A 239,607-nucleotide genomic window follows, 5' to 3' on the forward strand; every position below is an offset into this window, starting at 1 on the left:
TTTCAAAATAATACCACTAAACTTTCTCGCCCCCAATTTCATTTACTAGTACTAGTAAGTTAATTTGCTAACTTAGCTAATATATGAATTCTCGCCTCTTCTTTTGTAAAATATGGAAAAGCTAGATTTTAAAGAAAAAAGTTGGACATTTTTCTAAACTTTGACAAGGTTTTATAGGGAAAAAACTGCATTTTAATGTATTTTCAAGATGGACAGGACAAGAGAAATATGAAATCTCTCTAGTTTTTTTCCATTTTCAATTTCCCATTAATCGCCCGAAAGGTGAAAAGTAGAATTGCCGAAACTGTCACGGATTCCTAATGCCGTATTTCAAATCATGCGAAGATACAAATAAGTCATGTAGTTATTTAAAGAAAACTGAAGGCATTTTAGGTTGTTTTATTTAAAGAAAGCGAATCCAAATAGCAAAAAAGAAAAGAGACAAAAACGGTGCCCCGCTTCTGTGCAATTTATGTTTGTATAAAAAAATTGTGTAAAAAACTGTTTCAATGAATGGCGCACAATTCTCTCAACACTGTAAAAGTAGCTGAAGTGTTTTTTTTTTAGTAGCGACAAACAAGGCAAAAGCATGTTTCTCTTAGCAGCATAACTCAAGACGGACTTCCCTTTACTTCCTTTTTTTTTTCAATTTCTTACAATGCAAGATTTAGTAATCAGATTTTGTAAATGAGATTGGTTATGTTTTTATAATTGCTGGTTTTTAGTTTTCCAGTGAATTCTTAGCGTCTTAGTGCTTGAGAGAAGTAGTTCCAAAACAAACTGCAGGGATATTCTACTTCCCTTCGCTCGATTACCCCCTGACGTCATCAGTTATTTCAAAAATTCGCTAAATAGACTCATTGCCAGTGGATCCCGAATTTGTGCTTTAGGGGAATCAAAGAATCGTAAATGGCTTGATTATTATAGAATTCGGTAATTGTAGCGTTGTCCCTAAAACTGGGATAAATTGTAGTGGGATTTTTAAGCGTTAAAAATTTCAAATGAATGTTGTTTTTACCTATTTGATACCTTTTTGGTACGTCTTGATCATATTATTCTCCCTTATTACATGATTGACACCTTTTCCGTTTATCAGCATGATTGACACCTTTTCCGCTTATCAGCAGGGAAAAAGTGGGGTTTAAGATGAACTCATGAACTCATGAACTCAAGGAGAACGCTCTAAGCGCCACCCACGGGGCGAGGTACACCATCCCGCTAGACCATTCTCTGCTGACGGACCACGGCGTGCTATACCCAAGGGCGCTCTCCGAGGCGCTGCTCTTCGAGATCACGTTCGCATCGGCTGACAGGTAGTAGTCGGAACTGATGCCACCAAATTATCCTATGGCATCAAAAATCTAGAGCTGGAGCACGAAAGCCTGAGGGACGACAACCTCGCCCGGTCTGCAGCCGCCGCCTACCACAACGGCACAACGTTCTTCTACGAGCAAGTGAACCTTCACAAGACCTTCGTGATTAGCAAAGGGACGGACAGCATAATCAACGAGAGTGTCAACCTGCCGCGAAGGTCTATGAGTGGTCTGCTGCTCCTCTTCGTGGAGCCATACACGGCAGGGACTCGCGACTCTGAGAAGTTCGTGTACCCCGACATCAAGAGCGTTCGCGTTACAATCGACGGCACGCCAAACAAAGTCTTCAGCCAGGGCCTGCGCCCCACGGATTTCTGGAGGGAGGCGAAAAGGCGGTTCGTCCGCCCCTCCCCGGGGGGGCACAGCGGAGCGCCCGCCGCCCCGGCAATAGGCCCCGAGTCGTTCTATGGCGATAACAAATTTGCTCTGTGGATCGACCTTCGAACGACGGACGACAGCGCCATCCATGGGGGTGGTCTCCGATTGGTCAATACCCGCGACGGCGTGCACCTCGAGATAAAACGCACGGCAGGCGGCTCGGGTAGCGTAAACTGTCACGTGTTTGTAGTGGCCGACGCCCAGATGAACCTTATGAACGGACAACTAGAGTCCATACAATACTGAGCACATACGCCGGAGCGGTATGGACCTGAAAAACGTCCCATTTAACGCTCTCATCGTGGGCCCGACGTCATGCGGGAAGACCCAATTCGTAGTGGACCGACTGCGCGGCCCTTTCCGGGGCAAGTTTGACTACATCGTACTCGTGTGCCCCACCTTTGTCTACAACAAAACATACGGCGGCTTCGGCGAGGGCGACAATCGTCTGTTTGTCATCGTACCTGAGGCGGGTCAGATCGACATACTGCTGAGGTTTGTCTCCACTCTCTTCGAAGGCACTAATACGCTAATCATACTCGACGACTGTGCGGCCTCGAAAGACGTAAAGAGGCGCTCTGACCAGCTCGTCAACTTGGCGTTCAGCGCGCGCCACGTGGGTATTAGCGTGTGGGTGATCACGCAGCAGCTCACCAGCATCACGAAGCCGTTCCGCGAGAACATCGCGGCCCTGGTGGTCTTCTATACCCCGAGCAAGGCGGACATGAAAGCTATCCTGCATGACTACGGCGCGGAGCTTTCAGAGGAGAATATGAAAGAGTACATGAAGGCCCTCAAGACGAAAAAATTCTCGAAGTTAGAGTTTTGCTTGCGTCACCCTTATACCATCGCCCTAGTCGAACGATGATGAGCGACGAATGCTTTGAGAGTCTTCTCGAGGGGGGCGCCGCCGACCTCCCGGCCGTCGAGACGTTGGACTGCCCGACGCAAGCCGTCCCGGCCGCCGGTGTGCAAACCGAGATAGCAGACGCGAGGGAGAAACTCGCGATTCTCGTAGCCTCGGGGAAGTCGAGAGAGATGGTAGGCAAGGCCCTGACCCACGGCGACGTCAAACGCATGAGCGCCGAGGAGGTGAGGAAGTACGAGAGGCGATACGAGACCGCTCTAGCCAGCCGGACTACAGACGCCCTGGCAGACAGCTTTCTGAAGCTAACGACCAAGCTGGTAGGCATGGCGCTGCCGATAGACAGCGTGGCCGATCTCCACAACGACCTAGTGTCCGACTACATCATCAACAACGAGCTCCGCGCTTTGTGCGGAAGCCTAGCTCTACGCTGCGGCCGTTTGATGGCTTTAGCCGCCGGGGCGTTACACATAGCGCGTCATGTGGACTGTCGTGCCGACACCGGAACGGCAAGCGCTGACGCGCGGTGCCAACGCGAGGTAGCAGCCGCGGACAGTGTCGAGCCCACCATCCCAGAGTAGACGCTCATTTGAAAGCTCGCCACTTCTCCTACCACATGGAACCAAGTACTTGGTTCCAAGTAGTTGACACAGCGTGTTCGCACGACGACGCAGATGGGGGAACCTCAAGGAAGTACCAGTGCCCAGCCTGACGAACAACTTGCTCAAGAACTTGCCCAAGAACCTGGCAAACAGCATCAAGAACCTGCACGTACGCCTGTGGCTGCGCTCCCGGCAGCGGATCACGAGCCCCGAACCGCCCGCGACCCGACCTCACCCTGGACGAGTCGAAGCCGGAAGGCATTTGGCAAAGTGGAACCGAATCAACAGAGCGAAGAAAGAGGCGCTACGTGTCGCCGCTGCGCAGCAGCTGCCGGTGACCCCGGGGCCGAGCGAGCCGCAGCCGGGACGGCGCTTGCGCGCCGACGATGCGGCAAGCGCTGGCATGCCTTCGGCACACACACCTGCCCCGGAGAGCAGCTCTGCCTGGTCGGCCAGCTCGATCATCGGGCTCGCTGGTCTTCTAGTGTCATTGATCGGCATCTACACACGTAGGCGGGAGCTAGCTGCCGCGTTCACGCGCACACCAGCTGGTGGCCCCGGGGCCGAGCGAGCTACCGATCCGCACGCAGCGGCCGACGGCGGGGCTCCGCCCACAAGGCCACCGCTGGCGGCCGCACAGCAGACCAAGGAGCGCGCTCCGGCGACAGCGCTTCGCGCTCCCGGGTCTCGGCTGTTATCCATGGAGTAAGCAGACATTTAGACACGAGGGCCCCACCCATATCCGCACGATGTCGACGACGCAGCAGAGCAAGATTACAAAGACCATCACCGACGCCGTAGTCATAACCGGCCTCGTCGCCGGCATCGGCTGGGTTGGGCGCAAGGTCTTACGCGAGGACTTCACCAAAGATCCCTCCGCGAACGCCATGAACTACGCAAAAATGACTGCCGCCGTCGCAGGTGCTGTCGCTTTGAAGGGTTACCTTGAAGACCAGAAGATCCTGCCCATGTAGTGTACCGTGGTACATGTAGGCCGTGTATTAAACTCGTGCGCGCCTTGCGCATACGTATACGCATACACACAGCACGTGGAGTGCGCTTCGCATAAACATGGCCTCTGTCGCGATTTTGATTGGCGGCGCCGTCCTGAACGCGACTGCATTCGTTGGTGGCAACTACCTCGCAAAGTTCCTGTCGAACGATGAGAGCCCCGCCTTAGCCGAGAAGGAGAGGCACGACAAGGCCCTAGAGAAATACCAACAAGACTATGGACGCTACCAACAGCGGCGACAAAAAATCCTCGATTGGCAAGCTCAAAGTCGCGAGAGAGGGTCCCTCGCAAAGCAGAACTTCACCGACACCGACTACGCGCTCAAACTCTACAACCAGACCTCCCTGGAGTCGATGCGGGCCCCCGAGCTGTCCGACTACTACGTACCCAGCAAAACGCAGAAGAACGCCGAGTTGGCGTACATAGGCGCCGGCGCTCTCGCCATCGGCTACGCAGCTAGCCGCTTGCTGTGATGCAGCTGCCATCGAAACGCGTATACGTGCGTATGCGTCTAGGCGGCCTTTTTCCATGCTGCGCGTATACGTGTACGTATACGTACGCCGAAGGCTAAGCAGACGGCATCCGCCTGTTGGAGACTGATTCCCCCGTCGCGATACGCACGTAATGGCCCGCCGGAACGGCAAGCGCATGTCCGACGAAGAACTCGATGCGGTCCTTCACCCTGTATACTACGCCACAGGTGGGTTCCAGGGAGTGACCGCTCTGCATGCCAAACTTCCCAAGGGCTCAGCCTCCATAGATCGAGTGCGCAAGTGGGTAGGCTCGCAGCCCGTCGGGGGCTACACACAGACACGCCCCCTCCTCCGACTACCTACGCCCACTTCTCGGAGCAGATACCAAACCGTATCTACCAGTCGGACCTGCTATTCTTACCAACCGACCGCGGGTACAAGTATACCCTGACTGTCGTTGACGTTGCTTCACGGTATAAAGCCGCCCGCCCACTGAGGACTAAGAGCGCGGCCGTCGTCTCCCGCGAACTCGCTGGTATCTATGAAGAGGGACCTCTCACATGGCCTAAAGTCCTCATGGTTGATGACGGCACGGAGTTCAAGGGCGCTACCACGAAGCTCCTAACAGACCACGGGGTGGAGGTCCGACGGGCTGAGCCAGGGCACCACAGGAGCCAAGCTTTCGCCGAGTCTTTCCATCGCTGGCTGGCGCAGCGCCTATTTCGTGCGCAGTACTCGAAGGAGCTTGCGTCCGGCAAGACAAACCGCGAGTGGGTTACTACTCTGCCAATCGTCATCTCGGACATGAACGCAACGAAGACTCGCATGACTGGCCTTGCGCCTGAGGACGCCATTAAGCTGAGGCGCGTGCCTCTCAAAGCCGAAAAGCCTCCCCTAGAGGTCCCCTTGGAGGTCGGGACGGAGGTGTACATCGCCGTAAACGAGGAAGACCTTCAGGACAAGGGCCGACGGCGAGCGACGGACCCTTGGTGGACAAGCAAGGCGTACCCGATACTAAAGAGGGTCATGGAGCCCGGACAGCCTGTGTTGTATTACACGGCGTACTCTAAGCACGGCTTCACGCGATCGCAGTTGCGCGTTGCGTGATCAGCGCTTGTGCCTTCTGTTGCAGCTAAGGCACGCGAGTCTGACATTCCACTTGTAGTGACCCTGACTGTCGTCCAGCCGGTCGATACTGAAGCATTGGGGATGACTCTTGGTGTACCTCTGAAGCAGAAGCTGAGTGCCACAGACCGTGCACTTCTTTTCCGCGTCAGCAATCATGCCGAGTACGTGGTCTACCGTCAGAACGTGGTGCGGCCCCGTGTACTTCGTGCGACCCTTTTGCCTGTCGTCTATAGCGTATCGCTTGATTCGCGCTATAATGAGCTCTTCACTGGGCGTAGCCTGCAGTCCTGTGGGAACCAAGGCACCTGGGGTTCCATCGGGGGGGGGATCACGCGGACTATCTGGTCGGCGAGCCGCACGCGGGAGATGCCGGTGTACACAGCATTTGTGATCCAGCCCTCTAAGCTGTGGTCTATGATAAACAGACGTCTTGGGTTCTGGATGGTCTTGCCCTGCACCCGGTGGACTGTCCCCCAGCCCGCGTATTTCCACTCGAGGGGAAGCCCGTTAAGGACCACGCCGAGAGGGATCTCAACTACCGTGCCTTTGTACGCGTCGACCTTCTCGCCCCTTTTGCCTGGCACGGGCACCGGCCGTCCTTGCTTGCGATAACGATGCGCGACGCTAGGATCGGGGTCAAAGCGGATGGTTGCTGGCAGTCGGGGGTAGTTTTTCCTGTGGTGTTCTACCAATCGCTGCTGGACAAGGGCCCCCATCTTGTTGGTCGAGCACACCCACATATCGCTTGGGTGGGCCTGCTCGATCGCCGCGTCGAACGCCACCCCATCCCACTCCTCTCGAAACACCTCAAGCTGTTGGGAGTCTGGCTGACACCAAATCCGGCCCTTTATGTCGTGGAGCCTGGAGGAGGGGGCGGCAGAGCCGCAGTCGCATGTACTGTACGGCTTTCCGCAGTCTTCACACAGGCAGCGGTAGTCGGACTCGAACCAGCGGATGTTCCCTTGTGCCCACTCCTTGAGCATACCGTGAGGCCCCTCTTTATCTCCCCAGGGCGGGACCTGCCCATAGTCGCCACAACACACTACCTGACACGGCCGCGTGGCGAGATACCCTAGGATGGCGCGTAGCACTTTAGTCTGCACCTTACAACACTCGTCAATGATGATTACTTCTGCAAGACGGTCGAGTTTGTGCCCCAGCTCGGAAGGTCTCCACTCCTCTATCGGCTTCTCCGCTGGTATGCAGAGGTAGTGGTGGTAGGTTTGAGCCTTCACCGCGAGGCGCGGGTTGTTGCGATGGTCGTGGGCGAGGTCGTTCTCGGGGGTGAGCACCACAGCGTTACGGCCACGGAACATGCTCACCGCCCACTCGGTCTTCCCCGATCCTCCCTGGCCGGCTAGATACATCCTCGCAGAGGTCGCGGCCACCAGATCGCACGGCAGACTCGGCGCAGTGCTTGGCTCCCTAGCCAAGCACCCCGACCTCTTCGGACCCCAAGCCGCCTCGGGCCGCCACTCGTACCCAGGCCTCTTGTGGCGCCACTCTCCATACCTCGGATTTCGCTCCACGAGCCTCACACCACTGGGCACCGCCTTTGCGTATATGGCATCTGTGCATACACGGAGGACGTCTTCGCGAGGGAACCGCCTCAACATGCGTCGCAACGCTATGTTTGTGTACGCCAAGACGAAGGCCCTGATGTGGTACCATTGTGAGCGCCGGACTCCGTCTTTGTATTGGATCAGATGAGCCCCGTCGGCATGCTCGAAGTTAAGTAAGTGGTCGGTGCCCGCAAGGAGGTTCGTCAGATACGCGGCTTCTTCACGGTCGCGGACTACGATCGAGGACTCGTCGCCATGGCGAGCGCACTTGCCTACAAAACGCACAGCGAGATCTCGACCCTGCGAGTCTTCGCCGCCGGGGCCGGAGTGGGGGAACTTGATGGAGTCCTTTTTTCCGACGCTATACAACGCCTCCCTCGCCGCGGCCATGGCGAGGTCACCCGAGTCTAGCAGGTCCTTGAGCTCTGGCGTGGTGATCCAGCCCTCGTTTTGTTCCAAGTGCTGCCCTACCCTCCCGGAAGTGTAGGGGTGGCAGGCCTCGGAGAACCCCCACTCGGTCAACTGAATGGTCCTGGTCAGTTGAAGAACCTCGCTCAATGGCCGTCCCGCAACATCCGCGATACGATACACGTTCGTAGGGAAGCCTTATTTCCGTACCAGATCAATGGCGTCCGAGGCGCCGCCGAAGACACTGTCCTCGCATCCTAGGTACGCCGCACGCATGTCGATGTGCTCATGAGGCCGCGCCCCTAAGTTTTCCCTGCTATTCCACACCTTGGACTCAACCTGCGCCGCTCGCCAGACGTCCCTGTATTTAGGAGGCGTTGGCCTGATGTTTTCTCTTTGGGCCCACTTCTTGAAGCGATACCCTAATGCGCCGCCCATCGAGTGCGTAGCTTCGATGTACTCTTGGTAGGCTGGGTGATCATCAGGGAGCCATTGAGGATCATGTCCAGTCTCGTCTGTAAACGCCCTGTCGATAGCCCATCCGTCTTGTCCCGACCGGTACAGTTTGCCTTCGTGCGTGACTATAACACGCCCACACAGCCAGACCCTCGTGCTTCTGGAGATCGCCCTGCTTATGAAGCGGATGAGCACCTCTCGCACCTTCGCCTCATGAGTTTTTGCGGCGGCACTGGTAGCGCGAGGCGCTGCCTCTCCCTGACATAGCGAACGGAGCTCCCTCTCAGCCTCGAAGTCTAGGCCGTGGACGCTCGCGATCGCAGGTGGTTCAGTCGGAAGCTCCGCCCAGGCGTGGTTATTGTGGCAAGGGATGGTGATCCTCGTCTTAGTCCCATACTTCCCCGAGTCCCACAGGACGTTACCCCGGGCGTCCACGGCTACTAGCTTTACCTCGAGCTTCCTTTCCATCTCAAAGAGGTCCTCTTTGGTGCACCCCGTTGTGGCCAGCTTCTTGTCAAATCGCTCGAGGATCTTGCCTCGTGTCTTGGTTAGACCAAGGGAGCGCGAGGTGCCGCGATTCCTCAAGAAGTCGGCAACATAGCTCACAACACAGTTAACGAAGGCGTCACCCCCCTCTCGCACAAACATTGGCCCAGGCTCACCATTTTGCTCAGGTAAAGGGCGAAGCTTGTATCTCACGTAGACGATCGCCCCTTCTCCCAAATACCCGCATCGATACCTTCCAGGGCGCCGACTGCGATTTGGCCTCCCCTTTTGACTAACAACCCACCGATCTTGTGCTCCGAGCGCCCTTCCTCCTCTGTCATTGGCGCCAATGGCTCTGCGGGGGCCTTACCAACGACCGTGAAGAGTCTGTAACGCCGGTCGGGGTCTACCATCTCGAGCACCAGCGGAAGCACTGCGTTCGCCCGCAGAGATTCCCGCTCGTGCGAGACCCACCACACCGAGCCGTCGTCATTAATATCAGGCCCCCGCACAACCGGCTTTAGAGCAATCACACCTGTCCCACCAAGATCTCGCATCTCCTGGTAAACACTGGCGCTTATGTCTCGGCCCGGTAGAATGGCATCCACGCTTGGGAACCGAAGATGGGCGCCGCCGACGAAGAGAGAGTAGTACGTCTCGGGGTCCAAGCTCTCCGGGCCCTTCTGCTGCCGGGGCGGCAGCAGAGGGTCGAACTCGCGCCAGACTTCCTCCGTCCACACCTTCTCCGGTACGAGCGGCTTAAGCAGCCTGTGTTTGACATCGTCGGGGATGTCCTCGTCCAGGATGTTTTGTACCAGCCCTGCCAGTACGGCGGGCGCCTCTTTGTCGCGCATGCTATCGAGAATCTCCTCTATGTAGGCGTCCATGTTCGGGCACACCATGAGCCACCCAGTCTCTAACTGAGAGTTGGGGCATACCCTGCGCCACCCAATCTCTAATTGACCGCTGCGATGTCAGATAGGACGGGTGCGAACCACTCCCGAGCGCGCCTCTCGATGCCGCGCATCCTCTGCCCTTCACGATTCGCTCCGCAGGGGCGACACAGCCGCGTCTCCGACTGAGTCCCTATGCCGCAGCCCCTGCACGGCACGGGGAGGGGGCTGCCCTTACGGAGCCTTTGGAGGTGCACCTTGCAGTAGGTGTCCAAGCACCTCCGGCCGCACGTGTTTGCGCGGCCGATCCTTAGCCACCCGCAGTAATCTTTTCCCCGCCCCATCCTTCGAACGCTCGGTATACCACAGGACACACGAATGTCTAATTGAAAACCCAACGCCTAATTAATTATTCATGCACGCGAAGCACCGGCCCTAATTGGTTATTCATGCACGCGAAACACCTGCCCCTAATTGATTATTCGTGTTCGCGAAATCTATTTTGCCTACATTAACTTTTGCCGATTGTTTACGTACGTGAAATCGATTTGGCCTACATTAGCTTTTGCCGATTGTTTATGTACGCGAAACATTATCTGCCTGATATATAGAGACGGTGCTGGGAGGCCCGGAGGGGCGATCCACGCCTCCCACCAGTTCCTCTGAAACCCCCCAGTCCCCCCCTTTTTAGATCGATAAAAGTGCCCCAAGATAACATACTCATATCAGGATACAGGGGGAGGGTGGGAATGGTTGATATCTACCCCCCTGTTTGGGTGAAATAATTGAAAGTTACTTTGTTAAAGAAAATAAGTGTCTGAGGGACGGGAGGTAATGTCCATGTGCCTTCACCTGCTTGACTTTGCTGACGCTACATTCCAACTCAGCGTGAAGTATCGTTAGATCTATGTAGTTACCTACTAAGAACCACTGGATCATTTAAAAGCCGTCTATCCGGCCATCATCCACCCCAATTTTGAAAACCATACCCGCCCCCTGCCCAGTGTTGAATGCATGTTCAGTAGAGTGCGGTTGTCGTAGTTCGTATTGCGCTTTGTATAAGAGCTCTTTTTTTTTTCAATGAATGAAATCATTCGAACATACATTAATTTAAAAAAAAAATACCAATAAAATTGGTCTATAGTTTTTGCAACTTCTGCGTCTCCAAATTTGAACGATATGAGAAATCGTGGCTATTTTAAGTTTGTATGGGTATATAGTGTCCCTTGCGATATGCTAATGATTAGGGATTGTGCAATAATTATCAGGAGGGGGTTGTTATGGCAATCTGATCATCAGATGGGGGCTCATCAATTTATAAAATACACGAGCACCTTCTCCAAGGAGATTCGCAACAGAGCGGGAAGAGGAAGGATAAGGTAATGTATCCCTGTCGCCTTTCCACCGAATACAGCCCTTCGAAAAACTGTATTTGGACCAAATCGTTCCGCGATGATTTTTATACGTTTTCGCTAGGCCCAAAAAGCTTGTGTTGTTTGTACACCATGTTGTTGCTGTGTAGTAGTTCACTAGCAATTGTCTTTGTCTTGTGGTCAGTCGAGCGAGACGATACCAGCAATGCTGACCGATGTTGGCGCTGCCGTTTCCACGGGGTTAATAAGTAAATTACTGCTTTGCTTCATATAAAGGCGAGAGGAAAACGTTTTGGTAGAATTCACAACGTAAAGACCATTTCTTAAAACTCTTGTACAGTTAAGGCCAAAACAGGAGTAAATGGGTTATTCAGTTACAATTTTATCTCAGCAGACACACTAAAAAAACCCGGCAGAGACATGTTATTCTTTATTACTTTTTACCTATATTTTTTCTTTTCTACTAATTATGGTCTTACACAACTCCGCTGATGGCAAGGAGAACTTGTTTTATAGTCCTAAAAATCTTACTTATGAAACTTAGATGGACCCCTAAGTTGTAGAATGCAAAGATGATGGTTGGATGTTTTAAGGTTTTTTGAATGATTTTGCAGATTTTTTTTTAAAACCTTTTCGCACTAGCAATGATTAACATGCTATTTCAATTAAGTTTGACATTAAGAAAATGGCAAGTGGAACAATACCCTGGTTCCAGAGCCTCGGTAGTGGAACAAAGTTTGACTAACAATATTGTTTTCTTGTGTTAAAAAATGCGTTAAATATTCCTTTTGACGTTTATTATAATAATATGCTTACTACCGTAGTAAGCATATTAAATATTAATAAACGTCAAAAAGAGTTTTTAATGCATTTTTTAACACAAGAAAACAATATTGTTAGTCAAACTTTGTTCCACTTGCGACGACAATTTTCGATATTTCACTGACAACCCAAAACGACGAGAATATCACGGGATCTCGAGAACTTCCGAAATCCATTTAGTTCGTTATCATTATTCATTAGCCCAACTCATCTATTATTCATTATTTATTAACTCATTACAAGAGACCATGATGTAAGAGAACGAATCCCCCGTATTAGGGTATGTTCCAATGATGACGTCCGTGAAAGCTATTTTTAGAACAACCAGTTATTTTTAGATAGACCTCTGATTGGTCCGCGCTCACGTTTCCTAGTAGCAACATGAGTCTTACGCGCGATCACATCTTGAGCGATGCGAACCGGCAAAGGATGTTTTGGAAATCTTTTTGACCGAAAATACCTTCCTTTTTTGCGAACGCTGTGAAAATAATGTTCCATAGAGGACACTGGATCCAATCAACCGTTTCTGGGACATTGTAATGCATAGAGTGCGTAATTTTAGGATCTGGCATCAACTTCCGCAGGAAAAATTTTTACTGCTGATTCGCAAATTATAAAACAACAATCAATCATAAATCTGTGTTTACAAAACAATTCCCTTTTGATGAAAAAGATACATCCAGAACTTCATACCATTATATTCACACTGATATTGTGGTTATTAAGACATGTATTTCACAAATAAAAGATTTCAAGTCTTTATAATGAAGAATAAATTTTTATTCCAGTGGCAAGGGTTTCTTGAGTGACATGATTTTTTAACATTTGCGATGAGAATTGAAGTTCATTCATCTAAAAAAATTGAAGATCAAAGAGCCGTCTTGTATTAAAATACATAACATAGATTCTGATAATGCCTAGGATTCTATCTCACCGAATTGCAGAGATAAAGAACTTTTTAGGAGTCTGCACGATGCATCTTGAATGAACTCCAAACTCGCCGTCTCCCCGACGTATTCCCGTTCAATTATTTAAATAACATTTAGATAACTTAACATCAGATAACTTAACAGATACCAGTACACCACCCTACGAGTAGCATTGTGATCATGAGCTATGAGGAGCAGCTAAAAGGATAAAAACAGGTAGCGAACGAAGTAAAAGGTGCAGAGGGAAACATTTTTGTTGTGAAAATGTACTAGCTCACGAGGTGCCCATAACCAAATATGGCGCGAAGAACCATATATGGATGCTATGATTGAAAAGCTCGCGCAATCTAAAAGTAGCTTTCATGGACGACATGGGCCACGGGGATTCGTTCTCTTATATCATGGTCTCTTGCTCATTATTAACTCATTTCCATGCCATTTGTGGCGATAGAATCGAGGAAAAGCTAGAAAAAATTAATTTGCCTCTTCTTTTGTAAAATATTTCATTTTCATTAATCGCCCGAAAAGTGAAAAGTAGAATTGCGGAAACTAGTCACGGATTCCTAAAATGCCGATACAAATAAGTGTAAAGTAAACTAAGTAAAGCTTGTGACAACAATACAATGGCTTTTTATTCTATTAGTAATGATTTGGCAAATGTTGATTTTCCAGTGACTAGTATAAAAGCATTTCATAATTTCTAGTCGGCAGTGTTAATTTTCTAAGAATATTTGTTAATGACCTCTCGTGTTCTATGGAATTTAGGGCAATAATTTACAAAAATAATTATCTAAAACCATTCCTTAGGTGATCGTCAGTTGTAAATGTGAGCTGAGCCTCAATCTGGTGCCGCACGATTGTGAAGCAGAGGCCACATTTTTTTCTAGTCGACATTTTTGGATAAGTTTTTATAGAAGGATATTACCCGTCAGCTTGTGACGGTGAATTTGAGAAAAATCAAAAAAAAAATATTCAATAATAAAAACATTCAAGGAATATATATGCTGACAGCAGAGCTTATGACAAGACACGAATTAGCACTTATACAAATGAATTAATAATTCCCAAGACTCTACATCGTCTACACAATATTGCTTTCTCCAAACCCATGAACAAACAAATAAAAAGTGGTAATGTAGATAGACAATAATCGTTTGACACATCCGTGATCGATGTAAGTACAGAACTTTCTCCCCAACTGTTTTTATACTCAAAGAATTCTATCTAATAAATTCAACTTCAATACAAACCGTAAATTGTTTAATTTGGTTGCCAGTAGCCGACTTAGCATAACGATTTTAAACGTTAATTTGTTTTAAAAAACAAATTCATGCAAATCTCGGGAGCAAATTAATTTTTTTTCTACTTCTATAGATGACATAGTAACTACCGCACACTATAGCTTGAATTATTTTGAGTTTTTTATTTTTAGATTTGATTTTGTCGCTTCGATTGCTTAAGGGTGTACTGACATCTGTGCTAAGGAAAAGTGAATATAGCATAAAGGCCTTGTAGAAAGTCATGAGGGACTGACATTTGCCAAGTTGGCCAACAAAAGTGTGCTGACTCTTATGATGACGTTACCCCGTGACGTCATAATGTGACGTCATAGATACAGATAAAAGCAAATATTCAAAGTAATTTTGCTCGAAAACAAATATTGTATACGTTTTATGAATCTTGAGGGATGGGTGCATTTAGCCAAGCATGCGTTTTAGAAATGATTGAGTTATTGTTTTTTTTTATGATTTTTCAAAGGTCCAGAAATCCAGATTATTTGATATAGTCTTTTAGATTAACGCTAAATCCATGCTTGGCTATATGAAGGAAGTTTTAATAAAAAAGAATACAGAAAATATTTTGAGTTCTGAAATAATTTGGCGACAAAAAAGCTTTTTTTTTTTAGACAACGCAGAACCGGAAGTGAAACAAAGCCCGCGCGTGCACATTCGGCCTGCTCAGACACACTGATATCTCACATGATAAAATTGAAATGAAGTTTAAAAACAAATACCAATAGTGTTTCGTGCTATTTACACTTCAAACTTCAAACGATATCCGTCATGCAATGATGAAAATTGAAAAAGTATTTTAAAATTCTGATACAGCGCGCGCTACTTTGAAATAAGATTTTCAGTGCGTGCGCGAGCGTTTGGCAACCGGTGTTTGCAGCGCGCGCAGGTAGTGAATATGGAAAACTTTGGCTTCAAAAATGTTGTCTTAACTAAATCTCCGCTGAATCTTCGTTTTGAAAAAATATGGGAAATATCATCACCCGAAAAGGCTGATATCAACTTAAAGTCAATTTTTGGGAAATTTTACTTCAGGAAAGCTTGGAATGACGAATTCTGTGTTATGCATATGCGCGCGCTCAACGCCACCAGCGTAGCAATGTCGTTACTGAGCAACACTAATGTCAGTACACCCTTGAAGATTTTGCTTGTCCCTTTTTGTTTCTCGCAACCTTCTTGGCATTGGCTCCCCTGCTTGTGGGTAGGGCAGATAATTTAATCATGATTTTTGATTGACAGATGCTCACAGATATACTTTGCGTGGCCGCTCTCTGGCTGGTGCGTGTGACGTCATTACACGCCGAACAGGTGTTCGTTTCTAGAGGAGACAGCAGCTTTGAGTTTGCAAATTTCAATTTATTGGAAAACAAGATGCTACAAGCTCTTCAAATAATCGCCGCCGTTAACACGAAAGACATTGTCGATTGCGCGTTAGAGTGTCTCAAAAAAGAATCATGTCAGTCTGTCAATTATAAAGATAAGTCATGTGACCTACTGGACGCCACGAAGTATAACAACGAGTCTGCACTCCAACTCGGCAGCGGTGTCACTCATTTGTTTCTCAAGGTGAGAATAAGGGAATGCATGAGAAATACACTAATGAGCACATCGAAGGTAACTGCTAGCCCGGCTGGGTTCTGCTGTTTTTAAAATTTTATACTAGCCTTGACAGTCTATATGTACCAGCTAGCTGTCTCTTCTTTGAGGTTTGCGTTAGGAAGCACTTGATCGGCTTGCACTCTTGTTCAAAAACAATGCATTTATTCTGATTAGCCCCCGATTACAGCCAGTTATTAGCACCTAACCCCCCCCCCCCCCCCTCCCTCACAAAAACACACCCCTCCTGAAGGGGGGGATTAGATCTCTAAGGATTGCAGGCCCGTAGCCAGGCTTTTGAGCAGGGGGGCTCGTTTACCCATTTAGCGGACCATTTTCTCTTATGTAGCTCGTCCTACCTCTTAATTTTTCTTAATTAGAGCGGGCCTTACGGGCCTATATGGGAATCCTTGGTTATCTGTTTAGTCAGCCTCTGTGATTCATCTCACTGTAGTTCTTGGTTCTATCCTTAGTCAGCCTGTGATTCATCTCACAGTAGTTATTGGTTTTATCTTTAGTCAGCCTTTGATTCGTCTGACAGTAGTTCTTGGTTCTATCAGTCAGCCTGTGATTTGTCTCCTTGTCGTAACGGAGCAACCTGCCATCCACTACACAACAATGGCTCATACCGCTTTGCATGCAGACTCCATTACATCGGGCAAATGTGAGGTAGGTGGTACAATACGAACACGCCATGAATGCGCAACACACGATCACGCGACACACGGACAGAACACACGAACACACGGACGGAACACACGAACACGCAACACACGGACGGAACTCACGAAGACGCAACACACGAACACGCAGCACACGGACATGCAACACACCAAAACGCAACACACGGACATGCAACCGCAGAAACACAACACACAAAGCCAAAAACCAATTGCCGATTCCCAGAAAAATCTTTTTCAATCAATGTCCGTTTTTTTCGAAATGGTCTAATGAGAGCCTTGGGATAGCGCGCGGTAGATGTAGTGTAGGACTAATTCTACAAGATGGAGGAAAGCTCTTGACTTTTACTTTTCAAGTGGTTAAATACGCGGAGAAAGGATGGGAGACAACTCCCAAATATGGTGATATCAATCAATGGCTGTCGTTTGTCTAAATGGTCTTAAAGAGCCTGGGCCGAGCGCGCGGGAGACCTGTGGTATTCTAAAACGTTAGGGACTAGGCTCCATAATCAAGATGGCTGCCAGCAAAATCGTATTAATCCACCACCTCTAGATTTTAATCAAAATAACTAGTCCTTTTTAGACTTGTGCTGTGAGATACACCAGTGGAATGGATCACATATACGCCATTTCTAGCAAGTGAATATCTTTAACCTAGAAAATAATTTTTTTTACTTGTACATGACTGGACTCATTGATAGGGATGATATGCATAGCTTTTTTAGAAAAAAATGCCCAAGAAAACATCAGATTCAGGCAAGCTTTTGTGATAAGATTACTTTGACGGTGAATATATAGGAAAAATATCAAAAGTGGGTTGACACTGCTGCTTTAAATTTATAAAGGCAAATACTTTATAGAATTTGGGCTCCCTGTGGTTTCCCCAATGGTTTTAACATAAAAAATTATCTGTTAGAATATCAGCCATAACTAAATGGAGGCTTGTTTGTCAATCAAGCAGAATTTGCTTACACTGTTGTATGCACCTAAGCTTGCGAAAAAGGCATTGTTCTCAGGCAGTGAGGCAAGCATAATTTCTTAGGGTGTGTAGGTAAACACATTGACCCCTCAACCGGCCTGTACCGGCTTTAGGAAGTACACAACTCAAAAAATTCATAAATTCAAAATAAACACAACAAGATGAAGATACTCAGGCATCAGTCTAAGGGATAAATGGTCTTGAAGATATGCATCCAACCAAGGTGTTGGCAACTACTCTTAAGCCAAATTAGCACAGGTTCTTTTACAAATTTCAAACCGAACAAGAAAGGAAAGCAGAATCACCCCTCTCAATAAAACGCTCAAAATACAACACAAGGGAGAGAGATCAGCAAACACAGCTCAAGGCACAAATAGATACCTTTATTCTGATCCTCCAGGTTCATTTCCATTGCCTCAAAACACAATGTCCACTCCTTGAAGGATTGTACAACCACGAAGATGTCTTTACGTATTGCAAAGCATTCTAGGAGATCCAGGGAAAAATTCACGAGGGGAGGGCCAGTCAACACTCCTCTCCCCAAAGTCAGATGATTTTTTATAAGTCTTTTTACCCCGAAGCCAAACAAATCAATTCCAGGTCATACAGACCCAGAATAGCAGTGTAAACAATTTTGGAATCAATTTGGTTTCAGAAAAGACAGCATTTAGGAGAGCTGTGGTAATTCATTAGAAAATTTTTTATGAAAAATACAAGCAACCATCAACTTGTGCTGGCTTCAGCACAACGACGAGGGATTAAAAGTGGGGACCGCAAAGCACTGTTGGAAAGCTTGGATACCGCTGACTAGGTGCAGCTGTGTTTGACTTTGACGGGCTGTATAAAACTCAGAATAGGGGGGGAGGTATCTGTTTTCAGTCTGTTTTTTTGTAAATTCAGCTCAAAAATAGCCAGGAGTCAATGGGTTAAACACAAATTCCTGCAAGTGTACGTGGAAATTATCGACTTACAAAGCTCTAGAGCGATCAAAAAGCAAAAAAATGATTGAAGCGGACTCCCAAATATGGTATGTAATGCCTAATAAGGAAATGACCGAGCGAGCTAGAAAAACGACAGTTTTTTTTTAAATAATATTGACTGATATAGGCGACCCATAGGCTCCTGTCCCTATGCGCATGAACGCTTCTGGAGACCGGCAATGCATGCGCGTGCGCCTTTTTTGTACATTTGAGTGGAAAAAATACATAAATATAGGAAAAAATACATATTTTTCCTTTTACTTTATTCTGTAAAATCAGATAAGAAATGAAGTTTATTCTTCCCTATTTGCAGTGGATGGTTTCTCTTCCTCGTATCTCGTTTTTTAGTGGGTAGATTGGGCTTGTTTTGAGGTTAAAATGCGACTTCAAAGACATAAAATACACGGGAAGAATAAGCGTTCATGCACATAGGGTGCGAACGAACTAAAAAAACGACGCTTTGAAAATATAATTTTTAGTATGTGAAATGAAATTTTATGTGTTTCATAAAGTGAAGGTCAATATGCGGGATATTTGCATGCACTAAAACTAGCTCCATTTAACGCCAACAGAGGTGTGTAGTGGACCGGCGCTGGGGATCGAGGACGGTCGGATCAAAGCTGCTCAGATGTCCCAATCTTCCTATGTGAACAATGACCCAATCTACGGCCCAGACCGCGCGCGACTCAATCTTGCCAGCCATCCCTATGGCGCTCAGCTCAGAGTGGACGACAGTGATGGGGGCTGGTTCAAGATCGACCTCCTCAACACTCACGTGATCACAGCGTTTGCGATGCAGGGATATGGCGCATCTGGTTCTCAGGCGTACGTCACATCGTTCCTTATTTCCTCGTCCGATGATAATTCCAATTGGTCGTCGGTAGAGGATACCCCTGATCTCCTAAGGTAAAGATTCCAACAAATAAAGTAACACCAAACCTCAATTCAGAATCGCTTGCCCCTTCTAAACAATTGTAGGATACTTTGAATCCACCAGGCTTACAATTTGCTGGTTTATTTGAATAAATTGAAAACTGTCGGGCATTTAGTCTATTGAAGACCTTTCCCGACAGTTGTAACAGATAAAATTCAGTGTCACTTTGATAACGATTTTATAATTGTACACAAGCAAGGGAAAACGTTCAATTCCGACAAAAAAGCTCAATTCAGATTTTCTTGCCCTTTCTCAACAAATATAGAATACTTTGAACTCACAAGGTCGACAATTTACTGGGTTATTTTAAGAAACTGAAAACTATCGGGCATTTAGTCCATTGAGGACCACGTATATTTATTTTCTTGTTCATTTATCTATTGAAGAATCACGAGCGGGAATTCAGACACTGAGACATTTTCCAAAACAGATTGAAAAGCTTTTCAATCTTGTATGTAATCAATCCCAAACGTATTCCATGCATTCCCACTACCCACGGCTTTGTTGGTCTGCCTGTGATGTTTGAGCAAGAATCATGAATAATGGCTCAAAAATATTATTACAGATTTTCCCTGGCAACACCGATAACACTGGGATTTTGAAGACCACCTTTTCTCCGCCTGTGATTGGTCGGTACTTCAAGATCAACACCAAGACTTGCTCTGCATACTGCACCTTCCGATTGGAAATCTACGGCTGTGTCAATGTTTAAAGAGCCCTACTCAGCCAAACATTTGTTATCGTTAAGGCCTGGCTAAGCATTCAAACATGTTTGTCAAACATTTCGTTTGTCGCAAATGTTTGTATGTTTAGCCACCCACAAAACATGGCACTCAATTGGCTTCCACAACACGTACAGATGTTTGAACGAGATCAAAACATTTAGGTTGAACGCAAATGTTTTATCGTTTAGCCACTAACCACACAAAACATTGCGCGCGCTTCGTGATTTTATCGAATCGCCGCTCGAAATTCCCATGGCGCCACTTTGATCATTAGCCACTTCGCCAAACATGCTCCCGCGAGCGTTCGATTTCAATGTTTGACAAACATGATTGAATGTCTATAGAAACATGTTCTGTGTACATCTATTTCCGATGGGGAATCTACGGCTGTGAGGCTTCCAGCTTGCCCAAGAAAAAATCGTTAATCACCGAGTCATCAGCCCTGCATTTGTTATTGTTTTCGTTTCGTATCGTTGGAAGATACATTATACAATAAAATCTCAAAATACCCGTATAAAAACAAAAGTTTTACATTTACCAGATTTTGAAAATATTGAAATAGCTTCCATGCAGATGAAAAAGATGCCTTCTTACACTTGGCATTCTGCTAGAGTGAGAAAGTGTTGGTTAAAAGAGACATTTTTTTGTACAAACTAAAATCTGTCTTGTGTCCTAAGGGAAAGTTCATTTATTATCCCGAGAGGGGGGGGGGGGGGGGGGGGGGGGGGGGGGGGGGGGGGGGGGGGGGGGGGAGCGTGAGGATTTTGATGATAAAAGGAAGGGATAAAATATGTTGCCCCTCTAAGGAGGAACAAAATTGTCCATGCCCCCCTTATGCTTCCCCCCCAAACTGAGTTGTAGATATAATTACTTACGTTTTTTTTCACGTGCGAATGCGAACGGCCATAAAACCAAGACTGGGCGAACAACTTCACTAAAGTTAGTAAACTCGCAAAAATACCAGTTCACCTTCAAACAGCACCCCGGGGTGTAAAAAGTTGAAAGAACCACATGCAATTTTAATAATGTGATTCACTATTAAGCCCAAAGTACAAAAAATTGCCAAACGGGAAAAGCGAAATAGTTTGTTTTACAGCGTCGATTGACAACAGGATTTGATTCAGTCATTCAAGGAATAATATTTATCTACAAAACGAACAGTCGAATTGTCCTTACAATCGGGAGGGAGGAAAGGTAAACATAAAATTCGAATTTGTTCTAGAGCCAAGAAAAGCACGGTGAAGGGTGCAAGTTTACTTGTGAGTGTTTTCTTATCGCACCGTACGCTTCGTTTTGCTAGTAAATGTGCATTTGTGCGGTTGTTGTGCATTCCCTTTCACATATACCAAGTCTTGATGGCAGTTTTTCTTTAAAATAAATTAGAACTATTTAGGTGTCATAATGCTAATACCATCTACTGCATTTGTTTGTTTGTTTATTGAAAGAGAATTAAATACAATCGAGTTTTTTTTGCCGTTCACTCATTGATGAGTTTTAGTCCAAACTCAACCAACTTTTTAGATTCTAGATTTCCAGTAGTTTCTCTTTGAGTTTGATATCTTGACGTTTTTTTTTTTATCTCTTTGTGAAGATGATTTATAGCTTGCTTCCCTTGTAATCTATAGGTTTCATTATTTAGTGCATTGTTTAGTGCGTAAAATTTTTTTTCTAAGATCATGTTTTGTTTTTGTGACAAATCGCAATAAATTGGACATAAAAAAATATAAATATGTTTTTCTCTGTATTATTTAAAAGGATAGACGCTTTCAAAATATGCATTCTGCTTTGCAGAAATATAGATGCGTTACTTTTTGCCTTTTAATATCGTTTCGAAATTATTTACAGCGTATATCTTATTGCTTTGATCACAATTGTGATCGAGTGATTTTTGCCGAAACGTTGGGTGATTTGCGCGCAAATTGTGTTCAAAAGCTTATAAAAAATATTAATAAAAATCACTGCTCCAATTGCTGCAGGATTCCTTTAAGATACTTTGCTTTGGTTACATTTTCTGGGTAAGATTCGGGCTCCACGATCAATTATATGTGTTTTTTGGGTTAGAGCGTCCTATTTTGTATGGAAGTGTCTAATGTTTATCACCCACTTGTACAACTTTTGACGTCACAAGTAATATGTAAATTAGATATTCGGATGTCGCCGGTTTCATGCGAAAATTTGCCAAAATTGCTCTTTTTAAAGGGTTAAAAAATCAGGTTTCCGTTTAAATCAAGTATCGAAAATTGGAGGAATTATTGTTGGGATATAACGCTACTATACTAACTTGTCAATTTGTCAAAATAAGCAAAAGAAAATTTCGTGTCACGTTCTCTTTAATTGATTATGAAGGTACATGTGTGTTGCTTGAAGTAGAAACAATAAATGGTTTGAAGCAATACTTTCAAGTTCTTCATAAAAACAGCACTGATCTGAACTGTTCTGAGGTGTACATATTCACTACACTCTTTTTTTTATATATATAAGAACGTCTGCTTTTCAGTTGAGGCTGGGCCGTTCTTAAAATTAGGGTATATATATAAGAATATAATTCCCAATCAATTATTAGGAAGAGAATTAAACTAATGATCAATACCAATAATAAGGTTGTTACTATGAACACAATTTGATTCTGCATTTTAGAACGCATCATGACTAAAAAAGAGGAAAAAAATCTGCTATCTGAGCCTCGGCCTGTTCTTAGCATGTTCTTATAAAAAAAGAGTGCAGTAGGGGGAGATTAATTCAAATAATAACAATGATCAAGTATGTGCAATTAATACTAATGATCAAGTATGTAGAAACTGCTAATTATGAGAAATGTACTACAACTGAGAGCAATGCTCCCATGGATATTATCAATAAAAGATGGTGCTTAGTAATTGCAGTTTATTGCATTTCTTTTTTTACTTATAATGCAATGACATTATTGGATAGAGGCTTTCAAAACAGGAAGAAAGCCATATCAGGTTATAATATTATGTCTCCATTGTGTGTGCAAAATCGCTTCAAATAGGGAGAAAATACATGATTGTTCATGAAAATACATAATTGTTTCTTAACAGATGGCTCAAGGCAAATAAGCTTAGTCTAAATATAACTAAAACAGAATTCGAACATGATCATCGGCTCTAGGCTAAGATTGAAAGCCAGAGCCGATGGTCGGAACACTGGAACATCAAAATAAGTAAAGGTATCGGTAGGAGATTACGCGAAATCGTTGGGAGTGTTCATAGACAAGAATTTAAATTGGGAAAAACACATTAAAGAAAAGCGAAAAAAAATATTATCTGGCATTGGCGCACTTAAACGTGTACGACCTTTCATCTCAATAAACACTGCCATAGAAATTAATAAGGCGCTAATTAAGCCTCATTTTGACTATTGAAGTCCGGTTTGGAATGGTATCAGTAGCAAGCTTAATGACAAGCTAATCCAAAATCGCGCCGTCACAATAATAACAAGATCTGATTTTGAGACTAGATCAGCTACCCAGGGGCCTTAGTCAACTTCTAGAGTGGGATGACATTTTCACCAGTTAGGACTAAACACTTAGCGATAGCAGTTTTCAAAACTCTCAATGATCTTTTTCCCGCATACTTGAAGGACTTGTTTGTTCAGGGGCGGTAAGGGTTATTTTCGTGATCCGTGAACGGCCGTTTTTGTTTATCGTGAATCGTGAAAAGGACAAATTGAAAACCGTGATCCGTGATTGCTACCTTTTTGATTCGTGAGTGGCAAAATTGATCAGCGTGAATCATGATCTATGCTCTTTAGAAATCGCGAATCGTGATTTCCGAGTAAAGATTGATCCTTGTCGTCAGTTTATCAGTTTATCGTGAAACGTGGTTTCCGATTTTCTAAACTCGTGAAACGTGCAGGGACCCTCTTTACCCCCTGCCCCTGTTTGTAATCTGTGACTGAGAGTATAGTTTAAGGAAGCAAGAAAATAAGTAAGTGGTTCCAAAGCCCAGAAGTACTAAAAATGCAGTTTTACCTACAGTGGAGCCAAACTCTGGAACAGTTTTGCATGTGAGATACGAAACACTGTTTCACTAGGCGAATTTAAATGCAGGCCCGTACCCAGGATTTGGAAGGGGGTTCTCTGATAAAAATTTAACCACCAAGGCTGCCTTTGAAGTATGCCTTTGCAGTATCTCCACGGGATGTTTATTTTTGGATTTGGCTACATACAAGAGTGATCTTACTTATGATTCTAGTTTTGTCTACAAATAGCACGTCTATTGAGAACAAAAGTGGACTTTTGGCCCTTGTGTGGGGTGGTGCGTTCGCACCCCTGCACCCCCCCCCCCCCCCCTGGGTACGGGCCTGAAATGCTATATCAATGAGCGCGCTCTGACGAATTGTTGGAAAAAACGGCGTTGACGTCCGTGACCGCGCGCGTAGAACGTAAAAATAGGGAAAATGCCGTTGTAGATTTCCTGTCACGGACGTCAACGCCGTTTTTCAGCAATTCGTGAGCGCGCGCGCCGTTTTTGATGCCGTTCATGTTCACTTGCTTAAGCTCTCTAATAACCAGACTCACACACGGCAACCATGGAAACCAGTGAGCTGTAGACTTCATGTTTTTTTTGTAACTGATGGTTTTTACCGTGTTTAAATAAATGTATGTATAACACAACGTCAGGAGAAAATACCGTTTTGCCGTTTGGGGTATTTTATTTAAAATTGGCGAAAATGGAGTGACATTAGCTCTATTTTAGCCGAAATCAAGGGATTTTTCTGTTATACTATATGTAACGAATTTGAAATTTACAATATTAGACAATTTCTGCAATCACAGCCTTTGTGCAGACGTACAGATATTACACACTTTGAGCGTCGGATCCTTTTCAACATAATGAATTTCGTTACTTTTTCACATAAATTTTGAGGAGACTTTGGATTTTTTGGGCCTTTTTACATGTAAAATTGTCTATAAAAGAGTAAAAATACCCTTTAGTTCCAGGGAAGGTATAAATTTATACAATCCCAAACAGTCCCGGAGTTCAAATAGGAATGTATAAATTTATACAGTCCCGGAGTTCAAATAGGAATGTATAAATTTATACAGTCCCGGAGTTCAAAAAGGAATGTATAAATTTATACAGTCCCCGAGTTCAAAAAGAAATGTATAAATTTATACAGTCCCGGAGTTCAAAAAGGAATGTATAAATTTATACAGTCCCCGAGTTCAAAAAGGAATGTATAAATTTATACAGTTCCCGAGTTCAAAAAGGAATGTATAAATTTATACAGTGCCCGAGTTCAAAAAGGAATGTATAAATTTATACAGTCCCGGAGTTCAAAAAGGAATGTATAAATTTATACAGTCCCGGAATTCAAAAAGGAATGTATAAATTTATACAGTCCCGGAGTTCAAAAAGGAATGTATAAATTTATGCATTCCTATATTTGAACTCCGGGACGGTATAAATTTATACATTCAACAATTGTTGTTTCGCTCCTTTTTAAATGTAACAGATACTGACAAATAAAAGATTTTGACATATCTTCCGGTTATAATGGACATTATTATCGGTTATAGCTAAAACACTCATTGCTTTCTTTTATGAAACACGTCATTCGAGGTGATTTCTATTTCGCTTCTTTATAAATACAATAAATGATAAAAAAAATGGATGTTTTAGACATTCCATCCCGGAACACATAATCATTTGTGCCACGAATCGTAAAATTATCGATTGACTTCTTAACGTAAAAGGACAAGGGAATCATATTTAGTGAAATTAGCATATTTTTAAGGCGAGTCTTGAGAAAATCGTATATTCTTGCCATTTCTTGCTAAACGACAAAACGGCATTTTCTCCTGACGTGCTGTTTATGTATGTATGTACAAGTCGTAAAGCTGCTGAAAGTAGTTGAAGGGAATCAAATGCCTCAAAAAATTAATTTTTTCCCTGTTTGCAAGGCAGGATAGACATCTTCTATAGACTTTTCGAGACTTTCAGTAAAGTAAACCAGCAAAACTTGATTTTCCCAGTATAAAGCACAGAGAAGTAAATGATTATTGTTAAAAGGAAGTAAAAAAGAGAATTGTATGAACCACACTTTCCCTTTAGGTGATCTAGTGCTATAAATCACTCAGAAATAGAGAACATTGAATGAGTCATTTGGTAACATGCATCAAAAGAAAAGAATAATAATTTAAATCCCCCATCTTTTTAATTCCTTCTCTCCCTCGAGGAAAAAAGACAAAAAAAAGGATTTTTTTATTTTATTGTTCTAAAAGATACTTTTTAAACCCAGTGAAACTTAGCCGACTATGTACAAAAATAACGTACTGCAGTTTTTAAGTACAGTAAACACCCCTAAGTAAACACCTGTAATAGCCTAGAGGTTAAGAAGCTGCAAGCTGAAATTTTCATATCAATATTTGGGTGACCTTAAAACTCGCTCGGCCAATCTCTTGGAGGCCTGGGTCTAAGGGCTTTTCAAGGCTTGTGTGATAAAGATTTGACCAAGCGATAAAGTTTTTTTTGACAAATTTTTGCCTCGAGTCTCAAATTGACAGGAATCAGCATTTTTCACCATGTTTTCTGGAGATCAGGGAGCGGGAAAACTTTAGCTCTTCTAAATATGGGCATCAATGCCCATATAAGGCAATGCATACGAAGGACACTATCCGTGGGGAATATGTTTGATATGGCACTTTTTTCGAAATTCTGATTTATGGTTGATAACAAAAGAGATGCTTTGGAAGCACTAACTTATTTTCTTGGTTGAACATTGCTATCGCAAGTCTCGTCCTTCTCTGGTAGAAATGTCATCTCACTCTCTGGCGCGTGTTTCCAGGATTGGCCGAAGGGGGTTCGCGGTCATAGGTATATGGAAAAAGCATAGTATTTGAAGATCCCTTAATAAGAAATGACCCACTTTTTGGCCGCCAAGGGAGGGGGGTGCGCGCGCACCCCCCTGTCTACGCGTCTGACTCTAAAAGTTGCCTAAGGGTAGCTGATCTAGTCTCAAATCAGATCTTATTATTCTGGCAGCGCGATTTTGGAGTGTTTGCAGCTTGTCATTTAGCTTAATACTAATACCACTCCAAACCGGACTTCAATAGTCAAAATGAGGCTCAATTAGCGCCTTATAAATTTCTGTGGCAGTCTTTATTGAGATGAAAGGTCGTACACACGTTTAAAAAACAGTATTGATGGGAGAGGTATCGAGAGTAGGAGAGTAGATTACGCGAAATCGTTGGGTGTGTTCATAGTGTGTTTTCCAACTTAAATTCTTCTCTTTGAACACGATTTCGCGTAATCTACTTTCGATACCTCTTTCCCATCAATACTTATTTTGATGTTCCGACCAACGGCTCTGGCTTTCAATCTTTGCCTACTGGCCTAGAGACGATAATCATTAATTCTGTTTTGTTACATTTAGACTAATTATTTGCCTTGAGCCATCTCTGTTTATGAACAACCATGTATTTTCTTGAACAATCATGTATTTGTTTTCTATTTGAAGCGATTTCGCACATACAATGAGGACAAAGTAAAACCTTATATGGCTTTCTTCCTGTTTTGAAAGCCTACAAAAGAAACCTTAGAGCCTTATTCTTTACACCAGTTTTGATTCTGACTAAACCATCGACTTGGAGAAAGACAAGGCGAATCTATTAGAAACGAGAGCCAAAAGATGAAGTTCACGTTGATGGCAGTTGTTCTGGTCATGCTTCTTCCTTGGGAAGCTAGAGGAAGAAGTCTGGACGTGGAAGAGGTACTATCACACTCTTATTTACACATGATTTTATATCAAATATTCTACTCTATAAATGTATTTGTTTATGGATTTCCTCTGTTAGATCACAGTCTGGTTAGATCATAAAGAACGAGTTTCCTACTTTTAATTGACTCTTTAATCTAGATTGAATATAGATATATCAAGGTGGGAGTGGGGGTTGACACCCTAAATAAAATTAAATTAAATTAATTAAGTAATCGACTGATAAAAACTAAAAAAAAATATCTCTTTTTCGGTTGTCTACAGGAGGATACAGAAGGCGCACCAGAAGCAACAGGTATTGCAATTGTTATCTCTGTTTAGAAAATAACGCCACCAGGCATATTGCTATTATAAAAAAAATAAATAAATAAATAAAAATAAACGATCGCAGAACTGTTCTCAATTCGCTTTTTTTCTGAAGAGCTTCCAGTTATCAGGGTATGAAAGAATATACCGAAAAGGTAAGAAGAAACCACTTTCAGTAAGCGGTGAGTATCTTGATAACTGCCGCTTCATGTAATGGAATTTGCCACTTAATGTAATACTCACGTTTAAGGTAATAAAATTCGCAGCTTAATATGATAAAAAAGCAACTAAACTGAGTACAAGTGGTCTTAGGGTCAAATGCGGTGCAGCAAAGACGGGCTACGTGACGTCCAATCCAAGAGAAACTGCTTTTGTTGTCGTTTTAGCGGGAAATTCGAGTTAGCGCGAGATGAAGTTATTGGCGTCAGTTGTGTATGCTCGTCAATAGAGGACTTGGCTAAGAAATCACGTGACTGTTTGGGCGGCAAACTAGCGCGCGCTCAGCCTTTAAGCGGCAAAATAACAACAACCAAAAGCAACTAATTTAGCGCTGGAAAAAAGCCAGGATTCTTTTTTTGAGAAAGGGATTAGTTTCAATTAAAGATTTTATTTTGTCGTCGTTCTCTGTATGACGGGCGCAGTCATTTCCGATTTCTTTTGTTTGATAGTTTTGTTTTTAAATTTGCCACCCAGAAAGGTCACGTGATCTCTTAGCGCAAGTCCCCTATTCTAAATGCACCTGGTGTTAAAAAGGTTGTCTACATCTACCCTTCGCAATGTTTATACTCCATTCGACATTCTCGCCCCGGCAATGTTTTTAGAAATAGGTTTATATTACACCCCCCCCCCCCCTGAAATGCAAAACTTCGATATATCCGAACCTCCTGCTAACTGAAAGCGGATGAAAGCCCTATTCTTTATATTTTACCTTGATTATTGGAAGCTTTTCAGTAAGAGGTGAATGTAAAAGAGAACAGTTCTGCAATCGTTTTGCCTTTCCGTTGTTTGTTATTTTGCAATACATGGAAATGTATAAATTAGATTATTATACATTTCACTTCCGTACGCGTAGAAAACCAGGTTTGTTACAGGCTGTGGACTGTGGACTGATTGACGGTCTCGTAACACACCTATTTTACAAGCGAGGAAAATGAATATATAATTATATTATATATTAGTCATGTGACTATATGGATAACTTTTTTCAAGATCAGTTGTATAATACAAGTACAACAGATTACGCCTTATTATAATTTAAAATACTAAATAATCATACTTTATATGCTGTTATTTAAACGAAAGTCGAGATGTTAAAGTTGCTACTCTTACAGTTCAGAAAAGACAAATTTGGCAGTTTCGAAAAATGATAAAATGTGCAACTGGAAGAAGTGCTTGGGATTACAATCGCTACGGAAACTGGTGTGGACGTGGAGGAAGTGGAACCCCAGTGGATGGAGTTGACAGGTATTGCACGTTATTATGACCCCCCCCCCCCCCCTCTACCCCCCTTATTGAATCTTGTTCACGTGCCTGATTTAAAACAAGCCTGTTATTTTAATAAAGCAGGGGCCTTTGACAGCATGAGGCGTGCTGAGTCACTTGTCTCTCTATCGTGATTCATCACCAACCATAGTCAGTTGTTTCTAGAATCTATTTGATGACCTTGTTCCACCACTTAATGTAGCACTTATGCAGCCACAGCCATGAAAGTTTCTCAGTCATTCTAAAGATTGGGACCTTAACGGTGGAGAACCTATTTTCTTTTTACGACCCGCGCCCGCGAACACAGGGGGATGGGGCTGCGCAAGGTAAGCGCGAACCCCCACTTGGCGGCCACAAAATGGGTCATGTCTTATTAAAGAATCTTTAAATACTATGCTTTTTCTAGAAGAACTCAAGCTCGCGCAGATGGTCAAGTTTAATCACAATTTCATTATTTTAGATGTTGCAGGGCTCATGACCTTTGCTGGGGTGAGGTCAAACACTGCCACCCGTTCTCGAACCTTTACAGATACAGGATTTCTGGGAAATATCCCAGCTGCTCCATCACATGCAGTGAGTATAATCATACAATATAACCGAAAATCCCAAAATTTGATAAACACTCTTTAAGGCATAGGTAGAAAGTCGTAGACTAGTCGTTGACTAGTGCCATCCTGGGTTTCCAAAGATGCGAAGAACGAGGCGGCAATTTTATATGTAGGATTAAGCCAACGCACTTTGTCATAAGATATTTATTACAAAGTGCGTCAATTTTGTTACAAAGCGCGTTAGATTATTTAAACAAAGTTCATCAAAATTTATTACACAGTACGTCAAAATGTATTACACAGTGCATCAGGTATTACAAAGTGCGTCAATTATAACAAAGTCCATTGGTACAGTGACTCCCCATAAAAAAGTCACATTCCTCCTATCCTTTGGGGTATAAAATTCGTACCAAGTGCTATTCCTTTAGAAAATTTGCTTTCCCAAAGCGTATCTTCCAGCCCGACCCTTTAAAATAATCTTCCTGTTCATTTTCTCGACAAGCCCTCTTTTTAGGGGGAGTTCCACCGGGAATTTCAGCTGTCAACTGGTCGAACAAAGTGTGAATCCGTAAACACAGCATTCATCATACCCCAATTGATCTCCTATGGCACTCTACCAATATGCTTAAAGCATTTTTAACGTGTTTTTAACGCGTTGTGGTTTGAGAGCTGGATGTTCAGCTCATTCTGTTAGTAGCCCGCAATCGTGTGGGACCGATTAGGCTTATCAATGCTGGAAATGTAGCCTAGAGTACCAGTAGTTCGTATACATGTGAAAATCTATTTTATTCATATCCGTAAAATAATTTCAGTAATTTGCTGAGCATGAATTTTTTATGCTTATTTTTCAAAGATGCCGGAAAAAACGACAGTTGTGAGCAAAGCATTTGTAACTGCGACAAGGCGGCTGCTGAATGCTTTGCAAGGAACACGTACAACCCCAACAACAAGCACTAAATCGGGAGTTGTCTCGTCGATAACACTATTAAGTAAAAAAATATAAAATAAAATTTAATTCTGATCATTTGATCAATGTTGAAATAAATCTTGTAAACTAAAAGAAGCATTAAAGGAGCATTCAAAACAATATTTGTTGTTGCTTTTTATCCTGATTTTTTTCTATTTCTTTCTCTCTGTAAGTGTTATACATTATACGAGTTATACGAGGTGTGTTGGGTCACAATTACTGCCTAATCCTCACAGTTGAATATTTGACGCTTTTTCAGTTACAGTTCGGTTCCCGTGTCACGTACAGTAGCGAATCTAAGCAGAAGGGACGGTTTAGAGGGTTTCAACCCCCCGTTTTCGATTGCCAGGGGGAAGTCTTAGTCGAAATGAATGGCCATACAGAATTTCCCTCCCTACTGTTTCTAATTGGTGTTCATTTAAAGCCGCATTGTCACCAGTTTACTTCCGGAAGTCCGTCGGAAACCACAACCGTCAAAAGACAAAAGAATCTATTAGAATCCGCGCTATAAAACGGGCCATCCGCTCTAAATTATCAATCACATCCTCAAAGAAACTTCCAAAAGACACACTGCTTTTAAAATTTTGAAATATTTTCCGCAGTTTCCTTTAAAAATCATCGGAGATTGAAACGTACTCGACCGGAAGTAAACTGGTGACAATGCGGCTTTAATTGTGAGGGCATAGGATAATAAAAGCATTTCTTTCCTTTCCCATAATACCAGTCTTACACACCGACATTTCTCGCAAAATTAGATGCTGGCAAAGCGTAGTCTAAGGCGCTTTTACCGGGTTTTCTGTGTTCGGAGGTAAACCGTAATGTGGCCATACAACTCTTACCGACCACGTAAACCAACCAGAAACTCGGGTAAGAACGCCTGGGACTTGACTAGTGCTGGTGATCCCCCGAGTGTACACTGCATATATATATATATAATATATAGATTTAGGCACTGCCTAAAAGCGGAGCCAGCATTAAACACCTTTTGTGTTGACTGATCAAAGGTATTATTGGGGGATCTAGGATCCTGCTCTCTACTGAGATTTATTTATTGTACCAACCAAATGGATCCAGGCCTTATTCAATAATTTAAATTATGCAGTACATCAAAGTTAACAAACACAATTCCTGGTGTGAATATGGCTTTCAAAGTTGTCAAGAGTATAATGGTAAATTCTTATGTCCCATCATAGAAGTTCTATTATGATTTTTTTAATCAAAACAATTCTCCGACAAGCTTTGCCCTTGTACAGAATATGTTATGGATGTAACAGCATTCCTAAGATTCCAAATAATATATTTAGACTATTTAGATGCCATACTGTAATTTTTTATGTATCGATTTAGTGGCGATTCTCACCTTCATTGGACTGGATATTCAGAAAAAATGTCTGGAAATAAAAATCTACAAATATATCTCCTTTCATGCATTACATATTGGTGCACCCACCCTTTACCATATAGGCATATAGTGACCTTGTTATTGGTGGCCTACTTCAAAATGAATGTAATGGAGAGAAAAACAGATTGATTTTGGAAACAAATCCTAAAAAAATATATCAATGAAAGTGCTAAAATGCTAACTTCTAATTTCAAACCAAACCCTTTTATTGATCTATGTTTGGGTAGAGAGGAAACAGCAAAGAATATCAATTGACTGAATATAGTCGACGGGAGAGGATAAAGGAAATTGACTTAACTTGAAAGGTTTAGTGGAAAAAATATAACAGTAATGAAAATGATTTGATTGAGGATTTCTTCACGTTTTCCCTTTCCCATTATCTTAACCCTTTCACCACCATAGGCCTCTTAAGAGGCCAAGTCTTTAAAAAGAACAAGGTTGTCGCTAGTGTTATATAGTTTAAGTATCCTGCCCTAAAAAACCCTTCCCCTCATAAAAATTCCATTAATGTACATTTTTATAGCTACATTCTGACAAGCTTTGTCCTTGCAAAGAACAATGGATGAAACAGGATTTCAAAGATTGGGTATAGTGTCAGACACAGTTTTAGATAAGATGCAATGAAGTTTTAATGTACCATTTTAAGTGGTGATTTTCCATCCCCATGGGAATTAATATCTACAAATATACATCCAGTAATGCATTATATTTTGGTGTTTTTAGAAACCTTGGATCCAACCATTCCAATGAAATAAATCTAAACCTTTAAAATAAATGTAGTGGAAAAGGGAAAGGAAATCCTAAAAAGAAGGCAAGGCAAGGCAAGGCAAGGCAAGGCAATATAACTTTATTTATACCACACACAGAAATTACAGTAAGAAAATAAATAATAATTACAGATTTTGGGTATTGGCTGCCTAGAAGTAACTAAAAAGCTAATCTGGCTAGGCAGCACAAAATAGTTCAATTAAATGGAGCGTATAGCAAGGACGTACAAGGCACGAATACAAAATACATGAAAGCAGCAGCAAAATAAAATGCAATAAAACAAAAAAACTAGATAGAAGCTAATAATTTTCAAGGATTGAGGTCTTTATTGCAGCCTTGAAGCTAGGCAAACGCATGGTTTTGGTAGGTTCTTTGATGTTATTCCAAATTGAGGCACCTTTAAAACGAATATTAAACTTTCCATAATTAGTTCGAGGTAAAGGGAGGCAGTACGATGATTTAGAAGCCAGTCTTGTATTATATTTGTGCCTTGAAGCAACCGTAGTAAAAAAAGAATCAAAAGGAGTTGGAAGTAGATTCAAATTAAATTTGTACATAAATATTGTGTTTAAGTAATAGATTAGATCAGGAGATTTCAAGATATTTAGTTTTCTAAAGATAGGAGAAGTATGTTCAATGTAAGATGAGAAAGTTATGATTCTAACAGCTTTCTTCTGTAAAATAAAAAGAGGCTTGATTGTTGATTCATATGTGTTGCCCCAAATAATAGCACCATAAGTAAGAAATGGATAAATTAGAGAATAATATAGCTGAGTGAGAATTGTTGGTGATACATAGTAACGCAGCTTTGCTATTATTCCGACCCCTCTGGAGATTTTCTTACTTAACTGGTTAATGTGCTCCTTCCAGTTAAGAAAGGAGTCAATAACTACACCAAGATATTTGATATTATTTTTTTGTTTAATGGTATTATTATTGATTGATAAAGAAATAGAACTAGCCAGCCTCTTTTGTGCTGGTCGAAAAATGACAAAATTAGTTTTACTGATGTTCAAAGCCAATTTATTTGCACAAAGCCAACGATTTATATTATACAGATCTGTGTTTACTTTGGTCTCTAAGGATGTCAATGAAGAATCGGCACAAAATAAATTGGCATCATCAGCAAATAAATGAAAGTCAAATAAGTTGGAGCAGTTATTAAAATCATTAATGTACAGAAGAAAGAGAAGGGGACCAAGTACTGAACCTTGAGGCACTCCACATGTTATTGGTAGTGGTGCAGATGACACATTACCAATAGAAACAAACTGTTGCCTGTTTGATAAGTAGGAAACAAACCATTCATAAGCTATGCCACGGATGCCGTATGAATAAAGTTTTGCTAATAATATTTTATGATCAACAGTATCAAAAGCTTTGCTAAAATCAAGAAATATGCCACAAGAGTATTGACCACCCTCAATTGATCTTTGGATTTTATCGGTAATAAGCAGAAGAGCATGTTCTGTAGAATGATTGGCTCGAAAGCCAAATTGATTTTTGTACAAAATATCGTATTTGTCTAGAAATTTTATGACTCTGTTATACATTAACCTTTCAAGTAACTGATTAAAAATAGATAATAATGATATTGGTCTAAAATTAGAAGTGTCAAAATGAGAGCCTGATTTGTAAATAGGTATGACACGTGCAATTTTGAAGGCATCAGGTACAATGCCAGAAGAAAAGGACAGATTGTATAATATCTCCAGAGGCCTTGAAATAATAGAGCTTAGTATTTTAAGAACTGTAATTGGAAGGCTAGAAGAACCACAAGCTTTACCTGATTTAATTCCTAAGATTATACTTCTAATTTCCTCTGTAGATGTGGGAGCTAGAAGAAAGCTGTTAGAATTAGCTGTTGGAAGAAATTCTGAAAATAAAGTGTTTACTTTTGGAATATTGTTGCTGATATTTCTGCCAACATTAGCAAAGAAGTAATTGAACTCATTTGCTATCTCATTTACATTGGTAAAAACCTTATTAGAAGATACAATTTTTGAAGGTGTGAAATGAGCCTTAGGCTTTAGCACGACAATTTCTTTTATCCCTTTCCAGATATTTTTTATGTTAGATTTGTTAAAATTAAAGTACTTTTCATAGTATTTTCTCTTACTTATTGCAATTAAATGGTTCAATTTATTTCTATAGATTTTGTATTTTTCAAAATGATATTGATTTCTAGATTTAATAAACTTCCTATAGAGCCTGTTCTTATAATTAATCGAAGTTCTGATGCCCTTGGATATCCAAGGTTTTGCTTTGAATTTAATTTCTTTTCTAGAAAGTTTTTTCATTGGAGCATGGGAATTAATTATTTCATTAGACTTAGCAAGAAAACAGGAAAAAATATCGTTAACATTATCCATACCATAAAACTGTAAAGACCAATCAATTTGGCTAAAATCATTAATTAAAGCTTCCTGATCCAACCTAGAATAGTCCCTTTGGTAGAAGTCATTTTTTGAGACATTGATATTAATTGAATCTATTGTCAGAAAATTGGGAAGATGATCTGTTAAGGGATAAACAATATTGCCACTACAAGTTTTATGTTCGAGCGAGTTAAAAAATATATTGTCTATGAGCGTGGCCGAATGATCAGTTATTCTAGTAGGTTGCAAGATCTGTGGCTGAAAAGAATATGAAAATAAAGTATTAAGAAATTCCCCTGTTAGTTGGTGGGAGTCTGAATTTAATAAATTCAAATTTATGTCACCTGAAAAAAGGCAGAGCTTTCCCTCCTTACTGATTTTGTCCATGGTTTTATAGAAATGTTCTAAAAAGGGGTCAAGAGAACTATTTGGATGGCGGTAAATAACTCCACATAATATGTTTTTGCTACCCTTATTATTTTGTATTTCAACCCATAAAGATTCTTGTTGATCATTTGAAATGGATAAGTCCTCCCTCAAAATGAAATTAAAAGAAACAGCTATAAATAAACCTACTCCCCCAACTGAAAATTTAGTCGGTTTCGATATATAAGTAAAACCTGGGAGAGAACAATTAGCAATATGCTCTCTACAGTCAGAATGCCAGGTTTCAGATAGAGCAATTAACTTAAAAGGATGATTTAAAGTAGAAAGCATATCTTGTAATTTATCAAAGTTTTTTGAAATACTTCTTATATTACAATGAAGAAGTGAGAGCGATTTGTCTGATAAATTTGAAAGCTCATAAGACGAGTGAAATTCATGGGGGGAGTAGTATTTTGAATTAATCTGACTAGGAATATTAATATCTAAATCAAAGTCACTTAAATTCGGAAAATTCAAACTAGAAACTATGTCTAGATGAGGAAGATTTTCAAGGCGAACGCGATCAATGAATGGGGAGCAGTGGCACAATGTATTGGAATTAAAGACTAGATCCAATAGATCATTGTTGTTTAATCTGTGAAAGGGAAAGACTTCAGAATAGCAGGGATGACAGAGCCATAAATCGTTGGTGAGCGATAAATGATTAAACTGTTTAAGCAACAATTTTGAGCATTTAAAGTGACACCACTGTAAACATGAATCGCATTCGACAGCACGACAGTTCTTTCTTATAATTTTAGAACAAATGTGACAGATAACTCTAGTCATTGTAAGTCAACATAAGAACTTATATGTGATCTAGTTAATTGTAAACTTCGATGGAAAGAATACATGTTAGCTATGTGACTTATTCTTAACTTGCTGTATTTGTACTTGCCGCACTGTCGCTCTTGGAGGAGATGTTGGTATCTGTCATCGCCGTCGCCCCTTCGACTTCGTGAACAAAGCTGGAGCTTCTTAGATTTATTAATACCGATTCATCGGTAACATGAATCGATGGACTGCGTTCATTCTTGCGCAAATAGATGTTTCCATTTGCAGTCCAAATGAAGTCATACTTCATTTGTTTTCTATCCTCCAACGCACTTTTGAATAATGCCTTGTTTCTTTGAGTGAGAGACTCACTGAGATAGATCGAGTTACTTTTAAATCTATCCAGGCCAGGCACGTTGTGTGTGGAGAGCTCACGCAACCTCCCCCTGGCTTTGTATGTTTCGTCTCGCTTGTCACGGCTTGTAAATTTGACTATGATGGAGGGCGGGAACTTTGCCGTCGAGTTTTTAGGCTTGATGCGGTGGCTGGTCGAGATATCCTGTCTCGAGAGCTTGACCCCAATTAGGTTGGCGACTTGACACGCTATTTGAGAAGTGTCTTCTCCTTTAACCTCAGGGATCCCACGGATCTCGAGGCATTCCCGGCGGCCATATTGCTCTAGATCGTTTAGCCATTTCCCTTGGTTTGATAATGTAGATCTGAGTAGCCCCACTTCCGAATGAAGACGAGAATTCTCTTTCGAGAGTTCTTTTACTTTAACCTCTTGATCTGAGACTTTCTTTAAGATGATGTCGTACTTTTCATTTAGAAAGTCAAGAGACGCCTGTAATGGCGCCAGTTTCTTGTCGAGTAGTTCTTCCAAAACCTCTCTTGTTAAAGCCATGGCCACAAAAAATAAAGAACAAATAGACACATACGACAACACTAAATATTTGAATTACATATATGAACTTAATGCACATGAAAGTGCAAACAACGACTTCAAAACGCGGAGCTAAAGCTAGGCACGTCCAACCACGCCGCTGTCATTATGCATCAATGAAGAAGATATAAGTGAAAGTACTAAATGAAAATTTCTAATTTAAAAATCAAATCTGTTTATTAATTTATTTTTGGTGTGTAGGGGAAATAGCAAAGAGCATCAATTGCATAAAAATAGTCAACAGGGAGAAGGAAAGGAAGAAATATGACTCTTCTTTAAATGTTTGAAAAGAAAATATAATAATAATGTGATATCTTTATTCAGTACTTTCCTAAAATATCCCCTTTCCCATTATCTTTAGATTAATAGAAAACTGTTTTCGTTACAGATTTATTATTTAAAAAGCAAAATTATGTTTTTAGTTTTATATAATATAAGTATCTTGTTCTAAAAAAACCTATTGAGTGTGTACTGCTGAATCACATAGTAATGCCCTAGTCATTTGAGCCCCCTCCCTTATGGTCCTGAGGAAGTCAGGGGTTAATGTTTTAGGGGTTTTTGATTACTTTTTAACCAGAATATATCAAGAGGGGTGGTGGTATTGACTGTTTGTGACTCTTAACTTGGAAACAGGCTTTTATTAACGTCTAATCCCCCACCCTTTCCTGGGACCATGTGTGTGTGTGTGTGTGGGGGGGGGGGGGGGGGGGTATCAAATGACTAGTGAATAAGAACTCCCTACTGTCTTTCAGACATGTCTTTCAGACATGTCTTTCAAGACATGGTTTTCAATTCTTATGTCTTCCAGTCTTTAGCATTCATCTTGGCCCTCAGGTAGTCCCTGGTTCATAAAAGAGTAACGTTTCTTTCAAAACAATCTTTTCATCAAGACATTTATAATCTGACTAATTTCCACAAATATTTGAAAAAAAAATAATAAACACATGAGATGTAAGATGCAGACAATAACAATACATATTGGCAACAGGGGTTGAATTTTGTTTTGTTTTTATCCTCGGTAAGGAAAATTTCTGAATGTTAGTAGATCTCCTCTAGTTGACTTTATCCTTAAGTCACAAAATTTGAGGCAAAAAGAAATAATCAACGCATGACAAGAACTTTTCCCTTGCTCTGTGCTTGTATTTAGCCGCCATTACGGGGCCGAGTGAGGCCTGGGAGTTGCGCGGCTGACTGGCTGGCTGGCGAGTGACACCACAGGGTACCCGCGCAATGACCACAAAACCAAGTCGCATAGTTATACCATATTTCTATACCTATGGAGCTCCGCGCTGGCTCCGCTATAATCTGTCTTCGGCGTGCCACGCTTGCACTAATAAAAATGATGCACTATACAATCCTAACCCTTTATAGCCTTTTGAAGTGTTCTTCTAACGGGTGTTGACCCCAACACCTCAGCGAAGAAGTCCACAATCTTAGGTTTAGATTTGTAACCATCGGAAAAAATTGTTTCTGCAATAGAATATGTTAAGACTGTATTTCAGATTCACCGAATAACCTGCTATCTGCGTGCGACTAGTTTTATCTGACGTACGCGGCACAAAGCTAGACGTGAGCTATATCTGTACTCATATTACCACCCTTTTATTAGATAAATTAGAGGCGGTAGAGGTGAGTCCTGAATTCCAAACAAGACACCGAGAAGTCACGGAATGTGGCGGGTCTCCTAAAGCGGAAGTACATCTAGAGATATAAATAGTGCACTTGTAGGTGGACATTGCAATCAAGATTCTGTATCTTGGTAGTTTTCCGCCATTAGGCAAATACTAAAGTCTTTGTTCTTACCAAGTTTTTCTAATATTTTAGTATGCGTGATCTCCAAAAAAATCTGAAAAATGTAGTGCTATTCACAAGGGACTCAGTACTAGCTAATCCTGACGTCACTTCCTGTAGGAAGCAACCTTACGACCTGCGACAAGCTTCGAAATATTGAAATTCTTTTGCTATGATCGCTGCGATTTAGCTCGAGTTTCATTCCGCATTCACTTATCCCACTAGAGGGGGCAGCAGTTGTTCTTGCTTCTGTCAATATTTGCAGTCCATACTTATTGTAGCGTTTTGTTTGACTTTATGAGGGTCTGAAACACCGTGGTGTTGTGTTTTGGCGCGCGATTTGGAGATATTAAGTTCGTCGCAGAATCACGATCTTGCACGACTAGACTCAACATGCCATCAGAAAATATCCAGGTTGCCGTGTTTGTGAGACCGTTCACCGAGAGGGAACTAACAGAGGAAAGCGTCTGTATAGTAGAGGGTGAAGATGGTCAAGTAAAGGTCGACAACTCAGAAAATTCACGAGCAAAAGTTTTCAACTTCGATCACACGGTAGTGTTTTGATGTTTGACTTGAAATGAAATTTATTGACAATCTGTGGAAGTTATTGTGGTAGCGTACGACTGTATGTTTATGAAACTAAAATAGTAATCGTTCCTTTCAAACAGATGGAGAAATTGATAAAATCTAAGCATTTTTACTAATGCGTTTTGCGTTCTTTTCTAGTATTGGTCCGTCGACCAAGCAAGCGATTCTTATATCCCGCGAGCAAAGGTTAGATGAATGGAATCTAACTTAGTACCATCCCAGATCATGCCGAAAATGAACTAAGAATTAATCATTGAAAAACTCTGAATTAGAGTTTTTGGGGGTCAAATTTGAGGGATTGTATTACCTTTAGCTAAACATGCCAATTTATTGTAAGATTCGATATCTACTTTTAGCCGTTCTATTTAAAGGTGGTGATAGAATCGTATTTTTATTAAGTTAAATTATTTTAAAATGCGTAGATTACTAAAGGGCTTCAATCGCACTGCTGGGAATATTATTTTACACATTTGTAACTGTCTTGATATGCTATGATCGTATTTTGTCTTTTGGGTTTGATCGAGATAAGAGCTCTTAGGTAATTGTGGAGTTTTTGCAATCAATTTCCTGTCCACTTTTCAAGCACAAAATAAGAATACATATAATAGTCCATCACATTTTTTTAACCGATCCTTTCGAAACACCCCACTTGTACATGTTAACCCTTTAAAAGCTTAGTCTGACGTGGTTTTTCTCTCTATTACGTAAACATTAACTTATAACTTAAAGGTTTTGGACAAAAACGGGATAGCGGTTATAAAATTAAATTGGCATTTCCTAAACGAAGTTAACTTTGCATAAATTGCCATCACCAAGGAGTAAAACAACCTTCATTTATTTTTAAACGGGTGAGATTTTTTTATTCTCGGAAAGTTCTTTGTGATGTACATGTTTATTATGTCGGCCCACTTTAATTTTATGCGACTGTAGTTATATCTTGGAGAGATCTTTTGTATTTGTGTATACATGTTATGTACAAAGGCTACAATGGTTGCTCTGTTCTTAAGCCCTATTTAAACCTCAAAATCTGTGGTCTTTTGATACCTTCCAAATGGCTAAAGAATATTGTTAAGGTATTAATTAGAGAGAACAGTATTCAATAATTTGCAAGGACATGAATATGCAGTTATTTTCAAGGTTATTTTTAACCCACAATTAATGTCTATTTTCATAATAGTACAATGTTTATGCACTGTATATTTAACAAATTTCTAATGTTTGCACACAAGTTTATAAAGTGCATAACATTTTCTTACAGCTTCAATCCATAAAGGCACTTCTAAATAATTCATATCCTTTTTTTATTAAAATCAACTATTTATTTTGGGATTTTGAATAATATTAAATTTTTAAGAGGCCCCATGTCTTTTGTTTGAGTTTGAGTTTGGACCAACATAGCAACCCTTAAGTGCAGTGCACACTGGTGACATAACAGCATATGCATGCACAACATAACGACATAAACATAATGAAATATGAAAAGAAAATATATGTTTTTCCTTATGTCTATATATCAGTTTTCTAGAACCATTTTTGTCTTGAATTGAATGTTTTGCATATTTATTCCACAGGAGTTTCAGTGTCCTATGCTCTCTTTTTCCCGAAAATCTCAGAATTTCTCGCCAAAACCTGTTTTAACAAAGCGTAATTACTTTCCTTTTCCTCTTGGGAAAATATGGGTAGGACCCACCAAGTTGGATAAAATTTCTTCTTGTTATTGCCATTCAAAATGCGAAGGCAACATCATCTCTAGAAAATAATAAAAAAATGATGTATATCATAAAAAAACATCTTCATCACCCACCATTTTCTACGACAAGACAAATAATTGTTGATACTATTCAAGCGTTCACATTACATCTTTATGTTATGTCTATGTTATTGAACTCCCGCCCTTCACAGACCTGGACTCAGGTCCCTTGCTGAGTGCCGTGATTGCCTATGTTGCTCATTTGCGACCAAAGCTAGAACGACTCCTCCTCTGAGCTATGTTTTTTCTAGAGGCGATACAATAAGCCATGGCTACTCTCTTAGATCTGGTACACAGAGAACTAATACCTTTAAAGGAACTATTTTTAGGCTTTATGACTTTATATCTATATGTTATCAATGATCTTTACAGCAAAATAATTGTGTAATTCAGTATTGCCTGCTACCACTATGATAATTGAAATAAACTATTATTATTATTGTGATTATGTTGAGATGTTATAAAATAATCTATGGAAGGTCAGCTATGAGCTTTGAATAAGTCTAAATCTGTCTTACATTTTATTTTAGGGTATTGAAGAGCTTGGAGATTCTTTATTATCCTCAGCATTTGAGGGTTACAATGTGTGCGCCTTCTCCTACGGTGCTAGCAATAGTGGGAAGACATGTGTCATGTTCGGAACAAATGACAACCCAGGGCTTATCCCTTGGATATGTAACGAGCTGTTCACCTCTGCAGCGAGTTACTCAGATGACACATCATTCAGGATGGAAATCAGGTGAGTGTGACTGCAAATGGCTTTTGGCTCCTTTCTTTCTTGAGGAATTGCCAAATTTGTGGCATATGATATCTATGAATCTCCCCCCCCCCCCCTCCTCAACAAAATCTAGGTATGTCTAAGTTTCCATGAATTCCACCATGTCATTTTAGTTTTTTGTACAGTATTTTCTAGACCCCAATTACATGATGCCTGTTTACACGGGTCTGTCTTGTTTTTCATTCAGCTAGGAGACAGAACACGTAACTGTACCGACTGTTACCATGTAAGAAGCTGTTGTAGGGTTGCCTCATTGTCTTCCTAAATATATTGTGAGTAGGAGGCAATGAATAGAATTTTATTTTCTTTCTAGTTTTCTTGAAATTCACAAAGAATTTGTCAAAGATTTGCTCGGCAGAAGAAGAAACTGGCAAGATTCTTTACGAGGTAAGGTCGCTCAATTCTCCAAGTTTTCTTTTTTTTACTCTGAAACTCCATTAACAAATGGTTTTTGTTTGTTACACAGTCAGGGAACACCCTGAGTTTGGTACCAGAGTTGATAAACTTACAAAGCATATTGTCACTGAGGTCACAGAAGTACTCAACTTAATTGAGAAAGGCAAGAAAAACAGGTAAACGCTCCTTTTATTGTAACCACCATCATTACCATTTGTCATTATTGTTTAATGTGCACTAGGATGGGCACCTTGGTAGTTTTGTCATGTAAAATCTAATGTATACTTACCAGCGAGGCAAAGAAATGCTTGAGGGAGGATGTTTGGGGGGTTTAATTACGGAAATATCACATTTTGCACAGAAGGACGAGGTTTTGAAGAGCATGCAGGGCTTTCGTTAACTTTCAGAGTAGGCGGTGGAGATTGATAAGTAGGAGGTGGAAGTTATTTTATCTTTTAAGTTCAAATAAAACTTAAGTCGACTTTAAAAAAAAAGTAGCTGACACTTCCGCCGGCCACCGGGGCCTAATGAAACTTCTGGCATGCACGACACATGGGACTTTTTAACACTGCAACACCTCAATCATTTTATTTTTTACCATATACTGCCGTTTAAAAAGCAAAGTCTCGCATCTCGCAGGGTTTTGAAATACCGTATCACTGCATGTTTATGGCTCTTTTAACGCAATATCGTAAAGAAAGGGGCAATATCACAAAGCCCAATATCCTCCTCCTTGAGCGTACTTAAGTGTGTATAAGAAATGTATATTGGTGGCCATAATAGCATGGGATAAACTAGAAACGTCAATATATTTTGGGTAAATTTTGGCTGAAGTTCCCTGTCAGGTATTTTTAAACAATCAATTAACTATTTAAAATTGTGCATAGTAAGAATGCTAGAATACCTACTGTGTAATTTGCAGCGTACTTTTATGTCATGTTTTCAGATCTGTGTGTTCCCGTTCATCAGATAACTTCTTCAGCAGCTCACACACAATTTTCACGATAAAGTTTACACAGGTAAACACATGCAAAGGTGTAGTGCCAGGGGGGGCCACTTGAGTACCATCCTTTATTATTGAAAAGTCACCAGGAGTCGATCAAGAAGTTCCAAGGAGGGGGGGAGCAAAGCAAGAGTTTTTAAAAAAGGGAACTGGATTCATAAATCTTTTGTTGATTTCTTCATACTCATATTTTTATGCTAAAATCTGCAAACATAGCGGGGTGGGGTGGTGGGGGGAGCATGCTCGATCCGTCCATTGTGTGCTCCTGCCTTTAGCAAACCCTGGAGGGGGGTTTGTGTAAATGCAGCTTTATTGTAAAACTGGCATTGCCTTAAAGTGGGTGTCGGTACGCAGCTCTTACAAGCTGCAATTTGATTGGGCAAATGAACAATATCCGCACCTCGACACAAAGAACAAGAAGAATAGAGACAAAAGAACTCCTTTGTAGAACAAAGATAATAGGAGACAAAGCAGCTGCGCACTTACTCTTTAAGTGTGTTATAGCCCAAATGTTTCTTATATGGAAACTGCACTTTATAGAGTGATTCCCAAATTTCCCTGTATCGTAAAGTTGGGATACTCCTACAATATTCTTTATTTTTGTTGGGAGTTACCTTAACATTGGCGGTATAAGGCAGATAGGCAGATTGGGAATTTGTATTATTTCGCCATCTTGTGCCTAATTCCCAGAGATTCATTGCTTGGGCATATTGCCTGTTAATCGCTAAGTATCGTGGAAGGCTTTGGCGTTCTGCAGTGCTCTATAAAGAAGATTTACGAGTGGTTTAGCCCCTGGCCTTAAAAAAATAGACAAAATGTCTATATTTAATCTGTTTCATAAAATGACATCCTGTTTATTAAAAAACGAATGCTGCAAAAATGGTTGTTCTCATACTATTTTATTTGGATTGCGCCAAACAAAAAGACTGTTGTCGTACGTACGAATCTAAACTTTATAAGTGCGGAAGTCTAAAAGCGCGGAATAATAAAAAATAATGTTGTATATATCAAACGAAATAAAATGCACAAAAATAAAGCGTGCGAATTTAATGACGGGGCATAAAACTTCTTCTTTTAGAATTATTTTATTGTCTCAGCAATGATAGACATAAAGACAGATCCTGTCGCCATTTTAATGACTTTCTGGGATCCGCCAATGCGCATGTCAGGGCCTTCAGCCGCTCTTAGTGTCACGCACAGGGTCTTCAGCCGCTCTTAGTGTCACGCACAGTGCCTTCATCCGCTCTTAGTGTCACGCACAGTGCCTTCAGCCGCTCTTAGATTCACGCACAGGGCCTTCATTCGCCCTAGTGTCATGGACCTATATTAGCGGCTGCTAAACGGACTATTGTGACAGTCCGATGCTAAAATGACTTTTCTAGTGTGTTGATTTTTTTAAGACATGCCTGTCTTTCATGGACATTCAGGAATAATGAAAACCGGTTGTCGTTAGAGATAGAAAACAAGAAATAAATGCATTTATAAAAAAAAAATTAACAACCCTCTTGACCACAGTAAAGGCGGCTACAAAATTGTCAAGGTGACCACTGTGCTTTGTGCGTGTTGTTAGGCGCGACTGGAGGACGGGATGCCGTGCGAGAAGATCAGCACAATTCAGCTGGTGGATTTGGCGGGAAACAAGAGCATTCACGCGGAGGTAGGCGAACATGGCAAACGGGCAGACAATACCTTTTATTGACTGGCAAAACGTTTGACTGACGAGCAATACCTTTGATTGACGGACAAAATGTTTGATTGACAGACGAAACTTTTGATTTTACAAGCACGATTTTTGATTGACAGGCGGCGTTTATTTGACAGACAAAACGTTTTATTGACAGGTATAGTTCGATTGACAGGCAAAACTGTTGATTAATTATAAGAGACAAAACTATTAATTGACCTATAAGAACCTTAGCAGTGGTGCACACGTCCATTAACGAGTTTGTTAAAATTAGTTGAAAACAATTCTGTCGACAAGCTCTTGCCTATATTTTATACTATAGTTTTCATCTTTTTACCTAATTCTCTCTCTTCTAACTACTTTTTATCTATAATTTTGATTTGAGAAGATCCAACAAATATGATTGGGAAAATCAGTTTTGTGTTTTTATTAATAGATGATGTCATGATGCCTATTTTATTTTATGAAACGACTGTATTGTGTTTCGGATACTTTGCATGGTCCGTAGCTCGAAAGAGCTCTTTATCATTGTCAATCTTCCAAACAATAAGCTCTTATTAGCCCTTTTAACGAATGAGTGAAAATGGAATGCCAAAGCATGAGAGGCACGGTATCTTTTAGTTGCTTTTGTCTTCCGGCGACGTTTTAGAGCGAAATTCATCCATCTTTCTAACGTAATACCTGTCAAGTGTTTGCCTAGTACGCGCTCAGTGTTTGTGTAGTTCTCACATTAAAACATTAATTCAGGAAAGATAATATTTATCGTTTGGCAAAAGCTTTTAAGCAGGACAATTGCTAACGCTAGCTCAAGTGGCACATGTCACTCATACTGGCACCAACCAATGAAACGAAATAACTAGTTTTGCTTAGTTTGAATTGGCTTCATGATAGAAGTGTTCTGTCGTAGTTTTGTTGCGTTTTGGTGAAATTTTGTTTTAGGACCCAGTCAAAAATCAATAGAAAACTGAAATTTCGGACATTCAAAATCGTGGATTTAGCGATATCAGTGTAAGGTATGTATGTTAAAAAAGCAATTGAAGGGAAGGTTTCACTATTCAGCATATGATTAACTGCTTGTGAGAGAAAATGCCATTTTGGGTTAAATCCTCAAAACGTTTTACAATCTCTTTTTATTGCGTTTTTTTTTCTTGTTATGACAGCCATCCGTTTTAACTCGAACACAGCGTCGAAAACTAATCTTTTACACTTTTCGCTATTTTTAGAAGTAATTTCACGTTTTCTTTGGAGAATGCGCCGTGAATTTAATAGTTTTTTTTAGCTTTCTAAAGTTTTGCCTCCTTAAGGGGTATGTTAATAGATATCTGGCCACTTGTAAAAAGACCTTTCGAAATTATAAAATTTGTTTTAAAAACACTTCATGTCCGGGTTTCGTGGTTTTGATTTTTCTAAGCAATTTGAATGTTATATACTGAGAAAATAAAACCCATAGAACACGCAAGTCACCCCAAGTCACACAAGCTAGACAAGCGTCTGTCTAAAGCCTAGTTCACATGTGCTCGCCAACGTTTGTCCGATCATTCCGTGTGTTCCCATTAAATCAATTAACTGTCACTAAATATCAGTAATAGGTCTCTAAACCTGTGAGGAAATCATCTCTTGAGCTTAATTATTATTGATGGCTTCCTTTGCAGTGCTCAAGCAACGAAGCAGGAGAAGATTTGGAGGCCCCCTCGAGTTCCTCAGGCAAACCCGATCAGTCATTACTTACACTCGACCAGGTTATCTCAGCTCTCGCTAGCAAGAATACTTCACCAAGACTCAGCGTCCCTCCTCCTTATACAGACTCGGTTAGTATTATTAGAATGAGTGCTAGAATCCTCCCTCCCCTCCCTTATCACCCACACAATGCCCCAAAAGACGACTTGCAGAAGTCCTGTGACTGTTTGGGTTGTAAATTCGCGCGCGCTCTGGTTTTTGGCGGCAAAATTAACAACCACAAATAACTACTTATTCCGCGCTTACAAATCAGCCAGCAATTTTCTTTGTCGTAAAAGGCTTATTATCATTGAAATATTTCATTTTATCGTGGCTTTCTGGCCACAGGCATTTCTGTGTTTAATTTGGCATAGGTTTGCTATTGTAAAGGTCACGTGATTTTTTTGTGCGTTATCGAAAAGGGAGTTCGGGAGTTCAAGTCTAAGGTGATGATGGTGATGATGGTGATGATGGTTATTATGGTGATGATGGTGATGTGCGATCGAAACACGAGCGATTTCGTTTTCTTTAAAGGATCGTAGGGACCCATGATCCTTTGCGCGTACACGACAGAACACTCCAAATCCGCCATTTTCGTTGAGATCGACGATCCGTGTACTGAGTACAATCCAACTGAATATGAAGTAATCTTCGCTTTTATCAACCACTAGATCGTCTACTTTTAGACTTAAACCGTTTGTGAAGTATTTATTTCAATATTTTAAAATTTATTGGAGAAATAATTTTTCACCGCAAAGCCCCACGGGTAGGGTGAGGGCGATCCTTTAACGCAAGCGCACATAAGTGAAACTGCTCAAGTTTCTTGCGTTTTGTTCAACCAGTTCCCTCTCCTGCGCTTGTGTAATTACGAGTTTAAAAATGTCGATCAACCACTCTCTTTTGTTGTTGTTTTTTGTGATCTGATAATAAAATGGTTCAGCCTCAAGAAACTTCAAATTAATCATTCACGATTTAATATAATACTTTTTTGACGATACTTGATTGAAAATGTCTCAGTTATTTGCTTTGAATATAAGCCGATAAAAAATATTCTTTGTGCGCTTCTGTTTTGTGCGGGAGGGTAAAATTTTAAAGATCATTGCTGCTAAGAATGTTTGCTCCATTGGTTTATTCCCTAAAACGCAAGAATAAATAGTCGACCACTGTAAAGATTATGACATTTTCCTCTCGTTCTTGAACCACTTTTTTTTAACGCTGCCCTTCTATTATTTCAGGCGCTGACGTTAATCTTGAACCTTTTTTTTCAACAATGCTCTGTTATTTTTTCAGGCGCTGACGTTAATCTTGAAAGACTGTTTTGGCGGGAATTGCCGAACTATCATGGTGGCAGCGGTCTCCCCCTCGAGCACGAGCCTGCACGAAACATTGAGCACGTTGCGGTACGCAAATCAAGTCAAGAAGGTCGTCAATTATCCCAGTATTAACGAGGTGTGTAGACCTCCGGTGTAATCCATAGAGGGGGGGGGGGGGTTTCCTGTGTTCTTTGAGAACGAAAGCAAAGCTATGGTTAGCCGTATTTGTTTGCAGCCGTCTTTTCCAAATTTGTTAGTTATTTTTTTTTTATTTATTTTTTTTTTTGTACGAGAGCAATATGGTTAATATCCTGGACAGAAACGCGGCAATCTGAAATAAAAAAAAGGTGCAAACTGTAAACTGCTGTAAACTAGCTGTCTAGCTGCCAAAGCTTCGTTTTGGTGCACAAGTTCCTCAGAACTCCACATAGCTGGAAAACGGGCCATTACTGCAACTTCCTATTACGATCCCCTAAGGTTATTAGGAAAAAAATAGAAAGAAACAAAGTACAAGCACGCAAAAATCTAAAGGTAACGTTGCCTAAAAACCACAGTCGAGTCCTGGGAAAAATAACGAGCAAAAAGAAATATCAAGCAGAAGAAAACGAATACGTAAACTCTTGGTCAGATTCCAAATGATCAGATTAGACATCATCGATAATAAGAGGGGGGGGGAGGGTTCATATGAGTCCCTGAAGGGAGACAATCAGAGGTTCTTTATAATTGTTGGAACAGAATATTATATACACTATCTTGTCACTAACTATATTTGATCTACAAGTTCATTTGGGCTGATATACACTTGTTTTGTCTCATGGGTTAATTTGGTGATTGTTCCGCCATGTTTGATAGTTCCGGCTCTAGTTCGCGTTAAAATAGGTGCTTAGCAGCAGGCAGTCATTGTTGTCTGCAGAAGTCTAGAAGGACTAAGCGTTTAAAATAGAATGAGCAATTGAGAAACTTGCTCACAAAGTAATATGTCGAACAACTAACTGCACCTTTGAATTATCCTTATTATTCTAAAAAAAAAATAACACATTTCAAATAGCGTTTGTGTTTTTGATAGCATTGTTTGCTGTACTTTGTCTAGCGAATCGTGCAGTTACCAGCAAAAGCTATGACTTTATGAAAATACATAAGGGAAGCGAAATGTCTCCTGACGATTACAATGGTTTATTTACAAAAATTCTAGTACTTCGTGAAATGTTTTTCCCAAACCTAGCCAAAAAGAAGAGTTTAAAAGAAACCGATAACAATGAAAAAGTCTATGTCACATTTTGAGAAATTTTCCGTACTTGATTATGATAATTTTACTAATGTCTGGTTTTTTCTTCCTTAGATGAGCCGTGTCCCCGAGATAGTTCCCTGATGGTTATGATGTTTCTCACGTATCCCATTAATGACCTTGTTTTTGTGTTTTAGGATGGAAACGTGAAGTTAATAAAAGAACTAAAAGTGGAAATTCAGGGACTCAAGACCATGATGAAGGTACGTTTATTTTTATTAAGTTTTCGATTTTCCCCTTTTTTTACTTCCCCTGATGGGAGGGGGTTCTCGGATATTAGCATTTTATGCCTCTTAGGCAAAATGATGATGTATCGGGGATGCATTTCTATTCATTTCACTTTGATGTGCAGTTGATTAGTTGGGGAATTTTTACTTGGAAAAGTTGGTGAAATGCCAGGTGTGTGGACCCTAGATACACGCTTAAATACACGCGTTTCTCGCTTTTCTTTGTTTATATCTCGACCTCGTTTCGTCAGACCATGTATCATCGGTCGTCAGTTTTCAAGTTTGCGTGAGTTCGTTCACGACCGCTTACCGAGTCCAATTAGCGGTGTATGATTCATGCCGCGAAACGCATTTAGGAGAACACCCCACACTGCAAGATGATCACGTGATCCTTACACCTGGCACCTAACACTTTAGCTTCCTCAGGAGGATGTTCGGGGTTGGGGGGAGGGGGGGGGGTATTTGTTACCGTTTTGGTCGCCCTTTTCTCCGCCCGTAATCTTATTTAAAGTAAAACTTTTTACAGTAAGACGTTTTTGTTTGTGTGAGCGTTTATGTATTGCAATGCCATTTGTCCACTGAAAACTGGTACTCGACTCTGCTAATTTTCATCTTAAATGAGATTTCTTCAGGGTTGACAAAACACTTAAAGGCCTGGCTAAACTTGGCGACATGTCGAGCGCGACATATAGCGTGCGACTGTCTCCAAAATGTTTCCTAGTTTAGCCACCGCCAAAAACATGTAGTGCGCGACAAATTTTGTAGAGCGCGACACGAAAATGATTCTCAACTATCCGAGAAACATCTATGTCGTGGCTACAAGATTTGGCGAGCGCTACAATGTTTTTCGAGGTGGCTAAACTAGGCGACATCTCGCAAGCTACATGTCTCCTAGTTTAGCCAGGCCTTTAGGAGTGACCATTGCAAGTGGTGATCTCGACGAGATTCATGAATAGTAAACACATACACTGGTATTCGACTCCACAGATTTTCTTCTTTGTTTTTTGTCTTTGTTCTTCAGGGATATAAGTTTTTTGGCTGGTGTGTTTTGTTGGGTAAATTTATTGAAGCATATAAATACAATTTGCTCAGCGAAGTGGGTATTTTTAGGATTATCCTACGTCTTTACGGCACTATGTGGTTACCTCCAGCAGCGCGAGGCCCCCGTGTTTGTTTTCTGCTCTCGTTGATTCACTGCGATTGTTTGCTTTGTTTTTGTGCGATCTCGTTTGTACCTTTTTCATTCGTAAAAAACATCCGCCCTAGCATGTATTCAGCCACTCCTTGCGCAATGTGCTCATAACAAAACCCATAACAAAATAGAGACTAGAGAGAATGGTGAATGGGTTAAAAGCCAGGTTAAGATTGATGTTGGGATGAGATTTCGTTTGACGATATTTTGCGGCATCACTTAGCTCCTCTTAACGTGGAACAATTAAGTCTTGGATTGATAGGCATAGTGAATACGTGAAAAAACATCTGCTTAACTTTACCATAGCAGCTGAAAATAACTATTTTCGGTGAAAAGCTAGGACAAGAAGTCGGAGCCATGAACGTGATTAATAGAATTCGTCGACATAACTCGTTTCGACAAAACCATCACACTCAAGAAATGGTAGGAATCGTCGAACTTAGCGATTCAACCGGCGCTAGGCTTAGCAACTACTACAAGGTAGAGAAATTGAAGCTTTCGATTAACAGCACATATCCACTATACACCACTGAATTTCCACAAAACATTCTTAACTGTCTTAGGGATATTGTATTTTTTAGATTAGCGGCTTAAAACAAGTAAATTTTATAAGCCTATGTCTAGAAACGGATGTTTTGGTCAAAACTATGGTTCAGAAACTGCCCTCAGGGACGATGATGGTAATGTAATTTAGTTTTTTTTTATTGATTACCAAAATTTATGTATATAAATAAATAAAAGTTTTCCCATTCCTTTCGGCGATAAATAGGTTACGTATGGTCGGATTCCTGTTATATTATAACTGTCTAGCGGGATTTCCGTGTTAAATTTTGTTTGTTTTCTCGGAGAGCTTTCACGAGTGGCCGTAACGGTTCTGTTGTCAGCGACACACAAGGACTTTTTGAGCGCTTATTCCATATCTCTATTTCGCATCTAAAAACGACACTTATTTCAACTCGCACAGAGAATTACTGTAGATTTTGCGGAAAAAGTTGGTTATTATGAAGGTGATGAGAACATTTTTCGATCAGTATTCAACCTGGAAGTACAACGTATGTTTTTCTTTCTAAAAAATAATTGACTATTTTTATGAACACCGAGTGTTTTATTATTTCTTTGTGGATGTTTATATATTTCTTTAATCCTAGCTCCATTATTCTTCCAGGAGTTAAACGAAGGAATTAATAAAATGTGTTTTCTCTGTTTTTATCATCCCCTAGGAGGGCCAAACACAAGTAAATGGAGATACAGAAAAAACGGCGCGAAAACTGCAAGAGAACGAAGACCTTATGAAGCGTTTGACAGGCATTTGGGAAGACAAGTGGAGCAGAACGCAGAAAATCATTGAGGTATGTTTTTTTATTCACACTTTGATTTTCCATTTAGCTTTGTTTTCATTTGATATTTGAATGTTTAATAATGTCCAGTGAATATGTAGAATATTGTATTTACAGAAGTGCGTCTAATTGGCTAACAAAATACGATTTAAAAATTAGCACTAACCATAAATTACCGAAATGATCAATAAGGTTAGGGAACACCCCTGTGTCCAATTTATCGCCAATTATTTACTTTTATAGGCTTGGTCTGTATTCTTATTTTACAGTTTTTAAACAATCTGAATCCTGGTTATCATCTATATTTCCTTGATATCTTGCATGGTATTTTCATGTCTAAGGTCATGTATAATTTTAGTGAATCTATTAAGAAAAATACTTAAAATGATGTCCTAATCAATGCACATGTCTATGGTTATGAATCGATCTTGGATCGCTGAATTTATTTCAAAGATTTTTATTTCCATGAGTAAATAAGTAAGGGTTTCTGACCAAATAAAAGATTTATTGGGAAATTGCATATAAAAATTAATACCATTGAACGAATTCAGAATGACTAAATCCCAGATGTGTCCTCAAAACAATGTTTACAATTAAAATGTATTTTTATGAAGAAAGGCAATCAGATTTTCCAATTTCGGAAAGGCATTATGTTCTTTAAAAACTTTCCAATAAAACTGTACTAAACATTAAAAGATAAGGATACGTTTCCTAACCAAATCCGCCTATGTTCTTGTAAGTAAATCGTGGAGGGTATATGGTCAATAGTCGCTATCTACTCTAGCAAGCTCCGGTTTCTCATATTTTATTTACGGTAGCGCGCATTTAGTCCTTGCTTGTGAACCGCCGTTTTAGCAATTTTTAAGTCCGTCTTTGAAAGTGGCCATCTTTCTCGATGCACTATAATAATTATTTATAAGAGTAGCCGAACTTGAACATCGACTTTGATATTTGATCAAAGCTATCAATTCACGTATTGTCCCCATCACAAAAAAGTCGAGATTGATTGCTGATAGTTTTCATAGTTCATTTCCTCCCCAAACGTTCGGTAAACTCTAGTCTCGGAGGACTGTGTTATCTGACAAAAAAAAAAGAGAACTATGTTTTACAGTCAAAGAATAATATAATATTGAATTGAAGGGCGCCATTTCCCATAAGTCGTTTTTGCACTCGCTCGTCTCAGTAAAATTAGTTATTTTTCGATATACTGTCGACCTGACCTCATATTGTCATATTAATTTAACGGTTTTCTTTTTTGAGTACATTAGCGATGAATGGTGATTTGCATACCAACATTTTATGGCCGTTTGCCCCCGTGAAAAAATTGCTTACGCGCGGAGAATTTACGCGCCTGTCTTTATTGCGTTCTGATTCTAATATTGATCTTCAGTACGATTCGCAAAGCGATTGGCAGTTTTGGGAGGATTGTTCATAGATTAGTTTTATAGGAAAACAATAAAAGATCCTCTTTTTTCCACAATTTAAACTTATTTCCATTCCTCCATTCCGTTACCGGTGTTTGCCTGGTGGTGTTTGATAAATGGAAGAACTTTTATTGATTCTTTTCTCTTTTTATTTGGTGTTAGCCCTGTCCTTGCGACACCTTATGCTAAAGGTTCTTTTGGATATTAAAATTATGACTGTCGTTGTTAATTCCGGGCGTAATTTTTGTTGTTATTTTTGTTTTCAAGTATGTTGTTGATGCTATTCACTGTCTGAAAGTCTTGTTTTAATTTTCTTGACTACAGAAAAAGGTAGCAAACTCACATTACTTATATTGGACTTTTACAATCTCACTTAATGCTGATTCAGACAGCACGGCTTAGTTGTACGCCACACTTCTACAACTCGAGTCGTAGAGTGTAAATAAGCCACGAATTTCGACTACGAAAGTCGTAGTATGTAATTCGGGGCTAAGAGATGTCGTATGCAGGTCGCATACAACTTAATCGTGCTGTTTAAATAAGCGTGTATGCTTTTAAAATACGATGTCTCTATCCAAGTTCGCTACCTTTCGAGATCTCGCAGACATAGCAAAAATGGCATGAAATTTTCCAATTCTCAATTTTTAAGCTCAATATTTCGCATAAGGAGTTCCTCTGACAAAAAGCTTAATCCAAATTTTAAAGAAATTTAGAAGATTTGAAATTTAGATATAAGCGAGCAAAGTTGGCTTAATTTCTTATCAGAGTCCGACTTCTCCCTAAAAACGAGGAGAATTTATACTTTGAACATTTGAAATTTGCACTTCAAGCCTCACATCTTAAAGACGAATTTATTTGAAAAAATACTTTTTGATTTTTTGGTTTACATAACATAAGGAACCTCTATGCAAAAAAATTCAAGCTTGCCGAAGTTAACCAGACCTTATTTTGGGAAAACTTGCCATTTTTTGCTCTGTCGATCTCGCATGACGCCTGGTAAACAAGTTCTTAAGCCCACCATTACACGTGCCTGAGACATTATGTCTGGTCCGGTTGGGTGTCTGCTGCGGTTTCCCCTTCACATGTTTACGTCTTATCCTCTTTCATATTCACGTGCTCTTATGTCACGTGCTTTTAAGTTATGCATCCTAAGTCTCAAGCGCCTTTACCCACACATAATAAAAACACGCCGATTTCCTTTCCTTCATTAGGCTTGTGCCTAAAGGCCTGGCTAAACTAGGCGACATGTTGCGTGCGACACGTGCGACGTGTCTACTAAATGTTCCTAGTATAGCCACTGCCAAAATAAGTAGTGCGCGACAAATTTTGTAGAGCGCGACACGAAAACTATCCGAGAAACATTTCTTTGTCGCTGCTATGGGGGGTTATGGATATTATCTGGAACTACACAAGGAAAAAGAGTTTACCTCCTAGCAGTGGCCTCTTTTCCCTGTATTTCGCTGGAACAGGGTAAAGAGGTCTCTACGACAGGGAAAAAAATGGCAAGTTTTTCCAAAAAAAGCTCTGGTTAACTTCGGTAAGCTTGAATTTTATGCATAGAGGTTCCTTACGTTATGTAAACCAACATATCAAAAAGTGTTTTTTTCTAATGGATTCGTCTTCGAGATATGAGGCTTGAAGTGCTATTTTCAAATGTTCAAAGTATGAATTCTCCTCGTTTTTAGGGAGAAGTCGGGCTCTATTCAGAAATTAAGCCAACATTGCTCGCTAATATCTAAATTTCATATCTTCTAAATTTCTTTAAAATTTGGAATTAAGCTTTTGGTCGGAGAATCTCCTTGTAAGGGGAATCTTGAGCTTATATATTGAGAATTGGAAAATTTCATGCCATTTTTTTTCTCTGTCGGTCTCTACTAGCAAGGGAAAAAATGGTGTGACTAGATTTGAGACATTTGCTAGGTGGTTCCCGAAATGTGCGGATCCAATAAGCTCGATCAGTAAATAAAAGATAAATAAATAAATCATACATGGTCTACATCTCTAAAGATTAATTAAAGGATTTGATAGTAATAACCGAAGAAGGAAAGTATAAGTAAGTGTTACGGCTTTGCAAAAAAAATGTTGTTAAACGTAATCCAAGTAGCATTACGTTTGAGCGTAAATAGGGGCTGATGTAATAAACTATGCAACAGAGAAAAACTTTGGATTTAAATTTGTCTTTTGGACGTACGGTACTAGGATAGTATTTATTTTTTTCTCTAAGAATTTTGATATACGTAGTCATAATATCAATTGGCGTTACCTTCGTCATTAAACAACTAGGACCGGTTATCCAAAAACGTTAATTATGGGTGCTTCCTAAAAAAAACATGTTTTACATTTAAGGAATAGGGTAAACAGAAGCTGAAAAACCTTTTTTTTTTATCGGCAGTTACTGACGCCATCGAAGAATGATGATTAGACTTAGTCATAGAGTCACGTATAACGCCTTTGCGTCTTGCAACATAAGTCGCATCCACTGTGTGAGCTTTTGTTTTTGATTTAAAAAAGGGACGGTATTACTTTTCTGACATTTTTAATTTTTTCTTTTTCGCTATCCGAATGGCGTCTACACGGGATTGTGTAAAACTTTCTACATTCGCTTAATCTTATGCCGCCTCTGTAAGCTCGCCTGTGTGTCCGTTTACCGTCACGACCGCTTGTTACTCAGCTTGAGTTTCGTGATGGCGCCAGCTGTCACAGGATGAGTTGCATCACCCGCTACGCCCCCCACCTTCCCGCCAAAACCACAGGTATCCTTAGAGATACGATTGAGGGACACTGTATCGCGCCAAAACCACAGGTATCCTTATTTATTAGAGATACGATTGAGGGACACTGTATCGCGCCAAAACCACAGTAAACGCTTTTGAGACCAAGAAATGGACTCCGACGACTGACGACTGGATTGTTATTTCCCGCCAAAAACACCTGTGCGCGTTGACAATTTCATTTCCCGCCAAATTATCGACACTGCCGTTTCTGGCAAGTTCTTCAGAGCTGAATATTTTACGTTACGCTTCCAAAATAATAACAAGTTATTACGTTCAATTTAATCCATTTTTTGTTAAAGTTATTTATAACTAAAAATCGATGTAATCGCGACTACTTCCCGCCAATCATACAATTTTGCTGTCAACAAATGTCGATTGCTCGACGTGTACCTTAAAAATCAGCCAATCAGCTCTGCCCTAGTGGCCTACAACGCCTCTTTTCCTCATTATAAACTGTGTTTTTCCTGCGCTACCTTCAAACCTAAGTGATTGCGCCCAAACGCTGAGTTTTTGCTATTCATTGCGCTGCCTACCAGTGACACGGGATTTCTCTCGTTTTGCATAACATCTCGATAAGACCGGAGACAAAACTGATTGCCTAACGTCGCGTCGCTTTTGTTTAGTCGTTTTTGTATGGCAAAAATAGCAGATAACTGTATGGTCTTTGATCAGACTTACATCTCTACCGGATAAGAGCCCCGCGCTCTATAAGATGAGCTCACAGCGCGAGAGGAAGCCGCGAATTACCATAGGGCTTTTGCGTCCCTTTGTTATCACCGCGAAAAAAGGCTTCAAAACATCTCGATTGGGACTTCAACGATGTTAGCGTTGCTGTTAAAGTGATAACTGGAGAATTTGCACGATCAAGCACGTTATGGCCAGTGCCATTTCTCAGTTTTTTAAGCCGTTCTTTACTAGCAAAACTGAGAAATCATCCCCAAAACGAAAAACTCGCCTAAGCTTCAAGCTCGACGATTTTGAGGTAAAAAAAGAATTTATGTGTTCATTTATGTTTTTTTTTTCGACATTCTTGGTGCCAAGACTATGTGCGCAAGAGTAAAATTTATTTTCTATTTTTCTTATGCTTCAGGCAATAAATAGTCTTTTATAGTGATAAGTTTTGTGGTGTTAATTTGGCGCCTTTAGAATGGAAACAAATTTCTACCACTCAAACTCCATTTGATACACTTAGAAACGAATACTATAACGACAAGTTCTTAGTTCTGTTTTTTTTTTTTTTTTTTATATCGGTTAAATTCTACATCCGAAGAATTATTTTTAGTCGCTGTTGAAATGTTACAAAAAAATAACATTTTGTTGAAATAATGTTGTGTTTGTTTTGGCGCTAAAATAATAGTCTTTTTATGATGTAATGCATGTTTAACAAATTATTACAGCACCTCATTATTACTACCATTATTACTTTAAGTAAGATGTTTTCATGTACGGCTTTTTTTTTTTTGCGAAACCTACAATTTCCTCGTGTTTTCTTACAACACACACAATTTACTAGCAAAATTCCAAGTGAAGTAATTACGAAACTCGTTCTACTCTGAGTACATGTTTCAATAAATTAAGTTCATTTCCTCTAGTTTAAGAACATGCTTTTTGGGTAAATGGCCTTTTATTCGTTGCTAGGTACCGCAAAATGGATTAGGAGACCTATACGACAGTGGATTATTGTGTTTTTTTCCTCTTTTTCCTTCCATATCTGTATTCCAAATAAAACTTGGTTAAGTGCAGCTAAGTTCTTTGTCTATGTGCGACCACTTGAGGCCTTTTAGCCATCAACCCATGGCGCAATAATCGTCTACATTTATAGAGAACAAGCTTCTAAAATACGATAGGGAAAAATATTATATTAATCAGCCTGCTAATTCAGGTTACAGCTGGTTACTGTTGTCAAATGACAAATAGGAGTGGTTTAATTTTAACTTTTTTCTAGAAAATGTGGCCTTGATAGGAAGCTCGTTTGGAAGTTCAAAAGCAACGCCAAAGATAGCAATGATAAGAATAACTACAATAACTTGAAAACACAAGTTTTGGCAGATGAGAGCATCAAAACAACAAAAACAATCAATCAATATACACCTAATTAAGAAAAAAAAGTTATAATACCGAAATTTAATTTTAAAAAAGGGGCAGTGAAAAAGGCGAATGGCGGTTCAATGGCCGAAAGGTTCTTATAAATGAACTCCAGCGATGCAGAGGTATACATCGATAGCCTCTAGTTGATTATTGTATGGTTGATTCAAGTTCTCCTGCATTTGTTAAAATGTATTTAGACGCATGGTAACCTTCGGTTGTAGAACTGCCATTTGCTAGTCCCCATTTTCCGTTTGCGTTTCCACTAAGAACAACAACAGCAACAACGTTTATTACTATGTATGTATACTTTAATACAATACTTTGACGACAATAACAATTATCTACTAGACAATCACAAATAACCACGACGATGGCAACGACAATAACAACAAAAATGACACTAACAACTATTGATAGTACAACTTTAACAACATAACAATAACCATGACAACACTTACTTTTTCTACAGCACCTTCGCACAACAACTATTTTCCATTAAACGGCAATAAAGTTGTGGCATCTTACATTGCCAATTGAAAAGATAAACCACGGGACACAAAAGTTTCTAAAGGAATAAAGCAACTGTAGTTTATGAGTGGCTACTAAATTTATAAGCGATTACGTCTTATATAAGCGGATTACGAATTTAAAATTAAATATTTAAGTACTGGTTGCTACAAACTGTATTTGTTTGAATGCAGCTCGCTAAAATTGTACATTTATTGATGGTGAGAGGTATTGGAAAAGTCCGTATTTAAATTTCAGGGCGGCAATTAAATATAATTGGAAAATAAAGGCGTTGCTATGTCAGTTGTGTTAGGTTTTGCCATTGCGTGCAGTGCTGACACGGAAGGGTGGTAGAAGCTTTTAATAGTATTAAAGAAGTCTTTGTATCAATATAGAGTTTTATACAATACGCATTCTAAAAATTGCGTAGTAATAAGTAAATTGACACTTTTTTGTCATGCGCTTTTAATCGTACTACTCGAAATCTTAAAAGTATTAAAGTAGTCTTTTTTATAGTCTTTTTCAAACCCTATATTTGATACATAGAAATTTTTATCGCTGATATCCCGTGTTTACTGCGAGATTCACTGTTCCTTAGAAGTATTTTCTACATTAAGGAAAAGAATAGCTGAATAATCACAATTTGTAATAATTTGTTTAATGTCTGCATCGATTAAAAAAGTGATTACAAGTCTTTACCGGTTAACAAACTAAAAAAACTCAAATCCGTGCTTTAGCATCTATTGAGAATGCCTTACTTATTGAGAATGCCTCACTTATTGAGAATGCCTCACTTATTGAGAATGCCTCACTTATTGAGAATGCCTTACTTATTGAGAATGCCTCACTTATTGAGAATGCCTCACTTATTGAGAATGCCTTACTTATTGAGAATGCCTCACTTATTGAGAATGCCTCACTTATTGAGAATGCCTCACTTATTTAGAATGCCTCACTTATTGAGAATGCCTCACTTATTGAGAATGCCTCACTTATTGAGAATGCCTCACTTATTGAGAATGCCTCACTTATTGAGAATGCCTCACTTATTGAGAATGCCTCACTTATTGAGATTGCCTCACTTATTGAGAATGCCTCACTTATTGAGAATGCCTCACGTATTGAGAATGCCTTACTTATTGAGAATGCCTCACTTTCTTCACAGGAGCGTGCCCTGGAGGTTACCGAACTCGGATCAGCACTCAAGTTCGAGACTGAAGAGCCGCACTTTGTCAGCTTGGGAGGTGGACGGCTGAGTATCGGAGTGACGATATGCCCAATAAAACGAGGTGAGCCTCCCCCTCCTTTCATTGTAGACGTATAACCCCCATTCCTACCCCACCCCCCTACTTCTCCTCCACCCGAACTCCAAAGTGAACCTTTATAAAATACTTTTTTAGGCCACTGATGTCAACTAAATTTAACTAAATTTTATAGTGTTTTGGCTACGGTGAAAGATTTCGAGTTTTTTTATCGAGAGTATAACGAGATGTTGAGTGCATTATCAGGCAACAGCTGAAGTTGGCGACGGATTCAGTCGATAATTTAGAAAAAATCCCTTATCAAAGCGATCATACTCCTCGATATTAAATCCTTCGGACATTCGTGTGGTATTAGGCAAGGAGTTATTTTCGACAAAATTAGAAAAAAAAGATTCTTTCTAGTAAAACTCAGAAGAAATCAACAGAAGAAAGCAACATACGTGAAGCGAAAATGGCCGGGTAAATAGCTTTTGCATTTGTATTCAAGCCCTCCATTAGGACATTTGTTCACCAAATCTCTGTCGGCAGGTGCGTTTCGTGTTATTACTTCAGCCAGGCGACCCGTTGCTCTTTTGACTGGCATCACTCACCCGCTTAGGGATTTTAATTAAAAATATTAAGGCCCAAAAAATATAAAGAAACAAGATTCAGAGTTACGATAGAGGCGTACTTTCCCACGCATTCCCGTCTCACAGACAGCTAGACTGTCTAGATGGTATCGTTCATCTTCAAAAAGTCAACCCGTACAATTAAATGCTCCCATGTTTTCACTCCCGCACTTGGCAAACCACTTGGGATAATGGGCAAAAAAGCTACTCGTTGTTTGTTGGACTACAGACGCCGCCTCATAGTGACCCGTCTCGTTACCAGTCCTCTCTTGTTGTGTCTTTTATATACCTTATTACACTTTATTTTCGGATCACTTGATTTTGGGAATTTCAATAGAGTGACGCGAAAATTAAGTGTCGCGAAAATAAGGATGCGCGAAAATTGAGTGAGTACACAAGAAGGCTATATGGGGAATATTGGCCGTTTAATAAGCTTTATGGAAACACCTTGTCTATTTAGTCATCTAATCTACATATACTACGGTAAGGGGTTGAGTTGGACTTGTAATTATAGATTTTTATGAAAATAAATTTAGCCAACGCATCTTTTTGTAACAAATTGTGTCAGTTTTGATGATTACAGCACATTTTAATTCCACTTGTTTTGCTTGATTTTATTACCCCAAAATCTCGAAATCGCGAAATGAAGTGATCTGTTTCTTTACGACAATTAGAAAATCGCGAAAATAAAGTGTCCCGAAATATTGCCATCTCAAAATCGCGAAATTTTGACGTCGCGAAAATTAAGTGTAATAAGGTAAATGTTTTCCTAAAGTTACGAAATGGGATCGATTATACACCTATTTCAAACATGTTTGCACTCGAGAATGTGTCGTAACCAGCGATGGCTCATGGGAAGCGCATAAACTAAAGAACATGAACTAAAGTTCTGCAGTTTTTGAAACCTGGATTTGTATTTTATTTACGCTTATTAGCTTATTTACTTGGTACCCATGAAGCACTGCGGCTTACGATACGCAGATTCTGGGAGTGCAACCTTATTTGAAATAGGTGTATACATCAATTTAAAAACGCAAAAGGGGAATGTTGCAGTTCTAAGACCAACAAATGTGATGTTAATTTGCGCTACATAAGCTTTATTTATTATTATTGTACAGCCTTCCATGTAATCATTTTTCCCATAATCTAAATCCTTTACACGATAAGTTGAATTTCTAATATGTTATACTATTTATTTGCAGGCAAGACAGTCATAGGTGTATCGACTGATGCCGTTAAACCAGACATCGAGCTACGAGGACGAGGAATCGAGAGGTACCTCATATTGACGATCTTTTACCTAGGTCTTGGCGCATGCGCACGGGCCATTGAGGAAATAGTGTAACATGTTAGACGCGCTACCATCGTACCACCCTTTTTACAGACATCGGGTGTGTCCTTTTCCAGACCGCAAATGAGAACTTGCCAGCAGGTTGCAAACATCACATTTACCCAACAACTTCGCTAGACACCACTTTTATAATTCTTTGTAGTATGGTAACTCCGTACTTGTTTTTCAAGAGTCTGTCAGCCGCCATTTTGTCATCTAAGAGCGTGAGAGAGAATCCATTTTCATCGGTTGATTTAGAGAAGCCAATGCGATATTTTCGAATGAATTTGGTAAATAAAGCATAAGATTGTATTTTAGGTGGTTATTTCGTTATTTCTTCCAAAAATTTGTCTTCCCATATCTCTAAGTGAGGCGTTGCGTTGGATGATCTCGACTTGCTTTGACCTTCCTTGTTCTATTCCAGTGAGCATTGTACGGTGGAGTTCAATGGGGAGGCTGTGGTGCTTCACCCTAAGGCACCGCTCTGCTCAGTCGACGGGATCCCTATATCTGAGCCAACCAAACTACCACAGGGTAAGCAGCGGTTAACCAGCAGAATTTAAGCGCTGCGTGGGAAAGGTTACCAGGCCAATTTTGAAAAGGATGTTCAATTTTATAAAAACATTTCAGAGGTTCCAACATCGTCACTCATTAGATATTAACTTATCACTTAGCCGAGTGTGTATAATTGTCAGTGTAGAGTAATGTATTTTCTTTTATATCTGTCGTTAATTTGTTATGCCTCCTGTGGTTAGGTGGTTCTAGTTATCACCAAGACCGAATAAATCACTGCCATATACTCAATTCCCCATATTATCTTGAATCCGATAACGAGAATACTATATATATAAAGGATATGCCGTTTGTGGAAATCGAAAACACGATTAGAAAACACTCCTGAGATTAAAATTCTTAATATGATAAGATTCTACATAATGCGTTTTCAAACATTCTTTTTTAAAAGAACCATTTTAATAAAATAAATTTCACCAGATTTTAAGAAAATTCCGAGGCTGAGATAGCAGCAAAATATTGCTTTGTTATTCTCATACGTTCTAAGATGCAAAATGAAATTTTGTTCACAACAACCTTAAATATTGTTGCTATTGATCACTTGTGTAATTCTCGCCTAATAATTCATTGGGTATTATATCATAAGTTTTTATATACACTAAATTTAACATTTTCATCCTAAAAATGCTCCAAAAGTAAGAACGGCTCAACCTCAACTGAAAACTAGACGTTCTTATAAAAACAAGAGTCTATTGAAAGACGATAAATTATTTATGAGGTGTCTAAAAGCCTATATCAATCGCCCGGGGGTTGACCGCATTTGTTTTTCACCCTGCATGAAAGATTGCACCAAAACATTTCCGTATTTTCAATTACTGACCCCTCTACTCGGAATAGCTCAGCATTTGTTTTGCTTAATACTTCATCTGCAGTCAGCAAATCAGTCAGTCAGTCAGTCAGTCAGTCAGTCAGTCAGTCAGTCAGTCAGTCAGTCAGTCAGTCAGTCAGTCAGTCAGTCAGTCAGTCAGTCAGTGGATAATAGCACATCTCGACAAAGTCGAACTAAACGTTTGTTTCGTTTTTGTTTCTCAGGCTGCATGCTATGTCTGGGCAAATCCAATTATTTTCGCTTCAATCACCCAAAGGAGGCGAAGAGAATTCGAGAAGCTAATCCTGGGAACAGATTCTCCATAGTTCCCGATGGTTACTATCCAGGTTAGTGTGATGTTTGTATACACGAAACGCTATGCTCGCACCGCATTGACATGACTCATTTATAGTCTGATAGCTGTCAATATCTGCGACCAATTTACCAAAAAATTATCCTTTTCATCTTATATTTTATAATGCTCCTGGTGGAGGCATTCATAAGTTGTAAGAGAGTAAGTTGAATTCTGACTTAACTTTTTTCGAATTTATTGTTTGCTTTGTTTACATCGTCAGAACATAAAATTTCGCGCGCTTGCACAACCTTTGCGTCAGTGTTGTTTCTCAGAGGTGACGCTCAGTACCAATTGACAAAATAGTATTTATCTTTCAAATAATGAAAGCATCTTGGTGTTTCAGTCGATAGTTTGGGACGTAAGAATATAAGCTTAATGTGCTAACAAGATGATAATGCTGATGCGATAATGTAGCTCTCTGTTAACTAGTTCAACCATAACTCTTTTGCATGCGTGGGCCCCAAGCTCCATGCAAAAACTATTTAACCCTTTCGACTGATGTGGCCACTTCAAGTTGTGTTGTGATGAGGCATAATTTTGAACGGACCACGTGTTATAAGTGATGTTACACTTCGTGGAATACACCTGCTTAACTTAGTATTGAATGACTGTTGTCAGGTTTTCCATTATATTTACCTATATTTGGAAGGCTTTTCTTTTTACAAGCTAGATATTTAATTTAAATAAAATAAGAATTGTTACCACTTATAACAGATGTTTGAAAAACCAAGATTTTTGGATATTTGTTTTTACTAGAGGCCTGAAATACGCCAAATAAAATGAGATTTGATACCACTTATATTAAATGATTTAGAACCCAAAACTATTGGTATTTGTATTTTCACTAGTAGGCTCAAATACGCGTCAAATTACTCATCAATTTTTGCCAAGTGTAAATATTATGTTCCCACTCCGTGCTATAAGCCACGTAAATAGTAAAAGCAGTCATTATTGTGATAATAAAACACATGGTGTCAATGACTGATAAAAACAGACCACTCGGGTGACCTCTTCAAATTTCTCATCCAAAATATTGATCGTTCAAGCTCCAATGACAAGTGTGAGCTTTTTTAAAATAAGGTAGTATTTGCAAATGTAATCAAGGGTGATGGTATTAAGGCATTAAACACTTATGCACTCTGTTCTATGGGAAAGGGATATTATGCAGTGATTTTAATGGCATGCTTTTTTCCCCGATATTCGCTCAAGGGCTGCGATAAGGAATATCATGACAAGGGATTTGCAAGCATAAGCCTGCTACCAGTTGTTATGACTACTCTATCTGAGAGCTATTAGATGTCTTCCGAGTGTTATATGATCTATCCTAACTCACTGCCCTTTCCTTTAGATGTCGAGCTTGCCGTAGAGCAATACAAACGCGATAAAAAGGAACGAGAAAGGCTCAAAAAAGAAAACGACCGACTCCATGCTATAGAACACGAGTACAAAGACGCCGTGCAGAGAATAGAAAACGAGAAAGTCCAACTCGAGGACGAACGTAACCAGCTCCTTGAGCTTGAAAAGCTTCAGCGAGACGCTGCTATGCATTTCGAGGAAGAAATCGCCATTCAGATCAAAGAACTGGAGCGCCAAAAAGAGGAACTTCGGTTGTTTGAAGAAGAAAGAAAGAAACTGGAAGTGTACGAAGGCAAGTTTGAAGCTGATATCAGGAAAAAAGAGGAGGAAAGAGCTCTTCAACAAAAAAGAAGACAAGAAGCGTACGAGAGGCTAGAGAGAAGAAAAGCACAGCTGGAGAGTATTGAAGAGGAAGACATGGAACGAGTCGCCGCAGAACTAGAGATTGAGGAAGAGAGACAAAGACTGGCCTTACAAGAGATAGACTGCCTCGTGGAAGAGGTCAGCGGACACGAGAGAGTCCAAGAGGACAAAGTCTTACTCGAGGAAGAGAGAATGAAACTTGAAGAAATGAAGGAACGACAAAACGAGGTCGTCAGGCAACTTGAGGACGAGTTAAACGCACAGATAGCCATGCTGAAAGAAGAGCGAAGACGAGAGAATGAGAAAATCGAGAAAGAGAAGGAGAGAATTAAGATAATGGAAAGTGAACACTCGAAAGCTCTAGAGTTGATTGAGCTAGAGAGAATTCGGCTTGAGGAGGAAAGGCGAGAGGAGAAACGACGTATTGAAGAAGAGAGAGCGCGGATAGACGAGGCAGAGAAGGAACGATTTGAGGCTTTAGAGAAGGTTGCCAAGGAGCAAGAGCAGGAAAAACACATGATCGAGAAGGAGAAGGAGAGGTTACTGGAGCTCGAGAGAAAACATGCAAATGCGATGAAGGTACCTTAGACACGAGGGGATGAGAGATCGATGGTGTTTTAGAGGATTATAGCCACCCGCTCATGATGGATTGCTGTTTTCCCTATCGTTGTTGTTGCTGTTTTTGTTATCGTTGTTGTTGTTGCTGTTGACGATGATAATGATGGTGATAATGGTGGTGGCGATGGTAATGTCTTTGATTGGTGTTGATGAGGGTGGTGGTAATGGCGATTATATTGATGATGATAATGATCTTTGACGATTAATACTGTTTATCATCATGTTGTATCATGATGTTGATGATGATGATGATGATGATGATGATGATGATGATGATGATGATGATGATGAAGATGAAGATAATGATGAAGATAGTAAAATTGATAATTGTGATGATGATGATGCTGATGATGATGATGATAATGATGAAGATAATGGTGAAGATAGTAAAATTGATTATTGTGATGATGATGATGATCATGAGGGGGATAATGATGACTTTGTTATTGACCATTTATTAAAATCAAGAAATGTATTTGCAAAAAAATAATTTTTGATAATGACTTACTATTTGTAGGAGTTAGAAGACACTATGATATCCAAGCAAGAGAAGATCGAACGCGAGCGACAAATAGAATTTGAGTTTTTCGAGACAGAACAACTTCTACTGGAAGAGCTTGAGCAGAAACAAAGAGAGGCCGCGGAGCAGCTTGAACAAGAACGCAAAGCGATGCAAGAAATTATCGAGAAGGAGCGAGAAGAGGAGAGATTAAAACTCGATAAGGAACATCAGCGGATGGAAGAACAACAGCGACAGCAGCAGGAGGCGCTAAAACAAGCCGAGGAGGAAAGAGCAAGATTAAGAGAACAGTTGATAAGAGAACGTGAAGTCATGCAGAGAGAGAAGTCACGATTGATGAAGTTACAGCAGGACTATAAACAGATACGCAGTAAAAGCCCAGAAGGGCCTGATTTAGTGTTGACATTGACAAACTTGAATTTGGCGCAGGTTGCGAAGGACTTGTCACCTGCGGAACGTAGGAAACGTTTGGAGGAGGAGAAACGCCGGTTGTTGGAACTTAAAAAGGAGGCAGATAATTTACTGGTTAAGACCAAGAAACAGCAAAACGGTAATCGGTCGAGTACTGGATCAAGTAGTTCGTCTTCCTCGTCATCCTCAGAAGACTCGTCCAAAAATAAAGAAAGCTGGAAAGTGAACGAGACATCCGAAAACAAAGAACAGAGTGGAAAGGTTATGGAAGAGTTAGAGCACGAGAGGCAAAAGAGAAAAGAACTCGAAAAATTGCTGGAAAAAGAAAGAGAAAAGAAACAAAACGGTGACACCCCCGAGGATAAAGTCCAGGAACTTGAGAAAGCTTTGTGGTTGGAGCGAACGAGGCGACAAGAAATGGAACGAGCACTTCACGAGAAGCAGAAACAGGATGAACTGGACCGACTTGCTGCTGAGGAGAAAAGTCGGAAAAAGGCGATGACGGACCGAGCTATCCACGACAGATTACCGCAACAGGTGTGCAGGACATTGCTATTAACTGCCTTCAACATATTGTTGAAGAAACATTACGCACCCGCGCATGCTTCGGTTATTTTTTCCTGTGTAGCCACCCAATGAAACTTAGCAGAAAAATGCGCACTAATGTTTCCTCGCCTTAACTCAGCCGCGAGTGGTAGGACGGCTTTTGTGTACATCGCGTAGTTGTATTCTGAATTTTTGGGTGAAACAACTAACGATAACTTGGTGTATTACAACGCAACACGCGCTACCGTGGCCACCTTGACAGTTTTGGGAAGTAGCCAGTTAGGAGGCGAGAAACTTTACAAGCCAACCAATGTGGTGAAGAAATGGTTTAGTGCACATCTAAACTTGGCGAAACGACGGGATTTGTGATCCTCAAATGCTAGCTTGGCTAACTTTTTTAAAGCTTTGTCTTGGTGGCAACACTAGCGCGCATCGCACCTAAACTAAACAACCAGCTTTAAATTACTGGCCTGAATTAAGCATTCACCATGACGATAAAGTTTATTGAGCAAATATTTCATAAATCGATGATCTGTTTCTTCTATCATTGCCAGGTAAAGTCACCACCAAAAGACGACATGAATCTGGCACAGCACATTGTATCTGTTGGACATATCCTGGAAAACTGTCCCTCGGTCAAAGTAACCCCAACACTGTGCAAAGGTTACCTCACTAAAATGGGCGGCAAAATTAGGAAGACCTGGAAAAAGCGCTGGTTCGTGTTTGACAGACAGCGCAAGGCGTTACTATACTTTCACGATGAACATAAAAAGGACCCTAAAGGCATTATATATTTCCAAGCAATAGAAGATGTTTATGCTGCTAGCTGGTGCTCAAATAAAGGGCCATCTCCCAGGACAACTTTCTGTGTTAAGACTCCACAGAAGTCCTATTTCATAGCTGCACCGAGTGGCCTAGCCATGAGTATCTGGATTGATGTTATATTAACAGGAAGAGAAGGAGGGTTTTACAACTATTAGGTCTAAGTAGTCATATTATACTTACAGATACATAAGGATGAACCATACTTAGAATAACTGCTGGCCAGAAAGTATGTAGATTTTAATTATATAAAAAAGTTTTAAGGATATCTTCTTTTAGGGGTTACACTCTATATTTGCATGTCTGTACAGGGGATCTCAAATTATATCTTATGTTTCATAAATGAGGCTCAGTTTATGCAACATTTTTAATGGAAAATAGTTTTTCTGTACATATTTTGTCACACACTTCTTGCCTGATTATCAGATGATTCTATATTTCTGGATAGATGCGATCAAAAATTATTTATCATGAAGTCCCTAGAATACATTTTGTAGGTGAAAAATGATAACCTTTTATTGATTTGACACAAGAACCCATTCACGTGTACATCATGTGACAATCAGACTTACCAATGAAAGTCTACCTGTGAATTTGGATGGCAAAATAAATTAGAAATGTAAATTGGTTTTTCAACCAATTAGTGGAAAAAAATATAAAAAGATAGCCACACATTCATTCGACTACATACTTTATTTTATTTTTACTTTATTTGACTCAGGTAAAAAAATCATTTTTCAAGTAAATCATGTACATAGGGCTTTTCCCAAGGAAAGCCTTTTATGTGACAGTTGGTATAAAAACAACTCTTGCTATTTTATATAGATGATGCAACTTTATATAGTATTTATATAAATGGCAAATATATCTATGCATTTTGTAAGAAAATGTAGAAAAATTGTAAAGGGTTACATATATAAAGCATTTTATAAAATAAAATACCATGTTAAAGAAAAAATGTTTCAGTTTATAATGACAGGGTAACAACTTCGCCCTTTTTCAACCAAATATTGCATCAAGAGGTGATCAACCTCCACAGGCTTAAATTTCCAATAAAGTACAACCTAGGCCACCACACAGCACTGGAAGTGGTCTACAGTCCTATGCAAATAGTGCCAGTGGTCAGCATAAATAGCATAAATAAATAAATAAATACTACAGATTCAAGATTTTAGAAATATACTCATTTTTTGGGAAAATGGTTTCATAAATACAATTTTTACATCTTTTTTACAACAACGTTGTGGAAGCTCAAAAGCTGAAACTCTCATTCCCCACTGTTCATCAACCATATAGTCAGGCAGAAAGTTATTCCAAAATATAGCTGTATGATTCTCTAACATTAGTTTTATTATTTCTGGAGATTGTTCAAGATTTACCTTTTCTTATGGCAAGAGATTTTATAAATGACCTGTATGTTTCCTTAAATATCAGTCCTGACACTGATCTCAGATGACTAGCAAGTGTTCTGTAAGCCTATTCTACTCTTTACCTATATAGTTTTTTTTTACAAGGAACTGTTACCCTATATAACCTGGCAAGAAAAATGGGGGGTCTGAACACTCTGGTGGTCCAAAGTGCAGTACTGTGGATTGCATATGGAACCTTTAGCCTAGTCCCACCCATTTGCTGTAAGTTTTGTGCTTATAGAGGGATTCAGTTTAACTGCCACCAAGCCATGAGTTGAAAGAAAGGCTTTTAACACATTGACCCCTCAACCGGCCTGTACGGGCCTTGAGAAGTACCCGCGAAGATACTCAGGCATCCATCTAAGGGATAAGTGGTCTTGAAGATATGCATCCAACCAAGATGATAGCAACTTCGCTTTAGCCAAATAATAGCTCAGGTTCTTTATCAAACTTCAAATCAAACAAGGAAAAAAAAGCTAAAACACTCCTCTCAACAAAATGCTCAAAATACCACACAAGGGAGAGGGATCAGCAAACACAGCCCAAGACACAAATAGATACCTTCCTTTATTCTGATCCTCCAGGTTCATCTCCATGGCCTCAAAGCACAATGTCCACTCCTTTAAGGCTTGTGAAACCACTTTGCCATTATGGATTGCAAAGCATTCTGGGAGATCCAGGGAAAAATTCACGAGGGGAGGGCCAGTCAACACTCCTCTCCCCGAATTCAGATGGTTTTTTTTATAAGTCTTTTCACCCCAAAGCCAAACAAATCAATTCCAGGTCATACAGGCCCAGAATAGCAGAGTAAAATTTTGGAATCAATTTGGCTTTAGAAAAGAAAGCATTTAGGAGAGCTGTGGTGATTCATTAGAAAATCATTTTCTCATCCAGGCAATAAGCCAAAAAAGAAAAAATCACCATGAATCCACCTCTGCTTACAAATATCTATAAGCAGAGCACTCAATTATGCCCTAATAGACTTCATGATGTCCAAGGACACTCTCCCAATATGCTTATAGCTGTATTCTTGATGAAAAATACAAGCAACCATCAACTTGTGCTCGCATTAGCACAACAAAAAAGGGATTCAAAATAGGGGCCGCAAAGCACTGTGGAAAAGCTAGGATACCGCTGACTTGGTGCAGCAGTGTTTGACTTTGACGGGCTGTATAAAAATCAGAATAGGGGGAGGTATCTGTTTTTAGTCTGTTTTTTTTGTAAATTCAGCTCAAAAATAGCCAGGAGTCAATGGGTTAATAACAAAATTAACCATAAAATCCAAGAGTGGAGAAAGGCAAATGCACAGGACTAGGCATGCCAAGGACAAATATACCAAAGTGCAGTATATACCCCATCATGGATCATCTCTATACAATTTTAGGAGCAGTAAAATATCCTGCATGGTCGACTCTGAGTGTTTTGATGTTCTGTCTCTGCTGCAAGTTGACGAGCTGCGCCGCGGTAACTTGTAGTGTATCTGCTTGTTGACTCAAGGAATCTCTTTCTTGCAGCACATTGATAAGTTCGGATGACACCTCTAAAACACAACAAAATTGGGGGCAATGTATGAAAAAGATCAAGTTATAAACAGCTGATTTATGCTTGAGTATTTTTCGTTTGAGCTCTAACTTTATTTGATGTTTAGGCACTAAAGGCCATGCATTCACAAATACATTTTTTTTTGGGGGGGGGGTGGAGGGTGGAGTGTGCTAAGTTTGAGTTGAGTATATAAAATAAGCTAAAAACCTACTTACCTCGTATTTTATCTTTGAAGTTGCGAATAATTTCTTGAACTTTTTCCTTGTCAAGCTGATTTACTGAAAATTGATTATCAGAATATTTGAGAATGGATCCTATGATACGCGTGCCTTATATTCCGTTGATTGTCAAGTTCCCTAATAGAATTATGCTTCTTCGACGTTTAGAGATAGCGGTGCGCAATAATTGTTTTGTTTTGCCGCCATATTATATTGAAATCAGTTTTTTTAGAAACTTTGCGATTAAAAAACACTGACATGGAAGGGAAAATTTATGCTTACATTCGCCAACAGTGAAATGTTTCAGATTTCGTTCTTTTGTGGAATCCTTCAGTTCCTCGTCGTCTAAATCGACGGAGCGGACACGCATTTTCCTCGCTCTTTCTTCACAATCCTCTATTCCTTTAATCCTCTCGAGACGATATGCTTCTTTAACAAGAAACGAGTTCTTTCGGTTGGAGTTATAATTTGGGCTAAGTGCCACCTCGTGGTTTCTATGTTTTGTTGTTGTTGTCAAATTATTCTGGCCAGATCGATTAATATGCTCGCTTTTCTTTTCGTCGCCAACAGCAATCCATGCATCAAATAAATCCATTCCATCGTTGTGATTTATCAAGTCCCTGAACTTATCCTTCCAGGTTCGTTTTGGGGAAGGACAGCGTGGTTTAATAGAACTTTTTACCACACTCTCCCATTTTGCCAAGCAGTCTTTGTGAGCTCGCTTGTAAGCGTTCGAGTTTTCAAGATTAGCGTCTCTCAACCAACGATCGTTCACTACTACATCCACAACTTCTTCACCTGTTTCTTGACTACAAATATCGCAGATATTGCTGTCCAAGCTAATACTTACAAACCCTTCCATATTGCGCGGAACTTCCAAATCGAAAGTGTTTACTCAGCAGGTCTTGTCAAATTTTCTGAATGTAAAATTCAGTTTGCTTATTCTCCCATGGAAACCAGGAATGGCGATCAGTCTAAACCAAAGGACATGTATATGGATTATTTCAGCGTAGAAAAAGACACCAATTGCAATCAGAAATCAGATAAGTTTTCGCTGACAGAGTTTATCTTTTGACTGCGTGCTCTAAAATGCGTGTTGTGGTTGTGGTGTATGTTTTCCCGCACGCTTACGTAAGCATGACGTCACATGTGTCGATTGCTTGTTTGAGTGGGGGGGGGGGGGGGGGGGGGGGGGGAAAGGGTGCACCGGAAGTTAAATGTGACCTCACGTCTGCAGGAAGTTGCAGGATTGAAAAATAGTCAATGCAAATAAACAGGTACTCTGTAAAACATAGCTTTATTTTAATAATATTTTATTTTCTTAATCTATTTCTTCTAAGAGTCATCATATCCGACACCGACACTCGTCTCGCGTATTAAACGTCCCAAAAGTGCAGCATTACATTTCCGTGTTCTTCTAACGTCTGAAATGAAACATAGGTTAGTATTTTCTTATCGAAACGCAGGCGCTTTTAGTTTCGGGCTCTTACTAGGGTACCACAGGGAGCACGAAACTAAAACCTGCTTGTTGGAATTTTTTTTACTGTAGGATGGAGTTTCATCAGGGGCTCTGTCCCTGGATATTCCGATAGGTGTATTTCGTTACTCAGATCCAAAGTATTTTAAACAAGGACTTGCGGTATGAGTAGCGCGCGCCTGGTCCAAGCTGTCATTCCCACTAGACTTTGTCGAGAGCACAGCTCCATAAAAAAATAGCAAAAGAGATCTGATCACGTTCGAAATAATGTCTTAAACATCAATGGTGCAGAGACAACTTTATTTTCAATCTTCTCTGGTGACTGGACAGATAAGAAATAGAAAATGGAGCAATTTTGAGACAAATAAGTTTTTAGGTTTTGTTATTTTCACGCGCGCGCTAAAGAATAGCGTCATTTCAAACGAGCGCGCGCCGTTTTCAAATTAAATTCTTAATCACAATTTTTGTCGTTGTTACCGTAGAAAACTGCTTCCAAGAAGCTCGCCGTTATTGCCTTGTGTATACAGAATATTATTTTCAACTTCGATAATATCAAAGTTAAGCTACGGCTCTGCTTTTTCGATATTTTCGAGGCTCTGCACTTGACGTGTACTAGCGAGAATGCAACTTGGACCAGGTCCAAGTTGCATTCTATACCGCGGGTCCTCGTAGCAGTGTGCAGAGATAGGGTACTCCGCCCCCCTCGGGGGGATGGGCGCAGCTGGGTCCACTTACGGTATTTTTCCGCCGCCGCGGTTTATTTCCTGACCATATATCCTCATCACTGTCTGTGGGTAAGCCATTAGAAGGAACGATCTCGAGATAATCTAAACAAGAAAGAATTTGTTATTGTAGTGTCTCTAAAACGAAAAAAATCAGGGGCGCATACAGGAGCTCCAAAAGGGAGGGCCGAAGCAAGGGTTTTAAGAAAGGGGGGCGGATTCGATGTTCTTTCTTGTATTTTCTTATATTTTTGTTATTAGGCAAATATCTGAAAATAGGGGGGGGGGCGCTCGGGCCACCCCTAAATCCGGCCTACCCCTAGATCTAGAGGTGGGCCCAGCGCCCCGTTTTTTCAGACAATTGGCTTAAAAATAACAAGAAATACAAGGAAATCTACGGAAAAATAATAAATCCGGGCCCTTCTTTCTTGAAACCCTTGCTTCGGCCTCCCCTTTCTGGAACTTCAGCATCCGCCCCTGAATTCATTCAATTATACTTAAATCCTTTTTCCAGTTTCATTTATGCAAATGGTGAATCCAAAACAACTATGTTTATACATGGAGAGGATACCTAATGTATTAGATCCTTGGTAGGGCGAACGATCTCCAGCATCGATATAAACAACTGATTTGTAAGAGAAAAGTACTCGGTATCGGCGTCAAGGTATCACTAACCTTGACTCAGATCTTTGTCTCTTGCGTCTCCTTCACGGAAGAAACAATAGGACGGCCACTCGGGGGCACAAGGACCGTCTTCAGTCCCTCCCCCTTCGGTCAGAAGCCGGTCATTTACGTTTCTCTCAGACATGAATAATTCCGCTTGCATAAGACGGATTCTGGTAGGTAACAAAAAAGGCATGGTGGTTATGTAAGCGTCTTACATAAGTCCATACATCAGCAGTTTCTTATGTCAGATATTAAGAAGGGGTAGCATATAACTGCCTACCTCAGTTACCTATTGGCTACACAAGTGCGCAACGCGTAACGGTCTGCCCAGCTTGCTTTGCACGCATTGAGATTATCAGCTCAGAGGTGTTTTAACTCACGTATTTTCCAGTTCTGCGCACCGCTTGTTCGCTCTGTAGATCTCGTCTATAAGAGTGAGATTGTTGCTGTTCGACGTACTTTCAGTGCTTGGTGTTCTACTCGACGTGTCTGATAGCTCTGAGCTTGTACTACCGCTAACAGAAAACGACATACTAATGAAATGATGAAGATAAGGTCGAACCCTTATTGAAATACATTGCTAAAACTCGGAGACGCACACAATGTGATAGTCCCATACTAAAACCTGGAATTATGCAATGCATAGCTAAATGCATGACGTGCTCTTTTCAAAAACTATGGCTCTTACCTTGACTGCGAATCGCGTTTAGCTAAAGTATTCACGTATGGATGGTCTCTCTAGAAAGAAGGAGGATATATATATAAGGAAAAGCCTAAAAACACTTTTCACTGTTCTCGCATAGCCAAGAATTTCTTACCATGCCGTTTTGCCCATTTTCAGTATTCTTTGAAAGTTTTCCTGTAATGACAGATAACCAAAGACTGCGCTATCAGATTGGAACACACATCATAACCGCGTCAACACGACAGAAGCAAAAAAATGGCAAACTTAATATTGTAAGATTGTGTTAGCTTACATTTTGTTTATTTTTTGCCTAGAGGTTCCTTGCATAATATAAAACAAAATAAGCTTTATTAGTTTTTGGTAGATGATCCATTCTTGAGATATGATTGAGCAAAGTTGCCTTAGATTATGAAAAAAGTAGCAAATTTCGCCCAAATTGGGCAATTTCAGACGAGACAAGAGTCTTACAATTTGCAAGACTCTAAAGAAAGGATTATCTACGAAAAAATACTAAAGCTTATTTTGTTTTACATTACACAAATAAAATCTATGCAAAAAATCAAGCAGATATAAGCTAACACGACCTAACAATTTGAATGTATGGGCATTTATATGTTAAGAACGCCTCTGACACCAGAAACAACAACAGTTTAATCAAGAATAGCATCAACAATAACGACAATATCATACCAAAAAACTGCATTACTGTCATCAGCATCATCATCGTTATGATCCATCACCATAATTACCATCACCAACATCATAATAACCATCACCATCATCATCACCATCATCATAACCATCACCATCATAATAACCATCACCATCATCATCACCATCATCATAACCATCATCATAATCACCATAATCACCATAACTAACACTATTGTCATCATCACCACCACCATTATCACCATCACCAACACTGTTATCATCATCATCACCATCATCATCATCATCATCATCATCACCATCACTAACACTATTATCATCATCACCACCATAATCGTCGTCACCACCATAATCATCACCACCATCATCACCATCACCATCACCAACACTACTATCATTACCACACAAATCATCAACTATCATAATCGTCATCACTAACACCATAGTCATATCAGCGGCGTAGCCAGGATTTTAAATAGGAGGGGGGCCCAAAACTGTATTTTAGATAATGTCTCATACATTTACTGTATTTTTGGCTGCCTGGGCTACCCCCCTGGCTACGCCCCTGCATATCATCGTCTACCATTATCACCATCGTCATCGGTCCTGATATCTCAATTCACCTCGTAGCGTCTTGTTCTCCTTGCTGAGCTGTCTGATCTCTGCCTCCATCGCAGTCTTGATCTCTGCCTCTAGTTTTCCCCTCTCCCGGTACACATCTTGGATTTCGAGATTTGCTAGTCTCAGCTCCTCGTTCTCTGTGAATAATTTCGCTTTTTCTGTCTCTAAATCACTAATGCTGTCTTCAAGATGATCTACTCTGGATTTCAATTCGTCTTTCTCTTTGGTAAGTTGCCTTTTTGTTTCGTCTAGATATATAATTTTGTCTTCGAGACTTTTTGTCTTTGAATTCAGTTTCTCATAGTCGTCTTTAATCTAAGTAGGGAGAAGGAAGAGAATGTCAATCGCCTGGGTTCAGTGTAAAAACTAATAAGTAAAGAGAGGAAACCCCTTTTTTAAAAGCTTCACCTTGTTTGCCTGATCTAACTCGAGTTTTGCTTGTTTGAGTTGCTTTGTCAAATTATGAATTTCTTCGACTTGATTACCGAATTTCTCTGATTGGTCTAGCTGTTGTGTCGTGCTCTCTGATTGGCTGGGCTCTTTGTGGGTATTTTGTGATTGTTTTAACGCTTGTATTTGGTTCAGCTGTTGTGCCAACTCCCGCTTTGTATCGTCAAGTTGTTTTCTGAGTTTTGCGTTTTCTTCTGATAACATGGTCACCATTAGGGTCGCTCTGCTTGCTACTTCGTCTGCTCTCTCAGGCTCGCTCTCATCGCCATCTGCAACGGACAAATAAATAATTGATGCAATAGTGTAATAAGTAGACCATTGAATTTAGGACCGTAGCAGGGGGTCGGCACTGGGGGCACGTTCCCCCCCTCCCTCAATATATTTTTATGAAATTATAAGGAAATGACCAGTAGGGGCGTTGCCGTGCCCCACAAAATTTTCTTCATATTTGTGTATTGTGCCCCCCAATAGTGCCCCCAATAGTCTGCTAGATTCAGCAAGGTTCTCTTTGCTCGGTCTAAATGGGAGGTCTCAGGTAATGACTGCATTATTCCTGATCAAAAATTCATTTCCAACCTCAAGTCAAATGCCTCAAGTACTGCTTTTGCTTTATGTCACAAAAAATGTACACGGTGGGACATGCAAGAGAATGTGATTGGCTAGATAGTGCTTGAGTGACGTCTTCAATCTGATGTTTAAATAAAAAAATGGTAATTCAACAACCTTTTGAAGCTCGACATTTTCTATCAAGAAATCGCCAGAAATTACCTTGGGCGTCTTCGTAGTCATATTCGTCTGAATTATCGACTGGCAAAGACACGCTCTCGAAACACCGCTCTGTAAACATCCCATCAACCTCATCATTTGCGTCGTCTGCGAAGGTGACCTGAATCGTCGGGATGTCAGGATGTAAGGGAGTGACGTCATCACCTGCCGTTACTAGTGCCAGTTCCTTGCGACAAAGAAAGCTACACTCGGCCAAAAGAAGCACTCGGTCTTTGGCACTAGTTATTTTCAAGTCATCTGGAGGTAAAATATAACCAAAGAATTAGAAACAGCAGTCATCTCTCGCCTTAAGGGCCTCGTTATATCGGTCAAATATAACAGACACCTCGTTAAAACGGACATATAGTCATAAAAACTGATTATTTTGTGTGTAAAAAAGCTCTGTGGTCCTGTGATGGTATGAGCGAGGGCTGTATCTAAAGAAGGATGCCCGTAAGGCGTTCCCAATCTCCTCTCTTGAAAACGGCTTCAGGCGAGGAAGCCAGTGCGAGGAATGAATCTTGCAAGGAGAAGGGGGGGGGGGTGGATGGAGGACTTGGTTCACACTTCATAAACCCGATTAAAAAACAAAAACAAAGGTATGGCTGATTAGGACTCTTTAAGGGAGTAAACTTTCCATATTATATTCGTCTTACCTAGAAGCTGTTCATCCATCTCCAGCAAAACTGGTCCCGTCACATACAGATCTGAGAAGAGAACAGAAAACCCATTTAGTCCATGATGTAATACTTTGAATAATATATTTAACTTCTTTTTAGAGCAAAAATGCGTATTCCATACAGTTTAGAGAAAATTAAATAAATACCCGAATAAGAAGATAAATGCAGACATTGAAAAGGGCAAAGATTTTGTAAAAATAATTTCAAATTAAACCATGATTTCATTAAGTTCTTGCCACTTTGAATTTTAAAGCATTTCAAAATAGAAAAAAAAGTTTTCGGCATTGAATTTTCAAATGAATAAGAAGAGCTGGTTTGAACAAAGTGTGTTTGCGGTTAATGTAACGCAGTTTCAATATGAGACTTTAGATCTTTGTAGGATTATCTATATAAGCTTGATCATTTTATTTGCGCAAATACAGATACAAGAAGTACTCACTTTGAAACCTTTTACAGTATTTTTCGAGTCCCAGCTGACTCAACCAATCATTGACATCCTCACAGCACCACTCCATGACAGAGTCAGGTCGCCTTCGTACGAAGATCGTCGCCATCTTGTTTCTCGTGTCTCGATCTGTGTTGTGGGTTTTCAAAGATTTTAGCAGCTTATCCAAGCTGATTACACTATTGTATTTATGCAAATCGTTAACAGCCTAGTTGTTGACCTAATTCAAAGCTCGTTGCACCGTCTGCACTTACGCTTTGTGAGGTGACAATGAGAGTAATTAGGGAATACCACCCTCTTTCTCTAATGCTATTAGGAACGCGCTTTGTGTCGTAGTTGCATCGACAAAGAACGGAAACAAACATCACTGAGTGGTTCAATGTTTGTTAGGAGACGCCATCAGATATGAAAGTTATGTCGTTATGTGATAAATTCCGTGTGTGCGGAAGAAAGTGCCTTTTAAATACTCACACGAGAAAACTTCAATTCTGAAACAGGGCTATTCGTTTTTCTAAGTTCGAATTAATAGCACAAGGCCCAAGGCAAGATAACTCAAGTACGACACACGACAGTATTAAGACACGAAGACACGGCGACGACAAAGAGGAAGTGACCAAAATTGTTTATTTATTTTTCAATGTTTTCATACTTATGGCGCCCAATTCTAAACTGGTTACGATGAAATAAGAGTGTGTTATACTAAGAAATGCATAGGCCTTGGACCCTATATAGCTACAAAGAGAACAATTGATGATCTGGGTCGGGTATAGAAAGCAGGTTACACTAAACCAGGGTTAAATATGGTTCTCAGACAATCAAATGCACTGATTGTTATTTTATTCCTGGGTTAGCGCTTACCTATTTCCTAGGAACCATGCCCTGGTTTAAAGCGCGCACCCTCCCTTGCAAGATCGTGAAACTTTATTACCTGTCGCAGTTTAGAGACAACGACTGAAACGTATAAGACAGAATGCATTTCACATTTGGCATTTCCGATCTGCCTTTCGTTGCCTTCGTCACATCATCGTCGTAAAAGTTCAATTATATTTAGCTTGTGACAGGATGCACTTAGAAAAAGAACTTGCCATTTTTAGACCCACTAGTCCCCGTTAAAGCCAAAGACAACATATATTATTTCCAAAAGTCACTCGCTGAGGACAAGGTACTTATCTAAGTACACAGAGCATATGGGTGTTGTCACTGAATGCTACCATGCCGTACATTTTTGCGTCCACAAAAGCGCTCCTAAGTAATAGTCGTACCCCCTACCGACATATAGTGACAATCTTTAGAAATAGCCGTAGCCATAACCAATTCAGTTAAATTTGGTGTGAAAATAGCAAATAATGCTTTTCTATGTTATTATCTTGGCGCACCACTCCCAGCTTAAAAGCCTGGTTTCCATATTGTCGTAACAGTCGCAAGGGTCGTAACAGTCGTCTAGGGTTTGCCCCCCGAGGTGAACACGCGACTCGCGAAGGTTTTAGGTAATGATCTTTTGTTCACTAGCCGCAGAATTCTGAAGGCGTGGCCCCTGTAACTGCCGATGGTGATCAGTTAACGGATGTACAATACACGTTATCGATAATAATGATATATGTTATCAATAATAATGAACAGCAAGAGGTGTATTTACAGATATTTGATGTTTTCGGTTGTTCGCATTGACAGTTTCATATTCTAGCAGTTCTTTTAAAGAATGAGTTCTGATGAGTTATTCTAGCTGTGAGCCCCTTGCTATCAGCCCCAACATTGAAGCTGGCATGACGCCTTGAGCAGAAATGGTGGCGATGTTTGAACGCCGTGCTGGGAGATCAACCCTTTCTCATACAAATCAGTAGCGGATCTAGGGGGAGGGTTTAGGGGATTTAACCCCCCCCCCCACCACCACCACCACCACCACCACCACCACCTTCTCACCACCACCACCATTGAGCTTTCAGAAAGTCATATCCCCCTTTATCACTGAGCTAGACCCCCCCCCCCCCCTTTAGCGAAAAGCTAGATCCGCCCCTGAAAATTATTTTTGCTTATTTCGTTCACACACCAGAAATTTGGGTTCCCTGTGGATGGTTGGGATCAAGTTGTGTAGCGTATTGATTACATCAAAACAAAATCAGTTTAATTCTGTTCTTTCGTTATGGCAATCAGGTAACAGAACAACATTCTTGGTAAACCTCTATCTAAACTGTACTCTCGTGCTGCTTAAAGCGAGGTTAACTTCCTGTTTCTTAGGGCCTTCGGCCTCGGTCAGTATTTTCAAGACCTCGGTCACGGTATTTCACGATACGGACCTCCCAGCTGGTAAATAACATATAAAATAAGGAAAGGAATGTAACTACCATCTTATCCAATAAAAAAAGGAAAATAACTATCAAAGCCACAATAGGGCGGGGGTCAGAAAATAGTCATATAAGGAAATAAAGATACCCACCACCATAGCCATATAAGGTGCTATTATTCAACAAACACGACCACAAGTTGAGCCGACTCCAAGGGCGGTATTTCTGTGGTTTTGGAGAATAAATGACACAAATTCATTCTTCTCTTGTACAGTATGAAGGGCGTAAACTTCCGTGTAAATAAAGCTAGTATAAGCCACCATGCTTTGCCAACAGCACCAGCATTTTTGCTGGGTCAGAACGATGGTGGCTGTTTTCGCAGTTGTAAATTTAATCACGAAGGGAACAATCGATATTGGTGTTCTTGGACATGAACTTACAACCGATTTCGCCAGGAAAATTGTTGATGCTTGCATAGGAATTTAAATCCCTACTGGTTTTTATGGGAACTTTTCCGTGGCTTATGGGGCAATTATAGTGTATTTAAAATAAAAACAAGAAGTTACCTTAGGACAGTTGGGAAGAGTTTAGTTAATGATAGAAACAATCGATTTGATAATCGCATTTTCTAAAAAAATAGAAGAGAAAAAGATAAATAAATAGAGGGGAAACAAGAAAGAAAGAACAACAGGAAAATCAACAACAACAACTGGGCTGACGCTTCTTACCGTTTGGGATGACTAGTGTCAGTAGACTCGCCCCCCCTGCAGTCTCAAAATAAAATTGGCGATATGTCTTCCGATCCTGAGGACAAACCAAATCAAATTATTGGTGTCAACCTTATGATGATGGTGATGAGAATGAGAATGATGATGGTGATGAGAATGGCAGCGGAGGCTATGGTTATGATAAAGGATGTAGATAAAATTACTGATAGATATGAAATGTGGTGGCTACGATGATGATGACTATAATCATGACGGTGGCTATGATAATGACGACTATAATCATGACGGTGGCTATGATGATGATGACTATAATCATGACGGTGGCTATGATGATGATGACTATAATCATGACGGTGGCTATGATAATGACTATAATCATGACGGTGGCTATGATGATGATGACTAAAAATAATGACGGTGGCTATGATGGTGATGACTCTAATCATGACGGTGGCTATGATGATCATTACTATAATTATGACGGTGGCTATGATGATGATGACTATAATCATGACGGTGGCTATGATGATGATGACTAAAAATAATGACGGTGGCTATGATGGTGATGACTCTAATCATGACGGTGGCTATGATGATCATTACTATAATCATGACGGTGGCTATGATGATTATGACTATAATCATGAATGTGGCTGTGATGATGATGACTATAAGCATGACGTTGGCTATGATGGTGATGACTATAATCATGACTGTGGCTATGATGATCATGACTATAATCATGAATGTGGCTATGATGATCATGACTATAATCATGAATGTGGCTATGATGATGATGACTATAATCATGACGTTGGCTATAATAATGATGACTATAATTATGACGGTGGCTATGATGATGATGACTATAATCATGACGGTGGCTATGATGATGATGACTAAAAATAATGACGGTGGCTATGATGGTGATGACTCTAATCATGACGGTGGCTATGATGATCATTACTATAATTATGACGGTGGCTATGATGATGATGACTATAATCATGACGGTGGCTATGAGGTGATGACTATAATCATGACGGTGGCTATGATGATCATGACTATATTCATGACTGTGGCTATGATGATCATGACTATAATCATGAATGTGGCTATGATGATCATGACTATAATCATGACGTTGGCTATGATGATGATGACTATAATCATGACTGTTGCTATGATGATGATGACTCTAATCATGACGGTGGCTATGCCGGTGATGACTATAATCATGACGGTGACTATGATGATGATGATGACTATAATCATGACGGTGGCTATGATGATGATGACTATAAGCATGACGTTGGCTATGATGATGATGACTATAATCATGACGGTGGCTATGATGATGATGACTATAATCATGACTGTGGCTATGATGATGACTATAATCATGACGGTGGCTATGATGATTATGACTATATTCATGAATGTGGCTATGATGATCATGACTATAATCATGAATGTGGCTATGATGATCATGACTATAATCATGACGTTGGCTATGATGATGATGACTATAATCATGACTGTTGCTATGATGATGATGACTATAATCATGACGTTGGCTATGATGATGATGACTATAATCATGGTGGTGGCTATGATGATAATGACTATTATAATGACTGTGGCTATGATGATGATGACTATAATCATGACGTTGGCTATGATGATGATGACTATAATCATGGTGGTGGCTATGATGATAATGACTATTATAATGACTGTGGCTATGATGATGATGACTATAATCATGACGTTGGCTATAATGATGATGACTATAATCATGACGGTGGCTATGATGGTGATGACTATAATCATGACTTTGGCTATGATGATGATGACTATAATCATAACTGTGGCTATGATGATCATGACTATAATCATGACGGTGGCTATGATGATGATGACTAAAATAATGACGGTGGCTATGATGGTGATGACTCTAATCATGACGGTGGCTATGATGATTATTACTATAATTATGACGGTGGCTATGATGATGATGACTATAATCATGACGGTGGCTATGATGATGATGACTATAATCATGACAGTGGCTATGATGATTATGACTATAATCATGAATGTGGCTATGCTGATGATGACTATAATCATGACGGTGGCTATGATAGTGATGACTTTAATCATGACGGTGGCTATGATGGTGATGACTAAAATCATGACGGTGGCTATGCTGATCATGACTATAATCATGAATGTGACTATGATGATGATGACTATAAGCATGACGTTGGCTATGATGGTGATGACTCTAATCATGACGGTGGCTATGATGGTGATGACTATAATCATGACGGTGACTATGATGATGATGATGACTATAATCATGACGGTGGCTATGATGATGATTACTATAAGCATGACGTTGGCTATGATGATGATGACTATAATCATGACGGTGGCTATGATGATGATGACTATAATCATGACGGTGGCTATGATGATGATGACTATAATCATGACGGTGGCTATGATAGTGATGATTTTAATCATGACGGTGGCTATGATGGTGATGACTAAAATCATGACGGTGGCTATGATGGTGATGACTCTAATCATGAAGGTGGCTATGATGATCATGACTATAATCATGACGGTGGCTATGATGATGATGACTAAAAACAATGACGGTGGCTATGATGGTGATGACTCTAATCATGACGGTGGCTATGATGATTATTACTATAATTATGACGGTGGCTATGATGATGATGACTATAATAATGACGGTGGCTATGATGATGATGACTATAATCATAACAGTGGCTATGATGATTATGACTATAATCATGAATGTGGCTATGCTGATGATGACTATAATCATGACGGTGGCTATGATGATGATGACTATAAGCATGACGTTGGCTATGATGGTGATGACTATAATCATGACGGTGGCTATGATGGTGATGACTCTAATCATGTCGGTGGCTATGATGGTGATGACTATAATCATGACGGTGACTATGATGATGATGATTACTATAATCATGACGGTGGATATGATGATGATTACTATAAGCATGACGTTGGCTATGATGATGATGACTATAATCATGACGGTGGCTATGATGATGATGACTATAATCATGACTGTGGCTATGATGATGACTATAATCATGACGGTAGCTATGATGATTATGAATATAATCATGAATATGGCTGTGATGATGATGACTATGAGCATGACGTTGGCTATGATGGTGATGACTATATTCATGACTGTGGCTATGATGATCATGACTATAATCATGAATGTGGCTATGATGATCATGACTATAATCATGAATGTGACAATGATAATGATGACTATAAGCATGACGTTGGCTATGATGGTGATGACTCTAATCATGACGGTGGCTATGATGGTGATGACTATAATCATGACGGTGACTATGATGATGATGATGACTATAATCATGACGGTGGCTATAATAATGACTATAATCATGACTGTGGCTATGATGATGACTATAATCATGACGGTGGCTATGATGATTATGACTATAATCATGAATGTGGCTGTGATGATGATGACTATAAGCATGACGTTGGCTATGATGGTGATGACTATATTCATGACTGTGGCTATGATGATCATGACTATAATCATGAATGTGGCTATGATGATCATGACTATAATCATGACGTTGGCTATGATGATGATGACTATAATCATGACTGTTGCTATGATGATGATGACTCTAATCATGACGGTGGCTATGCCGGTGATGACTATAATCATGACGGTGACTATGATGATGATGATGATGACTATAATCATGACGGTGGCTATGATGATGATGACTATAAGCATGACGTTGGCTATGATGATGATGACTATAATCATGACGGTGGCTATGATGATGATGACTAGAATCATGACTGTGGCTATGATGATGACTATAATCATGACGGTGGCTATGATGATTATGACTATATTCATGAATGTGGCTATGATGATCATGACTATAATCATGAATGTGGCTATGATGATCATGACTATAATCATGACGTTGGCTATGATGATGATGACTATAATCATGACTGTTGCTATGATGATGATGACTATAATCATGACGTTGGCTATGATGATGATGACTATAATCATGGTGGTGGCTATGATGATAATGACTATTATAATGACTGTGGCTATGATGATGATGACTATAATCATGACGTTGGCTATGATGATGATGACTATAATCATGGTGGTGGCTATGATGATAATGACTATTATAATGACTGTGGCTATGATGATGATGACTATAATCATGACGTTGGCTATAATGATGATGACTATAATCATGACGGTGGCTATGATGGTGATGACTATAATCATGACTTTGGCTATGATGATGATGACTATAATCATAACTGTGGCTATGATGATGATGACTATAATCATAACTGTGGCTATTATGATGATGACAATAAAAATGACGGTGGCTTTACCGATGATGACAATTCTTTGAGATCTTTGACAGTAACCAATGAGAGATACCAAGTACGCTAAAATAACCGAAGGTATATGTACTTCACCGACAAAAATAAAATACCACCTTTCTACACAAACACAACAAACGTCCATTCTACACAAACACAACAAATGTCCATGAGCTTTGATTTCAGAGAAAAGCGTGTCAGAGATTTGCAACATTTTTTTATCGATATATATTAAAATTAATGATATCATGATTAATCAAGGTATTATGTTCAACAAGTGCCTCCAGAAATTTCGGGTCAGATGCTTATTTCGTTTTCACTCATGTGTTCATGGCGCAAGCGCTTTGCATCTCTAAAATTGACAATTATGTTGAGCCTCATGTCCAAGGTTGTGCACGTTTTATTTTCTTGTTTTGGGCTTGTACAAGTTGTTATTTGCCACATTGGCCTTGTAGGGTTTTTTTTTTTTTTTTTTGAATTTCCACCCCCTCCCCCAACTTCTAATTGGTCCGTTCTATAGATGACCGGATGAGAAATCAGTTTGAAGGTAGGGATGAGATAAAACACCAAATTAGGAAGCTGTTTTCCCAGGGCCGTTACAGGATGGGGCACTGGGACATGTGCCCCCCCCCCCCCCAATATTTTCCAAAATTATAAGGAAATGACCAGTAGGGGCGTGACTGTGCCCCAAAATATTTTCTTAATGTTTCTGTACTGTGCCCCCTCAATCTAACGTGGCCTGCTACGGCTCTGTTTCCTATCCTATAAATTCCACATCGAGGAGCACATTGATGACCACGATTGTCTAAAAATGGTTTATTGATTGTCATTGTATGTTAAAAACACTCAATTTGCTTTTTCTCCATTTTATACATCACCATATTCTATTGCCTGCACAACACCGTTTAAAACTGGCATCGTAACTTTTTCTACCACAGCACGCGGGGCGGAGATGAGCTTTGGAGACTACAGCCCCTCCACAGCACATATGGAAACTAGTATCGTAGCTTCGCCTCCCGCAGCACGCCGGGCGGAGATGAGCTTTGGAAACTACAGCCCCTCCAAAGCACATTTTGAAATGCGCATCGTAGCCTTGTCTTCCGCAGCAAAACGGGCGAATGTTTCCAGCTTTGGAACGATCACACCGGCGCAACACATTTGGGACCCTGAATTATATCGGCGCCAACCGCATAGTCGCCGACTGAAAAACCAAAAGCGCTTCCCGAGCTGGAAACCGTCTGGTAAAGCAGAAAAGTTGTAATGATCAACTTTCCCATCGAGCCACTGAAAGTGTTTTTTTTTTCTAAATTATTCTTTCATGCATTTAATAGCACGAGTATCTTTGTTTGCTTAAGCTTACTATGTACATACTACAAATAACAATTATAAATTTAGAAATTTGGTTTGCTAGGATTGGCGAAAGAGGCAATACAAATGACGCCATTGCATCATAGCACAGCGCAGGGGCTGAGAGAGAATGACTACTATGGAAAGAAAAGGTTTAATTTGCGTCTTGTTATGATCTAAAAACATTTCACTTGTATCAAAAGCCTCTATCTAAAAGGACTTGGTAACCTAAGAAGGACCAATTCAAGCAAGTAACCAAGATATTTATAATCAAATGTCGTCAATAACAAAGAGACTTTATCCGTAGATTGCTATTTTGAAGTTTCGGAATTTTCCGGAATACGTTGATGAAAGTTTCATAACTTAACCATGCAAGAGAGTTTTTTTCATACTTGAGTGACCGCTTTGTCATGTCTTTTTAAAAGCTACTCCCTTTTCTTAACGCTTTGGTTGTTATGGAAGGGTGTACGATATGACACAGCAGAAACTCATATATATCCCGACAACTGAAAGGTACAAAGTAATAAATACAAAAAGCCCAAATTGTCGTGTACGTGAACCAGAAGAATAAATACAATACACCAAAAACTGGAATTCGACTCTGCCAGAGAGTCGACAACTGTGAAGGCAGAAAATAATATAATACCCCGTTATAGACAAAGTATTAACTAACTCATATCCCGACAATGAGGGCATCAAACATGACACAGCAAAAACCCTTGCTCAATTTTGTTGATTCATCATCTACACGCACTGATATGGTGTCCGAGTGATTGCCCTTGGCTTGCAAGCTAAGTGCGCAACCCATTATCCATTATTAAAAACTATCATTCATATAAAAAATGATGAACACATTTTCTATGGGCCTGTATATTTAGAAGTAGACCATATTTTTAAGAAAATGCGAGAGCAAAACTACTCCGAATCGCTGGAAAAAAATTACTTATCTCAGTCGAAAAGATATCTAACACTGCACTTTTCGGCCCGGTTCATTGTTTTGAAGAAACAATATATTTTCGCAGCCAACCTCCTCCGCCTTGCAAGTTACAGGTTGACATTTTACCATTCATACAGTTTTGCCATTCACTGCCTAGAAAACTTTGTGTTTGAACTACTTCAAAATGTCTTGTTAATGAAATCTTGATTATCTCCATTTTTTCATGATATCGATATGGAGAAAAAAGTTTTTGTTTTTTTGTTATTTCATTCCGTGAAGCTTTTAATAAAATCGCAATCATGAAAGAGTAGGACAGTAATGGCTGGTTAAATGCGAATTTTAAAACTTTGTTCAAATTGTAGAAACACATGCAAAGAGAATTATTACGTTGAAAAGCAATAACACGAGAATATAATGGTTCATTGTTATTGTTTTTTTTTTAACTCACAATGTTTGCCAAGACCATAACCTCACCTCCCATTCGCATTTTTGTACTGGAACCTCGCTTTTAACTACAGGTCGCCCGGACTCACTCTTTGGTTGTCTACAGCGGCGTAGCCAGGATTTTGATAAGTCTCCCAAACCTCTTCTCCTCACATTAAATAATCTTTCAAAAAATTTAAATTGTGTTTGATTCTGTTTATTTTTTCAGAGTATACCTCAAACGGATTATTAAACGATATAAGTTACGATATTTACATCCTTTATCATAAAATCCCTACTACCTTACAGGCCATCCAATGGAAATTATTCTTTACAGGGACCCATACATTCTTCTACATGTATGGCTGCCCATCTTTAGCTTTCTGAAGCACTTTGTTCTCAAGAGGTTACCTTTGAAAACCTCGGAATGCTGAAATTTGAAAGCTTGAACTTCTTTGGATTTCTGAACAAATCTACCGTTGAGTTTCTCTTCTACCTTCCTTAAAAGGAGTTTGGTCACTCTTCCATCTTCCTCATAAGTAGTCGAGTATCTCTTCTATCGTCCTTATAAGGAGTTGTGTTTTTCTTTTGCCGTCCTTATAAGGAGTCGAGTTTCTCTTTTATTGTTCTTATAAGGAGTCGAGTTTCTCTTTTATCGTCCTTATAAGAAGCTTCTCTTTCAACAACCTTATAAGGAGTTGAGTTTCTCTTCTATTGTTTCGCTGTCATCTTCAATTGTCTCTGCTGATGACTCATCACCTTTGTCATCCTCATCTTCAGTCTTCGTTCCTAGCGGGTCAGCGGTTATCAAACCTGTTTTGCCGGTCTCTTGTCCCTTACTAGTAATGGATTGGGGGTCCTTGTCGAGTTGCTTTGATCCCTTTTGTACACCTAGAAAATTATTGAAAGTATTATATGAAATAGTCGCGAAATGTGCTTATTTATGCTGCAAAGCTTTTCTAATATAATGATAATGGATAAATAAATAGTGGAAAGTCTGATGTACAAAAACATTGTTTTAGCGATCTTTCAACAAACCTGTTTTCTTAGCCTCCGTCTGGTGTGACACGTCACCATCGTGACGTATGTCAATCACTTTCGTCTTCTTCTTAGGAGCCTCGAGCCCAGTCTCGTTGGACGCGCGACGCTTCTGTTCCGGGTCCTTGCTGTAATCCTCATTCTGAACAAAATAAGATGCATCAGATTCATCATTGATCGATAATCAACGATACGTGTAACACACTGTATCGAGGCCTCTCGCGGGTAATTGTTTTAACAATTCCGTTTAAATTAAAACAGTTTAGTAGCCCGTCAAAGCGTGCGGTCGATCTGATCTCTGGCAAATAAAATCACCAATGCTTCTAGTTTGTAAATTAGAAATAAATATGATATATTATTCATCGGCGATGCGCGATGCACGTGCAAATGAGAACGCAGTTTACTAGATTTGGAACAAAATCTAAAAAACTGTGGTTGGCAAACTCCATTTTGCGTATATGAGGTCAGTCCAACTTGATGTCTTACATGACAAGCGGACCACCTAATCGGTTTCTTGGAAATATCGAAAAGTAAGTAAGAAGTTGACACTTGATTTTTTTTCTACCCTGAATCAACAAAGCTAAGATAAAATTCTACCTTTATTTGAAGTATAGGTGACTCCCCTGTAATTCCAACCCTTTTTGGTACCAATTAGTAAAGTTGATAATGTACCTCGTTAGTCCAGAGCGGCTCCTCGGGGTCGTCGACCTCAGGTGCTACCGGTAGGTATGACAGCGTGTCGAGGTCCTGGTCGTTATCCTCGTCACTGTGGTCAAAAACACGCGATATAAGATTTTCATTTACAGTAAGCACTTAACATTAATCGAAGCTTGATGACCAAACGATGGCATTAAAAAAAAAAATGTTCGACTCAATGAGGACTTGGACTTCCATACCAAGTTCCATCAAGTGGTAGTTGGATAAGCGTGGAAACACAGTGACATGATTTAGATAAGGTGCTTCTAAGTGGAATTTCTGTGAATAGGTTTCAGTTGTCTTTATTCAAGCTCTGTGAACTAGAGTATCTTGCGTTCTATGCATTTCTCCCTCAACGTATATTTTCGTTAATCCCGTTAACTGTTTAACGTTTATTTTCGTTAACCGCTTTAATCCATGCTTCGCTCTCTATTTTATTGTTACTAATTATAACCCCTTCCTCTCCTAACAGCCACTCAGTCTCTTGTTCCTCGTCGTGCATCTATTTTTTCCTCCCTCCCTCACCACACCCGTAAAACACCCCTCCCTCCTTGAAGTAAATTACCTGCTACAGAGAGCATGTATTCTGTCAATTGATGTAACATCAACCTCCTCTTCCTCACCGACTTCACTCTCTGATGGGAGTTCGGGTTCTTTGTCTTCATCCTCCTAAAACACAAAAGAAAAGCAAGTCAAGGCAAGTCAGATATCGAAGTTCACACCGACCACCAGCCCCTCGAAACCATCATGAAGAAACCTCTCAACAAGGCTCCTGCACGCTTACAGAAGATAATCATGAAGTTGCAGCGCTATCAATTCAAGCTTACCTACAAAAGAGGCCCGGCCCTCTACCTGGCCGACACTCTCTCTAGAGCAGCCCTTCCTCAACCCATTGCCGCTAAAGTAACATCTTTCGAAGTATTCCGCACAGAGATGGCGGCCAGAGACACCGACAAGAACCCAAGGCTAACAGAGAACACTGAGAGCCAAATAAGGGAAGAGACAAGCAAAGATACTACATTGGCAGCCTTACAAGACGTCATCATACATGGATGGCCAGAAGACAAAACATGCCTGCAACATTCGCTCCGCCCCTACTGGTGCTACAGGGACGAGCTGTCAGTACAGAACGGCATAATCTACAAAGGCATACAAGTAATGATACCCCAATCAATGTACAAAACCATGCTCTCCAAGATACAAGCAAATCACTTTGGCGCAGAATCCAACATACGCATGGCACGTGAAGTCCTATTCTGGCCAGGGATGAGGAAAGCAATTCAGGACGCATGTGAATCCTGTGGCACTTGTGCCCAATATGGACAATCAGCCCCAAAGGAACCCATGCAGTCTCCACCCATACCCACTAGACCATTGGAGATAGTCAGCCAGGATATATGTGAAATAGATGTTGTGGTTTGAAATGCTTCTTGGTTTGAAATTGTTAAAACCAGTTTGAAAAAAATTCAAACCATGCCACATTTGTTGTGGTTTGAAATGCTTCTTGGTTTGAATTTTTTTCAAACTGGTTTTAACAATTTCAAACCAAGAAGCATTTCAAACCACAACATAGACAAGCAGAACTATTTGGTCACGGTCAGTCACTTCTCTGACTGGATTGAAGTGGACAAACTGGAAGACACCCTGGCTCCCACAGTCATCGAGAAACATTTTGCGAGATATGGCATTCCGGTGAACTGCCACACTGACAACGGTCCCCAGTTTATAAGCAAGGAATACAGACAGTTCTCAGCTGACTATGGCTTCAAGCACACAACGTCGGCGCCATACCACCCAAAAGGCAATGGAAGAGCTGAGGCTGCTGTCAAGGTCGCAAAATCAATGTTGAAAAAGGCAAACGACTTTCAAAACGCGATGCTGATGTACCGAAACATCCCGCCTCAAGGTCACACCTACTCGCCAGCGCAACGCATGTTGTTGAAACGTACAAGAACCACACTACCCACCACAGAACAACTCCTGGCTCCATCCATGGTCAACTTTGAAACCGTAAAACAGGAAATAGTCAAGAAAAGGAGTGAAACGAAAGCGTACTATGACAAGAGAGCAGGAACTCAGCAAAGATCTCTTGACATAGGCAACTTTGCCTTCGCCAAACCACGACCAAACCAACGCGGGCAACCATGGCGCTATGGTGAAGTCGTCGAGAAAGATGAAACAGCAAGGTCGTACACAATACGAACTCCGCGCGGAATCAACATCAGGAAGAACAGAGTCCAGCTAAGACCCGCAGCGCCACCACCAACTGACGACCGACTGCAGATGATGGTGATGAGATACCCAGCATCGGAGCCTTATATCGCCAATCCAGCCCAGTTCAGTTAGCCCACAGGGATCACCCACAATACACCGCAGATACACAAAAGCCAGGTTTCGTCACACCAGGCTGAAGAGATCAATAAATCAAACCCCATGGATGGGCTCGCGGTAGAAATACCTCTGCCTCAAGACACCCAAGGACAACCGGAAACGCTCAACCCGGCAAGACAGACAAGATCTGGGAGGGAAGTCAAAACTCCACAGAGACTTAAAGATTATCTTCTCAAGTAGCTGATGTTTAGAGCCACTCTTCAGGGACCATCATAGGAACACTGTAGAACGTTATGGTTAACCGTTGAGGCTTTGTTTGTTTTATTTTATTATAATTTAATTTTCGTTAAAAGGGGGAGATGTTGGTCAGCGGCAGACCGTACGATCGGAGTCCGCCATGTTGGATTGGGAATAAATGTACAGTCACTCATAGTTAGCTCATTGCTCGTCCTGTGTACTCGACTCTCACTCCGATGTACCTCCGATGTACAGAAAGACAACTATATCAATTACATATCTTAGAATTCAGTTTTAATGGAAACTACCTCACTTACAACATCAAATTCGCTTTCCCTTTCTTCATACTCAACATTTTCATCTAGTTCCTTGAAGTCTGGTGCAAAGGCGCTCCAGTTTTCCTGGAAACAAAGACATCAGCAATGGTCCTAAATTTATTCTTTTATTTAGTTCAATAAATCAACACAAGGTTAAAATGGTGTGTTTTACGCCTTTGTGAAAATAGAGCTGTTTCGCTGACGCTTTGAGCGTTAGCCTGTTTGTCAGAATTCCCTGATTCCTCATGCCTAAAAAGGGATGCTAAGCAGACCATCATGCCTACAGACCACCTAGTTATTCAACAGCTTGTCTGTAGTTTCTCTAGCCATACTTCTCTAGTCTCTCTAGTTTCTCTAGTCAATATCAACATCAATATCAATGTATCAATATCAAGTCATACTTCAGCATCAAACCTCTCACTCAAAATGTTAAATAAAGAATCAGACATAATCACAAACAACTCACCACATGATTTTGTGCCCAGATTGATACCACGCCACTCGATATGGAGCAGATGATAGGTCGAATAGGATGCCACTACATGGAAAGAAATACTTTGTGAAGATTTGCCTTCTTCATTACATTGTATGAAATGATAGCCTGCGAGTGTCTGGCATTTGCTGGTGTCAGATAAACTCATAAGAATGTCTGTGATAAAACACCATCAAATGCCTGAAAGCCCATTAAATGTAGGACATATTACTGTATACATGTGCACACATACCATCTACAGCATGCATGTCAACATCTGGATGTAAAAAAAACTGGAGAATGGGCTTTGCTTTGGATCAGCAATTTTCCCTTAACGTTTTGCCAAACAAACCAGTAAGTTTAGTAAGTACATACCACTACATCTAGAAGCAACTCCCCCTTGGTGCCATGTAGGATTTTAACAAGGTTGCCTACTCCTTTTTCCCAAATGTACAATGCATGTGTTCTGGCAGAGCCTATAATTAAAAAAATGGCAAGGGAAATAGCGGACAACTGTACATGTCAAGAAAAATTAGAAACACTTGCTTCAACATGAACCAACCTGCACAAATATATTCACCATCCCCTGAAAAGCAACACTTCTTCCATAATGTTCTGAAATGAAAAAAAAATTTAGCAGGGAATTTTAAGTGATCATGGCTTATTCATCATAGTCAGGCATTGTAATCTTTCTGTAATGCATGGTTCTGAGGCCAACATGATGATAATGATGATGATGATCATTATCGTGTTGATGATGATGGTGATCATGGATGTTGACAGTGATAACGGATGATGATGAGTGCCAGAGATAGTTGCAAATGTAATAGATTGCAAGGCAATATCCTTCTTCTGTGAGTATATACTCTTTTGCCTATAAATTACTGCACTACAGTACCCTACCTGTTGACCAGATCTTGAAGTTTCTGGATAGGTTCTGGCTCCGCCCCTTCCTGGTCCTTGCATGCCAGCACAATTTGGTTATCAAATACTCTAATAATTCTGTCCTGGCAGTTTATTAGGAAAGCACTGTCGGAAAAGATACAAAGAACAATTGAACTTTTGATATGCCAAATCAAATACTCTATACTTTTTATTTAATTTGTTCAACATCAAGTCAACTTTTACTACATACTTGCAACTTATAGTGTGTGGCTTATTTAAAACAACTCCTGAATCTCACTGGACCCAATGTATTTATGTCAATACAAATAGACGATTAGTTTCAGCTCTGCAGAAGCATGACATACAGTATATCAGGCCTAAATGTCACATGGAAATGTCTAACATTTGGTGATTTCTTGATTAAGATGGGGTGTGTGAGCCCCTAGATAGTACTGTACATACAAATCTGACCCATTTATCATTTAGTGATTGCTTCAAAAATCAAAACAATTTAACAAAATAAACAGTACACAGCACTGTGAATAAAAGTGAAATTGTCAATAGACTTTTGTCATCTTGGAAAATAAATAAATTATGCTGTAACGCCATTACGTAACTTTAGACGACGAAAATAAAAACTTGAACATAAAAATACTGTTTTCACGTTTATCTATGCCTCCTACGCGCTTGTTTATATTGACTTGCCACTGGTTTTGAATATCATTTTTCAACATATTTTTATACATAGGATTTTTCTCGAATAAAGTTAATTTTCTATTTTTTTCCAAAATGACCCCAAAAATACACGATTTTTGGGGTCATTTTACATATTATACATAAGTGTGTATTATACATGAGTACTGTAAATACAGTAACTAACCTTCCTCTACGGGCAAACTCAATGGCTTTGATGGCTGTGTTTGCGCTAGTTCCTGTTTGAATCCTGAAAAATGTAATGACCTGCAATAAATCAAAAGCATTCATACATTTAGTCGGAAAATAACCCTTCCTTGAATAAATTAAAAATCAAATCCTTCAACAATATAATCATTCGAAAAAAGTTTATAACTTACCTCCCTTGTCTTTGCGTCAATCACCAAAACCTTGAAAACAAAGGCAGATATTATAGAATGAGGTCATGACGGAAAAACCTGGAAAACGTGCAATTCCAGATAGAGAGAGAAGACACAATTTCTTACCATCGCTATAGGTTCCTTGTATTACGGATTGATTTTCAAAACACAAATAACGTGAGGCCAAAGTGCACATAACCAGATTTTGGCTTTTTAAGATAATTTTTCCTTGATCATCATTGCCCTGTGTATCAGTTCAGGGACGAAAAGCTCAAATTTCAATGACACTTTACAAAAAGTTGCATCAATTTAAAAAAAGTCGCACTTTATATTTTGTTTGCTATACGTTACTAAGTACTCAGAGAAATTCTCCGCCTTATTCGATGTGAAATGGGCTTATTTGAAGCGTCGCGTCATGTTTTTCCGTCATGTCTAGAATAAGTGATATTCAGCAGCAATGACAGCACATTAACTTTTACACATGACTTTGATCTAACCTTTCCCTTGGCGTTTCCAGTATAAATATAATCTCCTCTGCGATCAAAGGATGCAACAATGTTGTGTTCTGACTGTAATAACAAAGTGAACAAAAGGTGAAAAACATTCACAGTCACGTTGTGCACTAGAGTATGCCCTGCTTTTGAACTGCTGCGCCAGAGAGCAGCACGCAAAATGCCGAGTTCACTCCTGTAAAATCTCACTGTGTTTACCATTTCTTTTTTGGGTGAGAGGGATTTGAAAACTTTGCCTGGGATTCTTAGGTACAATAATAAAAAAATTCTACGTTTATTTTGGGGGCACAACATTAAGTGCTGCATTTGAGGGACTTTATCTGTAAAATAAACATCTATTCAACTCGCAATAATGTGGGTTTGCTCATGCTGTCATGAAAGTGCTGTCCTACTTGGGAAAGTGTTAAAAAGTCCTCAAATGCCAAAAAGAGTTGGTTGGAACACCAAAAAACCCTGTACCAAGGCAATAAAAAAAGGATAGGGGAAGTAAGAAATTCAGAACACTGTATTTATATATGCACTTATTTGATATGCATGCAACTCTCACCACTAATGGAGGGTTTCCTCTCAATGCACAGTTCCACAAAAACAAATAATTGTAGCGGGAAGATTTTATTGTTTACAGTCCTGTACCTCTCCTCCAGTAGGCAAAACGTAATGTTTGCCGTCCAAATCAACAACCACTGGACCCTGCTTTGTAGGGCACACCAAGATGACTTTACTAAAAATTAAATGAGATAATTACGTTAAGCTTATTATCCAAAATGAGTTTCTAAATGTCTCAATTTGCAAACTTACTTGTTCCTAGGGTGGAATTGAACTTTGGATATCGGTGATTGGAATCTGTATTTCTGATCACACTCCCCAGTAAGAATATCCCAAACGGAGACATTCCAGTCATTTGATCCACTCAGCAGCTTGCGGCCATTACGACTCCAACTAAAGATTAGGAAAATACACCTTACCACTTGAAACAAGTTGGTGTTTACATACTTCACAACTACATTTTTAATGTGAGGATAAAGAAATCTTGCTATTGGCAACTTTCAGATTATAAAATCGATTGAGGACATTTCAGTGATCTAGCAAATCATGTTGCAGTGTTTTCATATGAGCATTTGACTGACACTTTGAGAACTTGCTATGGAAGTTACACTTACATTATTACTTTTTTGCTGTACATTTTTTTTTCTCATTGGCTGTAATATTTTGTGCCGTTAACTGTCTCCAAGCCAACATGCAGACAATACCCCTGGGAAACCTTGTTTTTTATAATATTTTCTTGAAACTTTGAGCCTGGCTTCTGTATAGCGATTGTTATATCAATCTTTTTAGTTTTTGAAGGTATACTTGCCTGACAGAAGTCACAGGATGAACATGTGCACTTATGATTTTGGCAATTCCTCGCGTCAAGAAGTCCCATAGCACAACTCGCCCATCGTTGCACCCTACAGCTAACAAAGAGCCACGTCTATTGAACGCCGCAGTCAGCGCTACGCTTACCGAGTCCAGACTGCCATCGTACTCCTACAAACACAGATCAGTGACAATCAAAGTCGAATGAATATGGAAAAACATTTTGTCAACAAAAAGTTCTCACCTCGGGGTAGCTCTGCCCAAACGATTCTAGAGAGAAACCCAAAAATCATTAATTTTACAAACAAGGGGAAGTTCGATTGGAACTGAGAGTAAAAACTTACGTAGTAGCTCGAGATTCATAGCGATGTGAAAAAGACAGCCAAACAATCGGTCCGTCCACCATTAGACGCGGGCTCAAAAGGACCGTCAGCGGGTAAGACAAATAGAGCATGCGCTTTGTTTGCTTGTACACTCCGCTTAGTTGGAGTTGAGCTCCGGGCTCAACAAGATGGCTCTGTGAAGTTTTGACAGCTTAACTTTGACAACGTAGAAAAAGCGTTTTGCCTGAGCTGTTGATCGAAAATTTTGAAGAAATAACTGGTTAACGAAAATTTAGATTGCTGTGTTTTAGTGTCTGCTCATAAATTGCATAATATGGAAGAGAAAGGTACAGAGAATGTTCCAGAAAAAGATTCGAAAAGTAAGAAAACTATTCCAAATATCGAGGGAGGTGAACAGATACAGACGGGCAACGGAGGGGGTAACATTGAGTCGTCGGTGTCGAGACCAAAAGAGCTCAAAACCAAGCGTTGTCGTGCCTCCGTCAAATGGAACCGCGTTAAAAGAGTACAAGTGTCTGATGTATTCGATTCTTGTGAACCTCAAGCTAAACTTCCGAAAACAAATAAGCAAAATAGAGACATTGAAAAGACTCATGAATGTGTTGAGAAAGAAAAGTTTATCGATATTTCTAGTAAGTCTTGTGATGACACAGGTACGATAAGAAATAATGAATCTGGTGTGAATGATGAGAGTTTAGTAACTGACCAAAGCAAAGCCACTGCTAACAAAAGTACGCAAATGGTTAAGGGGCTTAACGTACCTACATCCATGGTGAATGAAGGAGAGGCTAAACAGGATCAAAGGAATGATAACTCAGATGCTGTACAAGGAAGTCAAGCTAGCAATAAGAAATTTGAAAATGTCAATGCTACACTAAGTCATTGGCAAGCTAGTTGCAAAACAAAGGAGAATTCTCAGACTGGAAACGGAGCTGATCATTTTGAAAAGCCTGCTGACAATACAAATACAGGTAGAATGTCATCAGATGTTAGTTGGGAGTCTGTGGTAGGAAGCTCAACCCATCAAGAAGGGGCAAACTCCAGCATAGAGAATACAGGCCTAATAGACAACAATACTGAGGCCTCATCCATAGATTCATCCTCAGTCTCTACAGTAAATGCTGTACAACAAGAGCAGGGAAGAGAGGAAGGAAGCCAGCAAATGAGTTGTAATACTGATGACTGTGTGAGTTCTTCTCAAGCAAACAGAAAGGGGAGAAAGCGTAAACAAAATTCTGAGACGAATAAGAGTTTGAGTACATCAGAGAAAACCAATTCTCTTGACTGGACTCAGAAGGAAAAACAGCTTCTCTTAAATGGCCTTAAAAGGTATTAAATCTGCATTACGTCATGTTCTATTACTGGAGGTAATTGAAGCCTTGCTGACGCAAGCGTTTGATTACAATTTTAATTTTCTTTAGTGAACCTGGTGAAATCAAATGGAAGAAACTGGCAAGAATGATCAAAACAAAGAATCTTGCACAGGTCAGTGTAGTGTCATGAATATTATTTCCATATTTTCTCATAGGTATAGTGCTATTCTTCGTCATTCTTCTCCTACCAAATGATGTGACAGATCATGTTTTATGGTTGTTTCTTCAAGTGTGCATGAACAGATCAAATTTTCTCTATCTTTCTTCTGTTGTGAGTGCAGTAACCATTTTCGCATTTTAAGGTGGATCTAATAGCAAGAAAATAAGATGTTGGTGTTGGTAACTGTTTTTTAGTGAAGCTTTAGACGATTCATTTTTTTATTATCTGCAGATTAAAAGTTACACTGAAAGCTTTTCAGCTAGAGGTAAATTGTTTCATTGTTTGGATTTTCCATTGTGGTCTTCCTTTTTGTTCCATTGATTAGTGACAGTTGCTTATTTAGTTCTATTTATTTCAGATTCCAGTGCAATGGTACCTTCTGATACACCTTTGGATGTAAGGATTATTTGAAATTGTATTACCCAAAATAGCTGATGTAAATATCACCAACATTGTCCTAATCTTCATCTATCATTAACATTACCATGGTCGTCATCATTATCATCATCACTATCATTATCATTTCCCCTCAACATCTTGGCAATCATAACTATTTATGACCATTATCATCATCATCATCTCGATTTTTTTAGCATTATCATACTGTACTGTGTAACTGTCGCAAACATACCATAATCAACAATACAACCATACATTGACTTTCTTTTTGCTTTTCAGACCTGGCTGAAGATATGTAATGATGCCAGTTCTGATCTTGACGATGTTGATGCCAAGTGTTTGCCACAGGTTAAGATATGTTTAATGTGATGATTCCGGTTTTATACTAATGATTTATGTGTGCTTATCTGTAGGGGTCTACATACACTTATGTACTTTGTATCCATACAATTAAAAAAATAAACATTCCCTCAGTTTAGTACTTTCCGTAAAAACACTCTGTTGTCCCTGTAAACTGGTTGGGAAAGAGGTGACTGAATTACGCAGAAAAAAACTCAAAATTACGCAGAATTCTTTGCTAAATTACGCGCTAAATTACGCAGAAAATCAATCATTACGCGCTAAATTACGCTGGATTTTGCAATACATGTTTCTTTAAAAGTCAAAATTTTGCAGGACTCTTTACTGAATTAAGTGTTAAATTACACGGAATATCAACTGTTACGCCCAAACTACATTTTGTACCGAAGTAAAGCACGAAATAACTTGAAATGATTAATTTTTTGTGCGAAAATATCTTAGGCGAGTTTTCATTGCCTTCCAGCCACCAGCCAATTAAAAAAGGTATTTTTATGTTAGTCCTAGGCCTTCGCGGTTTAGGAAAGAACGCCTAGTCATTTTATATGACCTCGAAATTCAGTTTGAAATATCCCACTCTTACGAAGAATATCTCTCTTTTTTTACGAGAAATAGAGGTGAGAACCCTAAAAGAACACATCAGCTGTGCACTTAAATGTTTTGTCTTTCAAAATTTAGCCAAATTACGTGAAAATTTGTGGTTTACGCAGAGAAAGCCAAATTACGCGCTTCCGCACAAGCGCGTAATTCCAGAAGCCCTGTTTATAGCTGGTAAAAAAAAAATAATCATGGTGAGCCTGTGTGGCGCAGATGGCAAACTGTGGCTCTGTAGTGCCTGTGCCTCTCTCATTGGATTCCAGGCTCAATTCCAAGTTCCAAAATAAACTGAGTTAGCTGGTTCTTGCCTTTGCCCTGAGGAACTCTGAGTGACTAGCTTCCTACATTTTTTAGTTCATTATTTAAAGTTCTCTTTTTACTCAACTCAATTTTCTAGCTAACTGGCGCTTGCATCCACCATGACTTTGAGGGTTTGGAATACGTTGTTGGTTAGGGTTACTAATGGAATATTTGTCTGAACCTTTTTTTTCCAGTTGCTGACGATCGCTGCATTTGAACCTGTTGCCCAAACTTCAGGTGAGAGTCATGGCATATATTTTTACTAATAGTAGGGTTATTAGTATTTCATGCAAGACCCAATGAACTGGCACCCTATAACCCAAGAAGTCATATTTTTCCCAGAGCATAGTATTTCTAGAAAAGGCTAAGCTTTGAGCGATTTTTCTGGCTGTTGCTGACAGTGTTAAATTTGTGCAAGTTGCATGCATTGTTCCCACGGGTCCTTAAAAGTCTAAAAAGTCTTACATTTTGAGAAAAGTTTGATAACGGTCTTAAAAAGTTTTATTTTCCTAGAGTTTAGTATTTCTTGCAAACATTATGCTCTAAGCGTTTTTGTTATGCTCTTGCTGACAAAGTGTTATACAGTATGTGCAAGTTCATATGCAGTTTTAAATGTTCAAATTTAAAAAGGTATGTATTAAATTTGTCTGCTGCTCAGCTGCAGGATCCATGGGACCAAGAAATGACCTTATATCCTATTTTCGTAATTTCTTTATGTGGCTTTGTTGTTTAGTTGTTCTAACATTTGTTACATTATAGTACCTGGACCCAACTACCCACAAATCTATAACTTCCTGAGTGCAGTACTAAGGGGCGACGTAAGCCAGCAACTTGCCCCTTTAGGTCAGTACATCTAAACTTCTTTTTATTTATGTGTAATTGATGGATTTTATCATCATTCAGGTTAGTGCAAGCTCTAAGGTGGGGCTATGGGGTCCCAAGTCATGACTTGTTGCAGGGGGATCTAGGGGTATTTCCCGCTCCAACACCAAGAGCACACACACAAATGTTTCTTTGGTCACTTTCACAAGTGTTTTTCTCACAAAAATATATTTGTTCTGTTTGATTTCAGATGCTAAAGTTGTTCTGGAATTACTAACTAACCTGGAATCACGACTTATGCATTCGGATTATGACAAACAGATAAAATTCTTACGAGATAAACATGACTCAGTTCTTGAGGAGAGGCTGCGAAACACTGCTATTCGACACCTGGAAGAAATAATCAGCACTGAAGAACAAGAGAGACTTATAAAGGAATGCAAAAAGACTGGATACCCCTCATACCCAGAAAGAAAAAGTAGCAGAGGTAGAAAGTTAAAGACAAAGATAGTTGGTTTAATTGAATCAGTTAGTGATGAGTCAGATACCGCACCAGAGACTCTAAATCCTAAAAAATCATCGTCACTAAATCCTGTAGGAGTTCCTGTGAATTTACTAAATATCACACCAAGACTGCCCAGAAATGTTACAACTACTTTATCCATGAGAAGTCCTCTTTATAATCAGACTCGATTAGTGGATGAGCTGAAATCTGAAAAAGAGAGGAAGAGAAGGGAGAAAAATCAAAAGAGGCAACAGCAGCGAAAAGAAAAGCAAAAACAACAAAAAGAACAACAGCAACTCCATAAACAACAGAATGACCAGCAACAAACCAAACAACAACAAGAACAGAAACAACAGTAAGAACAGCAACAACAGAAAGAACAGCAACAAGAGAAAGAACAGCAACAAAAGGAACAACAGAATGAACTAGAACATCAACAGAAAGAACAACAGCAACCGAATGACCAGTAACAAAACAAACATCAACAACAGAAAGGACAGCAACTGAAACAGCAAAAGAAAGATCAAGAACAGAAGGAATGACAACAACAGCAAAATACAGAGAGTAGAAGAGCATCAGAAGGGCCAGGAACAAGACAGGTCTCAGAAAGAGCAGCCAAAACAGAGCCAGTAAAATATGACAAGAACAAATAATGACTAGAACTGAAAGATTATTTCAACAGCAGGAAGGGGAAAAGACAGTATAAAGAGCACTTTCACATTTAAAAACAAAGACATTTGTCTGAATATACTGGAATAATAAAGACAATTTACTACAATATAACCATTTTTATTATACTGTTTTTTTTATATAATGTACAAACTTTTTAATTTGATAGGGTTATGGAATTATCAGGCTTCAATTTATAACATATACCCCCTTCCAAACTTTGTAATCTTTGTTTGTAATCTTTGTTTATCGAGGGTAGCATATTTAACCGAATATACAGTTTTCTAACATATGGCCCTCGGTTAGTAAGCACTGTCACTGGGGGTGGTCACTGCCAGAGGGTTTATTGCGTCCCCAGTGGTTCTTTTACGTCCCTTCGGTTCAGGTTAGTGTAGTGCAGCTTGAAGAGACGGGACCTCCGGTTTAGTGTCCTTATCCGAGAAGACTGGAAACACGGGAGAATAACTTCAACTCACTTGTGACAAATTCGATTCAAGGCAGGGACCCGGAAAAATCCCCAGTTTGAGCCAGGATTCGAACCTGGGCCACAGCGGTGAGAGGCAGACACGCTAACACACTAGGCCACCCCTGCTTCCACCAACATATAGTGCCAAAACATTTTGAAGAAAAAAAAACAATACTAAACTCTTCTAAATTTCTCATTTTTAGTTAATCTTGGCAAGCTAGCAAAAATGGTAAAATTGAGCTCTGGTTATATATTTTGTCCTGTATTTACATATTTTTACGATACTCCCAGATAATGGTAGGACCATACTACAATTAGCAATAATTGGGTTTCCCCTTTGATATGTGACAGTTAATATGTCTGCATTAAGTCTCTTTATTCAGCTCAATGAAGGATTACTTGAATATAACCCAGACTTCTCTGCCGCTTGATCTAGAGCTTTTTGTAAATTTAAATCAAATAATTCACACCTGAAAAAAAAGGAACATTTAATCATGTCGGACATCAATTTTCTCAAGTAAGACAGTCTGTTGACAAATCATTGTTGCCTCACATAAGACAAAATGTTCCTTCAACACATTCCCAATTTTACAACATCTTGCATTTGACTGGTACCTTGTCTAATCTTGTCTATTCACACATACCCATGCATCCAAAATTTATAGACAGGTGTCCTTTTTTATCACTATTTTACCAGGGTCGTAGTATCTTAAAGAAATGGCATACACCCACCACACCCTTACATGAGCACCCCTTAAGTAACTATCTTCATCTTTCACACCGGAAACTGTTAGTGCTGTAAGTACCCAGAAGCATACAGTTTGCAATAACTATCAGGGTAAGCCCAGCCCAATAAAATCTTCGGCTAAGAAGGACTCCAGGGGTGTGTCTAGAGAAAAAGGTAGTCAAGAGGAATTCACAGATCACCGTCTTCCTTAGCTCTAGTACACACATAAAATGAACTGCTTCTTGACTACCAGCGAAGCAGTCAAACTCATTGCATCGCAAGAGCATGTGGGGCCAAAACCCCTCGGATCCCCGTCTGGAAACGTGTGGACTCCCCACCCCTTGATATTAGATGGCAGTTATAAGAAGGCTTGGTTGGCATGGCACTGTTACTTACCTAATAGGCATGTCTAAGGAGTAAAATGGGTTTTTCAGGGCAAAATCTCCATACAGTTCATAGATTTTCTTCAAGAGGCCATCCATGCCCACTTGTCTTGGATCAGTAAGGACGATAAATTTAAGACCTGAAATTGAATATAAAAAAACTCTGATGATAAGTTTAGGACATGGGACATACTGTGTACTGTACATTACAAAGAGCTATTACTGTGTATTTTTGTTATTTCCCTCTCTCCTCACCTGTCATTGATTGAAAGCAGTGTAGTTTGAAAGAGTCTGCCTCGAGCACCTCAATACCAGATGACCTCTGCTCTGGGGAAAGCTTTGCTGCTATGGCAAATAACCTGATAAAAACAGGGCAATATTCTTCTTAAGAAATTAAGGATCATTTATCCGCACTGGACATTGTACTTTATATCACAACTAATGAGATCACTATTCGAGGGATTAACAGTTTAACAGATTAACAGTTTAACAGTCACCTATATTCAAACCTCAATTCAAGGGATTAGTCCATTGAAGTCTTTTGACCTTCTTAAAAATGGAGTCTCCAATTACACAGAAAACATTTGTTTAAGATATCAGGCAAGAAAACTGTTTGAGAGAAAAATATCTTCAGTTCTGTAGAACTAGGCAAATTTAAGTACAAAAGAGTGGTTCCAAAGGTTTGTGAAAGTTGGGATATTCTTGGAAGCATTTTTTGGTGTCAAAGGAATTAAATAAAAGTGATACAACTTTGTTTAGTACTGTCGGAGAGTCCACAACAAGTGCAGAACTTGATTATCTACCACCGTCCAAAAGGAGTCTTACTGTAATCCTTAGAGTTCTCATTCGGTGCGACAGGTTTGACAGCGTTTTGCATGCGACTTACGGATGGAACATGCTAGCAAGCATGATACGCTCATTAGTCTTCAGCTTGGCTCGTCCAAACTTGAGTGATATTGGATAGTTCTCCTTATTAGCGAGGAATTCCATGACATCCGTACCATCAGGAAGTTTTCGACCCACAACATTCTCGCCGTTTATTGCTAGTAGGGAGTGACCAACTAAAATAGACATTTAATTTAATCAGTGCTTCATAACATATAAGGCTTGTGAATAATGCAAAGACATCTGGTGATTTTAATAGTGGGGGGGGGGGGGGTAGACCAATGGTCAAATAAATAATCAGCCAAGGGCAGACATTGACTCTTTTTCACTAGGGGCCAATGGCAGCTAGAAAATTCCAGTCACCAATTGATGTCCACAAACTCATCTATGGCCTGCTAGCCAGCTCTCATGGTGGGTTATTCGGAAATGTTTTATTTTTGAATATTGGCAACCCTGTGCACGCGCGAAGGCTGAGGTGCGCTGGGCCGAGGGTGCAAAGAAATGAGAGCCGGCTAGCAGGCTAACTCATCTAATTTCTGGCTGTTTGTTATGGCACATGAAAATCTTGCCCATCAGAATACATTTTAGTATTTCAGGCATATTTAATATGATACATAAGAATTAAAACTCCTCGAACAAATATTTTCCATATACATATACTAATAACCAATGATAACAGGGTAATCAACTTAAATAAAACCATTAAGATTTGCATTGAATGCAATAGCTTTATAAAAAAATACCCTTGTAAGAAATAGAATAAAATAAAATAAAATAAAATGTAAGCTGGTGAAATTTTGAAATGTGGTCATCTTGCTATACCAAATTCTTAAATCAATTTCTTTCATTCACAACAGAGAGCTACTATATCATTTTCTAGATACTTAATTGAATCATGATTGTTATCCGTAAGGGAAAGTTCATTTATTATCCCCTGGACTCCTGGATTGTGCATGCCCAATAACTGCCCCCATACAAAAACAAGTTGAACCAAGAAGTCTGATTTGACACTTTGTCAAATTATATAGTAGAGACAACACCCAAAGGAATCAGTGCCCCCTCTTTTAAAATCCACGCACCCCTTTAGACCTTTGAAATTTCTTGAGCCCCTCCCCCCTAAGGATAATAAATGAACATTCCTTAATACTTAACGAAATCCTGATAATGACAGATCGTGGAGTTGAAAAATAAAATTCAAGACAAATACAGAACCTTTTACGTTGTCTCTCGCGCCAAATATCACCTCTAGTTTATCATCTCCGCGTAGTGTTATTTCTAGAGGGTAGCTGTATGTCTTTTCCACCTCGCTTTTCGGTGTGTAGTGGTCGAAATGGTAGATTAGTCCACCGGCTCTGTTCAATATGTACACACTGAAGATCGCCATCTTGGGATTGTCCCAGTATGCCTTGCGAGGCCACCTACCACAGGAGCCCCAACTAGACCTGGATTGGGGGGGGGGGGGGGCATGTAGAAGCTATCAAAAGATTTTACCACATTGGATTGAGAAACCACAGACCAAAAACCAGAATACAATAGAACAATGAGGTGATCTATCCAATCCTGTTAGGCCTTGAGCGGACTTCTACACGAAGAGGGAGGGGAGTGGGACTACTAGTTTTCGCCCGGAGTCTACGACTTCCCGGTTCGCATCGCTCTCCCAGGAAAACCCTAAAAAAGACGTCGGGCCAACCAAAAAGTAATCAAGCTTTTGAGTGCATTGCCTTGTTTCATCCCGCGACCTCCCTTTACGCGACCTACCCTCCTTGATTTGCTGGGTGAGCTAGAGGGGTGCGGTGAGTGACTAGAAAGATTTTGCATATTATTTTCGCTGCGCTTACCCCTAGCTATACGTTGAACCGCGGCAATTATCTTGTAAATACAGGAGTTGATCTGCGCGCACAGCAAGGTCTCCAGATAACCTAATAACACTGTCGATAAAAAGAATTAAACCTATTTGGTGGTCCCCTTTTTATTTTCATATGAACAAGAGTGAACAAATAAGAAAAAAGACGAATTTTTCTATATTATTCTCATTTAAAGTTAGACCCTTGAGATATCGAGTTCTTTGTGTTAACCTACCCGAAAGAACAAAATACAACAATTATTACTAATAGTCATGTTTTGTTGCCTTTTTGTACTATGTATTGCATTTTTATAATTTATCATTATTGTTTCGATTATTCAATTAATATAAAACCAAAGAAACAGTTGAAATGTGTGTATCTAAATGCATGTACCACAACAATCTGTGAGAGAAGTATTTTTTTTTTCTAAAAGAGAAATTTTAATCGGTGTTGAACCGGCCTCCTGTGTCACCAACTTCTGATGCATGCACACGTGACCGGGTCACGTGACTGATCCTTCAGGCAAGGTGTTTCGCATTCGCAGTAACAGAGCTTTGGATTCCACGTCTTTCCCGCCGAACACTTCCATTTCCTTTTGCAAACGCAGGCGCATGCGATTTCATCAAACCGCTGGAACTGATTGCAGTCGCTAGGTTTTTTGGTGCATGCGCAGTGGCACGCAGTGTGGTTATGCATAGTGACGTAATTGAAACTCCCCGTGTTAGCTTCGGTGACTTTTAGAAGGATTGTCTCTCTCCGTTTCAATGCACAAATGTGTGAGCCGCCGATGGAGCATTGAGGCGTGCCGGCGCAGCGGTGGAGTTGAACGTTCATTGGGAAGACGTACTGAGAAAAGTGCCGCTGGGGGACTGGTACCACCTTAGGGTAGGGTGCGCAATACATGTCGGGAAGATCTACCGCGTTGAGTCTCTTGCCTGTGGAAATGATGGAAGACAGCTCGTATTATTGTAGAATCTTATTTGTATACGAAAATATACAGTTTAATATATACAGATTTCCCACTTACTCGAGCTCGTACATCTCGAACTCCAACGAACAAGTTTTGAATTGAAAGACTACCGACCGCAAAGAGATCAGAATTTTTTTCAGTTTCCTATTTTCATTTTTTATAGTTTTACTGAAACCATTCAATGACCAATGATCTATAGTAGATACCCCAAATACATTTTTCGTGGAATCCTTGAAATCCCCTCTCCTTCGCAAGGTGCGCTAGCCCCCCACCCCCACCCCCCTAGGCGGCCAAAAAGTGGGTCAATTCTTATCAAAGTATCTCAAAATACTGTACTTTTTATATGATACCTATGACTGCACACCTCTAGATAATTAAGTACCCTACCATTTCTGCCTTGATAGGTAATGACCTAAGGTGTATAATCTCCCTATTTTTTAAACCCATTAAACAATTAATCCACTCCCATTTCTGCATTGATTGCGAATGATCTATGGTCTGTGACCTACCTATTTCGTGAACTCCTATCGCTCGTTTGTCATCAAGTAGCGTTCTACTACCGGTATCAGATCTGACCATCTGTTAAAACATGAATTAGCTGATGAATATAGTATACTACTACTTGACATGTAGGGAACTAAGAATTATGCTCTTTTAGCATCAAGCTTTCTATAAAATGTAAGTTGTTAAACAGAAGCCAGCGTTATTCTCTCTTTAACTTTTATGGTTATTACATTTCTAAAATTATGTATCAATTAAAATTAAGTCAGGCACGCTTTTAAAATAGCATATTACAGAAAAAGCATAAAACACTTTTTTATTTTGGTTTAGAATAATTATTTAGGAGTTACTCAAAAACTAGGATTCCCTGCTTCCTTTTCTTTGTATTTTTTGCTGGCGTAGGTCTCTGCAAGCAGGAAAGAAACTAAGAAAACTACTGCTTAGCCGTTATTTTTTTGCATTTGCTTATATCATCATATTAGAATAGCGTTTACAAAAGAGTAACTTATTATATTAAGAATTATGCGTTTAAATTACTTAATTATTTAAATCTATTAACGAAGTTCGTACGAAGGAATACGAAAGAGACAAAGTGTGAATTCAATATGGAGGTACATTTTGCAGTCCGTTGTTATTAAAGTCAACATGGCTCCAAATAAGATCTCATGAAATAGTAGGACAAAAATGAAATCTACTGAAGGACGCCTATCTCTCCACATAGTCTGTCTAAGTGTAGATACTACCATGCTATTCAATTCTTTTGAGAAGTTTCTGTTTTAGAAATTAATAGACTTTGCTTCACTTTTATTCGACAGCTTCATAACATAGTCCTCCTCTTGAATAGGAAAAATAAAATTCTTACCATTTTTGTCTCGGCTCCTTTAAACTCTTGTAAGTCTTCATTAAATATAGAAACTCCTCTCTGGGTTGCCGACGAGCTCGCTAGAACTAGAACTAACATATTAAAAACTAACCGAAATGATTCCATCACAAAGTGGGTACAGACAACATACACCAGGCGACGAAGAACGACGATTTGAGATGCTAAGCTTTATCAAACTAATTCTAAAGAAAGTGAGTATTTATCAAGCAGAGAACATTGTAAATTCAAATATAAATAGCATTGTGCAACAGGTGCAGTATATATCTAAGGCAGATTAAATCATAATGAGCCCGGATCATACTCAAGAATAGAAACGTTGACCACTTTTTGTCACACGGGAATTATGGCTTTACTTTGAAGTGTGAATTTCCTGATTATTTAATCATGTACTATAATTAAATGATAATTCTTGTGCTGTCTGTTTTGTTGTCTCTGTGTTGGATAAAAGTGGGGGAAAAACTAACTAAATGGATTGTGTGAAATTCTTGAACCTTAAAATGACTTTAAATATTTATTTGTTCAGACATCTTTCTGCTTCCTATTCACCTGTCCTGGTAGTTAAAAATGCCCAATAGACGAATTTAAACAAAACCATTTTGCTCTTCGACAGTACAGGCCAGAGTCAGCGAACCGTTAATCAGAGATGTGAGTTAATCAGAGATGTGAGTTCAAATTACGTGAGAGAAAGTCACTTTGTCTCTATAACAAACTTTAGAAACATGCAAAATGGAATGGATGGAAATGGATGCTCTCCACACTCGGTGCTTTGCTAGGAAGATAAAATGGCGGCCGACAGAAGACTCTTTAAATCGTGCTTAATTACGTACGAAGATTAAAAGGGTAGCTAGAATAAGAAGGGGATTCACGCACATCCATGCTTTGGGCTTCAGGTCAGAAATCTCGCGGAAACGAGTGGTAAACACGTGGAGCGTTCGCAGACAACTCTAAAAGGACTAGCACATGTTCATAATGGACTCATGTGGCTAAAGTATTAAAAGTGTAATGAAAAAATCGATATGTTCAGAAATTACTTCAAACCAAAAACGCTTCTAAACCACATAATTTCTTTTCGTTTTTTTTTTTTTTTTTGTAGTTTAATTAAATTATTTCATCGTATTGTAAGTGACGTGCACTTATAAACACTAATTCACAATTTTCTGCTTGGAATCTTCCATAATCTTTCAAATTAATTGAGAGCAGCCGGAAGTCGAAAGCCACCGCGTTTTATTTCTGCTTTCTTTAAAGATGTTTTCGGCTGGCCTTCTGGCTACGCACAAGTGATGTGGAGAATTTTTTCAGAGGCGAAGAGCCTAGGCGAAAAGCTAAAAGCTGCTCATTTTAAGACCGTAAAATATACAGAGTTAAGGGAAATTTATAGAGATTAAAAAGTATACTATTTTAATAGTACATATCTGTTTTAAAAATTATTTTGTTAGTGGAAATTGGATATTCTAACATGATAAACTTGTTTATTGGGTACGATAGTTAAGTTTTGTTTATATTTCCCATCTTTCCTTCCACAAATAAAAAGAAAAGCAAAGTGAGGTATTTTAGATGGCATAACATACTATATATTAAATTATTCTGTTTATTATTTTTTTATTTCAATAACTGACATTTTGAGTTTTCACCTAAAAAGTTCTCAATTGTATTATTTGATAATTTAAAGTGTTACTAGACTAAGAGTGTTCATATATCTTTAGTTTTATGATTTGTAGACTAACAAGGACGTTACCGAGGTTTGCCGAAGGCCGTAAGGGTCCCATTTGCACGTGCGTCACGCCTCGCCAATTATAAATATTCAATTTTTTTTTAGAATTAACAAACTAGAAGCATTGGTGATTATGTTCGCCAAAGATCAGATCGATCGCACGTTTTGAAGGGGATACTAAGCGGGTTTCAATTTGAACGATTTTTTTAAACAATTACCCGCGAGAGGCCTTTATTGTTTAACCTGTACAAGACTTCGAGGTCTGTAAAGTATAGGCGATAGAGGTGAAGGCTTAGAAAATAATAGTATAACACGCACCACACAAAATGGTCAAGTGAAAACGGACGGATACAGATAGAGTTCACGACTGTCGTATGTCGTACAATATAATCTAACATGAGAAAACAACCTCTTAAGGTTGTACTAAAACACTACAAAGACAGAATCACATGGCCGTGCAACAAGCTGGAAGTCTCATGTCTGAAGTCTCCTCTATCCTACCAAACAAGAGCAGGTTTTCGGGTCCCAGACCTCCAGCGGCCGGTCGCACGGTTTCGGATCCCGGCATTCACAGCGACAGTGCGCGCTGTTCCATTGCTTGTCCGTGCCACAGGTCAGCGGTTGAGGAATCTTGCATGAGCATGCGCATTTAGTGTGATTTGTCACGGAAACCATCGTTACTTGATTTGTTATGACGTCATCGACGGGAATGTAGAAACTGCTGGACTGTACGGGTTGGCAGTCGTAGTAGGTTTGGTCGCAGCTCCCGGCGCACCGATGAAGCATGACAAAAGTGGGATGGCGAGGAAGCGATGTGGAGGCTGTCGCGGGATAGACCCGCTCGACCCGCGGGTACGCACCGCACTTCACTTCCGGTAACATTCGGTAAACGTCTGTGTACAAATAAAAGTGTCTATCACATAACTTTGTGTGTGTGTGTGTGTGTGTTTTTGGGGAAGTGGGGGGGGGGGGGGTCTGTGCAAAAGATGATCAAGGTAATCGGAAGACCCTTAAAAGCCCTGGTACATACCTTCATCATTGAGTATGTCGTCATCAGTGACGTAATCAGAATAGGTGTTGACCGCTGTACCAGACTTTCGTCGACTCAGAAGTATTTCTAGGAGACCACGTGGGAATGCCTCTTTCTATCCAGAAATTGAGTCAAGCGTTAGGGCTAAAAGAGATACGTACACCTGTTATTCACTAGCAAAGTAAACTGATAAGAAAGCGGAAGACTTTAGAAAATCACATAAACTTGAAGCCGGGGAAGCGGAGAAGGAAAGGGAAAAGATTGTGTCGTTCCATTTTTTCCTTCTCTGCCATCTTCCCCTCTTGCGTCTCCTTCGCGCTAATTGTCCAACGCGCGATAAGCGACTCGCTCCTCCTCCGCCTTTTCCCCGAACTGGGCGGCGAAGGAAGAGGCGGAGGAAATGGAGGAATGGAATAAGCAGGTGGGGTTTGTAGGAAAGTCATAAGAGGAAGGGCTAAAGAAGGAAAGAAATGCCTAGATTATGGAGTAAGAATAAAGTTCTAAGTAGCCTGCGTAGCAAGCGTTCATGTGTGTTTTGAGCGCAAAGAAACCCAGAAACCGATGAGAAGTTCGATCAGCGAGATTTTGACTGCGCTCGCCCCATTTTTCACGCGGTCAAAATCTCGCTCATCGAACTTCTCGTCGGTTTCTGGGTTTCTTTGCGCTCAAAAACACGGGAAGGCTGGCTACGCAAGGTCTAAGTGACTTAACGCACAATCTGGTGTTCGCCATAGGGTACACATTCAACCCATGCGGGACGTCAAACGTATTCTGTAAGTTCTAAAGATAACATGCTACGAATGAACAAAAACACTAAAATACTCATAGAAAAGCAAATAAAACAGCAGTCACGCACTCCACGGCAAACTATTGAGTGTTACCTCCTATAGCGCAAGCTAACGCATGTTATCTTTTAAGAGAAAGTTTTTCTTTCATCTGACACCTGTGAGACAAAGGTGTGTCGATTTTTCGCCTTCAGAGTCCAGCTACGCAGACCTACAAGTATGGTAATATGAGAGCCGTTTATTCTCAACTTTTCGTCTTGGTATTTCAAACCGAAACTTTTCCATGCTTTTCTCTGGTGGGAGATTAGAGAAAAAATCTAGGAAACGAGTGTTTCACACAAAAAGATTGGCAGGGCGTTTTCAGCCTAAACGGAATGCACACCCTATAGCAGGCCAGTAAAAGAGGGGATAAAATTCAAATTTTGCGAGTTCAAGCTGTTAACAGGGCTTTTTAAAGCTATAGGCTAAACAAAACTGAAAATAAGAAATACGTTTTAATGTATGTTAATCGCTTTGACGGGCTTTTGAGGCTTTCGCATTCGATCGTTTCAAATAGGTAATTCCAAAGTTCAATCATTTAAATTAGTTTGTAATAAATAAAGGATGAAAGAGAAAGGCTTGTGCGGCCTTCATGCTTTCGCTGGGCTGTAACATCTACTTGAAAGTTAACTGGCAAATACATAAAAGGAGCTAAAAAGCAGCTATCGGTTTTGTAGACATATTTCATTCTACATAAATGACTTTTGGATTGTCTCGCGTTTGGTTAAAATTTGGTAAAGACTTATATCTACGTTATTAAGCGCGCGTCAAAAATATCAAGAAAATGAAATCATTAAAGTATTTGAGTTTTAACATGTGATATTAAAAATCCGTTTTAGCGTAAATGACTACTCATAAAAACTCAATCAAGAAGTGGCACTTTAAGCGACCTTGAACATACACTATGACTTTACAAATTTCATTATATTGCCTTATGATATTCAAAATATATAGAAAACGCATAATCGTAGACTAACGTTATCTTGAAATAGCTTAACTTTAGATAAACGCCTGTACCCGTCTGACTGTTGGTTGTCGGATGGTACAATAAAACATTTTTCTTACCTTGGAACTAAAAGTTGTTTCTTGTATCACATGACTTCTAGTTTGTGCTAAAAGCATAGTAAGGAAAACAAGAGAAATGAGAGTAAAACTAACAGAGGCGTTCATCTTGGCTAAGCGATCTCACGACTGTCTCACTCGACGCACGGAATGTTGTGCTAAATCCTGCTAAGAAAACCTTTAAACGGAGCACAATCACTTTCTGTCCTCTGCTAACGCGAGGCAAAGAACAATGCCTATAAATCATGCATAATTATATAGGAATACAGAAGAAACCTGATCCCCTGTTCACCTGTAACGAAGTCATTAGTCTTAGCAAAATGAAAGTCCTAACTGACATAAGAATTGCTATGTATAATGATCGTTTTGGTCAATGAAATGGTCATTATGCTTGGGTGGGAATAACAGGCATGGCGCGTGCCAGTTTCCGAGTGAAATGTGATATCAATTTGTGGCTTTATTGGTTGGTTATATTTCCAATTTTGCAATTATTGCACCTTAGGAACTCATAAGAAGTTATTAAGCTGGGTACACAAGGAATTAAATTCGCGATAAGAGAAAGCCCCCACGTGGTATGTTCGCTTTCTAAAGGTCGAGCTTCCTGTCACGTGGTTGTCACGTGACAGGAAGCTCAAACTGAACCTCAATTTCAGAGGGAAAGCAGAATGAACTATTTCTTTAATTATTTGTACAATGCGCGTTATACAAAGGGTCGCCCTAATACATGGATCTTCAAGGGCGACTAACAGCTAAGGTAGGGCATGCTATCGTTAGCCTGTGCTCTACTTGGCAATGAAAACTGAAAAGATACCCGCCTTACGACAGCTGAGCCCTCAGCCTGTTTTACACTTTTGATAAGAATATTTAGAATTCATATCAAGATGATTTGACAAAATGTCATATACGTTTAATTGTAGATATCAATGTCGTTTGTTATCATAAGTTATTAAAGTCATGGAGTGTAAATGCGCTGTTTTGGCTTCTATTTGTGTCCACCTTACTTTTCTATAATCTTCTTTCTCTACCTATCTTTCTCTACAAGCCCATCCCTTCCCCCATAGGATGATAGCTTCTATCTTCTACGCAATAATGTGATCAACATGTGGTCCTTTGCGGGCTTAAGTAGTTTAGACTAGCCCTTACGCACAAACAAAATTATGCTAAAATAGTTTAGACTATACCCTTACGCACAAAAAAAAATATTAAATAAGAAAGTATTTGGATTGAGAAAATGAGAAAGGCACATTTTTAAAAATTACATTAAAATTACTTAACGCATTTTTGTGAACGGTAGATCATGTTCGAATAGGGATTCCAAAATCCCGATGAAGTGCCAAGTCTCTGATAATTTAGATAGAAGTCGCAAAGAAACATGAATAAAGAAGGCCAATCACGCCGCCATTTTATGCTCCCGCTCGATGCCAAGTCACATATTAGAATCTAGTTCCATCGGCTTATTGAAGTGTGTAACTGAGAATCTTTCAATCAAATATAATTAATAAAGTATCCGTCTTTAATCGTGGATGGTAACTTTGAAATGTCCTTGCTAAAAAAATCCGTTGTATTTTCAATTATAAAAATAACAAAGGAGAAATTGATCGACATCTTCTTAAGTACCATCTCTGCCATCATCCAGTTAATGGAGTAGCCTAAAGGCTGATTTTAATATAAGCTCACTGGTCACACATGGTCGTGCCTATTTTGACTGTACGATCGCAACTAAAGGTTTCCATATGACCGCAAAGGATCGCACTCGATCGCACACGATCGTATGGTGAGTTTAATTCATATAAACGCACACAATTGCCTGCGATCATGTGAGATGGAGTGCGATCATATATGACCAGCCTTAAAGTCTTGATTTGGATGAGCTACCAGCTAGCAAATCACAGAGTTCGAGACTTAAATCAATAATCTTTCTAAAAGACATAAATATATTTCTAAGAAACATAGATTTATTTCTAAGAGACAACTATATTTCTAAAAGACATAACTATATTTCTAAGAGACATAACTATATTTCTAAGAGACATCACTATATTTCCAAGAGACATCGCTTATATTTCTCAAAGACGTAACTATATTTCTAAGAAATAACTATATATTTCTAAGAGACACAGCTACATTTTTAAATAGGCATATTAGAATACAAAAAGCGTCGTGTAATTTACTTTTTACGTCTAAGTCATCCTGTCCCCTTATCATCTTCCAGCTTTTCCTATCTATGTCAGTCTATTGTCGCTTTGCGCTCTTCGTCCGTCCGCAGATGATCATAGGTACGGGATAGGTACGGTACCCCTGTGTGTACAGGATTCAGAGCTCTAAGTCCTCAAGATGGCTGCGAGTTTTGCGAGACGTTTTTATGAGACGTTCGGTTTCGGGATATAAGAAAATTATTAAGAAAATTGGATTTCGGTAAAAACGAATACGGGATAAAATGATTTGCCTTGGCTATTGTGGATCCTAAGTAAAACGGATGAGCTGATAACCATCTATTAATTGCTGTGCCCGAAGGCCTTTCTTCCGTTAACATCTGAATGAATTTTATCGCCCGGTAGCCACATTTCCTCTAAACACGCCAGACAAGCATGGATTCCATTTTCCTTTTACAGCCTAATAAGTTCCTTCACATATCATTCTATAATTCGCTTTTTACTTTAATTTTTTCCCATATAAGTAAGAGAGAGCAATAACGTGCTACGTAAAAAAGTTTATGGAGTTTGAATGAATTCAATTCCGCCTTTAACCCCGCCCTATTTATTCTGCGGTCATTTTTCTTTGGAACGCTCTCTTGGCTCTCAGAGAAAGCAAAGTCATTATTAATCAAAGCTGTTGAATTATAGATAACTGACTTGGATACCATGTTGACGAAACTCACTAATGATAACGTTACCCTGCACTCCCACCTCTCACATTACACACGCACACAATATCCCACAAAATAACTAAACACGTAAACATTTCAAGAACATTTTTGTAATCATCAACGTGTTTGCGATATTAGGGAACATCTAAAAAAATCTAAAAAAATAAGGTAGTCAATTTTCACTTATGTAGTCACACTATTTTTTCAATATTTTTTTAGTTAATGCTTCAACACGTTTAACAGGTAATTATTTAAGTGGAGCTATCCACCGTTACTTACACTGAACTTATCCAGGGTGACTAAAAAGGCATAGCACTCTAATGTCATTGTTTCATCTCGAATTGAATAACAAATTTATCCATTCTAGATCTTGATTTTCCTACTGTCACCACATATCATTTGACAGAAAATCATTACGCATAGCCGACCATAATGTCCTCAATCCTTATCTGGTCTCGAATCTTGGCAGCATACGCAGCACCCCTCCTAGTAGAAAAGATAAGAACAATGTAAGAAACATCCTCACACACCTGGATCCACCCTTCTCATATCTCAAGGGCAATGAAGGGTGGGGGGGGGAGGGGGCAAGGCAGACATTCTCCCCATGCGAAAAGACCCACCCTTTCCCCACCCCTACAAGGAGGTGGGTGGGGGGGGGGGTGAGGGGGACAAGGCAGACATTCTCCCCGTGCGAAAAGACCCACCCTTTCCCCACCCCTACAAGGAGGTGGGTGGGGGGGGGGGGGGGGAGAGGGATGGATTGCAGTCTCGTACCCAAATGCCGCGCGGTGCATGACGGTCAGGATGCGGTTTCGGGGTCGGAATTCACTTGACGTCTGGCAGAACTCAGGAAAGTTTTTCAAATGTCTTGCAAGCAGCGTTTTTATTACCGTTTTTTTACTTTTTTGTGCACAAGTCCAAGTGCCTACCTACACACACACGTTGTAAACCATTTAGTTTTATTTTCGGCTGTTCCCAGTTCAATTAGACGATATTTTCGTTTCGTAAAACCCAAGACGGCGGACGACACTGGTGAGCTAGATACATCATTTCATGAAATGAATTTGATGGTCTGAATGTTCTGGCACTCATTTGAACTCATTTGAACTGGATTGTATTTATCAAAAATATACACTTTCAGAGATATAATTCGAACACATACTGTCTTGTACTGTCTTCATGTTCCCTAGAAGAAGCTCTAGAGCGAGGAAGTCAGTATTCGCGCATGATCTTACGCCGAATTTCAAACTCCAGGAAAGTATTTAGGCTATTTCTGTAGTTGTCATGTGCACATGGGATTTTACAGGCAAGAAATGCAGTATGGATAGGTCCTTCTTCGTCTGTAAAAATTCGTAACATTTTTGCTCGCCGATTTCGTACGCCACTTGGATCTGTAATCTGCCAGTCGTTATTTTTTTCCGTCTTCGCTTCAGGATTCCTGTGGATGTCCACGCAACATCAAATAACGACTGGGTACGAGTCTGAATGGATTGCAAAGCAGACATCATCCTCAAATTTAAAGGTCCACCCCTCTCATACCAAGGGGCAAGGAGGGGGCAAAGCAGACACCATCCCCATTCGCCTGGATCCACCCCTCTCCTACCGCACACCCCAGGGGCAGAAAGTTTTATGCTTTTCACATGACGTCTATATCTGCGCACATAACCCCTCCCCACCCCGGCAGATCATAGCTGCGAGCATGTAACGCCACTCTTTTCGAATGTTATCTTGTTATAAATAATAATACTCCGCCACGGAACAGCTAGAGACTTCGATAATTAGTATCTACTAATAATCCGTGCAGAGACCAAGAGACCAATTCCTTTTGCCCCAACCCACCCCGGGATAAACTCACATGACCGTTACGGAACAGATTACAAGGGGGCGAATAGAAAGGGTTTTTTGCGATCAGTGATGGGACCATTTTTGATCCGTGAAAATAGATAAATTGAGGTCACGATTCGTAAAATCGTATGCCTCCCTGAAATAAGGAATTAATCTTGCGTAAATCGTGATTTTAAATCTTAAAATTTGTCAAACGTCACTGACATCTACTCTAAATAATATTCAAGATTTCATAATGTTGTTTGGACTCGTAGTTGTCATGTTCGAGTCCCGCTTTGTTATTTGGACATTTACGTGGCCAGTCTCCGTGATTCGTGCTACTCCCCTTCACCTCCTGTGATTAGATATAATAACCTCCCCTCCTATGTTTACCAACCTTGTACAGCCAATCAAGCGATCTCTAGATCCACCTCAAAGCAGAACACAACTTGACTCGTGTCCGAATCTGTTACTGCCGCCTTCAAGGTCAAATTACCGACAGGAAACTCGGACTCGATAGCTTGATGAATCTTGAACATCGACTTGACTCCGCTGTCTACTGGACAAGACAGACCGTATCCCTGACAGGCGTCTGAGGGAATAGGGAGAGGTAGAGGGAGCTTATCGATTATTGCGTGAGCAGAAAGCTTCGCACGCTTCAAATCTTCGTGAGGAATAAATGCCAGACTGCCATCTACGCTTGTGCCGCGTTTTAGAACGCACGGCTCGCTGTCGCAAGGGCTGATATCCATGCCAACGATTTCGCCCTCTTGCGAGCCACAGTCTCGGTATTTGATAGTCTTGGTGGAAGAGGGGACTAGCATCGCAGCGAAGGCGAAAAGGACTGCGAACACGCGTGCCATAGTAGAGGTTTGGACTGGAAAGTGAGCTTGCCAGACCGACTTCTACTTGCACAGAGATGGAGGTGAATTGGAATAACATCACGTGAAAATCACACAAGCGTGCCCAGGACAAAAATGATTGATTATTAACGAGCTACACCGCGTTGGAAAATACAGGAGAACTCGAACTTCGATTACTCGAATTCTTCATAAAGGTGACGGGCTACAATTGTTTTGGCTAAACAACTCATCCTCAATTCCCTGTAGAGGACTTATTTTAAGAGCGATTTTCGCAGTTATTAATGAATCTTTGCTTTATCAGATGACAATAAATTAACTAATTGAATTTTTAAAAGTTTTATACATGTTTAGATTAGGCAAAATTTGTATTGTAGAAAAATCTCAAAATCTGGGTGATGGAATTTAAAAAAAAAAATTCACCTACCTTGAAAAATTCGCAGTTGATGCATTTCTTACGCTATAATTGTCATCACAATAGATCCATCGCCGAATTCACGTTTTCTGCTTTTGCTATAGCGATGAGGGGATCAGTAATGTACAAGAGTAAGCATTAGACAGTCAATTTCAGTTTATTTATAAGGATAATTTTTTTCCAATGCCAAAGGAATTTTTTTGTGAAAAAGATGCCATTAAAACATTTCTCTAAGGTGCATGGCAGCATGTGCCCCCGTACCCAACTCTTTTGCAAATTTTATCGATAAAACCTTCAGAAAAGGCCATATTAGAAGTTAGAATACTTTAAAAGGTTATAATGTTTACCCTAGATAAATAATATTGATTGACTGATTGAAAACTGCCTTTTAGGTATTTGTGTCTGTGTGCGTCAGAAAGCAAAATTAATACCCCCCTCTTTTTCACTGGGCCAGTCCCCCTCCTCCTACTGCGAAAGGTAAATATTTATCTATCTGTATCTAGAGACAAGGCATTGCAGTAGTACCTTTTAAGGATGTTATGTTAGAGCGTTGACCTTTCATGTGGTCGAAAAAAACTAACACGATATAATAATAACAACATTATATAATACGTTTCAGGTTCAAGTGGCTAATAACAGTGTCGTCCCGTTAGGATGTGATCGCATGCCACTTGTCTTACGCGAAGTTTATATTTTTCTGGTACGTTTTAGGGGTAAAATGCTTCGAACCACACCACCTTTTCATAATCAATGCCAATTCCTTACGAGCATCTCTGTCATCATTATATGATCGCGTCACCCTCCTTGACGGGAGGATAATCTTTATGCATTTGTAAAGTCGCGAAAATTAGAATACGAAGGAGAGCGAAACAAAGAAAGAAATTGCAATTACACTCTTTCAGATACATTTGCATTATTATTTTTTTTATTAATTAATTTCACGGTCTCGAAGACCAACTACTCTGTGATTCACTGTTCACTGTGCAAGTAATTGGCCCCTTCATAGAACATCATAAAACTCGGGCATGAAAGTGCTTGCCTCATGTATAAATATAGCAATGACTTAAGCGAGCGAGGGCGTCGTTCTATGCCCATTAGAACTTGTTATGGTACTCGGATTACTGGGAATGACAGAGTCGCCGCATAAAAGGCGCACGTCCTCATTCGTGATCTGTCCCAAAGATTGCAGAGCTTGTTCCATCTGCACGAAAGAAGATCGACGTCGATAGCTGAGCAAGGCAAAGCAAGAAGTCATAACTCATTGGAAATAACTTAGGTCTGAGTTTGGCAGAGAATCACAACAGGTAGGGAATCCTGAAATAGGATATGGAAGATAAGTTATCTTTGACTGTGCAGAGATTCGACCCTGAAATCGTTTGTTTTCTTGTGGGCCCTTTAGATAAAGCAAAACAATTCTCGTTCTGGAACTCGGTAAAAAGCAGAGAAATGGCGAGAAAAGCGTGGTTAAAGCTACAAACAGTTTTCAGACCCCCAAAACGTGGCCATCTTGTACTATAAATGTAAGCGATTTCGCTTTTAACCTCTGTCGGTCCGTAATCAAATTGTCAGAATTAAGCAAACCTTGCCAACAAAAAGTCCTGTCAAAAAATATGATAGGAAGTGCAAAACCAAGTGACCTAAAAAATAGTATGTAGCATCAATGTAAATTCAATACTCCTTTCTTGTGCTCGTCCCCTTAATATTTTCCTTTTCGCGCAATGTCAAATATGAGGTGGGGACAGCGTTCAAATCAGGCACTCGAGATTATATGTCTAGGCCTTTTTGAAAGGTAAGATTGTCGTCTGAACTGGAAGGTGTGTCAAGGGGTGTCGTGTTTATTACTTCATTATTGTCGTATCGTTTTCATTAATGGAAAATATTGATCTTTATCACAAGAAGGAACGTTTCTTATAGGAAAACGTAAAGAAGGTCGTCTAAAAAGTATTGCATTCTAAATTTCCGTTAGAATGCGAGAATAAGGGATGCATTAAGGAACTCCGTTCATCTTCCTCATTATTATTATTTACTTATATTTACTTATAAAAATACATCGGTTTATTTCATAACAGAATAGCCATCCACGATTGAAGTCTGATACTGGATAAAAAGTATCTCAGCTTCTTGTAAATTAGCCGATCGAAATGGATACTTTGTGTCGAAATTTATATTGTACGCGAACGTATTATGGCGGCGTGTTTCACTGTACTGTATCGGTCGCACCACCCCAGTCCCCTCCCCTCCCAGGTCAACGAGGGGGGTGTGGATGAGGGAGAAGATGTTCAAACTCTCTTAAATGCTTTTATCTTCGATAAGTTGGATAATAACTTCATAATATCACATAAGAACCTGATCTAACTCGAGTCTTTAATTACTTCCTCCAGGTTCAAACTCCTGATAACTTATTTGTCGAGCGCGAGACTATTTGTCGAGCGCGAGGCTATTTTCTACGAAGCTCTAAAAACTCACCTATTTACCCTAAACCTCGCACAAATCATATAAAAAGCGCTATTGGGTACCGCTATAGGGTAAAAATACAATTGTACAGTTCATTTGTTTTTCTTATTCAATGTTTTTATATTTTTTTAAATGCTGAAGTTTTTTTAACTTGTCTAAATAAAGCCATATGTCTGTCTGTCTGGCTTTTTACATGCTTACATCGGCCTTGATAAGTCGAACTCCTGATAACTCGAGTTTACCTTTAGACGCCCCTTTTAAGATGACCATACCCTCCATAAGTCCAACTCATGGTAACTCTCACCCCCATCTTTACCCTATTCCCTTAAGATATACTCGGGCAATCTTCAATAACAGCGTTCTTATACCTACCCATATTCTCTTAAATACAGACATGAAGCTTCTTATTACCATCGCGCTGCTATGTGTAACGTTACCCGCCCTGGATGCACTGTCCTGCTTGAGTTGCGACATGTTCGAGTGCCCGCCTCCGCCTAAGGACTGCAAGGGGGGGCTCGCCAAGGATATCTGTGGATGCTGCAAGGTGTGTGCTAAGGTGGTAGGAGAGAAGTGTGGAGGACCATGGAACTACGATGGAACGTGCGACAAAGGACTGTTCTGCGACAAAAAGGGCGGCAAGGGAAGAGTGTTCTGGTATGGGTACTGCGAGCCAGGTCAGTGAGAAGGACCGTAGCAGGCCTCGAAAGATTGGGGGGGGGGGGACACAATAATAAACATTAAGAAAATATTAGGGGGGCACAGCCACACCACTACTGGTCATTTCCTTATAATTTCTTAAAATCATTTTAAGAAAATTGAGCCCAAAATTGTCGTTTTTGCCAAACGCGGTCACTTCCATATAAGGAAACTAATATATTCCTTATTTGGAAAATCTGCATGATTCTTGTAATTGTTTAGGTGAGCGTACCCCAGGGGCTTCGTAAACTTTGTGACTTAGTTGTAACCAGAAGAAAAGCACAGTCACTGTGACCATCTTGACCATCTTAGTTGGTTGAGAAGGTCCCTGAAAAGAAACTAATTTCCCTCGGTACCAGACCCCCAAAACGACAGCGTTTTCTTCATATGATTGGGGGCGGGGACACGTGCTCAAGTGCCCCACCCTAAGCTACGGCAATGTGGGGGTACCAGAGAGGACGGTTTCTGGTCTTATGTTTAAGGTTTCTCCTGGTTCCGAGGTACCGCGCAAATACACATGAAGAAAACGTTGTCGTTTTAAGGGACTGGTACCGAGGACTCTTAGTTTCTTTTTAGATACTTTCTCCATTGACCAAAAATGGTCACAGTCACTGTTTTTCTCTTATGATTACAAGTCATAATGTTTACGAAGCACCTGCGGTACGGTAACCTGAAAAATAACAAGAATTTTGCAGGTTTTCCAAATAAGAAATATATTAGTTTCCTTATATGGAAGTTACCGGGTTTGGCGAAATCGACAATTTTTGTCTGCATTTTCTTGATATGTTTGACGTAAATAAACCATGAACACGAAGCCAGTGTTTCCCAATAAGTAGTCCTTGGGTTGTGGTAAGGGATGGTGAAAATCAAAGAGTTGTACATGAGGGGCGGTAAAAGGGTCAACAGGGAAGCTGTTGCAAAGTATTTTCGGGATAAGCATGTCAATCAATGGCTGTCGTTTTTCTAAATGGCCTACAAAAGACTGGGGCGAGCATGCGGGAGACCTGTGATATTCTAAAACGTTAGGGACTAGGCTCCATTTCTAAGATGGCTGCCAGCAAAATCGTAGTAAACACGAATTCCTGCAAGTTTAGGTGGAAATTCTCAACTAACAAAGCTCTAGAGTGATACAAAAGCGGAAGAATGTTTGAAGCGGACTCCCAAATATGGCACGTAATTCATAATAAGGAAATGGCCGAGCGAGCTAGAAAAACGACAGTTTTTAAAACAAGATTGACTGATATGCATATTATCGAGATTTCAAGTTTATGGATTTTTGTGTTTTTACGCATGCGCAGTTGTGGAACATGGACAAGACCCTTTCAAGCGGCTTCTGATGGACGTTATGAATGATTAACGGTTTCCCCGGTAACCAGTCCCCGTACCAGTCCGGACGAGCGCCCCTGTGCATGTCAAACTATCGAAAACTTATAACTCAAGAATAGAAAAGATTTATTATCGCGTGGAAAAGGGACAAAAAAAGACAGGAGGGTGGTAAAGGCTTGTTTCAGAGATTTCATTCCATTCCATGTTTTATTTTACATAACTTGATACTTTGAGCCGTTTTCATTTTGATTAAGGTTACGGGGTGGCTTGAAGTTAAAATTCTAACGAAAAAAATATTTTTGCATTTTTAAATTCCTTACTACATTAACTTTATTCTAGCAAATGAAAAATGTTTGGATTTTATTATCTTCTCGAGATAAAAAGAAAAAAATCAAAAAATCTAATTTTGCTTAAAAGATTCATTGTAATCAACAAGGTGTTTTAATCCTTTAATCCTCTTATCACTTACTGGTACCCAGTGTTCCCTACATCCTGGACCTGAGGATAAAGATAATTAGCATACTGTTTATAACGTTCCCAAATATTCAACAGATGGATAGAAGAAAAAAGTCTATGTATGACTTCTATATGAAAGATACTCTCCTTGATGGCTTCTCTTTTCTTAGTTTGTCCCTACAACTCGCTTTCAGGTTGAAACATTGAGACGAATGTTTATTTACACTTTTAGGTTATCTTGTACATGTCACAAATCGCGATAAAACTTGCCCTATTTGCTCTACCGGAATCAGCCGCGCTTTTCCAGGTTTCGCGTATGCGCGGCTTTTGTTTTTCTCATTGTGAAATTAAAAACTCCCGGTACCGTAAATTATCTAATAAACGCCCCTATATCTGAAGTTCGCCTTATAAAATATCTAAAGAACGCCTCCTATCTAAAGAACGCCTCCTATCTAAAGAACGCCCCCTATCTAATAAACGCCCCTATATCTGAAGTACGCCTCCTATCTAATAAACGCCCCTATATCTGAAGTACGCCTCCTATCTAATAAACGCCCCTATATCTGAAGTACGCCTCCTATCTAATAAACGCCCCTATATCTGAAGTACGCCTCCGATCTAATAAACGCCCCTATATCTGAAGTACGCCTCCTATCTAATAAACGCCCCTATATCTGAAGTACGCCTCCTATCTGATAAACGCCCCTATATCTGAAGTACGCCTCCTATCTGATAAACGCCCCTATATCTGAAGTACGCCTCCTATCTGATAAACGCCCCTATATCTGAAGTACGCCTCCTATCTAATAAACGCCCCTATATCTGAAGTACGCCTCCTATCTAATAAACGCCCCTATATCTGAAGTACGCCTCCTATCTGATAAACGCCCCTATATCTGAAGTACGCCTCCTATCTAATAAACGCCCCTATATCTGAAGTACGCCTCCTATCTAATAAACGCCCCTATATCTGAAGTACGCCTCCTATCTAATAAACGCCCCTATATCTGAAGTACGCCTCCTATCTAATAAACGCCCCTATATCTGAAGTACGCCTCCTACCTAATAAACGCCCATATATCTGAAGTACGCCTCCTATCTAATAAACGCCCCTATATCTGAAGTACGCCTCCTATCTAATGAACGCCGCCCCCCGTAAGCTTACAAGTTGAACGTCCCTCTCTAATAAACGCCCCTCACTATTTAACGCCCCCCCTCCTTACCCTTCCTCCCAGCTTAAAATTCTAATTTTATGTAATTAAAAATACATAGAAATTCCGGTAATATATATGAAATTCAACTGTCTTCTTGCTTAAAACAGAGCTTGGCTTATACTGGATGAGACTTGCTAAATGTCAAGAAACGCTTGACACGCACACACTTGGGTTTGTTATATTGTTCTATTGATTCTCCCCCCCCCTCGGAATTTAATAAACGCCCGGGCGTTTATTAGATCATTTACGGTAGGTGCTCGGTTTTCGCCTGTTATTTGTCGGTCTGTTTATCTAGAGCTGATAGTATGACAGATAACTGAAGTACGTGTCGCACTCTCCAAGAAGTTTCAACCGAGCTTTTCTCGGCTTCGAATTCACGCGTATTTCTGAACTTAAAAGCTGTAATGTGCGTAAAGTATAAGAGCTATAACCGCACAATTTGGCAAACTAGAAGGTTTCCAATGACATCATGAGCATACTCGATTAAATGTGAAACGCGTATCGACATTTTTCCACGACACTTTGGGTTTTTTGGCGCCCCCTCCCCCCCCCCCCCCGGATTTAGCTAGCTGCTAGATTTCTTACATTACAGGCCCGTAGCCAGTATTTTGAGCGGGGGGGGGGGGAGGGTGGGGGGTTCGTTTAACCATAAAGCGGACCATTTTCTCTTAGGTAGCTCGTCCTGCCTCGTAGTGGTTCTTAATTTTTCTTAATAAGACCTTCCAGTCGAGTGTGTGTGTGTGTGTGTGTGTGTGGGGGGGGGGGGGGGGGGGGGGGGGGGGGGGGGGGAGGGGTTCTTCCGAACCCCCAGAACGAAAGGATTAAAATGCGCTTAACAATAAAAGACGTGAGGCTGCAGTGAGTGACAAACTTGAGTGCAAATTTTATTTGTTTGGATTATCAAAAGATGCTAGCTCAGTAGTCACGTTATGTTATGCTGAATGTACTCAGATCTGGTGTCGGTTGAACGAGATCCACTTCTTGCCCGAGTGGGGTTCGTGGCACAAAATATCATCTTTGCCGTCGCCGTTGAAATCACCAGAGTAAACCTCCCCGGTCATCCCACACCACTTGAAGTTCGTCCAGTCAGTCCCCGTGAACAAGTTATGGACTGTTGGTAGGGAATAAACAAGAAATTAACTATAAGCAACCGAGCTTAGGACAAACACAAGGGACCTCTAAATACTGTATTTTAATGATAACACCACGCGTGTTCTGGTGTTTGGGGGTGGGGGATCTACATTGTTTATTAATCAACATTATAAGGTCTAGCACCCAATCTAAAATCCACAGTGGCCCACTGAAGATTGTAGAGAAGAAAGACCACACCCTTGGCCGTCTCAGGAGTGTTGCTAACCCCTCCCCCCCTCCCCCACCATTACCACAAAGCGGTATTTTCTCATTAAAAAATCCTTACTTCATATGAAGAAAACGTTGTCGTTTTTGGTACCTCTCAGATCCTGGCTATCCGTCCCCCCCCTTCTCCTCTTCACGATTGGACGAGAAAGACGGAAAGAACCCCTAAGACCCGGTAGCATTCTTACCGTCATGCCTTGCGAGGGCGATCCAGTTCATGCCTGAATGTGATTGGTGGCAGAACAGATCTGCGCGCGCATCATCATTGAATCGGCCCGTCATGAGAAAGGCGTTCTTGCCGACGCACCAATTCATTCCCTTCTGCCAAGAGGTGGCTGCAAATATTTACAGTTATCGATCACTGTTATATTGAGTCATTTAAATAAAACCAAACAAATATTTTGTAGTATTACCGTCACAGAATCTCGGAATTTTAAAAAATGCCTTTTTAAACTTTTTCCGCCAAAACAGGAAATACCCTCGATTCAATCTCGGCCAAGAAAATGAGCGTCATCTTTCAAAGTTCTGTTGAAAATCCAAATTTTAACCTTATTCAATTCCCTTTTCAGAATTTGAAAGTTTATCTATGCTTTTTGGGGCTAGATTGCTGCAAGATTTTAATAATTTTAAGACTTTCAACAGACACAATCAGCCAACAAAAGGAGTAAGCGATTTTATGAGGGGTAAACAAATCATAAATGGAAAAGGGCATCTGCAGTGACTATATTTAGTTCTGATAACTGAGTGTGAATGATCGGGGAAGTTGCGTACTTGTGAATTGTCCGTGACAGTTGGCCAAGGCCACCCACTTGTAGCCGTTGGCATCATGGCACAGAAGATCATCTCTGCCATCGCCATTAATGTCAGCGATCAAGAGCTGGGATCCCTGGTGGTAGCACCAACCCATCGCCTTGTGCCAGTCAATTTTATTATTGAATCCACCATTAGACTGGGCGTAGGAGATCCACTTGTTACCACTGTGGTCATGGCAGAGGATATCTGAGCGTCCATCGCCGTTGAAGTCTCCGATGTGAAGCTCACTTCCCTGGTGCCCACAGAACCACTTGGCGCGGTTCCATGAGCTTCCGGTGAAAGAACCACCCGAGGTAGCAAGACTGGTCCACACACTACCTGCGTAGACAGGGCAAAAAATGGCATGAGATTTTCCAATTCTCAATATATAAGCTCAAGATTCCGTATACAAGGAGTTCCTTTCACTAAATTCTTAATTCCACATTTTAAAGACGTTGAGAAGAAATGAAATTTAGATATTAGCGAGCAAAGTTGGCTTAATGTCTGATCAGAGCCCGACTTCTCCCTAAAACGAGAAGAATTCATACTTTGAACATTTGAAAATAGCACTTCAAGCCTCATATCTCGAAAACGAAGCCGTTAGAGAGAAACACTTTTTGATATGCTGGTTAACATGACATAAGGAACCTCTATGCAAAAATTCAAGCTTTTTTTGTTCTGTCCCCTGCGTATTATTAAAAATAAAAAATAAAAATACAAAGATGATAAGACGACGACAGCGCACAAGTTGATATGGCGGAAAACATGACATTACGCTAAAAATAAGATCATTTCACATCAAATAAGGCGGAAAATGTCTCTAAAGTACTCAGTGAGTAATAGCCCAATTGATGCGACTTCTTGTAAAGTGTCATTGGAATTAGAGCTTTTTACCCGGCTGAGCTGATACATAGCGCAAGGATAATCAAGGAAAAAAAAAATTTTAAAAAGCCAAAATCTAGGTATGTTCTGTCGGCCTCTGGTTATTTGTGTTTTGAAAAGCGAAAATCAGTCCGGGATACAAGGAGCTGATGGCCATTGTTAGAAATTGTGTCTTCTTTCTCTATCTCACATCAGAAATGCGAATGTTTTAGGTTTTTCCGTCATGTCGCACAAGTTAGCTTTATCCTGATTGTCCGCTAAATTGTCTCTTTTATGTGTAATCTATTCGAGATTTCCTAAGAAATTGCATATTCTGGTTGACATCCGGCCCCCTTTGGAACTTTCTTTTCGTGACGCACAAAAAATAAAAAACGTTCCTAACAAACGCGTTCCCAGTCGTTGGGAACGTTAGGAATGTAAGAAATAAAAACCTGTTTAAGGCACCCAGGATTAAAGTACTTCAGCTTCTCCTAATGTCGCACAGGTACACACACACAAAGACACAAAACTATATTCTGTTTCTTCTTACAAACGCGCGCATTCTCACCGACATGATCATGGCACAGAATGTCAGATCTCCCGTCGCCATTGAAGTCGCCGGTGTAGAGCTTCGATCCCGGATGTCCACACCATTTGAAGTTCTTGTTGTGCCACGAGGTCTTGGTAAAGTGTCCATTGCCGTCGGCGAGTGAGACCCAGATGCTTCCGCTATGATCATGACACATCATGTCTGATCTGCCATCGCCGTTGAAGTCCCCGATGTGTAGCCTACTGCCCCCATGCACGCACCAGCCCATTGCGCGGTAGTAATCGCTCTTCAGGAAAAACTTGCCTGTGGTATACAGAAAGAAGTCATCTTCAGTCTTGGCTAAAAGTGATCAACCCTTCAATCTTCAGTCTTAGGTCAAAGTGATCAACCCTTCCATCTTTAGTCTTAGCTGAAAGTGATCAACCCTTACATGTCTTAGCTCAAAGTGATCAACCCTTCCATCTTCACTCTTAGGTCAAAGTGATCAACCCTTCCATTTTCAGTCTTAGCTCAAAGTGATCAACCCTTCCATCTCCTCCAGCCTTAGCTCAAAGTGATCAATCAGTCAAAACTTTCTCTTGGTTAATGGATACACAAAAATGAGCTTGTATCGAATAAACACTAGTTATTTTCAGCTAAGACTGAAGATGGAAGGTTTGATCACTTTCAGCCAAGACTGAAGGGTTGATCACTTTGACCTAAGATTGAAGATGGAAGGGTTGATCACTTTGAGCTAAGACATGTAAGGGTTGATCACTTTCAGCTAAGACTGAAGATGGAAGGGTTGATCACTTTCAGCTAAGACTGAAGATGGAAGGGCTGGATCACTTTTTACCTAAGACAGGAGGTTTAATAATTGAGACTCACCTCCTCCGAGCACGGAGCCGATGCCAAATACCGCCAAAAGTATGAAGACCTTCATGCTGAAATTTACAAAATCAAAGAATTTTTCACTTAAAACTTTTCTAATGTAAATTAAGAGAAATACTGTTAAATATTTCGCCAATATTTCCTTCCCTGTTTCCCGAGCGAAACGGTGTGCGAAAGCCCTTTTAGAAGTAGATAAGTGACAGGCCAATGATGGAATTGTGCGTATAGGGGGAATAACCAAAAGTATGGACGCATTGCGAAGCCAGGTTTCTAGTTTTACCTTATTTGCCGGTGAGGATAGTTAGAAGTGACGAGTTTGCCTTTCTTACTCACATATATATATACAGTTATTAATCTGAAATGTTATTTGTTAACTTCTTATTAAATGTTTACCTAATTATGACCAATCAATAACATCTGTCTAGTTATTTGTTAACATCTAATAAAATTTTATTTAATTATGATCAATACAAAAGTCGAATGGTTATTTGTTAACATCTTATGAAATGTTTATCTAATTATGACTAATCAATGATTAACAATTATGTGCCAAATGGATAACGTTGAATAGTCCCTTTTGAAGTTCACGCCATGTATATACTGACAGCTGTCCAGTTATTTTTGTTAATCTTTTATAAAAAGTTTATCTACAATGTGCGAAAAGCCGAATATTCAAGAAATTTAAAGTATGGCATACTTTTAATTCTAAAGTATTCAAGGCGAATGCGACACTTGACGTCAACCTAAAGAATTCATTCTGAACTCGGTCGAATATGTGACGTATCACGCTACTCTAGAGTTTTCAATGCTGGTATCCTACACGTCTCAAATCATTTAAAGCCGCATTGTCACCAGTTTACTTTCGGAGGTCCGACAGAAACCTCAACCGTTAAAAGACAAAAGAATCTATTAAAATCCGAGATATTTAACAGGCCATCGATCACATCCTCAAAGAAACTTCTAATAAACACAATGCTTTCAATATTTTAAAATATTTTTCGCGTTTTCCGTTAAAAATCATAGGAGATTGTTACGTAATCGACAGGAAGTAAACTGGTGACAATGCGGCTTTAAGCAGGTGCAGTAAGGGGATCCAGGCACGTTTCACGAGTTTCATAACTTTGGAGATCACGTTTCACGATAAACTGATAAACTGACGACAAGGATCAATCTTTACTCGGAAATCAAGATTCACGATTTTTAAAGAGCATAGACCACGATTCACGCTGATCAAATTTCGCCATTAACCAATCACGGCGGAGGTAGCAATCACAAATCACGGTTAACAATTTGTCCTTCTCACGATTCATGATACACAAAAAAGGCCGTTCACGGATCACGAAAATAACCCTTACCGCCCCATGTTCAAGAGTATTCCATGACATACGATGTATGATGGTCGAATAGAATAAAAAATCTACACTTGAGTTTATTTTGAAAAAATGGAAACGTATAAATAGTAGGTATTACTATTTTGATACTTTGGAAACGTGAAATTCCATGTCCACTCTGGAGTTTTCAATGCTGGTATACTTCACGTCTTAATGCTTAAATTATTCAGCTTATATGTTGTATTTGTTAACCTTTTACCAAATGTTTATTAATAACGATCAAACGATACACCGATATGTTAACACCTAATAAAATGTTTATCTTATTGTGGCCAATCAATTTTTATTTAAACATGCATGCCCAATTTGGAAAATAAGTTTAACTTAGGGTCGGTAGTATTTTTATTATTAAAAATACTGTACATGCTACACGAGGCAAAATGTTCCTCAGATAAAACAGCGGCGTAGCCAGGATTTTTAACAGGATATATATATATATATGGATATATAATATATATGGGCAGAGGGAGTCTCATGTGAAATGATATAATTTTGTAACCATTTGAGAAATGCACGTGCATACACAAGCACCCCTTCACGAAAAATGGCATATTTCGTCGTTTGAATATGTTCTCATACCCAAAATATTCAGTTTAAAAGTTGCTGGGGGAAAATATTCGTTCTTTTTCCCAGGAGGGACGAATTTTCTGTTTTTTTTTTTTTTTTTACCAGTCAGCTTTAGCACATTAATAATTGCCCGTATAACCGATCGAAACGATTTTTTTCCCCAAGCGTCCGCTCCAGCTCCCCCTAAAAATATTCCCAGCACAACTAGTTCGACTCCACATATTTGAGAGCAGTACCATTCCGGACGATTTTTTTCCCAACAACCGAGGGGTCTGACATCTTCCCAGCCAGCAAAAAAAAAAAAAAAAGAAAACGGGCTGCGAGACAGATCCGTTTTGTGCCCTTGTAAATGGCTCCTGGAGCAAGCCAAAGTTCTGACAAATGCCGCGAAATTTTCAAAGAAGTGATGGACACAACCTGTCTTCTATAGAGCTAATTGGAAATAGTTTTTAAGGCCTCTCGCGGGTAATTGTTTAAAAAAATCCTTTAACTTGAAACTTGTTTAGTATCCCCTTCAAAGCGTGCGATCGATCTGAGCTCTGGCGAATAAAATCACCAATGCGATGCACGTGCATATGAAATCGCAGTTTAGGGGGTTTGGTATTAAATCTAAAAAAAACTGTAGTTGCAAACCACTCCATTTTGCGTATATGAGGTCAGTTCCACTTGATTTCTAAGCGGACTACCGAATCGATTCCTTGGAAATAATCGAAGAGTAAGTTGGCAATGAAAACTGGCACTCCATGTCCAAGGAATCGATTTGGTGGTCCTTTTGTTACTTTAGAAAATAATATTGTCATTTACAGTTATTTATACTTAGCATCCGAAGCTTAAAAATGATTTTTCAGAAAAGTGAACAGAATCAGAGCAAAGCTTTTTAGAAGGTGTTGTTGGTGTTTAGGGGGGAGGTGGGGGGTTGTAGATAAGACTTCCCCTTGAATGGGAGGTTCAATGGGCAGGGAAAGCTATCATACTTTCATTTGCTTGGAAAAATACGAAGTCAAGCTGTGAATTATCTATGTTTATTTGCATCTTATTCAACTTTTCACAAATTACATATATGAAAAAGCTTCTTTGATCAGATCTGGTGTCGGTTGAACGAGATCCACTTTTTGCCAGAGTGGGGTTCGTGGCATAAAAGATCATCTTTGCCGTCGCCGTTAAAATCACCGGGGTAAATCTCCCCGGTCATCCCACACCACTTGAAGTTCGTCCAGTCAGTCCCCGTGAACAGATGGCGTGCTGTAGGAAAAATATGAATATTGATAAATAACTACGTAATGTATTTAAGGGACTTGGATCCCAGATTGTTTCTGTAAGCCCGCAATATATCCTAATCACAGTAATATAACCAAAATGAGTATTGTATGTTTCGCGCCTATTTACCGTCATGCCTTGCGAGAGCGATCCAGTTCATGGCTGAATGTGATTGGTGGCAGAACAGATCTGCGCGCGCATCATCATTGAATCGGCCCGTCATGAGAAAGGCGTTCTTGCCAACGCACCAATTCATTCCCTTCTGCCAAGAGGTGGCTGCAAATATTTACAGTTAGAAATCTATATCGAAAACCCTGTCTTTGGATACTTTATATATATTCAATATTTCTTTAAAAAGTTTATGAGTTTATGAGGTCAGCACAGACGGGACCAGGTTCCATGCGACGTTCTGCCCCTAGAGATAAAATTATTATAAAAACCATAATGGAAGTAGATAATAATGTACAAACAATCCACAACAACGGACAATAGACAGGTGCATAGGAAATACTAGTTCCCTATTCCCTGGATAACAAAATCTTTTTATTTTGAATAAAGATTCATTTAAAAGAAATGGAATTCATTATTTTTTTTCGTCTTCGTGTTTCTAGAAAATTTCATTTTGAGAAATAAAAACTACATCCATACATACCCACTGAAAGCTTTGAGATGTTTGAGAGACAAAGAATGATACATTTTGCTATATCAGTTGTCTATCAAGTACCATTATACCTAAAAGCTCAACTCTCTTTTTCTCTATAGGTTATGATATCCTGGGTATTGTCCATAAAATACTAACATTTTTCCGGGGATTTTTTTAATGGGGACTGGGTGGGTACCACTTACTGTATTAATGGCAGTATTCATTTTGCACGTTATGGGGCATTTTTATATCTTAAAAGTGCATTATTTAAGTGGTGCCTAAGGAATGTGTAAGAGTTTTCTTGATTTAGATCTTTATATATATATATATATATATGTATTCATGTTTGTATACCCCGCTCTGAATATTTAGCTGTCTTACATGTGAATTCACCATCGCAGTCTGCAAACGCAACCCACTTGTATCCGCTCGCCGTATCGTGACACATCATATCATCTCGCCCGTCGCCGTTAAAGTCTGCGATGTGGAGCTGTGACGTGGCATGCGCACACCAATTCATGTCTTTTGACCAGGAAAGAGTGCCGACAAACCCGCCATCCTTCTGCGCAAAGGAAACCCACTTGAACCCGGTGAAGTCATGGCACAGGGTATCGGTCCGTCCGTCGCCGTTAAAGTCGCCCACGAAAAGTTGACTGCCCTTGTGGTCGCACTTGAAGTTGGGTCTGTGCCATGCGTTGCCTGTGAAGGACCCGGATCTGGTGGCGAGTGCTGTCCACATACTGCCTGTTACGTGAAAAATAGGGACTTTAAGCAACGACGACGGCAACGCAAAAGGCAACGGCAGAAAACAATTGAAAATTAAAAGTCAGACGTGAAATGCACTCTGAAATAGATTCTGTCTGATACATTTCACCCGTTGTCCTTCAAACGACAAGGTGAAAACTCAAACTCCAAATATATCACGGTCTAGCGAGGACGGGAACGTGTGCGCTGAAAACTAGACTACTGTTTGCTATGTTAAAATAAGGCTCTAAGGCTTATTCATACTTCTTTTGGATCGTATCTAGTAAAATTGAGCGCTTAGCATGAGGCATTTTTGGGGTCACTTTTTTTCCTGTTCCTGTTGTCGTCGTTCGCGCTGCAGTGTTGCTGAAGTCCCCTATATTGTTGATGTGTGGCCATAATCAAATAATTGGGCTATGCACACGACGAATAAAGCTTGCTGTGGGTATACGAGGATTGAAGAAAACTAATTTACATGGTTGTTAGCCTTAAGATGATGTAAACATCTCAATAAATATTGTTATGGACCAAAAAAATTTCTGGAATTGCTTTGGGGAGCTTATTGTATGAACTCGTGAGGGGGTGACATCTAAGCTATGGCAAGTGCTTATGTACTTTGATTGTTAGAGATGCTCATGGGTAATTGCTGGTATACCGTTGACTTTCGATCGCTCAAAACTTGATTTCTCGAACTCTCAAAAACTCAAAACCCTTTTAAGGGTTCGAACCCTCGATTACTCTTAACCCTTAATGACTCGAAGTTCCAATTACTTATAACCCTTGATAACTCAAAATCCCGATCACTCAGAACCCTTGATAACTCAAAATCCCGATCTGATCACTCAGAATCTCCCGTGTACCATCATGTATTATTGTAGTTTCTCGCGTACCAAGACACGGGCTGTTAGATTTTTTTCTCCCTTGTTTTTGTCAACGGGCGTCACCTTTCTTATCGTGGCACAGAATGTCAGATCTCCCGTCGCCGTTGAAGTCGCCGGTGTAAAGCTTCGATCCCGGATGTCCACACCACTTGAAGTTCTTGTTGTGCCACGAGGTCTTGGTAAAGTGTCCGTTGCCGTCGGCGAGTGAGACCCAGATGCTTCCGCTATGATCATGACACATCATGTCTGACCTGCCATCGCCGTTGAAGTCCCCGATGTGTATCTTACTGCCCCCATGCGTGCACCAGCCCATCGCTCTGTAATAATCGGTCTTTAGAAAAAACTTGCCTGGAAAAAAAGGGAAAAAATATGCATTTTTTTTAAGCTTGAGCAATATCATGGAGCCGTTCTTATTGTGAAGAATATGCTTTTTAAGAATCATTCGTCACTTTTTAGCACAATTTTAGATAGACCAGGGCCGTAGCATGGGGTGCAGCACTAGGGTCAAATGTCCCCCCAATATTTTCAAACATTTTGAGAAATGACCATTAGGGGCGTGGTGGCAATGCCCCCTCCCCAATATTATCTTAATGTTTCTGTATTGTGCCCCCCCCCAATCTTATGTGGCCTGCTACGGCTCTGTAGGTAGATATTAGATAGATAGTATTAGTTATTAGCTGTTTTTAAAAGATATAAGTTATTAATTATTATCATTCAATCCAAGGGGATCCCCATGGTCATGCTTACCACTTCCAAGAACAGAGCCGATGCCAAAAATCACCAAAAGTACAAAGCCCTTCATAATTCTGTAATAGGACAACAAATAAAAACTGCGTTAACTTATTTCGAGTCCCAATAAAATCGATTTTTTTAAATACACATCCAAAAACCAACAACAGGATACAGAAGCATTATCCTTCTATAGTAGAACCCCATTTTACTAGAACTCGGAACTCGAGTTCGTTTTTTTTGCCCCGAACTCAAAACCCGGGCATAACTCGAATCCCCCTTTTAATCGGGAATAACCTTTATCTTAACACGAACTCCTTCCCCTTAGTTCTCAAGATCGGAAATATTGATCGTTTTGATGCGTAACAATTTTTTTTTCAATAGACAACACAAACTCGAACCCTAAATAATTTGATTTTTGCCATCGTACTTACCAGGACACACAACTTCACGTTGATTGCAATAGCTAAACTAGTCTTCAGTAATTTAGCTCCCTATTTAATAAAAAAAAGCACAATCTTTAACTGTTTATCCAGATATTGTTTTTAATATTGTTACGCTAACATTTGCACTAGCAGAGTCCCGAAAATATTAATTTCTTTATGAAAATTGTTATTTGACAAATATCTTATTTTCTATCTCTTATGAATACACGTGTAAAGATACATATTGATTAAATACCGTGTTAGTTTAAAATAAAATCTAATCTCTGCCATGTTGATACAATAACCAAGGCTTAGTGCTATTAAAATACCATTGAAAATTTTAAATAATTAATGTCGCTTTACGCGTGAAAAGGAAATGCCCGCTTTGCAACGCAATGAATACACTAGGCACGACTATGGCAGAATATGGGGGGAAACAGACCGATCGAAAGCGAGTTAGCGTGACGTGACGACTAGCGCGTGACGTAGCAACTGTAGTGTAAGCATATGACCTTTAGGCCTCACTCATCTCCCCTACACTCCGCGTGAAGGATCGGACGAGAGTATTGGCTGGTCCACAGACGCACAAGCACACCTTATAGCAAACAAACCCCGCTTGGGGAAGTCGTCAGACAGAACTAACCGCAGACTCTCGGAGATACTCCCCGGTTTATTTCAATAATAAAGCAATGATTAAGTTAATACTTGTTTACAGTTGATCGCCAAGCTAACACTGCCTGTACACACAAAGAAACCTGTCAGTAAAAGGGAGGGAGGGTGGGCAAATGTTTCTTTACAGTACCCGTAGCTTATGAAGCGAAAGAGCGAATGACTTTACTTTAGGTGTGGCGCTTTATATAGGTAGATAGCGACCAATAAGAATTAAGAACGTGTATAGTAAGGTATCTCACGTGAAACATATTGAGTAATACCTGTGCTATCGTAGCATGATACGTGTACTCGTACGATATAATTTATGCTTGACCTTTGAGCCTGGCTCCGGCTCCATTAACTGAAATTACCGTCCCTAGTGGTGACGGTAATTTTGGATTATCCTTGAATAATGAGTTTATGGTTAGGTTTACGGGTTTACGGTGGAAGGGGAACATTTCAATTGACGCAGGGGCGTAGCCAGGGGGGGGGGGCGCCAGGGCCCCCCCTAGCAGCCCAAAATACAGTTGATGTATTAGAGACATTATCTAAAATACAGAAGGAAATGCCTTGAAAGGGCCTTTTGGCCCCCTCCTGTAAAAAATCCTGGCTACGCCGCTGTGACGATATTCTGTAATCTGCAGTTCTCCAGAGGTGAATTAACTCATTCCTTGATAAAATTTCGGAGAATATTCTAGAGTGGCAACGTTCTTGTTTTCGCCGCGTGCAAATGAGAAATGCAGTTTATTTACAAGCATTTGCACACTGGAACGAACACAAAGGACTAAAGTTTGCCCTAGGAAGAATTAATGTGTAGTTCCAGAAAATTTCCATGATCCCCCATCCCTCTGGAATTTCCATTTTGGGTGCCCAATTTGACCCATCCCCACTCACCCCGCCCCACCCCGGATTTTCCAGATAAAGTATCTCATCCTAAATAACAGACTGCGCAAGGCACAATCGTAAGTGTGTGTAAGTAATAAAAGTTTTGTCACTGAGGACTGGTCACTGCCAGGGTTTCTACTTGATTCCTCAGCGGTTCTTTTATGTCCCTCCGGTTCAGATTAGTGTAATGTTGGAGAGACGGGACCTACTGTTTAGAGTGGTTTTCAAAATCCCGTGAAACAAAATGTAATTGTTAAAGTGTAATAGTCAAACCAGGACAAAACAGAACAAAGACATTACAATGTATTAGTACTAAATAAAGTATTTCTCGGGTTTTTGAAAACCACTCTAACGTCCTTATCCGAGAAAGCATCGAATATCTAACCGTTTATTGTAGATTTTATTGTCAAATAGACTAACAACGGGTAAATCGGCCTTCATTATGTACAGACGGGGGGACTTTGAGTATTCGGTTCTGAAGACTCGCGTTTCTCACGAACAAGACCCTCCGGATTTATCGGAGTTGATTACCCCCCACCCCCCACCATTTGGAAATTCCTGAAGGTTAGACCCCCCCCCCGCCCTCACCGAAATTTCCAATTCCCTCAATGGGGGGGGGGGGGGGGGGTATGGATATTTTCTGGAACTACAAATAATACAAGTCGTAGCTGGTTAGAAAACTTGCAAAGGTTATAAAATGTTACCCATCTTAGCAACGCAGTGTCTATATAAGCCACCACGAGTCGGGACAGGTCTTGGATGGACTAAATGCCGGACAGTCGGGACAGGGCTTGGATAGACTAAATGCCGGACAGTCGGGACAGGTCTTGGATGGACTAAATGCCCGACAGTCGGGACAGGTCTTGGATGGACTAAATGCCCGACAGTCGGGACAGGTCTTGGATGGACTAAATGCCCGACAGTCGGGACAGGTCTTGGATGGACTAAATGCCCGACAGTTTTCAATTTATTATAAAAAAAAAGGTAAATTGTCTTTCTAGTGAGTTCAAAGTATTCTATATTTGTTAAGAAAAGGGCAAGCGAATCTGAATTGAGCTTTGTTGTCGGTATTGAATGTTTTCCGTTGTCTGTGAACACTATAAAATCGTAATTTAAGTGATACTTAATTTTTTTCTAAATATGGTGCTAAATGTCTACAGCTCTCAATTTACGAAAATATCACAGTAAAACAGTAAATTGTCGACCTTACGAGTTCAAATTATTCTATATTTGTGTAGAAAGGGCAAGCGAATCTAATTTGAGCGTTTTAGTCGGAATTGAACGTTTTTCGTTGCTTGTATATACTATAAAATCGTTATAAAAGTGACAATGAATTTTATCTCCTACAACTGTCGGGACAGGTCTTCAATGGACTAAATGCCCGACAGTTTCCAGTTTATTCAAATAAGTGTTGTCAGGGGTGAACTAGGTCAAAGTGCCTGCGGGAGGTCACAATACGAACGGCTGGTTGCTGGTTCACAGTAGCGTTTATTGTAAGGGAAAGCGCTTTAGCGAGCAGGGAGGTACTGAAGCTCGTTCTAGGAGGTAACGATCAGACGATTCTCAGAAGGTGAGGCTGATAGAAGGGAATCCTTACTAGGCCTCTCCCTTGACTAGGGATTGTCTTCACGAAGCCAACAGAGCTTACTCGATAGCCTAAGCAGCAAGCTGTCGTTATTACAAGTGCCTATGTTTTACAGTGAGCTCCTATTTATACTGACTAATTAATAATTCGGTACTAACTGGTTTGACTGCTCTTAAGAAGGTAATGCAAGAATTGCAAATAAATGTTGATCTAAGGGAACAGAACAATTTCACAATTGAGGATAACTATAGTAAGAATCCGTCGATGATAGAATAACAATCAATTGACTAGAAATAATGATTTTATAAAATATTACAGAATATTGAGGCTGAGGGATTCGTTTGGCTTGTTCGAAATGTCTGTAAAGTAAATGTTTATCTAAGGTAAACGCTAAACTGGTTTTGGCATAGGTCACACTGCGCATGACCTGTATGACTAGCAGGTGCATACTTAGTATTCAGAATGAAAGGTGAAAAGGTGATAAAAGGTCAATATTGAGATCCGGTGAGCAAACTAAGATTTCTAGAATATTTATTTATGAGAATGTTGTAGAATAGTCGCACAACATAAGACAATGATTTGTAAACCAAGTGAGTTCAAATTATACTATATTTGTTGAGAAAGGGCAAGCGATTCTGAATTGAGCTTTGTTGTCGGAAGCGAAAGTTTTTCCTTGCTCGCATACTCCATAAAAACGCTATTTCTCGACAAATATAGAATACTTCGAACTCATAAATAGGAAGACAATTTGCCGTAATATTTTCGTAAATTGAGAGCTGTAAAAACTTTGAAGAATCCTGTGTTACTAAATTTACGATTTTATAAGTGTACACAAACAATAGTAGCGTTTGTAACAGCGACCAAGTAAACCCGGTACCGTCCCCACATATCGTCTTTGTCGTTTGTTACAGAATACTTTGAACTCACTAGGAAGACAATTTACAGGGTTATTTGAATAAATTGAAAACTGTCGGGCATTTAGTCCATCCAAAACCTGTCCCGACTGTCGGGCATATAGCCACTGCGTCTTAGCAAACGACTATTGTTTCATGGGGACCATATTTTAAACAACAAAAAAATCCCCGTTGCTTCATTGTCCTCTTTGCGGTTTTTTTTTTTCAAGAAAATATACAATTTAATATATTTTTAGACACGCATAATATAAAACCATAGTTATTCACAAAAATGTATAACCAACACTCAAGCGGACCTGCGATCTATTCTTTTCATGAAAACATTTCCTTTTTTTGGTAAGGTGTTCTTATGACGGTATACATTTGTCATCGTATTTGGACGAGTTTTTAGATAATGATATTATCAAAAGCTCTCGTAAAGCTTGTCCGAACAAAACGAACAGAAGTTCAAGTACTGATACGAGGTTCCAGTTACTTCATGAACAAAACTTTTTTACTCCACCAAACGATTCGTAAAAAACACAATTAACACTTCGTCTCAGTCTCTCCCTGACTTGATGCCATCTCGCTTTGTTGGACCATTGTTATTGGCTGACAATGACTCACAGCCTCGCTTTCATGGCTGTTTGGGATTTGCTGACAGCGATTCGCCGAGAAGTTCTCTTCGTCCGCTACCGCTTGGCGTCGTTCCGTTGCCACACTCTCGCGGCTTGCTGCGATTGGCAGAGGGCGAGTAACGTGTACCCCCTCGTTCACAAGCACCTTGACCGGAACCTGCTTAGCCAGTTTCTGTATAGCCTGTTGTTCCCGGTTTCGTCTCTGGTACCTCTTGTTCTGGAACCAGTTTCTGACTTGTAGTTCCGTCATATCTAGTGCACCCGCTAGGACCGTACGCTCGTCTCGGCTCAGGTAGTGTTGGCGGGCGAAAATTGCATCCAGGTACTGCAGCTGCAGCTGGGAGAAATGGCTTCGGTGGCGCTTCTTCTTTTTATCAGGAGTGCTCTGCTCGTGTTTGGAGTCGCTTTGAGGCTTTGGGGTGGGTTTGTTTGGCGAAGAGCCTAAAACGAAGCATATCGTTCATTAAGAACTGGAAGCCTTACAGACAATTGCTGTTACTACAGCTCCTTGTTAGTGTTCACATTTACAAGTAAGTAAGATAGCACTGCCTAGAAGTGGAAATCCAAACAATAAAAATTTCAATAATTTCGACTGCTTGTTACGCTATTACGCTTGTTACGAATCGAAATTCCTTTATTCGTTTGGGAATAGCGCGTAGTCGATCAAACCAAACAGTCAAAACCAGACAAACCGCCCCAAAGCTTGTGTCTGATTACGCGCTATTACCAAACGAGACATATGGATTTTGGATTCGCCGAGGTCGCGCAACAACGAATTTGGCTGTAACACCCTCATCTTTTTGTTTGAGTTTGAGTTGTCAGACAATGTTTCTAGGTATTGATATTGTTTTTTAGACGTCATCGATGACGTCAGGCACTAAACCAGTTTCTTTTCTTTTTTATGGGAAATTGACAGGAGTGGAATACAACAAATTCGAAAATCACTTTCCACACCTAAAGTTAAAACAAATATTAGCATTATCTCCTATGCTGACTCGAAACGGAAAACACGTATTGCTGATAACGCAGATAAATATAGTGAAACAGGTATCTTTTTTTAACGACGTATTTAATTTGGACATTGTACTTAACTCCCCAATACCCAACCAAAAAGTTGAACAACGAATTTGGCTGTAACACCTTCCAAGCTACATGACATCCTCTAAGTTTGAGTTGCCAGACAATGTTTCTAGATATTGATATTTTTATGACGTCATCGATGACGTCAGTCATTACCCCGTCCCCCTTAGTACTCATATGACCTCTTCCAAGGTTTACCATTTAATCGGGAATTCCGGAATGAGATCCCAGTTTTACCGAAATGCCATAATGGTAAGAAAAAGTTTCCTATTATTCCAGAACTTTCGGGGTGACTTAAAGCCGCATTGTCACCAGTTTGCTTCCGGAGGTCCGACGGAAACCTCAACCGTTAAAAGACAAAAGAATCTATTAAAATCCGAGATATTAAACAGGCCATCCGCTCTAAATTATCAATCACATCCTCAAAGAAACTTCCAATAAACACACTGCTTTCAATATTTTGAAATATTTTTCGCGTTTTTCGTTAAAAATTATCGGAGATTGTTACGTTATCGACAGGAAGTAAACTGGTGACAATGCGGCTTTACTACCATTTGCATCTGTACCCAGAAATCTACTTTTGGGGTCCTGGGGAATAGTGGCCGATGGGGGCTGATGATGGTACATTGCAAATTTGGTACACGATTTTCCGGAATTTCTTGTATCTCCGGTGAAAGTGGACTACCTCTTAAGAATTCCACTTTTTGCCGAAAATTCCCAGTGGGAGGAATCTGTACCATTTACAAAATAACCAGAAGAACGGAATTTCCGATTAAATAGTAAACAACGCAAGTTTGGTTAACTTGCGGTTTTTCTTTCATGAGATGTGTGGATACTTTTGCTTTTAGAAACGCCATGGATAACATCGAACACATGTTATAGGACATTTTTCATGTTATAGGACATTTTACTGCGAAATGATGTCTTGCTAGTGTTGAAAAAAAAAAAGAATTCCTACAAAAACAAAAACTGTTTGTATTCCCTACGCGCCTGTTAAATGAGTTACTCGACCCCCAGCAAAATCGTGACTATGAGAGTGGAGTTACTCACCAGGCGGTGGCGGTTACAAAGCGCGTCGTTTGAAAGTGGTGCGAGGTAACGCGTGAGGTATACAACCAGTTTAGATATAGGAATGCGTGCTTTATTCAGCACTTATAAGACATCATTTCGGAGAATATTACCCTATAGACCGTGCACCATCTCGTTGTACCAACACGACACACCTACCAAATTTGGTTGTCATAGGTTTTTTTATGAGATGAATATCGTTTTGTTTTTGATGGGACGGACGGACATCACGTCACGAAAGCTCAAGTCGATGGTTTACAACATTGCTTGCTTCCATAATTTTTTTATATACAACTTTGGGCTCCGCTCACGCTGCGCGAAGCTCCGCTACTACGGTAGCGATTGCAGTCTGATACCTAAAGGTTGGTTCTCACTTGGACCTAAGCGCAAGCGGAACACCGCAGTTTTCCGATTCTCACTAGAACATAAGCCAGGTGAACGCAATTGCTTGATTTTTTTTTGCGCTTGCGCATGTGTTTGACCGATTCTCACTTCTGTTGCGCTTCGGTTTGCGCTTACGCTTGCGTCCTAGTGAGAACCACCGCCTAACAGTTAATTAAAATCAACTGTTTCTCAGCTGATTACTGGTGTGCTTGGCCGTTATTATTGTATTTCCACACAGATGACATTATGTCCCCAGTGACGAAGGTATGGGCCATCTTTTACACGGCCAAGTTATTAAAAATGGTATAACTTGTGAGAAAAGCTTTGGGGAAACTATGTGGTCTACTTGGGCGTGTACAAAGAAAAGAAAAAAAAATTACACAAGTTGAAATTTAATGGTGCGTTCGTCTCTCTAACAACAAAGTAACGAAGCTGACATGTGTCCTACTCCTTTTTCAGAGCAAAAAGTATTAGAACAAAAGAAGATATTCGACTGAATTAAACAAAATAGGTATTAGTGTGCGTATTTCACGAAAGTTTGGAAGACTGTACCCTGGGTTCAAGGGACTGCATTGTTTTCCAGCCCCAGCTGAGATATTTACTCGAATACATGGCGATTTTTCAATCCGCTAGCCCGGACTAAATATCCTAGCCCGGTTTACCAGCCCGGGCTGAAATTGATCCGGGCTGAAAACTTCTCCATGTAATCAAGAGCAATTTTACACGTATTTGCGGGGGATACTGGGCTGGACTTTTAGCCCCCTAAACGGGCTGAAAACTCAGCAAGGGCTGAAATTCGTCAGATAATCGGTCCATTACTCGTTCACTGATACCGGCAGCGAGATAGCGGATATTTCCTAAAATAGCACTTCCAATCGATCTTGTCCTGAACATAGGCGCATGAAAAATAAAGGAATACTAGGTAATAAAAATGATACATCTAAAATGCCACTGTATAGGGCTAGTATTATGACAGCGACGCTAATTTTGGCGAAGGAGGCTAATAAAAGTGAAAAACATTCACGAGGTAAGGTCGGAGGGCTGCAGGGGCAGGTATAGGGGGGGGGGGGGGGAGGGGGGGGATAGGGATTTTCAGACATTTGGCTTAAAAAAAAAGAAATATACGGAAGAACAATAAGTCCGGTCCCCCTTTCTTGAAACTTTTGCTTCGCCCCCCCCCCCCCCCCCCCCCCCCCTTTTAAACATCTGGATCCGCTCCTGGGCTGAATTACAAAGAGTGTAGGAAAACTTCCGTTGTTTTTCCCCTGGTTAATTTGAAATATTTTCTTCTAATAATAAAACAATAAAATCACCGCACTAAACAAGTTTCTTTTTTTCTGGGAAATCGACAGGAGTGGAGACTTTAATTGAAATACAACAAATTCCAAAATCACTTTCCACACCTAAAGTTAAAACAAATATTAGCATTATCTCCTATGCTGACTCGAAACGGAAAACACGTATTGCTGATAACGCGGATAAATATAGTGAAACAGGTATCTTTTTTTAACGACGTACTTAATTTGGACATTGTACTTAACTCCCCAATACCCAACCAAAAAGTTGATGTTGAATTTTAAACCTTATAACTCTTGATGTAACTCTTTAATGTTACAGTGATAATCCATCTTTATTGAAACATTTATATTCCCTTTTATGTACCCAATCAGAATGTCAAAAGCCTTGCTTCTCTGCTTCTAGCATTGTTTAAGCACAAAGCAAAAAAAAGCGTGCTCTAAAATTAACAAAATTAAAATCCCCTAGAAAAGCATGCATTAACAATTAACAAAATGTTCGACTTTTCATTATCAAATTCACCTAAAGGTTCCTCTAACAGATAAAATAGTCAAGCTTTGGCCTTACAAAATTATTTAGGATAATCAAAATTGAAGTACGGCTAAGTGAAGTGAATGCATTTTGATGCTTTTGTTTACGTACCCTTGGCCTCCTCTTTTACTGTTGTCGAAGGGTTTTGCCGTCGATTGGTTTTGGCACTGGTCGCTTGCCCTGGACTCCGGGGACTGCGTATCCCTTTAGTAACATTGTTTTCTCGGCTCCTTGGGGTAGTGCTTCCAAGATAGCAACTTAGAGAACCTGTTAACCCAAGCCGAGCAGTATAGTAATTGTCACTAGAAATTGCATTGTGGAACACCGGATATTGGAAAAAGCATGGTCTTTGGACGATTTTAGACGCCCTTGGGAAGTCATCTCTCAGAATATTTTCGATTGAGAATGCCAACCGCGGTTTGGGGTTCTGCTCTGACGCCATCTTTGCCTATTTGCTGCGAAATAAATGGGTGTAAAGCTCAAGTGAAAGTTCACTTCTAGTACGCTCTATGATTAGGCGTGTTTTGACCGAAACTCTGTACCGCTTTCACGTGGGAATGCACTCTCATTAGTTCTTATTGTCTGCATTTCAACTCGCACACTTTCATCTCGCATTCTATCTCCTGAACAATCAACCAAAGACTAAAACTAGAGAAAAGGTATTGCTACGTTATTTATTATTTAATCATCAGTTCACAATGTTGACAAATACTGAAGCATTTGTTTGTCAAAAATTGAACAGTCTGAAAGTCACATCCATTTAGTTCAACAAGATGTTGAGTGAAGCATGTCACGCTATACCCGGCTGATTGCAGCGTGCGAAACTGAAAAAGGTCAAGCGAAAAACAAACAAGAAACAAAACAAAAGGAATCTACACGCTGATCTATACATGTTATTACGTTCTAACATTCATATCTACAGTCACTTATCATCTTTTATTTGCAGTATAAGTAGTTAAACGCACCCAAGGAGACATACTTGATGGTGCATTTGAGGACGGGCTAGGAGAGAAGCAAGAGTGGTAGGAACGGCGATTGTTAAGCTAAATTCTGATAATAAACCACCAATTTCCCTCTAATTTGGCCTTGTTTGCGACGCGCTCCGTGCTTGATTAGAAAACCCGGACAAGTTACGTTGTGTAATTCGAGCTACTACCCCGTGGCGCCAGTTTGTTAAACAAATGTATTATGGTCTTTGGCAATGCAGTGGGTGGCAGCTAACGTGTATTGGTCAGGTAAGCAGGGGGTTGTAAACGTCCATAAATTTCTTTTAAATTTCATCCGAGGAGAGCCAAAATCGACTGTCCGGCCACATAATAATCAACTGTCTAACACAAAAGACTTTGCCGTTTAGGGATTTAGGCATGGAAAGCGAAATGTTCCAATTTCAGAGTTTATTATTCAACGACACATCCTCGGAAACCCATGGGTATTTTCCTGTCAACGACAGGGAATGGAGTTTAGGTATCTTAAGGGATTTTGCAGTCATACACCGTGGTTACCAGAGCCTCTATCTAACTTCTCTATTTGTGAATCTGACCATACAGGGAGCGAAGTGACTGAACAAATAAAGATAAAGGCTTTGGTAGGAGGCCCGGGGTAGGAGTCTTAGATACACTCTTTTTTATAAGATCGTCTAATTTTCAGTTGAGGCTGGGCCGTTCTTATTTTTGGGACATTTTAAGGCTGAATATGTTCTTTTAAAATATGTTCTTTTAAAAATTTTGAACACAATTTGATTCTGCATTTTAGAACGCATCAGGACTAAAAAACGAAAATCTTTTCTGCTATCTCAGCCTCGGCATGTTCTTAAAATTTGGTGAAATCTCAGGCTGGACGTTCTTATAAAGGAGGTTCTTATAAAAAAAGAGTGTATCATATGAACTGAAAAGGATACTTCAAGATCCTTAAAAAAGAAATGACTCAGTATCCCCCGCACTCCCCCCATCCAGCTACCAGTCTGTAGTTTTTTTTATCCAGCAATATAGGTATAGTTCCAGTTGTATTTCACGTTTTTAGATAAAATATAGACCTAAATTGAAATTAACAAAACTAATTATTTTCTACTTCTAATCTGACTCACAACTCCAATAAATCAAGTACATAAATCGAAACTATTTGCAATAATGAGTAAATCATCTTGCACACAGAGCTCAAAAGTGCTCAGTTGGCCACAAGACAAAGATAAGGCAGACTTCCAATATGGTTTACAAACTGCATAGCACTGCCTGGCCAAGAATGCCGAGTGTTTTTTCTTTTCGGAAGAAAAGATAAATATTACTGTCCAGAAAATCACTTGACTAGTATTTTAGTAGCTACTACTATAGTCTACCTTTCCTGTAGGCAACTAAATTAGAACTTCCCATTTCTGGTACTATATTCTTCACCATAGTTAAGTTAGGTTATCTTACTTAAAGGTCACACTCCCCACATAATACATTGCATTTCTCTTACATTAAAAGAAATTCTAATTGATTATAGAATTAAATTTGGTTGAGAAAAAGTATCACCTTTAAAGATTCTTTGTCAGCTGTCATTTTGTCATCAAAAAGCAAAATACTGAAATGTAGTGAGAAGTAAAAAGCATCCATTTCCATCAGCTGACTATGAAAGGCTGCAATAATTTTAGTATAAAAGTTTCATAGATTGTATTTTCAAGATTCCATAGCATAATCATTCTTTAAAATTTAAATGAAAACAAATTTTGGCTGGCTAGTGCTCTTTAAGTCTTGTTACAGCAGCCTTTAAGCACAGGTAGCCCAAGCTCACTAAGTCTTCGTTTAGTATTAATTGTATATACTAAATTAAGACATATAGTGAGCTTGGGCTACTTGTGACTTTAAGGACATGCTTTATAGATAAATGATATCATATGATATTACCATTATGGTTGTCCAGGCAAATAGCTGGTTTGATTTGTCCCAGCTTGTGTTACAAAAACAAGGTAATACTCCCCCCCCCCCCTCCCCCCAAAAAAAATAAAATGAGATGCACTCTTTAGTAGCGAACTAAATCTGCTTGAAGATCTATCATTGAGAAGAATAAAAATGGATATTGTTGTGCTATTTAACATCTATCCATGAAAATTCTGACTATACAAGGTCATATTTTCTATTAGTTTAAAATATCACACACACAAAAAAAAAACTAGGATAACATAACATCAGGCAAGTCATACCCAGGAACCATTTTGGAAATATAGTTATCTACAAGAGTCACTTTTACTGTCGGATAGATTAAATTACTAAGTAATTCAAGTGGGTTTACTGAAATTTGCATGAGAGATTTGGATAAGAATTTCCCCATGTGAGTCATAAGCTTTAACTTATGAACGGCAGGTCTATAGAAGGCATAGGGGTGACAATTCTATCCAAAGAACTGTTTCTGCCATAATGCAATAAAAGCCACATTGTCACCAGTTTACTTCCAGTCGATTACATAACAATCTCTGATGATTTTTATCAGAAAACATGAAAAATATTTTAAAATTGCAAAAGCAGTGTGTCTACTTATTTCTTTGAGGATGTGAATGATAATTTAGAGCGGATGGCCTGTTAAATAGCATAGATTCATTTATCTCTAGTTGGTTGAGATTTCCGTCGGCCCTTCAGAAGTAAACTGGTGACAATGCAGCTTTAAGTCTTCTAACTCAAGTTATCATGTCACAGGTTTTATAATCTAAGCTATTTTACAGTAAATAATAAAATATTATACACAAACTGGAATTTTGATAAAATACTGTATAAAACTTATGTATTCAAAACAAGCCCCCTCTAAATTAATCTCTTTTGATAAATGTGAAGTACAGTAAACAGATGAACTTACAAGGGGGGCTACTAATGTAAAGGAATTAATGTAAAATAAAACAAGTTCCTTCATAGGATTTTCTACTTACACGCGACTATTGTGCATGATTATGGTATTCATTTTGTTGTGATTCCATGTATCAGTGATCATAAGTCAACAGGTTTAATCAGATAGATTTTTTCTTCTTTTTCATTGGTGAATATTGGAGATTTCTTGTAGTGTTCGATTAGCAAGTCCATTGTGATAAAGGTGCGCTGTCCTATCTTGAAGCCACTTGTATCCTGAGATTGAACTCTGAAGTGTTTGATTCTGTCCGGGGCTTTCAGTGAAATGGAATAATCACCACTCTGTTAGAAATAATCATATTTTAGTCACCATACATACAACAACAGGGTGTAGCAAATTCTCCTTGGGGATGGAGGGATTTGAAAGTTGGCTGCACTCTACTATACTAAAAGGAACTAAAAATTGTACTTTCTCTATACTGTATGCCTTCCCTGGAGGCAAGTTCAAACTCAATGCTGCTGTCATGGTAAGGGGTTTCAGTTTATCAATTGCAGGACAATAGGATTAAAGGAGTCAGACCATTTTGCAAAAAAGAATTGGAGTTTAAAATAATCCATGTGATAGTTAGTTACCAAATACTGTAAGAAAAAAAGGGACAACACAGCAATGATAAATGTGCTTTTTACAAGCCTCCAAAACTCAAAATTCATAAAGAATTGAGCAAATTTTCATTTTTGAATTTGGAATTTGATAAAGTGTGTTTGTAACATTGGTAGGATACATATTCTTAGTGGGGCTTCCTCCCTCTATTCTCATTGTCTTTTCACAGCCGACAAAGCATCCTCGGGGAGCCAGGGCATCGCAGAGCAGAAAGAGCACTGAAAGACGCCCTGGGCAACTGCTCTGTAAAACCCATTTCTAAAAGGGTTTCTAATCCAATTAGTTGCCTGAATAGACTGTAAAAACAGTCTCGAAATTTACATATCAAGAGGAAAAAGACTAAACATAACAAAAATTCTATGGAAAGGCTTAAATTATTCTAGATAATTTAATGGTTGAGTCAAGTTTGGGGGATTTTACTTGAACTCTATTTAATTAACCTTCGATGTACAAAATAATTCTGATCGAGAAATCAAAGACATTTGAAATGAGTACAGTATGAGCCTCGTCACAGACTAAAAGTACTACAACGTTTCTGTGGTATATTTCGTATCGCAATGATGCACAAAATCGTTCATTTCTAGCAAGAACCTGAGTCCCGAAAAAAATTCTGAAGTCGGTGTTCCACTTTTCAATAATCCTTATCCATGTCAGGGCATTCTCCGATGTACCCAGAAGGTATATTACCTGCTATTTCATAATTGAGCTGAGCGGGCAAAGACCTGATCGAAAATTGTGTCCAAGTTTCTCTCTGCTCGTGCAACCCTTCGCAGACTCCAGACAAAACCTGATCTTGAGACTTTTACCAAACCGAGTAGGCTTTGCTATTTAGGTGTTTGTGAAGTGTTTCTGAGCGTGACGTCTGTCTGCTTTTCTAATTAACAAGGATAGCTCTGATTGGTCTCATTTTAATTTAATTATTATGAGAACAACCAGAAAGCGACTTTGATTTAATTTTTAGAAATGGGTTTTACAGAGCAGTTGCTCAGGGCGTCTTTCAGTTCTCTTTCTTTCTCACACGCTCCCTGTGTGCCCAATCTCGGCGATGCCCTGGGTCCCCAAAGATGCTGACAAAGCATAGCATAGTGAGCCAAACCCCGTGAACAATACAGTACCTAAACAAGAACTGAAGACTGGGAAAATAAATCAACACAAGGTTAAAATGGTATGTTTTCTGCCTCTGTGAAAAACAGAGTAGTTGATGTTTTAAGTGTTAATCCTTTGTCAGAGCAAAGAGATGCATAGCAAAGCTGGGTTTTATCTGAGTCTTCATGGCAACGCCATTGACTTGCTTTTAAAAGTCACAATTTCCTGCAAGCTTTTGCCCTGATGAACGGTTAAACCTCGAAACGTCAGTGAAAACTGACATATCATTTCAACCTTGTGTTAATTTATTTCCCTAGTTATTCTACAGCTTGTCTGTAGTTTTTCTATTCATAATAGCACTGAAGATTGTTTTCCACATACCGTTGTTTCACTTTCCCTGACCAAGAAATCTCCATCAGTTCCATGGTTCAAGAGAAGCTGTTCGCCCTGTCTTCTTGAAATTCTCCCCCAGAACCATTCCTGATTAACAAATGGTAGCCCCTGATGAGACGGCAGAATTTTCCGTTCAAATGAGAGTGAAGTCTCAGTCTGCGGCACTGGGATCTTGTCGGAAATTTCATTAGGGAACCTACGCTGTGTGGGTGTTGTTGGCTGTTCGTCTGAAACTGGTTTCACATAGTTTTTAGGCACCAGACCTTTAGACCCATCCTGCTTCTTTGCAAACCACCAATCAGGGTCTCCATCAGGTTGCTTAATAACGTCCAAAACTTCACCTTTTTCAAAATTCAACTCTTCAGAATTAGGAGACTGAAACTGATAGAGAGTTATAACCTTGAGTAGTGGTACACTTTCCAGTTCAGTTATTTGGTCCTCAGCGTAGTTTGATGGGAACCAGCCCTGCCGTGTTCCAATAAACCCCTTCCACCATCCATCGCCTTCTTTTTCTAACACATGAATAAGGTCTCCCTTAGTCAGCTGAAGCTCATCAACATGTATAGGCTGATAACTGAACTTGGCTTTGACAATACACAATGTCTTCTGTGGAGTCATGACTGACTCGGGCGTGCAGTACTGGTTAGAGTCGTTATCGTAGCCGTTAGTATCTGACGAACTCTTCTTCTTGTCCTTTTTAAAGAACTGCTTAATTTTCGTCTTTTTCATGGCGTCCTTACGACCCACGTAGTTAGAGGGCACATATCCCTCCACGTTTTGGTCATTCCTCACCTTCCACCATGTCTGGGAATCATCGACAATCACTAGCTTGTCATTTTTTTTTATCGACAGTTCCTCCTTTTCGTGTGCTTTGTAGTCATAGAGTGCTATTGCTATGGACTCTTCACTCATCTGAAAAAAAAAAGCGAAAATAATTAGCTTACAACTCAAAGATCAGAGCTTTATTTATATTTATTTATATCTGATGCATTGTAACAAAGGAAACTTACAACCCCCAGAAATATGAGCAATTGTGAAATTTAAATTGCATTAAAACAGCTGAATTATAAAGAAACAAACTGAGCAAATATTTTTTGTTCCACTGTAGGATACCAGAAAAGATCCATTTCCCAATAGTGTGATTTTTCTCAGTCCATCCATAGGAATTTCTACCTCTAAAAGTGGCAAAAACACAGACCTGTGTCAGGCAATTTTACATATAGCCCAGTCAACCATCTAAAAGAATGGGCAACAAAATGAAACTGAGAGTAATAAGGAGCCAAGTGTAGTCTCTTTATAGTATATAAGTCAAAAACACGAAATGTCCAAACATTTCTAACAGGTACATAACTTGACTGTAAAATGCTTCTCTTATATGAAAAGCCAGTGATTGTCGCAAAGATACTAAAGCTTGTAAACAACTTAATAATTCATGTCACACTTTGGGTTAGTTTGATGTAAGCAACTCACAAGATTATTCCTGTGCTAATTATATTCTAATTAATCTCAATTTTCTTTATAATTTTGTGTAATCAATGGAAATGAATCAAAAGCTAATTTAAAATTCACAGTAACACATTTTGGTCACAGTGGGTTGTCTGGCCACTGGAATGTTAAATAGTTCTATACATCCTGAATCTTTTTACACACAAACATGACATAATCTTAACTGTATAGATTAAAGCTTTTTTATAAAATAAATAAACAAACATATGCTAAAAAAAGACTACAACTGATACTTTAAAACTTTGTTTATGTCTTGTGGTTAAAATTAATATGCAATAAGCTTTGTTATTGTATCCACCAAATGGAAGTGTGAAGTGTCATGTACACAACGCTTTTAGGAAGACAGGAAACATGCTGATACTATATTAGAATAGTGGTGACAATGTATCATATAACTATTTCTTGTAAGCTACCAGGCCATGTTACAATCATTGGCAGATTTTGCCAACAAAGGGACACCACGAACTCCCATATAAGGGCTCATTCTAAAAGCTGATTATTTTATTGCTAGACTAATTTAATAAAAACACCCATGGTAAATGTAAAAAGGATATACTAATTGCTCGCTGGAATTTAAAGAATGGGAAGTATATAAGGGCGAATCGCCTGAATGGGCAAATTTTGGAACATTGTAAGTTGAGATTGTTAGATATTTAAGATGAAACTGTTGGTTTGGTAATAAATTCTACAACCAAACTCTTATTTTTTCTATGTATAAGAAATGATAAGTACTTAAAGATAGCCTATGACTACTAAGACTTATAAATTCTGATACCAATGACGAGTATAGATTAAAAAATTGCTAAGTCAACGACACAGCTTTTCGATGTTATTGCGCAAAACAGATGTAAATCCTTGTTATACATGCGAACGAATCCAATTATAGACGTTACCTCGATTGGCTTGCTTTCGCTTTCCAGAATCTTTTGTTAATACTTAAGGTTTGATCCACGAGGTAGTATCAATATGGGATTCATTTTCTAGGGCTTAAATGTTAGTTCAGTTGAATTAAGACCACCACTATCTTACAAAACAACACTCAGTCGTTAACATCGCAATGACGAAATAACAAATTGTCCAAAGAATCTAATTTCCCGTGCCCATTTTATTAAACATCTTCGATGATAATTTCCTTCACGTTTCAGGAGAGTTAACCAAATCACAAACCGAAAGCTATGAATACAAACCAAGCGAATAGACAGCGAACCAGCGAAGTGTGATGGAATAAAAACTTTCTTGTTCGTTACATGATAACGCGTGCATATAAAAGCTCTCACAAAGTTATCTCTATCATAATAATAACCTCAAATCTAGGTATGCACAATATCTGTTATCTAACCAAGGCAGATCTAAGGATCAAGTACATAAGAAACCTTACAGAGTAAAATAATTCAACCGAGAGCGTAGACTATCACTTATTTGAACAGAGCAGTGTGAACATAGCAAGATTTCTACCAACCTTTGCCGGTGCGAACACATTGATTCAACCCTCAAACCATATAGATGATGATAAATGACAGTTTCCTTATACAAATGAGAAGCCAAAGGATCTAGATTGCCTAAGTTGGGATACAGGAAGCACCAAACGTTAAATTTCGGAGAAATTTTCAAAAAATTCCACGTTCCTCCTAGCACAGCCGACGTAGCTTCCTGTCAAATATACACCCATGTCACGTGACAAAGAGAACTGGGGAAACGGGTGAATGAACACGGCCCAAATACCACAGGGCTCCCGTTCGTTCGCTGATGCCTCGTGAACACAGTGGAAAAATATATTTTTCGCAGCGCATTTTCCCCTTCCAATCTTTCAACTGTGATACAACCATAGGAAAAACATGAATTAGGGCCGGCCAAGGTGTTATATTATATTAGTATCACAGTGTTTGTAGGGACCAGGGAAATTGTTAAAAAAACACGAAGGCGCGGTAACGGACTAAGCCCCGCCCCCATTTTAAAAATGGAAGAAAGTCCGATATGGCGGCTATTATCACAGCCAAGTCAAGAAAGAATGCCCCAAATCCAATAGTGGAGCTTTTCCAATAGTGGAGCCTGTACAGAGACAATAACTGCAACAGGCGTTGTGTGATGGGGGACAACATTTTGAATATTTACATCAAGTATTCATACAACAATACTATACAACAGTTTATTTCTCCAACTGTCAAATTTTTCACCAGTTAAGTTATTATACATTACTTATATCATCTGTACAAAGATTAAAACCAGCACAACATTCAACACCATGACACGTATACTAAAATGCTGAGATTTTTTTTCTTTTTTTTCAGGCAGAGCCAGGCATGTGTGTAGGATCAATACCAGGAATACGTTTTGCTCATGAGGCATTGGCTAATAGCACATTAGTGGCAGTGTTTATGTCATTATTTGTCACTGTTAGAGCATGAAGGACATCTTGTCTGGAAAACCCCATCTCAACAAGAGTCTGTACCTGCAGGGCAAACAAAAATACTTTGTGAACATTACAAGGACAATCAAAACATAAATTGTGAACATTACAAGGACAATCAAAACATAAATTGTGAACATTACAAGGACAATCAAAACATAAATTGTGAACATTACAAGGACAATCAAAACATAAATTGTGAACATTACAAGGACAATCAAAACATAAATTGTGAACATTACAAGGACAATCAAAACATAAATTGTGAACATTACAAGGACAATCAAAACATAAATTGTGAACATTACAAGGACAATCAAAACATAAATTGTGAACATTACAAGGACAATCAAAACATAAATTGTGAACATTACAAGGACAATCAAAACATAAATTGTGAACATTACAAGGACAATCAAAACATAAATTGTGAACATTACAAGGACAATCAAAACATAAATTGTGAACATTACAAGGATTTTTATTCAGAGTGACAGGAGCGAAAAATGGAAAAGTTCAAATTATAAGGTTTGAAAAGTTCAAGGTATAGTAAGACTCTTGATTTGTATGAAATTTCCAAATCTGGGCAAAATTGCTACTTTTTTCATGATCTATATGGCATCTTTGCTCAATCACATCTTAAGAACAGATCATCTACCAAAAAATACTAAAACTTCTTTTGTTTTATATTATGCAAGGAACCTCTATGCAAAATATGAAACAAAATGTAAGCTACATAACACAACCATTTTAATTTTGACATTTTTTGCTCCTGTCATTCAGAGAAGACCTACCTGATCCTCTGAAACTTCAGCGGTTGGTTGCTGTTGGGGAATATCCCCATTCTCATGGCCGTTCATTAAGCCCTGGTGTCCTGCACCAGGCTGGTTACCCCATAGCCACTCCCCAAGCCCTCCTGCGGGAACCATCACCTCAGAATAGCCTTGGCCTGCTCTAGCACGGTTCTATCACGCAAGGGAAACACCATGATTAAGATATATCTTCATGAAAATAACACTTATCATTCTAGGAGAGTAAAATCATATTTTTCGCTAGCTCAATGCTATAAATGGAAATTGAATACACACTTAAAGTAAATCTTCTCAGCCCAAAGTGGATAAGACCAAGGGGAGGGAAGGCTATGAAAAGATATTAGGCATCACTTGCCTAAAGTATTATGAAAAAAATTCTAATATTACAAAAATATCCAGTAAGGAAAGAATGATTCATGCCACCAAAAGAAGTGAATAGAAGTGGGCGTCACTTGCCTAAAGTATGATGAAACAAATTCTAATATTGCAAAAATATCCAGTAAGGAAAGAATGATTCATGCCACCAAAAGAAGTGAATAGAAGTGGGCGTCACCTGCCTAAAGTATGATGAAACAAATTCTAATATTGCAAAAATATCCAGTAAGCAAAGAATGATTCATTCCACCAATAAAAGTGACATCCTGGCCCCTTTTTTTATAGGTTTTATAAAACAAACCAAAAATCTGTTGCTATCCCACCTGGGGATGTCCAATATTGGCTTGTGCTGCCATTCGTCTCATGATCTGCTGCTCATATAACTCCATCCGTTGCTGTTCCTGAATCTCCAGGGTGGCACCCATAGGGAAAGCCTGCCGCGGCTCCAAAGTTGACTCTTCAAAATACCTCCCAAGCATTCTTGAGCACAGCCCAGTAAATATATCAGGAATTTTGAGCCACTGCTGCACGTAAGCAAAGTTGTGTTTGTAAAGCAAGCCAGAGACCTGTTGAGAGTGTAAAGTTTTATCAAATCAGCCATTTTCATTACACTGTAAATAGAGGATTGGAGAAAGAAATTTCTGTTACTCTCTTCTTAAAGTAATGTCTGTCAACCTCAATCAATTTTATTGAATATATGCCATGTGTCAGCACAATATTTCAAGGTAAAATCGTAGTTCTAAGACCAATTTATGCTTTGTTGATTTCATAAGATGGGTAATATAATCACATGGTTTATGCATATTTTTGGAATTGAGTAGAAATGTGATGAGGCCTATTCTTTTTCTAATATCATTTATAATAACATGTATGAGGTATGATGTCTCAAAAGACAAAGGTGTGTTGTCACATGGGTGGTCAGGGCCCTCAAAATTTCATAATGTACAATTAAAGTTCTCTTGTCGGGTCAAAACTTACTATACCACATGTTCCAGCTAGAAGGGATTCCTTGGTAGTAAACAGCAACTAGGTAAAATGATTCAGAAAAGTTATGTAATTTTCATAGTGTTAACACAGCATGGTTATATGGTTATAAGGAGACTAAACAAGCACCAGCTTTCTCACCCTTCGGGAGAAGGATTTCTAATGCCCTATCCTACTGTCTGGCTATGCTCTTCAAGCCTTTTATATTATCTTTTTTGTATCACACTTTTGTCATCTATTGTATTGTGAATCCTACGCCCCACATGAAAATCAGCAGTTTTTATTTATTTAAAATCTGTTGTTGTGGTGAGGGTGTTTAAATAAAGATATACCTTAAGGCCTAAATTTTGACCACCAATACATGACTTGAATTAACAAATAAGAATACTGATCAGGTTTTAAATCTGCCAGATTTTGCCGGCTTTCTGGATTTTGGTGGCGAAAAAAAGCCTGCATACATATGAAAGGGGAATACAGAAAAAAAGAGCCGGCAAAGACCAGAAAACAGCCGGGACCCGGCTTCTATTTTGAACCCTGCTGATGCCTGGCCCCTCCGCCACATCCCATGTTACATGGCACTGTAGGGTGTGGGGTAACTAACAACAACAACATTTTATTATCTTTTTTCACATTTAAGCAGAACCTGTCATTGGGACAGTATGCACTGTATGGTGCCATATTGTCTCCGGACGAATCATAGAAAAATACACCAGAAGAAAGAAATGCAGGGAGTGGAGATATTGCTGCAAAACTGTACTGCTGCATAGATTATCTGATGCAGGCCTAAAGGCTTTACCTGCAGAGCAAGAAAGTAGCTTGGGATTTTGCTAGAAATGGGCAAGGCCAGTACAGTTATAGCAGCATCTACACTTGGGACATCCAGGTAGTAATAGACTAGAAATGCAAAGATCACGCCATATCTGCAGCACGGTTAAGAAATATATAACACAGCTGGGTGGGTGGGTGGGTGGGTGGGTGGGTGGGGGGTTAAGTGACAGTTCAGATTGTACAACTCTCTATGATAATCAATCACACATCTACAACTTTACAATGAAGAATAATAGACTAATAATAGACTAACAGAAAAATAATCTTCATTAATAAATAGGATATGGTCCTGATGGAAGGGCTCCCAGCTCATGCCCAAATGACCTCAATCCATACACTGTTACTAGCTGAAGTCCTGCCGCAATAACACTATTTGCAAAGACATGGCACTAAAAAAAAAAACTCACAATCAGTAAGTTCAACAGGAGTCAATTGGCATCGAATCTGGTTTTAAAGATTTTTTTTACCCCTTTTTCTTCTTATTTTAAGGGTACAAAATTGTCTGCTCTCTTGAACCTTTTGTGTTTAAATATCTTATCAGGGGAGTATCCCTCTCTCTGAAAAAGAAGCTAATGAGACATGATGAGAGCTTCTAGTAGTGCATTTTCAATTACTATGAAAAAAAAATTCATCAGTTGCAAATTGGTAATGTGGATGAATCAAATATAATAAATATCATACTTACACAAAACTTCTTGGAACCAAACCTCCTTTCCAAAACCCGAAACCAGTAGAGCAATAGTGAGCCGCAAATCAAGTCCCGAGTTGAGGAAAAAGAAATGGTTGAGCTGAAGAATTGCCAGACCTGAGATAAAGTATGAACAGTCAGGATACCTTTAATTATAAAAGGGACACCCTAAATTTGACAAAGACTGGCTGCTTGTTGGCTGGTTTTAAAAATCAGGGTTGCCTCTCATTTAGGGAAAAAAAGCCATTAAAATTCACATTATTCTGCCAAAATAACACTGAGTTTCCCTGCACATCTTTAACAAAGAAGGGTCAATACTGTTTTTTTTAATAATATTTTTTCCCAGTGTACTTTTATATCCATCACTCCTCAGAGATATATATCGCTGTGATTAAGGCTAAAACTCACAAATAGCTACTGTCATATGTTTTATACATCGGTTCCCCTTCCCCCTCCTTCGAGAGACCCTGGACCTGCCCCTGCTCCCTATCTTTGGTTTCCACCAGGCGGTCTCTCTCAGCAACTGAGCTAGTTCAGATATATTTTCTTCGCTAGTGAGGCTACTATACCTTGGCATGTTGCACTAGATGGAGCCAATGAGAAGTAGAAAGAAACTTGTTGGCAGTTGATGAGGCAAGGAATATGTTAAGCAAGGAGGCTGATCCAGTGAGTATTAAGAAACTTTTGCTAACAGGAGTGCGGTCTGAAGAGCAAGGGTAAGGATAAGCGTGGGTAAGTTATATAATAATGTAAACAGTCTTGCTTTATTGTTGTGATGTATGGATCAAAGCCATCTAGAAAATGAATGCAAAGGGATAATTATAAAGCAATGATCGCCTGGTCCAATTTTACGTTTTATATGGTTGACCATATCATATATTTCTTATACGCTATCGATTATCATTTAACTTATGTTGTAAACAGTCATAAACAAAAATGGCGGATGAAATGTCAAATGCTCTCTACTTACAAAATCCTTTATTTCTTGTCCCAGGAAACATCTAACACTTCCCAGTCGCAGGATACACCTACAGCCAACACTAGTCCGAATATGAAGTCTTTCAGATTTAAGATTTGGGAGCATTTATCGTCAAAATATTTTCTACAAGCTGAAAGTGAAACCACTTTTGTTTTTCTACAGCCTTCCCATCAAGCTATGCAGGCTTGCAGGCTATTCGGGCCCACTCTCAACACAGGGTGACCAAAATATCAAGCGTTTCCTTGAATTTTACAAGAGAGACGGTATAAAAGAATATATTGATTGAAATGTGGGTTGAAAGCCATATAAGTTTTATGCTTTATAGTATTGTCTACAAACAGCACCTCTATTGAGAACCGAAAGTGGACCTTCGGCCGTTGTGGGGGGGGGGGGGGGGGGGGGAGGTGCGTTCGCCAAGCTGGCATGTTTGCTTTTACTTGACAAGTTTTACTTTGCACAAAGTTGACCGTGTACACGCTCTACAAGTTTTACTTGACAATTTTTTCCAGTAAAAGTAGTTCGTAGGCCCCATTTTCTCATGCTTGTGGACTATTATAAAAAGCTGCTATTGTTTCCACGGTTGGGGCAAGCTTTGTTATTTTTTTGTATTGCCGCTGTCTTAAGGCATTACCGGCTCATCGTACGGACAACTTGTCAAGTTTGCTCGTGAGGACATCACGTCTAAAAGAACGACTATAATTGTCAAGTAAAACTTGTCAAGTAAAAAACTGTCTGTGTAGACGACCCTTTAGTGAAGAGCTTTTAACTTTTTTTATTATTGTCATGGAGATAGCCGTGGATGGAGAAGAGCGTCCAAGTTACGACAAGGTTCGTGGTTTTGATTTTAGCATGGCCCCTTCGATTCTAATTGTAGATTTCCACCCAGGCAGCCCAATCTGAGAACTGGGTTGCCTGAGATGAAAATTGACCCGGGCTAGAGCCAAGCTCATGTAAACGTTTCAACTTTTACAGGTTATGAAAAGAAGGGTTGACCCAGGTTAGGCCATTAGCCTAGCTTGTGTTGGCGCTCAACCATGTTAAGATACCGTAACAGTAACTCGTGTTTATTGCTTGATATTATGCGAGCTTTTCTCCTTTTTGGCTGCCTCGAAAAAGATACTGACCCGAATAACAGAGAGAAGGCTTTGAACTTAGTACACCTTAGTACTGCTGCTTCATTTTTAGCGGCTCTGCAGATATATATTCAATTTCACTGTCATGTAAAATTTGTGGCATACCATATCCCTGGGTTGGCCTGGCTTCCAACAGCTCAAAACACTTGTGAACAAAGACAATCAGGCCGATTATCATACCAACTGAGATTGATTCGTGTAAAGAAGACAGCACGATGGCATTTTGTGTGAAAAGCAATCGTATGCTGAGCAAGATGATAACACAAAAGATTGCAAAATAGGTTTTGTTAATTCTTGTCTGAAAGGGCTACATAATTTTGATCTTTTAGATACTATTGTTATAGTATTATTAAGCCATTGATGATGTCATTTTAAGTCAAATTTATCAAATTTGTTTTTACCATTCAGTGCTGTAGCATGGCTCAAAATATTCGGGGACACAGTACAGAAACATGAAGAAACTATTGGGGGGCATTTTCTTATATATTTTTTTCAAATATTGCCCAGTGCCCCATCCCCTGCCATTTCTTAGAAGTCCTGTGAAGCCTTTTAAGCATAGTTGGCCCTATGATCCAAAGCTGTCAACTCACCCACTTTAGGCGGGTGTCACAAGAATTTGGACCTCATAACAAGCCTAATTTTTGTGAGAATACTCATACATTCTCTGTATTCACCAGCATTGGCTCTCTTGGGTTACTGTATTTCACCAAATTTCACAAGATTTTTGTCCCAGTTTGGTTGAAAACTATGATGATCCTATATTCCATACCACATAAAATCCAGATACCAATTTTTTTTTAGTCCCCCAAACATTTCCAATGACCCCCAAAAAAGGGAAAGTTAATGTACCCTCCTCTTTTTACTACTTTCCTGGGGCAAATGGATTGGATGGTTATTGATTTGATGGTTTTGGCATAGCTGTCAACTCATTATTTTCATAGAGAAAGTTTTATGCATTTCCACAATATAGCCTGCACAAAGTCATCCATTTTATAAGACAGATTTTTACTTTAATATTACATTTGTATGATACTCATCTTTAATTCATAGATCAGACGCATGCACAAATATCCAATCAGAAAGCAGCAAATAGAAGCCAGCAAAGTGCAACCCAAATGTCCCACTAAAGTCCCACAAATTGTACAACATGTCAGATGAGGGATTTAAATACAGACGTTTATAGCGGTCTTTCTGCGACTTGGGAAATAAAACACAGAAACCTAACATGATGGAAACTTGTCTTGTTGTCCAAGCTTGGTGAAAATCTTGTAGAGAAGCATATAAAAAGATGATTACGAGCTATTTTTGTCAAACTGCAGTGATTTAAGTGCAGGGAAAATAGAAAGCCAAATTCGCTGTTTACGTCTGACTTTTAACTACAAGTTTTATCGGCAAATGTCGAGATTTACAGCAAAAATACAAACAACAGTCTCATTTTATATGTAATTTGAATTATCTAGGTAATATCAAACACAAGTTTAATGGTAGGACTACATTGCTCTTGTAAGTGGTTTGCTTGCTTTTTGTTTTTTCGTTTCTTCGTAGTAAATTTTACATGTTTTTCTACAATTTGAGTCCCAACTCTACACTAAAAGTGGCTGGTCAAAGAAAACAGGGCTAGCATTTCTACGCTGACCAGAGAATGCTTATTTGCTTGTCCAGATTCGCAGAAAAATATCTCAAACAAATCTTTTTAGCCGTTGATTGCCGACTTTTTTGGGGACATTTGTGGGACCACATGGCTGTTATTGCACCATCTCTTTCCTGATTGGCTATTCGTGCACGCGTGATTGACATGTTGGATCTATGAATTTGAAAAATCACCAACTCGCCAAAAGAAATTTACTTCTTTTTCGGATTCCTGTTGGTTGATTTTTTTTTCATTCTTTCATTTTTCATTTTTTTTTTTACAAAATTATTCAAAACTGAATTTCAGGCTTTGTATACCTATTTTTAGAGGACCTTTATTACTTAGTGTCCTTACTTGCATTAAATTATAGTTTTTATTTAGTTCTTCTGAACCCTCTGATCTGAAAAATTCTGGCGAAGGGCCCAAGTTCCTATATCTAATCTTCACACTTCAAAATCTTCGTGTTTCAGTTTCTTCCTCAAGTAGTAGTTAGTTACTAGCCTTTATCTGTTGGCCTAACTCAAGCCATAAAGTTAGGCTCTCGTTTAGCCAAAAGTCTTTTAATGCTATTGAAGTGTATAGCAGCATACTTTGGCTTTTCCAATAAACTCTTGTTCATAAGGCACACCTCTTCAGGGATCTCCATCAACTCCTGCCCAGTCTGCATGGCTAGGACCTGAAAACACACAAATGGGATCATGGGTTTAGACCAGGATTGCAGTACTAACCTGGTTCCATTACCTTTTAATGTCTTTTAAATTTTTTGACATTAAAGGGTAATTGTGTTTTAGTCAAATCGTACACCAAGTGGTCTATCAATGCTATGACTGCATGAACTACTAAGGCTAAAAGTTATAGCCTACAATGTCAGTAGTCAAAAGTGCCTGATTTGGTAAATTGCCTGACCATTTACCAGATCATTTTCTGGCAATAAAAAAAGTTTGACATAAAAATGTGATATAAATATACGTCGGGAATAAAAAATGGAAAAAAGAAAATTGTTATTCAATATTTCAGTTGAGGGCAGTACTCTTGTAATCTTGGTGAAATAATCTTAGGCCTAGTTTAAAGGCTGCATTAACGTCGTGTCGCATAAAATTAGAATTTTAATTGAGGTAAATAGGGTGGTGGTTGGTTTTAGATGCGATATTAATTAAGCCTCAGATATTGCTTTTGTTTGCTTCAGGGGCAGACACTATTTTTTCATGTCTTTTTTTTTAAATCCTAGTCTTCTAACTTCTCCCTTGGCTCCATGCTAGTACCGTCCTGCAGAGGTGGTATGACACAACCACCCTTTTAATGCAAAATGGGGCTTGTCATCAGGGGCTTTGAAATTTAGAGCTCAAAAGAAATAAGTATAGTGTTCATAAATTGAGCAACCCTTTAAAAAATCCTGGATCCGCGAATGATTTCACCTGTTTAATTAACATAATCAACCCTTACCTGGTTCATACAGGCTCTCTCCAAGTAATATGTATCATCAAACGTCTGCTGGGCGTCTGGTCCTACTACAAGTATCCCATGATTGCACATGAACAAGACAACTTTATCTCTGAGCATGCGCCCAGTGCGGCACCCTTCCTTCTCATCTGTGGCATATCCACTGTAATTATTATCATATGCTACATCATCATAGAACCGACATGCATTCTGATGGTACATTCCAAAGGATGGTTGCTTGAGGCAGCCTGATGGAGAAAATAGTGTGTAATAAAGGGTGCTTTTTATATCATCACCATCATCTTATTGTCATCATCATATTCTCCACAAACATCATCCATGTAATCACTCTCACCATAACCATATTAATCGACACCACCCATCATACTACTATTCTCACCTTATAGATCTCAGGACGGTGTTAGATAAATTGTGCTACAAAAAGGCATTATTGTTTTAAATATTTTAATAGAAAAAGGCAAAATGACGATTTTCTATAGAATAATTTTTCAGAAGCAATAAAAATCGCTAAAAAGCATTAAATTTGGTGCTTTAAAAGCAGGATAGCGGGAGAAGGCATCCCCACATCCTGAGACTCTTTCCTAATGCGGGAGAGTTGACAGGTATGTGTAGAATATGAAGGGGGAGAGTGCAAGTGGAAGATCCACCAGCTTGATGACCAACTTTTCTTTCTATACCTACCCAAAGCAGTTGAGTAAGGGGGGTGTAAGTGGAATGACATACTTGCTTTGTATACCTACCTATAGCAGTCGAGTAAGGGGGGTGCAAGTGGAATGCACATCCTTTGTATACCTACCTATAGCAGTTGAGTGAGGGGGGTGTAAGTGGAATGACATACTTGCTTTGTATACCTACCTATAGCAGTTGAGTAAGGGGGGTGCAAGTGGAATACACATGCTTTGTATACCTACCTATAGCAGTTGAGTAAGGGGGGTGCAAGTGGAATACACATGCTTTGTATACCTACCTATAGCAGTTGAGTAAGGGGGGTGCAAGTGGAATACACATGCTTTGTATACCTACCCAAAGCAGTTGAGTAAGGGGGGTGTAAGTGGAATGACATACTTGCTTTGTATACCTACCTATAGCAGTCGAGTAAGGGGGGTGCAAGTGGAATGCACATCCTTTGTATACCTACCTATAGCAGTTGAGTGAGGGGGGTGTAAGTGGAATGACATACTTGCTTTGTATACCTACCTATAGCAGTTGAGTAAGGGGGGTGCAAGTGGAATACACATGCTTTGTATACCTACCTATAGCAGTTGAGTAAGGGGGGGTGCAAGTGGAATACACATGCTTTGTATACCTACCTATAGCAGTTGAGTAAGGGGGGTGTAAGTGGAATGACATACTTGCTTTGTATACCTACCTATAGCAGTTGAGTAAGGGGGGTGCAAGTGGAATGCACATATAGCATCTGGTCTTGCTTTGTGGACACCCAAGTGTATCATGGCAGCTGAAGTCTCAATTTCACCCTCTCCTTCTATAATTTGTCCTGATTCGTTTACTCCAATAAGGCATGATGCTGTAACCTAAGCCATCACAATGGTACAATAATACAAATCAATTGCATATATATTTCTCCAGTCGATGTACCATTCTCTGAACCTATTCTGCATTCTCAAAATTAAACAAAACCTTGAGAAAATAACATAAAGGAAATTTGCTACAGAAACCCAATCAAGTTAAAAGGAACCCAAGAAATTTAGGTAATCTTGAAAATGTATATACCCGAAGGGGGGGGGGAGTATTCTAAGTAGAAATTGGGTTTTCTAAAAACAATCTTGTTAAGAGGCCAAAAATATAATGGCAAATGTCTGCGAGAGCTACAAAAGTCTTGAAAGAAAGTATCAATTATACAGATTATAAACAACAAGCTATTGCTAATCCAGTTCGAGACCCCCAAAGTAGTATCGCCGTTTAGAACGATGTTTAGAACCGAGTACCACTACCCTAAATCATTTGCTATTCAATACACCTACTGCACGGCTACGAGCCCAATATTACCTCGCTCCAGTGAAGTCCATAGGGAATCATGAGCATGACTCTTCCAGTGCCGTGCTTTCCCGGAGCCATCATGCTCAGATGGTTGCAAACTCCCTCGTGCATGTTCATCATCTCAAAACCACGGTACGCAGCGGCAAGGTCCACTCGGGCTTGCCAGTTGGCATCGCTTGAGTTTACTGAGCGTGATACGGATATATCCCTCACAAACACGGCTTGTTTAGGCCTGTACAAAGCTTTCAGTAAAAGACTGCAGCCACGGCGAGGAGCTAAAAGTCGGCCATACATGATTTGTTATTTATAGTGCTTACAAAAAGGTACAGTCGTTCTGCTTCGGTCTACCTATGGTCTCACAGAAAGAAGACCACAGGTAGACCGTGCCGTACTACCTACTATGGACTTTTCAGTATATTTTTTTTCGACGCTTGAAGTTCAGTTATATCCCTATATCATAGCAATTTTGTTCTTTGGTTTTGAAAAAAAATAGTGTTTTTTATGCGAACGGCTGCTATTTGAATTCAAGATAATGTTCCTTATACGCTTGTAAATAGTGTCGTAAACGCCGGCAAGCTAACACAAAACTTTCGCAAACGTTCTTGCGTTAAAATACTGGAAGATTTTGACCTGTATTCTGACATTTTAAAAACTTTGTTTAATGTCAGCTGCAAAATATAGCCAGGTTTTTCGGAGAGGGGGGAGGGGTAGTTATACCACGGGCTCTAGGATAGCTTTACTCAAAAGTAAAGTCTTATGTCTAATGCGATTTTTTCGAAAAAGACAGGACCCATGTTCCTACTGGTATTACCTGAATATCTAAACAAACAGGGGCGTATGCAGCCTATAGGCCTGCAGTCACTGGACTGCAAAAAAAATTTGGCGATCTTATTTGCATAACGAAGGGAAAAATCAAATGATTAATCAATCATTTTTATGTACGTAGTTTTATATATATATATATTATTAGGATAAAAGCTATAATTTTCTTAATCATGGTAGTCTACAGATGATTCCCAAATATATTGTTATGTCGTTCAGTGCCACGCGACGACTGAAGTCCTATTTCAGATCGAGGACAGAGCATTGTGTAATATTCTAAAAAGTCTGACGCATTGACGTCAATTTCAAACCCAAAAGCGCGGGCTATGAAATCTTCACGGGGATGAGGGATGAGGGGCCAAGCCCTCATTCAGCTGCTGAATGCTTTGACTGCAACTTGTTAAAATCCTGCGTACGCCCCTGACAAAGATCCCATGACTTACGTTTTGTCCACAGGACATCGAGTATGAATATGCCCCAAGCAACTACATAAAGTTGAGCGAAGGAGTGACTCCCGAAGAAGCACTGGATGCTTACATACAAGAATGGCATAAAAGTAAAGCACATTTTTGTACTAGCCACAAAAGCAGGCATCTCATCATGGATTCCAACATGTGGAAGTAGCCGTGAACTAATCCTTTTCCATGTTGGTTTTAATTTAGTTAGCAAAAGAGCGAGGGAGGAGTTGGATGTGGAGTTAAATGTACCTTATGCACCGACCAGTGATCGCACAAGAATCGACTTCTACCGGTCCAAGTCAGAACAACTGTCTGAAAATCGTGAGTATAATTTAACGGCTTCTGCTTCTGTGCAGTTTACATGAGGGTATTCATGTTTTATTTTTACAAACCTCAGCTCTGTGTTGCCTATTTCCTGTGGGAAGAGGGAGGGATTTTTCCTGGAATCAATATTTCAATTAAATATGACCAAGGTTAAGCGATGCAAAAAAAACCTTGAGCAAAGCGTTCTACAGTCTGGCCGAACTGACATGATTTGTTTTTACAGCTCCTGTTTACATGTATGTGCATGGTGGCTACTGGGAAATGTGTAGGTATGTTAACTAGATTTTAAGTGGGGACTGAAACTAGAGAATTGATTTTTATTTAGGATGATTGCTGCTTTGATTATCTTGCCGTTAATTATTGATCCATAAGGGTTTACGTCATGCATATCAGTTTTTTGTGGTATTTGCAGTAAAGAGGAGCATGGCCTTGTTTCTTATCCTGCAGTGTCTGCTGGTGCTGTTTCTGCAGTGATAGACTATGATCTGTTGCCTACAGGTAAAGCATTCCATACCCTTATCACGTGATTACTTGGTCACATGATGACTTGGTCACACGATGACTTGGTCACATGATGACTTGGTCACACGATGACTTGGTCACATGATGACTTGGTCACATGATGACTTGGTCACGTGATGCCTTGGTCACACGATTACTTGATCACATGATGACTTGGTGACAAAATGACTTGGTCAAATGATGCCTTGGTCACGTGGTGACTTGGTCACATGATGACTTGGTCACATGATCAATTGTTCTCTTGATGACTAGGCCACATGATGCCATGGTCACACGATGACTTGGTCACATGATGACTTGGTCACATTATGCCTTGGTCATACGATGACTTGGTCACACGATGACTTGGTCACATGATGACTTGGTCACACGATGACTTGATCACACGATGACTTGGTCACATGATGACTTGGTCACATGATCAATTGTTCTCTTGATGACTAGGCCACATGATGCCATGGTCACACGATGATTTGGTCACATGATGACTTGGTCACATTATGCCTTGGTCACACGATGACTTGGTCACACGATGACTTGGTCACATGATGACTTGGTCACACGATGACTTGATCACACGATGACTTGGTCACATGATGACTTGGTCACATGATCAATTGTTCTCTTGATGACTAGGCCACATGATGCCTTGGTCACATGATGCCTTGGTCACATGATGACTTGGTCACACGATGACTTGGTCAAATGAAATCTCCATCCTATCATCACTTGTTCGAACAATCTCTCCATCACATCAGCACTTAATCACATGATCTCTCCGTAACATTATCACTTGGTCACACAATCTCTCTGTCACATCATCACATGGTCACGGTGGCCACCATCATGGTGAATGCCTGGTAAATACTATTTCTCTTTTTATTTTCAGTGACACTTGATGAGATTGTGGCTCAGACCAAAGAAGCACTCCAGTTCATTGCAAAAAAGTTTCCTAACTCAAGGTAAACATGTCCAAAACCCCAAAGTTTCGATTGGTAATTCTTTATAGTCCTTTTCTGATATGTGAAGTCATTTTTTTCAAGTTGCTTTGCGTATTTTCATATTAACTATGATGCTTTGCAGGCTGTACTTGGGCGGTCACTCGGCAGGGGCACATCTTGTGGCCATGATGATGACAATACATGACTGGGCCAATCCTAAGTTTCTCGACCGCATTAAAGGTAAACAGCACTTTGTCTTCAGACAGGTGGAGCTTAAACGATATCATAATTCAAACATACATACACATATTTCAAATAAGGTCATTTATATGATGAGTAACATATAAATGACTAAATCCTGATATCTGAAAGCCAGGTTAATGTTTACAATCACATAAAAAAGGATTTATTAACATACCAACCCTGAATTAGCTTTTATTCACGCTTATGTTTGTTTATTTGCTGTTGTGGGTTAGGACAAATTGATTTTTTCGAGTACAACCTTATATGAGACAAGTGTAGATGGTTTCACTTGGCTAGAAGAAGGTGGCTTTAAGAAAATTAACAGCCACGTAGAGAGATATTGGGGGACAGATTTTTATAGCAAGTCAAGTGGTAGGAAAGCATACGAATTTGCTGGAGCTTCCCACATTCACTGGGTTGATACAAACCTTGTTAGACGCGTCCCCAGGGAGGGGGGGTGCACAGCCATAGGTATAATATGAAAAAAAGTGTTTGAATCATATGGAAATAGTATTTGAAGATCCCTTAATAAGAAATGACCCACTTTTTGGCCGCCAGAGGGGGGGGGGGGGGGGGATGCGCACCTCCCTGTGTACGCGCCTGGTTGTTTAACGAAGTGTTAATGGTTTTGTCTCCCTGCAGGGGTGTGCCTCATGGCCGGAATATATGACTTACAACCGCTCCTCCCTATCAGAGTCCTGCATGATCGCAACATTACAAGGTTCGCTCTTATCACTCTGGAAGGTGTCTTATCGTGATTACATGGTTCGATGATACGATTATGATGATACCAATCACCAGAACTCCCATTAGTGGTCTCTGCATTATCACGAGAAACAAAATTCTTGTTTTTATCACCACCACCAGCAATTCCATCATCATCATCACCACAACACCATTTCCATCGTCATTATCTTCTTTATCATGTTGCCATCATCATCATTACCGTCATCATTGTCATCATCACCAACAAAACCAATCGTCCTCATCTTCTTCTTCATAGTCTCGTCACCATCATTATTACCATTATTATAACTGCCACCAACATCAATTCAATCATTATCTTCTTTTTTATCATTGTCGTTATCATCATCATCATCATCAATATCATCATTACTGCCATCAATACCACCTCCATTATTACCACCTCATCCAACATCTCGTCATCATCATTGTCATCATCTTTCTAATCCTCCCTCTTCGTCATTATCCCTATATTTTTCATTGTTCCCATTGCATTCGATATTTTTCACCCTCCCTATTTAATAAACACTGATTTTTTCCATATTTGGCATTTGGTTGTCCTTTCAGAACTATCGCTATCAGGAACAGTCCAGATGTGATCCTCCGCACCCACCCTCCCTCATTCCGGTGCCCTGTTAAGCTGATTATCGGGGAACATGAGCCGCCTTCATTTCACAAACAAACCAGAGACTTTATGCAGGTAAGAGGGCACTAGTTGGCTTTCTTCCACAAACTGGAGTCTTTATACTTGTAAGGTGACACTAACCGGCCTTATTCCACAAACCAGAGACTTTATGCAGGTAAGGGCACATTTATACGCTATGTAACAGATTTTTGGACTCAAGACGAATTTTCTCTTCGCAAAACTTAGGGGGCGGAGGGAATTCGAGTACATCATCTGTAGATTGCTTTAACCTCAGAACTCATGTCCTGAATAATAAAGTCAGCGGTATGTTTGTTTGGTCGTACTCAGTCACGTGCTAATATCTGATTGGTCGCTCCAAGCCACGGGTACGTGTCGGTGTTATCCAAGTGATGTCTTCTCTTGCAGGTCCTGGACTCCCAGCACGTAAGCACGTGTTTCCATGAATTGTCTGGAATGGATCACTTCTCCGCCGTGTCTGCGTATGCGGACCAGACCTCACTTGTATTCAAGGTAAGGTTTCGCCTCTACTGTGAGCCGTCATTTTCTTGCCAAGTGCGGGAAAGCATCCATTTCTATCGGATAATGTGGGAGAGCTATTGCAATATTTGGCGATCGAAATTTTTTTCAAAATTAATTTCAATTATTTGTCTTCCAATTTTGAATGAAAATTATGCAAAGTCAATCATTTTTTTTAATGTTTCAGGAAATTCAACGGATGATACTCGAGAAATGAATTTCAACAGTGCGCGTGTTGATTTCGTTTATTGTAATTGAAAAATATTCTATTAGCTGTAGAAATGTTTTACATTACACTACATACATTTTGTACAAATGAACACAAACGTACGCTAGTGCAGGCCCAGTGATCTTACGCACCTAAAGCATCTGTTTTCACTCCCCACGGTCATCAATAAATCGTATCACTTCAATTCTTGTACGACGTCAGAGTCTAAATGATGTCACCACTCTACATGACGTCATAAAGCAAATTGATTCTAAAATTGATCTAATGACGTCAGTACGACGCGTTCTTGTTGATTGGCGGGAGGATCATGGGCACCTGGCCTGGCCGGGTGCCAAGTGCATGATGGGACTGTGGCTTGGTGGTTGCCATGGAGTGTCCCTGCACTTTCTTGGTGATGGCTCGTACCAGGTTCCGCGCGTGTTTCAGGCTGTATGCTGTAATAGAATCAAGTAAAGTAAATACTAAATGCAAGTCTTCATACGGGCTCTTTTTGTTTATTTTTCGGGAATTATGAGATACTGGTATTTAGGTTTGGACGACGCGAACTCACATCGACCGCTCGTGTGCAACCTAACTGAATGCAGTAAAATATAGACAATTCTTATAAGCACTCAAAACCCATAAGCACGCTAGATATCCCCATAACACGTACCACCTATTGATAAGTAGAGACCACTTACTAACAAGTCTACTGATAGTTACGCCTACCTAGTTACGCCCACCTGCGAGACTACTTACTAACAAGTCTACTTGATAGTTACGCCTACCTACTAACAAGGCTACTGATAGTTACGCCTTTCTAGTTACGCCTACCTACGAGACTACTTACTTACAAGTCTACTTGATAGTTACGCCTACCTACGAGACTACTTACTAACAAGGCTACTGATAGTTACGCCTACCTAGTTACGCCCACCTGCGAGACTACTTACTAACAAGTCTACTTGATAGTTACGCCGACCTAGTTACGCCCACCTGCGAGACTAATTACTAACAAGTCCACTTACCCTTGAGCCTCGCTTTGACCTCCTCGGTAAAGTATCCGCAGTCTACCCACTCCTCAAAGTCAGAGATGAAGTCGAACGCAGTTAGACCTAGCGAACACAGAACAAAGTTACATATAGGGGACAGTCAGACCTAGGGAACATAGAACAAAGTTAGACCTAGCGAACACAGAACGAAGTTAGACCTAGGGAACAAAGAACGCAGTTAGACCTAGGGGACAGTCAGACCTAGGGAACAAAGAACGCAGGAATGCACAGAACAGACCGGACAGCAGTCTGTAGAAAAACGAGGTAGTCTGCATGGGCGAGAAATCAACACAAGGTTAAAGTCTCTAAAAATAGTTGAGTTGTTTCTATAAAATTTCGAGCATTCCTGCGAAGGGTGTAAAGAGCTTGGCTTATACAAGAAATGAGCGACCAAGTTTAACTCACCCTGAAGGTTCCTCATTCGAACGTTTGCTCCTGTTAAGAAAATAATGCTAGAAATGACATACTTGGCATACTACGGCAGGGCCGTAGCAGGGGGTGGGGCACTGGGGGCATGTGCCCCCCAATATTTAAAAAAAATTACATGCATACATGTTGTTCGCTTGTGTCGAGTGTTGTTACCTTGCTTTATGAGCATGCTAGTCCCATACATGTTGTTCGCTTGTGTCGAGTGTCGTTTACCTTGCTCTATGAGCATGCTAGCCCCATACATGTTGTTCGCTTGTGTCGAATGTTGTTTACCTTGTTGTTCGCTTGTGTATGGTGTTCTTCACCTTGTTGTTCGCTTGTGTCGAGTGTTGTTACCTTGCTCTATGAGCATGCTAGCCGCATACATGTTGTTCGCTTGTGTATGGTGTTCTTTACCTTGTTGTTCGCTTGTGTCGAGTGTCGTTTACCTTGCTCTATCAGCATGCTGGCCGCATACATGTTGTTCGCTTGTGTCGAATGTTGTTTACCTTGTTGTTCGCTTGTGTCGAGTGTCGTTTACCTTGCTCTATGAGCATGCTAGCCGCATACATGTTGTTCGCTTGTGTCGAATGTTGTTTACCATGTTGTTCGCTTGTGTCGAATGTTGTTACCTTGCTCTATGAGCATGCTGGCCGCATACATGTTGTTCGCTTGTGTCGCGTAGAAGAGAGGGGTACAGAGGTCGTTATTTACGGCGTCAACGTCCGCTCCAAATGAGATGAACAGCTCAAGTACATCAGACGCGTTAGACAGACCCGCGGACAGGTGAAGGGCCCTGGCAGACAGTAACTCCCATGTCAATAACACGCCTGTCAATCATATCTACCTGTCAATCATCTACATTTTGTCAATCATATACCTTTTAGCGACGTCTTTAATAACTATTTCTCTTTTATCTGCCTGTATAAGATCTACCGGTCAGTCGACATCTGCACTCTAATTCGCAAGACATCTGACGCCATTTTACCACCCCAGCAAAATTCGAGGTGTGAAAGCATCCACTTCAATCGGGTGATTTAGAAAAGATATTGCTACGTTTTTTATTGAATTCCTTAAATTAATCCTAAAACAATGTTTTTAGATGGTTATTTCGTGATTTTCCTTACAAATTATTCTTCCAAATTGAGTAAAAAGTACAATAATAAAATCTTATATCACAATCTTCCCATGACGTTCCAGTCGCACAATGTCAGTTCCACCTCTAAAGCTACGTGCAAACAGAGCCAATATTGCTGCAAAAACAGTCAGTTTTGCAGTCTCGCAATTTTGGCGCTGTTTGTGTGCCAGTTTGAGAGGTTCTGCGTCAACATTTCCTTTATCTTGTTATCAGCCGAAAGGTGGTGACGGGAATGCTGGTCAATGCTGGTGCTGTTTGTACAGGGTCTAATTACTGCATATGCGATATTTATCATGCTATGAATGTCTGTCTGTTAATCAATAAACCATATAAACCAATTATTCGACCATTACTGTAAATATAAATGAGCTTATGGTTGATTGACAAGGTCACGTATGGTAACACTCACGTGTTTCCCGCGCTGTATGTGGGGTTTACTGACGCTCCTTGTCGAAGTAGAAAGCGAACTGTCTCCACGCGCTTGGAGCTAGGGGAAACACATCGATACTCAAACAAAATCGTACACTCAGAACTGTAAAAACACGCAACATAACTCCATGTTTCATCCCAGTAGCAAACAACAAATTCTGCCAGAAACATTTCTTCTCTGATCTCGTGAGCTTGAGGAGTGATTCGGATAATGCCTAGTGCACACTAGCAACATAACATAACGACATGGGCGCGCGCACTGTGTTTAGCCCGACATGGACATAATGACATAAAAGAAAAAACATGGTAATGGCTTAGAAAGGGTGTGTGTGGCACCATAGTAATGGCTTAGAAAGGGTGTGTGACGCACCATGGTAATGGTTTAGAAAGGGTGTGTAAACGCATCATGGTAATGGCTAAGAAAGGGTGTGTGAACGCATCATGGTAATGGCTAAGAAAGGGTGTGTGAACGCACCATGGTAATGGATAAGAACGGGTGTGTGAACGCATCATGGTAATGGCTAAGAAAGGGTGTGTGAACGCATCATGGTAATGGCTAAGAACGGGTGTGTAAACGCACCATGGTAATGGCTAAGAACGGGTGTGTAAACGCATCATGGTAATGTATAAGAAAGGGTGTGTGAACGCACCATGGTAATGGATCAGAACGGGTGTGTGAACGCATCATGGTAGTGGCTAAGAACGGGTGTGTGAACGCACCATGGTAATGGCTAAGAACGGGTGTGTGAACGCACCATGGAATCTGCTCCAGTAGTATCTTGTGGACCAAGATATCAGTCTCATTCTCCTTGAACTCAAATCCATTCGAAGACAACCTAGACAACACAAGATGTCCATGGTAAATAAAAAGAAATGTCCTACGTTTCATTCTCCGATACACAGGCCCCGGCCGAAAATAGGCTGGTCAAAGGAGTGAAAATAATATCTACAGAAACTGAAGAAGCATACTCACCATTCAGCACATTCCAGGTGGTCATTAGCTGCCGCGAGGTGGAGCAAGCTTGGGGGAGAGCACTAGAAAGAGATCAAACACACCGGTAAAACACGTGAACAGTATCAATGCACACGTGATGAAAAGCACGTGATACACATGTACACAAGTCTTCTAATGAATGACAGCTCGTGACAAGCACGGGTAAAACACGTGATAGTCTACCACATATCGCTGTTAAGCACGTGGACAGCTGGTGATGCATAATCACGAAGACACTACACGGGTAAAGCACGTGATACTCTACCACATATCTCTGGTGAGCACGTGGACAGCACGCGATACAAGTTGGCCAAGACACGTGATTCTCACCTCGTCTTCCATATCGAGGCTTCTCCTTATATGGCCGTCGCTATCAAAGAGAAGTAGCGCTTGTATGGAGTCAACACGACCTTGCATAGCACAACAATGGATGGGCATCAGACCCTGGCAAGACGAAAAAAGGCGAGAAAATTGCAATAAATTGACCAGGCATTCGTCCAAAATATTAAAGGGCTCTGTCTAGAAAAGATGGCATGACTTGGCAGCCACGAATCTGGCGCTCTTTTTAGGTTGTCTGTGGTGTTTGGGGTTGACTGAGGCTGATAAGTAACTCTTTCAAGCACCCTTTGTCAACCACATAAATATCTAACAGAGTGACATGGCCGACTAAGCTGATAAGTTGGCTTCCTCCCTAACATAATGATAATAATAATAATAATAATAATAATAATAATAATAATAATAATAATAATAATAATAATAACAATAACAATAACAATAGTAATAGTAATAGTAATAGTAATAGTAATAGTAATAGTAATAGTAATAGTAATAGTAATAGTAATAGTAATAGTAATAGTAATAGTAATAGTAATAGTAATAGTAATAGTAATAGTAATAATAATAATAATAATAATTTAATATAGCATTATAAAAATCTCAATGCTTTACAAACATCCTACTCTATTCTACTCAATAATTTCGCTAAAACTCTAACTAACACATATATAACTGATGTATATATATACACACACATATATATGTATATATATCTTAACACTAATGATAATATTTCTTATTCTCCTATTACCCTACCCTATCGTTCCTTATCGTCAATGGAGCTCCCTTCATCAGCTGTGAACAACAAAAATATACAAATTTGCTTTAACGCCAGCGATTGAAAGAGAATGGAACATTATCGCATTCTCTCTAGGAAATAAAGAAGGTGATAGGGTCACAATTCAGAGCTCGACCTTTTCTAAATATAATTCAGGTCATCTAGGATACTAGGATAGTCTCTCTGTTTTGAGAAAAAAAGTTTTTTTGTCTAGGGGGGAAAAAGTTTCTGTGTCTAGGGGGAAGGGGTAGGGGGGTATTGTTCAACGTTTTCTAAATACACAGGTATGATGCTCATAACAAAAGGCAGATATCTCTTTGTTTATAGTGTGGGGAAGGCAAGGGAAAAGGCAGTTTCTTACCATCTTCTCGATGCACTCGAGGTCGGTCGGCTCTCCCGTTTCTCCGTAGCATTTCACGTGTAGCGGGGTGTTCCCGTCATGGTCCACACAGTCGATATTCGCGCCAGCCTCCAGTAAAAGCTACAATCAGACAATACTCCAAATGATAGCATACCATTTATAAGCAAATTAGCCTGGAAGGGTATCAATAACGAGGCAAATACTCAGCCGGTAGCGAAAAATAATATCTTGGGGAAGGAGGGGAGGAGCGAGCCACTGGTTCCTCCACACCCCCTTGCTACGGTCCTGAATACTGACGGGTGTTATCTCACCTCGACAGTGTCCGAATCCTTTGCCCTGTGTAAGGGCGAGGCTCCCTTGTAGTCAACAAGATTCACATCCAGACCTTCGGCGAATAACGACTATAAAAAGTCGAGTGTGAGTGAAACGAACTCAAAAACGGAAGAAATAGTAAAGACAGGCGTGGTGAGAACCGGATTATGGCCAAATTCTTTGTTGTGTAACGTCGGCGAATTGAAAATCCTTGTCTGGTTTTGGAAAAGCGGGTCAATCAACCGTCTGGACCAATCGATGGCTTTCATGTTTTCACTGTCGCATCATAAACTATTTGACACACAGCAAGGGAATTGATTGGTTACGTTGGTATGATTGACTTCGCGCTATTATCAGTCGCGCAACAACAGATTCGGCTAAAAAAAAAACTATTAAAAACACCTTTGTCATTGCTCTCACCAAAATTATATGGAGATAAATTTTGAAAGAAAACTCGAAATAGCCATCTAAAAACAAAGTTGTTTACGTAATTTACCAAATTAATTGAAATTATCACGATAGCTTCTCTGCATCAGCCAACGCCGTGTTCACACACTTGTTATAAGATGGCAACATTTCGGCTGATCGTGACTCTTTAAAGCCTATAGAGATACGTGTCTGACCTTGATAATGTGAATGGCGCCAAAAAACGCAGCTGTGTGAAGAAGCGTACTACCGCTGACACATCTGAAAAATAAAAATCAATTACGTCAATTAAGGGCGATTCACGAAAAATATTTCAAAATTGTTGGAAGTTTCTTCGAGGAAATGACTGACAATTTAGAGGGGATGGACTGTTAAATATCGCAGATTCTAATAGATTCTTTTATCGGTTGAGGTTTCTGTCGGCCCACCAGAAATAAAATGGTGAGATTGCCGCTTTTATCGCGACCCTTCCCTACACCACCCCTGTAGGTGTGTACCTGCTCTTGAGGCTGGCCATGACGGTTTCACGCCTGTGATGAGCGGCTATGACGTCAGCAAGAGCATTCAAGTCCCCGGATATAAGTCTCGGCACCAGCTCCGCCCACTGCTGAGACTTGGCTTAAAAAACAAGTTCAAATATTTGATACACCCATTCTTTGAAGAAGGAGAAATAAATAATTAGCTGTTCAATTCAGCAAATTCAGGAGGCAGTCGTACCTTCCCAAAAGATTTTCAGCTCATAGTGCCTCATGAGGTCAAATGCAGTCTTGCTGTTACGGTTCCGCCTTTTGACATCGGTCCCCCATTCGATCAGCAGCTAAACACACAAATAAGCTTTAGTAAGGAACGTTGTTGTAGTCTTTACGTGACGTTTCGTGTTTTGGTTATTGTTGTGATTGTCTTTGTGTGACATCTTATGTTTTTGACGTTTTTTTTATAAGGTCTTTGTATGACGTATCGTTATTTCGTTATTGTTGTAATGGTCTGTTATTGTTGTAATTGTCTTTACGTGAAGTGTGTTTTGCTGTAGTTGTAAGGGTCTTAACGTGACGTATCATATTTTCGCTGTAGCTGTAAAGGTCTTTTCTTGACGTATCGTGTTTCCATCGTTGTTGTAATAGTCTTCACGTGACGTGGAGTTTTCGCTGAAGTTGTAATTGGTATTTACGTGACATATCGTGTTTTTGCCTTTGTAGTAACTACCTGCCCTATGTCTTTGTGTAAGCTCTCTGTGGCGAGAAAGAACGGAGTGTTGAGCTGATTGTTGAGCGAGTCCACTTCGGCTCCGTTTTCCAACAAGTGCTCGACGATATCCTGAAACCAGTAAAACCATTAAACCACCATTGGTTTCTGGTTTGGTTGCTTGTCTGGTTCGTATTGTTTGTGTGCTTTGCTTGCTATGTTTTGCTTGCTTGTTTGTTTGCATGGTTATTTGTTTTGCTCTGTTTTTTTTTTATTATTATTTTGGTTGATAGTTTGGTTGGTGTGTTTGGATCGCTGGTTGTTCTAGAGTACTTACAAAATGCCCGTGTCTGCATGCCATGTGTAGGGCAGTGTTACCAGAACTGTGCTCACGCGAGTTCACAAACGACTTATCAGAGTGGAAAAAAGCAACCTGAGAGGGAAGCATAAGGTAGATGTAACAATAAGATCTCACAGCAGAAAACGTTTCAAAACAGAATCACAACCAGAAGAGTACAATAGAGCAATAGAAGATTTGCATAGAACAGTGGAACCTCAATGCAAAAATACATTAAGGAGACAGAAAACTTTAATAGTTATGGTATAAGACAGTGCACCCCCTCCCCCCCCCCCCTCAGCAAATCCTCGCACTCACCAGTTTCTGTACAATGTCCAGTTCGCCAGTCTTGGCCGCCTTAAACAGCAGCCTCTGGCACTGAGTGGTGGTACCAGGGAATACCTGGTAAAGAAACCTACAAAACAATGCTGTCCAGTAAGTATGACAAAATTTGTAACACAAAACTTTTCAACTTCATGATTCTTACAGTGATCCGGCTTTCAAGGTCTTGTTTCGTGATGGACTTTCAAAGAATATCTGTTTAAAATAAAAAAAGGTTGATCAACCTATATTAAAACGCTTAAGCCAAAAGCACCTGATTGCTTCGATGGTGTTTAGTGGCGCTCTGATTGGTTCTGATTTGTGTTTTCCAGAGGTTCTGATTGGTTCCAATAGGAGTTTTGTCTCGTTCTGATTGGTTACGATTGGAGTTTAGGCGTTCTCATTGACTTCCATTGTTGTTTGTTTGCGTTCTGATTGGTTCCATTAGGTGTTTGGTTTCGTTCTGATTGGTTACGACTGGAGTTTAGTTGAGTTCTCATTGGCTTCCATTGTTGTTTATTTGCGTTCTGATTGGTTCCCTTTGGTGTTTACAGGCGTTCTGATTGGTTCCCATTGGAGTTTAGTTGCGAATGGAGTTTAGTTGCGAATACATATATATATGGTAGCAATGGCTTTTATATGGGGCCAAAACTACTACAGGAGCAATTCCCCTTTTTATGGGGTAATGCTACAATAGAGGAGGAATGTCTTTTATATAGGGCCATCTTATTAAAGGGGCCATGCTCTTTATATGAGGTAATACTACTAAACGAGCACTGCTCTTTACATGGAGTAATGCTACTGGAGCAATGGCTTTTTACCTCCAGATCCGGATAGGTCGTGGCATTAACTTCCTCCACATTTACTTCATCGATGCCCAGCATTTGACGCACTGACACTAGACGAATCAACAAAGAACATAAACTAAACCACAGCGAGTAGCTAGGATTGGCAATAGTGGTGATCAGGCCGTGTAGCACTCGCCCCAGAAGCTAACACTCTACCGCTGAGTCATCTGGTACAGTGATTGCTGCAAGTAGTTGTGATTTGCAAACAGTTGCAAGTGGTGTTAAGTGGCTGCAAGTTTTTGTGAGTGGTTGCGAGTAGTTGCGAGTGGTTGCGAGTAGTTGCGAGTAGTTGTGAATGGTTGCAAGTAGTTGCAAGTAGTTGCGAGTAGTAGCGAGTGGTTACGAGTGGTTGCGAGTGATTGCGAGTGGTTGCAAGTAGTTGCGAGTGGTTGCGAGTGTTGCAAGTGGTTGCGAGTGATTGCGAGTGGTTGCAAATAGTTGCGAGTGGTTGCAAGTAGTTGCGAGTGGCTGTGAGTGGTTGCAAGCAGCTTGTTACGAGTTCAACAGAATACCTCCTTCTTGCTGAAATAGTCACTTACTTTTACCGTCGGAGTTCCCCGAAAAGTCGTCGTAGAAAATCCCTAAAGAAAGTACACAAGCAAAGTTAGTTATAGAGAGAGGGTTTGTGAAGGCAGCAGCGAAAGGAGAGCTTATTATGAAGTGAGTTGTTAGAATAAACACAAATACTCTCGAAAATAACACCTCAGTAAATGTGCCATACCTTGGTCGTCTATCTCTTAAGAATGAATGTCAATTCACTAGACTGCTTGCCCCTCCTTCTTTGGCGAACTTCCGTGAAGGAGAAGTTGACTAGAGCGCGTGGTTTGCCCCCCCCCTCCCGCGCACGCGGCTAACTAATTCACCTGTCTTCTTGTCCTTAATAACCAGCTTGCGGCCTTTCCACACGGTCTCGTTCGCCTTACTGCTGTAGAACCCAGTCCCACACGTCAAACTCTGACAGTACAGACATGTCACGTGTTAGAGACGTCGAGAGATAAGAGGTCGCATTATTAGAGGGAGGGGAGGGGGTCATTCTGACAATATCAAGACATTTTACCATTACTGGAGGGGGTTGAGCTTGTTATCGCCAATAAAATGGGGATATTTAAATAATGTGTTTCTATTCTAGAAAGTGCACATTATCGTGAGATTGTAATGTTTGGCGTTTGCGGCACCTTTAGCAAAATTCCACCTTCTTCAGTTTGCCCAGAAAAAGTCTTAATAAAGACGTAAATTTTGGTCGACTGCGAAATTTTGTTACATGATATTCATTACTCTGGTTCAAGAACTACTTGGGTATTTTGCATGAAAGTATGTGTAATAAGAGTACACACCTACTCAAATAGTGCTGACAGTGCATACAGCGAATGGCGAATGGCAGTTCTTAGATCGAAATTTGCTGGTGGGTACTAATAATTCGCTCGAATAAAGGTAATAAATAACCTCCTGCGATGCCAGAACCATAGATTGATATATCGAACACAATATATTGAGATCCATGATTCCCTTCGGTCGTAGAACTGCCATCTCCAATTGCGTTTGCTAAACAAGAGGAAAAAAACAAATCACATCCCTCTAAATCAAACCTCTTAGACTTCCCCATAGCCCCTTTCATAAAGACCCCTAGAGGACAGAGCAAAAAAATGGCAAGTTTTCCCAAAATAAGGTCTGGTTAACTTCGGTAAGCTTGAATTTTTGCATAGAGGTTCCTTATGTCATGTTAACCAACATATCAAAAAGTGTTTTTCTCTAATGGATTCGTCTTCGAGATATGAGGCTTGAATTTCAATTTTCAAATGTTCAAAGTATAAATTCTCCTCGTTTGTAGGGCTCTGATCAGAAATTAAGCCAACTTTGCTCGCTAATATCTAAATTTCATATCTTCTAAATTTCTTTAAAATTTGGAATTAAGCTTTTGGCCAGAGGAACTCCTTGTATGCGGAATCTTGAGCTTATATATAAAGAATTGGAAAATTTCATGTCATTGTTTTCCTCTGTCCCTCTATTGAAGGCGGTGCAGCACATACCAGGTTGATGACCATGTTGACTGTTAGATCATTAATGGTAACATTCCTAAAAAAAATTGCATATCAATTTATTTTGCTCGTGACATCCTCGATTTTATCCTCGAGTTTATGCAACTCAATTAGACGCATTGTGTTTTAGCGCAATGCACATGATTTCCACATAATCTATTAAAGACGCGCGTTCGTTTAGCATTCGCGCGCATTACTCATTATTTTCTCACAGTTTGAATTGATGACGCGCGTTTGATTTTATTTTGCGCACATTGCCTCAGTCTTCTCACAATTCCAATTGATGACGCGCATTTGATGATAATTTGCGCGCATCACTCAATGTGTACTTATAATTCCAGTTGATGACGCGCATTTGTTTATTTGCGCGCATTGCTCATTGTTTTCTCACATATTCAATTGATGACGCGCGTTTGATTATCATTTGCGCGCATTGCTCATTGTTTTTTCACAATTCAAATTGATGACGCGAGTTTGATTATCATTTGCGCGCATTGCTCATTGTTTTTCACAATCCAAATTGATGACGCGCGTTTGATTATCATTTGCGCGCATTGCTTATTGTTTTTTCACAATTCAAATTGATGACGCGCGTTTGATTATCATTTGCGCGCATTTCTCATTGTTATCTCACAATTCAAATTGATGACGCGCGTTTGATTATCATTTGCGCGCATTGCTCACTGTTTTCTCACAATTCAAATTGATGGCGCGCGTTTGATTATCATTTGCGCGCATTGTTCATTGTTTTTCCACAATTACAATTGATGAAGCGCGTTTGATTATCATGCGGCCATCGCTTATTGCTTTCTCGCAAAGGACTGTCTTTAATTTGAGCCCGAATGCCAGACTTTGGTAGTCAGTAAGGAGACTTCTTGGATGTTTTCCCATATTTTGTTTGTATCACAAGCTTGAACGCGGTAAGTTAGTATGAAAGAAGGTTGTAAACAAACTCCACAGGATCATCTCTTTCTTATTAAAAATACCTTTTTAAAATGGAAACTTAAATATTCATTTTGCCCCGATCTATTCGAGCAACCCGGCATGCAACACGCAAACCCACCATCTTTGGTGCATGTTTCCGTCATCTTGGAATTTGACGTTCATTGAACTTGACTGCAAGGATGTAACAGAATGAACCACGCACATTTATGGTCTTATTCGCGTTATTATTAACAGATTTCCACACAAAAAAAATAACAATATACTCGACAGTGTTACAGTGTTTATATCAGGTCTTAACATACCTGGGCACCTTGACGATGTCAAATCGCTGCACAATTTTATTAGATACGGCGGCTCGACACTGAGGTAACAAAAATGCCATTTAAAAAATATGCAACGGAACAGTATTGATCATAGATGGTTATACATGAAGTACCATATAAGGTCATATGAAGTACCATATAAGGTCATACCTTATTTTGTATCTCGGCCACCTGTTTGACCCATGCTGCACATTTAGTGACGTCATAGTTCTGTTCAATGATCGTAATTTCTGGAAGTTAACATGCCGAAATTTAGTTCGATTGTTTGCGTAGAGATGCTACAAAGAGTCATTAAGTTATGCAAAGCGCAGACATACCGACGTACCTTGATCATACTCCACAATGATGTTTTCAAGCTCCTTCTGTCGTTTGAGGTCCTTCATGACCGTGACGAGTTCGGGGAACTGCTCGAGCTCATCCTTGACACCGATCTTTAACACGTTCAATTCATCCTGATACAACAACAAACAATGCCAAGTTGAATTAATCCTAAGACAATAACAAACAACACGTTTAATTCATACCGAAAAAGCAACAAACAAGAAATTCAAATCATCGTGAGATAGCACCAACACGTTTAATTCACGTATCTCTAGCTTCATCACCGTTGATTCAGTGAATTGTAACCGAATGTGAAGCAATGATTCTGTCCATTGTGCCAGCTTGAGCACGGTTTGCGACTGGGTGAACGATAACCGGATGTGACGCAATAATTCTGTTCCTTACCAGTCGTTTTAGCATCGCCCGTGATTGGATAAACTTGTAACCACTCATGAAAAAGAACGCGAAATACGCACATACCGACATCACATCTCCCTGTAAACACGAAAAGCAAGTTATTGTTTGTCAAAAGTAGGCTGAACTTGCGTTGCTTTCGTTGACGAAAATCTTTTCAAAGCTGTTGTAACTTACAATACACTACGAGTTTTATAAATCTCCCTAAACGACATTTATCTACCTTGCTTAAATACGCTTTTCTTACCCTCTTTTTGGAAGCGATCACAAATATTTTTTGCCGAGTATTTAGAAGTAGTATAATTTAGCTTACCTCGACAAGGTCCTGTGAATCGAATGGATTTGATGAGTGAAACATTTGGTTTGCTGTCTGTAGGGCAAGGTTGATTGTCCACCTGAAAATGTTGCAGAATTCCTTAGTTGCATTACCTAAATATGCAGCGCTGCTTGGCCAGCCATTTAAACCCGAGTCGTTCGTAGTATTAGCGTCCGCTTATGGTATTATCATTGTATAAAAAAGGGAACTGCAGGTAAATGAGAAGTAAAGTCTGACCACTTAGTAGCTATCACGACGACCCTCTAAAAAATACAGTACATTTGGCCAAAGGCCAGTTGCTGGCGAATGTCTAGTTTTCTAAGCGGATTTTGGGTATGAATAACATGCAGTACGTACGTACCTATCGTTTAGAAGGATTTCTGTTGTAAATGTTTCTGGGACAAAGGAATTCACCAACGCACAAAGTACTCTTTAAGAAAAGAAAAGGAAATTACAATAGTGAGTAAAGCGAACAAAATTTCAATAAATACGCTTATGACAAACCTGCTGTCCGTAAGATCATCGATGCTCTGCAGAAAAAAAGGGAAAAAAAATTGAGAAAATGAGTCTTCATGATTCCTTATGTGTCCTTATATTTCCTACCCTTGTCTTACGCGTTTTTTCACGCGCGTTGGCTTTCACGCTACATTTTTACGCGCGTTATGTTTCGCAATTCCCTATCACGTGTGTTGCCTTTCACGTTGTTTGTCGACGCATATTGTCACGTTCACGCATGTTAAATTTCGCTATTCTAAAAGACTGCGCGTATTCTTTGGCTAGAAATACGCATTGTTTTTTTTTCCTTGTCTTAAAGCGCAGTATCCTGAAGTGCATTGATTCGCGTTTGCTCTTCACACGCATTGTTTATCGCACTGTGGTTGCGCAAAGTGTTACCTACTGATAGTAGGTACACATTTACTATAATCACAAATACGAGAAGTTTGTACTCACCATTACTCCTCTAGTTAGCTTGCGCCCTTCCCTTGTCATCTAAAAAAATAACTAATTATTTCCAATTGTGACGCGATAGATCAGTGGTACGGGCTTCGCTTCTCAAGCAATAGGGCAGGGGTTCGAACCGTGGTCAGATCAACTTGGGATTTTTTCAGAGGTGTAATAGACCTGGCTCTCTACACTGGGGACTGTGAATCCCTCGTCTTCGCGGATAAGGACGTTAAGCCAGATGTCCCGTCTCTCATCGCACATCATTAACCTGTATTGGGGGATGTAAAAGAGCCACTGGGGACGCTTGCCCGTGGTACCATCTTCAGTGACAATGCTTACACACTAACTCACTCATGTTTGTAAACTGCGTGGAGTAGTCCGTATCTACACACTGACGGGTTAAGTCAGTCACATGTGAAGCGCATTTGATCATTTCGTATGTTAAAGTGCGCTAAACAAATGACAAACATTTCATTTCATTTTATGACGGCTTCTACTGGTGACTTTTAAGGGCCACCTGAGGCTCTCTCATTAACTTTACACCATTCAAAGACCTCAATTTCACTCACTCTCAGATGTGCATTGACCATGTCCAGAATGCAGTACTCCGGGGATGGGTAATTCCTGGTCCGTCGACGCTTACTGACCATCTCATCTGATGTAGTTCTGGAATGTTCCAGATGACAAAGAATAAACTCTATGCGTTGAATAGCCATAGCCACGGGGTACAACCACCTCCTTCCCCCTCCCTCACCAACACCACTCTTTTCTCAGACAGACTGATATTATAGAAGAAAAGTATTAGAGATGAAATCATTCATTCACCTATCATATATGTTTCATATATTAGGTTGTGTCATTCAAAAACAACAAACAAAGCCAGAAGTCCCAATCCATTTAAATCAATTTAGTTAGTTTTGGCCAGCGCTCAACACCATCAGCTACCCCTAATCTTTTCTACAGGTTTAGTCACATCACATGTATACCATTTTCTTTACTACCACAATGTAAACAAACTTGATGCTTGATTCAATGGTTATACTAGATAAGTAACTTATATAGTCTACTTACTCAGTGGTAGTAGGGCTGGGGGAAGACTAAAAATAAAACAGAAAGATAAAATAAGATTTTTGCTTCTCTGGACCAGTGTGTAACATGGTCAATCAGGACAATGTTGACAAGTATTTTGACAGGAAAGGGGTGCGACACCATAACTTTCTTACCTCTGGTGTAGAGATGGGTTTGCGGCGGAGGGAGCGTGTGTAACATGGTCAATCAGGACAATAATGTTGACAAGTTTTTGGACAGGAAAGTGGTGCGACACCATGACTTTCTTACCTCTGGTGTAGAGATGGGTTTGCGGCGGAGGGAGTGTATGTAACATGGTCAATCAGGACAATGTTGACAAGTTTTTTGACAGGAAAGGGGTACAATTCCATGACTTTCTTACCTCTGGTGTATAGATAGGAGTGCGGCAGAGGGAGCGTGTGTAACAAGGTCAACAGGGCAATAATGTTGACAAGTTTTTTGACAGGAAAGGGGTGCGACACAATGACTTTCTTACCTCTGGTGTAGGAATAGGTGTGTGGCGGAGGGAGCGTGTGTAACATGGTCAATCAGGACAATAATGTTGACAAGTTTTTTGACAGGAAAGGGGTGCGACACAATGACTTTCTTACCTCTGGTGTAGAGATGGGTGTGCGGCGGAGGGAGCGTGGGCCAAACCCTAGCATCAAGTCCTTCTCTACCTTGTGGGTAGGTGTCTTGGGGGGAGGGGGCGGGGGAGTCCACTATGGAAAACAGAAAAAGCAGGGATTACACAAGGGGATATGGGTGTGGTATGGTTGGGGGGGTGTTGGGGGTGGAGGAGTTGACTTTGAAAAACATGAATGTCAAGGATGACACAAGGGGGTATGAGTCATCAAGGTTGGGTTGGGATAGGTCCACTTGAAGTCATTACAATTCTATAGTTACACAGAGTGGTATATTCTCAGAAGGTAAGAAATGGGAAAGAAGGAAACAAAAAAAGACTTAAAAAAAACAACACAAGAGATGTCAGACTGCAAATTGTCATTTTCGCTAGGGTTGTTCAAATAGGGTTTGAAAACTTTGATAGCTTCTTTTACTGCTAATGCAATAAAATACTTACAGAAAAAGGCTTAGCAACCAGTTGAGCACCTGTCTCTCTCTGGAGGAATTCAGATCGCTCCCAGACATACCAGATGTCATGGCAAACAAGACACCACAGAAGGTCAAACACCTGACAAATAATACATGGGTGCTGTTTGAACAATAAAGAAGCACCTTGTGGATAATTTAAACAGCTTATAAAGGCTGTAGGTCTTCTCAAGGAGGGTGATATAAGTGCATACCCAGAATGTGAGAGTGGGGAGGGAAGCCAGCAAAGGCATCATGTGAAGAATGGATAGTATTTGACAATCTTTTAATATGAAACAACAACCCCTGTGCACTTCTCTAGGTAAGGGCCTGGAATACATAGGAGACAGTCGTTCCTTGAATTTTCAATCTAGTAAGATTATTCATATGGAAAGTGAAGAGAAAAGCATCTGCCTGAACCTTCTTCCACCCCCACCCCTACTTCCCTCCCCTTTCAAGCATTGTGTGCCGTAAATAAACCAAATGACTAAGGCCTACCTCCTACATAAAAAATATAGCTTTTGCCAGGGCAGGAAGTTGTTCTATGCCCCCATGGCCTGTAGACTCCCCCCCCCCCCTTACAACACCCTTGCAGGCTAGGGGTTTTGGTGCAATCATCAAAAGGTAAAATATGATAAAGGTGCACTTTACAATACCTGTTCTGCAGCTCTCATTGCAAACATTCTGGAATCTACATATGTATCTTTGGGAATAATTTTCCTGTGAAGTAAATTATTTCAATGGTAAGTATTATGACTATGGCTACTTATAGTGAATATAATAAATAGTACGTAAATAATGATCATAGATTGAAATTTTAAATTAGGTGAAGTAACTACTGTACATACACAGTCTTGAGCTCCTTCACGATCCACTCCACTCTGGTCGTCTTTTGTGTCTGTGTCAAACTACAGAAAAAAAGGATGTGTTAAGTTATGGGGAAAAAACTAAATAAATAAAAAATCAAGAGACAAACTTACCCTTCAAAACTTTGCAATTTGTCAAATGGCCGACCAGTCAAACCTATTCACATGAGAAAGACTGGAGTGTCACTCAGGCAGTGCAGGGGAGGGGAGGGGAAGGGGTAAGAAACAGAGTAGGACATAGGCAAGAGGGGTTAGAGGGGGGATTGAAAATCGTAAAGTGAAGTGGACCAAGTAAAGTGGGCTTAACCAAGATTATATTGTGTGAACACCTTGTCTCAGGCCCACACTGGGGTTGACCAGCTGACAGTCCACTCTACCCGACCCCTGTTAGTCTTAAATGCAAAAAAATTGTAGCCTCTGGTCTCCAGGGTACCAGATCCCCTTCCCTTAAAAAAACTTTTATATCTATATAACTTTTAGCTTTTATATCATATACCTCTATAGTTATCGTAACCACCTAAATTTTATAATTACCATGATTATTAACATCATCATCATCATTATCATCATAATTAACACTTACTCTCAAGTAACATCTTCATGTTGTACCCCTTCAACAAATCCGTTAAGATGTTGTGCATCAGGTAACCAGTGGGTGCCAGGCGCAGGTTCACCCAGGCCGTGAATCCATTAATACGTGTGTGCAGAGACATGATCTCTCTTCTTAACACTCTGCACAGCAATCTCTAGATGACATCTCAAGAACACCCCACAACAACTTCTCGTGTTTCCACAACTTTCGTTCTTGTCACTTATCACATTATCATCACTTAGTTAGCCCATTGCTTGACTAATTATAACTCATGAGCGTGCTGTTGCTCTTCGTAAATAAACTTGTGGGTGAGCCAGGCAGAGTTCTAGAGATAAAATGCCCAAATCTAGCAAAAAGGAATGTTTTTTCTCACACTTAGCGACAAGAAGCCACTTGTAAACAAATAGTTCTTACCTCCAATCAAAACTAATAAATACTAATTTGAACTACTTCTAAGTAAAAAGGCTGAGAAAAGCAAAGCAAGAAGCGTATATTTTAGTAGAAATCCTAGAAATATCCTTGATTTGATGCAACCAGGAGTGAATTTCGATGTTTCTTTTCCACGGATGTCTTGCTAAACATTCAATCGAATCCCGCCATCTATGAGCACGCGAATATCCAGCGGTCAATCATATGGTAATTTCGGGATTGATTTATTCACATGGTATAATACTTTATAGAAAACAAATAGTTATACTTATATACTCCTTACTGCTTTTTTTTCTTTATTTGGAGTATCCTCCTGTATTGACCCTTCTCCTCTCTAGTCCCGTGTGACCCCAGCCAAATGCGAATTTCTCTGCGTTTGATGATGGCTGCCGTAAAAGCCTACGACTATGTTGTGATCGGCGGAGGATCTGGAGGAATCGCCAGCGCTAGAAGAGCGGCAGAGTTCGGTGTGAAAGCTGTCGTTATCGAGCATGCTCGGCTCGGTGGTACTTGTGTAGGTTATTTCATCTTTTCTCCCAAATTTCGGTAGATTTGTTTGCCAAGTGCATTAGCCTCATTGAGCTCAGTTATTTCTGTATACCCCTGTTCTTTTCATTGGATTGTTTGTCTTTGTGCAAGTAAGAGTTTATCAATCAATGATAAACAGCCGATTTTGACAATTAAGAAGCTCAGAGGTGAACTCAAGTCTTGAGATCAGTAAATTATTATTGAACCATCTCGTTTAGATTTCAATAATTCCAAAGACAATTTGATTGTAGTGTTCTGCTTATTCTTATATTTGTAAATCCAGCCTTAGGGTGCTCATGAGATTAAATACAGTACTACGACAATTACAGTACTTGGTCTTGATTAATCTTGTTGTAACTTACCATTAGTTAATCTCTTCTTTTACACAACTGCAGGTCAATGTTGGCTGTGTTCCGAAAAAGGTAAGAAACAGAGTATTTTTATCAGGTCATACAGAGTCTGTCTTATGGGAGTGTAGTTGTGGGACATTGCGACATTGACAACACTAGCCCCACCCCCTTCTATTCTCTCTACATCCCTCCAACCCTTTTGCACATATGGACACTTCCAAAATGCCTGCTGAGCTTAAAGCCGCATTGTCACCAGTTTACTTCCGGTCGACCACGTAACAGTATCCGATGGTTTTTAACGGAAAACGCGAAAAATATTTCAAAATATTGAAAGCAGTGTGTTTATTGGAAGTTTCTTTGAAGATCTGAATGATAATTTAGAGCGGATGGCCTGTTTAATATATTGGATTTTTATAGATTCTTTTGTCTTTTAACGGTTGAGGTTTCCGTCGGACCTCCGGAAGTGAACTGGTGATAATGCGGCTTTAAAAACTTGAGATCTGGCTCCCCTCATTTTTTTTCTTTTTTTTTGTCCCAAAATTTTTCCCTATAAATGCATCAGTGGCTTTGCTCAAAAAGTCTTGTAAAGAGGCTATACTCTGTAATTGTGCTGATTGACAACTATTAGTATTATAGCAACAATAGGGGACTACCACATTTTTTTCTAAAATTATAAGGAAATAAACAGAAGGGGTCGGGCTGCCCCCCCCCCCCCCCTAGTTTTCTGTGTCATGCCCTCTCCCCCCAGGATTTCAAGGCCTGCTATGGTAGTGACTTCGCAGCATACATGTTTTGCATCATTTGTCCCTCTGCCATTGTTAGGTCCTATAACATTTTAGGTCCCTATTACTAGAGGCATATGTATATAAGTACAGCTACTGATTGCTTATTCGTTGACCATTATAACATTACCATCCATTTTAGATTATGTTCAATGCAGCTATGTGCGCTGAGACACTGCCATATTACAAGGACTACGGTTTTGATGTTACTTTAAACAAGTTCACATGGAAGTATGCCTTTCTCATTAAATTTGTAATGATTACTTGCTACAGTAGTGGCTTAATTGACCATACATTACTATTGCAGGAATATCAAGGAGAAGAGGGATGCACATGTTAGCAAACTTAATACAATCTATGAAAACAACCTAGGCAAGGTGATGTGTGAACTGTAATCTTTTTAACTCCTGATAAAAAAACAAATTCCAAGAGCCAGATAGTCTTCCAAGACTAGCTACACCTCCCTGTGATTTAATGTTTCTAGATATTTGATAAGTATCTTAGCCGCTCACTTAAAGAAGAGAGATTTATTTGAACGGAATAGTATCTGAAAAGTGTAGGCTGAAAATCTAAGCAACCTTGTAAAGTTACCACTTTCAGACAAATGAAACTGGATGCTGGGTGTGACTTGATCGTGTGGAAGTTTAATAGTGGTATGATCAACGTTTTTAAAGCAGATTAAAATTATTTTTTGTTTTTCACCTAGGCCCATGTAGATTTTGTTGCTGGTCATGCCCAGTTTACCCCTGATGGAAACGTAAAAGTAGGTGATCAGCTGTTCTCTGGGAAACACATTCTGATTGCTACAGGTGGAGTACCATCACTGCCTTCAATACCAGGTATGACCAGGAATGTGTCTTGGATATGGGTCACCAAGTGCTGGTGTCTCACAACTCATCTTTTTCTTCTAGGTTTTGAACATGGTATAACAAGTGATGGCTTCTTTGAGCTGGAGGATCTACCAAAGTAAGAACAAATGGCTGAAAATTCCCATTAGCTACCTAAAAGGAAGAAAGAGTTTGCTCAACAATCTTCAATCAGTGATCTAGCCTGAGAAATCCTTACTCATAAATATCATGGTTCTCTTGGTCACCTGCTTTTTATATATGTTTTGGCCCTGGGAATAGCCCACAGGGCACTCCAGGTTCAAATATAGATTTTTTTTAGAGCCCCCTCCCCCAGTAGCCAACTAACCCTGAGCCAATTAAAGGTGTTTCCCAGTTGTCATTCCCAGTAGAACTGTCAAAAGAGTGTATCTTGGAATGAACCGTGACTTAGGTAGAATTTTTGTCACTGAATATGTCTTTGGCAATCAGTGTTTTAGAATGGAATCTACTTTATTAGCAACCTTGGGGGTGAGCACGCCCCCTGCAGCCACACCTAGATACATCCATGATTGTGATTATACAATTTTTTTATTTGGATGTTTTTGTAGAAAAGTGGCAGTTGTTGGTGCTGGCTATATCGCTGTAGAGTTGGCTGGTATTCTCAATGCTCTTGGATCTAGAGTTTCTCTTCTCATCAGATATAACAATGTAAGGGATACACTAAGAAAAGAAGAAAATATGACTGTTTGACAAGAGGTACAATACATAAGGAAGAAATATGATTTTTTTACAGGGTCTTCTTTTCAAGAAAATACATTTAATTTTTAATCAAATGATTAGGATTATGATATACTATATATATCATTTGTGCTTCTTTTGTGCTAGGTGATAAGGAATTTTGATTCAATGTTAAGTGGAATGCTCACAGAAGAAATCAAAGATTCTGGAATTGATCTCTGTACTAATACAACTGTAAGTATACACCTCTTGTGTGTTGATTTTGACATTGTCGACCACTTATTTTTACACACATCTTGTCTGCAGACTGAACAAGTCTCAAAAGACAGCAATACTGGGCTTCTAACTCTTCACACCCTTAAAAACAAGACAGAGAAAGTTGATTTATCTGGGTATGATTGTCTACTTTGGGCCATGGGGCGTAACCCCAACACCAACAATCTAGGCCTCGAGCATATGGTGAGAATTTGTGTAACCATAACATTGTAATAGTTTTTCTTCTCTGGAAGATTTCTCAAATCCTAGCATATTTATATTACTGATGTTGCTTTGCATTGTCCTTTATTTCTCAGGGCATTGAGATGGACAAAGGAGGACATATTATTGTAGATGAGGTTTGCAATTGGTTTTACTTTTTAAATGGCAACAATTTTATGCAATTGGCCATTCCATCTATAAGCATGCATGTAAGCACTCAACATGGAAACCTACGGGCGCTTACCCACGATTGGCTGAGGGAAGGGAGGGTGCGCAGTCGTAGGTATCATATGGATAAAGCATAGTATTTGAAGGTTCCTTAATAAGAAATGTCCCAACTCTTTTGCCCGCCAGGGGGAGGGGATACATGCATCCTTTGCATCCCACTGTGTATGTGCCTGATCTACTTCAACTACCATCATGCAGCACATGGTTTGTTTGGTGCAAGCTTAAAAATGCACACGCTGCATTCTGGTAGTTGAGGTAGGTTTCTATTGTAATGCATGAGCAAGCTTATAGCTGCAATGGCTTATTAGTTCCAGATGTCATATTAATTACACATGTAAAGTCATCTTAATATTTAGACTTTATGCTTTTAAAGTTTGTGTTACTTACCTTACCATTGCATAGCTGCCAACCCAACTTCGACTGAAATCTTGTGAAATTGGATGAAATACAGTAAATTTGTGAAAAACCCAAGAGAGCTAATGCGGGTGAATACAGAGAATGTATGAACATTCTCACAAAAATTAGGCTTGTGATTAAGTCCAAAATCTTGTGACACCTGCCTAATGCGGGTGAGTTGACAGCTATGCCATTGTGATTTGTACCCTTATGCAAAAAGATTTAGTTTTACTTCATCATTGCTTCTGATCATGCACTTTGTTGTGATTCGTCTTGGTTTGATTTAATTGTTGTTTTTTTGTATCATGATTGTGAATAACAGTATTTTCTTTATAGTTTCAAAACACTACTAGGCCAAATGTATATGCTCTTGGTGATGTATGTGGCAAAGCCCTTCTCACTCCAGGTAACATTTTTTGGATTAATAAATCAGACCAAATACAAGTTAAATAGGGAGATGTATTTTTGTGGGTTGCTTTATTTTATTTTACCAAAACAAGGGGTGCAATAATTATTTTTGTGGTATGCATAAAATTGTAATGACACACCATCTTCAAGAATTCTATTCGTGTTATTATATCTTATCAAACATATGGATTTTGCTCCTGTCCCTTCACTTTTTGAGTAATCTGCCTAATTCTGATTACATGGATCAATAAAAAGAAATCTAAACCAATCTAACCCCAGGGGTTAAAAATTTCTTAGACCACACCCAATTTGCTATCTCTAAGGGGTAAGTATTCCTGTTGACCACACCCAAAGTGCTATCCCTCAGGGTTAGAGTCCCCCCAGGAATCTAACCTTGGAAATCTTGTTTCTCCCCAGTTGCCATATCAGCAGGCCGTAAGCTGGCTCATCGACTCTTTGATGGTCAGACCAACCTTAGGCTTGACTATGACAACATACCCACTGTGGTATTCAGTCATCCTACTATCGGCACTATTGGTCTTACTGAAGGTACTATATGCTGCCAGGGGGGGGGGGGGGGGGGGGGGAGGGGCCACTGTGGTATTTAGTCAACCTGCTATTGATTCATGGAGTAAACTCAGTCATGCTGTAAATATATCCATTTGAAATATTGTTTTCCTCCCTGTCTCTACTGATAAGGGTTGGAAGCTTGGTGTTAGTGACTTTTGTGTACTGTGTGTTTCTCTTTTCTTGTTTGTAGAACAAGCAGCTCAGCAGTATGGTAAAGACAAATTAAAGATCTACAAGTCTACCTTTGTGAACATGTACTACGCAGTGACTGACAAAAAACATAAGACTCACATGAAGCTGATCACACTTCTTCCCGAGGAAAAGGTACAGATCAGTGGAATTTTTTCCACTAGCTTTCCTACAGACAGCCCAAGGATGTTTTCTTTGGTGTTATAATGGAATTTATGGAGAAAGCCTTATACACTTATTTTAAAAAAAGGTCTCACTAAAAAGTCCCTGTAGGGTAACCTGCAGTGGGTAAGAAGGGCTATTTCCATATAAACAAAAATCTTATGACTTTCAAAACCTGGATTTTTTTAATACTTATTTATCTATTTTATAACCAATTAGCAATGCAGGCTGCAACACATGGGCTGTCCGAGTGCTGCCTTAATTGAAATAGGTGTATATATTGCAAAAAGTATAAATTTTTTTTATTCTTCAACAGGAAAAGGTCACTTAATGATTTTTAAGGGGGTTGGCACAACTACTGTAGAAACCCCTAGATACATGACTAAACAATGATAAAGTTACCAAAAAAATGGAATTCTAAATTATGTTTTATATATTTTTTTCATTTCAGGTTATTGGTCTGCACATTCTCGGCCTAGGAGCAGATGAAATGCTTCAGGGTTTTGCAGTGGCCATAAAGATGGGAGCAACCAAGGCTGACTTTGATAATGCTGTAGCCATCCATCCCACTTCTTCTGAAGAACTTGTGACCATGCGCTGATTTTAATCTATATGTTTCCTCATGCACATCAAAGCTCTTTTCAACTTCTCCAGCACTGATGTAGATTCTCTGCAAGCCTCTAATGATTTGTCTTTGAAAGAATCCTGAGCTGTGAATATCTCTATCACAAAAGGCTGTGCCCCTCCTAGCCATGCCCTGTGCCCCTCCTGGCCACGCCCTAGCTACCCTTCACACTCTGTGTATAAAGGTCCACACATTATGTAAATAGTATGCAACTCTGCAATTATAATAGCCATCCCTTTTCTGGTGAAAAAATATTATTCAATTGATTTAATGTAATTATAGATTTTTGTAATTTCAAATAAATTTGTATTAAAAAAACATATCTCTCTCAAAATTATTTACACTTAAAGTAACAATTCTTGAAAACCTTCTTTCATACAGTACATGTATGATTTAGGTGTTTTTTTGAAAACCTTACTCCAGCAAGGAAAAGTAATTGGAAGACCGTGCTTAGTAATGTTTGGCTTGGGTAAGCAGTCGTTTCTAAGCTTAAGCAAATTGCAAAAGAAAGGTCAAAATGCTTGTACAGGAGACAAGCCAGTGCTTTGATAACCCTGCATAGATGATTTATGGCCTCCTTGACTTTCTAGCAGGCAGAATCTTTGGAACAGATCCTAATTAAGCATCAACTTTCAGTGTACTGCTCACAACACAACATTGGAAGGAGATTTTATCAGTAAAAATAATTCATACTGATGACTGTAGGAATAAACTCTCCGTGCTCCACAAAATCAGTGATGATGATATTGAATTTATGATACTTGCTGTCGCACAATGCCTTAAGCCAGCCCGTCAGGTGAATATTGCATTTCACAGCAAGACAGTCCTTAAGGGTACCTGTCATGTTGCCAACAACTGTGGATGTCTGGGGTGTCAGAACACCTTGTGTGATATGGAACGCATTATTTGGACAGTCAGACTTAAGACACTTAGTACTTAAAAAGTCCATCAGTTGTTTTCGATCTGAAACATTAGGCCATGGGGAATAGAAATAATTAGGAGGCCAGAAACATGGATAGCATTCATACACGTCGTAATCATGGTAGACAATAATCACACTCTGCTCACACGCCCACAGATCTTGTAAAGTGACATTCAAGGGGTCTTCCCCAGGGGCACGCAAAGTCTCCCCAAACATGCCTAATAATGTATCGGCTAGCCTTTGGTGGGCCTCGCTGTCCATGTTATAAAAGTGGTTGAAGTCAAGGATGACCACCTCCTTGGGTCGCTCTGCATTGAAGCGTTTCACATCTCGAAGTATCTCATTGACAAGGCATCCATAAAGACCATGGACAATTCTTACATCGTTCTCTTCAGCTCTCAAAGCTACACGTAGATCGATGTAGCGGACTCCTGCATAGAGCTGCTCGTATATGTTCAAACTTTGTGTCACGGACCATCCGTGGACGACTGACTTAGCGAATTTCCCGAAGACTGTCACGAGATTATGGATCATTTGCGGTTCATCCGGACCGACCTCGAGATCTTGATTCAAGTAAAATGTCCCCGAGTCGTGCGAACCGGGGATAACCAAGTCATTCAAACGGCAAAGCTGTTTCTCGTTAGGCAGGTTTTCCATCCAGCGAGAGAAGTCATTGTCGGTTAGTGCGGATTTTTTTAGGATTTCAAAAGGTTCATCTTGCAGTGTCGTTTGGCCATCAGCCATTTTGTTTTCATTTGCGCGTTCTAAGCTCCATTCCCCCGCAACCACAGCCGACGCCTAGAAGTTTTTACTAGTCAGCGGCTCGTTCGCTCAGTTTATTTACACTCTTTTTTTTATAAAGTAGTCTGGTAGTCTTAGTATTTTTATGATAAACAGGGCAAAATTACTTACCTTTTTTACTTATGATAAGCATGCTATTCGGCGAGGCAGTTTTTGAAAACAATGTTATTAACTATGCCAATAACGGATGCATATTATTAGAGCATTTACCGCCAAATGGCGGGTTACTGTTGGTTACGCATCGCTGCTATGATGTTACCCTATGTGTTTTGCGCCATAGATGAACAGCCAGCAAGCCCGCGTAGCAAGCGCAAATGGGAATAGAAAAAAGATGGCGCGCGCCAAAGAAAACCAGGAAGTGTGCGGATAAACAATGTTGAACACGTTGCAAGCGGCAACTTGTTCTCGTTGCACGTTCGTTCAGTTTATAACACTCTTTTTTTTTATAAGAAACTTTTTTATAAGAACGTCCAGCCTGAGATTTCACCAAATTTTAATTAAAAACATGCTAAGGACATTCCGAGGCTCAGATAGAAGAATGCGTTCTAAAATGCAGCATCAAATTGTGCTCATAGTAAAATACTCATTATTGCTATTAGTGTTATTTTCTTCCTACTAATTTCAGGGGCGGATTTAGCTTTTCGCTAATGGGGGGGTTTGGCTCAGTAACGATTTTATCGATTGCTACCCTCTAGCCTACCTGTTGACTTTGATAGTTTTTCCGGCACGAAAACCCCCTTCCACCTCCCCCCTGCGGAGCGCATTATCCAAGATGGCGGCCGGGTTATGCGAACTCCGTGTTTACGGGGTTTTCGTGCCGGAAAAACTATCAAAGCCTACAGGTAGGCTAGCTACCCTCATGCGCAGAGCTTTCTATGTCGCTCTTTTATCACCTGACCACAGGATTACCATCTTCTCGCTGTTATCAACGGAATTATTTCCCGTAAATAATCACAAAATAAAGGTCGAATGAAAACCAATCCCAATAAAGTTGTCTTTGATGTCAATAAATCGTAAAAAAATTAGGAGGAGGATGGTTATATTCCCTAGAGACCTCTGTTAGCAGGGGATATATATTTCTGCAAGTCAGCAGATTTGTGGCTTGGCGTCAGGAGCTTTCCTCATTGTTAACATGAAATGGAATTTCCTTGTTTTGACACGATATATGGCATGCCTCTCTTCGCACGAGAGAGCATGAATACACGTTTTCCGATTAGGCGTGTTGCAGTGTTACACGCCTCGTGCCTCCGATCCGATTTCGTGGAACTACAGGAAATAATTTAGAGGTTCAAATCCCTCGATTTGGTTGGTCGCTGTGACCCACGCCTAGATGATCCTAGGAAATGACGCCACAACTGAAATATAGTACGCCATGACGTCAGATCTGACCAATCACAGACGATATGCTGGGGTAAAAGCCCCAAAAGAACCCCGTCTAGTCAAAACGAATCTAGTCCTGTTCGAGAGAAGAGTTTCGTTCTATCGATAGCGGAAAAAACAAGGAGTTGTACTTGTAGCTTCAAGATTACTGAGTACATGATGGCGCAAGTAAGTCGATTGATTATTTTTTTGATTTTCTAAACATGTTCAGTACTTATTATATTTTCTCTGTGTAGCGGTGTTCAATAATTCTGATTTCTCCCATTTTATTTAAGATCTCGTTTGCCACTATTACTGCTATGAATCAACAGCTGCTTATGGTAAGCGATGATTTCTCTTCGAAAAGTTGTTGCGTTTGAAATCAGTGAAATGAAGGTTTCGAACGGAATTTTTGAAGGCGGTTTGAGAAGTCAACCGCGTGTGAACAACATTTTGTCCTTACTCATCTAAAATCATCCCCAATACAGTAAAAAAAAAAAGAAAGAACTTGCTAAGAGGAAAGCTATTCTATGTTATATTTCATAGTCATAGTTAGGGCTAAATAATCGATTTCGCCGATGGTTGTGCTGACTTAGCCATGCAGAAAGTGCGCCTTTGCTCAACTTGACTAACGTTTTATGTTACATTTCGTTTCACAGCAGCTGAGCCAGTTTGCCAACCAGCCAAATGTACAAACTGCCACCCCCGCAATTCAGAATTTTATGCCGGCAACCGTGCCCGATCAAAACATGGCAATATCAACCTCGCCTCAGCCTGACTTTGGACTTGAGACTGGTAAGCGAGAGGCCGTTTGTTATGTTGTTTGGTGTACTAACTTATTAGGTTTCCCGAAAATTTAACAAATCGGTTCGTGTGTCTCTAGGTTTCTACACAGGCAGCTACCTAGAAGAACTAAACAGTTGCCAATCAACCTGTAATTCAGACGTTTCTGAGGTCTTCGAAGGCAAAGAAGCGAATAGTCAAAGCTGTGAACAAATTTTTCAAGGTGAGCTTCGAAAGCGGAAAATTCCCCAACGTCGAGTCGAAACCGAAACACGAATAATTGTTTGTTTTTAGCACAGAAAGTGCGATGTGATTGGATAAGCAAATTGTAATTGATAGCTGTCATTGTCACCTACGTAGTTGTTTTGACTCTAGTGGCTTTCGAAAGTAGTGAGATCACGCTCCGGAGACGTGAGCTGATGAGAAACCTTTCAAAAAAACTATTTTTAGACGCCCCTCCCATTGATTCAACCCAATCACTTGAAGCTGTCATGGAGTTTGACTGACAGTCAGTTCCCGTCTTGAGAATGCATTTTTTCCTGTCTGAGTTTTGATAAGTTGCGAATATTCATGATGTCTATTTTCAATTTTCTAGATCTTGAAGACATTGGAGTGCTTGGCATAGACTTTGACTCTGACATTTGTCCCAATTTCAGTGGTGAGTGCTAGTGAATTTAAACAATTTAATAAGTTTAATTGAAAAATTCAGAGGCTTTGTTGAGGATACCAAATTTGTAATTTGATTGCACTGCTATTAAAAACAGTCTTTCTAATCTAAATCATTTATTATCTTTTGTAAAAGACAAAATAACTAAAGTAACATAAGAAAAACAAAGATAACTTCAAATAGATTAAGTTCTCGGTTTTTTAGATTGCCAGGTAAGAAGATTTGTATATGTCTGTACTGATGTTGCTTTTGTGTTTGTAGATAACATCAACAGCAACCCTGACCTAGCTGCCTTTGATGAGGTTGAACCTTCTTATCAGTTGGCCCCTCAACCACAGCCTCCTCAAACCTACCACATAAAACCTGAAGTCCAAGACTTCTCCTGCATGGGTCTATCACACAGCCCTGCTCCATCTTCAGACAGTGGCATGGTCCTAAGCCCATGCCCTAGCTTCTCAGACAGCTTTAGTGACACAGATGCTTACAGCATCTCCAGTGTGGACTCTCCCATTCCTGACCCCATCCAAGATGACTCATGTGTGCCCATGACGGACCCATCCCCTCAGGTTGTACCTGATACATTACCTCCAAAAGTACCAGGTCGACGGCGCAGAGGCCCCAAGAAACCTGCCAAGTACAATGGCAATGGCCCTATTCAGCTGTGGCAGTTTCTGCTCGAGCTACTCCTCTGCCCACAAAGCCAGAGATTGATAGAGTGGACGTATGATGAGAAGTTTGAGTTCAAACTACTGAACCCACCAGTGATTGCAACCATGTGGGGAAAGCGCAAGAACAAGCCCAACATGAACTACGAGAAGCTGAGCCGTGGACTACGTTACTACTATGACAAAAACATAATTGACAAAGTCCATGGCAAGAGGTATGTGTACCAGTTTGTATGTGATATTGAGAAGATCCTTGGATATGACCCCACGGAGCAGAAGCTGGACGGTGTAAAGGTAGAAGATGCAGTCTGCGGTAAGCCAGAAATGGTTCCCGATTGTGAGAAATTCTGGGAAGCTGGTAGCCCTGATAGTGGCATTAGTGTACCAGATGGTGTAAAGGTAGAAGATGCAGTCTGCGGTAAGCCAGAAATGGTTCCCGATTGTGAGAAATTTTGGGAAGCTGGTAGCCCTGATAGTGGCATCAGTGTACCAGATTTCGATCTGCTCTTCAATCACTAGAGTTTTTTTTGTCGTTAAACCCCAAGTTGTAGCCTGGTTTCCAGAGGTTTTATGGTTGTTAGCCATATTGCCTCTGGAGGCTGGGCTATGTCACCTGATTTCAAATGGTTTCTGGTTTTATCAAATCAGCCATTTGACAATCAGGTGACCCAAGTTGTTGTTATTATCAGGGTATGGGAAAGGCCAATGTGTTTTTGAGTTTTAGTATATTTTATCACTGTGTGATTGTAGGTTGTTGTTGCTGTGTTTCACCATTAGCCTTTCCTCTACTCTGATTATGACTTATGTAGCTTGTATCAAGCGAAGTGGTCTTACGTGTCCACATTCTATACATTCTCAGGCAAAGTATAATTTTGAGGACCATACCATTATTGGTTTGGCTTTGAATCATGCTTTGCCTGAGAATAAGTTCCAATACCTGATGTACTATGTATGTCACTTATTTGAAGTTTTCTTCACTCAATTTGATTAACTTAAGCAATTAGGATAATTTTGTAGCCTGTGAGTCCACAGGGTTTATATTTGATTGTAACAATGTTCTTGTAGTCGGTGATTTTAGAAGTTTTTGTAGGATAGGCCATGGAAAGTTCCCATGATTTATTTGATCACATTGGTCAGTTACTATTTCACTCGGTATCCGAGTCTCTTGGCAAAGTTGTCGAGGGTTTACAAGTTATACAAATTTTTCGAGTTTATTATATTAGCTTGGTAGAAAAAGCTATAATAAAGTTGTTGCAGTATGCACAAATGTCTAGTATATATTGTAGAAACTAGTAATCCATTTTATCAGGTGATATATTGGATATTGTATTATTCTCTATGTATTAGTAAAAGCTATAATGAAGTTGCAGTATGCACAAATGTCTAGTATATATTGTAGAAACTAGTAATCCATTTTATCAGGTGATATATTGGATATTGTGTTATTCTCTATGTATTAGTAAAAGCTATAATGAAGTTGCAGTATGCACAACTACCTAGTACACAATGTACAAACTAGTAATCCATTGTATCAGGTGATATTTTGGATATTGTATTATTCTGTATTATTCCATTATTTCAATTGTAAAAGAGCTTTGTGCTCACTTATGCATTAATGAATATACATTGTAGTTTTCTAGTGTGCAATAAAAATTTGTAAAAACTCCAAGTTTGTGTGAACATAAACAGAGACATCCCCACTTATGCTTAAGTTCCTGTGAGAGATAAGTGATTCTTTTCACCCCTCTGCCCTCCCTTTTGATACATACACCACCCTTGGAATGTCACTTGAGAACAGCCAATGAACCAAGTCTAATCCCCTCTCGCACACCTAGAATGAGGATGATATAGGTCCTTTAAGCAGTGGTCTTGCACCCATATAATTCCCCTACCTTCAGAAAGCACCCGAAAAGACTGGGGGGTCTATATAAACCATCGCACAAATTTTTACATTGGCGGGCGCTTCCAAAAGTCTCTATTGTGGTAATTTTTTTTGCATTAGGATCTCAGGATAAACTACCATATTTTCAAATATAAAGGAGTTTTCGCAATTGCATTACAGATTGAATCCTACAAAGGATGATTTGGACGAAATCAGGCAAGAACCAATCAATGCATAACGTTATGCCATGATATGAGATGCTAGGGGAAATCGGTTGGTATCATGGCAGTTTTATATACAAAAAAAAAAAAGAAATACATGTTTCTATTAGACAATATTTCGAAGTTACTGCAAAGGAAATATTCTGCGTTTGACAACACTCGTATCACTCTTTATCCTAAAAAAAAAAGCGAGGTACGAGCCCATTTCTGTCATCGAGATCGAAATTCTTCCAAATGTTTTTGAGAGGGGCAGGAAGTAACCGTGACGTCACACGCTGCTTTACAACCAGGTGCTCGATATTTCCTGTCGATGGAAAGACGACTATCTCTGCCAAAAAAAAACGACCGTTTGTTGCTGCAAACGCGTTCTTTATCAATCGTATTAGACGCCAATAGACATAAAAGAGATTGCGAGGTATTTAGCTGTTGGAACGGGTCGATTTTAAGGAGTTTTTGTTTCATCTGAGGCCGTTTCCGCCGGAAGAATACAGCAACGAGCATCGAGGTAAAGCGCGCTGGTTTGAAATGTATTTCCACTTGATTAAATAGATCTCTCGATGATGTAGTCAATCGTAAGTCTTACTGTTTGCCTAAAGTTATTTTTGGTGTTTTTCAGTTCTGTTTAAATCGAATGAATTTCAAGTAATAATTCAATCACTCTAGCCTTGCCTCTGTTCAAAAGAGAGTTCCGTTTCGAGGTAAACACAGAAAGCGGAAAAGATCAGATTGCTCCATGATTTTACATGTAAGATACGAATGTATACCAGTATATTCTTGTTTTATGTAGAGAGATAGGGATTGTTTCTCTGCTGTTTCCAAGGAAGGTATCTGCTTGTCTTGATACTGCATAGTTTACAATTTGCCTATTTGCTCGAGAGGCAGATAGAAGCGAGTATGCTCTCCTATTCAAGTCTAAAGAAGGGTCAGATAAGTTAAGAAAAGACTAGTTAGAGAGTCTCCATTACTAATAGTAAAGTAAAGGTTTTAAGTGTTGCTCATTTTATTCATTAATGATATACAAATATTGTTCGTTTTGTATCGTGGTAGGTTTATTGCTGTCAAACATCTTCGGTTTGTAAGGTTAATAAAAGCAGTCCCTTATGTTGCTAGGATAGTCGTATCCTTGGTTTTTGAAGAAGGCTCTTCTAAGAGGCTCTCTTTTAATCAGAGAGGCATACTGAAGGCACCCTGTCAAGCCCAAATTTTTATTATCATAGAGGAAGTCTCAGTCATTCCTTGTATTTGCTAACTGGTCAGATGTTTTTTCTCCATACCACCACCTCTCATAAAATGTCTAACTCCACCCGCTATCTACAGCCCTGATTTTGATGTCTCATCAAACAAGAAAGCGCCTAAAACACAGTGCTTGTATGTGTTTGATATAACATCAAATCCTCATGAATAGACATTATATTTGTGGACACCTTATTAGCTATATCTACTTAGTAAAGATAGTTTGCAGTACTGTCTGTTCCTTGTTTTGTGTAGTGGCTGTTGTACTTTTGCTTTGTTTTCATGACCAAAGCAAGAGTGCTTGAAAAACTTTTAGGCTTGCTGTTGACATTGATCCAATCTTTTTGATAAGATACTGTATGGGCCGCATCATGCAGAGAGATACCAAACAATGTCACTAGAAACAAACAGATTTACTTTTGTAACTGACTCAAACCAAAAAACACATTGTATTGTTATCAGGACCCTTTTTCATTGAGATGGCTAACATGGAAAGGCAATAATAATAGGACAGATTCATTACTGTAAAGCTAGAAAGTCTAGAACACTGTAGGTAACCAGTCCATTCTTGGTGTAATGCAACTCAGCTTAACCGAGCATTAAAACTGAAACTGAAACCATTGTAAAAAACAGACTCATTTGAAATTGGTACTCTAAACTTTGTGCCAGTCCATCAGATGAACTTAAGACTTGAAAGAGCTAGAGCAAGTACTTTCAAGTTGTAGGAAAGAGCTTTTTATGATACCAGCAGCTATGTGAAATGAAGTACAAAGGATACCTTGTTCACATGATCTTATCTAATTGATTATCTGCTTTTCTGTCCAAAGTCACAAGTTAACGATTTGAGAGTGCAATTTGATATATTACTAATAAAAAAGACCATCATTTGCTGGCACTTTCAGTTTAAGTTTTTTCTGTTGAAGTTTTAGTCTCACTTTTTTAATATTTCCAGTCGTTTCTTGTAGACCACAGGACTACCGTAATACTTAAATGCTTGCATATATGGACCAATCAAGTTTGACCATATTTTCGTGCAAATTGTTGAGAAATTGGCTCATACTTTGGAGCCATTTTCGCGCAAGTTTGTAAGTTGGCGTTGTAAATCATGCCGGCCACAATATAAACTTCAAGGCTCATCAAAGAGAATTTTTAGGCGCTCTGTGGTCAGGATACGATGGAATAAAAATTCTGGCCTCTCAAAAAGTAGTTGAAATTGATGTTCTTAACATCAAACCATTAGTCCAGTCAATCTAGTGTTTTATCAAAAAGTAATTGCAACACAAATAATTTCGAAAGTGAACAGCGCGAAAATTTAGATCAAAGTTTTCACCATTTTATCATATTTTATCAAATAGATATAAACTGAGATTGTACAAGTGTTATATCGATTGAATATATTATTCAGAATATTTTTTACAAAGTTGAATGAATTTCTGGAAAAACAGACTTACTTTACTGATCTTTTCTTTCGCTTTACGACAGGGTACCCAACAACAATTAGAGAACAAAAGAACACACACATCTTCGGCAAAACTCTGTGATTTGCTGATCAATCCATCCCACACCCCTCATCCCATACCCCTCCCCCCCTAAAATAATCTTCCGGTTTTTCAAGTCTGGGGGTTAGCAGGTATGTAAAGTGCACACATTAGGCTTTTGCTTATGCATGTGCAGTACATACTCGAAAAGTGTGAACATAATAAAAAACAAAATCAAGATTACAACCTGAGCTTAAGATTATTATACTACATATAAGCTAACTTTCATGTTCCTTTCTCAGGTATGGAGTACACAGAGGGAGTGTCAAGTTGCGAGAGTGTACAGCTAATCGTTGTTCAGATCACAGCTACTTTGTCTACCAAACAACTGGTTCATGTTGTGGAGGAAAATATAGGGAAAAAATTCGATAAAGTTGCAGTCTTCTTTAAAGACATCAAGGTTAGTGGGCCATTGCTGCTTTTTTTGCAGATCCCTGCTCAGCAAATTAGTATGCATTAACTTTTAATACAGATATCTATTGACTAGCATAGAAAACACAACGACATATTTCTGACAAAGCATTTACTTTTTTTTACAAATCATTTAACAACAAATTTGCAGCAATATGTCTTTGTTAGTCTTAACGCTCTGCAAGCAAACTACTTACCACTTTACTTCGCAACTTCGCAAATGAATTTACTAAGCCAGAAGTTTAATGTCTTTGCAGACATGTAGTGGAGTGGGACGGACAGGTCTTCGATATTTGAGTCCTTCTTCAAATTTGCTTTTTCTCTTTTACTTTGCCGTGCCTCAAAAACAGTGATCAGTACTGTCTTAGATGGCAATGTACTCTCTTCCTTGAACACACAGAAATGATCTGTTGCCATCTCGACGGTATGGCAATGACTAAAAATAATTTGCATTTTGGCTTGTTGTTTTCCACTCATGCTCTTTCTTCTCTTTAGGGACGCACCACATTTTTTAATGCAGCTTAATTACCGATTGCACAACAATAAGAAGCATACTATCTTTATTGTATTCATTTCACAAGTAGTATAAAATATTTGTGTCTGATCTGTATGGGCAATAACAATAGCACGCCTGCGGTGACTATTTGCAGTATTTCCTTGCATTTGTTTTAGTAAAAACATATCTCACATTTATTTTTTTACAGTTGGTTTCAGATTTATCACTGCAGGAGCAAGGTCTAGGAAGTGGAGAGCTTAAATGCACACTGACGCTACCTCTATCAACAAAAGGTATGACATCTATCTCAAAAACCCTTGATTTATCAACTTTCCAGATACAGCTGAACCTAGATACAGCCTACTTGCAAGCACTCTCCTGGTGTTTTCTTTACCATGTTTACCCCCCAAGTCATTCTGGCCACACACGAGTTGGGAAGGAGGCTAAGTGTAGAACAAAACAAGAAAGCGGCAACGGCTTGGGGCATCCAAGGAAAAAAACCTGTGTTAACAGTTGTAAGCAGACTATACTCAATATAAATCATATCCATAGCATAACAATGATGATTTCAGGTCTATGCAACTAGCAGTAGAATGCCATATCACGAAAGTAAAGTTTACTGTTATATAACTTTTTTAAGCAGAACCAGAAGTGAATAGGATAGAACTTCTGAGTGTTGACCCTGCAGTTCAAGAATCAGGAACTGGTGAGCACCCTGTTACTCTGCTTGCAGACTATCCACCTTGCAGACTTCCAGCTACATGATGCCCTGTCACCTCTGCACACTTTGCTACATGACATCCCGCACCCCACTTGTGTACACCTCGCCACACAGGGGCGGCTGAAGGAGCGCCCCCACCCCACTTTTCTGAGGGGATGTTTCTTTAGATATATATGAACGTTTTTTTAAACCAATGGGTTCAAAGCGGTATATATGCAAACGACAACAAATTTGTTGAACAGTTTAAAATCCCGCGTTCTTATCAATAGGATTTGGAACCACCATCCACCCCTCCCCTGAAACCACCAACCACCCCTGAAAACACTACCCAATTTTCGCTCCCCCCCCCACTTATGGGACCACTCCACTGCCCCAGCTATATGACACCCTGGTACATGACACCCTGCCACTCACCATATGTTATACCCTGCTACATGGACATGACGGAAAACCTTGAAAACACGCAATTCCAGATAGAGAGAGAAGACACAGTTTCTTACAATGGCTAAAGGTTTCTTGTATTACGGACTGCTTTTCAAAACACAAATAACATGAGGCCGAAGTGCACATAATCAGATTTTGGCTTTTTAAGATAATTTTTCCTTGATCATCATTGCCCTGTGTATCAGTTCAGGGACGAAAAGCTCAAATTTCAATGACACTTTACAAAAAGTCGCATCAATTTGAAAAAAGTGGCACTTGAGATTTTGTTTGCTATAAGTTACTAAGAAATTCTCCGCCTTATTTGATGTGAAATGGGCTTATTTGGAGTGTCACGTCATGTTTTTCTGTCATGTCTGCTACATGATGTCGGTGCAGATACCCTGCTGCCTGGCAATCTTTTCTATTGGTGCCAATCCTTTCCCTTTGGAAACTAAGTTTTTTTTCCTTTCCCTTAAGAAAATAAGTTAAACAACTCAAACTCACATCTTTTTTTAAAGATGAGGCACCCAAGATAGATGGAGATGAAATAGCTGCAGTTCAGCCTACAGGTTAGCAGTTTATTTGGTATTTTTGTCTATCACTTTGCACAGATGTTGAATTTATATTCATACCATCTTTCACCACAGAAATAGCTGTACTTGATTATCAGCCAACTAAAAGGGAAGACACTGCTGAAGAAGAACTGATCCCCAAGAAGAGACGCAAGAGTTCAGTATCTAATGGATTACCTAAAGGTCAGTTAAAAAAAGAATTGTTTTGTTTTGTTTGTTTCTTTTTTAATAATGAAATATGACATATTGCCCTGCAGCCAAATTGAGGCCAGCAGAAAGCCAACAGGTTTCAGTGATCAAAAATGGTGAGTCAACGTTTGGTTTGCTGCCTTTCTATGTCATGTTTCCATTCTTGCTTACTTCAGTTAACAATTGTTGTGCAGGTACTGAGCCAACTACTGCACAGGCCTGTTCAGTAGTTGGCATGGCAATGCTTGGTAGTGCCTGTGTTTGATGTTACCGGGTTCTGAGTTTCTGAGTTCTGGATTCCTTAGTTTTACCAACAGAGCCTGCTTCAAAATATTGGTGGGGGGGGGACAGAAACATTAAGAAAATATTGGGGGGGGGGAGAGACATTAAGAAAATATTTGGGGGGGGGGGGGGAGAAACATTAAGAAAATATTTGGGGGGGGGGGACAGAAACATTAAGAAAATATTGGGGGGCACCGCAACCCCCACTGGTCATTTCCTTGTATTTCTTTTTTAAATATTAGGGGGTAGGGGTTGGGGGTTTTGCTGACCGTGCTCCAGCTCCTGCTATGGCCCTTCAAAATGAGTTGAGTTAGCTGGTTGTAGCCCCTATGGACCTAATTCATGGTTCTCTGACCTTCTCATTTCGTATGTATACAAATCCCTCCTTTTCTATGTTCTTTGTGCTCTTTTTTCTCAATAATTGATTCTTACCAGGAATGTTTCCAGGGTCTGTTTCCAGGTCTTTTTTGTGTGTGGCAATTCCCCCTTTCTTACCAACTACTTTGTGCTTGCTTCTCAATGATTGATCTCTTCCAGGAGCTGACAGCCCTGCAGCGAACAAGACCCTTGATGGTACGGGTTTTCTTATAGATACATATGTTGCACATGTCCATGAATCGTGACCCACAAAAACACATCCACAGAAAGCTGTAGCATTCTTGTTTATGTGCCTGGAAATAATTACATTGTTTTGAGATCACAGGATACAGTCATTGATACATAGATTTTCGAGATAATTGTTTTGTATTCATTGCCGCCTTAACTTGCAATAGGTGGATTGTCTTGAAAGTACATTACTGTCGAATTTATTCAAAGAGGGGTTCATTTGAACCTTTGACTTCGAACAACTGACTCTCGTTGTCACTTATTTACGGCTATAGCAAGAAAACTACACTACTGTATGAATACAGTACAAAATTGTTGTGCTATAATGAAATAATCTCCCTGTCGACACTAGAGCTTTTACGTGGGACCTCAAGTCCTAAAGAACCCCTTATCACTCAAAAAGCTGTATTAATAACGTTATGAAAGTCTCCTAATTAGTTAATGAATATAAATAAATAAATTATATTTGTTAGCAGAATCTGCAACTAGTGGTGAGGATGACGACTCTAAACCCCGGAGTATTGACGGAAAGACCCCAGGGAATAGATCAGGTATGTACTGTACAGTAGCTCTCATATAGGACTATCAATGGATACGGTTGAAGAAGATTTAGTGTCATTTCAAAAAGCTCAAAAGCAGTCAAACAAATGTGGAATGACCAAAATAACAATCCTGGTTAGGTTTATTAAACGAGCTTTGATCTTTTAGATAAGTATAATATTGTGGTTTGGGCGTATCACATCGAGAGGATGGAAGTGGATTGAAATTTGACAATTACAGTTTTGAGTTTATTAGGAGCCTTACACAGCCATAACTGCGACGGCAAGGAAAACGTCGAGCTCCAAAAACTTCAAAAAGTAAAGGAAATATCTTTTTTGCTCTTTTGGGGCGGACCCAGGAGATCCAAAAAATGGGGGGGGGGGGGGGGGGGGCTGAAGCACCGGTTTCAAGAAATTTCCTGTATTTCCTTATATTACTTGTTATTTTTAAGTTTAATATCTGAAAATAGGGGGGGGGAGGCGCTCGGCCCACCCCTAATTCGATCCGCCTCTGGTAGAAGGGCTAGCTCTCTAAAAGTCAGCAAACTGCTCGATTTTCACAGAGGTGAGAGAACATTTCAACCTTGTGTTGATTTCTTTCCCTATCCCTAAGCATAAAAGCATTTTACTCTCGTTTTCCTTGCCGTCGCCGTCGTCTTGTATAAGGTCCCTATTCCTTCTTCTTCCTGGGAGCCCGCATCCTTCTTTTTGAAGATTCTTGTGGGATCGCAAGGTGAACGACTTGTGCAGTGCAAAAAGCGTTAAATTAAATGATAAACAGTGTGAAGGTGGTGATAAAACAAAAATGTGGTTTGGTTAAATGTTAGCTGGCTAGATGTTCCAACAGCCGGCCATTAACGGCTGCAACGCTAGGGGCCATCGCCAAATAATCTGGATCCAGTCCCGGATTGTCCGATGGACATACGACATTTGGTGTTAGATGGAGGTTGAGAAGGGAACTTCGGAGCTAATGCAGTTGAGGTTGTTGGTTATAGGAGATCGATTGATCCAAAATCAACAAGGTCATATTTGATCTTCTAGAGCATACTAAGCCGTTTCTTCCCCAGGTAATAATGGTCAAATCCAGCTATGGCAGTTCCTGCTGGAGCTACTAACCGACAAGACGTGTCGCCATTTGATCATGTGGGTCGGGGAAGAAGGAGAGTTCAAGCTTAACGACCCTGAGCAAGTAGCTCAGCAGTGGGGCAAGCGGAAGAACAAGCCTGCCATGAACTACGAGAAGCTGAGTCGGGCTTTGCGCTACTACTATGACGGGGATATGATACACAAAGTACATGGAAAACGCTTCGTTTACAAGTTTGTCTGCAACCTCAAGAATCTGCTAGGTTACACAGCCGGGGAGCTCAATAAACTTGTGACGGAGGCTGCTGAAGCTAATATCGAGATGAGCGCTGCTTTAGCTGTCTGATCTATTTCTAGTAGTGTACAAAGTGTATATATTGTATCAACGTGTATATCATGTAAGTCAGGTTAGATAAGAACTGGAAATCGATGTGTGATTGTGTACGTATGAGTGGAATATGCTCGCAACGACTACAACCGAAACTGTAAAAACAACCGTAACATTATGTTGAAAACCTAAGCAGCAACCACCTCTACAATAACAACTGCAAAAACATAAAACGAGCAGCTAAAAGAACAACAAAACCAACTACAGCAGCAAGAATGACAAAATTAACGTTAAAACCAGACGCAACAAGCTAACAACAGAAGTAATAAAAGAACAATGACGGAATAACAGAAAGGGCAGCGATTAGAGCAACAATACAGAGGCGAGGGTTAAAACCGATGTAAGGAGTGCCATTGGCATGTCTCATACGCATCAAATGTGCATAAACAGGCGCACAGTTGAAAGGTTATGTTCCTCCCTTGCTTTACCTTGGGCTCCAGAGGTTCAGTCAGGCAACAGAAACTAGAGTTGATTGTCTTTTGTAGACTTCTACGGATAGAGTATATTGTAATAAAGAACTGAAAGGCAGGTTGGTTTTCATACAATGCCTTTTGAACAGTGATGTGTGAAATAATAAAACGTGGAACAAAGATAAAGTTTTGTGTGTGTAACCTTTCCTTACTGTGAGTATGCTTATCTTATTTTTTATCGGTTTATCTTTCGAAGGCTCCTAGTCCGGGCTTGTACTCTCGTTCCTAGTTATAATTAAGAACCAGTAACTGTTAGGATCGCCTTTTGAATGCTTTGCACTAGTAATGACTCGAATAGAAATTTAGCATAAGTCCGCTCAATAGAGCAAAAACTATGTAAGAAAATAACGTTGGCGTATTTCCAGTGGTACTCTTCAATGCCCCCCCCCCCCCCCCCCCCCTTACCATTAGGTGAACTGACTAGGAAACAAGAAGTTTTAGGAATCAGGATCACCGCGGTAATTGTCGATATACAATATTTTGTGTGAAATTGATAGTGTTTCCAGTGTTTCCTATATCATTTCCTATAGGAAATGATGTCAGAATAGAACGGAATTTGTGTTAGCTATCTGGCTACCCATGAGAGCGTCAAATAGGGCAAGGGTTTCTTTACTGAAGGAGTATTTGGCCGTCAAAAGCAAATAGGCGCTTAAAATTCTTGTAAACACGTGTCTTTATTTTTATATATAAAAAATAAAATTTCCTCTGAAAAATTAAATTTCTTCTAGAATAATACAATTGCAAAATACTAGAAAATTTCATTCAATGCTTCATGATATGATAATATCCTATGCTATGCTTTACTAAATAGACCTATATCGTTTCAATAGAGCCTTTATTTTCCCTGTACACTTAAGCGATGCCCATGGATCAGTTCATACAAGCGGCCCTTTCCAGATAATGAGGGGACCTTTGTTTGCAGCCGCCTTGCAAGTTTTTGTAACTTTTTTCTCGTTCCTTAGCGATTAAGCCTGAACCAAAACATCCTTGTTAAAAGGGCTCTGAATGCGCTAATTTGGTAAGGGAAATGAAAGACGTCTTAAAGCGGACGCAGATCTGCTAAAGCCTCGCTTTCGCGCCCAAATTCCACAGGACCCCCATTATCCGAAAAGCGGCACATTCAATGTATGACCCATAAGAGCTTGGAAGACTCAAGTTCCGTCTAGTTCCAGGCCCAAGTTCAGTCTAGTTCCAGGCCTCTCTCACTAGCCAAGGCTGGTGGCTTTTAGCAGCTCAGGCCCCGGCGCAAGCCACCGGGTCCGGCACAAGCTGACAGTGCTGAATAACGTATGCGCATGCGCGTGCTCTGGCGAAAAACAAGCACAATCGTAGTGTTGAATCGTTCGAGTGAAGGTACGAAAGGCTGACTTCAGTTGCTGTTTTGACTAACTGTACAGCATTAAAACCATACTGTACAAAAGATGACAGATTTGTGTGATAACGAGGGAGTCATAAAGAAAATTATATCCTTATGTTTGGTCTAGTTTTCTTAGTATTCGCCAAAATGTGACAGTTCGCCGTAAAATGCCACCATTTCAAAACAAAAAGGCTGGTTTAACCGCGCGGTACTGGAACTAGTCTTGCGTTTTTCAGCACTGTCACCAAAGCTATGTTTCGGGCTGGATGAGCCCGGCGTCTTTCGCCATCTCGTGGAACACTCCCTTTTGTGCCAGCAGGGCAGATGGTGTGTCAAACTCTAAAATCGAGCCCTCATCCAAAACCATGATTCTAAAACAGGAAAAGAATATCAATAAAATAAAAGCCGATATATATATGGGAACAACTACCTAGCAAACACAAATTTTGTCTCCTTAAAAACACATCACATCGCTAAAATGATTTTTTGACTTAAAGGAGGAGCGTCATGCCTTCTCGAGTCTTTCGAAACAGATAGCCCGGATCGATCTCTGAGAAGGGGGAAAAGTGCCGTTGATAAATCTTCAAAATTCTCTCTGTTTTACTGCCCATCCGAAATTTATATATTGCATATGTAAACACAACTTGACGTACATATATGTCATTCTCTCCGTTCGAGTATTGCTTTTTCTATCTTTCTCTTATCTTTATCTCTTTATCTCGGATATTTTTGCTACTGATGGTCTCTGCTTATTCCTAATCACAGTCATCACCTTCACCTTGGAAGAATAACCGGCAAAGTTAGATTATTTTGCTAGTAGAGGGGGGTGTAATTTATTTGCTCAGCCACGCAAAGCTCCGAAGCGTAACCAACTCCGGAATTTACAACGAAATAAACATCGAATACGAACCACAACATTGACTTATAGTCTTAGATATGGCCTCCAGGGATCTTTCCAAGCGCTGAAAACATGCAGACACTTAATTCATCAAGAAATAAGAGATTTCTCAGGGGGTTTGAGTCATAACAAACAGTACGATTAACTAGCGCGATTCTCGTGCAATCTTTTTACCCGATACTCTCGTATAATGGACATCTCTGATTGGCTATTTTGAAAAATAGTACACAGGCTACCCGTCTTGCGAGTTACCGTGACGCTCCTCCTTTAACCGCTTTGTCGCCGGAAAAAAACTTTAATGTTGTACCAAAAAAGGTGAATGTTGCTTCGTATTATACTTTTAATAGTTGTACGCGCCAAGTCTAAATCCTCGCGTTCTTTTTGGGTTTCCTATGGTGGACGATTTTACGTTACCCAAAATCTCCCCAGCCCCTTCTTGCCTCACGGCCAAACATAGGAATCCCAAGCAGAACACCAGAACCTAAGCACGTGGTACGCGTCTTTTCGTAGTCCATGATGGTAAAGAGGAGGTGGCCCTAACCTAACCTTGAAAATCTGGGCAATTCGGTCCATACTATACTACTATAACATTACTACGCACCTTGTGTTGTCCACGATGGTGTTGAGCCTGTGGGCGATGGTTAGAGGAACACTGTCCTAACCCTAAACTAAAGAGGAGGTGGACCTAACCTCACCTTGAAAAATTGGACAATTCGGGCCATACTATACTACTATAACATTACTACGCACCTTGTGTAGTCCATGATGGTGTTGAGTCTGTGGGCGATGGTTAGGACGGTCCTGTCGGCGAACTCTGTTCTGATGGTGTTCTGAATCAGCTCATCCGTCTCCAGATCCACAGCAGCGGTAGCCTCGTCCAACACCAGGACTTTACTTTTCCTGAGCAGAGCGCGGGCCAGGCACACCAACTGGCACTGTCCAGCACTGGCCAGGAGAATAAAATAAAAAACAGACAAAGCGCAACTTTAGTCTCATCCAACACCAGGAATTTACTTTTCCTGAGCAGAGCACGGGCCAAGCACACCAACTGGCACTGTCCAGCACTGGCCAGGAAAATAAAATAAAAAACAGACAAAGCGCAACTTTAGTCTCATCCAACACCAGGACTTTACTTTTCCTGAGCAGAGCGCGGGCCAAGCACACCAACTGGCACTGTCCAGCACTGGCCAGGAGAATAAAATAAAAAACAGACAAAGCGCAACTTTAGTCTCATCCAACACCAGGAATTTACTTTTCCTGAGCAGAGCACGGGCCAAGCACACCAACTGGCACTGTCCCGGACTGGCCAGGAAAATACAGAAAAAAAAACAGACAAAGTGCAACTTAAGTCTCATCCAACACCAGGACTTTACTTTTTCTGAGCAGAGCACGGGCCAAGCACACCAACTGGCACTGTCCAGCACTGGCCAGGAAAATGCAAAAAAAAAAAACAGACAAAGCGCAACTTTAGTCTCATCCAACACCAGGAATTTACTTTTTCTGAGCAGAGCACGGGCCAGGCACACCAACAAGGCACTGTCCAGCACTGGCCAAGAAAGTACCAACAAGACAAAGTGCAACTTTAAGAATGTCGATCAGCCATTACTTTCATAATATTTAAATTCGAAATATTGCACAATAAAAACTTAAATAAAAACATTTAAATAAAAGTCAGAGTTATCTCAAGTTATCTTTACTTGGGCGACTCAATATTAAGGGAGCGTAAAAAGGGCGGCGTGATTAGCTTCATTCAAGTCTTTGCCAGTACAAGGGCTTGGTAATTCCAGAGTAGAGTTTCAGTCTAGGCACACCAACTGACGCAACCTCAAGCGCAAGGGTCTATCCCTCACATACCACAGGGCCAACCGACGCAGACCAACCAAAGTAAAATAAAAAACAAGCAAACAAATAATAAATCGACTCACATTGACATGCGCGTTACCTTAAATTTTCTCCTCCTTCTTGGATCTGGTGCATGAGCCCATCCTGAAGACTGGACACGAATGACTTGAGGTGAACAGCCTCCAGTACTCGCCACAGCTCCTCGTCACACGTACTCTCGAACGGGTCAAGGTTCAGTTTCACGCTACCCGAGAACAGAACGGCGTCCTGGTGCACAACAGAAAGATAGATGAGGATTGGCTAGGGCACTGCGCATGATTACCTAGTGCACAAAGGGGAGAGGAGAACAAACCGCCGAATTACAACTACTTATAGCCCAAAAAAAACAAGGTCACTGCAGAAGGGAAACTTGAAAAGGCCATTCCAGCATTACCATAGAAACCTACCTCAACTACCAGAATGCAGCGCACGCCCTTTTAAGCTTGTACCAAACAAAAGGCGCGATGAATTCTTATACCTGGAATGGCCTATTGATGAATTACAATCGTTTATGGCACTACGAATGGTTTCCTACACCACAAGGTAAATATTGAATTAATAAATGACAATCATTTATGGCACAACGAATGGTATCGTAGACCACCAGGGAAAGAAAATAAAATTATTGAAATTAGTGTGGTATAGTAGTAACGAGGAAGCATGGGTTACCTGTGGTATGATTGTAAGGCGAGATCGCAGATCCTGGAGTCCAATCTTGTTGATATCGATGTTGTCTATGACGATTTTACCGCTGGCTCGTTCCAAGATACGGAATAAGGCGAGGGATAGAGTAGATTTGCCAGCACCTGTTCGTCCTACGATACCGATCTAAAAAAAACGGACGCGTGCGGTTGACAAGGGAACAACAAAGGAGTGCCAGCAAATGTCAGCTCAAACAAACACGTTGCACACGTTGGCAATTACAGGTTAGAATTAGTGTGTGAAAAGTGGGATTGTGGCACAGTTCTTTCGTAAGCTGAGAACATTTGCATTGCAAACAAAGAACAAGCAAGTATATCCCATTGAAAGTTAAAGATGAATATCATGTGAAAAGCGAGTTTGTTTACTGTCGGGATAAATGCGACAACGGTGTAAACTGATTTTACCAAGAGAATTCCAAGCGGCATGTAGCTATGGAAAACGAACAAGAAACAAGCAAGGAAAAGAAGGTGAGACTTTTATGTCCGTAAAAACTCCGATCCCTGTTTGGGTATAGGGGAACTGTCGAGGATGCACTGTAGTTCATTGTTGTTTTGGATCTTTACCAGCTTAATCTAATCACTGTGCGTGTTTGCTGGAACTTATAGGGAGTGTTCACACCGATGGGACCCAAGGCACAGGTGTGTATATTTTCTCCCTGCAATTTCTGCCCGGGTGAGACTTGGTGAGGACCTTCACCAAGTTCTTTCTGATGAAGCTGGCGGTCGTTTACTCGAGATCAAAGAGAAAACACAGAATGACCAGGTCAGGATTTGTGTTTCTGAACTTATGGATGTCGGAGAGGCTGCAGCTTTGGAGAAATACTATCATAGAAAGTGCTTACGAGTTGCACAGCGTACATTTAGCAAAGTTGATGATCCCGATGACTTAACAAAACTCATCTCTTATGCCTGTGACGAAGAGTTATTACTATTTGTACAAAACACTCTTATGAACGAAAGCCTTTCTCTGGATATGGCGGGAATAAATGAAACATACATTACAATTTTGAAGAGGTATATGGTAGAAATCAATGACTCAAAGAACTACCGCAAGTACCTGAAACAACTTTTGCAAAAGCGGCTCCCGAATGTGAAATTTGTTCCATCAGTACGCAAAAACTAGGCTGAAAAAAATTGTCCTGTCCGGGACAATCAGCAAATCGATTGAGTTACATTCTGCATATCATGATGATGGTGAGAAGATTGCGCATTTGAAAAATGTGGCCTCGATGTTACGAAAGGAGATCATGCAGCATCGGAACTGGTCTTTTAATGGGAGCTTTGAGGACTTCGAAAATCCCCATTTACTACAGTTTTTCCTGAGTAACCTCCTTTTTGGCCGTTGTGTCATGAATGTGTCAGGAAAGCGCAATGAAGAAATTGACAAAGTTATCGACGTCACCTGCCAAGTCCTTGTCCAGAACGCTAGAAGCGATCGTCAAGTGATCAGCCTAAAGAAGACAGCGAGTTTATGTGGACACGCCGCTTTCCACCGGTCTTCCCCTTGCCATTCACTCAAGGGTGCGCGACAAGAATCTTGTCAAAAAACCTGTCTGACGTGTATATCGGGAGCAACTATTGGAGTATTCTTGATATCGAAAGGCGTGTAGAGCAAGGTGTTCTTACGAGGATGAGAGACTGGAGGATTTTGCTTGCCTGAGTTTGTCAAAAGAGGTGTAAATGTTTGGTTTGCTGTGGATAACATAGATCTTTTGGAAGACACACCGACTGGGCAAAACACGTTTCATGGAACAGTGATCGTCTTAAATCAAAGAGCAGAGGACGGAGATCCAGTTCACCAGCCACTTGTTATCCCAACCAAGATACCATCTAAAGCAATTGGCTTTGAGGTCAGTTATCAGCAACAGCCAATCATAAAGCCCAAGCCAATACGATTTGCAAGCAATACTCTGGGCAAGAGGGAGCAGCTCGTTTCCAACGACTATACGCGGACTTGGGCGCTTGCCAACTATGTTGCAATTGATAACACGGATAAATCCTTACACGAATCTGCTTAAGTCTTAGATGTGGAGATGCAATCTTCCAAAGAAGAAGGAGAAGGAGGAAGAGCGGGAGGTAGCGGAAGAGGAGAGGGCGAAGGACAAGAAGGAGGAGGAGGAGGGGAAGTAAGAGGGGCAGAAGGAAAAGAAGAGGAAAATAGTCCAAGTGCTCGCCGCTGTGAAGACCCACCTAGCCATTGGAGTAAAGAGCACGCTTCTAGTGTCGGCAACGAAAAAGCTGAAATGGAAACCGAGACCGTACGCGCCGACGTCTCTGACAATTCTATAATTTCAGTGAAAGAACGCGCTTGCAAGGGCAGAAGTGTCTCAAAAGAAGACGTGCTACCAACATGGGCAGCAACTAAATCCCTCCTCATATCGAACAACCCAGCTACCGAACGTCAAAACATCACCAACTCTGAAGTTGTCGCTCCACTGCTCAGGACCTCGCCTACAGATTATGCAACTCTTTGTACAGCTTTGACGATGATTCAGGGAATCTCAGCTGTTGTTGTCGGACCCGAGAGGCGTACCATCATAACACTTGATCTCGATCTATACAGCCGTGCCCTGCAGATCCAGCAGTCAGTGGGCAACTCCAACTGGGTTCTAAGAGCTGGCGTGGCCTCGAGTGTCTGTTGTAATTTACTGCCTGCTCCAAAAGTTGTCCATTGAGCTAACAAGATGTGGATGTAAGACCGGTTGCAAGGGAAGATGCAGTTGTTCAAAGAACGCACTCCCTTGCACTCCATTGTGTAAATGCTATACAGGGAGCTGCGAAAATCCTAACAGAGAATCTCAAAACACCGCAGACGACTTGGAAGATTAATTTTGCTGAAGCTCTCCAGGAGCAGCATCGTCTTGCCACCAGCAACAGCATCGTCTATGCAACCAGGAGCAGCATCGTCTATGCCACCAGGGGCAGCATCGCCTATGCCACCAGGAGCAGCATCGTCCATGTCGCCAGGAGCAGCATCTTCTGTGTCGCCAGGAGCAGCATCGTCTCTGTCGCCAAGAGCAGCATCATCTTTGTCACTAGGATCAGCATCGTCCGTGTCGCCAGCAGCAGCATCGTCTATGTCTACACGAGCAGCGCTGCCTGTTTCGCCAGGAGCAGCATCGTCTTGCAATTTTTCGAGACACATAGTTCTACTAACTAATGCAATACTAATTATTCAACCCATAATAGACCCAAAACAGCAAAAAAATCGATTTCAGCACGAAAATCGCACGGGATTACACGCCGCACCGCACTATCACGTCTGACCACGGAAAATAGCTTAGATCGTGTTCACGTGTGGCTTGAGCAAGATGAAGTATGGAATAATGCGTCATGGGATACCTTTTCGCCGCTGTTGATCTCAAACGTCAGTTTCTTGATGACAGGTGGCTGATCATCTCTGTACCGCATATCCAGACTCTCCACGGCCACGTGACCCTCTTGTGGCCAATCAGCAGGCGGGCGACGGCCAGGAATCACCCAAGCAGCCTACAGAACCATAAAAGTCACAACATCATTGTCACGTCTTATAAACCGAAACCCAGACCTAGACCCTCCCCACCAACCTACCACTCTCACCAGTACCCCCTGCCACGTAACCCAGGATTTTTGAAATTGAAGGATGCAAGACTAAGCTCAACGGCTGTAATGCCCGTGTTTGATCTCCAGTACGCTCCACGCCCACTATATTAGTTTCCTGTTCAATTGGTTGCCGCACCAACATCCTCACTATTGCACAAACTTTACCCCCCCCCCTTCCCCTGGTACTTACCTCAGTGGGTGTCTCGGAGTACTCTTTGATACGCTCTACGGCCACTATATTAGTTTCTAGCTCACTGGATTGACGCACCAGCCACGTCAGGACGCCTGTGATCTGAGTACGAAAGTGTAAAAGGTAATTGGCACATGGTCTCTTTATAGGTCACGTGATCTGAGTACGAAGAGCAAAGTGTAAAAGGTCATTGGCACAAGGTCTCTTTATAGGTCACGTGATCTGCGAATTTGCGTGATTTGCGGTTAGTAAAAGTGTTGAAGTTTATACACAAGAAAGGATTAACCATGAAGGAAAGCACCATACATTACAAAAATGGGGACCAATAGGGTTTAGCTTAGCATTTCTTCCAAATCTCGGGACGTGCCCCTAGAATTCCCAAGTCCACTTACCTGTAAAGCGTAAGCTACTGAGAGTCCAACAAGACCAGGAGCAATTCGGCCTCGGCTGACCACTGCAAACAGTGCAGCAAATAAAAGCACGGCAGCCCCAAGGAGCTCTAGCCGCAAACTCAACCATCTGCAAGCAAACGGGTTTTAAATAAGGGAATAGTGACCAAGGGCGTGACAGCAATCTGGCTATTGTAACATATGTAACGCAACGCTGTCACGCCATGGCACGTGAGTGCAAACAAGCTTGCGGGGAGAGGTTACTTGCCTTGTTTTTATAAGGTTCCTATACCTAAACACAGGGTTCCAATACCCAGAAAACCATACACTCTAGTGTGCTCGACCGGTCCCTGGGTATAAGAAAAAGTGGAATGTGGGCTTGTACCTGTTGATGCACAGGGAGGGGTAATTGGCCATCTGGGCGTGGTCCACCTTGCTGTTGCTTTCTTGCACGAATCGTCTCTGCTGTCGGAATGCCCGGATGATGGTGCAGCCAGTGATGGACTCGTAAAAATGACTGTAGATGGGTGACCGACTCACAGACTCGAGTCTTTTCAGTTGCCTCGAAGTCGAAACAAACAAACGCTAGAGAAAACAAACAGATGGTTGCGCCTTTCTATCCTTTGGGTTTTGGGGTACGGAAAAGCTCTTTGACCAACCTTCCACTCATGCTGAGCAACCCCACCCCTCATATTAAACAATGGTTAAAAAGAATCTGGGGCGAAAGCGCGCACTAAACTTGTGCATTCATTACACCCCAGGACGTGATGTTACCGTGCAACATATCACACGATTTGTCTATGCGTGATACTACAGGAAATGACGTCATCGTGTGTGACACAGGAAGTAACGCAACTATGTGCAATAACTGACCTGTATAAAGGCGTAGAGCACCGCTAGTGGAACCAGAACTATCAGGAAGAGCGGTGTGGAATAACTGATCACGAACACCGTACCGAACACCGAGAGAAGCGTGCGCAAGAAGAAATTAAACGCACGTGGGATGTTCTCGTCCACCAAGTACATGTCACGTGCGAAGCGGTTCACAATCCGCCCAAGCGGGGTGGTCTCGAAGTAAGCCATGGGGCAGTGCATGATGTGGGTCAGCAGCTTGCTGTGGAGAGCACGTGATGCGCGCATGGCACCAAACGAAATGAGAAACGCACCCGCGAGCACGCACAGAGCCTGGCCTAGACCCAGCCCCCCATAGCCACCAAGGTAGTGATCCCGGGCATGCGCAGTAGTGACGTTTGCGGAGCTCCAGTCGGCGAGCCAGATACGCGAACAGATGAGGAGGGCCTCGGCAAGAAAGGCGACGAAGAAGATGAGAAAAAACACAAGGACGCCAACCGAACTGGCGTACGCTTTCACCACACTCAACTTGACCTGAGAAAAAAATAACTTTCGTTAATGCTTGTTTTAGCGCAAAGCTAAAATAAACGTCTCGCTTTGAATAGGCGCCATCTTGCGCCCCAATTCACCGAGTACGGTGACATTACTCACAATGGAAATATCTTCTAGGAGGACAACATTAAAAGATCTACAAGGGGAATGGGGACACGTGCCCCTTCCCAATATTTTCAAAACCTATAAGGAAATGACCATTATAGCCGGGCTGTGTGCTCAAATATTTTCTTAATGTTTCGATATTGTCCCCCCCCTAAACTTTAGAGGCCTGCTCCATGTCTGATTTATTCTACATACTCACATGGCCCGTCTTAGAGCGTTCGGTAGTTATAAGTTTGCCCGAGTTTTGCTTTCCTTCAGTCGTCTTGCCTGTGAGTTTACTGGTGTCCTCAGACTCGTCACCTGTCACACAACAGCATGGGTCATTATGCAGAGATTATTCTAAGATGTCACCATGCATACATGTAACGTGACGCTAGTCATCTTGCAACCACGTCACCTAAGACATCATGCAATTATGTCACGCTAGTCATCTTGCAACCATGTCACGAGTAACGTCAGACATCATGCGACCATGTGACGTCAGACACGCTAGTCATTTTGCAATCACGTCACGTAAGACATCATGCCATAATGTCACACTAGACATCATGCAATAATGTCACGCTAGTCATCTTGCAACCATGTCACGAGTAACGTCAGACATCATGCAACCATGTCACGTCAGACACGCTAGTCATTTTGCAATTACATCACGTAAGACATCATACAATAATGTCACACTAGACATCATGCAATAATGTCACGCTAGTCATCTTGCAACCATGTCACGAGTAACGTCAGACATCATGCAACCATGTCACGTCAGACACGCTAGTCATTTTGCAATTACGTCACGTAAGACATCATGCAATAATGTCACACTAGACATCATGCAATAATGTCACGCTAGTCATCTTGCAACCATGTCACGAGTAAAGTCGGACACCATGAAATCATGTCACGTGAGTCATAATGGAATAACGTGACAATCTGACGGATGATTAGCCTGACCTACCCTCCTCCTCTAATTGGCTGTCCGGTTTCTTCCTCCACGTGGATTGCGTGACACGAGTAAGTCCTTCCTCCTCCTCCTCATCCTTCTCCTCCTGGCCGCCATTCATGTCATCCGTCAGCTCTACTTCCACTTCCGGCACCAGGCTCTCCAGGGACAGCACACGCATCTGTCTTAAGTCCCTACTCAGCTGGGACGTGGTCTCTTGCGGGCTCGACTTCGCGGATTGAAAGGACCACCTAAGTTATAATGAACTATTAAATGTTGGCATGTGTATTTGCTTATGATGTTTAGGAACGGGGTGAAAGGACCCCTCAAAGTATTGTGCATTATGTGTCTTCGCTTCTGATGTTTAGGATACTACAGTACACATTACTTTAATTCACAAGTAGTTCTAGCAGAAAGACGAGTTCAAAGGGGGGGGACCACTGTGCACATGATGACGAATGAAAGGCTAATTGTTCAATGATTAACCCTAATCTTGACATCCCCCTCTACCAATAGGTATAACCCTACCACAGATCACATGCACGCACCCCCTTGACTTGCCTCTAACTCCATCATCTATCCTCCATATCCCCATCCTCTTCCAACACAGCATCGCCTTCCAATCCCCGACACCTCTCAACCCCCAACACCTCTCAATCCCCGACACATCTCGATCCCCAACACCTCTCAATACCCCAACACCTCTCAATCCCCAACACCTCTCAATCCCCAACACCTCTCAACCCCCAACACCTTTCAATTCCCAACACCTCTCAATCCCCAACACCTCTCACTTCCCAACACATTTTAATCCCCAACACCTCTCGATCCCCAACACCTCTCAATCCTCAACACCTCTCAATCCCCAACACCTCTCAATCCCCAACACCTCTGAATCCCCAACACCTCTGAATCCCCAACACCTCTGAATCCCCCAAAACCTCTCAATCCCCAACACCTCTCAATCCCCAACACCTCTCAATCCCCAACACCTCTCGATCCCCAACACTTCTCGATCCCCAACACCTCTCAATCCCCCAACACCTCTCAATCCCCAACACCTCTCAATCCCCAACACCTCTCAATCCCCAACACCTCTCGATCCTCAACACTTCTCGATCCCCAACACCTCTCAATCCCCAACACCTCTCAATCCCCAACACCTCTCAATCCCCAACACCTCTCAATCCCCAACACCTCTCGATCCCCAACACCTCTCAATCCCCCAACACCTCTCAATCCCCAACACCTCTCGATCCCCCAACACCTCTCAATCCCCAACACCTTTCAATCCCCAACACCTTTTAATCCCCAACACCCCTCGATCCCCAACACCTCTCGATCCCAACACCTCTCAATCCCCAACACCTCTCAATCCCCCAACACCTCTCAATCCCCAACACCTCTCAATCCCCAACACCTCTCACTTCCCAACACATTTGAATCCCCAACACCTCTCGATCCCCAACACCTCTCAATCCTCAACACCTCTCAATCCCCAACACCTCTCAATCCCCAACACCTCTGAATCCCCAACACCTCTGAATCCCCAACACCTCTGAATCCCCAACACCTCTGAATCCCCCAACACCTCTCGATCCCCAACACCTCTCGATCCCCAACACCTCTCGATCCCCAACACCTCTCAATCCCCAACACCTCTCAATCCCCGACACCTCTCGATCCCCAACACCTCTCGATCCCCAACACCTCTCGATCCCCAACACCTCTCGATCCCCAACACCTCTCAATCCCCAACACCTCTCAATCCCCAACACCTCTCAATCCCCAACACCTCTCAATCCCCGACACCTCTCGATCCCCAACACCTCTCGATCCCCAACACCTCTCGATCCCCAACACCTCTCAATCCCCAACACCTCTCAATCCCCCAACACCTCTCAATCCCCAACACCTCTCGATCCCCAACACCTCTCGATCCCCAACACCTCTCGATCCCCGACACCTCTCGATCCCCAACACCTCTCGATCCCCAACACCTCTCGATCCCCAACACCTCTCGATCCCCAACACCTCTCGATCCCCAACACCTCTCGATCCCCAACACCTCTCGATCCCCAACACCTCTCGATCCCCAACACCTCTCGATCCCCAACACCTCTCGATCCCCAACACCTCTCGATCCCCAACACCTCTCGATCCCCAACACCTCTCGATCCCCAACACCTCTCAATCCCCAACACCTCTCAATCCCCAACACCTCTCAATCCCCAACACCTCTCAATCCCCGACACCTCTCGATCCCCAACACCTCTCGATCCCCAACACCTCTCGATCCCCAACACCTCTCAATCCCCAACACCTCTCGATTCCCAACACCTCTCACTCCCCAACACCTCTCACTCCCCAACACCTCTCACTCCCCAACACCTCTCGATCCCCAACACCTCTCACTCCCCAACACCTCTCGATCCCCAACACCTCTCACTCCCCAACACCTCTCGATCCCCAACACCTCTCACTCCCCAACACCTCTCACTCCCCAACACCTCTCGATCCCCAACACCTCTCACTCCCCAACACCTCTCGATCCCCAACACCTCTCACTCCCCAACACCTCTCGATCCCCAACACCTCTCGATCCCCAACACCTCTCAATCCTCAACACCTCTCACTCCCCAACACCTCTCGATCCCCAACACCTCTCGATCCCCAACACCTCTCAATCCCCCAACACCTCTCAATCCCCCAACACCTCTCAATCCCCAACACCTCTCAATCCCCAACACCTCTCAATCCCCCAACACCTCTCAATCCCCAACACCTCTCGATCCCCAACACCTCTCACTCCCCAACACCTCTCACTCCCCAACACCTCTCGATCCCCAACACCTCTCGATCCCCAACACCTCTCGATCCCCAACAACTCTCAATCCCCAACACCTTTTAATCCCCAACACCTCTCGATCCCCAACACCTCTCAATCCTCAACACCTCTCATTCCCCAAAACCTCTCAATCCCCAACACATCTCAATCCCCAACAACTCTCAATCCCCAACACCTCTCAATCCCCAACACCTCTCAATCCCCAACACCTCTCAATCCCCAACACCTCTCAATCCCCGACACCTCTCGATCCCCAACAACTCTCAATCCCCAACACCTCTCGATCCCCAACACCTCCCGATATCCCAACACCTCTCAATCCCCAACACCTCTCAATCCCCAACACCTCTCAATCCCCAACACCTCTCAATCCCCAACACCTCTCAATCCCCGACACCTCTCGATCCCCAACAACTCTCAATCCCCAACACCTCTCGATCCCCAACACCTCTCGATCCCCAACAACTCTCAATCCTCAACACCTCTCAATCCCCAACACCTCTCGATCCCCAACACCTCTCGATCCCCAACACCTCTCACTCCCCAACACCTCTCAATCCCCCAACACCTCTCAATCCCCAACACCTCTCAATCCCCAACACCTCTCAATCCCCAACACCTCTCAATCCCCAACACCTCTTAATCCCCAACACCTCTCGATCCCCAACACCTCTCAATCCCCAACACCTCTCAATCCCCAACACCTCTCGATCCCCAACACCTCTCACTCCCCAACACCTTTTAATCCCCAACACCTCTCGATCCCCAACACCTCTCGATCCCCAACACCTCCCGATATCCCAACACCTCTCAATCCCCAACACCTCTCAATCCCCAACACCTCTCAATCCCCAACACCTCTCACTCCCCAACACCTTTTAATCCCCAACACCTCTCGATCCCCAACACCTCTCAATCCTCAACACCTCTCATTCCCCAAAACCTCTCAATCCCCAACACATCTCAATCCCCAACACCTCTCAATCCCCAACACCTCTCACGCAGATCAAAATGCACCCCTTTATTGCCTTGCACTAGCCCTATTATGTATCATCCACATCTCCATACTCTAGCAACACAGCCACACAAATGCTATCACTTTCCTCTCCCTATCCCCCCTCACACTAACTTGCATGCGAACCCCTTGCCTGGCATTGCAAACCATGCCATGATAACCCTCTACCCTCTAAGCTCCCCACAAACCTAAATGTTTTGTTATCTGCCAAATGCGTCTCGCTCTTTGCTCTTTTTCGCGCGCTCACGTCAGGAGACGGGCTGGTCATGTGTAGATGATGGAAGCTCATGACTTTACGGGGAACCGGCTCATCCTTGTCCACTGTAGGAGAAGCTGTGTTTGAGCTAGTGGAACACGCCCTGGATTTCTCTTCATAAGAAGCGTTATCTGATAAGAAAACAAAAATATCAGCCACGACAGCTCATCATGGCCTGCAATGGAGGCCATTCCTCCTTTAAGATTAAACCTCCAAGGAGCTTTTCTAAGCGACTGATGACGACTTGTAGAAGAAATTTTTATCATTTTTCACGCTACTGAAACGCTGGCAAATGTCTTGTATTAGGTAATGTGGTTGAGCAGTGTGCTTTTATTGAGTATGGGCAATATTTCAAATAGATGGAAAACGTTCAACTTGAGGTTACCATCCGCTGTCCATAAAAAACTTCAATTCCTCAGTGCAATTATTAAACGGCTGTGCGATAGAAATTAAAATTTCTTTCCCATAATACACTTATAGCTAGAAATATGCTAGCAATCTTTAGAATATTTTAGTCTCTTTCAAAGCTTCAATATCTTAGCAACATGCTCTGCGTGTAGGGGTAGAAAAGATTCGTAAAAAAAAGTTGTCCGCGACGCAAGTTAATACCCACGATCCACGTTAAATCGTTCAAACACGCGCAAGAGTGATCCGACCCGAGGGGGGGGGTGTATTTTTCTTATACAACCACTTGTTATATTCAAGGAAAGACTCCTATGAGGTGGGGGGGGGAGGCGAGTATGACATTTTTGGAAAATAAACCACCGGAAGTTACGTCCTACCGTCTCCATTATCAGCGGCATAAGTATTGAGAAACTCTGCGAACGCTCCATGATTGGCCAATAGCTCAGAGTACGTCCCAATCTATAATGATTACATTCAGTAAAAGAACGCACGTGTTAATAGAACACTTGATCAGCATTATAACATTTGATAGGCGCCTATTATGTACCTCTGATATTTTTCCATCTTGCAGGACGACAATTTGATCAACCTGCCTCAGAAACTGTACTCCGTGCGTCACAAGAATACGAGTCTGCGACATACAAAAAATATGATGTCAATTCATGAGATTACTACACGCGATCATTAGATAACTACACACGATCATGATTTAACTGCACACGATCATGAGATAACTACACACGATCACGAGATAACTACACACGATCACGAGATAACTACGCAAGATCATTACATACTTATACAAGATCTCAGGAACATAAAATACAAGATAACACTTTGCCATACAAGGTCAGTTTAAACAGACAGAAGGCCGGACGGACGCTTTACCTTAGACTTAAGTAGTCCATTTGGTCCTATGACCTTGTCAAAGATGTGTTTGCCGACATGTGAGTCGACAGCGCTGAGTGGGTCATCTAGCAGGTACACGTCAGCATTGAAATAGACAGCACGGGCCAGATTCACACGCTGCTTCTGACCACCACTCAGATTGATTCCCTACAAGGACACGATATACACAACGAGATGAGTTACTTAAGAAGCCGAGAAAACGTACACGGTGATGTCAATTTGACAAGCTATGGATAGATGGTTATAACCAATAACGACAAGAAGCGACGGCTGCAAAGACTGTTTCTTTATGATACGGAGAACAGAAAGTGCACTGATAGTCAATGGTATCGACCAATTGATATAAAATCGAAAGATAGGAAACGATAGTTTAACAAACACACGGTTGTACGAAAGCATAAACAGTCAAGGGGTTAGAGGTACGGAATGGTTGGTCTGCTCAACAGGCACTAGTTACGTAAAAGACGGAAAAGCCTAGTTAGCCGAGCTGGAATAGCCGGGCTAAGTTGCTCGAAAAAAACGGAGATGATAGCGAGCAGATTTCAGAGCCGAGCTTTTCCTTACTCGCCCCAATCTTTCTATTTTTTGCCGAGCGCTACGTCCGATAGAACGGCTTTTCCGAGCCCTTTTGAGAGCCTGTTACGCTGGCTACGGAAAGAATTAACAGACGGGCCATCAGATAGACGACCACAAAGACAGACGGAGACATGAAAGGAAAGACAGGTGAACGAAAACGCGACGATTGGAAATGACAGACAACAGGCCAGAGATATAGAAAGGGTTTACATGAAAGAAACAAAGTCAGAGGTATATAAAGTATTAACGTGTAGATGTGCTAGGAGATACCCGCTGAAAGACGGACGGACGCACGGTTCGACAAAAGAATAAACGGGCATAAGATAAGGCTAAGAAGGACGACAAACACTAAGATGATGGGCGTACAGGACGTTAGAAGGACTAACGGATAGATGAACGAGCAAACAGACAAGCACTTCATGATATTCCGAGAATGTTGGATGAAGATGGAAAGAGCTAACGGGCAGAGAAAATAGGGAACTTAAATATGCGGTATAAAATGTGCGGGGGCGCGCAGGGGCTGCATCTGCGGAATAAAAGGCCGTGCGATGGCTGCTCATTCATCTTATACTTAAACCCGGGCGACACGATGACAGGCGACAACCGGAAGTAGAGGATTCTTATGTTATACGCTATCGCGCCGCTTGTAGCTTTCATATTCAAAACTGCGTGTTAGAACAGATACACCTTATTTCATTGGTTGTAGCAAAAACCATATAAAAGAGGGAAAAGGTTAAACTTCCGGTTGCCGTCGGTACGCGGGGGGGTCGGGGGGGGGGGGGTCGGGTGTACATATGGACATCACCTTTTCCCCGATCTCTGTGGAGTCACCTGCAGGTAGGATCTTGATGTCGGGCATCAGTGCGCATGCGCGTAAGATCTCCTTGTATCTGCGAGAGTCCAGCATTTTGCCAAACAGTATGTTCTCCTGCAGTGTGGCGTTCTGAGTCCAGGATTGCTGTGGCACGTATGCCGTGGTGCCCTGGGAGCGAAGCGGAAGGAATCATCAATAAACAGATGATTTTTGCTCCCACACATGTTATTTAAAATTGTAACCCGAAAGGTGGTCCACCCCTCTCTCCCTAGGTTCGCCACTATTATTTTTTCAGCAGAGGCTACCTTGACATACACCATCCCGTCTAGCCTCTCCGTCTCGCCGAGTAGCGCCGACAGCAGAGTAGATTTACCACATCCGACTTGACCAACCACCGCTACTAGAGATCCCGCGGGGACATCCAGGTTTATACTGAGAGCGAAAAGACTTAGATCAATAAGCGAGCACGTGGGGACATCCAGGTTTACACTGAGAGCGACAAGACTAAGATCAATGAGCGAGCACGTGGGGACATTCAGGTTTACACTGAGAGCGACAAGACTTAGACCAATAAGCGAGCACGTGGGGACATTCAGGTTTACACTGAGAGCGACAAGACTTAGATCAATAAGCGAGCACGTGGGGACATTCAGGTTTACACTGAGAGCGACAAGACTTAGATCAATAAGCGAGCACGTGGGGACATCCAGGTTTACACTGAGAGCGACAAGACTTAGATCAATAAGCGAGCACGTGGGGACATCCAGGTTTACACTGAGAGCGACAAGACTTCGATCAATGAGCGAGCACGTGGGGACATTCAGGTTTACACTGAGAGCGACAAGACTTAGATCAATAAGAGAGCACGTGGGGACATCCAGGTTTATACTGATAGCGACAAGACTTAGATCAATGAGCGAGCACGTGGGGACATCCAGGTTTACACTGAGAGCGACAAGACTTAGATCAATGAGCGAGCACGTGGGGACATTCAGGTTTACACTGATAGCGACAAGACTTAGATCAATAAGCGAGCACGTGGAGACATCCAGGTTTACACTGAGAGCGACAAGACTTAGATCAATAAGCGAGCACGTGGGGACATTCAGGTTTATACTGATAGCGACAAGACTTAGATCAATAAGCGAGCACGTGGGGACATTCAGGTTTACACTGAGAGCGACAAGACCTAGACCAATAAGCGAGCACGTGGGGACATCCGGGTTTACACTGAGAGCGACAAGACTTAGATCAATAAGCGAGCACGTGGGGACATTCAGGTTTACACTGATAGCGACAAGACTTAGACCAATAAGCGAGCACGTGGGGACATTCAGGTTTACACTGAGAGCGACAAGACTTAGATCAATAAGCGAGCACGTGGGGACATCCAGGTTTACACTGAGAGCGACAAGACTTCGATCAATGAGCGAGCACGTGGGGACATCCAGGTTTACACTGAGAGCGACAAGACTTCGATCAATGAGCGAGCACGTGGGGACATTCAGGTTTACACTGAGAGCGACAAGACTTAGATCAATAAGAGAGCACGTGGGGACATCCAGGTTTATACTGATAGCGACAAGACTTAGATCAATGAGCGAGCACGTGGGGACATCCAGGTTTACACTGAGAGCGACAAGACTTAGATCAATGAGCGAGCACGTGGGGACATTCAGGTTTACACTGATAGCGACAAGACTTAGATCAATAAGCGAGCACGTGGAGACATCCAGGTTTACACTGAGAGCGACAAGACTTAGATCAATAAGCGAGCACGTGGGGACATTCAGGTTTATACTGATAGCGACAAGACTAAGATCAATAAGCGAGCACGTGGGGACATTCAGGTTTACACTGAGAGCGACAAGACCTAGGCCAATAAGCGAGCACGTGGGGACATCCGGGTTTACACTGAGAGCGACAAGACTTAGATCAATAAGCGAGCACGTGGGGACATTCAGGTTTACACTGATAGCGACAAGACTTAGACCAATAAGCGAGCACGTGGGGACATTCAGGTTTACACTGAGAGCGACAAGACTTAGATCAATAAACGAGCACGTGGGGACATCCAGGTTTACACTGAGAGCGACAAGACTTAGATCAATAAGCGAGCACGTGGGGACATCCAGGTTTACACTGAGAGCGACAAGACTTCGATCAATGAGCGAGCACGTGGGGACATTCAGGTTTACACTGAGAGCGACAAGACTTAGATCAATAAGAGAGCACGTGGGGACATCCAGGTTTATACTGATAGCAACAAGACTTAGATCAATGAGCGAGCACGTGGGGACATCCAGGTTTACACTGAGAGCGACAAGACTTAGATCAATGAGCGAGCACGTGGGGACATTCAGGTTTACACTGATAGCGACAAGACTTAGATCAATAAGCGAGCACGTGGAGACATCCAGGTTTACACTGAGAGCGACAAGACTTAGATCAATAAGCAAGCACGTGGGGACATTCAGGTTTATACTGATAGCGACAAGACTAAGATCAATAAGCGAGCACGTGGGGACATTCAGGTTTACACTGAGAGTGACAAGACTTAGATCAATAAGCGAGCACGTGGGGACATCCGGGTGTATACTGAGAGCGACAAGACTTCGATCAATAAGCGAGCACGTGGGGACATTCAGGTTTATACTGATAGCGACAAGACTTAGATCAATAAGCGAGCACGTGGGGACATCCAGGTTTACACTGAGAGCGACAAGACTTAGAACAATAAGCGAGCACGTGGGGACATCCGGGTTTACACTGAGAGCGACAAGACTTACACCAATGAGCGAGCACGTGGGGACATCCAGGTTTATACTGAGAGCGACAAGACTTAGACCAATAAGCGAGCACGTGGGGACATCCGGGTGTACACTGAGAGCGACAAGACTAAGATCAATGAGCGAGCACGTGGGGACATTCAGGTTTACACTGATAGCGACAAGACTTAAATCAATAAGCGAGCACGTGGGGACATTCAGGTTTATACTGATAGCGACAAGACTTAGATCAATAAGCGAGCACGTGGGGACATCCAGGTTTACACTGAGAGCGACAAGACTAAGATCAATGAGCGAGCACGTGGGGACATTCAGGTTTACACTAAGAGCGACAAGACTTAGACCAATAAGCGAGCACGTGGGGACATTCAGGTTTACACTGAGAGCGACAAGACTTAGATCAATAAGCGAGCACGTGGGGACATCCAGGTTTATACTGAGAGCGACAAGACTTAGATCAATAAGCGAGCACGTGGGGACATCCAGGTTCACACTGATAGCGACAAGACTTAGAACAATAAGCGAGCACGTGGGGACATCCGGGTTTACACTGAGAGCGACAAGACTTACATCAATGAGCGAGCACGTGGGGACATCCAGGTTGATACTGAGAGCGACAAGACTTAGACCAATAAGCGAGCACGTGGGGACATCCGGGTGTACACTGAGAGCGACAAGACTAAGATCAATGAGCGAGCACGTGGGGACATTCAGGTTTATACTGATAGCGACAAGACTTAGATCAATAAGCGAGCACGTGGGGACATCCAGGTTTACACTGAGAGCGACAAGACTAAGATCAATGAGCGAGCACGTGGGGACATTCAGGTTTACACTGAGAGCGACAAGACTTAGACCAATAAGCGAGCACGTGGGGACATTCAGGTTTACACTGAGAGCGACAAGACTTAGATCAATAAGCGAGCACGTGGGGACATCCAGGTTTATACTGAGAGCGACAAGACTTAGATCAATAAGCGAGCACGTGGGGACATCCAGGTTCACACTGATAGCGACAAGACTTAGATCAATAAGCGAGCACGTGGGGACATTCAGGTTTACACTGAGAGCGACAAGACCTAGACCAATAAGCGAGCACGTGGGGACATCCGGGTTTACACTGAGAGCGACAAGACTTAGATCAATAAGCGAGCACGTGGGGACATTCAGGTTTACACTGATAGCGACAAGACTTAGACCAATAAGCGAGCACGTGGGGACATTCAGGTTTACACTGAGAGCGACAAGACTTAGATCAATGAGCGATCACGTGGGGACATTCAGGTTTACACTGAGAGCGACAAGACTTAGATCAATGAGCGAGCACGTGGGGACATTCAGGTTTACACTGAGAGCGACAAGACTTAGATCAATAAGAGAGCACGTGGGGACATCCAGGTTTATACTGATAGCGATAAGACTTAGATCAATGAGCGAGCACGTGGGGACATCCAGGTTTACACTGAGAGCGACAAGACTTAGATCAATGAGCGAGCACGTGGGGACATTCAGGTTTACACTGATAGCGACAAGACTTAGATCAATAAGCGAGCACGTGGAGACATCCAGGTTTACACTGAGAGCGACAAGACTTAGATCAATAAGCGAGCACGTGGGGACATTCAGGTTTATACTGATAGCGACAAGACTAAGATCAATAAGCGAGCACGTGGGGACATTCAGGTTTACACTGAGAGTGACAAGACTTAGATCAATAAGCGAGCACGTGGGGACATCCGGGTGTATACTGAGAGCGACAAGACTTCGATCAATAAGCGAGCACGTGGGGACATTCAGGTTTATACTGATAGCGACAAGACTTAGATCAATAAGCGAGCACGTGGGGACATCCAGGTTTATACTGAGAGCGACAAGACTTAGATCAATAAGCGAGCACGTGGGGACATTCAGGTTTATACTGAGAGCGACAAGACTTAGATCAATGAGCGAGCACGTGGGGACATTCAGGTTTAAACTGAGAGCGACAAGACTTAGACCAATAAGCGAGCACGTGGGGACATCCAGGTTTATACTGAGAGCGACAAGACTTAGATCAATAAGCGAGCACGTGGGGACATCCAGGTTTACACTGAGAGCGACAAGACTTAGATCAATAAGCGAGCACGTGGGGACATCCGGGTGTACACTGAGAGCGACAAGACTTAGATCAATGAGCGAGCACGTGGGGACATTCAGGTTTATACTGAGAGCGACAAGACTTAGATCAATAAGCGAGCACGTGGGGACATCCAGGTTTAAACTGAGAGCGACAAGACTTAGATCAATAAGCGAGCACGTGGGGACATCCAGGTTTATACTGATAGCGACAAGACTTAGATCAATGAGCGAGCACGTGGGGACATCCAGGTTTACACTGAGAGCGACAAGACTTAGATCAATGAGCGAGCACGTGGGGACATTCAGGTTTACACTGAGAGCGACAAGACTTAGATCAATAAGAGAGCACGTGGGGACATCCAGGTTTACACTGAGAGCGACAAGACTTAGACCAATAAGCGAGCACGTGGGGACATCCAGGTTTATACTGATAGCGACAAGACTTAGATCAATAAGCGAGCACGTGGGGACATCCAGGTTTACACTGATAGCGACAAGACTTAGATCAATAAGCGAGCACGTGGGGACATCCGGGTGTATACTGAGAGCGACAAGACTTAGATCAATAAGCGAGCACGTGGGGACATCCGGGTGTATACTGAGAGCGACAAGACTTAGATCAATAAGCGAGCACGTGGGGACATTCAGGTTTATACTGAGAGCGACAAGACTTAGATCAATGAGCGAGCACGTGGGGACATCCGGGTTTATGCTGATAGCGACAAGACTGAGATCAATGAGCGAGCACGAGGGGACATCCAGGTTTACACTGAGAGCGACAAGACTTAGATCAATAAGCGAGCACGTGGGGACATTCAGTTTTTAATGAGAGTGACAAGACTTAGATCAATGAGCAAGCACGTGGGGACATCCAGGTTTATAAAGATAACGACAAGACTTAGATCAATGAGCGAGCACGTGGGGACATCCGGGTTTATACTGATAGCGACAAGACTTGGATCAATAAGCGAGCACGTGGGGACATCCAGGTTTATACTGAGAGCGACAAGACTTAGATCAATAAGCGAGCACGTGGGGACATCCGGGTGTACACTGAGAGCGACAAGACTAAGATCAATGAGCGAGCACGTGGGGACATCCGGGTTTATACTGATAGCGACAAGACTTAGATCAATGAGCGAGCACGTGGGGACATCCAGGTTTACACTGAGAGCGACAAGACTTAGATCAATAAGCGAGCACGTGGGGACATTCAGTTTTTACTGAGAGTGACAAGACTTAGATCAATGAGCGAGCACGTGGGGACATCCAGGTTTATAAAGATAACGACAAGACTTAGATCAATGAGCGAGCACGTGGGGACATCCGGGTTTATACTGATAGCGACAAGACTTGGATCAATAAGCGAGCACGTGGGGACATCCGGGTGTACACTGAGAGCGACAAGACTAAGATCAATGAGCGAGCACGTGGGGACATCCGGGTTTATACTGAGATAGACAAGACTTGGATCAATGAGCGAGCACGTGGGGGCATCCAGGTTTACACTGAGAGCGACAAGACTTAGATCAATAAGCGAGCACGTGGGGACATCCGGGTGTACACTGAGAGCGACAAGACTAAGATCAATGAGCGAGCACGTGGGGACATCCGGGTGTACACTGAGAGCGACAAGACTTAGATCAATTAGCGAGCACGTGGGGACATTCAGGTTTACACTGATAGCGACAAGACTTAGATCAATAAGCGAGCACGTGGGGACATTCAGGTTTACACTGAGAGCGACAAGACTTACATCAATGAGCGAGCACGTGGGGACATCCGGGTTTATACTGATAGCGACAAGACTGAGATCAATGAGCGAGCACGTGGGGACATCCAGGTTTACACTGAGAGCGACAAGACTTAGATCAATAAGC

General features: G+C 40.7%; 26 protein-coding genes across 44 annotated transcripts; 10 read left to right on the forward strand and 16 right to left on the reverse strand.

Moving 5' to 3' along the window:
• The first annotated feature begins 10,999 nt into the window (after window positions 1–10,999).
• On the forward strand, window positions 11,000–16,432 carry LOC5515370. The gene is made up of 3 exons (XM_048732267.1): window positions 11,000–11,015; window positions 15,292–15,618; window positions 16,209–16,432. The coding sequence occupies exons 2-3, from the start codon at window positions 15,292–15,294 to the stop codon at window positions 16,314–16,316; spliced, it is 435 nt and encodes a 144-aa protein (XP_048588224.1). The 5' UTR covers window positions 11,000–11,015; the 3' UTR covers window positions 16,317–16,432.
• Window positions 16,433–18,826: 2,394 nt separating this feature from the next.
• LOC116605291 (coagulation factor V-like) lies at window positions 18,827–20,622 on the forward strand. Its single transcript, XM_048732269.1, has 2 exons — window positions 18,827–19,193; window positions 19,787–20,622. The coding sequence occupies exons 1-2, from the start codon at window positions 18,916–18,918 to the stop codon at window positions 19,821–19,823; spliced, it is 315 nt and encodes a 104-aa protein (XP_048588226.1). The 5' UTR covers window positions 18,827–18,915; the 3' UTR covers window positions 19,824–20,622.
• Window positions 20,623–27,505: 6,883 nt separating this feature from the next.
• Window positions 27,506–31,109, forward strand: LOC5498588 (phospholipase A2 A2-actitoxin-Ucs2a). The gene is made up of 5 exons (XM_048732270.1): window positions 27,506–27,680; window positions 27,951–27,981; window positions 29,324–29,456; window positions 29,935–30,047; window positions 30,876–31,109. Exons 1-5 carry the CDS (start codon window positions 27,600–27,602, stop codon window positions 30,977–30,979), a joined length of 462 nt encoding a protein of 153 aa, XP_048588227.1. The 5' UTR covers window positions 27,506–27,599; the 3' UTR covers window positions 30,980–31,109.
• Window positions 31,110–36,837: 5,728 nt separating this feature from the next.
• On the reverse strand, window positions 36,838–37,641 carry LOC125572228. Its single transcript, XM_048732448.1, has one exon. It carries the CDS (start codon window positions 37,639–37,641, stop codon window positions 36,838–36,840), a length of 804 nt encoding a protein of 267 aa, XP_048588405.1.
• Window positions 37,642–39,594: 1,953 nt separating this feature from the next.
• LOC5515390 (kinesin-like protein KIF16B) lies at window positions 39,595–70,063 on the forward strand. The gene is made up of 18 exons (XM_032385142.2): window positions 39,595–40,023; window positions 40,198–40,245; window positions 42,340–42,548; window positions 42,901–42,974; window positions 43,054–43,159; window positions 43,930–44,002; window positions 45,557–45,643; window positions 47,323–47,478; window positions 48,677–48,835; window positions 50,122–50,187; window positions 52,624–52,752; window positions 60,699–60,822; window positions 62,606–62,678; window positions 63,158–63,267; window positions 64,339–64,461; window positions 65,818–66,767; window positions 67,324–68,274; window positions 68,838–70,063. Exons 1-18 carry the CDS (start codon window positions 39,865–39,867, stop codon window positions 69,261–69,263), a joined length of 4,023 nt encoding a protein of 1,340 aa, XP_032241033.2. The 5' UTR covers window positions 39,595–39,864; the 3' UTR covers window positions 69,264–70,063.
• Window positions 70,064–71,318: 1,255 nt separating this feature from the next.
• On the reverse strand, window positions 71,319–73,397 carry LOC116619867. The gene is made up of 3 exons (XM_032385145.2): window positions 72,557–73,397; window positions 72,272–72,334; window positions 71,319–72,054 (listed from the first exon to the last, which is right to left on the reverse strand). The coding sequence occupies exons 1-3, from the start codon at window positions 73,134–73,136 to the stop codon at window positions 71,885–71,887; spliced, it is 813 nt and encodes a 270-aa protein (XP_032241036.2). The 5' UTR covers window positions 73,137–73,397; the 3' UTR covers window positions 71,319–71,884.
• Window positions 73,398–73,554: 157 nt separating this feature from the next.
• Window positions 73,555–80,334, reverse strand: LOC5515373 (golgin subfamily B member 1). The gene is made up of 12 exons (XM_001635456.3): window positions 80,316–80,334; window positions 79,452–79,586; window positions 78,989–79,039; window positions 78,336–78,590; window positions 77,526–77,836; window positions 77,120–77,432; window positions 75,958–75,998; window positions 75,828–75,877; window positions 75,520–75,654; window positions 75,149–75,309; window positions 74,487–74,578; window positions 73,555–73,698 (listed from the first exon to the last, which is right to left on the reverse strand). Exons 2-12 carry the CDS (start codon window positions 79,564–79,566, stop codon window positions 73,651–73,653), a joined length of 1,572 nt encoding a protein of 523 aa, XP_001635506.2. The 5' UTR covers window positions 79,567–79,586; window positions 80,316–80,334; the 3' UTR covers window positions 73,555–73,650.
• A 9,523-nt stretch (window positions 80,335–89,857) lies between these two features.
• On the reverse strand, window positions 89,858–99,035 carry LOC5515371 (retinoblastoma-binding protein 5 homolog). Its single transcript, XM_032385143.2, has 17 exons — window positions 98,918–99,035; window positions 98,818–98,843; window positions 98,572–98,744; window positions 98,016–98,156; window positions 97,851–97,938; window positions 97,203–97,274; window positions 96,706–96,735; window positions 96,513–96,592; window positions 95,651–95,776; window positions 95,310–95,362; window positions 95,123–95,223; window positions 94,742–94,813; window positions 94,276–94,359; window positions 91,956–92,059; window positions 91,367–91,460; window positions 90,695–90,836; window positions 89,858–90,547 (listed from the first exon to the last, which is right to left on the reverse strand). The coding sequence occupies exons 1-17, from the start codon at window positions 98,934–98,936 to the stop codon at window positions 90,345–90,347; spliced, it is 1,608 nt and encodes a 535-aa protein (XP_032241034.1). The 5' UTR covers window positions 98,937–99,035; the 3' UTR covers window positions 89,858–90,344.
• On the forward strand, window positions 99,023–104,210 carry LOC5515376. Its single transcript, XM_001635511.3, has 8 exons — window positions 99,023–100,246; window positions 100,339–100,402; window positions 100,682–100,715; window positions 100,809–100,846; window positions 101,129–101,197; window positions 102,298–102,340; window positions 102,863–102,946; window positions 103,176–104,210. The coding sequence occupies exons 1-8, from the start codon at window positions 99,231–99,233 to the stop codon at window positions 103,787–103,789; spliced, it is 1,962 nt and encodes a 653-aa protein (XP_001635561.1). The 5' UTR covers window positions 99,023–99,230; the 3' UTR covers window positions 103,790–104,210.
• Window positions 104,211–104,669: 459 nt separating this feature from the next.
• On the reverse strand, window positions 104,670–107,952 carry LOC5515368 (trafficking protein particle complex subunit 4). The gene is made up of 5 exons (XM_001635454.3): window positions 107,773–107,952; window positions 106,562–106,736; window positions 105,931–106,034; window positions 105,689–105,815; window positions 104,670–105,035 (listed from the first exon to the last, which is right to left on the reverse strand). Exons 1-5 carry the CDS (start codon window positions 107,942–107,944, stop codon window positions 104,945–104,947), a joined length of 669 nt encoding a protein of 222 aa, XP_001635504.1. The 5' UTR covers window positions 107,945–107,952; the 3' UTR covers window positions 104,670–104,944.
• A 561-nt stretch (window positions 107,953–108,513) lies between these two features.
• LOC5515382 (balbiani ring protein 3) lies at window positions 108,514–120,749 on the reverse strand. The gene is made up of 6 exons (XM_032385144.2): window positions 120,473–120,749; window positions 115,389–118,737; window positions 113,500–113,614; window positions 112,971–113,362; window positions 109,884–109,953; window positions 108,514–109,339 (listed from the first exon to the last, which is right to left on the reverse strand). Exons 2-6 carry the CDS (start codon window positions 115,491–115,493, stop codon window positions 108,873–108,875), a joined length of 1,149 nt encoding a protein of 382 aa, XP_032241035.2. The 5' UTR covers window positions 115,494–118,737; window positions 120,473–120,749; the 3' UTR covers window positions 108,514–108,872.
• LOC5515375 (NPC intracellular cholesterol transporter 2) lies at window positions 120,486–120,938 on the reverse strand. The gene has a single exon (XM_032385127.2). It carries the CDS (start codon window positions 120,936–120,938, stop codon window positions 120,486–120,488), a length of 453 nt encoding a protein of 150 aa, XP_032241018.2.
• A 61-nt stretch (window positions 120,939–120,999) lies between these two features.
• LOC116619868 (venom protein 302) lies at window positions 121,000–126,434 on the forward strand. Of its 2 annotated transcripts, none has more exons than XM_032385147.2 (3): window positions 121,000–121,132; window positions 124,197–124,478; window positions 125,799–126,434. In XM_032385147.2, the coding sequence occupies exons 2-3, from the start codon at window positions 124,199–124,201 to the stop codon at window positions 125,855–125,857; spliced, it is 339 nt and encodes a 112-aa protein (XP_032241038.2). In that variant the 5' UTR covers window positions 121,000–121,132; window positions 124,197–124,198; the 3' UTR covers window positions 125,858–126,434. The 2 variants fall into 2 exon arrangements, with proteins under 2 accessions (XP_032241038.2, XP_032241037.2); XM_032385146.2 differs by lacking the exon at window positions 121,000–121,132 and adding an exon at window positions 122,478–122,654.
• Window positions 126,435–128,355: 1,921 nt separating this feature from the next.
• Window positions 128,356–132,245, reverse strand: LOC5515387. The gene is made up of 6 exons (XM_032385159.2): window positions 132,206–132,245; window positions 131,923–131,978; window positions 131,074–131,358; window positions 129,624–129,983; window positions 129,041–129,187; window positions 128,356–128,607 (listed from the first exon to the last, which is right to left on the reverse strand). Exons 2-6 carry the CDS (start codon window positions 131,975–131,977, stop codon window positions 128,444–128,446), a joined length of 1,011 nt encoding a protein of 336 aa, XP_032241050.2. The 5' UTR covers window position 131,978; window positions 132,206–132,245; the 3' UTR covers window positions 128,356–128,443.
• A 2,644-nt stretch (window positions 132,246–134,889) lies between these two features.
• Window positions 134,890–138,649, reverse strand: LOC116619875. Its single transcript, XM_032385168.2, has 6 exons — window positions 138,572–138,649; window positions 138,156–138,214; window positions 137,472–137,756; window positions 136,165–136,527; window positions 135,270–135,416; window positions 134,890–135,125 (listed from the first exon to the last, which is right to left on the reverse strand). Exons 2-6 carry the CDS (start codon window positions 138,208–138,210, stop codon window positions 134,962–134,964), a joined length of 1,014 nt encoding a protein of 337 aa, XP_032241059.2. The 5' UTR covers window positions 138,211–138,214; window positions 138,572–138,649; the 3' UTR covers window positions 134,890–134,961.
• Window positions 138,650–142,775: 4,126 nt separating this feature from the next.
• On the reverse strand, window positions 142,776–149,294 carry LOC116619877 (homeobox protein BarH-like 2). The gene is made up of 2 exons (XM_032385169.2): window positions 147,685–149,294; window positions 142,776–143,655 (listed from the first exon to the last, which is right to left on the reverse strand). Exons 1-2 carry the CDS (start codon window positions 148,013–148,015, stop codon window positions 143,123–143,125), a joined length of 864 nt encoding a protein of 287 aa, XP_032241060.2. The 5' UTR covers window positions 148,016–149,294; the 3' UTR covers window positions 142,776–143,122.
• Window positions 149,295–149,558: 264 nt separating this feature from the next.
• LOC116619864 (cytoplasmic protein NCK1) lies at window positions 149,559–156,716 on the reverse strand. The gene is made up of 3 exons (XM_032385136.2): window positions 156,491–156,716; window positions 153,514–154,437; window positions 149,559–151,727 (listed from the first exon to the last, which is right to left on the reverse strand). The coding sequence occupies exons 2-3, from the start codon at window positions 154,435–154,437 to the stop codon at window positions 151,527–151,529; spliced, it is 1,125 nt and encodes a 374-aa protein (XP_032241027.2). The 5' UTR covers window positions 156,491–156,716; the 3' UTR covers window positions 149,559–151,526.
• Window positions 156,717–157,163: 447 nt separating this feature from the next.
• Window positions 157,164–162,284, reverse strand: LOC5515389 (ubiquitin-associated domain-containing protein 2). Its single transcript, XM_001635449.3, has 9 exons — window positions 162,096–162,284; window positions 161,695–161,828; window positions 161,123–161,242; window positions 160,723–160,826; window positions 160,406–160,529; window positions 159,604–159,651; window positions 158,949–159,191; window positions 158,233–158,403; window positions 157,164–157,480 (listed from the first exon to the last, which is right to left on the reverse strand). Exons 1-9 carry the CDS (start codon window positions 162,124–162,126, stop codon window positions 157,367–157,369), a joined length of 1,089 nt encoding a protein of 362 aa, XP_001635499.2. The 5' UTR covers window positions 162,127–162,284; the 3' UTR covers window positions 157,164–157,366.
• A 447-nt stretch (window positions 162,285–162,731) lies between these two features.
• LOC5515384 (kynurenine formamidase) lies at window positions 162,732–174,249 on the forward strand. Its single transcript, XM_032385105.2, has 11 exons — window positions 162,732–162,932; window positions 169,605–169,704; window positions 169,811–169,927; window positions 170,154–170,199; window positions 170,343–170,428; window positions 171,342–171,414; window positions 171,536–171,633; window positions 172,279–172,357; window positions 172,948–173,080; window positions 173,432–173,536; window positions 173,730–174,249. The coding sequence occupies exons 1-11, from the start codon at window positions 162,888–162,890 to the stop codon at window positions 173,757–173,759; spliced, it is 912 nt and encodes a 303-aa protein (XP_032240996.2). The 5' UTR covers window positions 162,732–162,887; the 3' UTR covers window positions 173,760–174,249.
• LOC5515385 (putative aldolase class 2 protein RP493) lies at window positions 164,205–168,675 on the reverse strand. Its single transcript, XM_001635448.3, has 4 exons — window positions 168,336–168,675; window positions 167,698–167,860; window positions 166,311–166,555; window positions 164,205–165,543 (listed from the first exon to the last, which is right to left on the reverse strand). Exons 1-4 carry the CDS (start codon window positions 168,618–168,620, stop codon window positions 165,388–165,390), a joined length of 849 nt encoding a protein of 282 aa, XP_001635498.3. The 5' UTR covers window positions 168,621–168,675; the 3' UTR covers window positions 164,205–165,387.
• On the reverse strand, window positions 173,773–192,171 carry LOC116619849 (serine/threonine-protein phosphatase 6 regulatory ankyrin repeat subunit A). Of its 11 annotated transcripts, none has more exons than XM_048732524.1 (40): window positions 192,005–192,170; window positions 191,582–191,915; window positions 191,113–191,155; window positions 190,981–191,040; window positions 190,789–190,852; window positions 190,125–190,235; window positions 189,655–189,765; window positions 189,047–189,072; window positions 188,545–188,641; window positions 187,982–188,020; window positions 187,535–187,560; window positions 187,392–187,460; window positions 187,028–187,109; window positions 186,706–186,795; window positions 186,305–186,431; window positions 186,130–186,209; window positions 185,959–186,017; window positions 184,703–184,748; window positions 183,539–183,629; window positions 183,215–183,256; window positions 182,649–182,725; window positions 181,994–182,043; window positions 181,825–181,921; window positions 181,507–181,602; window positions 181,191–181,301; window positions 180,705–180,804; window positions 180,485–180,605; window positions 180,185–180,248; window positions 179,561–179,650; window positions 179,250–179,369; window positions 178,867–178,905; window positions 178,102–178,215; window positions 177,751–177,812; window positions 177,533–177,613; window positions 176,758–176,835; window positions 175,872–176,006; window positions 175,660–175,688; window positions 175,208–175,237; window positions 174,779–174,865; window positions 173,773–174,205 (listed from the first exon to the last, which is right to left on the reverse strand). In XM_048732524.1, the coding sequence occupies exons 2-40, from the start codon at window positions 191,709–191,711 to the stop codon at window positions 174,042–174,044; spliced, it is 3,138 nt and encodes a 1,045-aa protein (XP_048588481.1). In that variant the 5' UTR covers window positions 191,712–191,915; window positions 192,005–192,170; the 3' UTR covers window positions 173,773–174,041. The 11 variants fall into 11 exon arrangements, with proteins under 11 accessions (XP_048588481.1, XP_048588483.1, XP_048588484.1 ...); XM_048732526.1 differs by having other exon boundaries at window positions 191,582–191,936; XM_048732527.1 differs by lacking the exon at window positions 179,561–179,650 and having other exon boundaries at window positions 192,005–192,171.
• Window positions 192,172–192,310: 139 nt separating this feature from the next.
• LOC5515367 (glutathione reductase, mitochondrial) lies at window positions 192,311–198,805 on the forward strand. 2 transcript variants are annotated; one of them, XM_001635508.3, is made up of 14 exons: window positions 192,314–192,533; window positions 192,943–192,969; window positions 193,822–193,910; window positions 193,987–194,056; window positions 194,386–194,518; window positions 194,591–194,645; window positions 195,115–195,214; window positions 195,392–195,478; window positions 195,551–195,703; window positions 195,817–195,858; window positions 196,682–196,751; window positions 197,171–197,302; window positions 197,514–197,647; window positions 198,126–198,805. In XM_001635508.3, the coding sequence occupies exons 1-14, from the start codon at window positions 192,378–192,380 to the stop codon at window positions 198,273–198,275; spliced, it is 1,398 nt and encodes a 465-aa protein (XP_001635558.3). In that variant the 5' UTR covers window positions 192,314–192,377; the 3' UTR covers window positions 198,276–198,805. The 2 variants fall into 2 exon arrangements, with proteins under 2 accessions (XP_032240995.2, XP_001635558.3); XM_032385104.2 differs by having other exon boundaries at window positions 192,311–192,533; window positions 195,392–195,703.
• LOC5515366 (PI-PLC X domain-containing protein 3) lies at window positions 198,541–200,982 on the reverse strand. The gene has a single exon (XM_001635447.3). It carries the CDS (start codon window positions 199,963–199,965, stop codon window positions 198,973–198,975), a length of 993 nt encoding a protein of 330 aa, XP_001635497.3. The 5' UTR covers window positions 199,966–200,982; the 3' UTR covers window positions 198,541–198,972.
• A 429-nt stretch (window positions 200,983–201,411) lies between these two features.
• On the forward strand, window positions 201,412–205,165 carry LOC116619848 (ETS translocation variant 4). The gene is made up of 7 exons (XM_048732532.1): window positions 201,412–201,570; window positions 201,678–201,722; window positions 202,041–202,176; window positions 202,265–202,387; window positions 202,760–202,822; window positions 203,093–203,790; window positions 203,896–205,165. Exons 1-7 carry the CDS (start codon window positions 201,559–201,561, stop codon window positions 204,013–204,015), a joined length of 1,197 nt encoding a protein of 398 aa, XP_048588489.1. The 5' UTR covers window positions 201,412–201,558; the 3' UTR covers window positions 204,016–205,165.
• Window positions 205,166–205,861: 696 nt separating this feature from the next.
• Window positions 205,862–214,676, forward strand: LOC5515372 (GA-binding protein alpha chain). 7 transcript variants are annotated; one of them, XM_032385089.2, is made up of 10 exons: window positions 205,862–206,104; window positions 208,613–208,770; window positions 209,486–209,792; window positions 209,918–209,983; window positions 210,940–210,990; window positions 211,069–211,176; window positions 211,251–211,298; window positions 212,002–212,037; window positions 212,544–212,621; window positions 213,677–214,676. In XM_032385089.2, the coding sequence occupies exons 2-10, from the start codon at window positions 208,615–208,617 to the stop codon at window positions 214,036–214,038; spliced, it is 1,212 nt and encodes a 403-aa protein (XP_032240980.2). In that variant the 5' UTR covers window positions 205,862–206,104; window positions 208,613–208,614; the 3' UTR covers window positions 214,039–214,676. The 7 variants fall into 7 exon arrangements, with proteins under 7 accessions (XP_032240980.2, XP_032240981.2, XP_032240982.2 ...); XM_032385090.2 differs by having other exon boundaries at window positions 205,863–206,104; window positions 212,547–212,621; XM_032385091.2 differs by having other exon boundaries at window positions 205,864–206,104; window positions 209,486–209,570.
• Window positions 214,677–216,025: 1,349 nt separating this feature from the next.
• Window positions 216,026–233,258, reverse strand: LOC5515378 (multidrug resistance-associated protein 1). Its single transcript, XM_048732534.1, has 17 exons — window positions 233,126–233,258; window positions 232,812–232,988; window positions 231,410–231,577; window positions 231,069–231,152; window positions 230,899–230,980; window positions 230,049–230,247; window positions 226,013–226,248; window positions 225,257–225,357; window positions 224,422–224,934; window positions 223,934–224,133; window positions 223,552–223,678; window positions 223,160–223,261; window positions 222,730–222,876; window positions 219,356–219,514; window positions 218,748–218,914; window positions 217,556–217,750; window positions 216,026–216,278 (listed from the first exon to the last, which is right to left on the reverse strand). The coding sequence occupies exons 1-17, from the start codon at window positions 233,138–233,140 to the stop codon at window positions 216,158–216,160; spliced, it is 2,793 nt and encodes a 930-aa protein (XP_048588491.1). The 5' UTR covers window positions 233,141–233,258; the 3' UTR covers window positions 216,026–216,157.
• Window positions 233,259–239,607: the final 6,349 nt, after the last annotated feature.

This window comes from Nematostella vectensis, chromosome 9 (assembly GCF_932526225.1).
Source record: "Nematostella vectensis chromosome 9, jaNemVect1.1, whole genome shotgun sequence".
Taxonomy (NCBI): Eukaryota; Metazoa; Cnidaria; class Anthozoa; order Actiniaria; family Edwardsiidae; genus Nematostella; species Nematostella vectensis.

Coding starts and splice junctions, on each gene's coding strand:
- LOC116619867 (XM_032385145.2), bottom strand. CDS start 73,136: ATGGAAGGGTTTGTAAGTATTAGCTTGGACAGCAATATCTGCGATATT. Junction 72,335..72,556: donor ACATTTCACTGTTGGCGAAT/GTAAGCATAAAT, acceptor ATCAATTTTCAG/TAAATCAGCTTGACAAGGAA. Junction 72,055..72,271: donor CTTCAAAGATAAAATACGAG/GTAAGTAGGTTT, acceptor GTTGTGTTTTAG/AGGTGTCATCCGAACTTATC.
- LOC116619875 (XM_032385168.2), bottom strand. CDS start 138,210: ATGAAGGGCTTTGTACTTTTGGTGATTTTTGGCATCGGCTCTGTTCTT. Junction 137,757..138,155: donor CGGCTCTGTTCTTGGAAGTG/GTAAGCATGACC, acceptor CTTTTTTTCCAG/GCAAGTTTTTTCTAAAGACC. Junction 135,417..136,164: donor CTGCGATGGTGAATTCACAT/GTAAGACAGCTA, acceptor AAATATTTGCAG/CCACCTCTTGGCAGAAGGGA.
- LOC116619849 (XM_048732524.1), bottom strand. CDS start 191,711: ATGTCTCTGCACACACGTATTAATGGATTCACGGCCTGGGTGAACCTG. Junction 191,156..191,581: donor CATGAAGATGTTACTTGAGA/GTAAGTGTTAAT, acceptor TCATGTGAATAG/GTTTGACTGGTCGGCCATTT. Junction 177,813..178,101: donor GCCTCGATATGGAAGACGAG/GTGAGAATCACG, acceptor ATCTCTTTCTAG/TGCTCTCCCCCAAGCTTGCT.
- LOC5515382 (XM_032385144.2), bottom strand. CDS start 115,493: ATGAACGCCTCTGTTAGTTTTACTCTCATTTCTCTTGTTTTCCTTACT. Junction 113,615..115,388: donor AAACAACTTTTAGTTCCAAG/GTAAGAAAAATG, acceptor ATTTCTGGATAG/AAAGAGGCATTCCCACGTGG. Junction 113,363..113,499: donor CGACATACTCAATGATGAAG/GTATGTACCAGG, acceptor ATTTGTACACAG/ACGTTTACCGAATGTTACCG.
- LOC5515378 (XM_048732534.1), bottom strand. Junction 224,935..225,256: donor AACGCTCTAAGACGGGCCAT/GTGAGTATGTAG, acceptor TTTTTTTCTCAG/GTCAAGTTGAGTGTGGTGAA. Junction 222,877..223,159: donor ACTCCGAGACACCCACTGAG/GTAAGTACCAGG, acceptor ATGGTTCTGTAG/GCTGCTTGGGTGATTCCTGG.
- LOC5515385 (XM_001635448.3), bottom strand. CDS start 168,620: ATGTATGGCCGACTTTTAGCTCCTCGCCGTGGCTGCAGTCTTTTACTG. Junction 167,861..168,335: donor ATGGACTTCACTGGAGCGAG/GTAATATTGGGC, acceptor GTGATGGCTTAG/GTTACAGCATCATGCCTTAT. Junction 165,544..166,310: donor AGAGAGCCTGTATGAACCAG/GTAAGGGTTGAT, acceptor GTGTGTTTTCAG/GTCCTAGCCATGCAGACTGG.
- LOC5515387 (XM_032385159.2), bottom strand. CDS start 131,977: ATGAAGGTCTTCATACTTTTGGCGGTATTTGGCATCGGCTCCGTGCTC. Junction 129,984..131,073: donor TCTGTGCCATGATCATGTCG/GTGAGAATGCGC, acceptor CTGTCTACGCAG/GTAGTGTGTGGACCAGTCTT. Junction 129,188..129,623: donor CTGTCACGGACAATTCACAA/GTACGCAACTTC, acceptor AAATATTTGCAG/CCACCTCTTGGCAGAAGGGA.
- LOC116619877 (XM_032385169.2), bottom strand. CDS start 148,015: ATGGCGTCAGAGCAGAACCCCAAACCGCGGTTGGCATTCTCAATCGAA. Junction 143,656..147,684: donor AGTAAAAGAGGAGGCCAAGG/GTACGTAAACAA, acceptor GCTTCGTTTTAG/GCTCTTCGCCAAACAAACCC.
- LOC5515384 (XM_032385105.2), top strand. CDS start 162,888: ATGGAGATAGCCGTGGATGGAGAAGAGCGTCCAAGTTACGACAAG. Junction 169,705..169,810: donor CATACAAGAATGGCATAAAA/GTAAAGCACATT, acceptor GTTTTAATTTAG/TTAGCAAAAGAGCGAGGGAG. Junction 173,537..173,729: donor AGACCTCACTTGTATTCAAG/GTAAGGTTTCGC, acceptor TTAATGTTTCAG/GAAATTCAACGGATGATACT.
- LOC5515372 (XM_032385089.2), top strand. CDS start 208,615: ATGGAGTACACAGAGGGAGTGTCAAGTTGCGAGAGTGTACAGCTAATC. Junction 211,177..211,250: donor ATCTAATGGATTACCTAAAG/GTCAGTTAAAAA, acceptor ATTGCCCTGCAG/CCAAATTGAGGCCAGCAGAA. Junction 212,038..212,543: donor AGCGAACAAGACCCTTGATG/GTACGGGTTTTC, acceptor TATATTTGTTAG/CAGAATCTGCAACTAGTGGT.
- LOC5515370 (XM_048732267.1), top strand. CDS start 15,292: ATGCTCACAGATATACTTTGCGTGGCCGCTCTCTGGCTGGTGCGTGTG. Junction 15,619..16,208: donor TCACTCATTTGTTTCTCAAG/GTGAGAATAAGG, acceptor TGGTTCTATCAG/TCAGCCTGTGATTTGTCTCC.
- LOC5515376 (XM_001635511.3), top strand. CDS start 99,231: ATGGAAGAGAAAGGTACAGAGAATGTTCCAGAAAAAGATTCGAAAAGT. Junction 100,403..100,681: donor AAACAAAGAATCTTGCACAG/GTCAGTGTAGTG, acceptor TATTATCTGCAG/ATTAAAAGTTACACTGAAAG. Junction 102,341..102,862: donor ACCTGTTGCCCAAACTTCAG/GTGAGAGTCATG, acceptor GTTACATTATAG/TACCTGGACCCAACTACCCA.
- LOC5515375 (XM_032385127.2), bottom strand. CDS start 120,938: ATGGCACGCGTGTTCGCAGTCCTTTTCGCCTTCGCTGCGATGCTAGTC.
- LOC5498588 (XM_048732270.1), top strand. CDS start 27,600: ATGAAGTTCACGTTGATGGCAGTTGTTCTGGTCATGCTTCTTCCTTGG. Junction 27,681..27,950: donor GAAGTCTGGACGTGGAAGAG/GTACTATCACAC, acceptor GGTTGTCTACAG/GAGGATACAGAAGGCGCACC. Junction 27,982..29,323: donor AGGCGCACCAGAAGCAACAG/GTATTGCAATTG, acceptor CTACTCTTACAG/TTCAGAAAAGACAAATTTGG.
- LOC116619848 (XM_048732532.1), top strand. Junction 202,388..202,759: donor CTGTGAACAAATTTTTCAAG/GTGAGCTTCGAA, acceptor TCAATTTTCTAG/ATCTTGAAGACATTGGAGTG. Junction 202,823..203,092: donor CATTTGTCCCAATTTCAGTG/GTGAGTGCTAGT, acceptor TTGTGTTTGTAG/ATAACATCAACAGCAACCCT.
- LOC5515368 (XM_001635454.3), bottom strand. CDS start 107,944: ATGGCGATCTTCAGTGTGTACATATTGAACAGAGCCGGTGGACTAATC. Junction 106,035..106,561: donor CTTGCTAGCATGTTCCATCC/GTAAGTCGCATG, acceptor TGTTTTTATCAG/GTTATTTGCCATAGCAGCAA. Junction 105,036..105,688: donor TCCTTAGACATGCCTATTAG/GTAAGTAACAGT, acceptor CTTTTTTTTCAG/GTGTGAATTATTTGATTTAA.
- LOC5515367 (XM_032385104.2), top strand. CDS start 192,378: ATGCGAATTTCTCTGCGTTTGATGATGGCTGCCGTAAAAGCCTACGAC. Junction 192,970..193,821: donor TTGGCTGTGTTCCGAAAAAG/GTAAGAAACAGA, acceptor CATCCATTTTAG/ATTATGTTCAATGCAGCTAT. Junction 197,303..197,513: donor CACTATTGGTCTTACTGAAG/GTACTATATGCT, acceptor TCTTGTTTGTAG/AACAAGCAGCTCAGCAGTAT.
- LOC5515366 (XM_001635447.3), bottom strand. CDS start 199,965: ATGGCTGATGGCCAAACGACACTGCAAGATGAACCTTTTGAAATCCTA.
- LOC116605291 (XM_048732269.1), top strand. CDS start 18,916: ATGTCCCAATCTTCCTATGTGAACAATGACCCAATCTACGGCCCAGAC. Junction 19,194..19,786: donor GATACCCCTGATCTCCTAAG/GTAAAGATTCCA, acceptor ATATTATTACAG/ATTTTCCCTGGCAACACCGA.
- LOC116619868 (XM_032385147.2), top strand. CDS start 124,199: ATGAAGCTTCTTATTACCATCGCGCTGCTATGTGTAACGTTACCCGCC. Junction 124,479..125,798: donor GTATGGGTACTGCGAGCCAG/GTCAGTGAGAAG, acceptor ACGCATGCGCAG/TTGTGGAACATGGACAAGAC.
- LOC5515373 (XM_001635456.3), bottom strand. CDS start 79,566: ATGGCGACGATCTTCGTACGAAGGCGACCTGACTCTGTCATGGAGTGG. Junction 75,878..75,957: donor AAAATGGGCAAAACGGCATG/GTAAGAAATTCT, acceptor CCTTCTTTCTAG/AGAGACCATCCATACGTGAA. Junction 75,310..75,519: donor TGCGCAGAACTGGAAAATAC/GTGAGTTAAAAC, acceptor GTTACCTACCAG/AATCCGTCTTATGCAAGCGG.
- LOC125572228 (XM_048732448.1), bottom strand. CDS start 37,641: ATGGCTTTAACAAGAGAGGTTTTGGAAGAACTACTCGACAAGAAACTG.
- LOC5515389 (XM_001635449.3), bottom strand. CDS start 162,126: ATGTTTCCTGGGACAAGAAATAAAGGATTTT. Junction 159,192..159,603: donor TAGCTGGAACATGTGGTATA/GTAAGTTTTGAC, acceptor CACTCTCAACAG/GTCTCTGGCTTGCTTTACAA. Junction 157,481..158,232: donor CTGAAGTTTCAGAGGATCAG/GTAGGTCTTCTC, acceptor TTTGCCCTGCAG/GTACAGACTCTTGTTGAGAT.
- LOC5515371 (XM_032385143.2), bottom strand. Junction 95,363..95,650: donor CTTCAAGATCTGGTCAACAG/GTAGGGTACTGT, acceptor TTTTCATTTCAG/AACATTATGGAAGAAGTGTT. Junction 92,060..94,275: donor GGGAAAGCGAATTTGATGTT/GTAAGTGAGGTA, acceptor TTTGTGTTTTAG/GAGGATGAAGACAAAGAACC.
- LOC5515390 (XM_032385142.2), top strand. CDS start 39,865: ATGCCATCAGAAAATATCCAGGTTGCCGTGTTTGTGAGACCGTTCACC. Junction 40,024..40,197: donor TTTTCAACTTCGATCACACG/GTAGTGTTTTGA, acceptor GTTCTTTTCTAG/TATTGGTCCGTCGACCAAGC. Junction 63,268..64,338: donor GCCAACCAAACTACCACAGG/GTAAGCAGCGGT, acceptor TTTGTTTCTCAG/GCTGCATGCTATGTCTGGGC.
- LOC116619864 (XM_032385136.2), bottom strand. CDS start 154,437: ATGAGTGAAGAGTCCATAGCAATAGCACTCTATGACTACAAAGCACAC. Junction 151,728..153,513: donor TCAGGGAAAGTGAAACAACG/GTATGTGGAAAA, acceptor TATTTCTAACAG/AGTGGTGATTATTCCATTTC.